At 51.1% G+C, this 257,634-nt stretch overlaps 10 protein-coding genes, 3 long non-coding RNA genes and 1 other non-coding gene across 28 annotated transcripts; 3 read left to right on the forward strand and 11 right to left on the reverse strand.

Annotated features, from left to right (window-relative positions):
• Positions 1-2,327: 2,327 nt before the first annotated feature.
• ZNF511 (zinc finger protein 511) lies at positions 2,328-8,665 on the reverse strand. The gene is given in 7 exon segments (XM_075759042.1): positions 2,328-2,732; positions 4,163-4,348; positions 6,188-6,312; positions 6,484-6,685; positions 8,249-8,322; positions 8,509-8,602; positions 8,604-8,665. Coding segments are annotated over 7 exon segments (813 nt in total). The 3' UTR covers positions 2,328-2,662.
• Positions 8,666-8,712: 47 nt separating this feature from the next.
• On the forward strand, positions 8,713-45,845 carry TUBGCP2 (tubulin gamma complex component 2). Of its 5 annotated transcripts, none has more exons than XM_075759046.1 (18): positions 8,713-8,738; positions 9,791-9,963; positions 11,012-11,140; positions 11,463-11,639; positions 16,974-17,133; positions 18,518-18,725; positions 19,789-19,988; positions 23,818-24,007; positions 24,933-25,078; positions 25,746-25,926; positions 27,902-28,082; positions 28,734-28,906; positions 30,295-30,423; positions 31,833-31,953; positions 36,471-36,614; positions 37,206-37,334; positions 38,217-38,380; positions 45,488-45,845. In XM_075759046.1, the coding sequence occupies exons 2-18, from the start codon at positions 9,814-9,816 to the stop codon at positions 45,591-45,593; spliced, it is 2,688 nt and encodes an 895-aa protein (XP_075615161.1). In that variant the 5' UTR covers positions 8,713-8,738; positions 9,791-9,813; the 3' UTR covers positions 45,594-45,845. The 5 variants fall into 5 exon arrangements, with proteins under 5 accessions (XP_075615161.1, XP_075615158.1, XP_075615159.1 ...); XM_075759043.1 differs by lacking the exon at positions 45,488-45,845 and adding an exon at positions 44,079-44,449; XM_075759044.1 differs by lacking the exons at positions 8,713-8,738; positions 45,488-45,845 and adding exons at positions 8,831-8,864; positions 44,079-44,449.
• LOC142602668 (uncharacterized) lies at positions 45,822-48,824 on the reverse strand. The gene is made up of 3 exons (XR_012836434.1): positions 48,270-48,824; positions 46,726-47,819; positions 45,822-46,592 (listed from the first exon to the last, which is right to left on the reverse strand). It is a non-coding gene; the product is annotated as an uncharacterized LOC142602668 (long non-coding RNA).
• A 599-nt stretch (positions 48,825-49,423) lies between these two features.
• Positions 49,424-65,336, forward strand: ADAM8 (ADAM metallopeptidase domain 8). 6 transcript variants are annotated; one of them, XM_075759049.1, is made up of 21 exons: positions 49,424-49,591; positions 50,862-50,971; positions 54,735-54,874; positions 55,185-55,263; positions 55,358-55,434; positions 57,580-57,766; positions 58,250-58,315; positions 58,419-58,487; positions 59,125-59,294; positions 59,382-59,463; positions 60,145-60,293; positions 60,547-60,724; positions 61,472-61,561; positions 62,303-62,498; positions 62,712-62,811; positions 62,939-63,122; positions 63,221-63,298; positions 63,404-63,488; positions 63,664-63,778; positions 63,883-64,060; positions 64,445-65,336. In XM_075759049.1, the coding sequence occupies exons 1-21, from the start codon at positions 49,525-49,527 to the stop codon at positions 64,616-64,618; spliced, it is 2,574 nt and encodes an 857-aa protein (XP_075615164.1). In that variant the 5' UTR covers positions 49,424-49,524; the 3' UTR covers positions 64,619-65,336. The 6 variants fall into 6 exon arrangements, with proteins under 6 accessions (XP_075615164.1, XP_075615167.1, XP_075615163.1 ...); XM_075759052.1 differs by having other exon boundaries at positions 54,798-54,874; XM_075759048.1 differs by lacking the exon at positions 64,445-65,336 and adding an exon at positions 64,162-64,365.
• A 3,980-nt stretch (positions 65,337-69,316) lies between these two features.
• ERLIN1 (ER lipid raft associated 1) lies at positions 69,317-88,180 on the reverse strand. Its single transcript, XM_075759055.1, has 12 exons — positions 88,112-88,180; positions 87,578-87,702; positions 86,297-86,377; positions 85,733-85,779; positions 79,762-79,823; positions 78,714-78,839; positions 77,564-77,637; positions 72,036-72,094; positions 70,899-70,990; positions 70,391-70,480; positions 69,994-70,073; positions 69,317-69,796 (listed from the first exon to the last, which is right to left on the reverse strand). Exons 2-12 carry the CDS (start codon positions 87,689-87,691, stop codon positions 69,578-69,580), a joined length of 1,044 nt encoding a protein of 347 aa, XP_075615170.1. The 5' UTR covers positions 87,692-87,702; positions 88,112-88,180; the 3' UTR covers positions 69,317-69,577.
• A 630-nt stretch (positions 88,181-88,810) lies between these two features.
• CHUK (component of inhibitor of nuclear factor kappa B kinase complex) lies at positions 88,811-120,962 on the reverse strand. Of its 2 annotated transcripts, none has more exons than XM_075759056.1 (21): positions 120,743-120,962; positions 120,564-120,658; positions 118,937-119,051; positions 115,955-116,024; positions 111,692-111,780; positions 110,899-110,988; positions 110,201-110,325; positions 108,559-108,666; positions 106,853-106,988; positions 105,614-105,808; positions 105,287-105,389; positions 102,858-102,981; positions 101,466-101,617; positions 100,377-100,438; positions 97,687-97,796; positions 95,513-95,562; positions 94,679-94,775; positions 93,666-93,813; positions 92,665-92,801; positions 91,056-91,152; positions 88,811-89,275 (listed from the first exon to the last, which is right to left on the reverse strand). In XM_075759056.1, exons 1-21 carry the CDS (start codon positions 120,899-120,901, stop codon positions 89,249-89,251), a joined length of 2,289 nt encoding a protein of 762 aa, XP_075615171.1. In that variant the 5' UTR covers positions 120,902-120,962; the 3' UTR covers positions 88,811-89,248. The 2 variants fall into 2 exon arrangements, with proteins under 2 accessions (XP_075615171.1, XP_075615172.1); XM_075759057.1 differs by having other exon boundaries at positions 120,769-120,842.
• CWF19L1 (CWF19 like cell cycle control factor 1) lies at positions 120,918-137,691 on the reverse strand. 4 transcript variants are annotated; one of them, XM_075759059.1, is made up of 14 exons: positions 137,595-137,691; positions 137,371-137,455; positions 136,791-136,869; positions 134,525-134,626; positions 133,505-133,719; positions 131,730-131,848; positions 131,072-131,156; positions 130,048-130,188; positions 126,003-126,114; positions 124,280-124,359; positions 123,171-123,380; positions 122,271-122,390; positions 121,265-121,362; positions 120,918-121,156 (listed from the first exon to the last, which is right to left on the reverse strand). In XM_075759059.1, the coding sequence occupies exons 1-14, from the start codon at positions 137,615-137,617 to the stop codon at positions 121,012-121,014; spliced, it is 1,614 nt and encodes a 537-aa protein (XP_075615174.1). In that variant the 5' UTR covers positions 137,618-137,691; the 3' UTR covers positions 120,918-121,011. The 4 variants fall into 4 exon arrangements, with proteins under 4 accessions (XP_075615174.1, XP_075615173.1, XP_075615176.1 ...); XM_075759058.1 differs by having other exon boundaries at positions 134,525-134,639; positions 137,297-137,455; XM_075759061.1 differs by lacking the exon at positions 137,595-137,691 and having other exon boundaries at positions 134,525-134,639; positions 137,371-137,451.
• LOC142602674 (small nucleolar RNA SNORA12) lies at positions 122,567-122,708 on the reverse strand. The gene has a single exon (XR_012836438.1). It is a non-coding gene; the product is annotated as a small nucleolar RNA SNORA12 (small nucleolar RNA).
• Positions 137,692-157,055: 19,364 nt separating the features above from the next.
• LOC142602514 (uncharacterized) lies at positions 157,056-157,903 on the reverse strand. Its single transcript, XR_012836257.1, has 3 exons — positions 157,840-157,903; positions 157,601-157,723; positions 157,056-157,230 (listed from the first exon to the last, which is right to left on the reverse strand). It is a non-coding gene; the product is annotated as an uncharacterized LOC142602514 (long non-coding RNA).
• An 8-nt stretch (positions 157,904-157,911) lies between these two features.
• LOC142602515 (uncharacterized) lies at positions 157,912-158,732 on the reverse strand. The gene is made up of 3 exons (XR_012836258.1): positions 158,671-158,732; positions 158,249-158,388; positions 157,912-157,958 (listed from the first exon to the last, which is right to left on the reverse strand). It is a non-coding gene; the product is annotated as an uncharacterized LOC142602515 (long non-coding RNA).
• An 18,077-nt stretch (positions 158,733-176,809) lies between these two features.
• Positions 176,810-181,803, reverse strand: LOC142602516 (E3 ubiquitin-protein ligase RBBP6-like). 2 transcript variants are annotated; one of them, XM_075757542.1, is made up of 3 exons: positions 181,638-181,803; positions 179,327-179,426; positions 176,810-176,985 (listed from the first exon to the last, which is right to left on the reverse strand). In XM_075757542.1, exons 1-3 carry the CDS (start codon positions 181,801-181,803, stop codon positions 176,856-176,858), a joined length of 396 nt encoding a protein of 131 aa, XP_075613657.1. In that variant the 3' UTR covers positions 176,810-176,855. The 2 variants fall into 2 exon arrangements, 1 of the variants encoding a protein (XP_075613657.1); XR_012836259.1 differs by lacking the exon at positions 181,638-181,803 and adding an exon at positions 177,639-177,677 and having other exon boundaries at positions 176,844-176,985; positions 179,327-179,428.
• A 4,664-nt stretch (positions 181,804-186,467) lies between these two features.
• LOC142602538 (fas-binding factor 1 homolog) lies at positions 186,468-188,896 on the forward strand. The gene is made up of 6 exons (XM_075757634.1): positions 186,468-186,697; positions 187,174-187,281; positions 187,564-187,703; positions 187,994-188,112; positions 188,229-188,351; positions 188,722-188,896. Exons 1-5 carry the CDS (start codon positions 186,468-186,470, stop codon positions 188,298-188,300), a joined length of 669 nt encoding a protein of 222 aa, XP_075613749.1. The 3' UTR covers positions 188,301-188,351; positions 188,722-188,896.
• Positions 188,897-231,765: 42,869 nt separating this feature from the next.
• On the reverse strand, positions 231,766-236,179 carry LOC142602517 (olfactory receptor 14J1-like). The gene is made up of 2 exons (XM_075757544.1): positions 235,259-236,179; positions 231,766-231,795 (listed from the first exon to the last, which is right to left on the reverse strand). Exons 1-2 carry the CDS (start codon positions 236,162-236,164, stop codon positions 231,766-231,768), a joined length of 936 nt encoding a protein of 311 aa, XP_075613659.1. The 5' UTR covers positions 236,165-236,179.
• A 12,795-nt stretch (positions 236,180-248,974) lies between these two features.
• Positions 248,975-257,466, reverse strand: LOC142602539 (A-kinase anchor protein 1, mitochondrial-like). The gene is made up of 10 exons (XM_075757635.1): positions 256,938-257,466; positions 254,851-254,984; positions 254,352-254,478; positions 253,802-253,932; positions 253,246-253,423; positions 252,402-252,552; positions 251,682-251,749; positions 250,120-250,193; positions 249,190-249,255; positions 248,975-249,034 (listed from the first exon to the last, which is right to left on the reverse strand). Exons 1-10 carry the CDS (start codon positions 257,464-257,466, stop codon positions 248,975-248,977), a joined length of 1,518 nt encoding a protein of 505 aa, XP_075613750.1.
• Between the last annotated feature and the right edge of the window lie 168 nt (positions 257,467-257,634).

Consider the following 257,634-nt stretch of genomic DNA (forward strand, 5'->3'; position numbering starts at 1 on the left):
AATTTTTATTTATTTTTAATAGCAAGGGCAGACACGCGGAGACCTTGAGTCTGGGAAAAAGGAAGGAAGGAATTTCCAGGTGGAAACTTAGGGCCTAACACGTAAGGCAGAGCAGATCGGGCTGCTTCTGTGTGATCTTTGTACCATCACGTGCCAAAGCCTGCAGGTACCTCCAGCAACGTGGTGCCTGCTTCAGATTTCCAGTTATTCCAGTGAGGGAGTGAAAAACCCCTCATTTAGGGGCTTCCCATGCTGGCAGGTGATTTTTGGTGGCTGCTGACCCGTGCCGACAGACGTCCCCGGGGCAGACATGGGACAGGAGCACCAGGGCAGCGGCCACAAAGGTGGTGGCAGAGCCTGGTGTGTACCACGGCCCGTCTCTGGGGGACGTCAGACTGGGGGCTGAGGGGGTGCACACGGCGGGGTGTGGAGGTGTGCGGGGGGGTGTGGGGGTGCGTGTGCATGGAGAGGTGTGGAGGTGTGCGTGGGGGTGTGTGCATGGAGAGGTGTGCAGGTGTGTGTGCGTGGGGGTGCGTGCATGGAGAGGTGTGCAGGTGTGTGTGCGTGGGGGTGTGTGCATGGGGGGGGTGGTTGGGTGCCTGTGAGGGGCTGGAGGGCAGCAGTGTGTGCAGGGGTGGGGGTGTCGCGGGGGGGGCGCAGTGCACAGGGGTGTGCCTGTGGGGGATGTTGGCACAGGGGTGCGTGCACAAGGGTCGACGGGTGGGCATGGGCTGTGCGGATACGGGGTGGGGTGTGCACAGGACTGTGGTCATTGGGTGTGAGTACAGGTGTGCACAGGGGTACAGGTACGGGGTGTGCACACTTGGGGGTGTGCACGGCAGCTCCGCGGGTGGCTCCGTACCCTGGCTGGCTGCTCCCTGCCAGCAATCCTGGCCAGGGGCTTTGCTGGCTGGAGACAGCTCTCCCCAGGGGCCAAGCAGCAAGGATTAACGCTGGACAAGCTGGCTGAATTTTAAAAAAAGAGCAAAGGATTTTAAAACTCACAGGGAAATCTCTCACGTCCCTGTAAGCGTCATTCCCTGCTCCTATTTGCAAGGATTTTCCAAAGCCCTTTTTATCCTTTGTTCCTCCCAGAGAGGGGGGAGGGATAAAAAGCAATTACAGATCCTAAGCTTCTTGGATAAATGCTGTTCCAGCAACCTCTTTTTTTCCCTTTATGGACAATTTCGTAGGTGTCACGGTTCAACAGGTCCCCGAGACCTGGCGGCAGCACGCTGAGCCCAACTCTGCATTTCCAATCAATCTTTTCTCCTGGCAGGACGAGACTAAAAAAAGAAGGGAAAGATGTAGGGAAAAATAACCTCCAGGGGAAAGATAACCTCCATCTCAACCTCATTTTGGTGGTATTTGGAGCAAAGGGAGGTTCATTCTGCACCCTCTGACCTTGCCTGGGTTTCAAAACAGCATTTAAATTCTCTACGAAGCAATTTTGTAAAAATTCCTTTTATTTATTCACCTAGCAGGAAGTCACTTTATTTTAACTCCCCCTGGAAAGGAGCTGCAAGGCACCAGAATGCTTTTCCTGACCCAGGCAAACCTTTCGTGGGGGGGTTTCAGAGCAACGCTGGGGAGCGGAGCCAACTTCAGCGAGACGGAGGAGGTCAGAATTACAGACCAACGCTTTTTTTTTTCCTGTTTTCTTTTTGTTGTTGTTTTCAGCTTCCATACAGTCAGCAGATTTTGTCTTGGAATTTCTTGAATCTGTTTTTTTCCCCCCAAAAGGCAAAAAAAACCAAAAACCCAACAACCCAATCCTGCGTAGTCTCAGCTCCAGCAGCCGATTTCCTCTAACCTCCACACATCACGGTGTTCCACCACAGTCCAAGACTCTTTCTGTGAGCAACTGATGCGGAGCTCAACCCACCCCACGTCTGTGTCTGGTCCCAAGGGCTGTCCTTGCTGGGAGCTTTCAAAAACACCATGAGAAAATGGAAGAGTGAAATTAAAACTATTATTTCATTAATTGTTGTAATCTACAGCACTCTTCCTCTGGATTTTGATTCTCCCCTGTGCAAGCAGGGCTGGGCAGGGAAGCGTGACAGCCTGCCCTGGACCAGCTGAGGAGGCTGCAGAGCTTCCTGCAGGAAGAGGGCACGCGGTGTATTTTGCTCAGTGTTAGCCCTGCTGCGTTTTTGGCAGTGATTCCTTGCAAGTTTTTCACCAAGCCTGTGCGATCCCTGCAGCTGCCTGGAGTTTCAGAAGAGCATTTGCCATTTCCAAGCTCAGGCAAGATGCGACCGTCTGTGTAGAAAGCCACTGCTGCCCAGAGCAGTCCTGGCACTGATGAGACACAAAAACCTCACAGCACAGAGGCAGATGAATTTATTTGTAGTTTGATTTCAGAGGGGATCAGAAAAGAGAGCGTTGTGTCTCAAGGGTAAATAGAAGGACAGGCCGGCCCTGAAATGCTGCTGAAGGGAGGTGGTACAGACACACGAAGGGACGGTAGCAGAGCTACATTGGGTACGGATGTATCCCCAACTGCTGCTGCGCAATCCCCGGTTTCACCCCTCTGCCTTCCCCACACGGACAGGGACCCTCGCACGCATCTGCACACATCCCCGCTCAGTGCCATCACAAACGTTAGCGGGCAGCAGTGGCCGGCGCCTTCTCATCGGGCAGAAATTTGGTGCACTGACCTTCAGAGTTTCTTCCTTGGTCCTTTAAATCCTCGGGTGGCACCTTGTCCGAAGCAAATTGTGGATGGGATCCTGGAAAGGGAGACACGCTTTAACACACATTAACAGCCCCCCTCTTGCCAGAGCACTGGGATGCTTTACGCCTTGTGTAGCGTTTCAAGCTCCCAGAGTGGGAAGAGCACAGTATCGGAGGAGCAGGACATCTAAATCACCAAAGTATAATTCAAAAAATGGGTGATACTGGTCTGCTTTCCTGTTTATTCTGCACATCTCATTTATGCTCTGGAGGCCTCTCCTCTCTTCACAACCGGGTGGAAGGTGTTACAAAACGTAATACGCCATCAGGCAGTTGCAGTGTCTTTTTGAGGAAGCCCACGATCGTGAAGAGCAAGAAAGCAGGAGCAGCAGGAATAGCACGGCCTTTCAGCAGCAAATTCTCCTTCTGACCTGCAGCATCACATGGAATTTAAGGGATGGTTTCTTTCCGGTTTAAAAGCTGTTGTGCTGGACAAAGCAGTGAAGTTTAAAATGTCACCGTGGCAGGCGCTTAGGGACAGGATTCTGTCAGGCAAACCATGACATACAAAAGCAGACCCGAGTGGCTGTAGTGCGTGGCGAGTGCTTTCAGACTCCACAACTCGTTAGAAAGTCCCGAAACAGCAACGCTCACCTCGTTTTACAGAGACAGAGCTGAAGCCAGTGAAAGCCAGAGGGAGCCGAGGACAGACGCGGGTTTTCCCGCATGGTGCTCCAGCACGGTTGTGGGCTCATCGTGCTGCTTCCAGACTGCTAGCGTGTCAACAGATGTGGCACACTCAAAACACAAGAATCCCTTTGCTAATGTGGTTCTGCCTGAACTATTCCAGTTAACCTTAATGCTGAGACGATTAAAATGATGAATAAAATGACACTGATGCCAGTGCTGGGAAGAGGGCTTTTGATGGCTACCTTGTATCTTGTACAGGTTTTACAGCATACCATGAAGGGGATTTAAAAAGTCACACCAGCATTAGGCAATTCAGTTTCAACTTTTTGTAAAGATTTTACGTAAAGAACCTAAGATTCAGAGTAGGATGTTCACCTGCTTTATTTGTGCCTTGTCCTGTGGCTGCATGGGAGCACAGACAGCTACAGTGAAACGCACCAGCTCAGCCCCGTGTCAGCTAGGACAGGCAAGTGTTACAAAGCAGCGACGAAATTTGTTAGAGCGTTTTAGGACAGAGTTATCTCCAGACCATTCTGCAGTAGCCTGGGAAGAGATCATGGGCGGGCAGGCTAACAGAAACTCACTGACACGGCTTTTACGGTGTACGCACATTCTGTCCTTCCTCATGCTTTCCTCTTTTAAGAATGACTTTTAAAACATACGTGGAAACTCTACCTCTTTTATCTTCTACACAGAAACACCCTGAGCTGTGCTGCACTAGACACTGCAAAATGCAATTCGGATGATACGGTCCCAGCTCCAGAAATTTTTGCCTGTGGAGACCAACAGTACAGACCTGGATTTATGGAGTTGTTTCTCTGGCACCGAGGGGCCGAGGCTGGCTGCAGGCCGAGGGACCTCCATGTTCTCACTGGGCCCTACGTCCATGGGGTCTGCCTGGAATTGCTCCGACGTCTCCACACCCACATCCATCGGCACGCTGACACCCTGCTTCGTGGGAGAGCTCATGTGCTTGGGGCCACTGCAGAGAGAAAATTTTACCTCCTTTCTCAGTAGCTGCCATGTAAGCCCAGAGTAAAGGAAACAAAAGGCATTTTGTGGTGGCACAGGTCAAGTCCAACCGGGGCGAGTTACTGCATGGAGGCACAGAGATTTTGCCGCGCAAACCACTGGGAGCAGCCAAAAGGCTGCCGAAGAGCTGCGTGACAGGCTCGTACAAGTTTCTATTTACGTATTCAGGGTGGCTGCATTATAGCACACAGCTTTGTCCCCAAGTTCTTCAGTCCACAAAGTGAAACTCATTCAGCAGGCTCAGAGGGTTGGACTAGAGGGTTCACACCAGGCTACCCAAGCAAGCCTTAAGACTCCACAGACCTGGTCTGTGTCCCTTTGGGCACCCCTCTGCGGGACGCTGGGCTTGTCGGTGCCGAATACGGGGTCACTGTAAGTCGGCAGAAAGTAGCAAAGTTCGACTTGAGCGAGAGCGCAGATTGAGCAGCGTGCTTATCCTGCACCGGTAAGCACCGGGCCTGAACAAAGGCACAGGATGAGCAAGGTGCTCATCTTGACAGCTGTGGCACCTGATGGTCTACCCCTCGAACCCACCGAGTGACGCCCGGGGTGAGGGGGAGGCCTCACAGCCCGACAGTACTTCAGTAAAGCTAAACAGACCCCCGTGCCTCTGTACCAAATGCCTACGTTCTCCGCTACTCGTCCCCATCAACAATGCAACAAGCCTTAGTAAGGGCCAATCGCACACAATACTTGACTTAGTCCCACCTCGTCAAAAGTATAAATCTGGCATTTAGAATCCTCCATTTTAAGGTCAAGAACTCCAACTATCCGGACAGGTCAACGGGCCTGGGCCTCTCTCCTCCCCAAAGGGATGCCTCTTTGGTAAGACTCGCGCCTCCAACTATGTTGGATGTTACCCTGGGAAAGTACCATCAACAAAAGCACTGAACTATTAACTCAAGATTGATTTTTGCATTAAGTGTATTTATCAACATCAATTCCGAACTTGTTATATCTGTTGCCTCAATAAATTACCTATCTGTTTCTAACTTTTCAAAACTGTCTCCAGTGCAAGTCATTGAGAGGGCTCTGACAGGCAAACACTGACTCTGCTCAGTGTCTACACATATAATCCTTTAGAAATAAACCATTGACCAAATCTGGGACTAAGACTGGACCTAGCCTCACCTAGACTCCTCTCTGAGAAGGAGTTTAGAAAGCAAGGGGGTCCTTTCTGAACCTGGGGACTCAATGGGAGGGCCTCCCTCAGCCACGTTTCAGACTCGTACCCTTTTATGCGACACCCTCCCAGGGTCACACCACCCAGCCAGGCAAGAAATTTTCTCTCCATCCCATCACTCAGGTCTCTGAGGAAGGTATTAAACATCAGTCCTTGTATTAATTTCACCACGGTGAAAGCCGTGCTTGAAACAAGCGACGAGCTGAGAAAGCTGTCAGTCAGACTTACAAAGCCTCCCTCTGCTGCTCTACTTGTGCTTTCGGGGAGCAGGAATATTGCAAAGGGTTGGAGAGCAAAGCAGGAAACATGCACAAAGTGATGCAGAGAGATGCTGGGCTTTGCGTTTACACTTGAGGTGGCACGAAGGGACCAGAGCCTGGAGCCACACAGGGGGAGAAATAAGACACGCTTCAACATTAAGATAAAGTAAAACGTCGCCACAGAAAGACTTGCGAGTTTACCTGTTCTTAAAAGCAGCATAAAAAGTCACTTCTGAGCCTCTTCGGATATAAACTTGCTTACTCTGGGAAGGGAGTGAAACAGCAGAGCAGCACAACATCACCTCTACAGGGAAAACCAGTTGTGCTACTGTGGTTCTGCAGTTACCTTTTCACTTTCTTCGGTCTATCAAACCGAAAGTCAGCAGGATAAAGGTGAATGGTGACCAAGTGATCCTTTCTGTCCTTGCTGCTCTTAAACTTCTCCGCACAGCCTTCTACCAAACACTTGTACTGAAAGGCAGGGGGGAGAAAAAAAAAAAACAAACAAGAAACAACATAACTGGAAAAGGCAAGCGGTGTCAGTGGAGACGTGGATGCCCTCCCTGAACTGCCAGTCTCTAAGGATGCCAGCCCACGCTGTGCACACCAACCACGAGCGAAGGGCCGGGCATGGCGACTCACCATGTTTTGCTTCTCAGCCATTATCTGGAAGAGTGAGTCGTGCCACTCCAAGATGTGAATATCCAAGAGGTGCCCCGATGGAAAGGAGCGCTTGCAGAAGGAACAGACATTCCTGTGCAGCGTGTTGTAGTGGTGCTCGTAGCCCTCCAGCGTATCAAAGACCTGGCAGCACCCAGAAATGTGGCAACTGAATTCAGACACCCTGTGGGGAAATTAGGACATCCATGCCTTAAATTAAATTAGAGCCTTAATTTAAGCTGCATATTACCTCTAGATGACTTTATTTAGTCATGGCATTTTTGGTGAGCTTGACTTAAATTACATGAAAGGTGCAACAGAATGAAGATTACAATGGTGCTGGCAGTTGGAAACTCTTATTTGCCATTGCGGCTTGAGCATCGTATATATTATCGTCCTCTGAAGTGGTGCCTTGATTAAGAATAAACACCAAGCAGCAATATGAGAAATAAGCTGTTTGACCTTAAAGTCGCAGCTGTGGATTAAAACTTTGTGCCAATGCTGTTTAACAGGCATCTGCAGGACAACTTCATGCAATCCTCAAAGTACTTCCTCAATTTTATGTACAAGAGCAAGTTTTAAAGCAAGATGAAGATTACAGAATCACACAATGGCAGGGGTTGGAAGGGACCTCTGGAGATCATCTAGTCCAACCCCCCTGCTAAAGCAGGATCACCCAGAGCAGGTTGCACAGGATGGTGTCCAGGTGGGTTTGGAATCTCTCCAGAGAAGGAGACTCCACAACCTCTCTGGGCAGCCTGTCCCAGTGCTCGGTCACCCTCAGGGGGAAGAAGTTTTTCCTCATATTGAGATGGAACCACTGAGAAGAGTCTGGCCCCTTCCTTTAGACATCCACTCTTTAGATATTTTTAAATGCTGATCAGATCCCCTCTCAGCCTTCTCTTCTCCAGGCTAACCAGCCCCAGCTCTCTCAGCCTTTCCTCACACAAGAGATGCTCCAAGCCCCTCATCATCCTTGCAGCCCTCCGCTGGACTCTCTCCAGTAGTTCCCTGTCTGTCTTGAACTGGGGAGCGCAGAACTGGGCACGGAACTCCAGACGTGGCCTCACCAGGGCAGACCAGAGGGGGAGGAGAACCTCCCTCGACCTGCTGGCCTCGCTCTTCCTAATGCCCCCCAGCTACCACTGGCCTTCTTGGCCACGAGGGCACACTTCCCCTTGGTGAATTCATGTTGGTGACTCCTGATAACCTTCTCCCCCAGGCTTAGCCTTCCTAACTGGGGCTGTTTGTACCATACAGTTCTCCCACTGTTTTGACTGGGTACATAACAACCTGCCACTTATATCCTCTTGTTTAGCTACAATCCCAATTTTCAGACATATGAGAGATGCCTTATCTGTGCTCAGTGAAGTGACGTCACATCTAACATGCACAAGAAGTCAGTATTTAGACTGACAGCTAACTGCAGCACAAAATACCAATTTTTGACCTTTTCAGCAGGACATTGAGGTTTGCAAAGTACACCACCTCATTTTCCTTTATCAAACTACTTTGCAGTGCATCCACGTCTTCTCCCGTTTAACTTATTTCTCCGCCACGGCCTCTAAAGTCCACGGACGAGAGGAACGGCGCCCGTCCCAGCCTCGCACCCGTACAACGCAAGCGGGCAGGGTTCGTACCAAGGGTTGCCGCACGCCAACGTAACACGGCGCGGGAAGCGTGACCCATGAGGCACACCTGCAGCCGTCGCGATGGCAGGGCGGCCCACAGGCCCTGCCTCACTTACTTGGGTCTCTCCGCCACCTCCGCCAGGCTGGTGAGGACGCCCTGGAGGTAGAGGTGCCTGTGAACGTCCCCATCCTAGGAGAGGAGAGGAGAGGAGAGAGGCGGTGGGCCGCAGGCCTGCCTCCGCAAGCGAACCCTTCTCCTCCACGGTGAGAGGCCGCGGCGGGGCCCGCGCTGGCAGAGACTCTGAGGGAGCACGGCCGTTGCTCTCCACACAGACCGGGCCCAGAGGCCTGGGCCCGCGGGAGGGCGACCCCTCACCTCGAGGAGCGGGTGGTGGGAGCCGAGGCGGAGGCGGCGGGGGGCGAAGGCGAAGGGCGGCTGGGGGGGCGGCTGGGGGGGGGAGCGGCGGGAGCGGCGGGGGCGGGGGCGGCCCCTCCCGCAGGCGGCGGCGCAGCCCGGGCGGCAGAGGCAGCATGGCCGGGGGGGGGACTGCGCATGCGCGACACCGCCTTCCCGGGCGCCGTTGGCGGGCACTTCCGGGCGGGCAGGTAGGGCTGCGGGCGGCGGGGTGGCCCCGGCGGGCAGCGGCTGGGGAACGGGGGCTCGGTCCGGCCCCCGCCCCGCGCTCCGGGCCCGCTCCTGGCCCGCTCCTGGCAGCGCCAACGCCGCAGCAGGTCACTGCGGGCCGTGTGCGGGCGAGCCGGGGCATCCCCGGGCTGGGGCCTGGGGGCCTGGAGCTCGGGGCTGGGGCTGGGGCTCCCCCGCCGCTGGCCCGGGGCCGTCCGGGCTTTCCCGTGCTGCAGAGGAGATCCCGGTATCGGGGCGTTAGGAAAAGGTGTTCCCCCGTGCGGGTCAGGGCCCCGAGTGGGGTGGGGGGGGCACAAATCTGGATCTTTGGAGATATTTAAGCTCGGACTGGAGAAGGCCCTGCGCTGGTTTGGCTCAGGCTTGGGTGGGTCGCTGGGCCGAGCCTTGCAGAGAGCCCTTCCAGCCTGGGCGACGGTGGTGGTGGTGGTAAAGCAAAAGTGTGTCCCGGCGCTTGGTGTTCCACACCTGTGCGGGGCATCGCGTTGAGCTCCGTACTCGCGTGGTGCCCCGGTCGGACTTTGACTTCTGCGGCCATCGTTGAAGTAACTTTGCAAAACTTGTTGCTTGTCTGTTAGTAAAATGGGCAGTAGAATATGAAGACGCCTCAACTTGGAAGATCTGCTTTTGAGTAACTTCAGAAGCAACAGCTCGGGTGGGTTGCCAAAGCCGGTAATTTCAGCTGTGTCTGCAGCCTGGTGGTACATGAACCAGCACTTCTTATGGCAGCTCAGTGACTTTTCCTTTGCCAGTGTGGTTTTTGAGATTGAAAAATCCTCTGCTGGCTCACCTATGTGTAAGGTGGGGTTTGTACCAGTATAGTTAGATGGGGCACAATGACCAGTGTCTCTGTTTTGCTTGCTTCCTCCCCTCACATGTGTTTCCTTGTTCCAGTCAAATATTTTAGCATGCCCTGTAGGTTCACAATGTAGATGGGAAATGTTGTTTGTGTGGGTATATTTTCATTTCAGATGGTAAAATAATAAGTTACTGCCTTTGTTTCTGCGTCCCGCAGAACCTGTAGCCTCAGGTAGGAGGATGAGCGAGTTCCGTATTCACCATGATGTCAACGAGTTGCTCAGCCTGCTGCGTGTTCACGGCGGGGAAGGAGCCGAAGTCTACATCGATCTTCTGCAGAAGAATCGAACGCCTTACGTTACTACCACTGTCTCTGCCCACAGCGCGAAGGTAGGCGTCGATGTACTTTAATTGCAGCCGAGTTGCATTTCGGCAGGGCTCCTGAGGCGGTGTGCTTCCTTTGCAATTGTTGATAGAGGTTCCGTCGGCTCTGAGAGCACAGTCCTCTCTAAGGAGGAGTTCAAGCTAAACGTTCCTCAGCGTGATTTCTCTTGGCCAGTGACGTGAACTACGTTTTCTGTACTCTTCTGGGAGATAACTTGACTTCTGTGGGTGTGGAGCTGGACACGTGTTGCGAGGAGTAATGGCTGTCCCAAGTTTTTCTGAGAATAACAGCAAAATTGTGTTGGCATTGGTTAAAGAAAGGGGGTAATCTGATCTGGAATCTTAATTTTGGGTATTCTATCAGGATTCTATCAGGAAAAAGATTCTATCAGGAAAAAGGTAAAATCCTTGCATCTGGGAGAGATTGGTGGAAGAACCTGAGAAGGATTGTTACAACTGCAGTGGAGGGGGAAGCTCAAAGAAGGAGCTTATTTTGTGCCTGTGATGGTTGCTTCAAATTTTAATTAGAAGGTTTGTCCTCTGGAGGAATAAACCAAATGAAAAATAGTAACTGTATGAAATGCGATTACATGAACAATACCCAACTTTATTTTTTTTCTGAATATCACCCAAGTATTAGGGCTTAAAGCCTGACGCTGTCATGACCAGGCATACTTCTGTGGCCATAATACTGCTTTTCGTTGTCGTTTTTAAAAGTGATCCATCAGTCGAGCTCCAAGTGCTAGAAGATTGCTAACTCTATCAGAAAGTTCAGATCTTTGTGGCCTGAACTGCGTGTTTTCTCTAATTCCAGTCTTATGCGTCGTTTACACTGATAGTGCCAGGACCTGAAGTGCCAGGACCCCCCCTCTCCTCTGGCAAAATTATTAGTAGGAGACCAATGCCATCAGGTTCAGTCCAAAACCCATTCCCTGAAGTACTTTGGCGGCAGCACCAGTCCACACCTTGACTCCATCCTTGCACAATGCTCCTCTTTTGAATGCTGTGATAATAATATACATTAAACATTTATTATTGATGTGGTGTTTTACAGGTAAAAATAGCAGAGTTTTCTCGAACTCCTGAAGATTTTTTAAAGAAGTACGATGAGCTGAAGTCTAAAAACACAAGACATCTAGATTCCTTAGTTTATCTACTGTCAAAACTCACAGAAGACAAAGAGGTTTGTTTCTCCTTTAGAACTGGATGTGTTATGAGTATTCAGCAGTAGCAGCAATGCAATGATTTAAGTACAGCATGCTTTCTGATGGCAGCGTTCAGTGAAATGCATTGAAATCTACAGATAACCAGTTCTAGCATTTACTTAATTATTAAAGCACTACTGAGAATTATGCTTCTCTTCATATAAAGCACTAAGGCACAGGAAATGGGGACAGAAAGACCTGTGGTCTGATTCAGCGCGGCCGTCTTATGATCATATGTTTTTTGCTTTAGTGTGCGCTGAGCAGCGTTCACAAAATCTTTTCTTTTTTGTGTATGTACAGACGCTTCAGTATTTGCAGCAAAATGCTAAAGAAAGGGCAGAGCTTGCAGCAACTGCAGCAACCAGTGGCAGCACAAATTTTTCCATTCCCTCGTCTACTTCCAAGATATCTCTACAGGAGCTCGAGGAGCTCCGCAAGCAGCTGGGCAGCGTCACAGCCAACTCCAGTGTACAGCAGGTACTGTCTCTTCCCGAGCTTTGGGCACAAAATCTTTCCTTTCTGCTCGTATATAGCTGTGCTCTTAACTTTTACTGTCTAGCGGAATTATAAATGTTCCTATCTGTGCAGATAATCTAAAGTTTCTCAGAATTTACTAGTCAGATTATATTAAATCTTTGTGCTGCTCTTAGTAAAAGTGGCCTTTTTCTATTTAAGTCAGTTAAGGTGGGTCACATTTAGGCCATGACAGTTCTAACTGTTAATGTAATTTCATTTTCCTATTTCAAACAACCGCTTTAAGCTGTGCTGAAGTTTCCTTTTCTGCCTGTGGCAGTGCTTGCTCAGGAGCTCAGCAGCCGTTGTGGTGCGTCCCCATCTTGCTAGGAGTTCTGCTCTCTCAAATAATGCGGGTACAAAGCCTCACATCGTCATTCCCCCAGTGGACACAGCCGTTCCCTCTACTTAGCTATTTGAGCTCCTGAAATAAATGCTGCAAAGTGATCCCAAAGACAAAAAGGAAGAAAAAACCCCAGCCCTGCCATAGAAGTAAACTGTATCACTGCAAGACACAGGCTTAGAAAACAGTTAAGCAAGCATTTCGTTATCAGTAGGCCAGGAGGTAGAAAGCACGAAAGGGTGATTATTACTTAAATCCCAACTTCGGTTTCCTATAATCATTTGTATGAGTCACTATACAGTGATGAGTTCACCTTGGCTAGCCACTCTATCATTCCCCCTGCTCAATGGGACAGGAGAGAGACAAATATGGCATAAAGTTTGTGGGTCAGGATAAGGGTGTTTTGGCTGCAGAAGGTGCAGGAGCAACTCTGTATGAGAAGGGAAGAAGAAAAGATGCTCAGAGGTCCGGAGTGAGTGAACAACTGGAGAATATGTGCAAATGCTTCCGTTTAAAATTTTGCAGCTTACCTTTGTCCCAGCGGTTTGTTTCTATGCTGCCTTCAGATGACTGGCCAATAAAATCTACCAGGGGACGAGCCTGCAGGCTCTGAATGTGGCTGTCTCTGAGGACGCCAACCTGCTGTGGATGCTCAGAAATTGCATGCTGGGGTCTTCTCCTTCTGCAGTCTCTGTTGAGTCAGTCCTGCGCCTTTGCTCAGTGGAGGCATCTCTATGTCTTGTTAGCGCACAGGATCTGCCTGCGTTGGTGAGGCGTGTGCGTCCCTCTGCGGCGCTGCTGGCCCTTTCTTGGCCGCGTGGCAGCATTCACATTCATGATGCATCCTACAGGCCTTTGCTGTTGAGCGCTCTGGCTGTGGCTTTGTATGGTTTGTTGCCTGTGCTGGCTTCTCAGCAGGTGTGCAGTTACTCTTCAGTCTGTGAAGGTCTTTCTGTGGCAGTGGCTGAGCAGAGCTAGCACCTTCCAGGGAACACCCTCCTGCCCCTGGTGAGGATGATGACAGTAGATGATGCATCTGCCACCAAGTGGGGAGTGTGCTGTGGTGGTCAGATCGCTTCAGGCCATTGATGGCTGGAGGAAAGGACCCTCCGTGTTCAGTGTTTTGGGACACCTGATGGGGATCTCATCTTGAAGGGCTGTACATGCATGTGATGATGGACAGTTCACATCCTGAACGGAGAGAGTCCATCCCCCTCCCCTGTCAGGCAGTGATGAAACCGGCATTGTTCTATGTACGCCGTGAAGTTCAGCTGGTGAAAAAAAAATTGGACATGAGCCAGCGATGTGCGCTTGCAGCCCAGAAAGCCAACTGTGTCCTTGGCTGCATCCCCAGCAGCGTGACCAGCAGGTTGAGGGAGGGGATTCTGCCCCTCTGCTCCGCTCTGGTGAGACCCCCCCTGCAGTGCTGCGTCCAGCTCGAGGGTCCCCAGGACAAGAAGGACATGGAGCTGTTGGAGCGAGTCCAGGGGGAGACCACGGAGATGATGTGAGGGCTGGAGCACCTCTGCTGTGGAGACAGGCTGAGAGAGTTGGGCTTGTTCAGCCTGGAGAAGAGAAGGCTGCGGGGAGACCTTACTGTGGCTTTTCGCTATATAAAGGGGGCTTATAAGAAAGACGGAGTAAGACTTCGTACCAGGGCCTGTAGTGACGGAATAAGGGGCAACGGTTTTAAACAGAAAGAGGGTAGATTTAGATGGGATGCTCCATCCCTGGCAGTGTTCAAGGTCAGGTTGGACGGGGCTTTGGGCAACCTAATCTAGTAAAAGATGTCCCTGCCCACAACAGGGGAGTTGGAGTGGATGATCTTTAATGGTCCCTTCTGCCTCAAACCATTCTATGAGTCTATGATCTGATTTCATTTTGGCAGTTGGAGACAGCAATTACCTCATGTCTCTGAATGTCCAAGATGTACCTTTTGTGCAGTGCATCTCACTGAAGTAGCTTCATTTTAGACAACTGTCTTCTATCCACATGTGCTGTTGAGGTCTTACCTGGCTCTGTTAGCTTGTATGGTCTCCTGTGCTTAGCACAATGCCTCAGAAGCTTTTGGACTTAGATACTTTCTTAGTTTGCTCTCTCATAAGTGTGCATGGATCCTGGAGATACTGTTATGATGAGGTCCATGGTTTGTGGAGCTATTCACAGAATCACACAATGGCAGGGGTTGGAAGGGACCTCTGGAGATCATCTAGTCCAACCCCCCTGCTAAAGCAGGATCACCCAGAGCAGGTTGCACAGGATGGTGTCCAGGTGGGTTTGGAATCTCTCCAGAGAAGGAGACTCCACAACCTCTCTGGGCAGCCTGTCCCAGTGCTCGGTCACCCTCAGAGGGAAGAAGTTTTTCCTCATATTGAGATGGAACCACTGAGAAGAGTCTGGCCCCTTCCTTTAGACATCCACTCTTTAGATATTTTTAAATGCTGATCAGATCCCCTCTCAGCCTTCTCTTCTCCAGGCTAACCAGCCCCAGCTCTCTCAGCCTTTCCTCACACAAGAGATGCTCCAAGCCCCTCATCATCCTCGCAGCCCTCCGCTGGACTCTCTCCAGTAGTTCCCTGTCTGTCTTGAACTGGGGAGCGCAGAACTGGGCACAGAACTCCAGACGTGGCCTCACCAGGGCAGAGCAGAGGGGGAGGAGAACCTCCCTCGACCTGCTGGCCTCGCTCTTCCTAATGCCCCCCAGCTACCACTGGCCTTCTTGGCCACGAGGGCACACTGCTGGTCATGGAGAGCTTGTTGTCCACCAGGACTCTCGGGTCCTTTTCCGCAGCGCTGCTTCCCAGCAGGTCAACCCCAGCCTGTACTGGTGCCTGGGGTTATTCCTCCCTGGGTGCAGGACCCTACCCTTGCCCTTGTTGAAGTTCATTTGGTTCCTCTCTGCCCAGCTCTCCAGCCTGTCCAGATCTCACTGAATGGCAGCGCAGCCTTCTGCTGTGTCGGCCACTCCTCCCTATTTTGTACCGTCAGCGAATTTGCTGAGGGCGCACTCTGTCCTCTGCTCACGTCATTGATGAAGATGTTGAATAAGACTGGACTAAGCACTGACCCTTGGGACACACCACTTGCTACAGGCCTCCAACCAGACTCTGCTCCGCTGATCACAACCCTCTGGGCTCTGCCATTCAGCCAATTCTCAACCCACCTCACTGTCCACTCATCCAACCCACACTGCCTAAGCTTGCCTCTGAGGATGTTGTGGGAGACGGCGTCAAAAGCCTTGCTGAAGTCAAGGTAAACAACAGCCACTGCTCCTCCCCTCATCCACCCAGCCGGTCATGCCATCATAGAAGGCATGAAGAAGACTGGTCAGGCAGGATTTCCTCTTGGTGAATCCATGTTGGTGACTCCCAATAACCTCCTTGTCCCCCACATGCTTATTGATGACCCCCAGAATAAGCTGTCATTCCTCCCTGCTCTTTGGGAAGATGTAGCGAAAGCTGCCCTTATCTTAAGCAGGAGCTTGTTCATGCAGCCATGTTGCGTAGGGCCAGTGCTACAGGGAGATCTTCCATTCCAGATACAGAAAGTGCCCGTGATGTTTTGGTGTTTTAACCAATGTCTGTATCCAGATCGTGTTGGACAAGTACTATATACTACTTCAATAGAGGAGTATTTTCTCACTGCATGGGTTTAAGATTTATGAAGGAGTTCAGGTTGTTTACCCATGTGAAGGACTCAGTCCTACACTGAGGTCTTCAATTTTACGTGAAGTTTAGTCATCCTTTGAATTGCTGGCAGCAATGATGCTTCATCCTTCTCCATACTGTCCTATAGGAGTCCTGTTCCTGTTAGGGGACCAGAGGAAATTGAGGTCCTTCTAGCAGATCACAGTGTAAATAGGAACATGGCATTGCTTTGGGGTGCCTCTCTGACCTGAAGACATCGTATGGTGTTATGCCAGCGGTGAGGCTGCAGCGAGCGTGCCCAGAACTGGTGCTGCTTGAAGGAGTGGTCCTACAGCTGATGCTTGTCTGAAGGATTTTGAGACCCAGCACTGGGCAGCTCTGACAACATGAAACATGGCCGGGGCCAGCTTCAGTGTGCATTAACTACCCCTCACATGTAAGAGCACCATTCTTGAAGGTGCAAAGCTCACATGTATGTTTGCTTCCTTCCGAAGTTCCTCTCTCCTCTGAGTCCTCCCATGAGAGGAAGGACCCTGTGCATATCTCATTTCACATGCACATCTGTGGAGCTTAAGAAATGGCATTCATAAGCATGTCCCCCCGTCTTTGTGCACGTGGGGCTCTAAATGTTCATGTAGGTTGTACATCTCGCAGGCCTCTCCAGCTGACAATTAATTTTGCACTCCATTTATTTTAGTGTCAGAGACCCGGAGCCAGGGGTGGAAAGTCTTTTGGTCTTCAAGAGCTCGCTTCCTTCACTGACTCTTATTCAGAATAAAAAACTTTGTTGTTTTCCTGCTAGCTGTGGGTAGATTATCGGGATTGCATTTGGCATGCAGCCTCACAACGGGCACGGTGTTTGAGAGGTGTTCGTTAGCCTATCTGCAAGTGCCCGCTGAATAAGATGTTACTGCTTACTGCTTCTGGAAGGAGTTTGCTGCCTTTCATGTGGTGTGCTTTGCGAACTAGTAAGCTGCATAGTGGTTGTGCATGTCCCCATTCTGCTTCCCTGCATGTGCCTTAGCACCCAAGCTGGTGGGAAGGCACGCAGAAAGGCGTATTTGATGTACCCTCCAATAAAAAGGCATCCAGCTGTGTAAAAAAAAAATCACCTCTGCAGCACCGAAACCAATAGACTAGATGGTATTGGGAGACCAAGTCCTACACTGTGCTACTGAAACATCAGCTATTCTGCTTTCTGTTCTCAAGTTATCAGTTTACAGTCAATTTCTGCTTAAAGTTCAAAACTTCTTGGGCTTCTGAAGATCTCTTTTTTTCCCTCCCTCCCTCTCTCTGTCTTTCCAACAGCCTCTTGAGCTTACACGAAAAATCCTCCGAGATAAGCAGAACAAGAAGAATTTTGGTCATCCCATTCCAGTATTTCCATCCTGGGTGTATGAGAGACCTGCGCTTATTGGTGATTTCTTAATTGGCACCAGTTTAAGCACTGACACAACGGTACCTATAGGTATGTGATATGCAGGGAAAATTGCATTAACTTTTTATGTTTTGTACTTGTTCAGAAGTGCCATTCAGATTTCATGACACTCAGGATGAAAGCAGAACTTGGTTCCTTGCATCTGCAGATGGAAGAGCAGGGTTCAAAAAAAACCCCGTAAACTTACTTTGTTCGTAGTATTTCTCCTGTGCTGAATTCCAGCCCCACTGTTGATCCGTGGGATCTAATCTATTTTGAGTTTCCCAGTCCTTTTTCTCTCTTGAGCCACAGCCTCCATAAAATCCTACTGTAGGAGTATCACATCTGTATTCTCAGCTGAAAAATCTGTAGTCATACCTGACAAGGCAGTATTCATCAATCCACCCAACTCAATATCCTCTCCAGTAAGGCTATAACAACCTCCCTGATTTGCTGTCTCTCTCCTCGCCAGAGCAGCAGGGGACTAGTTTATTATTCATGCATTAAATTTAAGTACATGTTTTGGAAGAGAACGGCTGAGTTAGAGACTCGTGTTTCCATTCTCCAGAACTGTGGAAGCTCCTACAGGAAACCTGTAGCTTCTTCCTGCTCTGGATTTGGGCTGCATCTGAGGAGGGGACATGAAAACAGTAGGCTCGTTCTTGGAGATGCCCTTAAATGGCTTGTCCACCAGTGCATTTCTGCCGGGTCCTTTTGGGATGTGCTGTGAGGGTATGTTCCTTGCAAGCTCAGAACCGTTTGTCTTCTCACATACAGTCCTACAAATGCAGAGGGACCGTTGCCTTGTTTCATGAGATAAGCTTTGGTGTAGTTAGTGTTGTATCCACTCTGTTCCCTGATCTTCTGATGCATTTGATTATATTTTGGGTTGAGTCCTTTATGCTTCTTTGCAGCTGGTTTGTAGTTGACCACACCATTCAGAGACCGTACAGTTTGCAGTTCACCTGCTGGGCTAGCATTTCTTTGTGCCTCTGTTTGAACTGTTTTCTTGACATTTGAGTATTTCAGTGGAGGGGAGGTAGGGGGAGTTGTTGACAAGATTGGAGCTCCTCGGGTCTAGTATAACTGAGGCCTTTTAGGTGGAAGGATGAGCACCACAAGCTGTGGGTGATGTTCTCTTGGCCACAGATGTCAGATATATAGCCCTGTCTATTTGATTTGCTTCAAGTATAAATGAGCAGAGGATTCTGTTTTCCTGGAAAGCAAGGTAGATGATTTTGGAGTTGACCTTAACTCAGTTTTATTTCTCTATATCTTGATTCAGCTTTGTGTGATCTTCCTTTGCTCTCTTTGAATGGTAGTATGTCTTCCTTTCAAGCTTCAGGTACTAGATTGAAATTATATGAATGTACGATCAGGTAGTACTACGGCGTGTTCTGATTGTGTTCTTTTTTTGTCTTCTCTTTGAAAACAGGTACTTTGCCATTAGCCTCCCAAGAATCCGTGATTGTGGAGGACTTGCTGTACGTTCTGATTGGCGTGGATGGAAGATACATCACAGCACAGGCTCTTGTAGGCAGGCAAAACCGAGCGTTTTCAGTTGATCCAAACTTGGACTTGTCCATCAAAGAGCTGGTGACCAGGATTCTTCCTGTAGCAGCAAGTTACTCTGCTGTCACCAGGTACCAAGCTGACGTTTGTCAGGAGAGGATATTCTCCTTTGAGCATCAGGTTGTAGAATAGAGAATCCATCACTGTGCAGATGTTAACTTCCAAGCTTAATTTCAACCTATGGGGATATAAAATAAGAATGACAATTTCTTTGAATTGGTTTAACTGCATTTCTTTTTGCTGGGTTTCTCCTCTGTGCTGCCAGTTCACTTTTTTCACCTCACCTTTGCTTTGTCAAAACTTGGTCTTGGTACATTCAGGCAAAGTGCAAACAGGATATGTCTACTTATTCTGGCTTGTGTCTTCCCACTCTTCGGAGAATTTCTCCACGTTTCCGGCTTTTTTCTCTCCTCTGGTCATCCAGGACTGAGACAACCTTTGTGTGCTTCTGAGCAGGAGAAGCTCCTGCTGCCTAAGCTACCTTAGGTAATTGTTAAAAGGTCTTAGTATGAGGTATACCTCACTAACAGCAGACGTTTGTCGTGTAGATGTCTGCATTTGATTCAAAGTCCCTAAAAGATCAGCAAAGATAAAGAAGCATTTTTAGGATGTGATTCATCAAATCTTTTTTACATGGCTCCTTCCAGATGATATGACTCGCATTCAGAAGCATCTGTCTCTCTCCACTGACATGCATGAACCCATCTAAATCTGGTCAGATAAATCCCCGCTATGGCATGTGGTGTCAGAAGCTAGCAACAGTGCTTTCCCCACATGCCTGGGTGCACGTTGCTTCCTTTTGAGATCTTTTCCTGTCCTCTAACCTGCTGTTTATGCAAAGACAATTACCTTGAAAATCCTGGCTCTCACTTTTTACATAGTGGTTTTGCAAATAATTCTAGTTCCCCTGCAACTGGAGAGGAAAAGTCTTCCCACAGCTTTCTGCGCTAGGAAATGTGGTGACGGGAAATAGGGGGACACAGAGCAAATGTGGAACCTGAAACTCCAGCTGAAGACTGGTGCGCTTTCCAACGCACAACCTACTCATGTGCTTGTACAGTGTCCTGAAGATAAAATTCCTGAAAATGATAGAAGGTGCCTTGCCTGAAAGAGTTTCCATTTTGCTTTTTACAGGTTTATAGAGGAGAAGTCTTCCTTCGAGTATGGACAGGTAAATCACGCTCTGGCTGCTGCTATGCGGACTCTAATCAAGGAATACATGATACTAATAACCCAGCTGGAACATCTTCAGAGACAGGGACTTCTGTCACTGCAGAAACTCTGGTTTTATATCCAGCCCACAATGAGGACCCTGGAGATTCTTGCTTCACTTGGTAAGTTTGAAAAATGCAGTCATTACATTTTGACACGTGCATGACAAAAACAGGAGGAAACAGTCCAAGAGGTTCCTGCAGTGTGTGGAAGAGACTTCCTGACACAGCTGGTGAGTGAGTCCACTAGGGAAGGCGCCCCACTGGACTTGTAGTTTGTGAACCGAGAAGGACTTGTGGGTGATGTGATGGTATGAGGCTGTCTTGGGCACAGTGATCATGAAATTATAAGAGTTTTTGATTCTCGGAGAAGTAAGGAGGGGGGTCAGCAGAACTGCCACCTTGGACTTCCAGAGGGCGGACTTTAACCTGTTTAGGAGCCTGGTTGGCAGTCCCTTGGGAGGCAGGCCTGAAGGGCAAAGGAGTCCAGGACGTTCTTCAGGAAGGAAATCGTAAAGGCGCAGGAGCAGGCCTGTGCCAAAAGACAAGCCAGCGGGGAAGAAGACCGGCCTGGCTGAACAGAGAGCTTTGGCTGGAATCCAGGAAAAAAAAGAGTTTATGGCCTTTGGAAGAAGGGGCAGGCTACTCAGGGGGACTACAAGGATGTCATTAGGCTATGCAGGGAGAAAATTAGAAGGGCCAAAGCCCAGCTAGAACTTAATCTGGCTACTGTCATTAAAGACAATAAAACGTGTTTCTATAAATATGTTAACAACAGAAGGAGAGCTAAGGAGAATCCTTTATTGGATGTGGGGGGGGAACACAGTGACAAAGGATGAGGAAAAGACTGAGGTACGTAATGCCTTCTTTGCCTCAGTCTTTATAAGTAATAGCAGTTGTTCTCCAGGTACCCAGCCCCCTGAGCTGGAAGACAGGGATGGGGAACAGAATGAAGCCCCCATAACCCAAGGGGAAATGGTCAACGATCTGCTGCACCACTTAGATACACACACAGGGCTGGATGGGATCCACCCAAGGGTGCTGAGGAAGCAGGCAGAAGTGCTCACCAAGCCACTTTCCATCATTTATCAGCAGTCCTGGCTAACTGAGGACGTCCCAGTTGACTGGAGGTTAGCCAATGTGACTCCCATCTGCAAGAAGGGCCGGAAGGAGGATCCGGGGAACTACAGACTTGTCAGTATCAGCATCAGTGCAGGGGAAGGTTACGGAGCAGATCATCTTGAGTGCCACCATGCAGCACATACTAGACAAGCAGGCGATCAGGCCCTGTCTGCACGGGTTCCTGAAAGGCAGGTCCTGCTTGACGAACCTGATCGCCTTCTGTGGCCAGGTGAGCTGCCCGGTGGGTGAGGGAAAGGCTGTGGATGTTATCTACCTGGACTTTAGTAAAGCCTTTGGCACTGTCTCCCACAGTGTTCTCCTCGAGAAGCTGGTGGCTCATGGCTTAGAGAGGTGCGCTCTTCGCTGGGTAAAGAACAGGCTGGAAGGCCGAGCCCAGAGAGTGGTGGTGAAGGGAGTTAAATCTGGTCGGTGGCCAGTCACAAACGGTGTTCCCCAGGGGTGAGTCTTGGGACCACTCTTGTTTAATCTCTTTATCAATGATCTGGGCGAGGGGATTGAGTGCGCCCTCAGGAAGTTTGCAGATGACACCAAGTTGGGCAGGAGTGTCGGTCTGCTGGAGGGTAGGAAGGCTCTGCAGAGGGGTCTGGAGAGGCTGGGTCGATGGGCCAAGGCCAGCTGGATGAGGTTCAACAAGGCTCAGTGCTGGGTCCTGCAGTTGGGTCACAGCAACCCCAGGAACCGCTCCAGGCTTGGGGCAGAGTGGCTGGAAAGGTGCCTGGTGGAAAAGGACCTGGGGATGTTGGTCGACAGGCGGCTGAACGTGAGCCAGCAGTGTGGCCAGGTGGCCAAGGCGGCCAACAGCATCCTGGCTTGTATCAGGAATGGTGTGGCCAGCAGGAGTAGGGATGTGATTGTCCCCCTGTACTCGGCTCTGGTGAGGCTGCACCTCGAGTGCTGGGTTCGCTTTTGGGCCCCTCGGTACAAGAAGGACATTGAGCTGCTGTAGCGTGTCCAGAGAAGGGCGGCAACGAAGCTGGTGAAGGGTCTGGAGCACAAGTCTGATGCGGAGTGGCTGAGGGACCTGGGGCTGTTGAGCCTGGAGAAGAGGAGGCTGAGGGGAGACCTGATGGCTCTCTGCAACTACCTGACAGGAGGTGGTGGCCAGGTGGGGGTCGGTCTCTTCTCCCAAGTAACTAGCGAAAGGACAAGAGGAAATGGCCTCAGGTTGTGCCAGGGGAGGTTCAGATTGGATATCAGGAGAAATGTCTTCACTGAAAGGGTTATGAAGCATTTAGAACAGGCTGCCCAGGGAAGTGGTGGAGTCCCCATCCCTGGAAGTATTTAAAAGCCCTGTAGATGTGGTGCTTGGGGACATGGTTTAGTGGTGGGCTTGGCAGTTTTGGGTTGACGGTTGGACTCGATGATCTTAAAGGTCTTTTCCAACCTAAACAACTCTATAATTCTATGACAGTGGCTTCTGAAAACTGTACAGAGTAGCAATACAGGCAGGGCATGTGTCATTTTAATTTTATGTTATATTAAAGAAGAAAGCCAAGGGGAATTGTGCTTGTCAGAGCACTGTTCTTTTTTGAGAGTGGTGGGCTCTAAGGCTGAATCTGCCCTTCAGAGCTGTGATGAGGCAAGTCCACGCCTTTTACCTTCACCGTCCATGCCCTTCGGATCAGTTGTTTCCACCGCTATTGTCTCTGCTCACCTTCTTTCCAAATGCCTCTCCAGCTGTGTGTGGATGTATAACCACAAACTGATTCAACCAGAAGGAACCCCTGGAAGTTCCTGTTCCAACCCCTTGCTCACAGCTACAGCAGGTTGCTCAGGGCCATGTCTGGACAATCCCCAGAGATGGAGATCCCCCACCATTCTGGGCCCTTTCCCATGACTTCACCACCCTATTGGTGAACATTTCTTTCTGGAATTTCCCTTCTTATTACTTTGGCCCCTTTGATATTGTTACTGTGTTTCTCCAAGAGGAGTCTCATACCTTATCCTCTAGAACCGTCTGTTGGATAGTGAAGGAGTAATGTTTGGCAGCCCCCAGCTTCATCTTCTCTTCTCTTGGCTAATAAGCCCAGCTCCCTGATGTTCTCCTTCTATGCCCTGGGTACCAGCCCCCCACCATCTTATTAACCTCTGCTGGACTCTTCATTTTGTCATTCATACTGGGGACCCCAAACTGAACGCAGTGGTCCAGGTGTGGCCTCATCAGTGCTGGGCAGAGGCGAATAATCTGTGGCAGTGCAGCTCCGGGTACAGTTGGTGTTCATCACTGCAAGGACGTGCTGCTGACCCACAATCAGCTGGTTGTCCAGCAAGAACCTCTGGCTGTTCTCTGCAGTGCTGCTCCTCAGCCAGTGGTCCCAGCCTGTGCCATTGCATGAGATTGTTGGTCACAGATGCAGTTACCTCAACAATTCCGGTTAAACTCTTTGTGCTTTTGAGATCAGAGGTTTCTCAAGCAAGTCACTGAAGTGGGTGTTTCTTCCATTACCTCCTGGAAAGTGGATCTCTCTACAGGGTCCCCTCCGTGTAGGAGACTTTTGGACTCTAAGCCACCATGTACCTTGTATCTTCCTGAGTTCAGTTCTCCTTCCCTGGAGGGTTGGGTTTGGTTATTCCTTTTTAGATTGTGGATCATTTGGGTTTTCATTTCAGGATATTTCAGGATGTAAACTTTTAGTTCTGTGGTGGAATGGCCTTGTGTCTTCACGGGAGGGAGTCTGCAGCTGACATGGAGATATGTGACTTAGGATGGTCAGCTAATCAACTGCTAACTTCATTACGTTTAACAGCATAGCTTGTGCAATTAATCTGTGTCAGCTTTCTGTCTCACATCTACACTTTTAAATTTTAGCTACTTCTGTGGATAAAGGTGAGTGCATGGGAGGATCAACCCTGAGCTTACTCCACGACAAGACTTTCAATTACACGGGGGACAGCCAGGCCCAGGAGCTGTGCCTGTATTTAACCAAGGCGGCCAGCGTGCCTTATTTTGAAATTCTGGAAAAGTGGATATATCGAGGCATCATTAATGATCCATACAGGTAAGGAACAATTAAGGAATTAAAATGGAATGCAAAAGTTAAGAAATACTGATCAGGTCTTTGGCTTCTACGTTTTTCGTGCACCCATCCCTCTATTCTGTAGAATCTGCATGGCCAAGGGGCCTGGACCTGGCAGCAGTAGGTAGACAAGGCAGCATCGCAAGGAAGGGGAGCTGCTGGAGCGTGTTAACTACAGTTCTTATTTGATTCACTGGTTATACAGTCAGAGACACTCACTCGCTTTATTTTTCCAAATTCAAGGAAATTATGTGCAATAGTCAATGGCACAATAGTTCAGATATGCAGTCCACTCAAATTCCACCTTACCATGCTTGTTCCCCTTTAAGTATTCTCCTCTCACATCCTCATCCTCTTCGTGACAGGGGTGAGCCCTCTTGTCATGGGGCACGAATGTGATACCTCAGTGAATCTATGTTAAATGTAGTGCGCTAACATGCTAATCTGATACGAGCTAAAAACACCGTGAAGTTTCTTGGATTTTGTAGAATCATTTGAAGCATTTTGCTGTGTTTAATAGTTTATGCAGCATTTCTGTTTCCCACATTTTCAGAATCCTAAGGGGAGCAAAACTGAAGTTAAAATAGCTAAAATTAGTGCCTTCCTGATGGTGAGAAGGCAGACAAGGGCCAGCTTCCTCACCTCTACGCTGAAAACCAAATAATGTTTAGACTTGGTTTGTGAACACAATAAAATTCTGTTTCTGTTGTAATTGATTGCAGATTAGCAGAAACACTCTGTGTAATGCTTTTCCTCTTACCTCAAATACAGACTAATTTCAGTTCTTGATTGGAATGTATTTTCATGAGACCTTATTTCTTATAGATCATATTACCAGTTTGCAGGTCAAAAAAGTAATCCTCATTGTACCACTTCCTGCTTCTAAACATCTGCTTTAACTGTTCAGTGAGTTCATGGTGGAGGAACATGAGCTGCAGAAGGAGAAGATTCAGGAAGACTATAATGACAAATATTGGGATCAAAGATATACTGTTGTTCAGCAACAGATTCCCTCATTCTTGCAGAAAATGGCTGACAAAATACTAAGCACAGGTAGGTGAAGATATGCTTCTGATGTAAGAGGAATCCTGAGACAAGTATTACCATTCTTTATGTAATGATAAAGTAAATGTCGTCATGCTTTGCCAGTTTGTGGGGTCCAGCTCAACTTTTTAGAGGAACAGAAGAATCAGATTTAAAAAGAACTCCAAATCCTATAACTGAAACGAGATGTAGGAAGGAGTTCAGCATCAAAGGGAGCTGTCTGTCTTACTGCTCTGTTTCATGGGCACAGTTTTCTAGCAACTAGCTAGATGGAGCTAGAGAACTGATGTTTGAACGTGCTGAGTTTTAATTTGGTGTTTAAATGAAGCTTGCAGCCTGATAGCTGCCGTTGTTCTCTGCCATAAGTACAAGCTCTGCAAAAGCTACTTCTGAACTGCAGCACCAGATCTGCAAAGTTTCTGGGTGTCTGCAGAGATGTTTTGCCACCACTGGGAAACAAAACCCTTTCTACATCTCTCCTTAAATATGACACTAGGTGCCTGATTTAAAATTCTGTATCATCTTTTAAAAGGCATCTAAATCCTTTCCAGCTTTCAGTAGAACTTAGGGTAAACATTTCACAGCATATCTTCCACTTGAGTGTAGTGGTCTGAAAGTTTCCCTGTTGGATATATGGTAGGCATGAATGTGGGTCATTCTTTCTTTTTGCTTCTAGGGAAATATTTAAATGTTGTGCGAGAATGTGGACGTGATGTTACCTGCCCTGTGGCTAAAGAGGTCATCTATACCTTAAAAGAGCGAGCATATGTGGAGCAAATAGAAAAAGCATATAACTATGCTAGCAAAGTTCTTCTGGATTTCCTAATGGAGGAGAAAGAGCTGGTGGCTCACCTAAGGTTTGATTTGTTTTTCTAAATGTATGTTAAATAGATTGGTTCTGATAGTGAACATAAGTTTTTGAAGTTACCTCTCTTTTCTTGGGATGTTATCAATGTATTCTCTCTATTTCCATTAGAAAGGTTGAACTGAAAAAAGAAGATTGGGGTTTTTTCCCAAAGAAAAAAATAACTGTCAAATCATAGAAATGTTGAGTGGGAAGGATGTCTGGGAGTCTGTAGTGCAGCTTCCTTGGAAGACTGTTGCCAAACCTAGATCAGGGCAGCCATGGCTTTGTCTAGTGCAGTCCCAAAACCTGCCTTCAGGTATGGACATCCCCCACCACGCTCATGGCTTTTCCCACGGCTGCATGTCACTCCCACCCCAGAAGGGAGTTTCCTAATATCATCTGGTATGATCAAGAAGAGTTTAATTTGAATAAGAAATAGTTTAATATGAAGCATCTCACCAAATATATGCCATGGTTATTGTTCATGCAGACGTAGGTAGTTGGAACAGACTAAGTGTATTAGCTCCAAGTTCCACTGCAGGGTTTTTCTTAACATTGTCCTTTTTTAAAGTTCATTTCAACAACCTATATTTTGATTCTTGTAACACATTCAGCCAATAGCAAATGCAAGTGCATTCTAGCCTGCAAACTCCAGCTTCCTTGTGTGAATCAAGCTTTTAGTTTATTACTATCTTCAAAAAACAGTAAAACCAGGAATCTTAACTATCCAGAAGACCAAGACAGACACAAATAGGTAGGAAATTGCAGTTGGTAGCTGGTTGTAAGGTAGTTTGTAATTGGGCTGAGATCTGGTACCATAGGTTCTGCTTCAAAGTAGTGACGCAGTCTGAAAGAAAGTGTTCTGAGCTTCACAGGACAAACCTGCCAAGTGACTTGCACGAGAAGATGCCCGTTGGGACACATAAGCCAGAGCAGTAGTGGTAACTGAGGTGAATGTGCCCAGCCAGCCAGGCGGGATTGCTTTGGACCTGCTGTTTGCTAGGCCTGAGAAAGTTGTAGCTGCAACAAAGGTATCGGCTCCAGACCTGGGAACACTACAGCTCCAGCTGAGAGAGGTCATGGGAAGACCTGAAGATCCATGGTTCACTCATTTAAAACTGATAGGTGCTTTCCTGACCTGTGAAAACCACCAGAGAACGTGCCTTGTTTTATGAAAGGTTACGAGCGCTGTCTGAAACTTGCCAGTTTCTTTCTAGCCTTTCTATTGATTGTCATCCCTCCAAGTACCTGGAGTACTTAAAAAAAACCAGCACAGATACTTGTTAATTCAAAGGAGTCCAAGATGCTGCTCTGAATTGACAACTGCCTCTTGGATGGATCTGCACACCATGAAGGTCCATGTTGGAGCAAGTCCAGAGGAGGGCACGGAGATGATCAGACAGGCTGAGAGAGTTGGGGTTGTTCAGCCTGGAGATGAGAAGGCTGCGGGGAGACCTTAGAGCCCCTTCCAGTCCCTAAAGGGGCTCCAGGAAAGCTGGAGAGGGACTGGTGACAAGGGCAGGGAGTGACAGGACAAGGGGAATGTTCAAAGCCAGGTTGGATGGGGCTTTGGGCAACCTGGGCTGGTGGAGGGTGTCCCTGCCCATGGCAGGGGGTGGGACTGGATGGGCTGTGAGGTCCCTTCCCACCTGAACCGTTCTATGATTCTGAGGTCGGGGATAACAACACGAGCAATAGGAGCAATGTTTTTTAAGGTGCATTTTTCAAGGGAAAGAGGAACAGCAGCAGCCCTGATCTGACTGCACAAAAGCATCCTGACTGAGGTGGTAGGGAGGAAGGGACATGCATAAAAGTCTAGTTTCCGAATGGGTTATTTATGGCTGCGTGTTTTGTATGAAGAGGAACATGTTGTGATCAAACCCAGCAGGCTGGCTGAATTGCTTGCTTTTGTTCCTTTAGGTTTAATATGGATTAACTTTGGCTTTAAAAAACATAATCAATTGTCCCTTCATTTTCTTGAGCAGGTCTATAAAACACTATTTTCTGATGGATCAAGGGGACTTTTTTGTTCACTTCATGGATCTCACAGAAGAGGAACTTAAGAAGCCTGTGGATGACATCATAACTACGAGGCTAGAGGCTCTGCTTGAATTAGCCCTGCGAATGAGCACAGCCAACACAGATCCTTTCAAGGATGATTTAAAGGTAAGAATGTATCTAAGTAGAAGATAATTGAATTTGAGCAGAAGGCCTGCCATGGCTTGGGAAGATGGCTGTGCCTGTAAGAACCTGCTGAATGTACAGTGAAAGGAAAGAGAAATGATGGCTGTCCTTCTGTAGACCTTCTCTGGGCTAAGTCCTCTTTCATCCAGAGTAGCTCCTGGGAGCACCCACCCTGGACAAGGGGCTGCGTTTTCTTTCTGGCCCCTGAACATGGAGAAGGTGACATGAGGTGGAAGCAGTAGTGTGTGTCTCATGCTTATTCTCAGTTTGGGTGCTCACTTTGGAGTAACAAAAAATACCTGTTTAGAAGTCCTGCCTATTAATGATGGCATATTTTACAGATGTGAAGCAGCCCAGAGGCTGTGCCTGGGGAGCGTGAGATCTGAATAGACCTTACAGAGGCCAAGGGCAATGGAGAGCAGAGTATTCTGTTGTATGCTGATTGTTGAACACTATGACGACACTGCTCCTCTGTCTGCTGCTGCGTTGTCCATATACCATTCACTATTGCTTCCTAGGTTGGTCTGATGACTTGAGAGCGACCGATAATTTGCACTTCTGCCACTCGTCTGTTGCTATGCAGTAGTTGTGAGTATCCTGTGGCTTCATTGTTTTCCTGCTCTTCCTTTATAGATTGACTTGATGCCCCATGACCTCATTACACAGCTCTTGAGAGTATTGGCCATAGAAACGAAGCAGGAGAAGGCCATTATCAGTGCAGATCCCACAGAGCTCACTCTCAGCGGTCTGGAAGCATTTTCCTTTGACTACATTGTTAAGTGGCCTCTGTCCCTTATTATAAACAGGTAAAGTATCAATCCACAGAAGGAAAAAAAAGGCAGAAGCTTCTGCATGGGGTTGAAACATGTTTCCACGCAGCAAAATACTGGAAAGCCTGTATCTTTAAAGTGACGTTATAAGTTGCTGACTGGTAACGAATGCTTTGGAGTTATTGAGCCCTGCTTGCTCCGCTTCTAGGCTATGGAATATGGATTCTCTCTTCAGTAAAGCCCTACTACACCATGTGTAAGGCATGCTTGGAAAGTCAAACTTTCCTTTCAAATGGTGGGAATACATAGATCAAAGGATCCTTTCTCAGCCTGGTCCCTGGTTTTCCTTGTGACTGCTCACCCAGTTTTCCATGGTTTTCTGAAATATCTCACCTGAGAATATCAATTCTCACAAGAGGGTTTCCATGCAAGAATCGCAAATGTGGAGAGCAGAAAAAATAATGCACTTTCTGGTATCCCTGGTTGCAAACTAGAAGGATACAGGCTGTTGCTATAATTGTGATAGCAAGCTATTTTGCATTTAATTGAGTTTTGAGGGACTGAATGGTTCCTTTTTCTGCAGGGATTCGCCCCCAGTTTCCCTGGAGAAACACTGACAGGCCCCCAGCTGTGAGCCAGGGCAAATGGGACAAGCAGCGTTACACGAACAGGGCGACAGATGTTGAATTGTTAAATGCCAACAATTAGTTTGTCCCTTAATTTCCCCTTTAAAAAAAAATCAGTTGACACAGTGGGACTCTTCTAATGATGTGATGCTTTAGAAATTATGTCTCTTTGTTTCATATTGAATGTATTAGCTCTGATGATAGCTATGGAAGTGAAAATACTACTTGGTAAGGTTTCATGAACTGTATCGACTGGAGCTCTGTAGACACCTACACTGAAGTGTCTGAATGCAGACCTGAATCCAGTCCCTGAAGCTATAAATAAGCATCCCCATCTGCTTCTGACAGTGTGTCGCTGGCAGGGTAATGCTGCCTGTAGCTTGGTTACAGCTTTTTCTTCATCTTCTTGGAGAATCTTGGTGAATTGTTGTGGTGATCATAGCAGTCTTAGTGCAGTGGGTACATGACCGCAGGCTTTCAGCCCTCTGTCCCGGTATCTGTGGGAGCGACCTTTCTGCAGGTAGCTCGAGAGAACTGAAGGAGGAGGCTGGTGATGTACCCACTGGCAGGAAATACGGAGGAGGGACTCCTAGGAGAGAAATTCTTTGGGATGGTTACAAATGTGATTTTTTTTTTCCCTTTGGTTCAAATTGTTTCAGTGCAGATCTGTGTGCGTCTGAAGGCGTAAGGAACATATTGTGTAAAGTCTCTTTGCCTTTGAGCAGCCTCAACCTTCACAGCTTAGTCTGTCAATCAGAACAGGGCTTAATCTGGATGGGTTTCTCCTTTTCTTTCCAGGAAAGCATTGACAAGATACCAGATGCTTTTCAGACACATGTTCTATTGCAAACATGTGGAAAGGCAGTTGTGCAATGTTTGGATCAGCAATAAGACGGCCAAGCAATTCTCCCTGCATTCAGCTAAGTGGTATGGCCTTTTTTTCTGCTGGATCACATGTGAAGTTTTGGTTTTCCTCCTTGCTAGTTAGATATGTCATGACACGGATCAGATAATTTTGACGTGAAAAAGATCCTTACAAATTTCCTACAGGCTGAGAGACATCAAAATATAACAATTTAGGTTTCAGTAGGAACTGTCTGCTCAGTGATCTTTGTGCTGCTCGACTCATTCCTCTTTGTTGGCATGAAGTTTTGAAAACAAAGAGATGGTCTTTAGGGTTAGCTCAGTTAACACTAACAGTTAGAGCAGAGGACATCTGTGCACATACTGTCTTGGTCACTACTTTAGCATCAGCGAGATTAGTAAGGTAGTTTAAAAGCAACATCCTCAGTAGTTTAAAAGCAACATCCTTCTCTTCTGGCCAGATCACTAGCCAGGACTCCATGACCTTCACACGGCTTGGCTGCTGTTTGGGGTTTTGGTGTGACACAAATTGAATAAGGTAAAATTAGTGGGTTTTTCCCCAGGAAATAATTCTATCTTGTTCCATCTGTGAGGGTAGATTTTCATCTTTGGATCTGCACTCCAGGTGCTGGAAGTGCCTGTTTGGAGAGTGAGGCAGACCCCAGCATTGCGAGGTAGTACCTTCTGCCTTGCCAGTGGCACCTTCTTGTGACAGGTAACCTCGGCTGCCTTGGTGACTGTAGCTCTGGTTCTCCTGTAATTGTAGAGGTGTTAGCAGAAGACACCTGCGAGGATCTGTGATCCAACCTCCAGCTCACAGGATGACTGATCAGCAGGGCACAGGGCAGCCATGGTTGAAAACCCCTAGGGTGGGTATCCCCCACCTCTCCAGTGACCTGTCCTGGTTTGCTGAAGTCAGTTTGCCATCACAAAGTCTGCATAAATTGACATTGAAAGAACCTCTATATAATCCCGCCATTCTATTTTTAAGGTGAAATTGCATTAAATACCCTAAGTGATTTCATTAAATATTTGGATCCCCTGAACATACTGATGCAAGGCATCGAACGTTTTTAAGTGTTCATTTAACAAGTAAGGCTGGAAAGATATGTGAACCATTTATCTTGTTAAATTTTGTCCTGCTAATGAATGCATGTCTCACTAGATAGTTACACTAGTAAAATTGCTTTAATATGTAATATTAAAATTTTAGTTGAATATAAGCAAATATTCAAAGTAATTCTCCAGTCCACATCAGGTTCAAAACTCTGACACTAGTAGTTGAGGGAAAGCCACTTGAATATGTGGAAAATAATCACAGATGGTTTGCATTAACTTTGCATCCCTCTCACACTGCAGCAGTGAATTTGCTAGGACAGAAATATTTAGCTCTGCTTGACTGTGCAAGCCTGATGATAGTTCTCCATGGCATTTGCTAGCTCTAAGTTGTGTGGGTGTGATTTCTCCCCTAGGTTTGCTGGTGCTTTCACACTGCGGCAGCGGATGCTGAATTTTGTCCAGAATATCCAGTATTACATGATGTTTGAAGTGATGGAGCCAACATGGCACATTCTTGAGAAGAACCTGAAGTTGGTGAGTGTGTGTGCTTGAGAGAAGTTGGAACAGAAGTCTTAAGTTAACAAATTTAATATAGGGAAAAAACTGTCTAATTTCAGTTACTCTAGGTGACTTAAATGTTTTCCTGGAGGCACTTAAGGTATCTGGGAACTGTCATCACACTGCAAAGAGTGCTGCTGTTCTACATCACCTTTCTGCTTTGTTGGTCATATATCCCTTTGCTGCATCCTCCTCTCTATGCCCAGCTCATACGCTGCACCCTGTTATGTAAAGGTGGTGTTCTGCTGAACATCGCTTTACACAGAAGAAAGAAAACTGGAAAAGGAAGAAGGATGCAGAGTGCAAAGATCACAAACAGATCCAGACATCCTCAGCTGATTCCTTGGCTGACTTACAGTGCTCTTAAAAGCCGAGTCTGTGCTTTCTCTTCTGTGAAGCTGCCGAGGACTGGCACGTTAGGACAATCTGTTATAAAACAGGGCTGTCCTTATTCAGGTGGCTCTTCTACATGTGTATTCCTATTGCAGGTGGGCAAGGATGGAGAACTTTTTCACTCTGGTGGTATCTGGGAGAGGCTAAGCTCTCTTCTCACTGGTTTTTATGCCTGATGAGGGGATATCTGGGCAAAGCATGCCTGGCATAATTTTGGTTCCTTTCACAGAGATGTAATATTCTGAGCTGTGGGATTTTCCAGGTGTATTACAAAATAGTTCTGGTTTACTAATCCAAGTCAGTGACTTCTCCAGAAGTTGACTCTTTCCCCTAGCAAAAACTGCAAGAATCAGTTTTTATCTCCTGATGGGCATACAAGATGCCTTTATTATCTCACATAGGAACACATTCTCAGTTGATGTCACAGAATCACAGACTGGTCGGGGTTGGAAGGGACCTCTGGAGACCATCTAGTCCAACCCCACTGTTAAAGCAGGATCACCCAGAGCAGGTTGCACAGGATGGTGTCCAGGTGGGTTTGGAATCTCTCCAGAGAAGGAGACTCCACAACCTCTCTGGGCAGCCTGTCCCAGTGCTCAGTCACCCTCAGAGGGAAGAAGTTTTTCCTCATATTGAGATGGAACTTCCTGTGTTCCAGTTTGGGCAGCATAACCTTTGTGACTGCTGTAGTCATTTTCCTTATCCCAAGGGACAACGCATTCCTCATGGTCCTTCTCAGCTTCCTTTACGTGGTGCTGCTGTGTTGGGGCTGATGTTAGAGTGCCCCAGCTACTGTGAGGGAACAGGAAGCAGATGTACATCACCTTATTATTCTTCCCTCTGGAAGTCATCCTGTGATCAGACACTTCTGGGTTGTATCTCTTTTTCCTGTTACACGATGAAAAACATTTATCTGATGTACCAAAGAGCCCAAGACTCCTGCAATCTGCATTAAGCCACAGCAGCTCTCTTGGCAGCTCTCTGATGAGCCTTGTGTATCTTCAACATCAACTGACCCTGTCTTAGTTTCTACTGTGTACTGGGAAGTTGTTTTGGGGTCAGCTAACCAACATTGTTTGATACACTGTCATCCTTTTTCCTGGAGGATTCACAGGATGTATCAGGTCTGGGATTGTGAGCATCCCTGCATGTTCTTGGCGAGGCCTTCTGAACAAGAGAAGGTTATATGTCAAGCTCCTGGATGATCTGAGAGAAGGGTACTTGCTTCTTAATTTTGTTGTAAGTTTAGGTTTGCAAAATATAATACTCAGTTTACTTTACGTGAATTGAGGCACTTGTGAACAAGTTATCCTGCCCTGGGTTTTGCCATGCTGATTTCAGGTAGTGCTTGCTTTCAGTCTCTGCTGATTCCGGATGTCCTAGAAGGGACTGTTACATGCAGTAGGCACATGGTCTGTATTGACAGCATCCCCTGTTCAGAAGAGATGATCTCCTGACTCCAGAGTTTTTCCAAAGACTTTCTGTCTGAAGATCCCTCTCTGATTTGGCTCTCAGCCATTGAGTTTCTCTGCTCCTTCAGAGATACGGTGGTATTGAAGCATTTTTATTTCAGTTCCCAAAAGGAATTTGTCAGTTTATACTGTTTCTTGGAGGAACCCATTCCCAAGAAGTGTCCCAAGACCAAACGTTTTTGCTAGCCCAAGTGGACAGAATTTTTCCCTGTGGAAAACATCTGTGGAACAGCTGTGGAACATCTGTGAGCCTCTTTAGCCTGCCAGAGATGTTGAGATAGTAGGTATAGTGTCTTTGCTGGCACTGGGGAAGGGTGTTTCCATGGCTGTATGACAAGAAGGACACCTGTCCATGACTTCACCATACGCTTCTTCATTTCTGAAAGCTTTGAGGGCTGCTGCAGCATTTTGTAGAGCATTTCTACCATTGCTTTGTACATGAAGGGCTTCTCCGAGTAACAGTGCAGAAGTAACGACTCAAAGCTGCCCGTAATGTGAGTATGTACATGAGTCATCGCTTGAAACTCAGAAAGTTTTTTGGCAAGTTAGCAAAGTCTTTGAAACATAATCCAAATGTATGTTCACCTCCCATCCTCATCAGTGTCCTTCAAGGCTTTTAAATCTCTGGGAAATGGAGCATGCCCTCTGCCAGTGCTGCGGCAGGAGAAGTCTGGCTGTAGGCAGTGTTGTGATATGGGCACCTGTGAGTCGAACATCTCAGCACTGCCAGCTAAAGAAGCTCTTTCAGCAACCATTTCGTTATGCAGTCCTTTAAAAGAGCTGCTCACCAGACATGACATATTCCCAAATAAAAGCATCATTTATTTCCGAACAGAGGATGCAGAACTGGCTCTTTAACCTCTGCAGCCTACAGACTGAGCTAGTTTTTTCCTTTTGTTTGCATTTTAGGGGGGAAAAGGATGATCCTCACTGATCTCATGTAGTGCCTTATGCTGGTTTTTTGTTTGTCAGACTTCTCTCTTGGACATTTCCACTTGAAGTTAAGGCACTTTCTTCCTAAAAATAAAACTAGTATCTTCATCTTCATAGCATCATTGTCTTCATTAACACAACTAGCATCTTCATGGCATCAGAGAGCGATATTTATCCCTGTTCTGTACTAGTTGAAAAGGTTGTGGGGTGGTTGGGGTTTGGTTTTTTTTTTTTGCATTGATCCTGATGAAGCAGTGTGGATACCTCGGCAATTTTAGTCCTATTGCTCTTTCCTAAGCTTGACTTGTGTTCTCAGCTTCAGCACATCCCATAATTGTACAGAGTGGGGCGGTTAATCTGTCGTTAAAAACTCGAGACTGAAACAGCCCATTGAAGTAGCAGAGCTGGACAAAAATCTTACAGAATCCTTGCAACACTTCATGTCCCAGTTACTTATTGTGCTCCTAAAATATAGAATTATAGAGTTGTTTAGGTTGGAAAAGACCTTTAAGATCATCGAGTCCAACCGTCAACCCAAAACTGCCAAGCCCACCACTAAACCATGTCCCCAAGCACCACATCTACACGGCTTTTAAATACTTCCAGGGATGGGGACTCCACCACTTCCCTGGGCAGCCTGTTCTAAATGCTTCATAACCCTTTCAGTGAAGACATTTCTCCTGATATCCAATCTGAACCTCCCCTGGCACAACCTGAGGCCATTTCCTCTTGTCCTTTCGCTAGTTACTTGGGAGAAGAGACCGACCCCCACCTGGCCACCACCTCCTGTCAGGTAGTTGCAGAGAGCCATCAGGTCTCCCCTCAGCCTCCTCTTCTCCAGGCTCAACAGCCCCAGGTCCCTCAGCCACTCCGCATCAGACTTGTGCTCCAGACCCTTCACCAGCTTCGTTGCCACCCTTCTCTGGACACGCTACAGCAGCTCAATGTCCTTCTTGTACCGAGGGGCCCAAAAGCGAACCCAGCACTCGAGGTGCGGCCTCACCAGAGCCGAGTACAGGGGGACAATCACATCCCTACTCCTGCTGGCCACACCATTCCTGATACAAGCCAGGATGCTGTTGGCCGCCTTGGCCACCTGGCCACACTGCTGGCTCACGTTCAGCTGCCTGTCGACCAACACCCCCAGGTCCTTTTCTGCCGGGCAGAATATTATTATGAATATTATTAATTAATATGAATATTATTCAGAATATTATTCTGAATAACCTGTATGTTTTAAGCCTCATAAACTTCCTGACTCTTAAGGTTGTTTTATTTATTTTTCTCTTTTCCACTTATTGTAGCTGACTTTACTGAGATTGTGAAGGTGGGAGTGGGCATGACAAGCAGATTTAAAAGCAAAGGAAGTGCGTGTTCATAAAGCAGATAAATCCATCCTGAGCCTCCTTTCCAGTGGAGGGTTTGGATCATTAAAGAAAGCATAATTTGCTTGAGAAGGTGATGTGATAAATCAGAGGTAAAAAGCCTGTGAAGGGCTGTTGAATGCAGTAATGCAAATACAGTCTTCATCTCAGGATGTTTCTCAAAGCTGGAAGGTACATGAGAAGTATCTCAACATGCCCTAGACGTGTCTGAGAGGTCACTGTCAGAGGCAGGATGCTGGGTTAGAACTTTGGTCCAGTGCAGAACAGCAGTCCTGCTTTGTTTTTTCATTACTGTACTGTCCTGTAACAGGCATCTAATATTGACGATGTCCTGAGCCACCACACAAGCTTCCTGGATAACTGCTTGAAGGACTGCATGCTAACCAACCCAGAGCTGCTGAAGATCTTCTCCAAGCTGATGTCTGTCTGTGTCATGTTCACAAACTGCATGCAGGTACGTGCAGCCTCCCCTGTGCCACTGCCAGCTGCTTTGGGTGCCAACCAGCTATGACAGCCCTTTTTCACAACTCAACCCCTCTTGTCCTCGATGCATGTGGAAGAGCCTCTGTTCCTCCCGCCAGCAGGCTTTAGAGCTTGACAGCTCAGACCCTCATCCTTTCTCCCAAATGGTTTCTGTGGTTTCTCCCACCACAAAATTCTCTATGCTCTTCTTTTTCGGTGTTGGGATCAGGTTCATATGAACTGAATTACTTCGCTTCAGCCAGTCCTGCAGCAGAATTTGAGGTGTAAGTTGTAGGGCTCTGTAGTTTTTAGCACGCTCTTTTGAGGATTAGGTGAGGAGTGGTGATTGCACCCATGGAGACTGATCTCTAGCCAGCATCTCAGGGACCCCATAGCTTTAAAAAAAACACACCTTCCTTTGGGTTTAGGGACCTTTGTGTATTAACGTTGTAAATTTAATCTCAGAGTTAGCTTTCATGGGAGTTAGTTAGCTGCAGGGCTAGCAGAACTGAGTCAGCCTTGTGCTTTGCCATAATTGAAAAAATAGGATCTAAGCATTTCCCTAACCTTCTGCCCTCCCAAGAGGTTCACCCAGAGCATGAAGCTGGATAACGAGATGGACCGGTTCACCTTAGAGCATGGCACGATGCTGGGCCCACCGACAGAGGAGGAGCGTGCTGAAGAGACTGCAAAGAAGAAGCTGACTAGTAAGGTGGGACATGGGATGGACAGCTGAGTCCTTTCTGCTGTGAATGCTGTCTGGGGTTGCAGTCTGGTCAGAGCGGCTGTCCTACCTCTTGCAGATAGACCTTCCTAGTTTCCAGAGCACCTCTGGCCCCAAAAGCAGAATCTTTGCATAATTGTGGGTATTTCTGAGGGCAGTGTGGAGCGCTGATGGTGGTCTCAAGGTCTGCTTCGAAGAACTTGTCTCCCACAGCGGTCCCTGCACTTGTTTTTAGGTTCTTAGCTCTATTTTCAGCTGTGCAGTGGGTACCCCAATACAGGCTTCCTGCAACTCAAGAACTTTCTGGTTTCCAGAACTAGCATTTGGTGACAGATGAGCCAATAAGCTGTCAGGCATGACTGTTTCCAGCCTATCCCTTTCATATCTGGAGTATTTGTCTTGTCCATAGTTCTCTGTTGAGATGCACATGTACTGAGTGATTTGTTTGGCATGCTCTGTGGTTAGCAGGCTGCCTCCTGTCCCACTGAAAGCCCCTCTCTGGCACACAGCTGGTAGGGTCCATCACACTGCAAGGCAATCAGAGTGCTCCAGACGTTACAACCTATCTTAGGCAACACTCACTTTCTGCTTATTGGCTTTTCCTCCTGCTTGAAGATAAATAACAGCAGCATATATTTGAGGATAACTCTAGTGGGATCTACTCTGGGTTCTCCAAGGTAGGCATGACAAGGTTTTTAACTATGAAGGACCTTGCAACTGTTCTGAAGGATTTAATTTAGTGGCTGAGCAACCGTTAAGTTTTATGGCAGTATTTCTGAGCAGGTTGGGAAATAGGGAAGGAATAATTGCATCTCTTCGGCAAGTGTGAATCAGCAAACACATGGGGCCACTGTCGCTTTGTCTTGATAGCTTTTAGCAGAGCATGCTGACAACCTCCACCTGACATCTGGCTTCGAAGCAACGATCAACAAGTTTGATAGCAATTTCTCAACACATCTGCTCGACCTGTTGGACAAACTGAGCGTTTACAGCACCAATGACTGTGAGCACAGCATGCTCAACATCATCTACAGGTGAGCCAGTACTTTTTTCTCTGTAACTTCCCCTCCCGTGGTTTCCAAATTCAGCTCAGGAAGAATAATTGCTGTTTATAACTGTGCATGTCTGCCCCATCAATGAAAACGCTGAAATCACAAGAAATATTGCTTTGCATTTCAACCCAAGGCTTTAAAAAAACCCAATCACATTCCTTTGAATTACCTACAATTTGTCTATTAATGTTGTAAATGTAATGGAAGTGTTAGTTTTCCTGGGGATTGTCTCCCTGTGTAGACAGTGAGTAAGCTGATTCCTGAATACAGCGTCAGTATTCCAAGATGAGAAAACCGTGCAAGGGATTGATCATAAGTGGCTATTTTGTTTTAAGTTCACATCTTGTATGTATTTAAATAACCATCCCTTAATATGTTTTCATTGTGGCTTCATCCGTACTTACTAGCTTCTTAGGAAGTCAAAATTCCCCCAGTAATACCTTAAAGTCAAGTATACAAGATACACTGCATGAAGAGAGAGACAGAGATAAGGAGATCTGGGTTTTGCTGCTCGGTTTATAACCTCTGTGTTTCTGTTTCAATAAAATGAGTTGCACAAGGTCTTCTTTGGAAAGATTAACATTTGGTTTCGCTATAAGAGTCATACCTATTAGCATTGCTGGTCTTTTTAACCAGGTTATAGATTGGTGTAGCATGGGGGGACCTTCCCTGGTACTTCTAGCTTTGAAGAACCACTGATAATGCCCTAGGAGCATTATCCCCAGCTGAGCACACGTGCTGTGCAAGCAGAATGCTGCTCACTCTGATCCTGCTACCACTTCTTTAGGAGCAAAACAGAAATAACTGCAACTGCGGAGTTTGCTGCTGGGAGCAGATTTTAGTGTTTGTGGCTGGAATATGTTTTTCAAGAGTTAAGCACACGTGAAGCCTAGCAGCGTGCAGATTGCAAACGTTCAGCTGAGGCATGCATACAACGACAGAATAAGAAGGCAAGTGAGGTTCAGGGGCTGACATCTCTTAATTCAAAGAGTCACCTTGGTGGAAGTCACATGTAAGAGCTGCTGGTCGCCAGCTGCCTCACACCTGGCAAAGACTGTAACACTTCAAAAATGCTGCTTGCAGACCGTTGGGCACATGCAAAAAACAATTCGTTTTTACAGTGACTTACTTCTTCCAGTGAAGAGGCAGGATATATATTGCATATAGACATAGTTAAAAGAGGCTAGGATTTTCGTGAATATAAAATATTTCAACACCAAGACTTTTTTTAAGGGTTTGCTCTGTGTCTGTAAGCCCAATAGACACACTTGCACTGTTATGGTGCATGTGAGCCTAGAACACTTGAGACTTACCTTAATTGTCGTTGCTGTCAGCTGGGGCACGGAAAACAAAGCCATCCTAAATCTCCGTTAGTTTCTTCATGCTGTCTGTAAGCTGGCGTGTAGCCTTATTTTCACGTGTAAGCAATTGTACACAGCTCTTACAAGACTAGCCAGAAGTTAAGGTCATTTTAAGATGTTGATTGTTTGTTTTCATCTTTTTCTGAGGAAAGCCCTTGGTTTACCAAGGAGTACTCCCTAATTTTAAGAATGTTTTTCATCTAAAGTTGCAATGCTTTTTAATGGTAGAGATGCTAGAATCAATTGTTGGTGATATGTAATTTTGTTCATAAACAGGCCTGATAACTGGTTAATGACATACATTTTCTTTCTTCCCTTGGTGCTGTAGGGATTCGTGCCCCAACCCCTTTGATATTTAGTATAGCACAGTAGATCCTTACTGAGTTCTTTTTAACCACATATGACTAAAGAGTACTTTGAGCTGTCTCCTAACTGTGCTTTGTCCTCTGTTTTAAGTGTAGTCTTATTGCTCCTCTGCTTTGTTTGGTCTTTATGAACTGTACTTTTTGTTGGTCAATTCTCATCCTTTAACTTAATCTTCAGGAAAACCATAAGGATATTAACCTGCAACCATTAAGTTCTGTTCGCTGCCCTTCTGTACCAGATGTCTTTTATGGCTGGCTGATAACCCTTACACCCTGAAAACAGAGAGAGAAAAAGTTTCTGGAATGTTTTTTTTGAGGCAGGTTCTTGTCTCCTCCTCATGTTGTGTCTCTTGAAGCTTTCATTGTCCTTTTCTAACAGCATCTGACAGGGCCGTCCAGGATTCCTGGTACCAACCTTTGCAAACACTGTTTTGTGAAGTATTCCAGCAGGAGACTGGGCTTCCAGTTGTCCTTTACTTCTGAGAACTTCTTGACCATACGTTACACAGCCCCTGGCCTCCTGCTGCTCTGTCTGAGATGTGGTCACATAGCTGAAACCAAGGTTGAACACTAAAACCTGTCATCCCTGTTACCAGGGGTCCTTCCAGGAGCTCCACCATCATCCTTGACAGGCTGCAGGGGGAATCTCTGCTCCACCATCATCTAGCCCACCAGCTCCCTCAGCACTGTAGAGAATTACGTGTCTTGCCTTCCTTGTAGGATTGTGTTCTTCATGTGAGGAGGGCAGGGATACTCATAGGCATCTGAAAGGAAATGCAGTGCCACAGAACTGCTTGCTGCTCTGACCTCTCCTGCTTCCATTCCCTCTCAGGGTAGGAGCTGATCTTCCTGCCACCAGAACTGCCCTCGTTGGTTGATACTTAGTCCCTGAAATAGGAAGGTAGGTGAGGACCTCTTCTCCACGGTCCTAACAACTCTGATTCACTCCATCTCTGAAGTGACCAGAGTCTGAGGTCTCCTCATCTTGGAAATTCTTCCAAGACTTTTTTTGGCTGTGAGTGGAGGCCCCAACTGTACAAATGATGGCTGTTCCTTTCAGGACTAACCAGGACAGCTAAGTCTCTGTAAAACCTTTTAGAAAATGATGGTGCAGCATATCAAGGCCTTCTGGACACTTTATATCAACCTTGATCTGCCTGGGCATCACTATTTACCATCGTTGGACTGTTGTAGATTGCAGGCAGGATCCACCTGTAGAAAAAAATGTCAGGCCAAAGGGATTAAGCTCTTACACTGCCCTTGCTGCCATCACTCCTAGGTGTCACAGGAGCATACAGAGTCAGGCTAGATTCAGGGATCGAGACCAGAAGCAGTTGAGTCATCCAGGCAAGAACATCTACTCCTCCTCAGTGCTGCAGCCCTGCCTCTTTCTTTATCAAGTGCTTACATTTTTATCATTACCAGTACAAGTTCTAACAGACAGGCTTTTTTGGGATGCTTCATCCAGGAGATCTTAATGGCAGCTAACTCCATGATCCAGCCTTGGACATCATTGCAGGTGGCACAGGGCATGGCCAACTGTGATGGGTTGACCCTGGCTGGAGGCCAGGTGCCCCCCAAAGCCGCTCTCTCACCCCCCTCCTCAGCTGGGCAGGGGAGAGAAAATATAATGAGAGGCTCGTGGGTCCAGATAAGGACGGGGAGAGAGCGTTCACTAAGTACTGTCACGGGCAAAACGGACTCAACTTAGAGAAAATTAATCTCATTTCTTACCAAGAAAACAGAGTAGAGCAAGGAGAAAGAAACCCAAATCTTAAAACCCCTCTCCCCACCCCTCCCTTCTCCCCGGGCCCAACTTCACCCCCCATTTCTTTCCCTCCTCCCCCAGCGGCACAGGGGGACAGGGAATGGGGGTTGTGGTCACTTCCTCACATGGTGTCTCTGCCGCTCCTTCCTCCTCGGGGGGAGGACTCCTCACACTCTGCCCCTGCTCCAGCCTGGGGGCCCTCCCACGGCAGACAGTCCTCCACCAACTTCTCCAACGTGAGTCCTTCCCACGGGCTCCAGTTCTTCATGAACTTCTCCAGCGTGGGTCCCTTCCACAGGGTGCAGACCTTCAGCAGCAGACTGCTCCAGCACAGGCTTCCCACGAGGTCAAAGCCTCCTTTGGGTGCATCCACCTGCTCCAGAGTGGGGTTCCCTGTGGGCTGCAGGGGGAATCTCTGCTCCACCATCATCCTCCATGGGCTGCAGGGGGACAGCCTGCCTCACCATGATCTTCACCACGGGCTGCAGGGGAATATCTGCTCCAGCACCTGGAGCACCTCCTGCCCTCCTTCTGCACTGACCTGGCTGTCTGCAGAGTTTCTCACATCTTCTCCCTCCTCTCTCTGGCTGCAAAAGCTCCCGCTCCCTTTTTTCCCTTCTTAACTCTCTTAGCCCACAGGTGCTACCACCGTCACTGGTGTCCGCGGCCTTGGCCAGCACTGGGTCCCTCTTGGAGCCAGCTAGCATTGGCTCCATCCCACACAGGGGAAGCTTCTAGCAGCTTCTCGCAGAAGCCACCCCTGTCACCCCCCTCAGTACCAAACCCTTGCCATGCAAACCTAAAACACCAACACAGTGTTGAAGAGCAAGTTGCCTGCTCTTTTAATAGAAGATCATCATGACCCCACAATCCTTGAGTCTTGTAAAGAACCTATGCAGATTGTCCCATTGGTGGGATCACCCAGCTCAGTCCAAGGCTGGAGCTGGTTCTCAGCTTAGTGAAGAAGTCAACAATGTTGAATCCTTGACCAGTCTTTACACCATGCAACAGCAGAAGTCCTGTGGCTTTCCATCACACTTTATCACGTGTGATGCCAGACATTGATGTAAGGCCTTTTCTGGCAGTAGCTCAGGTGGTGTCCTCCTTCCAGCACTGTTCCTACACTTAGCATCAGAGGCTTACCTCTTTTATCATTGCCTCCCCACCCTGATGTCAACTTTATGCATCTACCAGGGTGGTGGGACAAGCTGATGCTGCACCGTGGGGACTGGCTATGTATCCTGTTCGATTGTGGGTCCATGGTGCCATGGCCAGGAGCTGTCCTCCACCAATGCTTTTGTGTTTCACAGTCCACACACGACTGTTCGCTGTGGCAGGAGGTGACTCCTGAGCTGTGGAAGCTCTGAAGCCAGTTCTTTCTTCCAATACAGATAGATTGGGTTTTACAACACAAACTTCCTGCTTCAGCAGAAAGGAGAAGTATGGTGATTCAGGCGGGTTGTGAGGAAACAAAATGCTTCTGATAGCAGTTTGCGTTGGGAGTGGTGACTGAAGCTGCAACCAGCGGTTCAGAAGAGGGTCTGAGTCCTTTGCCCCCTGGTATTTCTACGCCTCAGTTCTGTTGAGGGGCTGCAGAGGAAATACTGCGTCTTTCTGCCATCAGGACTGTCATCACTGTGAAGTCCCCCAGTTTGGACTGTCTGGGACCACGTGAGCCTTCACCAAGATGCTGGATGTAGCTGGACCTTTCCTGACCAAGCAGATGTCCCCATTTCCTTAACCGCAATGCTGCGTGTTAACAGGCCACGCAATGGGACAGGTCTTTCCTTTTCTACAGGCTGCTCAGTAACGTTCCAAAGAGCGGAAGTCCCATGACGAATGCCCAGACATGACATTTAGCTCTCATTCAGTCTGTAGAGATTATTGGATCGAGTCCTGGACTCTATGGCAACAGGAACCCAAGAACCCGAGCGGAGACGGTTGCCATCCGAAATCACACATTTGACAGGGAGATGGAAGAGTTTGTAAGATATAGCGGTCTTTCTTATAAATTATAACTTTTTTATATGACTGCTTTTCAAGGGTGGTAGTCAACATGTAAGGCAGATAACAAAATATCCCTTTTATTCATAACTCGGGTACTGTGTTTTTATTTATTTGATCCTGGTTAATATTTATTCAGTTTACAGTACTAAGTAACTGAGGCACAACCATCGTATTTGTAGCACCAAACAGAAGATGACAGAGATCCAGAAGGTTTCCTTCAAAGCGGGGAAGCTCACACATAACTCACAGACCTTCAGTGTGCTGAAGTCCTGCTCAGGTGCCTTGGCTCCAGCCGTAGTGGTGTTGACAATGGGTTGGCAACCACAGATCTCCAGAGTCACTCCATCGCATCCCAGTAGTGCAAAGGAGAAGAATTACAGCATAGAGGACTTTGTCAGAAGGATTACTTAATTACAAATACTTAGAAATCTTATGCAGCAAGTGCTGTTAGTGTTCGTCAGATATCCTTCCTTTACCGTTTTGGAGGAAACGGCAATGACTGAGCTTAGAGTAAGACCGGTGGGACGTCCGAAGTGTGCAAACCCCAGTGAATAAAAGTTCCAGGCGCAAAACAAGAAACTGAAGCGTAAGCAGAGTGTGAAGAAGCACTGTGCAAATTCTTACGAGATAAGTTATCATCCCATCATTTAACCCTGAAAATGTAGCCAAAAGGGAAGCAGATAAAAATCTGCAGTTCAAGAAGTTTGGAGTAAAGCAACTTTAGAAATGGAACAGATCCTCAAAGCACGGATGTAAATAAGTCCTGCTCTGATATTTGATCAAAGTTTGGTAAATATGCCCGCCTCAGTGTCAGGTTTCCTTTGTGCAACACTTAGAGGATGAGAGATCTGTAAGCTTTTCAACCAGGAGACAGCAACAGATAAATTCCATCTGTCGAGGCTCTGTTTTCCACAGTCACCAAAAAATGTCAAGGAACAATTTGTTGCCGTTTGTGTAAGGTTGTTAAGCAACATGAAACTCAAATATTGTGCCCATTCGTTTAGTATTGGAGCAACTTAATTTGAGAAATGAAGAGGATAAGCCTGTAGATCACACAAAAGTTATATGGACTGCTGCTCAGTGTTCCCAGGGCACGCGTTTTCAAGAGCTGTGCGTATCTTAGTTGGCTTAGTAGTGCAGTGACCTGCCTAAGGAAGGTCACAGCAGGCCTGGAGCCGGGTGGTTTTGTGGCATCGTTTTGGATTATAGAGGAGGCAGGATTATATGTGTAATACATTCCTGCGCTCAGCAGGGTGGCTGCTCGAGCGGTCTGTGCTGGCCCGCAGGCCCTCTTGCTGCACATCAAGCATCCTCCGCTTCTTCCCGCGGCGAGGCTTGCTTTGCTTTGCTTCACACCCCTCATTTCAACCAACTCTGTCCTAAAATTCGTCTGACCCTGTAAAAGAGCTTATGTATTTCTGGATCCCCGTGCTGCCTTTCAGCGCCTTGACGAGCGCGTCCGCTGCGGCGCTTGCAGTGCCGAGCTCTTGGCAGCCCTTGGCAGCGCGTTTGGCTCGCTGCGTGCCGCTCCTGGGCGGCGTTGAGCCAGCGGGCTGCCAGAACTTCTGACTTTTTTTTTGTCTCTCAGGTTGGACTTCAATGGCTTCTACACAGAGCGCTTGGAGCACATGTCTGCTGAGCGCAGCCAGAAGGCATCTCCCCTGCTTCCTCGCCTGGCCGGCCATGCCCAGTGAAGCCCTCCTCCTTCAACCACTGCCTCTTCTGCACCAGCAGCGAACTGGACACTCGCTCGCTTCGACCCTCTGCGTTCACGGCGCGAGCTGGAAGCGAACCGTAAGGGTTGTCCCAGAGAGACGGGGGAACGTTCAATCTCCTGAAATGTATGGAATGGATTTTCTCTTCAGAGAGGCTTTTGTTAAGTCTTTTTTTTTTTTTTTTTTAATTACATTGTAAAGTGATGTATTTGTGTGTTGTAAAATAAATTATTAAAAAAATATATCAGGGTTATTTTATCTGTTAACAGAACTTAAGGTGCAAATTAGTCTCTTAAGTGACTAAATTTTGGTCAGCTCACAGAGCTTTGGCTCAGCTGCCATGCGGCACTGTTTTGGGGGGAGAGCCTAGTTGGGGGGCTGCTGGAATGAAGTTGATGAGCTGCTCTAACCGATGAGATGGGGTTCATAGCTGATGAGCAGCTACGTGGTGCTTGTATCATATTGCCTGAGTCCTCAGCAGAGGACTTCCAGAGTATCTTGCCAGAGTTGTGCAGCCATAAAAATTGCTTGAGCCAGCCTGGGAGTGGGTATGATAGAGGGTGGAAGAGAAGAAGTGTCTCCCAGGAACAAGTGGTAACCAAGACATGCGCCAGAGACCCGGAGACCTCAGTGGCAAGTGTGTGAACCTGGGGAGACGTGCAAGGGCTGTGGATACAGGGCTGAGTGCTCCTGTCAATGATCTGCCCTTCCTCTCCCTCACCTCCTGGCAATGACCTTCTAGAATGTGTTGGAGGGAAGAGCCAGGTTCTCTTTGCTCTGGTGGCCTAAAGCTGGTCCTCCAGCTTGGCAGAGGGAGGGAGACCCAAGGAGAGGATGGAAACCACCAGTCCTGGGTCTGGAGGACTGAATTGCTTCACCTGAATGTTGAGTTTGAGGACTGAGCCCTCACCCAGTGTCTTCTGGCTCTTCAGAGAAGGGAAAGTTTCCTCTGCCCTGCACCAAGGTGGCCTCTCAGGTCTGGAAGAAGAAGTTGGAGAAGTTGTCCTGCCATTTCCATTAAGCGTCTGTGGATCTACAGACTTCACAGCCTGTCCCTCAAGCTCAGGGTGGAGAGGCAGAGGGGCCCAGGTCCCTGGAGGAACCTGCTCACCTCGCAGTACCCAACACCTCAGGCTTGAGAGACTCCCCCAGCACCTCACTCTGCCACCGTTGGTCATGCATGTTTTTTACAACAGCAAGCAGCGTGGCAGCTGTTGCAGGAAAAAACTCCGTTTGTGCAATTTAAATTAAATCGAGATTGAAGCTGTTTATAGATCAATAACACCTAATTAACCAGCAAGCACTGAGTCTCAGCAGAAGTAAGAGATATTTCTGAAATGTTAATATTTAAAATCAACAGCAAATCTCTAAGCACCTTCTGAATAATCCTTCTGAAGTCCTGCTCAGCCCCACATGTGTGCCCATGCAGACAGTTATGTGCACCCCTCCTGCAGGTTTTGTGGGGGGGAGGGAAGACACCCCTCTCCTGGGAGGGCGGCTCCCCTCCTTGCAGACCCCTTCTGTGGGAGACGCGGGTGCTCCACCTCTGCGGGATCCCGTGCTGCTCCCTGCAACCCGCAGGTCCACACCTGAGCCAGAAAGCCTCCCGGAGGTCACCTACCCCGGGCTGGGTGTCCCCTGCCTGTTGCACCCTGTGCCCACAACCCACTAGTGGGACGTGGCCTCCTCGCCGTACCCACCCCGGGTAGAGGTGGGGATGCCGGCGGGGCAGCATCATGCCAGCCTTTGGCTCCTGCTTTTGCACGAGAACGAACTTCAGTTACCCAAAAATTACGGCTGGCGTGTGGATGCCCGATTGGCTGAGCAGTTACTTGAAAGGCTTGGGGGTGCTTGGACGGGTCTCCACATAGATCTACCTGCACCTCTCCGAGAGCAGACCTTGGTCCGGGCCAGGCACCCTACCGCCAGCCCTGAGCGGGAGGTGGACGTGTGTCTTCTCCCCTCAACAGAAGTCAGGAGGTGCCAGGAGAGGGGCAAGAAGAGGTTCTGTGTCTGACAGCTCCATGTCCCACGGCATGGCAGTCGGATACCTCCTTGCCCAGAGCTGGAATTTGGCCACTCTGTATCTCCCTGGTGAGCAGGTTATCTGCTGTGCTTCGTAGACCGTGGGTGGGTCAGTAGCTCCTTCAAGGCCAGCTCAGCTCTGCATACCTTGCAAGGGTTACCGTGGTGGTGGGGACAGCTCTGCTAGAGACATTTAGATAGCTGCAAACAGGACTAGGAGTGTTGAGCGTGAAAGCACAGAGCTTTAATATTTATTGGGGTTTTTTTTTTTGGATAAACTTGTCTATCTGGGAGGGAATTACAGAAAAGCTGCAGGGAGAAAGGGAAGACACTGGAGCAGTGCTTGGCTATGGTGGGTTCTGTGCCGTTTTGGAGGAAGCTTGTCCCTGGTGACGGAGCCCTGCAACGGACAAATTTGGCGTCCGATCCCCTCTTTTGTTAGATGTGGCATTTCCTGGCTGGTGCTGGTCTGAAACACTTAAGAAATATAAAAAAAAATACCAGTTTGCAGGAAGGGGTTCTCTCTGCACAAGTCACCACATCATGGAGAAGACAAGGGGCAATGGGTTGCACTGAGAGAGGTTTCAGCTCAACCTAAGAAATGACGTTACAGTGAGAACAATCACTCGCTGGAACAACCTCCCCAGGTACACGGAGGAGTCCAGGTACAGAGTTCCAAGACGCAACTGGGCAGGGTGTGAGATAACCTCACCCCTTCCCCACAACAGTTCGGACCAGATGATCTTCAGAGGTCCCTTCCTACCTGGGATATTCTGTGGACAAGGGGGAGACAGCAGTCAGCTCCGTGGCAGAGTGGAGAGCTCAGGGTGCAGTGCGTCTCCCAGCTCAGCTCCACATGGTGGTCCCAGCTCCTCTGATCCTTTGGGATAAGGGAGGGTCCCAAGCGCCCCACTGATATGCCCTGATGACCCGTGGTCTCCCCAGGCCCTCTAACAGCTCAGCCCCCATGGTGACCCCAGTCCCTCCATCATCTCAGTGCTCCATCATCTCAATGCCCCACCAACATCCCACCAACACCTCCCCAGTCCCATGGCTGCGCTCTGGTAGTCCAGCCACCCTCAGCTCCTGCATCACCTCAGACCCACCCCAGTGCCCCACAGACACCCCCTTCATGTCCAATGGATGCTGCTCAATGCCCCCAGCCCGTCCAGCCCCTCTGTCACCTTACAGCCAGGCAGGAACCTCCAGTGCCCCACGGACACCTCCCCCAGTGCCCCACGGACACCCCCTCCATACCCCGCAGACAGTCCCCAGTGCCCCATGGGACTCTCCCAGCCCCTCTGCCACAGGCATGTGGCAGCCCAGCTGCCCCAGAGCCCTCCACCACCTCGGAGCCCCCCTGATGCCCTGCTGTCACCCCCCCAGTGCCCTGTGGAGCCCTGCAGTGCCCGGGACATGGACGTGCCTCTCCAGGCGGTGGACCCTCCCTGACACCTCCTGGACTCTCCCCAAAGCCGCCCAGAGAGTCGGACACCCACCGCCCCGATGCCGCACGCACCTCCCCCCGATACCCCACAAACCCTTCCTGATGTCCCACGGACACCCCCCTCAACGCCCCACGGACCCTCCCCGATACCTCGTGTACAGTCCCCGGTGCTCTGTGGCCCATCCCCCATACCCCACAGACACCCCCCTCCCAAAAAAAAAATCCACCTCACGGACACACACACACACGCCCCGCCCCGATACCCCACGGCCCCGTCCCCCCCCCCCGCCTGCCCTCCCCCCCGCTCCGCACGGAGCCCCCCGCCCATCCCCGCCCCGTCCCGCCCCGTCCCGTCCCGCCAGCGGCGGTGAGTCACGACGAGCGGGGGCTGCCGGCGCGGCGGCTCTGGTGGCCGGGCACGGCGGGCACCTCCGAGCCATGGCCCCGCCGCTCCTCCCGCTCCGCCGGCTCCTGCTGCGCCTGCTGCTGCTGCTGCTGGTCCACGGTGAGCGTGGGGCGGGCGGGCGTGGGGTCCCCGGCGGGCGTGGGGTCCCAGGCAAGGGCAGGCAGCCCCCAGGCAGCCGACGGGACGGGCGTGAAGTTTTGGGGGGGCTCGGGGCAAAAGCCCGGCTCCCCGGGGGTCTTCTGCCCTGGGGCAGGGTTGGAGGTACCGGTCGGGGTGGCGGTGGGAGCCGGGGCGGGGGGGTGTGGGGGGATGCTTTTCCCTGCCAGAATTACGGGGACGCCGGGAAGCGGCACGGGAGGGGATGTGCAGGGCGGGAGCTGGGTGTGGGGTGGCTTTTTGGGACGGGTGACAGCTCGGCAAGGTTTGGGCTGCTTTGTCTGCCAGGCTGAGCCCTGGGGTCACCAGGGGATTAAGCGGGCACCGCTGGCATCGCGTCCCCCAGCTCCCTCGAGGGCGAAGGATGGAGAAAGGGGTGCTGAGGTCCAGGCTCGCCGCCCTTGGCCAGCTCCGCTCGCAGGCAGCCCCATGGCGGAGGGATGCTGTCGGTGACCTCCGCCCTGGCCCGCTGTGGCCCCACGGCCACCCGCGCAGCTGGGACGCCCGCCATTATGTAAAGGCACCTCAGCGAGCAGGCTCCTGCGAGCCAGGGGAAATTTGTCAGCGCCAGCCTGCGGCGTGCTGGCGGGGGGGACTGGTGACTCAGCCGGCCGAGGGGGTGGTGATGAGGCTCCTGGCTCCTGCTCGGGTGCCGTGGGCGAAGGCCGCCAGGCACCCGCAGACGGAGCACCCTGCTCTGCTGCCGCCTCGCCGTGGGTGCCGCTGGCCCCATCTAACCCCGGGAGCACAAGCACAGCTGCAGCGAAAGCTCCCGGTTCGGGGCTTCCAGGGAAGGTGAAGGGTTTATGGCAAAAATGCCTCCCTTCTGGCATCAAAAAAAGAGGATGGGAGGAGGGCTGAGCCAGCCCAGATGCGAGCTGTTCTCCAAAACAAAACCCTCGGCAGCTGCCAGGCTCCAAGCCACAAACTGTGGCATCAAGACAGGGAGCTGAAAAACCTCCATCTCTGTCTGTGCACCAGGGTCTTAGCAGGGTTTTCCAGCCTTGAAGGGACCTGCTCGCCCAAGGGTCATGCTGAGCACCCTGTGGGCACTGGGGATGGGGAAGCTGGAGCATCCCTGGAGTCCATCAAGGAGTTGCATTCCCTGCACGTATCTTGGCTCTTCCCTGCACCTTCACGTTGGCTGCTTCCATTGGCCCCGGGCTCGGTTGTTTCTGGGGATCCCAGCTCAAAGCTCTTTGACTTTTGCCAGGTGCCGCTGCCAGGCTGGAGGAGAAGCTCGCCCATGTCGAGACGTATGACATGGTGACACCACGGAAGGTGCTGGTGCCTCGGGGGAAGAGGGACCTCTCTAGGCCACGGGTGAGTCGTGTCGCCTCCCCAATACTAGCTTGGCACAGCTTCCCTCGCTGCCTTGCGGGGGGGTCCGGGGAGGGTGTTGCAATCGGCTGAGACCTTTGGCCCACTACTGGGCTTGGTGCTGGACCCTTTTGGCCCAACACTTGGCTTGGAGCTGGACCCCACTGGCCCAACACTGGGCTCGGAGCTGGACTCTCTTCGCCTTGTGTCAGAAGAATGACCTGGTGCATGTTTTCGTGCGTTGCTTCCATCCCAGAGGGTGGAGATCTTGAAGTAGTTGATCAGATCAGCTTTCCTGGACTGTTTTGGGTCAAAATAGGAACTGCAGATGGCAGGGTGGACTCTTGGATGGGAGGGGGCTGCTTTCTCTAGTGCTTTCTTTGGAGACATTACCCAGTGGTGCAACCTCTTACAGTCTTTCAGTGATCTTGTGACATCTGGTCTTTGCTTAAGGAGGGATTTGCAAAGCCTCGCTGAGCTGTAAGCACTTTTCTTGCTGTGTTTGCTGAAGTTGATTTTTTTTTTTCGTCCTTTGGGACAGGCAAATAAGAATCAGAAAGCTGCAGAAACCCACATGAAAGCAAGCCAGTGTTATTTTTCTTGGGAAACCTTGTAATTTGGAGGAAGGAATGGGGTTTGACTCAGTAGTTTTGAGCGCTCAGAGTTGACATCCATAGGATGATGGCCTTGACCTCAAAGATGCTTTCCTCATTGCCTTAAAGTGAAATTCAGCAAAATACATGGATTAATTTTCCAGGACTGAAAAACACTGACTTTAGCACCTGATGAGATGGAGGGGCTGGGGACGTTTATTTCCCAGTAAACTCTTCGTACAGCATGTTCATCTGTGATTCAAACCCTTCCTGATAAACTAGCTTCAAAAACACTCCCCGAAAGCATCTGTTTTCTCTGCTCTAGAAACCTAAACTTGTCCATGAGATAAACATTCCCCAGGCTATTTAGAGACACCATCTGTGCTGGGTGCGCCAGGCGGCTCTGCACCAATCTCCCCCGGAAAGGGGAGCTCACCCATCTTGGGGTTCCTCTGCTTTCCACGGCACAGGAGAAGACATCTGTCTTGAGCTGTGTACTTTGGGACAACCATGCATTGCACCTGGATTTGGTCTTGGATTGGGTGGTCCTTGGAGCTCCCAAACCTGCTGTACTGAGGGTATGACGTCTCCTGCCTTTCAAGCCATTTTCCTTCTCTTCCACAAACGTTGGGTTTGCTCTCCCAGCGACCTTGGTGGGGAAGAGGTTCTCAGCAAGGCTTGACCACCACGAAGCCCCTCTTTGAAGTGGAGACAGGTAGCTGGAAGGGCATTTTCTGAGCCAGCTCCTCCTGTGGCTTTGCATTAGCAGTGTCTGGCTGGCATGGGCATGGGCCAAGAGCTGGCTCCTGGTGCAAAGGGATCAAAGCAGTTGGGACACATGGGGTTGGTCCAGCAGAGCACCTGCCAGGTGAGGTTTGAAGCAGACTAGGACCCCTGTGGCTTTGCTTAAATCAAAATGTTCAGTATTGCAGAGGGGATGGAGACCTGGGTCCTGCAGCATAGGATCTCCTGGGATGCCAGCCTTCCCACCGACCATGGTCTTCTCCTGCCCATCCTTAGAAGGGCCATAACAGGGTGTGTGGCAAACCTGAGTCCTTCATGGAAAGGGACCTGAAAAAAGAGCAAGAAGGGCCTTCAAAAAGACTTGTAGTTAGATGCTCTTGATTGTAGAGGTGACATGTCTCTCATCCCCACGCTCCAGTGTTTCAAAGAGCTGTATTGACCCAGTGTTGCAAGCGGCTGGCTTCTCCCTCAGCTGTTGATCTCTCCTCACCTTCCTGTTGCTCTCCTATGAAGACAGCCCAGCTCCTGCTGGCCCAGCCTGGGGCTCTGCCGAAAGCAGCAGGACATTGCAGAGTGAGCGGTGGGGCTGGATGGAGCAGGGGCAAGGGATGGTGGTGGCCCAGTGACCTGCCTTCTTTTCCTCCTCTCTTGTGCTGCAGCTCCTCTGATACATGGCACGGCACAATGAGCCCCATCCTCACTGTCCTAACGAGACCCGTCACCTCTTCCCACCAGGGAAGAAATACCCTGTGCTGGGGTGGGATGGTGGCATCCCATCCTGATCCTCTGTGAGCTCTCTGCGTCTTTCAGTAAGACCAGCTGGAAGAAATCCCTCCCCTTGGTGTGCCGTGGCCACGGCTCTGCTTTGCTTGCTCAGCGCGGTCACAGGGTTAGCAGGGCTGAGCTGCCTGCGCTTTCACAGCCTTCCCATCTGGAGCCCTGGCAAATCCCCATGCTAATAAGAAAGGGGGTGATTCAGAGAAGCTTTATCGGGACTTTTTTTTTTTTCCCCTCAACTTGCCCTGTGGTTGTCTCCAAGAGACGGTCTCTGACCCACCACCCCCTTCCAAGTGCTTTCCTGCCATTTTTTTTTAAGACCTCTTCTGGCTCCGGCGCTGCCAACAATAACAAAGCATCACTTTGTCAGCAGACACAGGACAGGATGGCCACGTCAGGCAGGAGACGCTGTTCATAAGAGAAGAATTTTCTGGGGACCTGTGAGCACACCTGCATGCCAGCAGTGCAGCTGGGGCTGCCCGGCAGGCTTGTGGCGACCTGCTTGGTGTGCAGAGAGGATGTTTTGCAGCTGGCAGCCCATCACCTCAGACTGGAAATGCAAACCGGGTAGAACTGGGGGGCGACTGAGTGATGGGCAAACCCTCTTATACCTGGCCCCGCTGGCGCTGAGTCAGCAGGACTTCCCGCTCAGCCCCAGCTCCTGCCAGGTTGCAGATCACCCCTGGCGGTGCTGAGCTGTCTGATGACAGCAGGTGCTGTCATCCTCCCCGGGGAGAGGCCGCACACCTCATTCTGGAGGAATGCTGGCCCTGTGGGAGACACTTGCTCTGCCTTTTGCTCACGTCTCCACCCTGGGGATCCCGTAAGAGCTGAGGATGTGCCCTCAGGAGAGCTCTCTGTGCTGCAGCGGTGACTGAGGAGGTCCCCTGGGGCCAAGGGTGCAGCCTGATATGGGGCACCATGCAAGGGCTCGTTCTTTCTCAGCGGCCCAGGAGGGACGGGACCTCCGGAGGTCTGTGGCCCGATCTCTGCAGATGGAGATCACAAGACATCCCAGAGGGAAACACTTCTTCTGGAGGGATATCTCCATCCTGGGGGTTCAGGGCTCGGCTGGGCTGAGCCATGGCCACCCTGACCCAGCCATAGTGACTGGAGGTTGGACTTGAGATGCCTTGAGGTCCCTTCCACCAGCACTAGGGTGATGCTCAGGGGATCTGGCACATGGTGATACTAAAATCTACTCTCAGTAGCAGATGAGAGCCAAAAGAAGGTTATTCTCTAACCGTGATGTTGCACGTCATATCCGTCAGAGATAAGGAAGTCTCTGCTGATGAGAGCTGTTAGGCTCTGGGATTTTTGTGGTTCAGCCACTGAGTAAGTAAGTGCTGCATTCAGTCCCCAAAAAAGGAGCTTTGTGGTTGATGAGTAGGAAACCTCTGTTTCTGGCACAGCCATTTGCAGCCGTGTGTCTGACATGGGAAACCAGGCTTTGCTGACTCTGTTTCGTTGCTGGTGACCTGTTCTTTATCTCAGGATGTGCTGAGGATTTGTGTTATTGCCCACATGTTTGCTTGCTTCTCTTCTGATTTCCTGCATCTTTGCCGGATGCCTCCAGGGTGAGCAGCCAGGCTCCCCGTCCCACAGCCACCTTCCAGCAGGGCAGATGCAGACCCCATCCCCTTTCTGGGCAGGTCCTCTCTTCTGTAGCTCTTGCCCCTGGTGACTGTGGGTCTGTGCTGTCATCTTTCATGCAGAGCATCTACCCAGACAGCGTCCTCTACAGCGTCCGTGCTGAAGGCAGGGACTACCTCCTGCAGCTGGAGAAGAACAAGTGAGTGTGGGTGGGCACAGTGGGATGGCCGGAGGGAGGTTTGAGTCCCACCCTTGCTGTGAACATCACTTCTCCAAGGTCCAGCATCACCACACCAGCGATCTAAGCCCTCAGCCCAGATCCTCACTAGCAAAATATCTTTTTGGTTTTTTGGGGGTTTTTTTTTGTTTTTTTTTTTTCCCCTCCTTGCCAAATCCATCCAAGGAGGTCATGGGCCCACCATACCCAACCTGACCAACCTCGTCCCCAAAGCTTTCCATCCTCTCCCCAAAACTGGGGTCACTGCTGACGCCCCTTGCCCATCCTGCAGGGAGCTGCTGGGGCAGCACTACACTGAGACACACTACTCGGCTGATGGCACGGAGATCACGGAGAAGCCAGATGTTCAGGTATGGGTCTGGCTCTGGGGAGAGCAGTTTCCCCACTCCTGTGGGGTCCTGCTGTGCAGACCCGCTTTACACCTCTCCTCTCTCTCGGCGGCAGGACCACTGCTTTTACCAGGGCCATGTACGAGGATACGCTGACTCAGCAGCGAGCATCAGCACCTGCGGTGGGCTCAGGTAGGACCTCTGACTGCCCTGGGGCAGCACGGCTGCCCAGAGGACAGCATCGAGCCTGGCCTCGGTGCACGCAGTGGTGTTGCTCCTGGCAGACACAGTGCCGTGTAACGGTGAGCTGGTGTGACGAAGCCCTGGCCAGCCGGCCCTGTGCTGATGGAGGGATTGCTCAGCTTTCCCAGGAGGAAGAGAGGACGACGTCCCTTTTCCTGCTGGCAGTGGGAGTGCTGACCTCTATGGCTCAGCGCCTAGCAGGAAAAGCACACTGCATTTTGCTGCTCAGCCTGCTGTTCTGGAGGGGGTTGGCCGGTGGCATGGGATGAGACTGGAAACCGGGGCACAGCGGGAGGTGCGGGCAGGAGTGCCCTCCCTGGACAGCTTGTCCTGGATCGGTCCTCTCTTCCCCAGGCAGGCTGGAACAAACTCTCCCCGAGTGCTGCAGCTGGTGACACAAAGGTGTGCTCATGGCGATGCACAGGCCACGCCGGCGCATCTCCTCTGAGCCGTGCCAAGCTCTTGGAGTGCGTTTCCAAAAAGAAAAGGAACGCACGCGGTGCATCGGGCCAGCTGCGTCTCCTGCCTCCCACCGGCTGCTGCCCGTGCTGGTGCTCGTTCCTCAAAAGCTGCCTGGGGTCTCCCTGCATTTATCAGCAGAAGCCCAAGCCACCAGGTCCACGCAAGGTTGCTCAGTTACCCATGGAAGATTCGTATCCTGCTGGCAGCCAGACACTGCAAGAGAGCAAGCCAGAGAGGAGGGGGGTCCCTTGCAGGGGGACGTGTGAGGAGGATGGCTGTTCCTGGAGCACCCAGGGACTCATACACCTGCTGGAGCTGTGTGGCAGCCATCTCCTCGCTTTGAGAGGAGGGCTTGTGTTTGCTGTGAGCTTGGCTCACTCAGCTTGTGCGTGTGTGAGACACTTGATATCCTTGTATCTCAGGAGGAGGAGATGTGCAAGGGCGGGACAGGAGACAAGAACGGTACAGACCGGGCAGATGGGACACCTTACAGAAAGCATCTTGAAGGCCAGAGCTGCTCAGCAGAAATGCTGCATTAAACCTGGCTGGGCACTTCTCCTTGCTGAGCCCTGGGACATTTCTGCTGCCCAGAGTACAGGATACTCCCCTTGCCACCAGACACGGATGCTGTGCCACGGTGTTGTGGTTAAGCCCGGCCGGCAGCTAAAACAACCACACAGCAGTTTTCTTACCTCCTTCCACCCCTTCCCCCCTCCCCCCGGCCCCCCAAGGACCAGGGAGAGAATTGAAAATGAGATAAAATAATATACAAAACAAGTGATAGACAACACAATTGCTCACCACTCAAAGCCGATGCCTAGCAAGTTTCCAAGCTGACCCACCTCCTGGCTCACCCCCCAGTTATATACAGAACACGATGTCATATGGCGTGGAATATCTCTTTGGGCAGTTTGGATCATCTGTCCTGGCCATGCTCCCTCCCGGCATCTTGGACATCCCCCACCTTCTCGTTGGCAGGGCACTATGAGATGCTGAAAAGCCCTTGATTTCTTGGCAACAACTATAACATCAGTGTGTTTTCAACAGTATTCTCATCCTAAATCCAAAACACAGCACTAACCAGCTGCCAGGAAGAAAATTAACTCTGTCCCTGCCAAAATCGGGACACTCGGTTTGCTCCCTCCCAGCCCAGCAGCTGGTTTCCAGCCTCCCTGATAGTCCTTTTGTTCAACCGGTGCTTCTGCAGCCTCTGAAAGCAAATGGAGACATTTCCTATTGCTCCCCATTGCCCTGCATGCCCCAGGTCAGCTCTGTCCTGCTGCACCTCCTTGATGTGCTCTTGGGCTCAGCGAGGTCACAGCGAAGAGGCGCCCAGACCCTTGCGTTGCTGTGGGGTCTTGCACCCTGTGCCTTTGCACAGCAGGGCTGCTTGGGGCTTTGCACTGAGGGTAGTTTCATCCACGTGGCCAGAAGGACTTGACTGTCACAGCCCACTAGTGGCCTGCAGCTCATCCGAGCTGCCTGTGGAAACCATGAAGGGGTGGGGTGGTTTCCTGGCTGGGATTTGGCAGCTATATTTCATCTCACACGCATTTGTGGGGGTGCATGTAGGGTCTGTCCATGTCCTGCAGGACATCTCCCCAACCTGACACCCACCCTCTCTCTTGGCAGTGGGTTTTTCCAGGTGAATGAGACCACGTTCCTGCTGGAGCCCCTGGAGGAGGATGTGGCTGGCCGGCACGCAGTGTACAGAGCAGCTCACCTGCGGGGAAAGCGTGGCACGTGCCAAGACTCCAGTGCCACCCTGGAATATGACCACGAACCGAAAATTCCTGCAGCCATGAAGCTCTACCGCTGGGTTAAGGATTACATTGCTTCTCTTTCCTGTAGCTGAGTTTGCAAAAGCCTAGGTCCTGTGAAGTCCAGGAAAGGAGTGGGGCCATACCACATCTCTTGGAGATGCTCTTCCCCCACGCATTGTTAGTTGGGTATCCAAACACGGGTTGCTCCCAGTGGCCTAACTGCTGGTGGGAACAAGTCTTCAGATCCTGTACCATTAGCAGGAGCATCCATCCTCCTACCCCATGAGTTCCGTGTTGCCCGCAGAGCCTCTCTCATGCCTTATCCCAGTAGCAGACTTGGGTTTTTCCTTGTATGTTGGAAGACATCTGAAACACCCAGCAGAGTAACATCAGAAAGCAGAGCCAGAAGACCTGCTAGCCTTGAATAACATTGGAAGATGCCCCAGGATCCAACACATCACACAGGAGGGTCAACCACAGGGCTCGGGAAACTGCAGAGCTGAGCCCCTCTTTGTGCTCACTTTCCTCTTCCCTTCCAGAAATCAGCTCCGTTACACAAAGGTCCCCGATACGTGGAGCTGGTCCTGGTTGTGGACAACGAGGAGGTAAGCGTGGGGTGGGTTGAGCTGGTCCCTGCATTTTTGCTGTCATCCACTGCAGCGAGGAGGTCAAAGCCAGCCTGGAAATATCTCTCTGTCCTTCCTGTAGTTCAGGAAACACAAGGACTTGCGCACAGTGCAGAACCGCATGAAGGAAATCGTGAACCACGTTGACAAGGTGAGCCCAGGGATCTGGATCTGTCCTCTCTGCTCCCACACGTGCCCTGCAGTGCCAGCACGGGCATGAACACAGCAGAGGAGAGACTGGCATGGGTAGGGTGATGGAGCTGGAGCTGATCTTAAGCCCGTAGGTGGGCTGCCACAGGGTGGCCAAGTCCCTTGGCCAACGGGGTGTGCAAGGTGGACATGGCGAGCAGCTCAGCCCTGGGTCCTCAGGAGTGCAGGACAGCTGCCTCCCAGGTCTCTCATAAGGGAAGGGGTGAGAAATTTCTTCTTGTAAACCCCCGGAGCATGTCCCATGGCTGCTCTCAAACTGGAGTGGTTGCTAATGAAGGGGGGGGTGACGGACGCCATGCACCAAGTGAGGGGGTTCTGCTTGCTTTGCTTCAGCCTCACTCTTTGGTCGGTGGTGTGGGAGCAGCAGCCCAGCCGTCACCAGCCCAGAGAGCCCAGAGGTCCCCGGGTCTATGGGATCACCCCAGCTTGTGTTTTTTATTGAGGGGGTGAAGGAGCTGATATTGGACAGTGAGGTGGGGTCCTGGGCTTGGTGGTGGTTTCCCCAGGGGAGGTGGGACCTTCCCTCTGCTTATGCAGCTCAAATCCAAGTGCTCTCTCCGGGCTTTCTCCCACCCCAGCTTTATCAGCCTCTTCGTCTGCGGGTGGCCTTGATCGGCTTGGAGGTGTGGAGCCACAAGGACAAAATCATCGTCAGTCCCAACCCAGAGGTGACACTGGACAATTTCCTCCACTGGCGAGAGGCAGAGCTGCTGCGGAGGAAGCCGCACGACAATGCCCAGCTGATCACGTAAGGACGAGGGGCCACCACCTCACCGTCCTTGCAGTCCTGCTGCTGCCTGGGCCACATGGTCACAGTGGCATCTCAATCCCACAGGGGCATAGACTTCCATGGCACGACCGTAGGGCTCGCCAAGAAGCTTGTGATGTGCACCAGAGACTCAGGCGGTGTCAACCAGGTGGGTTCCACTGCCCGGGCATGCGTCGGGAGAGCAGCAGTGGTCCAACGGTCTGCGCTCCCTGCATTGTGTTTTCCAGAGCAAGTATCTCTTTCACTGGTCTCCAGCTTTTCCCCTCTGCAGCCTTAGGGCTGGAGCTGGTCTCTGGCATCTCCGTCCCCTGAGTGACTGACCACGAGAGAAGTGCCAGGGCTTCAGGTAGCTGTGGAAACCCAGCTGGGTGCCTGCAGAGGGCTCTGATATACCTGAGCTCTGAAGAGCCTCCCAGAACAACTCTGTGGACATGGGACTTCTCTCACCACCTGTCAGGTGGTTGGGACTTGGTTTGCAATTGCTCCTTGGCCATCCTGGCTGTGCTCCTTGTCCCTCCCCAGGAAGGGCATCCTTTGCTGGAGTGGGAGCCATCAGCCATGGGACTTGCAGCTGTCCAGAACCACCACAAAACATCATTTCAGAGTAGCCACCATACCTAAGCTCACTTACACCCCTGAGACCTCAGTCTGGGGGGGTCTTCAGGGGCCATGGGACCAAGTCCAGGTTTTGTCTTCCTTTACCTCAGCATGGCAGCATTAGGGAATGAATTGCAGCCAGACCTGTCACTGAGTGGTTGAAGAGCCCCAGTGGGCCCCGTGGAGATGTCGTGGAGAGCATTTGAACCATGCTGCACTTCTTGTCCCACAGGACCACAGCACAAATCCTATCGGCGCTGCATCCACCATGGCTCATGAGATGGGGCACAACCTGGGAATGTCTCATGATGAAGATGTTGCTGGCTGCCACTGTCCTGTCCCCAAAGCTGATGGAGGATGTGTCATGGCGGCGAGTGTTGGGTGAGTGAAGGAGAAAGAGGACTGTCCCTGGGCAGCAAATATTTCAAGGTGTCCTCCAGCACTGTCCTGATGGGGTGAAGCCTGTGAGATGGTCAGGTCTGGGTGGACACTTCACTTAAAGCTGCACTTCAAGGGTCTGTTGGTGCCTTTGAGTCTGTTGGTGGCCCTCCAGCTTCACCCTGGGCTGGTGGGCGCGAGGGCCCTTGGATCTCCTCCTCTCTGCTCAGGACTGTCTATCTTTGTGCCCCTTCAGCTTGGTTTACCCCAAGCTCTTCAGCCACTGTAGCGAGCAGGACATGTGGCAGTTCCTCGGGGACCCCAGGACCAGCTGTCTGCTGAACGTCCCCAGGGCGGATGAGCTGTACGGAGGGCCGGTGTGCGGGAACCAGTTTGTGGAGCGGGGGGAGCAGTGCGACTGTGGCACGCCGGAGGTAGGCACGATCTCTGAGAGCCCAGGAAGGAGGGTGGGTGTCAGGGACCTGAGGCCTGTCATTCAGACTCGGAAAAGGTCGTGCAAGCTTCTTCCCTGGACATCATGCTTTGCAAGACTCATCTTCCTTGTGTTCCTGATGCTTGTACCAAAACATAACTTGTGGAGGATATTTGTTAACTTGGACATGTGGTCCTCCTGCTTCATGTAGCTGGCTGTGGTTGTAGCAGGAGCGTGGCTAGGAAAGATGGACATCTCCCCAGCATATCCTCCAAAGGGGTGATCCAAGGAGGGGGACATCACGGCATGTTTTCCTTTCACGAGCCGTGCTCAGCTTTTCCTCATCCCTAGCATTCCATCACTGCATCACAGGGGGGGAGACGAGACCAACGGCCAGGCAATGTCTCTGGGATAAATCCCTGGGTCACAGTGCCTCTCTGGGACCTGAAGGGATGGTCCCTCAGTGCAGAGAGCACAGAGATTCTCCTGATTTCTCATTCCTGGAGATGTGCAAAGGGTGCTACCAGGGACCAGGGGCCCAAGTCAGGCCCCATGTTCTGAAAAACAAACAAAATCTCTTCTTGTCCTTTGGTTTGGTGTTGGTAATGGGGGTGAACAGGCGGCAGGAATGGTTCTCACCAGGCATGATGCTGTGGTTTTGCCTACACTGCCGTTAACACCCAGTGACAGAAGGAAAGGGTCTTTCCGGGGACTTTTGGGAGGATTTCAGTCCCTGCCTGTCTCACAGGAGTGCTCCGACCGCTGCTGCAATGCCACCACTTGCCAGCTGAGAGAGGGAGCTGAGTGCGCCCGGGGGGACTGCTGCCAGGACTGCAAGGTATTGCTTCCGGCGGGGGTGACCAGCTTGCCAGGGAAGGGAGCTGGTGGGTGCGCAGTCCTGCCCTGGGCTCCTCCACAGAGCTCCCGGTAGAGGCAAAGTGTGTCTGTAGCCTGCTGGAGAGCCTGAAGGACCTTTGCAGCAGCCTGCCCAGAGCCAAACGCACCCAACAGTTTGGTTGGGAATCATGCTTTCCATTTGATGCTCTCACTACATGGACACCATCGTGATTGGAAAGACGAAGCAGCCTCTGTTTCTGGCATCCTAGAGCCAAGATCCCCTGGCTCTCTTAGGTGCAGGATGAAAGGTGTTGAAGAACTGGGCAATGGTCAGAAGAGATGACCATGGTCCATTTCTGGTCTAGGAAACCAACCTGCTCCATTAATCCAAGAGAAAGTTGAGAGTTACATACATTGGTTCCTGCACACAGACATAAGAAATGCCTTGATGTGAAGAGAGGGTGCTGGAAGAGGACTCTGGGACAAGTCCAGACTAAAAGCAAAGCACTAGGTGTTGCCTGCAGAGAGAGACTTAGTTGTGGGAAGACCCAGTCTGAGGCCTGATGGTGTCTCTGTCCTGTGCAGTTGCTCAGTCAATGGCAAATATCTTTGTGCCAGAGCGACACTCTATGGGTTGCTGGGAGATGTTTCGAAGACCAGGGTGCTGCCAGGCTGTGGTGCCTGTGTGGATCTGAGGATGCAAGAGCGTCGAGGCAGTGCCAGCATCCCCTTTTCTGTGCAGGTGAAGGCTGCCAGCGTGCTCTGCCGGGCCAGCAAGAATGACTGCGACCTGCCCGAGCACTGCACTGGCCTCAGCGCCGAGTGCCCGGAGGACGTCTTCCAGGAGAATGGCATCCCCTGCCAGAATGGCGATGGCTACTGCTACAACGGGGCCTGCCCCTCACATGGCGAGCAGTGCCGTGCGCTCTGGGGTGCAGGTAGCGGCTCCCCCTCCCTGCCCACCCCTTACCCCACGTGCTGGGTGATGTGCCTGATGTGCTCCTCAGGCCAGGGCATCGCTCAGCTGGGGGCCCCTCCTGCTTCCCTCGCTGGGGTGCTGTGGCTGCTGACCCTAAAGCCTGGCCACTGATGCCGGTGTCACTGGCTTGCTCTGGGTTCTGGCTTCGCATGACCCTTTCTGTGTCCCACAGAGGCCCAGGTGGCTCCTGATGTCTGCTTTAAGCACAACAGCGAGCAACATCTTCACCTCCACTGCCTCACTGAGTACGGGAAGCGGCCCTGCAGCCCGAAGTAAGGAGCTGGGGAGGCGGCGTGGGGGCCGTGGCGTCCATGTCTGGTCACAGCACTGCGGGGCCAAGCAAAGCTCCCATCCCCGTGCCGCCCCCGCCGCTGGTGCTCACGGCCGCTTCTCCCACAGGGATGTGAAGTGCGGCACGCTGCTGTGCCTGAGTGACAATGCCAGCCCTGTCCTCGGTGGTGGCTCCTACTCTCTCTTCTTTGGCCGCTTCAAGTGCAAGGCGGTCATCGCCAGCAGTGACGCCAACGAGGTGGTGGCCAAGCTCAGGCTGGTGCCCACCGGCGCCAAGTGCGGAGAGGAGATGGTGAGCGTGCTGGCTGCTGCGCTGGGGTGGCGGGGGGGGGAGTGACCGCCAGCCATGGGGACCTGGGGCAGCCTCAGAGCCCCCTCGTCTGCCCCCAGGTCTGCTACGCTGGGCGCTGCCAGAACCTCTTGGTCTACGGCAACAAGAACTGCTCAGCCAAGTGCAACAACCACGGGGTACGCTGCAGGGTCATCCTCTCCCAGAGCAGCTGTGGGGCCCGGGCAGTGGTCCTGGCCTCTGTGGTGTGTCCACCACCCTGACACTTTCCTCCCTCATCTCAGGTGTGCAACCACAAGCGGGAGTGTCACTGCGAGCCAGGCTGGGCAGCGCCCTACTGCGAGCAGAAGATTTCAGGGATGGCAGCAGGTATGGCACCCCTGTCTGTGGCCAGCACCGGCTCCCGCAACCTGATGCACATGCCAGGGAGGGAGCCTGGGGACGGGGTCGGTGCCCTGCCATGGTGCCCGTGGGCACTGCTCCGTCCCCATCGGGTGGCCCTGGCGCAGGGGTGCCCATCCTGACACCGACCGGGTCTCCGCAGGGAGTGGCAGCGTGGTCTTGGCGTCTGTGCTGGCTGTGCTGGCGCTCTCCGGCACCCTGCTCGGCGGTGGCATTGTGCTCCTCAGGGGCAGGGGGACCAGGCACTTCCAGAAAGGGTAATTCCTCTCCCACGTGCCCCACGGTGGGGCCGAGCCATGGCCGCGCAGGCCGAGCTCGAGAGGTGCCTGAAGAAGCCCCACATCATCCCTGTGCCCCACAGGAGGCCCTCCAGCGGGCCTGCCGCCGGCCTCGCCAACCCACTCTTCCAGGAAGGTGGCCGGACGCGACCCCCCCGCCGCCAGCTGTCCCACCGTGACATCGGCCACCCCAATCTGCTCAGCAGCACGGCAGCCCCTCGGGATGCCCGGCCCCTCGAGCCCTGCCGCCCGGCCCCGCAGGTAGGGGAGCTGCACAACCCCAGTGCAGGGCAGCCTTCGCGGCATGGGTGGGAGGGCAGCCTCTCCCCCCAGTTTTTGGCTGACCCTGGCATGTCCCCCAGGTAACATCTCCAGCCCCTCCAGGATGGGCCCCACAGATAACTGCCCATCCGAAAGCCACCGCAGTCTCACAGCAGGGTGGCCTGTCCTTCCTGCAGCCAGGGGCTGCTCTCAGGCATGGCCCCCGCCTCCCCTGGCCTGACCAGCCCCAGACATGTAGGGCGCATCCGTGGGACAGCCCAGGCAGCTGATGACTGGGGGGGAAGCCCTTCCTCTTCCCCCCCTGCCTGGGTCCCTCCTTGGTGCCCAGGTGAGGGACTCAGGTCCCTCCTCTCCTCCCACCAGGTGAAGCCGAAGCCGCCCACCAAGCCTCTCCCAGCACTGAAGAGCAAGGCGCTGTGCTCTGGCAAGGGGCCACCAGGACCGGCCCTCCCTCACCCCCCGATGACACCTTCCTCAGTCTTCCAGGGGAGCATCCCCCCAAAGGTGGCCCTGAAGCCACCCCCAGCCAGGAGGTGACCAAGGATGCTCCATCCACCATCGCAGCTGAGGAGCTGCCAGCTCTGGCGCTTGGGTGGCACAGCTGGGGAGCTGCCCTCTTGCTTACACCCTTACTTGAATCGCTCGCCAGACCCTCCCTCAGGAGGGCAGCAGTGTTTACAGATATTTGAGATGTGCCTTAACAGACTTCGTAGCCTCACAGCTGGCCCAAGGACATCTCCATCTCCTGTCAGCTGGGGCTTTGCGAGGAGACCAGGAGTGGGGATGATGCCAGCTCTGATTTTGAGGCCAGCCCCAAGTTGGTCCAGGCTCTCCTGCACCCTGGGAGCTGCTGCCTTCTCTCCCGACATCCTGAATGTGTCCTGCTCCTCATGCCCCTTCCCTGCTGGGGCCATGGCGAGGAGCTCCTGGCACTGGCTGCTGGGCTCACTGCGGCAGGGGGACCGTGCCCTGGGGCCACTGCTCTGGCTGGGGACAGTCACACGGTGGGGTCTTGCTGGGGGCTTTGGCAGGTCCAAGCCAGGCTTAGCTTCCCCACAGGGTTTTTATCTCTGAAGTTACCACTTGAGTCACTGTTCTCAAATGGAATTTCCTGTGAGTCTTTTTACTGCAGCCATTAACTTATGACCCTTATGTGACCATTTTGAGCCACCTGTCGTGAAACCAGGCCTCCTCATTTTTGATACAATTTAGGTTGAAGGCTTTTATACCAATAAAGACTGAAGGTAGCGGTGTCTTGGAGTGTCTCTGGGCAGAAGGGCAGGAGGCTGGCAGCAGGCAGGCAGCTGCCTGGGGCTCAGGGTGGACGTGGCATGGGTAGAGCCAGGCAGGAGAAGGGCTTGAACTGAGCTCCCAAATCCTGTGCCAGAACCACACGGGCCAAACAGCAGCGCTCCCGCCAGCCACACAGAGCGAGGCTGTCACAGGGGCTGCAGGATGCCGCAGCAAGCCCCTGCGACCCCCTGGCACGCAGCACCGCTGGCCCCCAGCTGCCAAAACAGGCCCTGGGCTTGCTGCGACCAAAGACTGGTTAACGTGACTCCCACCACCAGCTCAGCTCCTGGTCCAAGACAAGCGTTCACGCTTGCAGGCACCATCAGTGGTCAAGGACCAGCCCGCGATCCCCAGGGACACCGCTCCCGCACAGCAGCCACGCCTGCTTGCAAAACGCTCCTGCACTGGCCACGTGCGAGCAACAGGGCAGTTCAGGCGGGGGCCCAAGGGTCTCAGCTTCCACCAGGAGCTTTGCAGGACAGCAGAAATACAGAACTGTAAGGTTGGTCCACCATCCCCTAGCTTGCTTTGAGCCCAGGCAGATCATGGGGCTCCTTGGGTAGCAGTCACTGCAGCGGGGGACACGCAGCGTTACTGCGGTGAGAGGCGCAGGTGTCCCCCTCCACGTGCCTACAGTGACACCGGCCCCAGGACACATAAAGCCACTAAGGAAATGGTAACAAAATAATTTTATTCTGCTTTATCAAAAGAACGTAACACTGTGCATGTAAACTTGAACATATGTATCGTGTTTCCTTAAAGACGGTGTGGATCCAGCGGCAGATCCCTTTAGTCACAGGAGCACAGAGGCCTTCTGAACAGAGGGAAAAAACAGTTCAATCCCATGTTCCTGGTTGCACCCGCGTTCCTGCTCCAGAGCTCCCAGCTCAGAGAGATGCAAAGCCCAGTCTGGAGTGCTAAAGCTGTGGATTCCCTCTTCCTGCACACCTACTCGGTGCCTGAGGAAGCAGACAGGGACGGAGGAGGCTTTTGCAGAAGGCACCGAGCATCATGCACGTGTCACTGCAAGACTTCCAACCTCAGGAGCATCCCCAGGCGTCCCTAAGGCCATGCGGGTAGGAGGTGGCTGATGCATACCCAACCAGAGCAGGACGACGTTTAGCCCGAGTGGCAGCCACCAATGGCAAAGCCACGCATCCGCCTGGATGCCTGCAGGGAGGCCCAGCAAGGCTCGGATCCAATGGGAAGCAGCCCTTCCTGCAGGAGCCTGGAAGGCTTTCCCACTCTGCTCCCTGCATGGGGATCTCGCTCTGACCACTGCAGCAGAGTGCGAGCTGCCTGGTTATTGCTTCTAGTGGTTCCCCCCATGCCCTCGCTTCTTGTCATCTCCAGGCTAGCAGAATCTACCCTGTCTACCCAGCCTGATGCCCAGCATTTGTTGCCAGCACTGGGTAGTGCCCAACCCCAACAAGTACCACATGGAGACAAGCATACATCTCCTCCAGGAGTGCTTGTGTTCTAAAAAGCCTGCCTTCATCTCAAAATTCAACCGAAGTAGCTGCTGTAAGCCAGCAACACCAAGGAGGTGGAGGGTCAAAGAGACATGACTCCACTGGCTCCTCAAAGCCCTTCCCACAGGAGAAATAGGACTTCGCAAGCCAAACAGTACTGCCAGGAGACATTTCAACCACCACAGGTATGAAATATGCTGCCATCCCCTCTCTGCCCTGGTACCCTTCCCCTGGGGAGGGCACTGCAGGATCTAATGGGGCAAACGCTGTGTCTGCCCACTCCTCTCCTTCCATGGGTTTCAGCTCTGCCCTGCCTGCTGGCTGAGCTGCCTTGCGACACGACACGCAGACATCCCTTCTACTCCTCTGCCCACCAGCGTCCTCCAAAGGCTGCTCTTCGCCAGGAGGGCCCCGTTTGCTCAGGCCTTGGGCAGGTAAAGACACAAGCCCGGCATGCAAAAGCTCAGCTTAGCGCTCCCCAGGCTGGGCTCTGCAAGGCACGTGGCTGTGCCACAACCCCCGTGCACCAGGCGCGTACAGCGAAAACTGAAGAAACCTCTCCTCCCGGCAACAGCAGTGCACGTCCTCTCATCCTCGGAGCACGAGGAAGCACACTCACCCACAACTTCCCTGGAAGCCAAGACTGGTGCTCAGCACCTTCAGCTGGCCTCTCACTGGAGCAGGGATCTGCCACGGCTAGGGCTGAAGAGGAACGGGTGTCCTGGAGCAGAGCACCAACCAGGCCTTGGGAGTTTGCAGACAGATGGAGGAAAGATGACCTGAAATTGCTGCAAAGTCCCACGCTCACGTATAACCCAAGATGGCCAGCAGCAGCAGAAGAGGCAGGGTCAGTGCATCCTTGCTTTGTCCCAGAAATGGAGGAGAGGCAGCCAAGGCAGGAGCTACGACAGCGTAAGGCACTGTATGTTACCAAACTTCAGGAGAGACAGTACCATCTTCTGAGCCAAGCCACACAGGATGGGAGAGCAGAACAGGAAAGCCTGAAACCCACACAACTCATTTGGAGAAATCACTACCAGAGCTGAAGCTCAGGCCCTTTGTTTGGGGTTGAATGTTTCACCAAGGCAAAAAGCTAAGCATGTTCCTCCCCTTGCCACGAGGCTGCAGAGGGTGCCAGGGACAGAAGATTTCAAGGCCAGCACCAACCACCCAAGTGCCCGGAGTGTCACCACCAACCAGCCCATCTGGTGAACTGCACCAGGGCCGAGTGCTGCGTGTGGCTGCACCCGAGGAATGAGGAAAGCAGGATGGACGTGGAGATCTCCCCCGCTGGCAGAGGAGAGGTGGTCCCTGAACACGTAGCGGGTTCAGAAGCAGGCAATGCTGCAGTGCCACCAGCTGGGGAACAGCGTTCCAGCTCAAGTTCTTGCCGGTCGCTTCCCCAGCCACCGTCTTCTGGGATTGTTGAAGAACACTACAAGAAATAGGTCCTAGAAACAAGCACATCCTCACAGGTAAAGGGGAGGACAGAGGAAAAGAGGAAAGCAGATCATATCAGTGGATTTCTTCACCCCAAGCACATCTCTCTCACCCCGCAGTGGCACATGGGGAGCAGGGGTTGGATATATTACAATGCACACCAGGAAAAAAGATCACCCTGCCAGCACCGCTTGTTAAGTCACAAGACCTGCAACGCAGCAAAGCCCGGCCAGTGATGAGAGGAACAGCGACAGACTCCCCACCGCAGCTGTTCAAGGACACACAGGGCAGGTCCCACTTCTTGGAGCAGTGATGCTTCACCTGCTTTGCAGCTGAGGTGTCAAACATCCGATCTGCCGCAGAGCAGGGTCCCTTCACTCTTCTCTTCCCCTTCACTTTGCCAGCGAGCCAGCGCAGTGGAAATTCAGCTCCCTTTTCCCGTTGAAAAGACCTACAGGGAGGCGGGGGGTCTGAGCAAAGATTTCCCAGCTCTGTTCCCAACCAACTGCTCGGAGGTGCTCCCCGCACTCTGAAATCTGATTTAGGGTGCAAGGTGAGACCCAGCCACCCAGCTGAAACGTTCTACAGTCAGTCACAGGTGGCCAGCATGAGGCTCCTCCTTGGAGAGGGGGAGTTACAGAAGCCCGTTAGAGATTGCTTGCTCCGAGTTGTTACCTAGTGCCTCTGCCTACAGGAAAGATGATTATGGCTATGCAGCTCCTATTCAAATCACCTATTCCACACCAAACCACTCCTCACCAGGCCTTGCCCTGAGCAGGAACACGCAGCCGCCGTGGGCCAAGGAGAGCCCACTCCACTGGAGTCCTGGAGGAGATTTAGATAGCGCCAGCAGAAATCTGCCTTGGAGTCCACAAAGCGAAGCTTCATCAGCAGGACAAAGGAACCCTCTTCGCTTGGCCTCAGCGAGGAGCACTGGGGAACGACCAGTGTGCAGCAACATAGTACTCAAAGCCACATCTCCTACCTCCAGAGTAATGCTTGCTAAATAATTGCATCTACTGCGGAAGGCTTTCCTGGTGTCTGTCTTTTAATATTCCAGTATAGGTATGTTAGTACAGGATTATCCCTCATTTGGAAGCACCAATTTAATAGGGGAAGAAACGGAAGAGGCAGAGCACTTGCAATGTGTTGCTAGAAGAAAATCAACCCAACTGCCACCTATACACAAGATGTCCACGCATGCGCTGCATCCGTCCCACCAGCACAGGGCAACATCCCCATTGACAGCTGGGCTAGCTGTTGAGCTACACCGGGTATTCTTCTACCTCTGTCAGCCAGTACTTTCCTTTGCTCTGAGGTGGCTTTCTCCAGAGTTCTCTGGGGCCTCCTGTGAAGGAAGGCTGGTTTCTTGGGCAGTCCTCAGACTAGCTTGCTGGAAGGCACAGGAATCCAGGAACACGTTGGGGATACGGTCACCAAAATACAGCTTGCTGTTGGCAGCTATTGCTTGGTATTTCATTAGTTCCAGATACTCAGGGGTAAGTTTCAGCTACAAAAGGAGAAACCAGAGACTGTAAGAGACAACCTTCTGGGCCCTGCATCATTAGATTTCATCTCAGGCAGCTGCTTCCTGGTATGTGGGCTGTTAAATCAGATGTTTTTCCAGTGATGCCCACCTGAGCCTAATCTCCTGTGCAGAGGAAAAGAGCAAGCAAGTCGTCCTCTGACCAGCTTTCAAGTGCTCACCTTGTTGGAATCAGCCAGCTTCTGAGCAGTGTAGTACTCTGCATCAGCTTTTGCTTTCTCTCTTGCTAGGAACGCAGCATCTAACACAGCAACAGAGGACGGACAGGAAGAGAAGTGTTAGCAAACAAAGGGCCCCATCACATCCAGCACCTGAGCTTTTGTCCCATGGGGACCACCTGGCCCAGGTGTGCCCATGGCACAGCCTAGCTGGTGGTGTACCTGCACTGCTGGCTTCTTTGGAGAGGCACCAGCAAAGGGGAAGGACCCCAGTGCATAATCTTGTGCTCCTGCACCCTTTATTATTTTTGCAGGACAGCAATTGCCTATGAGGCCAGCTCTGAGGTTCCTCTACCTGCCACCACCCTTAGCTGGAAGATGACCACAGCAGCACCGTTACCTTCAATCTCAGAAATTCGCTTCTCTGTTTCTTTCTCCATAATCTTCTGTTGATAGTGAATCCTGGCCACCTGAGCAGCCTTCTCTGCCTCTGCAATCACAACAGGCTCAGCTCAGACATTCATTTCTCAGGGCTTCAGCATCAACACCCCGACCCCAGCAACAGAATCTGCTGCACAAGTAGTTTGCTCTCTGCTGGATCCTACAGTGCTAGTTTGTACTCCAAACAATATAGTTACAGAAAGAAAACACAGTGCTGATGCTTCTAGAGTTATGCTGGCAGACATCCGCTTACACAAGTGTGAGTCTCCCTGGCACAGGGACATTTAGCTTCAAGCCTAAGCAGTTTTTCTGGCAGAGCTGTTGCCTCTTGGCCTGCTGTAGCAGGAGCCCCGCTGTAGGACAGAGGCACTTGCTGCTCTGCTGCTACAGGTAAGGCTTACTGGAGGATGCAGGAATGGAAATTCAGTCTGGCCCCCGTTGGCTAGTACTCCCAACTGGTGACATACCAATGAGCGCTTTCTTCCGGTCTGTCTCTGCCTCCTTCTCTACTACCTTCTGCTTCTGGGCTGCAATCAGCAGTTTGGTCTTCTCAGCTTCCCTGCAGGGTGAGAAACGTTATTACAGGGATATGGAGCTGGGGAGCAGCTCTGCAAACCAGGGCACGAGAAGCCAGGGGGACAAGAAGCTGACCAGTTGCCAGCATCATGTCCCCACAGCCATGAGGACTAGCTCTGTCTTCGGCTGTACGAGAAAATGTGTAGCCAGCAGGTCAAAGGAAGGGATTATTCCCCCTCTCTATCTGGCACTGGTGAGGCTATACACAGTTTGAGGCCCTCGGGATGAGGAGTGAGACCAGTGCAGGGCTACTGCAGATTTGGGGTGGGGGCCAGGGCAGATGAGGTGAGGCTTGCGGAAGCTGGGCTTGCTTAGACAGAGTTGAGGAGGTGAAGGGGGACCCAACGGCATCTCCCCCTGCCCAAAGGGCTCCTGGAAGCACCAGGGCTGGGCTCTACTCGGGGGGGCACACCCAGACCCCCAGAGGCACCGGCACAGGCTGCAGCATGGGAAACCCCGGCCGGCCCCAAGGAAGCAGCCCAGCCCTGTGCCAGCGGGGCGTCCCTGCAAAGGAGCCCCGAGCGGTGGAGGATCCCCATCCCCGGGGATGCCCTGGCTCACCCAGACACGGCCCCCAGTGACCTGCTGCAGCTGTGGCATAGGCGCTGCTTTGGGAAAGGGCTTGGACAGGGTATCTCCACGTAGGTATCAGACTAAACTCTGTCTGCAATTCTGTGAGTTTGCTGGAGGGGAGCTTACAGGCGAGACCTCAAGACCCCTGAGCTCTGAATTCAGTTTACAAGTCTTCTACAGATTCCCTATAGCACATCAGTGTCCCCTCTACCTAAAGGAGTAGGAACGTAGCCTTGACGTGACCTCTGTACACGCGAACAACCATCTTTGTGAAGGGCTGAAAGGCTTCAAGGTGAAAAAGCTATAGAAATGGAGAAACAGAATGTACAAGCGCTCCTAGCCCAGCGCACACTGACTAGAGCCCACCTTTCATGTTCTGAGCACCAGGTAAGAGCTAGAAAGTCTGTGCTGGACCCTCAAAGCCAGTTCATACAGTTTTATGTATAGCTACTCACATTAGCTCAAAATTTCTTCGGATGGCTTCTGGGATTTTGGGTTTCGTAACACGCACAGCCTACAGGGGGCAAAAAAGTGAGTGCATTTTACATTAAACATTTTGATGTGAGCTACATAACTAACAAGTATCTTTGCAAACCAGCTGTAGTGCTCTGGACATCTCCACATTGATCCAAGACCACACATAATGGTTCCAAATCCTCTTGTACAACACAAGGGAGCACAGCTGCTCTCATAGAGGTGTCTTACATTTATATTGCCTTCCTACACCTTTTATGGCGCCTAAGTGATCAAGTAAGGCCTGTGGAATAGACTGCTGAAGAGGCCCGCCACTTTTGTTAGAAGCAGCTTAGTTCTCCACCCCAAAGACTCTTCAAACCTCCCCAGAGGCTCAAGAAAGGGGCTCACAAACCCAATAAAATTAAACTGCAGGAGTGATACTTGCAAAACAGAGGCAGGGCTACAAGCTCAGGAACGTGTTTCCCAGGAGAAAAGCTTGCAAAAGCGACGTAATGAGAGACACAGCAGTGAAGACAGGTGAGAGCAGCAGGGCACGGGTGGCAGCTGGGAACTGGTGCTGTCTGCAAGTGCAGATCATCAAGAGTGACGTGCACAACAATGCTGACACCGCAGCTCAGGTACGTGCCAGAGACAGCCACTAAGCTGCTCTGCGGAGGACTCTCTCTGAAATATGAGGGAAACACCTCCAGAGGTAGGACCAGCTCAGCTGCATGTTGTGTGGCTCATTACCAAGCTTTTCGAGATGTGCATTGCCAGTCCATGGCTGTACGATTGCTTCACAACCCTCCTGCTCCATCTCCATTGTATATCTAGTGCTGAACCTGCTGCTTCTCTCTGGGGTCAGTAGGTCTGCAAAGAACCGAGGGGTTTCCACAGAGGGGAACGGGATATAGACACGTCCAGGCGAGTCTTCACATGCCATTTGAAAATGGAACCGTCTCCAGGTGACAGGCACCCTGCCCCCAGCAAACAGCCTGCCTGGGGAGAAGGGGCCAGCCTGTCACCAAAGCCTGTCACTCAGGAATCACAGAATGCTTTGGGTTGGAAGGGACCTTGAAGATCATCCAGTCCAAACCCCTCCCGTCACAGGCAGGCACCTCGAAGCCCCGTCCAACCTGACCTTGAACACTTCCAATGATGGGGTATCCACAACTGCTCTGGGCAACCTGTGCCAGTGCCTCATCACCCTCAGCGTAAAACATTTCTTTCCTATGTCCAGTCTAAACCTACCCCCCTTTCAGTTTAAAACCACTGTCCCACATTCTGTCACTACAGCCTTGGTAAAAAGCCCTCTTTAAACACCAAAAGGCTGTGATAAGGTCTCCCTGGGACTTTCTCTTCTCCAGGCTGGATAACCCCAACTCTGCTGCTTCTCTGAGCAAGCAAAGAAAGCAGATTTATGGGACATCAGACCAGAACATCCTTCAGTGAAAGGATTTTTCTAAGCTCCTACCAAGTCCCTATAAAGGTACCACATGCAGAAAGCTCACCTCACCAACCACTGCAGAGTATGCAGGGGATATTGTCTCTACTTCCATAATACCCCCTGTACCAAAACAAAGATTGATTTCCAGAAGCATGGCTTTTCCAACACGTGCAAAGACTCACTGGTAAACAGGAAAGTCGCCAGGTCTTTGATAATCTTCACTAGCTGCTGCTTTTTCAAGCCAACGGCTCAACCTATTTTACAGTGAAAACTACTTAAATCTACTAGATGGAAACACCACTGTGCACTGTCAATATTGTTAATAATCAAATGTTAAAAGCATTGGGAGATGCTGGGACTAAATGGCTGAGCAACAAAAAAGAGCATGAAGGAATCAGAAGACAAGCTGACTATTTCACAGCATCTTTTCCCTGTGGCCATGAAGTCCAGCCACATCCTGAGCTGCGCTGGCAAAAGCTCAACAGCAGGTTGAAGGCAATTTTTATTCCAGTGCAAGGAACACAGCATAAGACATACCAACAAACTGGAGAGTGCAGTTGAAAGCCATGTGAGATAGCAACGTAAATGTTGCAGACAACGGGAACAGGCTGATGATACGGCTGATGGTACGGTACTTCTCCTCTCCTGTTGATCCCCCTCCTTAGACATGGGTGTGACATTTGCCTGTTTCCAGTTATTAGGGACCTCCCTTGACCACTGCCATCTTTCAAAGAGTGGCTTCACGATGGTGTGGGCCAGAAACTCGGCACCCTGGGATGCATCCCACCTGGTTCCACAGACTTGGTGTGTCCATCTGCTCAGCTGTCCTCTACTGTGGGCAATGCTTCACCTCTGCAGACTCTGCTGCTAGGGTAAGGAACAGGGAGGCTCAAGGGCAGACCTTGCCACAAAGAAGTCAAAGAAGGTGTTGAGTACTTCAGCCTTTTCCACGTCCTTGGTTACTATGTCCCCTGTTCCACAGCTTCCTTGGCCTTTCTTTTGCTGTGGAAGTGCCTCAGAAGCCCTCTGTGTTGCCCTACGCAGCCATCATCAGCTGCGTCTAGCTGAGCTTTGGTCTTCCTAACTCTGTCCCAACACTCTCAGTTCAACTAGCTTTATCCCTCCCAGCTCGTCTATCCCTACTCCACCTTTTGAGAGTTTCCCTTCTGCTTTTCAGCTCAGTCAGGAACTCCTTGTTCATCCATGCCGGCCCATCTCACCTGCTTGACTTTCCACACTTAGGAGTGTCCTTGGCAACGACACCGGGCCTCCTGGCCTCCTTTGCTGACCATGGCAGTCTCCCACAGGACCCTGCTCAGCACATCTCGCACAAACTGAGTTCTCTTCTCCTTAAGCCTAGGCCCGTAATTCCTCTGTTCACCTCGCTCTTCCAAGGACCTTGAACTCACCACCAAGGCTACAGCTCACACTGCTGCCAGACTTTACCTCTCAACTAGTTCTTCCTTGTTTCTAAAAGGTCCAGCAGAGCATCTCCCCCAGTCAGCTTTGCTCACCACTGTCAAAACCTGTGTTCAACACCCTTCAGAAACATCCAGCACGGTTTGCACCCAGCCCTACTGCCCTTCCAGCAAACACCAAGGTGGTCAGAGACCCCCACGGTACTAGGGTCTGTGATCATGAAGCTTCCTCTGTTCTACAGGCAGCTTTACCTACTTCATCTTACTAACTGGGTGGTTTGCAGCATATATTGAAACTCAGATTTAGCTCTGTAGTTAACATCTCCCAGCAAACAGCTGTAAGCTTTGCTTATGCCCTTCCATATGCTGAGATCAAAAAGGGCCTTTACATGATGACAATAACCTTGATTGATGATGAACTTTTGCAGGAAATCTCTGTGTGATATACGGTCTGAATTAACTTGGATATTTAGAAGAACAGTGCATTCTCAATTTCTTTGTGATAAGACACTGACCATCCTCATCAAAACAGAGCAAGCCTATGCACAAATGAGCCACAAAACAGCACAGTATTTATCACAGCATTTCACGTGCTGTCAACAGGAGACTTTCCCTCCCTGCACGCAGCCAGGCTAGCTAAATGTAGCAACAAGAACGGCAAAACGGACTTGGTCTCACTCTTCCCTACAGCGGGAATCTCCAGGGATTTCCATCTCAGCCCTTGCAAGCCTAAGGTATATCCTTCCCAGCTGGTTGTGTTGAACTTCAATGTGCCAAAAAAAGCCAGTATGTCCCATAGCCCAGCTAGGATTAAACATAAGGGGAAACATAACCCCCATTTTTAAGAAGGGTAAAAAGGAAAACTCAGGGAACTACAGGCCGGTCAGTCTCACCTCCATGCCTGGCAAGATTATGGAGCAGACCCTCCTGGAGACTATGCTCAGGCACATGGAAAATAAGGAGGTGATTGGTGACAGCCAACATGGCTTCACTAAGGGCAAATCGTGCCTGACAAATTTGGTGGCCTTCTATGATGGGGTTACAGTGTTGGTGGATAAGGGAAGAGTGACTGATGCCATCTACCTGGACTTGTGCAAGGCATTTGACACTATTCCGCATGACACCCTTATCTCTAAATTGGAGAGACATGGATTCGATGGATGGACTACTTGGTGGATAAGGAATGGGCTGGATGGTTGCACTCAAAAGAGTTGTGGTCAATGGCTCAATGTCCAAGTGGAGAACGGTGACGAGTGGCGTTCCTCAGGGGTCGGTACTGGGACCGGCACTGTTCAACATCTTTGCTGGTGACATGGACAGTGGGATCAAGTGCACCCTCAGCAAGTTTGCCGACGACACCAAGCTGTGTGGTGCGGTCGACACGCTGGAGGGAAGGGATGCCATCCAGAGGGACCTGGACAGGCTGGAGAGGTGGGCCCGTGCAAACAGCATGAAGTTCAACAAGGCCAAGTGCAAGGTCCTGCACGTGCATCAGCGCAATCCCAAGCACAACTATAGGCTGGGTGGAGAACGGACTGAGAGCAGCCCCGAGGAGAAGGACTTGGGGGTATTGATTGATGAGAAGCTCAACATGAGCCAGCAGTGTGCGCTTGCAGCCCAGAAAGCCAACCGTGTCCTGGGCTGCATCAAAAGAGGTGTGACCAGCAGGTCAAGGGAGGGGATCCTGCTCTTGTGAGACCCCACCTGGAGTACTGCGTCCAGCTCTGGGGGCCCCAGGACAGGAGAGACATGGAGCTGTTGGAGTGAGTCCAGAGGAGGGCCATGAAGCTGATCGGAGGGCTGGAGCACCTCTGCTATGAGGACAGGCTGAGAGAGTTGGGGTTGTTCAACCTGGAGAAAAGGCGGCTCCAGGGAGATCTAATTGCGGCTGACCAGTACCTGAAGGGACCTACAGGAAAGATGGTGAGGGACTGTTTATCAGGGAGTGTAGTGACAGGACAAGGGGGAATGGGTTCAAACTGAAGAAGGGTGGATTTAGATTAGACGTTAGAAAGAAATTCTTTACTGTTAGAGTGGTGAGGCACTGGCACAGGCTGCCCAGAGAGGTTGTGGAGGCCCCATCCCTGGAAGTGTTTAAGACCAGGTTGGATGAGGCTTTGGGCAACGTGGTCTAGTGGAGGGTGTCCCTGCCCATGGCAGGGGGGTTGGAACTAGATGATCTTGAAAGTCCCTTCCAACCCAAACCATTCTATGATTAAACGCGATTTTCTAACATTAAGCGTAAGCTGAAAATCACTTAAATATAACATCTTTCCCTCTCTCTGGTACAAGCACAGAAAAGATGAAGATCTCTTTTCTTTTGCAATTACCTGTAGGAACTGTGCTGACACACTGGAGCAGGGGTGCCAAAGGTAGTTTAAAGAAAACCATGTCCTTGCTCTTTGCAAATTAAATCCCAATACCTGCAGGTCTGCAGCCTAAAAGGTCCTTTTCTCTATCCTGCAGGTCTTCCCCTAAAATAAAACTATCGTTTAGAAGTGGTCACTGTCATATGGACAGTCTTCAACGGACAAACCTCAAGTCAAGGCTCAACTATTTCACGTTATGTGGAAAACCGAAGCAAGAAACCTCATCAATCTAGTGAAAGGTGAGCAAATTAGAGGTGGAAAAAAGAATAATCTCTGTTAGGAAATGAACCTACCTGGATAGTGAGACCTGGTGCCATGACATTGAGATCTTTCTGCAGGGCCAACTTCAGATTCTCATCTATCTGATCTGCGTTTGGAGGACAAGAGAGAGATCACTTAGCTTATCGTCATTTCTCCTACAGATTGTGTGGCAGAAAGTCAGCTGGCCTTGAAGAGCAGGTACGCCTATGGTGTGAGATAAAGATGCTTTTGGAGATCATTCAGCACGTTGTTTCCCTTCCTATACCCCCTGGAAAACGTTCCCAAGAGGTGAGCCACACACTAGTTCTCTAGAAAGGTTCAGCTATCAATGAACTCTTGGTATCTGAGCTGAGGGCAAATGGCTTTCAGCGTCGCAGCAAGAAAAAGCACTCAGAGCCTACGGTAGAAGTCTATCCCTTCCTAGCTGGAGGCAGACCAACCCCACTGCCAGCAGCAAGCTCTTCTTTAAGTCTCCACGGATCTGCAGGATCCAGCATTTGCTACTGAAAAAATGCGTTTTGTCACTTCCAAGCTCCACTTCCACAGAAATAGCCAGTTATGAAAGGATTAAGCTGCAGGTACTACCAGGAAACTCCCTTCTGACTACAAATATCTTCCATAAACCCATTTTCCCCTGCTCTGCCACTCAAAGAAGGAACGTGATGTTGTTATATCAGAACACTAAATTTGCTAATTCCTGAACCACTGCTACCCCCTTGTGACAAAACTAGAGCATTACAATGAACTGAGAGCATGTCCCTTCTGGCTCTCACTTGCTAAAAACGGCCAGAAAGAAGCTTTTAAAGTAAAAAAAGTAAATTCAGGAACAGAACAGGGGCTCAAAAGTAGAAGCACACAACAGAAAACCATCATAACAGACAATGGGCACGACTGCACGCACAAGAGCAGAGTGGCTTCTTTGCACGTCCAGAATTTAGTCCCAAGTGGAAAAGGAGTAAAATCAAACTCTCACGTGCAGATGCGGAAAGACAAAGGAATCTGGATCATTAAAGAGTAAAGTTACACAGGAAGTGACACATGGATATACAAGGAGCTGGATTCTAGACTGCAACTCCAGCACTGAGGCTGTTTGCTCGCAGGAGCCTGCTGTAACATATTCCACAGCAAGAAAAGGGAGATGACGCAGCCCTTGGCGGGTGCATCCAGCTGCCATCCACTTACCGAACAGCTCGATGTATACTTCCTGCAGGGTATGGGCACTGCAGAACTGATTCAGCTCATGATGAATTTTATTGAAGATCAAGGTCTTATCGTAGTCTGCAGTGTAGTTTCTCACAATATTGTACACTGAGGAAGTAAGAGAATTTTTCACAGGTCACCACTGACAGGTATTGCTTTCTGCAATGCCACAACCACAAAACAGCAGCTCAGGGTATTAGGAAAATAGCGCAGCACTGGGCCAGGCGAGCACGGGATCGTCATCTTTGGGAGTTTTCAGGACCTGGCTGGACAAAGCCACAGCTGCCCTGCCCAGCTGTCAGTGGGAACCCCACTGTCAGCAGGAGGGAGGTCAGAGGAGAAACTGCTGCAGAGGTGCCCTCCACCACTGCTGCTGGGGTTATATGACTTCAAAGAGCCAAGTAATTACAGCAAGATACACCACATGGTCCTGTTTTATGATCTGCATAAACAAATAAAAGAGTAAAGCCTGTCCAGGATCTGCATGCAGAGGAACAGACACTACTATAAAGTGAAAACAAGTATCATTCCCACAATTATAACATGAATTCACCCTTCAACGCCTCAGTAACGCTACTGTTTTGCATTAAGCTACGCTGCCAGAAAAAAAAGCCATGTGGGTCTTTGGTTTGGCGATGGGTGAAATAAGAAGGTAAGAGGGTCCTACACAGGCTTTGCCTTTGGAATTTTCCCCAGGAGCTGAGCTGAAAAGCACTTGGGGCTTTGTCCTGTGTATTTAGTTTCACAGGTGGTGTCCCCTTCTGCTGCCAGAAATAGAACTACTTGAGCACCCGTCACATTTCTAAATGTACGGGGGAGAAGCAATCCTATAATTTATTTTCATCTTTGCAAATCTGTGGCTCTTTGGAAAGCTTGCAGACACATGCAGGAAACGAAGTGCTACGGTAGTACTGAGAACCATAAGAATAACAAGACAGAGAACATGGAAGTCTTGCAAACCAAGACAGAGCAGCTACAGGACGAGCGCAGACAGTCACAGCGCTGCTTGTTGAAACAGGACGGGAAATACCTGCATACGGTGCCAATTTATTCACAACTTCTATTCGGTCAATGTAGATCATAACACCGCCACTGCAAGTGAAAAAGAGAATTCATGAATTATTACTGCAACTGTTAACAGTGGTCCATATTTAAAGCAAATTCGTCTTTTCCCCTTTTTTACTAAATTCTACTAAACTTACGCAGAACAGTTCTGACTTCTTGAGTGTTTTCCAATTAGATGGTGGCAAACCCCAGCTTTGTACAAACCAGTACCTCTCTGCATAAATCAAAAGTGTGCTCCAGCAAGTCTGCAAAACACTTTTGCTTCACTTTGTTATCTCCTACTTAGCCAGCAAAAGGAAAACTTATTTGAACAGGACCGTAGCTGCAACAGTCAGAAAGGGGGAGTCCAGCACAACGAAGGGAACGCAACAAGGACAGCAGATGACACCTGCAAGCAGCAAAGCAGACACAAACTGCAGATGCACCACAGCTCTTCTAGGCAGCAAATGCACTTTAAATAGAAAAGCTCTTAGTTTAAGTTCACACATTTACTGACTCCGGCAGGAAGCTGACAAGGGCCCTGTTAGAAAGGAAGAAACAAAGCACTTAACAGACTGTAATCCACGCTCCCTGTATCGATGTCATGTCGTGAACAGCTCTTCAGTAACACTGCAAGTGCACGTGCACTGTCAAGAAGCTCCAGGCACCTCGATGGAAGAAGCCTGCAGGCAGTCCTCTCCCCGAGGGATCATGTGCTGCCGGACTGGCAGAGGAAAGAGGGAATAGGAAGTAGGTCTTAATCCCAGCCTCCGCTCTTACCTACGTCACTTTCAGCAGGCCATGCCCACCCCTGGGTACCTGTGGCACCAGGGAAAAGCACAAACTCTACAGTGCAGAAAAACCTCTTCACTTTCAACAGCTGGTAAGTCTCTGGAGAGGGTATTTAAAGCACTCTTGCGATTTTGTCCTCAGGGCAAAGGTAAATGACAAATGAGAAGCTTTAGCAGAAACTGTTTAGAGACAGCTGATCCCCAGAAGCAGACCTCCCACATTTCCAAACTCAGTCTCTGTGGTGTTTTAACTCAAATGCATCCCCCCATGACAAACTCTTATTTTGCCGATCTTAATCTCTGGCAGTTGAAAGCTAAGTCTGCAGAAAAATCACCTGAACTTGCCCATGTCTGTGCTCTTTTAGGAAAGGTCTCCCAGGCACAGCCCACGTTCGCTCTGCAAACCTGCCTGCTTCCTGACAAGCTATGAGCTAAAAACACTGGTGATGGACTGAACTTGCCTGATGGAAGGGACAAGACAGCAGAAGAGATATTTGTGGCTAGAGAGAGACTTATTTCCCAGTGAGATACTACTATTAAGAGTATTCATCTCTTTTTCACTCAAGATTTCTCTTGAGGTCATTCTTACCGGCTCTCTCTTAAGAACCGTTACTATTATTTTTAAATAAGATAGACTTATGGACCCTTTATAGATTTGTATAGATTTGTCAGGCTGCACAAGCAGTTATAATGGCATGGCATGTGTTTTTCCTCTATCATCTCATCTGTTCTGCACTCTAACTGTCCCACCACATCCCACAAAATGACTATTTATCATTGCGAGTGATGTCCAATAGCATTCCTGATCATCTTCTGAACCTGCTTTTCATCGTCCTGATTTGTTCTGGTCACCTTATGACATCTCCACCAGGACAGGGAAACACAGCTACCATCTTGGGGCATCTTCTAGATATCCTGGTGAGGAACTAAAGCAGAGTGTGCGGGCTTCTTCCACAAGAATCTCCTCCACTGCACATCCTCACATTGGCGTCCTTTTGGTATTTCAATTATATGGGGATGTTAGAAGGAAAGAGAGCACCTGAGACAATCTGCCTCCTACGCAGGACTCGTCCACAGCCCCTCATCACCCCGCATGTGAGAAAAGCTGGCACCTCAGACCAGAGAGGACTGCCTGCTGCCCGTCTGACCCAACCAACGCTACCCACAGCAACCCTGCCAAGGATCTCAACCAGCATGGGTCAACAGGGTGGGCCCACGAGTGAATTACATCAGTCCTGTTGGTCAGGCAATGGCTTTGAGGAAACAGGTGCCACTCAGAGCCCAAACACATCAGGCGCTTATTTCCTCACTGAGGGCTTAAAGTGAAATGAAGCCTGCAAAGCACTTACACTGCGTTTTCCATCCATCCATCCATCCATCCACCCACCCACCCACCCACCCGGCTGCTGGAGCCATCATCCTTTTACATTGTGCAGTGGGGAAAGTCCTCCGGACTGTGCTACTGTAAACCCAGGAGCCAAACTGAACTGTAATGCCCTCGTCTTAGAGCAAGCATCTCAGACAAGACCTCCTCTCAACCAGCCTGGTTCAGAAGATGTCAGTCAACTCCCGAGGTGGAGGAGACACTGTCCTGGGCAGTTTAGAGACAGCCATGCTCTAGGTGATTCACACACCTTGTTGATCTGGAACTGTATAAATCCTCTCATCATCCACAGCTGTTTTATTTGGGGTGTTTTTTTTTTTTTTTTTTTACAGCTTAAACACTGGCTCGGACAGTGCTCTTTTCATTTTGACCAGCTTCTTCCATTCTCAAAACATCCTCATCTGCTGAAACCTGCTTCTTGCCAAATGCGAGGCAGGGTGACTCCCACGGGGAGATTTCCAGCACGTGCAACTCTCCACCGCAGTTTCCCACAGCCTAAGACCAGCATTTGCAGCCTCTGTAAGGGCTACTCACACCCCTCAAGGTCCTCACCGCAGAGCTGCTGCATCAGGCAGAGCAGCGCTGACTTGAACAGGCTCTTTGGTCGGGGAGAGGAACAAGAAGAAATCCATAGCAAGTCTGAAAGGACGATCCAACACATAGACTATGTGCACCTGGAGAAGTTTTAAGCGTAATTAGGCAGAAGTTTAAGCGTAATTAGGCAGCAATACTGCCTAATTTTACAGGACAAGGTGAAAGCGTACAGGAGACTGTAAATACTGCCTAATTTTACAGGACAAGGTGAAAGCGTACAGGAGACTAACACACTCGCACAGGCATTTCAGTAGACCTTAGAAAGCCTCATACGTTTTGGGATTTCAGTGTCTGCCAGGCCAGAAGACAATGGAAAAACTGAAGCATGTTGCCATAAAAAAAGGGGCCATAAAATAGTCCAAGGTTTAATGCTTACTCCTAGGGCTGACCACAAACAAGACCAGACCAGATTAGGCAATCAGAGCACATAAAAATTGGGCTTAAAGGTCAGATCTGGTCTGTGTAGTGATAGAGGGATTAATGCAATACATCCACTTGCAATATTCATGACACGTTTTTCCACGTGACTGGCTAACAAACAGGGATGTGTCCCAGAAAGAGCATTCCTCCAGTGCTCCATTTGTGCTCCTGCCAACTATGCATAGCACGAGTGCAAGACGACTCTCGCACCTTCGCAAACAAAAACCTGATGCTTGAGCAATATTACTGCTTAGCGTCCTGGCTATTTACTTTTTCTTGGCATTGTAAAATCCTGTACAGTATTTAGCATGACTCTTCAGTTAAGTTTACAAGAAAAATGCTACTTACCTAATTCTCTCACGCAATATTTACATGACACAATTTTCAACCCATTTATTGTATTCAATAATATACTCACGAGTACGTTCAGTCTCAATCAATCCTTCGAGTCAGGCCTCTGGAATACTTTGCTCTTCTAAAACTAGTTTACTGAACTGATTTTCCATCAGATTTTGGAGATCAGCAGACTTGCTGTGAGGAAACTCCTGAACTTTCCAAGGAACTGTGCACACATTTTCTTGTTGGGGAAAGCCAGAAATCTCAGACACCAGAGGCAATTCACAGCTTAGAGTAGATAAATATTCTACCTGCTGCAATGAAATGGTTTTCATCTCTGAGATGACAGCTGTTTTACAAAAAACAGTAATCGGGTGCCAAAGTATTTTAAAATCTGTAATTAATGTATTCACTTAATGCTGTCAAGCATGAATGGGACAGGTAAGGCAGAAATTGGGGATGGAACACCCACACTGCCATTCAGAAGCTTCCTAATGTAGATGAGAATACAGGGAACACAAATATGAATATGGTGGAAGAGAAACCCAGCCTTTAAAATCTCATGATATAATACATTACAGAAATTTAAACGGTTTAGGATCTATTCTTGTAATGAACTCTGAACTGGGTCAGTGACCTTTCAGACCGGATCCATTTGTTATTTATAAACTAACTTTTTATTATAGAAATGTGGATTCAAAGCTTTAGCATGGAGCAGCTGCGGACTTTAGATTCCAAATACAGTAAATTTAAAGACTCCTGCAACAGCGCTTTAAAAATGGACAGGGCTACTGGGACCTTTGGTCTGAATTGTATAATTGATTATTAACTAAGAAGTGCTTCACCAGCTATTTGATGTTTTAAGGCGTGTTTATTACTCGTAACTTCACAACCACCTTATTGCACAACTGAATCCCACAATGCTGAAACCTAACAGGAACTTAATGAACTAACTCTACAGAATTAAACAGAATATTTAGCTCCTAAATCACAGATGCGCAGAATGGTTGAGGCTAGCAGGGACCTCTGGAGGACATCTTCTCCAACCTCCCTCCTCAAGCAGGGTCAAAGCAGCAGAGTTTAATTTTGACTGCGTTAGCACGTCTAACGTGGTCAAGCTTTGCTCAGCCTGCTGAGAAGGCCTGCATGACAGCAGGACACCATCCCTGGCCCAGAGACATGATGCTGTTTTACAACGGTCAGCAGGTGAAATATTACTCCTATTTATACTATTTATAAGCTAAAAGTTGCCATTAAACACATGGTTAAAACTCTGCTGACTTATTTTTAACTGTGCAACTTAAAAGATACAGATATAGAGCATAATGAGTCTTACTCCTCCCTCCTGCAATTACTTTTCGTTTGACCTGAAGACTCTTCACCTGATCACAAAGCCCTGGCTGCAGCACTGAACACCAGCATTATTCACAGACACTCAGGAAAGAGGTTTGAGATCTAAAACTAAAACCAGCTAGGGCTCACGAGAACTTTATGTTAATATTTAAGCCCAAGTGATGTCTGATGAGTTGCTATAGGAATAATTCCAAGAACTCATTTCAATAAGGGCTAAACCAGATCAAAACTAACTCTGCCTCATTAATGTTGCCACTAACATACAACTTGTAATTTCAACATGGTTGTTATGTGTCATCATTCAAGTCATACTGACTTTTTTTTTTTTAAACAGAAATATTGTTGAGTACCCTGAAGCTAAAAAGACAAAGATTCACCAGTTTTGTTTTTATTCTGAAGAAACGTACTCAGTCATCACTTTTTCTTGCGAACGAACTAACCCAACAGGACCCGCAACCCAGCTCAACCAGCTCTCTCCAGTTACTGCTCTGCTCGTTAAAACTATACAGACCTGTGCTCACAATTATGAGGCAGGCAGGTGCCACCCACGCACAGGCTTCTTTATTCTTTCTCACTCTCTCTTTACACCAGGTGAAATGTCAATTCCAAAAATGCCTAAATTCCAGGAGACTCATTTCCTTGAGCTGGTTTTGAAACGAACCATCTCCCATCAGGAGGATTCCCATTCACCATTTACTTTTGCCCACCGCCGGTGTCAGCACTTGTATTAGCCACAAGGTTCAGACTAGAAATACCGCAAAGCTGAGGGCAGACCAATGCACAGGCAACGGGCTATCAAGAATAATCAAGGGAAGAAACCAAGAAAAATCAAGAGAATATCACTATAAATGCAAATACCCTCCGAACATCAACTCTAGAGAAAGCAAGAGCACACCCTCCCATAGCTCCTGCTCTATTATTTCCAAGTGTGACGTATGCGTGTATGTTTGGGATTAATTTTAGGGCACACGTCTTTACTTTTCAGCCTCTGTGTCACAGCACTGTAAACAACTTAGCTGCAAACTACACGAAAGAGCGCATCTGTACATCACTAGAAGAAATACAAAGGAAAAACATACCTTGTCCCACAAGGCACATTTTTCACTTCGTCAGTCTGCAACGTGGTCTGAAATAAAAAGACACCAGTGCTCACAAAACCTTTCCGTTCTCCAGGAAGATCATGTTGTGCCCAGACTCTCACAACCATCATGCTGGAACATGGAACCAAACACGTGCCCTCTGCCTCCCTCCCTCCCTCCCAACATTTGCAGGTGTAGGCAGAAGACAGACTTCTTTTTTCAACTGCCTTTTGGGAGACAGAAGGGCAGCTGTAACCATTTCCCTGCTTTCAGCTCCTGCAGCATGAAGGCCTGCAGCTCTCCTGGGAAACACTTAGGGCCACAAACGCAGACCGTCCTCCCAGAGCAAGACATCTCCTGTCCCAAGCGACATAGGTACGCATCGTGGAGATTCCACCGAAAGGACAACTCCCAGCACACGGCCGCCTCTGGCTTCCAAGGAGCTGCTGCTCTGACTACCGTGTTACCGAGCCCCTCTGTAAACACCCAGGTCGCCCCCACCCAGCAACACCCCTACCGACCTCTGCTCCCACTTACCCTCTTCCAAAGTAAGGAGACACTAACCTGCACAGATTTGAACGTGGTGATGAACGGGAGCATGATGTGGTAGCCCGGTCCGCTCGGACTGGTTAACAATGCACCACCCCCTACAGAGAGAGACAAAATGGGGAAAGGGCTCAAGCAACTGGAAAATAATAAGCACTGGCTTTGATAGGGAGTAAATATATGCAAACTGCCAGGGGTCACAGCTGTGGTAGTGCAAATTACGTCACTCACCCACACCAAATTTGCCACCAATTCCCCTACAAAAGGGCTGATACGTGATACTTGTCTGCTGCAACTTGACAATCATTTGCTTCAGTCCTGCGAGCAATTAACTTTTAGAGAAGACAGATATTGCTAAACTCTTCCACCACTGCAACATTGCAGAGAGCTTCAAGAACGCAGATTTTCCTCTCTAAATAGTTCACTGGTAACCATGGAAAAATCCAGTGGTTGACGTGATACCGCCAGTTTGGATTTCCACACGGCATTCAGAGGTCCCTCACACAAAGCACAAAGAAAACCCGCAGTCTCTCGTGGGGACTGACAGGTGGTTACAAGACAGGAGACAGAGGAGGGCTCTAAGCGATCGATCCTCGTAGCGCAGTGAGGTCTCCTGCAGCGGCCCACAACAGCCCACGCCGTTCAAAACACTTGGAATTAAAGAGCAGCGCAAAGGAAACCGGCCCGTTGTGGTGAGTGTGAAGGGTAGAAAGGACAGGAAAGAAACACAGCAGAAACCGTGTGAAAACTCAGAAAGGTTGGTGCTGAATTTCTCTGTTCCTTTGTCCAACATTGAAGCAAAAGCTCATCAAGAAGCAGCATTTAGTGACCGTTATGAGCCGACAGTGAGTTGCTCTACAGATGCTATTCAGGGCAGCCACGAGCCCCAGCTGAAACTCAGCCCAGAGCCAGGGAGAAGATCCGCTTCAGAGCAACAACAGAGCGGGTACTCCTCCACGTCAGGAGGAGAGCGACGGACTTCAAAAGAACGAACGGACCAAAAGCTTTGGTCCTCTAAGCTTTGAAACCCAAACTGTGACTCAGAAAAGGGGAGGATTCAGAAAGACCAAAACTCAGTTCGGTTCTACACAGAACCAGGCTACCCCGGCCCACATGGTTTCTGGTGCGAGAGAGCAGAAACAACATGGCCTGCCCACCTCGGGGCAAAACCGGGAGGGAAACACAGGAGAGAGAGTAAACACCTCTGGGGGCAACCGGGGGCCAGAGATGCATCCCAGCTGAGAGAGGGAAACTCGGGGAAGGCCACAGAGGCCATCGAGGTGTCGGCGGGGCACAGTACCTGTAATACACAGCCAGGTGCCCCTCCTCAACCTTGTGGATAGAGGAGTACAGGAGGAAGGCGAGGAGTCCCGCGGCAGCTGCAACTACGGCTCCGGCCTGGGCCATGGTCATCCTTGCGTCACCTGTGGGGCAGCACACACGGAGCGTCACCCGTGGGGCAGCACACACACAGAGTCACCCGTGGGGCAGGACGCGCACGCACACACACACACACACAGAGTCACCCGTGGGGCAGGACGCGCACGCACACACACCACACGCAGACAGTCACCCGTGGGGCAGGACGCGCACGCACACACACACACAGAGTCACCCGTGGGGCAGGACGCGCACGCGCGCGCACACACACACACAGAGTCACCCGTGGGGCAGGACGCGCGCGCACACACACACACACACACAGAGTCACCCGTGGGGCAGGACGCGCACGCACACACACCACACGCAGACAGTCACCCGTGGGGCAGCGCGCGCACACACACACAGAGTCACCCGTGGGGCAGCACACACACACCACACACACACAGTCACCCGTGAGGCAGCGCGCCGCCCGGGCGATGGGCACCGTTTGCCCGCGCTCCTTCTGCACGACGGTCCTCGCCCTCCCCCCTCCGCCCCTTTCAGCACCGCCCGCGGCTCGGGGCTCGGCCCGAAAACCCAGAAACGTCCCCAGAGCGCCCGGGGGTGCCGTTACCCCCTCACGCCCATTGCGGCGGGAGAAACGCCGCCGCCGCCGCCGCCGGAGGCGCACGGGAGTTTCGGCTGACCAGATCCCCGGCGCCGGAGGAAGGGCGCGGGCACACCCGCGGCCCCAAGGCCGGCAGCCGCCCCGCGATGACCGGTAACCGTAAGGCGGCCGCTCCTCGGCCCGGGCTGGCCCACCGGCGGACCCCGGCCGCCCCTCCCTCCCGCCGCTTCGTAGGCGTTGAGGGCCCCCGGCGGGGATCTCCCCCCCCCCCCCCAGCCGTGCCGGCACCGGACGCCCCGGGTCCCGTCCCCCCCCGTACCTGCCGCCGCGCACCCCCACGTGCGGCCGAGGCCCCGCTCCCGCCGCGCACGCGCACCGCCCCCCCCCCCCCCCGCGCGGGGCAGGCTGGGGGGGGAAGGGGAAGAGTAAGGAGCAGGCGCCGAGCGGCGCCTAAAGATGGCGTCACGGCGCGCGCGGCCGTAGCCCCGTTGCCCGGCAACGGCGTGAGGCCTGAAGGCCCGCAGCGACAAGAACAGCCAGCGTCTCTTCCACAGCATTTATTGCGGTTAATTCTATTTAAAATATATATAATCTATACATCCATATTACACACGTGAGCAGTTGTGACGAGCGGCGGGAGGGCTGGCGGGCAGCAGGGCCCCGGCCCTGAGGGCAGCCCAAGGAAAGGAAAGGTGCCGCGGGGCCACGGCCACCAGCGCTACCTGCGGGTGGCTGCGCCCACGGGCGCCCCACGCCAGCGAAGGCAGCGGGTGCTGCGAGTTACTTGTTTAGTTGACTGTAAAACGCCATTTTTTACTGCCAACGGTGTATCTGCTGCTGCACCTCTGTAACCAACTCCGCTAAGGGTTACAAAACGCAAGGTGATCGATCGGTCCCCTCCGGCACGTCACATCGAAGGCTGCCAAGCCACCTCTCTGCATGCAGGCACTTGGCAGGGAGCAGCACATCGGCTCCTGTGGCTATTTCAGCCAGCTCCAATCAAAACTCTGAAAGAAGAAGCAAGGAAACAACTGAAGTGCAGGATACGGCTACCAAATGTACGTTTCCAATGTGGTGACCAAAGGATGCTCAGTATCCAGTATCTCTCTCTCGTCAAAGCAGTGTGTCGATCTCAGAGGTGAAAAGTCATCTCACAACTTCACAACCCAGTTTGCCCGTTATAAAATCCCCCATACTTATTGCGGTGCTGAGGCACGTCACAGTCTGTACTCGCTTTGGAAATTACATTTTGGGCCTGCACAAAACCCACCACCTATCCTAGTGCACCATCGGATGTACTGGTAGTGCAAGATGACAAATGAAAAGGAAAGGTTCCAAGTCAAATGGATGCAAGAAGAGAGGAAAGGTTCTTATAATTACTCATCTTTTTCCCCTTTCTCTTTTCCCAAGTGAATTGGACAAACCCTATTTTCTGATGCCTAACTTCTGTCCCCTGATGCAAGGAAAAGGGTAAAGAAACCAAACACAAAACCCCAGGTGCTGATCTGCAGAGTGTGATCCCACAACAATAAATATTTCTGGGCTAAAACATGCCAGAGACAGATGCTGCAGCTTGGAATAAGATATGGGAGATGGCAGAGACATGGCGATTAACAGGTCAGCCGCCAGTCATGTGGCTTCTCGCTCAGGTCAAGCCACAGCAAGGAGACAGCTCAGGAGAGAAGACTACTATGCAACTACGATTCAAAAAACCCGCTATCAACCCTGTCAGAACTGAGCGACAACGAACAAAGCACTCATCAACCAATGGATGAAGACCAGGGTATGCGTAATTAAGGCTGTTTTCACCACTGAGTAATTACTTTGCCTTAATCAGTAGCTAATTTCATTTCTCCATTCATATTGCTTAATCCCTTGCTGTTCCAAGTGTCATCTGCAACTCCCACTGGTAAGTTTTCATTTCACCATCCCAAATAACTTAGCAACTCCAGTAAACTCTCAGTTCACTGTTTACTATTATTCATAAACATTAGAACATTAAAATGCTTATGAATTTTAAGACCTCTATTTCATCAACCACTGTCGTTTCCCCAACCCTCTGTTACTTGTTATTTCAGCAGTTACAATTGGTAAAGCTTCAACTTCTTTCATCCCATGAGAATGGAAGCTATCCCTAAGGAGACCTTTAAGAACCTTTTGAAAAATCTAAGTTACAGCATATCAGTAGATCTTTGACTTCTTTACAGGACTGCAATAAATCTGTGAGAATCTCACCCTAACAGAAGCTGTATTGACTCTTCTCCACTATAAGCAGGTCAACCTACATGCCTAATTGTCCTTTTCTCATTATATTTCTATGATACAGCCTCTAACATCAGCTGAGAGCCTCTTTTAGAAGACCAGTGTTCTGTGGTGCTCTTCATTCTTCTGGTAACACGACTCTTTTGAGCAGTAACTGACTGGCCTCAACTAGTAGTTCCGGAACAGGGTATCAGATTGCTTCAAAATGTCTGGGTGATCGTTACCTATTTTTGTCATTCCTTGCTATTTCAAATACCAATTTGCACAAAGAGCCGCCTTAGGAGTCTGAGCTCTACCAGCCAGGGACTCCCGCAGAACAGGCCACTCAGCTAACGCTAGCACCAAGTGCTGCCTTCCTTAACGACCAGCACGTTAGTGGTGTCCAGGAGGGACGACAGACATCACATGCCAGACACAGCAATTCACATTGTCACAAAAGACCCTGTTTAAGGAGTTCTCCACACACGCCAGAGGACCCTGCTGTGGCTCTTAAAAATCAGGTCAGAGATACACCAACAGACTTACCATCATGCTGTTCTGCTCCTGTCTTGCCTCCTGCAAAATGCTGCTAAAGAGTTTGAGGTAATTCAGATTCTCTTCTATCACATGGACAAAATCTTCCCTGCAGGGGAAGGAGTAAGATGATAGATTTAAAACACAAAGTACCACTAATGTCAAAAGGCTCTGCACTGGGCAATAAAAAAGCCCAACAACAATCAAAGAATCCCCAAACAACCCCCAAACCCGATTTATAGGAGTTCTTTCAATTGTAGGAGATACCTTGTAGGGCACAAAAACATGCCTTGAGGTGGCATCCTGCAGATCCCCACCCTGGAAGTGTGGATTTGCTCTCCTTCCCTACAAAGGAACTGTGCAAACCACACTGAAATTCAGCCTTTACAAAACCTAGGAAGCGAGCTGAGCACAAGGGGCATGAAATCCCTGCCTGCTCCCTGTAAAAAGGTTTACGTCTCTTAACTCTTTGTACAGTGCCTCATACAGTGAGGTCATGGTTCAAAGAGGAGCTCCGAGGCGATCCCAAGGCACCTTGCTCAGGAAAGCACCTATTAAAGGGTGATCACCCCACATTACTCTGAGGCAAAAACTGCCCTGCAGCAGCAGGCAGAAAAGAAGAAGTGGAAAAGGTTGCTCAGGGTTTCAGAAAAATCAACTGACTTGTAGCGAAAGCCTGCTTAGAAGATGGGTATCTTCAGAACCTACGTATTTCCCGGACCGCCGAAAAAGAGATGGCCAAATGGTTTGATGGTGATGTTCACAACCCCCGCCCCAGCCCCCACAAAACTGGGATGGCTGCAGATGGAGGGCTGAGCAGTCTCTGAGGGGCGCCTTCCCTTCTGTTATGCTGACTAGAAGTAAAATTGCTAATGAAGCGAAGAGAAAAACCTCTCAGCTCCTGACAGCTCTTACTCAGCTAGGGACTGGCTGAGAGACAGCCGCCTTAATGACCAAATCCAACCCCAAGACGGAATAACATGACATGCAATAAATGAACTAGCACAGTGCTTTAGCAGAGAGTGGTACGTGGAACTTGCTCAGGACCAGATAGAGGAGGTTTCTGAATGAAGAGTTCAACCTAATTCCTGATTTTTTAGAGCATTAGGAACATACGAATTACTGAAATATTTTTTGGAAGGATAAAAAAAAACCCCAGATACTGAACCAGATGGGTTGCTTAGTACTGACTCTGACTTCAGACCTCCATTTGAATTAAGACTTTTTAAAATCACTGAAGCTCTAAGAAGCATTAAATATGGCCTGATTTATCTGGGACTCACAACCAGAAATTCTGCATGAGAAGAAACCGCATTTTGGTTTAAAATCTCATTGCCGCATTTTGTGGCGCTATGGCCAGAGTTACTAAAAGTTCCTACCAGAGCTAAGTTACTTGGGAGTTGAACAACATTGCCTTCAGAGGCAGTCTAGTATGCCAAAACTCTCTGTGCCCAGCACATCCAAAACCCACCACCTGGGACATGGTGAAGATGTGCCCCCCAGGTCCCCTCAGCACTGGAGACTCCAGTGGCCAAGGACAGGATTTGAGCGTATGCATAAAAAAAAAAAATGGCTACACACTGACTTCTCTGCAGTGGCCTCCTTTCCCAACAGCCCTTACCCATCTTCAGGGGCTGGCATAGATGACAGAGGGTGAGGTACGTTCCCTGAGGGGCTCTGTGGGAGCCACGTGGCTGCCGCAGTTGAGGCTGTCCCTTCCAGGCTGGAGCTTACCAGCGATCGAGAAGAGCTCTGAGTCTAGAGAGAAAGAAAAAAAAAAAAAAAAAAAAAGAAATTCATCTGCTGCAACAGACAAAGGAAGAATTTAGTCAAGGCTTAATTATTTTGTACACAGGACTCGCCATTAAACATAAGCGCTGTTTGTAATATACATACACAATCTAGGCCACGCCTGCACCTCGGAATTCAGCTGATACAACCCTCCACAGTTCTGCAAAGAGCTGGTACCGAATGCCTCCGCACGTTGTACATGGCATGTCTTATACAGTGAAGAATTAGGAGGCGGTGCCGTGTCCTAAACTGTGAGTCATGCACGGCAGCAACTCTCCTGACAGAGGAAAGACATAGATGTTTCCTATGCTGATCCTGAAAGCAGGCACGTGGAAATCAGGAGATCGCTTCAGCTGTATAGTCACAATAACTGATGCAGAAAAAGCAGTGTAGTCTTAACACAACTTAAACTAACCAGGAAAGCGCCTATTTTGCTTTTGCAGGACTGAAATCGTGATAGGTTTAATACCTCGGGCTGAAGTTCACCTACCCTGGTGTACACCCTCCAACAGCAGACAACACAAGAGATTCAGGGAACGCAAAAACAAGGCGCATGGCATGGTATGTCTATTGTAACTCCAGCTACCAGCGATTTGCATTTTGGTAACTTACTGGGACCAAGGACTCCTCTACTGGGCTTCTCTTCCATTAATCTGCCTATCCTCTTTCTAAACCTGTGTCAGCTTTTAGCATCTCAAACTTCCCTTCTCTACAGTCAAATCAACTGTTGTGCGGAAGTTATCCCTTTCTGGTCCCTTCAGAGTTTCATTTGATGTCCCCTGGCTCCTGCATTGAAAGGAAGAGCAAACAAATAGTCAAAAAACTACTTACACAAGCAATTTTCAGCAAATGCCATATCTCCCTTTGTCTTTTGCCCTGCATCTGCATCACTGAGTTGTCCGCTTCCTTGATGTTATTTAGAGCCACTTCAATCTTTGGAAGCAAGTCAATGATCTTCTGCTTACAGCCCAAGAGCTTGCTATAATAAAAAACAAAGTTACTTTCCAGCCTGTGTGGCAATAATGTTCTAGCAAAACCAAAAGCCTCACCTTGTGATTCAAGAAAAATTCTGTGAGAATGCCCCTTCCTCGCAGCACAGCACTGTGACACCTGCAGGTACAAAACCTGCAAGACTGGAGGGACCCCTGGACTTTTCCAAGTCCAGTTAAGACTCAAGGAGGCAGGCAGACAATACTACTATTAATACCCACAATAGAAGCTCTTCTTATTTGAAATGCAGAAATTGATCCTGATGACAACGGACAGCACAGCAACTCAACCATGGCATTTTATTAATCTTCTCTGGTCTGTGTTGGTCTCTGTGAGCTGACCATACCATAGCTAAGAGTTTTTTTATGGGATCTACTAAGCATAAGCCACACATGAAAATAAAACTAAGTCATGCTTTGCTGACTACTGAGATCTGCATAACGACATTTCTTCTGAGCTACTTGAAGATTTAACGAATTAATGAACCAATCACTGTGGTATCTTCTCAACTGGTACACTATTTCTTTTTTTTTTTATTCCCCCCTTAATCCCAACCCAAACACTGGCAGAATTTGTCTCATTTTAAAGTGAGCTCTTGGATGCTAACACTACAAGCCACTGCAGTCTCCTCCCCTTCCCTATTAGCTATACACATTAGCTATGTTTCAGAAAAGTAAGTGGAAATTGAACAGGGACACAAAGGAGCAGAATTAATATTGCTATGAGAAACGTATACCTGTGGACGGAGCTTTTGGGCTCCGACCTCCATGGTTTTCCCTCTCCTTTCTTGCTACAAAGCTACAAATGCTGCAAGTTGCATTTGTTTGGGTTTTTTTTTTTCCTGCATAAAGTACCTGAGATGGCCAAAGAGCTCCTTGAGAACTCGGTCTTGGCTCTGTACTGTCTGCACAATGATCTTCACCATGTCCGTGCTGTCACTGTAGGCATTATCTGGAAGGGCCATCAATCACATTAGTAAAACACTCTTCAGCAAGGAGCTACTCTGGACACAACGCTCAGAGTCAAGGAAAGATTTGACTTAGTGCAGCCAAACAAACTGAAACAGAATGAAACATCTTTAAACCTCATCACAATCTGTCATTGGGCACAGCTTTTCCTTAATGTCTCTTCTCTCCACAGTAACGTATACAATTCCAGCTACTCTTGCTGTCTAGATACCGGCTTCAGTAAAGACCACAGGTAGTTGCCAAACGCACAACTAAATCTTTCTACTTGCCAGTTACTATGTTCAGAACATAACAATCCCCAAACATGAGGCTCCATCCAGTATAATTAAGAGACACGAGGAGAGGGAGAAAAGAGACTGCCCTTGGGTCGGAGTGATGACAGAGGAACAGCACATCTTCCCATGTCTGGCGGGAGTAAAACAGTAGTACTGGAGGCAGGAAAAAAAGGTAGAGAATGCCAGAAGGCAAACACGTGTTCAGGGCAGATGCTCCAAGACGGAAAACCAAAAGACAAACCCATGGCTGAGGAACAGGACTACAGAATTTGGGTGAGCTCTAGGCTCAGCAAATAGAAGAAATTGCCTTAAGGTATACCCTTGAGTCTGTTTAACTAAAACAATCATTTGCCTTCTCCTAAACGCTATTTTCTGAGTCTGAGTTCAGAAAAATTAGTCAGGGGGTATGAGTGTGAAACAGTCTTTGAACCATCTCCTTCCATACCTGGAGGTCTTGTTTTTAATTGCTTGTACAGGTCTATGGCTCTCTGTTCCCTTTAAAAAGAAGAAAAAAAGATTCATACACATATCAACAAGCAGGTCACTCAAGAAAAAAAGCATTGCAATTAAGTTGTGCCTTGCTGAACCTCATACATTGGAGCTGCCTCCGCCTTCTACAGCTAGATACAAATATGACGTTTGGAACACAGGGATGGTCTTTCTGTGATGGAAACCAACTCTACCCTAAAAGCTGTGTCTCTTTTCCTCTGATTATGCATTTTCTTGTCAGGAAGGTTATTTTCAGTTTCAAATTTTCACATGGCTCAGCTGTGTTTTCTTTCCGTGGTATCCTTAATTACGAAACTTCATCTTTGTAACTATAGGTACTTCCGCACAACTGCCTCAGAAATTCTTGTTTCTGTTCTGTATTTTTTTGCCTGAATTTTAGTGATACTCTGCAAATGGAAAGAGACAGCAGCATCACAAACAAGAGGACAGTATTTCTCTTCTTCCCATTAAATAAATGTTACTTCTTTCAAATATTTCAAAAGCAGCCAAACACCGAAGCTTCCAGCCTTGAACAACTCTTGACTGTTCCAAATCAAAAGTCTGTCAGAAACAAGTAGCAGTTTAGCCAGTTCTAACTCCACTTTTGGGCCCTCACCAGGCCTCCTCTTCCCCTCAGCTGCCCTTAGATCATCCCAATACTGTTTCAAAAGATCATGCAAGCTGCTTCTGCAAGTCGGCATTTCTAGCGTGCTGGATAGCTATCCATCTTGAAACTCCTGCATCAGCCAAGGATAGAGGAAGAGGTGCTCTTTCCTCCTGCTGCACTGGGAAAAACAACACATCAGCATTCAGCAGCATCAAGTAAATTTGAGACATCACCCAGGATCCACGCGTGTCTCGTGGCTGCGTATATCAAAAACCTTAAGCTAGTGCTCTGCGGTATTCTTTGCTACAGCCCCAAAAACTAAAGAGCAGGAGACTCAATCTGTTCTCCACTCATTAAAAGGAGTAGCTTTAGACTAATCAACAGCTTAGGGCACACTTTAAGCACCTTGCAAATAGCTGATGCAGCCTTGGGTTTGAAAGTAGTGGTGAAAGTGCTTAGAGACAATGTCTTAGGAGGCAGGTTCGTGATTAGTTTATGCTGCCCTAAGTGTGGGCTACTGCTGCAAGAGGTGGTTTCTCACTTCCTCTCTCGTGCACCAGTTCTGCTGCTCCTGCAACTACACATGGATGAGAAGCGACTTAGCTGATCTGGCTCTGCAAAGAGGGAGGGGAGAACATGCAGGAACAGGCATGTTTCCTTCCAGAATACTCAGACTCATTCAGAAGAGGTCTTATTAACAACAGATTTACTGGCTATTTAATCTTGGTGGCTGTTTGATCCCACTCTTTTATAATTGTCACTTGTGGCCTCACCTACAGCTCAAATGACAATAATTGCTTCCTACGTCTCCTCAAGATCAGTAATATCACTTAGCTCTTTCATATTTTAACACTTTTAAAAAAATAAACATTCAAGTTTCCAAATGTTCATGTATTTGCCAGTTGTTAATTATCCTTGCTTTGAAAACACATTGAAGATATTTAACATGATTTTACAATGATCTTGTAATTTTCTCACTCAACACTATAAAATTCACTCTTCTCCAACGCAAAAAGAAATCCTCTGCGTTTTTCAGTTGAGAACAAGATATATCTTAGGCCCATCCTCTTCTAAGGTGCAGTTTCATAGTCAGTGACCCAGGAGTGTCCTTGTCCTCCCTAGCTGTGTTTTCCATGTTTCCCCAGGTCTGGTCATTGTGCGGCTGCCGGGTAAGTTAGATGACTTTACTCCTGTGACTGGATGTTAATGTTTCTTGCACAGCTAGCTTTCGGATAGAGAGTTGTCCTGTTCTGCCTTATAATGCTGCCAAGTGATCATTAGAACTTCAAGAGGAATGAGGAACGTACAGCCACAAGTGGCAGGGTCTTCCCTTTCACCAGCAAAATGATCTTAAACTGATTGCAAACTGCTCTGTACTCGCAGTTTACAAAAAACGATGACTGCATTTCAGAAGCGCTGATGGAACCACCACCAGATATTTTAAAAAAAAAAACCCAACACCCGGATACTGAAATACACAAAATCCATTTATGTGCAACAAAAATAATACGCCAAGGACTTACAAGCTCTCCATGACCTCTCCTTGACGCCTTGCGTATGGACTCTTCTGAAGCTCTACAATTTCTGTGTGCAGAGCCATGATCTGCTCATCTAGATATCCAATATCTTCAGCCTAATGGGGAAATGTAGGTACAAATCAAACGGAAGGAGGAAAGCAAGAAAGTAGATAAAGATCCCCAGAATACCTGTTTGGATAATGGGCTGACTCCATGCCGAGTTTAGGAGAAAAAAAAACCTCTTTGACATGACTGCTGCCTCCATAATCGAGTTTACTTTTATTATCTTCTCAGTACATGGTATCACCTAGATCCAAGTCTCTGACAACCACACTGGGTGAGAAAAATCAGCTTCTTCACAAATCCTACCTCTGAGATGCACACACACTGTCTGGCTCTACAATACATTCCAGCAGCAAAGATTTTTTTCTCTTACTCTTACAGTATGGACAGAGGGTGCTCTCACATTTTACCCTCCCATATGCATTTTGGTCTGACGTTTCTCCGGTATTTCACATCTTCCTCAAAGCAATATAAAAGATATCAATCCTATGCCAAGCCCTCACAGTAAGTTAGGCGAGACAGTCAACAACAAAATTCCTGAGCATGAGGAATAGGTTTGTGGTGCCAGACATGCACTGGAGATCCCTGCCACAGTTAAGAAAACACTGGTAGCTCTTAGCGCTATGGACTGTGGGCACTGATCTGCCTTCCTGAGACAGTATTTGGAGATATTTCAGCTTTGCCTTTCTGACCTGGGGCTGTAGGACCTTAAAACGGAAAATCTTCCAGAACATACCCATTGCTGAAGCTGCAGAAGTACTGGGTATGAGGCTATATAAATGGGATGTGACCCCTTGACCCGAAAGGGATGCCTGTGGGTCTTGCAGGTAAAGAATAAAAGCAGGAGCAGCAGCAAGAAGCCACATAATCAAAGGAGAATTAGATTGTGAGAAAAATGTGAAGTAAACCCTGTTATCAAAAGAAACGTCTTTATCTGGAGCACCGTGACTCACCACACAACGTAACTGTCCCTTGAATTCACAGAAGTTAAACTGTCCGCTAGACAGACTGAGATAACACTGTATTAAAGGGTAAAACATTTTCCACTCCTGATAAATGGACACGGTGTGACTATACCTGTGGACTGCACAGCTTGGAGACAGAACATAATTCTGATGGTTTGCAAAGTAAATATTTGTTGAAGTTCCTGGTTTTCTGGAAACAGCCAGTGACAGCTTTGAGTTATTCTGCTAGAAGGAGCCTCCCTTTTATCTTTCTTGCTTCCTAACAGGGATCAACAAGATCCCAAAATTTAAAGAGCTAAAAAGAGGTGAATTCAGGTGGGAATCCAAATTCCCCTATCTCCATCATATGAGCAAGCAGAATCAAGGCTCCAAGAACCTTTTGACTTAGATGAAGACAGGTAATGGATCCCAGAACCTGAACTGCCCAGCCATTTTCCTTTGGCGGGGGGGGGGGGGGGGGCGGGGTGGGGGGGGGGGGAATGCAAAGTAATTTCTTGTTTCTGTTTCTAATGGTATCTGGGATTTTTATGTATTAATCACCATGCTCTGTAGGACTATGAGAACCAATACAAAAAAATCCCTGCAGGGGAGAGCAGAAATGCAAGACATCAGCCCAGCAAACCACATAACAGTCCTGGTCAGCAGAACATGGGATGTTCTTGGCACTCCTGCAACTGGCTACTATCACGGAACACAAAAAAAGAGAGTACTTTTTGAGATATTTTAAAGACCTCTACTCTGACAAATACATTACAATTGTGCTGATTTTTCCTTGCATTCCTTCTGAATGCCTCCCCTCTCCCAAACTTTATTTAGTACATCCAGTAGAAAAAGAAGAAAGTTTTTGACAATAAACTACAATCATCCTAGCACTATCCCTAGTTTTCACAGCTAAAAGCTTATTCCTTCCCTGTAAAGGTCTAGACAGACCTGTGCACAGAATTATTCTCTGTCAAAAAGGCCTCTGTTTCCTCATCGTTTTCAGTGGAGGTAAAATTAAAACGCGTATTCACAGAAGACAGAGATCAGAATTTTAAGTAGTCAATAAATTTCAACTAGCCTTTCTCACAGAACTAACTCTCCAAGAAGCAGAAAGCCATTGTATCAGCTCAACTATCCATAAACCACAAGTGAAAACATCTGTTAACTATTAGGACTACTCAGAGTAAGAACTGGCTCTAGTTCCGCTCTAAATTTCTTAAGGATGACTCTTATTAAAAACAAATTTCTGGTATTCTGCAGGTAAATATGCAAATTAATGCCTGTACTCCTAAATGAAGTACTGCAATTTTGAAATCACTGCATAGTAAGTGATTGGTATTATTTTCAGCTTTAGCAATGGAAATTTTCGTGTGCAATAAATCCAACCAGGAAGACCCTCGTCTGTAGCAACACCATTTATTTTGGACAGTAAATAACGTTGTCTCTATAGTCTACTTTCCTATATAGACAACTGAGTCCAGTGACATATGTGTTGGTTTTGCTCAAATCACTAGATTCAAACAACCTGGTAATTGGGGACTGCTTCTTTTTTCATGCACCTGCAATGATATTCTCATTCCCATAGCAGGCAGGATATGAAACACACTGAGGGGACAGAACAGTAGCACATACGACAGTAAGTTCCTGTCACGATCTCCTTCACAGAGATGTTGTAATACCCCCTACCTGTGCACACTGAGAGGCCTTCTCTTCCATCTCCTTCCAGGCTTTGAGCATCTTTTCTGAAGCTTAAGAGAAAAGAGTAGGTATAGACACAAAAATAAAGCATGACCTGAACTTTACATACATCAGTTGAATTTGAACACAAAGAGCATGACGCTGGATCTCCAAGCAGAAGTCGTGGCCCAGAGATCACAGAGAGACAGCAAAGTTGCAACTTAACAACTCCACGCTCAATCTTAACTCACATACAAACCCTTTGGTAGGATTTCACTGTTTGCTGTCACCGGCCTAAAATGAGTTTGAGTTTTGAACTCCACCATTAAGCTCAACAACTGCCACTTTTGATTAAACAGACTGTCCAAAAGGAGCTCACCAAGTCGAGTCTATCCATTTTCCATCGTCATCCTTCAGCCCAGTCATAATTTTTGACTCAAGTTTCAGTTTTTAGTATATATCCAAACTATGCATTAGTCTTACTAATCTCCTAATCTCCCCTGAATAGCGTTTGTAAGATCCAGACGTTTCTGTGACATTAAAATGTAGCTGGTGCTTTTTCACTTCATCTCCCACCCTGACTCATGCTACCTCCTGATATCAAGCATGGCAAGATGACTCCTTTCATCCTGTTCCAAGCAGTGCTTCTACAGTCACCGTGCCCGTTTGTTCTGCCATGGATGGTTAGTGGCCCTTCCACTGTACAAGTGCAGCAGCTCTGCCCTCTGCTCTACGCTCAGTGACAACTCCAAATGAATCAGACTCTGAATGAATAAATAGCAAACATTTACATCACCAGTACTATTAATACTCTGATTTTCTTAGCTTAGTGTTCTCAGTGGGGAACAGCTGACCACCTGTTTCACTGTCACTGAAGGTCTTCAAAAACATTTTATTTTTTATCCTCCTGCCTTTGCTTCTAACTCTTCTCCTGCACCTGTCCCAGCTAAAACATACCCATAAAGATGCTGAAGAACACAATGGCAGCTCCTGCATTCATTTTCTTTTAAGCTAGCTCTTACTCACAGTCCTTCATAGTCAATCTGATCCTTTATAGGATCAGACAAGACACCCAGGCAAGTATTACACAATACATACATATGCCATAAGCCATCTGGTCACTGTATCTCTCGAGGTCGAGGCGAATGCTTTGATGAAAGAATTCCAGTTTTGCTTTCAGTTGCTGAGATGCTGACACCATATTGTTTTTCATTTTGATTAGGTTGGCATTATACCGAAGAAGACTGAGCCTAACAAACGAAACAAGAACAGCACATGTTAGTTGAAAAGTGTATCTGGACTTACGTGGCCAGTGCCGTCACGTTACCTGAAGGAAAGACATAGCTAGCAAAAAATTTTTGCAAGATCCTTGGAACAGGGAGTCTCAGTGGGGTCAGACTCCATCCCACACATCTTCAGAAGCTGCAGGTCCTCAGCAAGCAAAAGAGAAAGTCCTTCCTCCTTTCCCAGCTTTTTTGTCAAGCTCAGTTAAACAGTCCTTGCAGCGTAGAGTATTTCTTAGGATTTCCAGCATCCTGTAGTGCACGTAGCCCCTCGTGAATGCTGGCACCTTTGTTATCACTTGAGATATGTAACACTGCCCATTCTGTGATTCGGTCACAGGACAAAACCCTACAAATATAACAACCAATTGCACTCATTCTGCCACTTGTGGAACAGCTATCCTGGGCTGCATTAGGAGGAATGTTGCCAGCAGGTCAAGGGAGGTAATCCTCCCCCTTTATTCAGTGTGGGCGGGGGCACACCTGACTCAGTTCTGGGCTCCCCAGTACACCGTAGCCATGGACATACTGGAGAGAGGCCACTGAAGGGCTACGAAGATTATTGAGGGACTGGAGCATCTCTCCTGTGAGGAAAGGCTGAGAGAGCTGGGACTGTTCAGCCTGGAGAAGAGAAGGCTGAGTGGGGATCAAAACACACAAACACCCAAAGGGAGGGTGCAGAGAGGACAGAGCCAGGCTTTTCTCACTGGTGCCCAGTGACAGGACCAGAGGCTGCGGGCACAAACTGGAACACAGGAGGGTCCCTCTGAACATCAGGAAACACTTTTTTACTGTGAGGGTGACTGAGCAGGGGCGCAGGTCACCCAGAGAGGTCCTGGAGTCTCCATCCTTGGAGATATTTAAAAGCCATCTGGACATGGTCCTGGGCAACCAACTCTAGGTGACCCTGCTTGAGCAGGGGGATAAGACTGGATGACCTCCAGAGGTCCCTGCCACCCTCAGCCAGTCTGCAGGTCGGTGACTATATTCAAGGTTCAAGTTTTTTCAGCTATTATCAATGTCAGGCACTATGCAGTAAAATTCCTGGAGTGGAATAAGCTCCTGGCACAAATATCTTTTATAATGTATAATACAGCAGAGGGCTGTAACATTTGAGTAGCCAAACAAAACTCCCCAAGACGTACATTTCCATGCGTCTCTGTATTTGCCTAATACTGAATTTTCTGAATGAGAAGTAACAACTTACATGGCAGCTCTCTGGCCCTGGAAAAGCCTGCTATAATCTTCTTTTAGCCCAATCACGTAGTGAACTGCTTCTGCCCAAACCTTGCGCAGCTGAGGAATTGGCAGTTGGATTTTGCTATCCTGTACTGAATGCAAGAAAAACGCAATTGTACACAAACGAAAGGGCAACTCTAGAAAAGAACTTCACTGCTTACAACATTCCTAATTCCCACTTCAGGTGCCTAAGCTAAGGGATCAAGCCACGTAAGATCTGCCCAATTTTTATGCGATGCTGTCTAAGCTGGTATAAGCTTTCCATGTTACAGCTCCCCAGGTATTTGGCAGTCTGCTACCAGCCAGGCAACACCTCATGTTTGATCTCACAGCTACAAGAGCACTGATTTCTTTGAGCGCTTTGGCCTACTGGCCCTAGCAGACGTGGGGCATGCTGCGTGAAACATTGCGCAAGGCAGGACCCATGGGTGGTTTTATTCAAAAACTATCTAAAGCACTTGCTCAAGCTAGCAAAGCAAATTTAATTGCTCCGTTTAAGCAAATGATATTGGTCACTGTCCTGATATGTGTTTCATCTAAAATTGTTTTCAAATCTTTTGTACACTTCCTCCCAGATTCCTGATGTAGATGTTTACAGGGGAACACACATAAGCTCTGCGTCTTTTCCCGTTAAAGACTGTCAGTACGCTGGGATATCAATAAAATTGTTGTAAAAAGCCTTAGCTCCAAGAGATTCAGCACAATGATGCCACACAATGAGCTTTGCCAGAAAAAACAGCCCAGAACACTGGGGAAAAAAAAAATCAGAATAAACCTGAGTGACAGTAAAAGGAGACAGAGAAAACCAGCACAACTTCTGCAGAGCCACACCAAGCCAAATAAAGCTATTTAACAGTAACTATATGTCACAGGGCGTTTCGTTTATGTGCAGTATCCCAGTAGACGTCTCCTGTCCTTTGACACTATTTTTTCTTTCACAGAGGTATACAAGCTCGTCACACAGGTATATCTGGTATACATATACACCTTCATAGAGGTATATTAGGTCCTGCAGATGACTGCTGTCATTTCAGGAGACACATAAGCAAAGCTGTAAGCAGAGAAGCAGCTTTCACGCATGGTCTACAAGTATACTGACGATGCTGGGGCCAGGTGGCAGCAGCAGAACTAAGGACCAGCTGGAACAGATCCCACCAGTATCTGTGCAACAATAGCCAGGCTCTGCTCCTACAAACTCAGGAGGAAGGAGCGGCCTGGACTTTCTCAGACACATGGTGAGACCAGAAGTAGGATCAGTGCTATGGAGTTATGAACACATTATCACTAGAGCTGAAAACTGTCAGGAAGACGGGACAAGAGTGCAGGTTTTGAACCTCTGCCAAGTGTCTCTGAAGACCAGCCCTAACTCATAACCTCCACAGGGGAACGACAGCAGTTCTGCAACTGGTGGAACATGGCCAAACATGGCTTGGCTCTGTGATCAGAGCAAGGTGGATTTCCTCATACAGGGCTCAACTGATCAGAAGCATAGAACGAGGGACCTGTTCCTTCACTTAGGCGAGACACAAGAGATGGATGGACTACAGCTGAAATGCAGCTATCACAGTTGGGGCAGTACAGGGCAAAAAGGTAATCCAATGCAAAAAGTATGCTGATATAGGGTTCAGAAGCATAAATCTAGGAGAGCTCTAGAAGGGCAACTGCTCATGAAGATCCAAAAGCACCCAATCTCAGGAGACAGGACTACAAGGAGCTGAAGCCTGATTGTACCTGTGCACAGGGAGGAGGAGAGGAGAAGGAGGAGGGATACATGCACAACTTCTACAGATGCTAAACCCTAAGGTAAGAGGGTCCCTGGTACCACCAAAAGATGTCTATGATGGCTATCGCTCAAGTTCTACAAACATCTCCCAGCATGATAGGCGTGAAGGGACAAGACCCTTTGGCAGAGCAGAAGACTGTGCAAACGAAATCACAGCCCCCAAATCAGAATCTTCCTTCCAGGATGTAGTGTGCAGACACAAGCAAAAGTTTCCCTCTCTAGTCTACAAGATTCGGTTGCATGTATTCCCTTCCAAGCCTTCATTCACATTGTGGTTCTGTTCAAGGGGGGCAATGCTTAGCGTTAGGTGTGGTAGGTGCTGTTCAGTGCACAGAGTTTAATACAAGGGCAAAAACCTTAAATGAATTCTCAAGTTGCTCTACAGGAGAGTTCCCAAAGGGTGGGCAATGAATTCTCTGAACTGTTAGATCTACAAAATGTGGAGATACAGCACTGTAGATGTAACTTTGTTAGGCTGATCCAGGTTTTTAAGTGGTCCTCTTTGAATTAGAGTGCCCTTCAAGATAACACACAGAGATTTGTAAGGCAAATCTACTTTCACATTACATGAGAAGCAGCGCTTTCAGTTCCCAGCTGCCCTCCAGCATACTTACCAATGTAATTTACACAGTCAGACAGACTCCGAGAAGCAAAGGGTCCATCATAGACAGTTTTGCTTTTATCAAACAGATAGACCATGTAGCTATCCCAGCCTCTCTGGTGAGAAAAGAGAACATAATCAAGAGAAATCCCAAACATAACTCCTACTAACCCAGAGAGTCCTGGTTACATCATAAAGGAAATAATGCTAGACCTTACCAGTTGCTACACTTACAAAGCAAACTGTCTCCAGTGGGAAGAGATTAAGGCAATTTAGCTTCCCTAAGATTTTAAATTCCCTGAGAATGTGAAAGGCATTAAACAAACAAAATTGTTCTTACTACGCCATCAATAACACACTGGGAAGCGGGTTTCCGAGGGTCCAGACAAATCCCTGTCTCCAACAGCAGTTCCTGATTTCCAGTACTTATTCCGGTTTCAAACTCAATGCGATTCTGAAGGGAATGAAGGCTTTCCTCAGGATGCAAAAGAAATGAAACAATCTTGGCAGAGGTCATATTTAGGATGTGTACTATCTGTAAAAAGAGTGCAAGTTGATTACAAGTCACTGGCTATCAAAGACAAAGGGCATCAAAGCCTGGGAGGAAGTATGTAGCAATTAACATGTTAGACTGAGAGCATAATTCGAGTTTTAATGACTGCAATAATCAAGTTCAGCAGCAAAGCCCCACATAATAAAACTCAAAGCCCGGGCCTGTAACTTTCAACTTAATGCCAGAGAAAATGACAATCAAATCAACTAACAGCTTGCACAAACTATGCTGCAGTTTAATTACTTCAAAAGAACGGTGACAGGCCAGCGTGAAAGCCATCTTGAGCCTTGTCTCTGATGCCGGCCAGTACTGCTCCCAAGAAAGGGAGTCCCAGCTCCTTTAATCCCTGCATACGAAAAAAGCTGTGACATGCCAGTGCTTGTCTTCTCACCGCTCTCATGGTCCTCTCTATAGCTTTACTATATCCAGGCAGAGACTGTAGGACCCAAACCACACCACGATATATAGATTTTGACAAGTCCCAATTATGGGCACAGCATTTTGTGTTTCAGGCTTTAATTCCTCTGGAATACTTCCAGATCAGACAAAATTATCCTCTGGCTTCTACACATGCTTGCCTCAGCTAGTCTTACTCCACCACTGCTCCAACAATTACTTGAAGAAGAAGAGTCAGGTGAATGTAATCTCTGTTCTACTACAGGCACTAGTATAGTACATGGACCTGGAGGTCACAGCATCAGTAGTGGAGTTCAGGAAAACCGTTACTAGCAAAGAGTAAACTGTTATTTGATCTTGGCAAGTCCTTTCTGAGACGACAGACAGTAATACAGGTTCATTCTTCTACTCCAAGTTTAAAGCTAGAGATTAATATTGCTGATGATATTTTGCCTTCAGATATGTCCTGTATGGGCTGTATATCCACTTCCTGATACCACCAAAAACATTCCTCAGGATCCCGCACAGCTGGACAACGCCAGAATTATAGCTTTGCTCCACTGAACACACTTTCTGTCCTCCGAGGTGCTTTCAAGTAGGCCTTCAAAACCAGTAGCAACCCTCACTCACCTTCAAATTCAGTATGTGATCCATTATTAGGAAACACTTTGGACAACTGGTCTCAGGATCTAACCCTCCACCTCTCTGTTGTGGATCCCAGTTCAGCATCAGTTGCAACCAATTTTCCATTGGTTCTACAATCAAACTAAAAGAGAAGAAGGGCTGTAAGAGAAGGCAGATACTCTACAACACTCAGTGCGCTTAGGAAGCTAGGGTCTCACAACAGCAATAAAGTGACAGCTCTTTGGTTAGAGACCATATGCGTGCAACATCCACTAAATTTCGCTGCAGTCGCTCATCCCAACAGCGGGGAAAGCCTGCAAGGGGAGAAAAGCACACACAGTGAGAATTCCCCCTGTAACCATCTTCACTGACCTCAGCAGAAGCACTCGCCCATCCACGGTACCTCGCGCTACGCTTCTTCTGACTCCTATTCATTGAGTCAAAAGTATCTTGACACGTCAGTGAGGGGTCAAAACGGATAAAGGGGAGAATTGGGGTTTTTAGGGTTTTTTGTGCCAAAACCCATCTGTGATGCACATAAAATCAAATAGTTTTCAAAGCCATGTCTGCAGAATAATCATCCCCGTGCTGCAGAGCTGCCCAGAAGGTTCTCCTCCATGTTTATCCACATAAGAAGCACGTAAGTTTGTAAAAAAAAAAAAAAAAAAAAAAAAAAAATCTTTACAGACAGTACATAGTGCAAAAAGCCCAAAGCACTGGCACAAAGCCATTTTATTTCATTCTCAACTCAGCACTTTTCCTAGAAATCTGCCAGTGCCAATGAGCTGCGCTGCAGCGCTGGGCACATCTAAAGACACGAGTGCTAAGTAAGTGCCAAATGATCAGAGTCTGACTCCTAGCTTGGTACAGACCAATTCATTCAGGTTGAAGGTCCTTCTGGAGGTCTTCAGTCTGAGCCCTAGCCCGGAGCAGGGCCAGTGTCACAGCTACAGCAGGCTGCTCAGGACTGTGTCCAAACAAATCTGGGGAGTCCCCACAAATGGAGATCCCCCACTGCTTGGGGCCCTGTCCCAGGGACACGTCACTAGCACGGGGAACCTTTTTCCTGCGCCCAAACTTCATTTGCCTTGTTCTAACTTGTGCTGTTGCCCTTTGTCCTTTTGCTTTGCCCCTCTGAGAAGGGCCTAGATCCATTGTCTCTGTAACGCCCTAAAAGATAGCAGACGACAAAACTAGATCTCCCTTTACCTTCTCTTTGCCAGACTGAAGAAGCCCTGCTTCATGGGCCTCTCCTTGTATGCTCTATTCAACAGGCTCTGACCATCTTTGTGGCCTCTGCTGGACTTGCTGCAGTTTTCCCAACACAAGTACTAGAAGCTTCTGCTTTTGTGGAGCAGCTAACCCGAGTAACATGGTTTATGAGATTCAACACCATCAAGTTATCGGGTAGATGTTACTCAGTGGCTCTATAATAATGGGTGGAAAGCAGTCACAAGAATTCACACTGCAAGGTGAGTTGCCATCATCCCACAAACTTCAGGGTGAACTGCCATTGGAGAGCCCAAAGCATCAAAAAAGAGTCATGTGGTTACAGGCTATTCTTTAACAGCAAATGGTAGCTTGCCAGGAGCTTGAAACATTCCTTAGCAGAAAGAAGAAGGACCTCTCAGTGCATGGAATAAAGGAGGAGGAGCCCTCAGTTTAAAAGACAAGCCAAAAATTATCACATGTAGCCACAAGGACACACTTACCCACAGAGGCTGTGAGGCTGCGGCAAATGGGTACTAAAGCGAACCTCCCCATTCATCTCTTCAGAAGCAAAGATGTGCTTTGGATCCTTCTTCTTGATTTTTTCATGCCTAGAAAATAAAATCCTTTGTGGATGTACTGACAGCGTTACTTTTGTAAAGGGTCAACTGACTATGGCAGCAGCAAAAAGCACCGCAGTCTGGTAGCTTTAGAAACAAACTCTTCTTTCAGGACAAAGACGACATTTCCAAACAATCCACCCATAACATCTCCAAGTGGAAGAAGGGAGTCCCTGTGATCATCTCTGGAAACATTTTTGTGCCTGCTTGCAAGGAGGTCTGGACAGCATCAAAGGAGGATCAACAGGTAACAATTCATTGACCGCAGAGCAAGCCTGCACAACAAAATCAACCTCCACACATTAACCAGACAAATAAGATTTGCAAGAGTCATCTGGCAAAACCACTGCCCTTACTTTGGTCCAAGCGAAGCATCCAGTAAGCGTTAGAAACACAGCACGCTACTGGATCCGGTGCCAGAGAAAAGCATCGCCAGCAACTCTGCCTCAGTTTCCCCACCTTGGCTCATTTCAGCGCTGGTGCAACCCTTGCCTAGAGCCAGCTGCTCCGAGAGCAGCAGGATTTCCCAGGGCAAGTCGACAGGCAGCTGGACGCTTCTTGCTCCTGGAGGCTGCCAGCCTGCTCTTTCCCAGCCAGGCCCAACTGGAATGAAGCTACGTGTCTGTGGCCTGCACTGTTCTCTTCCCTCTTTTATGGATAGGGAAGAGTTGTTTCTCATCCCACTCATTCATTGGTTTTCTACTACTTACATTAGGAAATCAAGTGTTCCATGTTGGAAAAAAAAAAATGCAACAAATATTGAACTATTAAAATAATAAAATTCCAAGAATTAGCAGTTAAAAGGGAAACTATTGCAGCATATTGGTTAAAATTATTTTTTGTTAACACATAATTTTTTAAGGTAACATTTGCATAACTCTAATTTACCTTTTCTCCTATTATTTCAAAGCTAACAGAAAAGTTTTGTATTTTTTCTGTTGCAGAACCACCCTTTTAAAAACCAAGCTTATATACTTGCTTATTGCAAGGTAAGAAGTGGAAATATAAAAATACATATTTCTGCCCCTTCCTCTAGCCCTCAAAGAGCAAGCAGATACCTCCATATCCAGGTTAAAATCCTTCAGTGACCACCTCTGTAAAGTTACTTACAAACACATAACCGCATTTACTACACAAAACATGCTCTGACTTACTGTGTGTTATTTACTGCTAGAAATAAGCAACCTCACAGCCTAGGTGAACAAAAGATTATACCACTCCTTCCCCTTCCATTTTTCTGACACTGATACCCAGACTGGTTTATAATTACATTTTTTGATTCAAATTTCACCTGTGAAGGAATTATGATGACCAGAGGCTACCATACAAAGCACGCACTACAGTACGTATAAATAGACAAATTGTCATCAAATTATCAGCGGCCCCTGCACAGCTTAGCAGACCACCAGCCTCAGCACCTAACTAACAATAAATTTATCATTCTGGTTCACGCTGTCACCTCACCACACACAACAGCTGTCGTTCCTACTGCCCGGCATCACCACTTGCAGAATAAATGTCTTACCAGGTGAACGGCTGTAGGTTATGTAAGAAAGGTCTAAATCCTGCAATGCATTCAAACACCATCGTTCCAAAGCTCCAGTAATCAACAGTAACTGAGTAGGATTTATTCTCAAAGAGTTCTGGAGCCTAAAAAAGATCATAAAAATACACTTTGAAAGTGGTATATCAGGTCATTTATTTTCTACACGGGAACCCTGATGCGGCTTCACTTAGGCTGTCCGTGGGTCAGGGCCTGAAGCACCCACCCCACGAGGAGATGGGAGGGAGCTGGGCTTCTTGGGTTTGGCCACGGGGAGGCTGGACGGGGGGTAGGCTGAGAGCAGCCCCTGACTGTGGCACAGGAAGGAATGGAGGGAATGGATGAGGCCAAATGCATCTTGGAAGGTGATACAATGAGGGGCAACGGCCCCCAGTCGCCATCTGGGAGGTTCAGGTTGGACATGAGGAAACACTTCTTCCCTGGAGAGGGAACACCCTTGGGACAGGTCCCCAGGAAGGTGCAGAGCCTCCATTTTTGGAGGTTTCACGGCTTGGCTGGGCCAAACCACGGCTGCCCTGACCTAGTGCTGGGGACAGTCCTGCTGCAAGCAGGAGGTTGGATAAGGGACCTCTGTAGGTTCCTCCTGACACACACTTCTGTCATTCTGTAAAATGTGGCAAAACCACATCACTCGTATACGTTAAAAAAAAAAATCTTACCAAATATTGTAAAGTTCCAACAAACGAAGTACATAAACTTCCTTGATCCAGATCCTTTGCATATCCCAGGTCTATTATTTTGTGAACAATCTGTAGACAGTTTAAATAGTTCATCAGAAGAACAAATTCAGGGAAAAAAAAAACAAACAGAAAAACCACCAAACAACCCAACACCTGTGCATTGACATCCACAGCATACGCTAAAGAGGAAAGTCAGAATGGAAATTCTGGAGAAAGTCCATGGCAAAGCTTCAACATGCGTCGTTAAGGCTTGCTGTTTCACCACATAAGCTGGTGCTGTCCACCTATCTCAACTTAGACTCGACTTTATTTCAAGCAGCTTGGTCGAACAGAGTATCTAGCTTTTTATCTGGGAACTGAAAGTTATTTGTTTAAAGAGTAACAACAGAGAAAAGAATTTTCACTATGAAATCGATTAGGCTGACTCTCTGAACCAGCTTGATATTACACAGAGTCTTCAAAGCCCCCCCCCCCCCCTCCAGGGATATGCAACCATCTGGTACCATTGATAATCTGTTGCAGAATTCTTGGCAGGGTTCTTGAATGGAAGCAAAGTTGTTTGTTTTTAATGACAAGGATTTAAGAACAAGCAAAATAGGATTTGTGGCTTCAAGAAGATGTAAATGCTTAGTAAATTCACAGTGCAGGTTTCAGCCCAGCTCAATGCCACAAAACTACTTGGTCTCTTTTATTTCTCTCAGGAAAGACAAAGGTGCTGACAACTTCCAGAAATGACAGTGGGAACACCGCTGACAGAGGCCACCTGACTTACCTTCCCACCTTCATCCTGAAGAACAATATTTTCAGGCTTTAAATCTCTGTGTATAATTCTGTTTTCGTGCAAATACTGGATACCAGACCCTGAAAGGCACGCATTTGATTTAATAGAAAATAAACTCACATTGATTAAAGATAACATCTGACAAAAATCTAATGTCCCTGACTTTGGGGTTGGCATCAATAAATTTCCATTTTAAAGTACTGTTAAGAACTACTGACTTAAAAGATTCATCAGATTTACGCTAGGACTGAACTAGCTCTGTTGCTCTACAGAAACGGAGGTTGCTACAGAGTTCAGACCTCGTGGCATAACCACAGGTCACATCTCCTGCCTGTAAGGCAAGAGAGAAGGCAGTTGAATTCTTCTCAAACTATAGAGTTACAAAGTGAACCACAACACACAGACAAGCAAAACAAGTCTCCAAAATGCGCAGGCAGCTTGAAACAGCTCTGCACGTCCTCTAGCCTAAGATCTTGGTAAATTAACACAAGACAACAAAAAGACCTATTTATATGCGAGCACGCTATGCAAGATGCTGATGAAAGAAAGCACCAAAATGAATTAAGCAAATGAAACAAGTCGAGTTTCCCTTCGACCTAAAACTACTGCCAAATAGTGGCTTATCAAGCTTCTAGTGAACTTCCACCAGAGCCAAAGCACCACAACGCAAACCAACGCACCAGGAAAGGGACCATCCAGCTGCAACTGAAGCAGAAGCGTGGCTGGAGCCAAAAACTGATTCCCGGGCAGCCTCTGGTTAATGCTGCATGGAACAGCTAACTGAGGTGCCGCCAGCAATGCCCCGGTCAGCATTAGCAACACTGAACTTAGGGGCTCAAGGCTTCCCCTCCACTGGTGGCAGACTGCTGTGCTCAAAGTAGCACCACTTCTGTCACTCCCACCGCTAAAAATGAAATTCCATGATTGCTTTAAGCTAATCTACATGGGGACTGTCCCCAGAAGGAAAACAGGCTCCTGAACTCTACTTTCCCAGATGCAATTTCCATAGTGTCACAACTATTTATGGCATGATGTGATCAGCTTGACCCTGGGATGGATCCAGTTGAAAACTACTAAGAAAAAAAATAATCAGGTTTTAGCCAGACTGATTTCCAGGACCTGCTCCTCACCTTGGTACAGGAGTGGCTGCAATAGGGGAGGGAATGGGAACACGTGCCTACAAAAACCATAGAATCCCAGACTGGTTTGGGTGGGAAGGGACCTCACAGCCCATCCAGTCCCACCCCCTGCCATGGGCAGGGACACCCTCCACTAGCCCAGGTTGCCCAAAGCCCCATCCAACCTGGCCTTGAACACTGCCAGGGAGCCAGGGGCAGCCACAGCTTCTCTGGGCAACCTGTGCCAGGGCCTCAGCACCCTCACAGGGAAGGATTTCTGCCTCCCATCCCATCTCCATCTCCCCTCCTGCAGCTTCAGGCCATTCCCCTTGGCCTGTCACTCCCTGCCCTTGTCACCAGCTCCTCTCCAGCTTTCCTGGAGCCCCTGCAGGGACTGGAAGGGGCTCTAAGGTCTCCCCGCAGCCTTCTCTTCTCCAGGCTGAACAAGCTCAACTCTCTCAGCCTGTCTCCATAGCAGAGGTGCTCCAGCCCTCGGATCATCTCCATGACCTCCTCTGGACTCGCTCCAACAGCTCCATGTCCTTCTTGTCCTGGGGACCCCCAAGCTGGACGCAGCACTGCAGGGGGGTCTCACCAGAGCGGAGCAGAGGGGCAGGATCCCCTCCCTTGACCTGCTGGTCACGCTGCTGGTGATGCAGCCCAAGACACGGCTGGCTTTCTGGGCTGTGAGCGCACATTGCTGGGTTGTGCTGAGCTTCTTGTCCCTCAACACCCCCCATTATCCAAATTTCAATACAAAAGGCAAAGAAGAGGGCTTTGCCTTGTGGCAACAGTCCACACTTGAACTGCCTTGAGGAGACTGTGGAGCCACTAACAAAAAAGAAACAAAAGAAATCCTGCCTGCAGGAAGTGGAAATTTCGCTACTGGTCCACCCAAATAATAACACTGCTGCTACGTAAAAGATAATCAAGCAAGCATTTTCCACAGGACACAGCCACAGACAAAACAGCAAAAGACAATTTTCAAAATTTGAGGGTTTTTTGTTTTGGTTTTTTTTTTTGAAGTCATGATTTTTAAATCTTGGAGATGTGCAAGTGGAAATAAAAGAAAAGGTCCCATGAAAAGCTCAAGGCAGGTATTACATTTTCTCATCCCCATCACAAAGTATTTTAAATTTTCCTATGCAAATGATATTCTGACTGCACATTGTGTAAAGCCTACTTCGAACCAGCTGTGACTGTAAATTCTTTACAGGATTATTTTAAGAGAAATACTCAACCAACATGCCTTGCCCACAGTTCAAACACTTGCTCCCATCAGGGAGAAAAGTCCCCAACCTTCACCGATTTACCAATCATTTATACATTTGACAGCTTCTCACTCGCATTTCTTCTCCACTGCATTTTTTAATCTTTGCCAAAGACATTCAACTTATTATGAAGACAACAGACTCCATTCTGCAGGTGGAAGGGGAACAAGGATGAAGGAACACTGAGTTGCACTTGATTTCAGGACCTCAGCTGCAAGCCGTTTGAACACTGAAAGGACAGAAGCCCAGGCCAGTATATCCAAAATGCTTTCTCAGGCCAAAACCAGCTCCATTCCTACAGAGACGGGTTATCTGCAAGAAAACTAAAAATCCAGTGAGCTCTACTGAGGAGCTCTCCTGGAAAGCCTACTTGCTAGAGAAACATGCTGTAGGCATCACCCTCAATCAGACGACTTGTACTCCCCAAGTCTCACATCTTCTATTTTCTTACAGTATTCTCAGTGGTGAAGAATTTGGCATCAAGCAAGCTAAAGCTCAACAGTTTTAAAATGACTATTTGATGGAACACTTCCAGAGACTATCAAGTTTGTGTCACAGAATGATTTCCAGGAATTACTACAGCCTGCGAAATGGCTTTACAGCAGGCACCCAAAGGTAACAAAATAAATTGTTCCCTATGAGCAGTGCTGCCACCTTGGGCTACTCCCATCCTGTATGGATTTGCTGCCTGCTCCCTTTCCAAACTGCATAGGCTGAAATCCACATGATATCAGACACCTCCTGTAATGCAGATCAAGTTGATGTCTGGCTAATTCTCATTCTGTCATCACCCTGCCTCCCTGCAGGCTGCCCTGGGACCCTCTCTAGGGCTGTCCACAGCACAGCAGCAGTGCTGGTAAGAAAGGTTTCTTCTCCAACCTCGCGCTTCAACCTCCTGTGGCGCAACACAGGGCTGGTGCCCCTCGTTACGCTGCTCACCAAATACAGTTTGGTCCTATCCATCACCTTTGCAAATGCCCTTTCTGTAGCCACAGGCTGCTCTCAGACCCTCCTCAGCCTCCCTGTGGCCAGACCCAACAAGCCCATCTCCTGGTGGGTCAGATGCTACAGGCCCTGGGTAGCCTTTGCAGGGCCTTGCCAGATGTGTACAACTTGGGGCCAGATGTAGCCTCCCCAGTGCTGAGTAAAGGGACAGTGATCTCCATCGTTGTGCTAGCCACACCTCTAATGCAGACCAACAGAGCTGCTCTTCCAAAATGAGAAGCTTCTCAACATTTAAGTGCACTTATTTTGGGATCGCCTACCTAATTAACCCTCAGTTGAGAGCATTAGACAGAAGATTGTTGGACTAGCCATGGCATGGTTGGCTTCCTCTTCTGCTATGCTCTTACCTACCTTGCTCTAAAGCTCCACTCCAGTTTATCGTCTCCTCTGTACTGTCACCCTGAACAAACAAAATGTCCCTCCAACTAAGCAAAACGTACACAGAGAAGCCACAGGGCAACTACGGCACTTCTCACGTTGGTTTTTGTTTTTTGGCTTGTAAAAGTTACGTTCCTTCAAGTGACGTGCAGTTTGGCCTCTCCAGAGCCACGAATAGAAATGGAATTTGAACAGAAAACCATGACCTTAAGAAAGCAAAACATTAAGATCATAGTTACCTACAACTGACCACTACACAGCTTTTCCAATCTCATTCTAAAGACACATCATTAGTGTGAACTCCTTGTCTCTGTGATCAACAGGGATACCAAGGACTTCCTCTGAAATACACATCTGAGTTGTTTTAACACCCTGTTCTCGTTAGTCCCCTTTTCTGGGTCAACTGAAAAAGCAAAATGCCCTTACACCTAATAAAAAAACCCCGCAAAAACAAAACACAAAAAAGGCATTAGACTACGTACCAATGTCGCTAAGCAGAGAAAGTATTTGACTTTCCTTAAGTCCGCAGCAGTTTTCCGGTTTGTTTAGCAACTACAGTAAAGAAAAAGATGTTTAGACCCACAGCGCAACAGTTAACAGTCCAGAACAACATTCTCCATCCCGTGCTGACATGACACAGAAAACAGCACAGCTCGAGTATAACTCTAGTTGAATGAGGTAGTTGGCTTTGTGATATAAAAGCATGGGGAAAAAGAAAACAACTCGGACAAAATGAAAAATCATTGCACAGAGATGGGGTTGAAAAGAAGATTTGGACTGACAGAATAATACCACAAAAGCATGAAAGCCGTCAGAAAGCAGACAGGCAAGAGGTGTAGGCAGGGCCATACAGCTGCAGGCAACGGGGATCCTGAGGCTCCTGGAATCTGCTGAAGTTCGGCTTGATGGGATTTGGGAACACCTCAATACCTGAAGCAGAACTGCTGCTTGGAAAACAACTCTCCAATAAGGAAAAAAAAAAGTGACAAAAAGCAAAAGAAACGGACAGACATCTAAGCCCTTGGCATTCAAACACGGGTCACTGATAAACAGATGAGAAGGGAAACCAACAGGTTAACTCCTAACTTCAGTGTAGGCCACAGAAGAGAAGATCACAGCATTTCCAGCTCCCAAATAGCCCAGCTCACTCAAAGCAACTGCTGCTTTAATCTGCACAAGCTGGCCACGGACTCTACAGAGCCTTGTTTTTCTCCGTGAACCTGTACCCAAGTGATACCCTGTGCTATGGAAAAGCCACCCAGGTATCAGTGCCCACTGCAAGAGGCTGCCAAACACTGTGTGGCCACTTCTGCAGTCAGTCCCCACTCCCGTGACGCTGCCTGCGCCCTGCAGGGTCCGAGGCACAGTACCAGCCGCCCACCTCATGGTCAGGAACATTAAAACCAACAAAGGGCACGTTGTCTGGTAACGGTGCTATTGCTGCAGGCTGCCCCACTCCGCACAAGTCACCTTCCTCAGCTCGGAGTGCTCGATTGCTGGCTAGCTCTGCCTTGGGACACGGTCTCCTTCCTGACTGCCCTCCCACAACCAGAAGAAGCTGCTCAACACTTCAGCACGCTGGCTCCTAGGTCACCCACCTAGTTAATCCTGAGCTAAAAAGCACATCATTGGCCTGTGGATCACTGGAGCATTCATAGCATGGACCATGACCTGAACTCTCAACCCTGCCTCCACTCAGAAGCGCTGCTTTGTCTCTCCTCTCCCTTGCCCCGAATTTTTCTCTTCTAGCAAAAGGTATGGTAGAAGCACCACAGGAAACCCCCTCCTAATCACTGTCTTTGTGATCTGTCAGCAAGTAATTTCAGCAATTTCCTGCATATGCCCCAAGTCAATCAGCATGTGATCTGATTTTTTAATCGCTACACTGAAGGCTTTTATAGATGACTGAGGTTCACCTCTGCACCGCAACCACCCTTCTCACGATGTAACCTCATGTTTTTGCCTGCCTCCCGTGCTTCACGCACAACCAGTAGCCAAATCTCTATGGGAGAGAAACCAAACTTCAGCATTGCCCTCCTTAAGTTCTGTGTAGATACGCTGAAGAAAGAAGGAGGGGGGCAAAGTCAGAAATCAAGCTCAGAGCCCAGAACGCCACCCTGAAAAAGCACAAGCATAAAAACGTGTGTGGCCCATAGACAGAAGCAGATGGTTTTTCAGGCTTTATGGAAGATTGCAGACGTGCAATGAGAAATTAATAGCAGTGCAAAACTCAAATGATGCCAAGCGAATTTAAGAAAATGATTTAAAGAAGATCAGAATCGGAAATTAAAAAAAAAACAAAACCCATGCTTTTTTTTTTCCTTTAAGCAACAAAGCATTACATGCAATCAAATGAAATGAAGCATGTTACTTCCTAAATTGTCCCAGCACCTATGCAACATCTAAGGATTCATTAGAAGTTAAATGATTAAATACTGCATTGCAAGTGGAGCTAACGTAATCCCAAATTTCTTGGCCAGAGACTTGAATTTACCTTTAAGTAGTCTCAAAACTTTTACTGCAAAAATACAACACCCAAGCACCGCTGAGAACACGGTCAGCTACACGTGTTTGCAACATCCAAATGTTATTTTCATATTTTTATATATTTTCATATATACCCGCTGCCTTTCATTGCCAACCTTAAAATTGTCGCTCCTGTTTTAAACAGCTCAAAAACATAACACGAGGCTCAGGAAGTTACCGACACACTAGCTGCTATCATTGAGAGGCAGTTACTCCATTCAACATCCACTCGTGTTCCTCCAATGCTATTTAACATCAGTAACAAAAACAACAGAAAAACGAGCTTTCCGATCACTTAGATGAGGCAAGTTCGAGGCAAACCTTAATCAACCTTCTTCACCTCTACACAAAAAGCTGCTTCCAGCTGCAGTGGAAAGGGAGCATAAACTCTATCGGGTCATGCAGCCACTGCCTGGGAACTACCGAAAGGTTCCTTTACTCCCAGGTGTTGCTATTTTACAGAAGGCCAGTTCCCCGTTCAGCAGGAAACAGGAAAGTCTCTGAAGCCCTGGAGGCCCCAGTCCAGTAGGAAAATGATCCTTCCCCATGCTGAGAGCAACACAACGCTGGCTACATGCAAATCAAAACCAGGTCAGGCTCCAAACAGATAGAGACACCCTGCAGCAAAGCCAAATGCGCTGGGTGCGAGTAGGCTTGGGAAGTTGTATTAATGCTAAAGCAGTTCCATGAAAGGACACATTGCTTCAGGAGAAAAGAGTATCTGCCCTTGGATTGCTCTCTGTCCTCTGGTTTCAGAAACACAAGCCTCATTTCCCGTGCGTATTTTTTTTTCCTTCACTTTACATTTATTTCCCCACACCCGTACCTAAAAAGAAGAGTGCCGTAAAGCATACATGGTTTCACAGACAACCACAGTTACAGAAACAGCATTAACTCCACTTATTTTGCTACGTATTGCAAAGCAAAGCAGACATTACCTTCCGGAGGTCACCCCCTGAACAATATTCCATAGCCAGAAGAGGAACGTCGTTAACCAGAAAGTTCATCTCCTCGGGAACTTCACAGGCTCTTACTACATTGGGATGGTTCAACCTAAGCACGTGGAAAGCTGGATGAAAACTGTGACTCTTCTTTTGGAAGAACGAGATGACAGATTGTCAACCAACCATGTTTTCATGTTTTATGTTTTGGGTACAATTTCTGTTCCCCAAACGGAACTCTTCAACTGGTACCTACCAATATCCAAATGCGTAAAATCCAGACCTTGGGAATATACAAACCGAGGATGAGCAGAACCAACGGCTCTAAGTCAAAGTACAGGACTTTGCCGGTTGGGATCCAGGCTCACATTCTGGATTCCTGCATGTTCCTGGCAAAGTCGTTACGTACCTGCCTCTGTTTCTGCATGTGGGGATAGTCTCCCCCTGGCCCAAGGGTTTCATAGGAATCTGTTAACACATGTGACTGTACCAGCGAGGTAGAACCAGGCAGGTGTAAATCTACGTACATGGGGAAGGATTTACTTCTGCAACTCAATTCAAACTGCTGCTTCTCGACTGTCTCCAATATACATTACTCTTGGGAATAAAAGACACATCCAAAAGGAAGTGAATACAAATTACTTTTGTGTACACCTTCCAAAGCCCCTGGAAGCCACCACAAGAACAGCTGTAGCTGTGTGGCTCAGTACTTGTACTGAGGAAACAAATACAGCGAAAACACTAAAAAGTGGTGATCGAGCCCTGGCTTACGAACTCATGCTGCCTGCAAGTGGTTTCCTCCACTGTCAGCGCACACAGTGAGGAGGCGAGGGTTACAAGGTGGCAATTAGGAGCTCAGCAAAGCTCCATGTAGCAGGGCCACTGCAGGCCTTGGTGAGGACAACTCAGCACAAAACTGAGCAGCATCCCTGCTCCCACCAGCGGGACAGAACATTTCATGCTCTAGGTTGTCTCTCAAAAGGGAAGAGGAATTCTCAGGATGAGGGAATAACTGTACGAGACCCTGGCACCCAGAGCTACTGCTCACATCCAGGAGGACAAACCCAGCCAGCTGTGGTTCACAGGTACATCAGAGCGACACGCTGGAGAGAGAGATGGTGGGTGGCATAGAGTACACAGAATCTCATGAAAAAGCATTAGGAGATGTTACTCTGTACGTGTGTGAGTGTGACAGAAAAAAAAAAAGCAATTCCTAGCTTCCCGGTTGCTAAACCAAAGATCAATGCACTGCATGGTATGGGAACATGCAGGTGTTCTCATGTCACCACATTAAATCTCAACACATTGCATGGTACAAGTTTGGAGGAATTTAGGTATCGCCAGGGAATGGACGAATAGCCCAAGCAGCACGGGAGCGCAGAGACTTTGCATGTCGCTAGGTCCCAAGCTGAGGCATCTAGTTACACCAGAGCAGAAGCGCCTGGACGTCCTGGGATGACAGATAAACCGACCCAGAGACATTAGGTCCGGTCGGTTCGGGGCCTGGCTGTGCCCTCACCCCGGCTGGCTCGGGGGGTGGCCGTGCCCACAGCCCCGTCCCTCACCCCGGCCCGCTCAGGCCCGCCGGGCCCCGGCCGTGCCGCGGCTCCCCGTCCGCACTCACTTCTTCATGATGTCGATCTCGTGGCACCAGCGGTCCTTATTCTTGACGCTGAGCTCCAGCCGACAGGACTTGATGGCCACCCGGGCGCCCGAGTCCTGCGGGACACAGCGCCGTCAGCCGCCCCGGCCCGGCCCGGCCCTGCCCTGCCCGCCGCCCTGCCCGGCCCGGCGCCGCCCCACCTGGTGCTGGTAGAGGCAGACGTTACCGAAGCCGCCGGTGCCCAGGCGGTCGCGCATCTCCCAGGGCCCGCAGCCGCCCGCCGGCTGCCCCCGCAGCGCCGCCCCGCCGGGGGCCCGCTCCGCGCCGCCGCCGGGCCCGGGGGGGGCGCCCCGCTCCATCGCAGCCACTCGGCGCCACCGGCACTCCGCCTTTATTGCCGCGTCACCACGCGCGCGCCCGCCCGCCCGCCAATAGCCGCGCGCGTCCGCCGCCGCCGTCAGCGCCGCCGTCAGGCCCGGAGGGCGAAGTCGAAGGGCTGGAAGTCGCGGCGGAAGGCGCGGGCCTGCGCCGCCTCCTCTGCCCGCTCCGCCTCGCACCGCCGCCAGTCGGCCCGCTGCGGCAGCGCCAGCAGCGCCTCGCTCGCCAGCACCTCCCTGCAAGCACAGCCGGCGTCACCGCCGACGTCACGCGCCGGGCGTGCCGTTAGCGCCGCGCCCCGCTGAGGCCGGGGAGGGCAGGAAGGAAGGAGGGGAGGCACCGACCTGCCGAAGTGCAGCGGGAAGCGGCCGCGGATGCGGTGGAAGAGCTTCTCCCCCGTGTCCAGCTCCACGTAGAAGTACGGCGTGCCCGGCTGCGCCACCTGCGGGGGGCAGAGACCGGGAGGGAGGGGGGGCGCGGAGACCGGGGGCGGTGGTCCACCGGGCAGCGCCGCAGCCTCCCACCGGCAAAGAGCGCGGGTTTCGGAAAAGGGCCGGGGTCTTCTAACCAGAGAGGAAACTCGGCAAAACAAACCAGCCAGCCCAGTGGCCGACATCAAACTGTAACTTCCAGGGGGTGACGGAGCGCTTTCGGCTGGGATCATCCATACAGGATGCGCGCAGGGCGCAACTATAATATTTTGTTTGTGGTTTAGTTCTGCAGCTAGCTACCACCACAGAGTCACTGAAGGAGAAGGCCAGGCAGTCCTGATCAATCCGAGCTAAGTCATCCCGTACTAATACGGCTCATTTTTAGAGGAAGAAAAGCACGTGAAGAGACTACGTTCACATTTCTTGGCTGAAAAATCAGCCTCTGAGCTCACCACCATGGGCATCGATAGCTGCAACGGCTTGGAAAGAGACTAGCACGCGCAAAGGCTATTTCTTGGGGCTGCTGCAGATCAGGTCTCCCTGTCACCACTGAGCACAAATTAAAAAAAACCCTACATCACTACTGGCTCATCTCTCTGATGTAACAAGAAGATTTACTTCAAATTCTTATCCAAGGGAACCTGAAGCTACCTGATGCGCAGTGGCATAGAAAGGGGGTTGGTGTTTGGTGTCAGAAGGAATGAATTCAGCAAGCCCTACACGCAGCTAGAACAATTTTCAGATAAACAATGCATATGTTCATAGGAACTGCAAAATACGTCTGGCACATCTCCAAATCAAGTCTACAATGATCTGCCTCCAACAGCTTCACCCTACCACGCAAAGTGACCTCAGGGGGAAATGGCTGCCTAGACAGGATGGAGGGAAAGTAAGTAACAGGTGAAATCTTGTCTCATACTTGCGTGATATCGGAGTGCTCTGGGATTTCTAATAATTCAATCTGTTGTTCCTGTGCCTGTGAAATAAAGGACTCTTTGATGTCTTTGGTAGTACAGTGGTCCAATGGGACAGGAATCACCTGGAGAGGGAGGACAATGTTTCCATAAAAGGACGAAAAGGCAAAACAAACTACTTACAGAAAACAGTCAATCCATCACTGGAGCTGCTATGCTCCTCAGTACTGCTCAGCATCATCAAACAAGACAGGTGAGCACCTATCTGTACAGGCTTAAACTTACGAGATTTTTTTTTTTTTTCTGTAGGAGCTGAACAAAAAGCTGAAAACTAAAAGCTTGAAAAAGTTCTCAGCACAGCCTGCTCCATTCTGATCTCTGTGGTAGTTTAAGGCCGCTCTGATATAGTTACAGATCTGCCAAATACAGAAACCACCACAATAAACCCCGAAGTGATTGACACACAAGGACAAAAAAAAAATCAAATCAAAGGGCTGGTAGACAATGACCAGAGTTCCGCACATATCTTTGGATTTTCAGCCTATTTCAGCTACAAATGCAAGCATCACAGTTCGTGTGCCAGTGTGATACAATCAGAGCAAAGTTTTGCAACCTATCTGAAAACCTTGGGGACTTTTTAACCAGTTCTGAGCAGGAAAAGTTTTCCTCACCCATTCAACACAACCAATGCTGTGCTGCTGTAACAGGAAGAATTAAATGACTGTGGCTGAAGCAGGACGCTGGTTTTATTTTTGCTCTGGCGCTATCTGTGGGTAGGATGACTTCTCTCCATGCTCTGGGAAGTCACAAAATAAAGAGGGAAATTTGAAGGTGAGCTTTCTGCTTTGATTCATTTGCAGGTAAGTGCAAGTTTATATTCTCCCAGGGTGACACTGAAACCATACCTGTAACTGCAGATGCTGACTCCTATAGTTTCTTTCAAATAGGACATATCTCTTTCCCTTGCTTCTGAAAAATTCCTTTAGGGCAGACTTGTACTTGGTCACTTCTTCCACCACCTCCGAGGACAAGTCAACCACTGACTGATAGTGCCCGATCGGCAAAATCAAGACGTGATCAGGTAATAAGCCACCTTTGGCCAGGGCAAGATAACACTAGAGTGAAACAATGCACACTGGTTACTCACTGCAAGCAACACTCACCTACCATGCTGTAGAAATTTACTCTCTGACTGCATTGTGAGTGTCCCCCAGCCTGGCGATTTTGCCTCAGGAACAGGAAAGTGTTCTCTATGCCACTTACTAGGGATTGTGTATTAGCAATTTATTCATTACTAGAGGAATGAGAAAGAGGGGAACTGCTAAAGGATATATTTTTTTTTGAATGCCATAGAATTCCTTGCCTGCAGGAAAGCAGCTGAGTGAGCTTCACCACTGCAGCTGGAATTTCTTACTGTGACGAGAAAATCCACCTGAAAATTGTTAACTGCTTTTAAAATAAGCCCGCAGACAAACCTGTTCCTGTAGGAATTTGTGCATTATGCTATGCAGGAGCAATAACTTTAAGCAAAGTGAATATACTAATGACTGAATCTCCAAGACGTACTTCCAGATGTCAACTTTAAAGCTATCTTACCTTTTGTTTAATCTATACATAACAAAACTGAAACCAATCATCCCAGGGAGATCTGGCATAACTCCAGTGCATCCTGCTGCCACAGCAGGTCCCAGTTAACACTGAGTTCACACTGGAAAAGTTCTGCCAGATGGTAACAAAAGCAAACCACGAGGGCTGGCACAGCAAAAAGTGTTCTGGCACCAGAATCCAGCTCTGCTGCTGCAGCAAAATTGCATGCCTCATTTTTTCAAAGACTTTATCTACTTAAGTCTTTTGTAGGGGAGATGCAAAGAAACTGAAAACAAAATCAAGAGTCAGCTTCAAATAAAGTTTGTTTGGTTTTTTAAGATTGAAAATTGGAGCTTGATATTTTATATTACCATGTCTTAGCAAGATTCTGCCATCACGTAGCAAAGAACGTGCTACAGGTACTTACGTGCGTGCCGATACTAACAACCAAGTGCTTCTCAACTTCTGGGCTGGCGAGGCAGAACCAGCAGGGCCCTGTGGGCTGTGCTTTATTGGGAGAGGAAAAAGAGAAACAGGTGTTAGCACAAGGCTTATTTGTCAGAACAAGGAACAGAACAAGATCTGGAAGAGCTGTTATTTTTCCAGCCACCCTTCCCAGTTGATAAAGTGCTGAAGTTGTCAGAAGAACACGGCTCCTGGAAGCAGATCTGGTCAGAGAACTGGTGCCTCTGGGAAATTCCAGCAAGAGAGGAGGTGGCAGCAGTCACACCCTTGCCGACTGCCATTCTAATTGAAGGCTCTAATTTAATGGAAGAGCACTAATTCCAGGAATTTAATGGTTTCAGCTCACTAATAAGAAAGCACCAGCGAATTTAAACAAAAAAATCAAAGAGAGGTAAAATTACTGCATAGGTACAGACAAGGACAGACACTGTCAAACATACTTGTCAGTTCTGGCCTATTCATAACACTCAAAACACTTGGATTCACACCCAAACTGCAATACCTGAGCTGACCTTTAATATAAGTTGATGGTATTGTTAAGCTACGACTCTCCTTAGGATCAAACACTATATTCACATCCTCTGCAGGTTGTGTACAAGAATAGATAAGAAGCTTTGCAGATGCAATAAACATGACGGGGCTCTCCCAAGAACTGCAGGAAACCAAACGTCCAATTCTGAGGTTCATTTCTGAGCAGAACAGTGCAACAAGGCTCTTATAACATCAAACTCCAGAAGACCTTGGAACTTGTATGAATATGCACACTATGTCCTACATATGCACACTATGTCCTACAGAAATGATATGGGAAAACAAGAAAACCCACAGGCATTGTTTCATCAAATCTGATTGCCATTACAGCCAGTTGTGCCTCTGCAGGCATGTACAGAGCAATGACACTGCACTTGTTTCGGCATAAAGTAATTTAGCCTGCAGAACTGTTATGTGCAAGGACTATGCAAAGGGTTTGGAAATCTAATAAATAAAAACTGAACAACTTAGTCTCACGTAACAAAAGGCAACCAGACTGATCTACCAGAGGCATTTTTGAAGAATGTCTTCTTACCCACTGACAGTGGAAATAGTTTTCACAGAAACAAAAGAGGAGGCTGACGCCTACATTTGCATTTTAAGCCCAAATTTCTTTATAATCGAGAGCAACGTTTCTAAAAACATATGCTTGCAATAACACTGTCATTGAGGAGTCACAATCCTTAGAGATTTCATTTCAATTTCTTCAAGTCAGACAAACCCTAATGAGATTTACAGCACAGAAATACATTCATTAATACTTCATGAACTCACAGGACAGAAAACTGAAGTGTTTCAAGAGCTCATCAGCACCATGATCCAGTCTCTTGCAGTCCCTCGGAATGGAAACATCCTGCTTTGTGAAACTGCCTTTTGTCATGTTCAGAGGGTAAATGGCATCGGCCCAACCTCAACCCCTACAGATCCAACTAGCTTTTAAACTATACTTTCGGCTTTTCTTTCACCTATTGATTATCAGGTTTGTAGGAGAAAAGGGACCTTTCATTCCTCTGTATTCCCACAGCATCCAGTACAGCGACAGAGCACATCGGCAAGCTGACATATACAGCTCAACAGCTTGAGAAAAAATGAAGAGGGAGATGGTCCAATGCCTCAAAGGGAAGAGCCCAGGAAAAAAGCATCCACATACTTACGGGGTTTTTTGGCTTGTTTGGGTTGGGAGTTTCCTCTCTCTTTCCCACTTGAGGGACGTTTCTTTCCCTGGTGCTTGTTCAAATCAAAGAAAAACTGACAAGCTGGTTCTTCCTGTTAGAAAATGAAAACCAAACCCCTTTATAACTGCATCACAGAGAGTCACAGTATGTACAAGAATTTGCTTTTTTCTGAAGAGGTGTGTAACCACCTTTGAAAAGCTTCAACAGCAAAAGCATCAATATCCTGTAGGAGAATGAACTGAGCTCTCCCAGTAATGCAGCAGACTTTGCCTGCCTGGATACGCAGCCTCAGCCAGGGAAAAAATTACATGAAGCTGCCCCAAATCGCCACATTCTCCTATTTAGCCTCATGCTGAACATACAGAATTGCTGGATTTTATGGATTATTCAAATCTCTTTTTGACTTGACAGCCAGTACCAAAAGAACGTCTTTATATCTTAGAGATGTCTCTCAACAGACTCGCACAAAGGCTGAAGCCATTTGACTAAGTTGTCACATATGGCAAAAATGTCATTAGGAGGCTTCAATTCTGCAGAAGAAAGCACTTGGGAAGAGGAACGCAAAGAGCGGGGCTGCTCATGCCCGCTTGGCTCGGCTCCCACAGGGAAGCACAACTGCAGTGTAAAATCCAACCCAACTGCCATGTACAGCAGAAACTTCACAAGCTTTTGTGCCTGTCTTCAGTTGGATATTGAAGCTCAAAGATACATTAATTTTTGCTTCCATCAAGTTATTGACTGTTTGGTCTATTTAAAGGCTTACTGCCAGGAGTTGAACACAATAGCAAATCTCAGCCAATGATTTCCCAATCTAGTTTCTCTACATTATGTTAAGACACACAGGCATAACTATTCACACGTCTGCATTAGCAGAGTTATCCTGCAATGCTTAGAGGACAAAACACGCTCTGCGCAATGAACATAAGCCACTTGTCTGATGATCTGACAAAACAGTACCCAACACCTAGCTCACCAGCATCGAGGGATACAGTGGAAATGCAGTATCAAAAAAAGGTAGCACCTGAGTAGCCATCAGTCTAAGGGAGAAAACTGGGGGCCAACTGCAAAGTTTATAGTCGACAAGCTCAGAAAGAACAAGACTATGCATGCAGAGGTGCCCACAGGGGACAGTCCTGACAAGCAAGCAGATCTAACTACAGCGTCACCATGCAGACCTGCAGGAAGAATCACAGAAGGGTTTGAGTTGGAAGAGACCATTTAAGCTTGTCTAGTCCAACCCCCTGCAATGAGCAGGTTGCTCAGAGCCCCGTCCAACCTCACCTTGAATGTTTCCAGGGAGGAGGCATCTACCACCTCTCTGGAACCTGTGCCAACATTTCAACACCCTCAGCGTAAGATTTTTTTCTTATATCCAGTCCGAATCTACCCTCTTTTAGTTTAAAACCATTACCCCTTGTCCTATTGCCACAGGCCCTACTAAAAAGTCTGTCCCCATCTTTCTTGTAAGACCCTGTCCTGGTTTTGGCTAAGAGACAGTTAATTTTCACCAGAAGCTGGGATGGGACACAGCAGGACAGGTGACCCAAACTAGCCAAAGAGGTATTCTATACCATATGACATCATGCTCAGCATAAAAGGGTGCTAGTCAGGGAGGGGCAGCACAGCTCCAGGACGGTCTCTACACCGCAGCCGGGGAGAACGGCCCTACCTGGAGGCTCTGGCAGAAAGCACCAGGGGAGACTCGAGGTCGACCCCTGGGGTTTTGGAGTCGTGGATACAGAGGATCCGAGGCCTGCTACACTCCAACTGAAAAAGAGATGTTGGCAGCCTACGAAGGGGTTGGAGCTGCTTCAGAGGTGGTTGGTACCAAAGCACAGCTCCTCCTGGCACCCCGACTGCCAGTGCTGGGCTGGATGTTCAGAGGGAAGGTTCCCTCTACACACCATGCAGCTGATGCTACGTGGAGTAAGTGGGTCACACATCACACAGTGGGATCAAGTAGGAAACCCCAGTCGCCCAGGAACCCTGGAAGTGATCACAGACTGGCCAGAAGGCAAAGACTTCCGAATGTCACCAGAGGAGGAGGTGACACGCACTGAAGAAGACCCAGCATATAATAAACCAGCAGAAGATGAGAAGCCATATGCCCTGTTCAGTGATGGTTCCTGTCACATCGTGGGAAAGCATTGGAGGTGGAAGGCCGCTGTATGGAGTCCTACATGACAAATTGCAGAAGCTGCTGAAAGAGAAGGAGAATCAAGCCAGTTTGCAGAGGTGAAAGCCATCCAACTGGCTCTAGAGAACTGCTGCTGAACAAGAACAGTGGCCAATGCTCTGCCTCTCTACTGACTCATAGATGGTGGCCAATGCCCTGTGGGGGTGGTTACAGCAATGGAAGCAGAGCAGCTGGCAGTGCAGAGGCAAACCCATCTGGGCTGCCCCATCGTGGCGAGATATTGCTGCCCGGCTAGAGAAGCTGGTTGTAAAAGTACGTCACGTAGATGCCCCCATACTCAAGAGTCGGGCCACTGAGGAATATCACGACAACCAGCAAGGGATCAGGCTGCTAAAATTGAAGTGGCTCAGGTAGATTTGGACTGGCAACATAACGGTGAATTATTTCTAGCTCGCTGGGCCCATGACACCTCAGGCCATCAAGAAAGAGATGCAACATATAGACGGGCTTGTGATCGAGGGGTGGACTTGACCATGGATGCCATCTCACAGGTTATCCATCAATGTGAAACATGCGCTGCAGTCAAGCAAGCCAAGCGGGTAAAGCCTGTCTGGTGTGGAGGACGCTGGCTGAAATATCAATATGGGGAGGCCTGGCAGCAACTGGCGCCCAGCAACTTCCTTGAACTTGACATCTTCAACCTGCAGACTGCGGGCACGGGCCCTGCCAGATACACCAGCCACGAGCTCCGGATACAGCTGTAACAATCCAACAGCACACACCATCGCTCCTGCCCAGAGAGACTGTTATGACAGCTGGAGCCCAAAGTCAGGATTAAATGAACTCAGACATCATAGAGGGATGGCCTACAGACTAAGGGAATGATATCTGTATGTGTGTATATATATATATACACACCAAAAACAGGGAAAGCGGTGGTGATTAATTGGGAAGTGTAGGATCTGGGCATGATGTCGATGGTATAGAATTAGGGGTGGATAATATCCTGGTTTCAGCTATGGTAGAGTTAATTTTCACAAGAAGCTGGGAGGGGACACAGCAAGGACAGGTGACTCAAACTAGCCAAAGGGGTATTCCATACTATATGATATCACGCTCAGCATAAAAGGAGGATAGGTGGGGATGGGTGGCATGGCTCCAGGACGGTCTGAATGCACGATCGGTCTTGGGTGAGAAAACTGCATTGTGTATCAGCCCTCCTGTATATTCTAACTACTGTCGTCATCGTTGTTCTTTTCCTTTGCTGTCCCAGTAAACTGTCCTTATCCCAACCCACGAGTTTTACCTTTGTCTTCATATTCTCCTCCCCATCCCACTAGGCGGGGAGGGGTGAGCAAGCAGCCACGTGGTGCTCAGCTGCCAGCTAGGGCTAAACCATGACAGCACCCTTTAAGAACTGAAAGGCCACAGTAAGGTCTCCCCGCAGCCTTCTCTTCTCCAGGCTGAACAACCCAACTCTCTCAGCCTGTCTCCACAGCAGAGGTGCTCCAGCCCTCGGATCATCTCCGTGCTCTCCTCTGGACTCGCTCCAACAGCTCCATGTCCTTCTTGTCCTGGGGACCCCTGAGCTGGACGCAGCACTGCAGCGGAGTCTCACCAGAGCGGAGCAGAGGGGCAGAATCCCCTCCCTCGACCTGCTGGTCACGCTGCTGGGGATGCAGCCCAGGACACGGCCTAAGAAGGGGCAAACTGTAACAAACTCCCATGCATTGCATCTATACGGTTTGGTTTATGCAAATAGTTTACACAGAACCCTGAAGTGTTTTGGACAGGAACATTCCAACATTAAAGGTAAACACTGTTCTAAGCTCCCTGAACACAGAGAGCAAAACCAGAATGCACACATGAAGGAGAATGCAGCAGTACCTCTGCACACAGGGGTGCTTTGGTCTTCTGTGCCTCTTTCCGTAATTTTTGGTATGGGTTTTCGGTGACATCCTGTGGCTGTTTCACCAGCTCTGCAGGGTCCATCAAGCTCATCGGCACAATGCTGAAGGCATAGAGATACTAGAATGAAAACAAACAGCTCAAATGTAAGCAGCTTTCGCCATGACTGAACTCTGAAGAGGTCAGCTGTGAACTAAGCCACCCTGAAACGACAACACACCACTTAGCACTGCAAGAACTCAGCAAATCAGTGTTTAAGCTAAGGCAGGACATGAAAAACGCTCCCTGTGCCAGTCTCCTACCCAGTGCAACCAAGAGTTTATGCAATGCTTCCAAGTGGCTCACTCCTTTCACATTAAGGAAAGATCTTTTTGAAAAGCAGCAGTGTATCATACTTGAAAAAGGAATGACCTTGATCCTTGCCTGTTTCCATGTCTTCTATCTGTCCAGAACTCCTGGACCTTTTTTTGTTACCAGGTCTGGTTCCTATACCTTCTTAACCACTAGTAGCCTGTCCTTCTATACCAATATTCTCTAACTTTCTTAAGGGGAGAAGAGAAACAAGTTTTTTAAAAAAAAACAAACAAAACCCCAAGAAAACAGCCCCTTCCCACCCCAGAAGTTAGTTATTTTCAGTGATTTGTAAGGGCTCCTTCGGAATTTTGCTTCCTTCCTAAAGGAGGCCATGCAAACAGAAAATACATAAAGCAGCTAGGGAAGAAGAAGGAAGGGCAGCTTTCTAACCACTTTCCTCTGCAGCTGTCTTCACAGCTACATGCCATTTGACCAAGCAGAGAAGAACAGCGGTGCCTCAGAACCCATCTTGAAGCCCTTATCCTTCTGACATAATGGGCAAATGGTATCTGTTACTCAATTGAGACAGATAACTCCACTTCAGTCAAGCTTTTAAGTGATCAATGCTGTCCTCTAGCTAGCCAAAGCTGGGCTTACTGGCCTATTACTTGTACTCGAGAAAAGATGAAAGATTCAAGAGTGTCAGTACCTTTTTCTTGCTTGTATTGCCAACATCAGCAAGTGCGATAAACCTGCTCACGTGCTGTGGGGTCTCCTGTAGCACTGTGTGATTTCTGTAAGGAGGCAAAACATGATTGTACTGCCATAGCAACATAGAAAAAGACAGTGGGAAAATCATGTGTCGTCCATGAAGCTACTCAGACAGCACGTCAGCCACATACAGTTTTCGACCAAGAACAAGGAAGCTGGAGGACAGACTCAGTCATGAAATCTAACAGCAAACAGCTGCACAGACCAGAATGGCATCTCACTGCAGTCCAAATACAGAGATGAGAGGACAATTCATTAGTCTGAAAACAGCTACACCTTTAAAGTCTTTCCTGTGGCAAGGATAATAATCTTACCCAACATTAACACGACAACCTTAGTTTTATCTGTAGGTTGTTCTGACACCTACCTTATGTCACTAGTCACATTTTATACACAAAGTTATGACTGGAGACACCAGTCTCTTCACCACACAAGGCAGCAGGAATTATGGTAATAAGATGCATCTGAGAAACAATCTTGACCCTGTGTTGGGGCTGGATGACTTCATAAAATTATTTTTAAAGTTGTCCTCATGTGTTCTTTAAAAATTGAACTCTTACTAGAAAATAAATGAGATGTCACATGGTCTTACAAACCTGTAAGGAAGTCTTTCATAATAGGCCTTCTCCAGGGCAGCAAAGTGGTACCTTGGTTTGAGACTTGCAGCTAGATCAGATACTAACTTGGAGCCACATTTCTTGGTATCTATTTCTCCCTACAAAATACAAACCAAGTTTTATTTAAAAAACCCTGTCAGATTGCAGTGAAAAGAAACACTTTTTATACAGAACTGCATGCTGGAGATGTAGAGACTGACTTTAGCGGTCACCATTTGCTGGAAGTGGAAAAAAAAAAAAAAAGAGTCAAAAGGGCTCAATCCCTTATAGTCACCCAAAGCCTACTCAATTATTCCATTCTGTGTGCTCTGGGTTTGCATCCAGTTGTTTCATCAATCCAAGTTTGTCCTATTTTCCTTCTCTTGGTCTTGTGAAGCCAGGGCAGCACAGAGTGAGTTTCACAAACACCAACAGATGTCAGAAATCATTAAGACAAGTTTTGATCACATGGCCATAGTGCCAAAGTTTTAGTGCATGAGTCAAGGAAATAGCTTGCAGCAGGCATGGCAGAGGGGAGCCCACAGGTGTCTGCACTGAGGGCTGGCTGCTTCCAGAAAGTGGCCAGAGCTATGCAGCCTCTCAGGAAAAGGAAACCCACAGACTCCTCCAGGGAGTCAATTCTCATCCATGTGATTTAGCAACGCATACCGCTTTTGCTGAAAGAGAAACTACATGTGACAAAGAGCAAGAGATCTGATTGTTCATTCCTCAAACTTCCCGCTTTGAGTGACAATGTTTCAGGGTCTGAGTGCACAAGGGAATCTCCAAAACTTATCACTGAAATCCTCAGGTGATAAAATACACACTCCAACAAGATGCGTATTTGAATATAATCACTATTAATACACTCCTCTGTTAATTCAAGTCAGTACATGCTCAGAAAATTCATGCCAAGGGAAGCTAGGTGTGGAATGATACACTGAACTACTACAGAGAATCACCGTGGGAATTTGAGACCTGAGTTTTCTTTTTAAGCCATAACACCCCTACAACTTGTTTCTCTCCAACTCCCGAGGCTAGAGGGGTTGGTTTATTTGGGGGGGCGTGTGTGTGGGGGGTGTGTTTGTGTGGAAGATAAGGGAGGGTTCTTAATGCTTTTAGACTGAGAATAATACCTCTTTTTGGATGTTGGAAGATACTGAGAGGAAGCAAAAAGCGTACTTTTGCCATGGTATGTGGCCTTGCTCTCCAGGAAGATTTCAGACCACCTGAACTTATGACTGGGAAGTCACTTCTGCTGAGGAACATTGACAACAGAAAATTTGACACAACTGAAACAACATCCTCAAACTCCAGACAGAGGAAGAACCAGACCATTTAGTACGGCTGACTGATACTTGAGGAAATAAACAACAAAACGCTTAAAAAGTTTTGAAGGGGGGAGAAAGAATGACTTAATGTCAAGTGGTATGGAAGATGCTTGGAGCACAGCATTCCACATGACAGACTAGCAGCATCAGTCTACAGCTACTGCAACCAGCTGAATTCAGAGCAACATTTGTGATCAGATGAAAGGTACTGACTCTTAATTTTGCAGGCAGGGACACATAAAACCCTCTGAAGTTTCACAAATCCCCCTCCCCATTGGTCCTTCTTCTCTGAAGAACCAGAACATCTGCTGTCTGGTTTTTTACTCTCAGCTTTCTCAAGCACTTGGAGATGGCCCAATAGCCCAAATTGCTACAGCAAGCAGAAAGACAATCCTTCGTTAAATCCATCTGGAAACCCATTCCACCAGAAAACAGAACACTTACCGCACTGTTGGCAAAAGTCCCCACATCTCTGGGCCAGGGGGACGTCAGCAATATATCCACACCTTTGAAGTTTGGGGTTGATAACAAAGATGTTTTTAATTCTGTCACGTCCTTTGCGCTAAAACTGTAGGCAGGAGCTGGCTCATCCTGGGACTCGGTACCACTCAGGTATGCAATCTGCAGTCCAGAAGTACCACTGTAAAGACCTCGACGGCCTGCATCAAAACACAGGCATGCACTCAAGATGTAGACATTGCAAGTAATCTCTTAGTTGCATCACAGACAGATGACCGCATTCAGCAGTCCTGCCTTACTTCCACTGAAACTATTCTTATAGACAGCTCATTTTCTGCGCCCATCAGCTGCGGTCAAGACATGTTTTAGCAGAGCGGCTCACACCCAACCCTGCCTACAGTGAAGCAGCTGTTCAGACAACCCCCAGTCTTCTTTCCTCACTGCTATCTTGCTTCCCAAAAAAATCAATCCATATCAAAAGCTCAGTACAAAGGCTGAGTAAAAAAAGGCAATTGCAAGTACCTTTACTTGTTATGGTTTTTGTCAGGTCGCATTCTAGAAAGAAAGTAGTTTTTCCTTTTAGCTTTGCTACAGCTTCATTACCTTTAATGCAGACACTTCTTACCTCTGCTACTCCAGTACAGCCTCAGAGCAAAGCAAAATCACACTTCAAGTAGGAAACCTTCTCCATACAAAGACAGCCACGCTATGGGAATAAGATATTCTCAAAGGACAGCTTTTTTCAACCGCTCTTCCTTTTGGTTAGCAAGTTCATGTTAGACAACAACAAAAAAAAAGCAGGGTTCTCTTTCACACTTTACACAGCAGATTGTACTAGCCTTTCAACATAGAGTTCAACACCAGCCTGAACCCCATGGCAAGAAATGTCACCTTAAAACTTCCAGAAAAAAAGGAAGGGCTTTGAAGTGGGAAGATCAGAAAACGTTCATGAAAGCACCACCAGGTTAATACACATCCCTGATCACAAATCACCTGCAGCCTTACCTAAATAAGTGATGTTCTCAGCCAACTCACAGCCACTGATGTCTGGAAAATAGCGCACAGTCTCTTGGTTGTTAGCACCAAGCACGTAGGTTGGAATCGGAGCTGAGGAAGAAAACTACATGCACTCAGTCTGCTTTAATTCAAGTAGATTAGCACAAGTTCAGTCCACATTTACTAGGAATTGCAGCAGGTCCCATCCATTCCTACAGACCCCAACACCAGTCCTTTGCAGTGTGCTGAGGAGCAGTAAGCCCAGAACAAGAAACCTTCCTTCAAAGTAAGTCCCCAAGTCTGCTGTTTCCACAGACGCATATAGCACCAGCAGAGAATAACCTCTGCTTTAACTACAACTCGCTCCACTGCCTATATAAGAAGATCAGCTCTGAAATGATCCATAGCCCTAAAAATACAGGTCTTCCCTAGAGCAATGCTCACTAGATACCAGAGCACAGGGACACCTGGTGATACAGCTTAAGCTGACCTAAATTCATATGGCTATCAAAAAACTGCAAACCATTGATGTTTTAGGGGAAAAGCTCTCATTCATCAGCTCTTTAATTCACGTGGTAGAAGAACTTGCTGCATGACTTCACCTAGAAGTAGTGGATATAATAAAAAAAAAAAGCAATGGGAAGCATCAGTTTTAATTTCTCTATGGCTAGGTGATCAATAAAAATTGCTTTCTCCAAACACCAGTAAGCTGGTCAACAGTTCACCTGGTCAGCAGGTTCTACATTCTTCACTGAATAAAAATGAGCAATAATTTCCTATTTAAGAAGGGAAAGCAGCAGCAATACAACAGCTCTGCTACAGCTGTTGGCAGACTGTTGCTTGAAGTTCCAGCTCCCCCAGTCAGAAGATACAGGAGATTGCTTTCCATTGCATAGCAGAATTTGAAAACCTTATGAACAGCTTAAAACGAAAATGAAGTGACATGAATCTTGTTTGTATTTATTTGTGTATAGGTGAGGTTATAAGCTATGGATTTTTTCAATAGTTCAAAGAGTAAAGACAATTCAAGTGAGGACGAGCAAAAATGCATCAGTCCGGGGAAGACACTGCCGTTAACACCCACTCTTCTCCTTGCGCGTGCAGGACAGCTTCCTCTGGGAGTGAAGTTCAAACCAGTAATGATTCTCCTTGTTTTCTCATAGCAACAGGAACACAAGGCAGCATGCCTCACCAGAGCAAATCTTCAGCCACAAGTAGCAAATGGGACAGTCTCTGTCCAGACAGCTCACACAGACACACAAACAAGTGGAGGATAACTGGGGAGTGATGCAGCAGCAGACAGGAACTGGAAAGGAAGAATCCCAGCTCCTTTCCAGCTTGCTTCATACCAGGGGCGAGAGCCAGAGTAGCACTGAAGAGGAAAGAGGACCACTACACATGCTCGTGAGGTAGCATTTCCCTTACAAGAGGGGTGTGAAAAGAAGTCCACATAGGACTTTTCATATCCATGGCTGGGAAAATTTCTTCAGTACAAGGGCTGTGGGGATCAAGGAGGAATGGGCAGACCCTGCTCCTTTGGAAAGCCTTCTGATCTCCATGGATGAAGAACAGAGATGCTTAGCCTGCCAGAACCTCTGCTTTCCCCTTTCTCCTCGGGCCTGAATGCAGGGAGGGTAAGAACAGCATTGCTACACACTGCGGAGAGGTCTGTGGTGAAAGTGTGAAGGTGGGTGCGAACAGGGAAGCAACCAGGAATTTCTGTGAGGGAAACACCAGGAGTGGCAGAAGGGCTACACACCGGCAGGCGTGCTGGGATCCCGCAGCCTGCTGACCAAAGCCCCATGAACATCGACATACAGGTTCTCAGCCTACCCAGGTTGAGAAAACAAGGACTGCCTTGCATGGCAGCCTGACACTGTAAGGAGGCAATGGTAGGAACAGAAGTGGAGCCATAAGACACCCAGGCAAGGACAAACAAGACCCTGACACCAATTAGCAGTGTCCCATGTCTCTCCTATGACTGCAAACAGAGCTGGCCAGGTGGCCCAGGCACAGGCCTTGATGCCTAAATCATGGCCAGGCAACTCGGACACACACCTCTTTGTGCTCCCAAGTCCGAGAGCGTGGCAGAAATGAGTTTTGTTTTAAAACAAACCCATCTTTCCCTCCTGTGTGGAATTCTCCTACTTAACTGCTTTAACGTTATGCTGTTTAACTGCAGGTTCTGAAACAAAAAGCATACTGTAATGAAACAGCGAAGTGGGCCACGAAATAGTGCAATCACCAGCGCCCAGAGTGACAATGCCCCCCTTACCTTTCTTGGCTCCTGTGCGATACTCTGCCCATTCTGTCTCTGAAGTAGAGCCAAAAAAATTCCCAACACACAAAAGCATCTAAAAACATCAGATAAAGCGAGAGTTGCCACGTGACCAAAGACACAACTTTTTCTCCGATACACTACGTTGTCCTGTGACACACGGCAGCATTTTGTTTGGTATGGCACAGAGGTTCCTATATGTTTATCTGCACCTAGCGGTAAATGCGTAACAGCAACATTAAGGGGTTTAAACTTGACAAAGAGACAGTCGCTCTCCCCACCCCCTCTGCCCACAGGTGACAGCTCCTCCACCAGCCCCTTCGTGCCCGCAGCAGAGCGAGGGGTGTCACGGCCCCAGGGGGACAGGCTCAGCTCCTGCCCCAAGACCCCCTGCACACCCCCTCCACGCAGGAACTCTTCTCGCGTCACCCCGGGCAGGCTCCTGAGCTCAGCCATCCCAGCGTCCCCGGTACGGGAACCCCGCGCGGAACTGCCCCACTCACCCTCTCCCGGTGCCCCGCGGGGAGCGGAGCGGGGCACCCCGCGCCCGGTCTCCCCCAGACCCCCGAAGCCTTACGTCGAAGCGGCCGCTCTTGCCCTGGATGGCCCGGACCCGCCCGAAGAGCGCCTCCAGCCGCCCCTCCACGTCGCCACACGCCAGCCTGCGGGACACGGCACCTCAGCGGCCGGCACGGCACGGCCACGGCCGCCGCCGCCGCCGCCGCCGCCTTCTTCTTCTTCTCCTCCTCCCCCCCCCCCCCCCCCCCGCGCGGCCGCCCCGCCCCGTCCCGCCGCACTCACACGCGCAGCGGCACAGCCGACATCGCAAACGTGCTCAAACCGGAGAGGCGCCGCCGCACACGAACCTCCCGACACTTCCGGGTGCACCACCCAGAGCGCTCCGCCGCCGCTTCCGGGTGCATCGCCCAGAGCGGCTGGGTGGGAGCGAGTGGGCCCCTGAGGGAGAGCGTGCCCGTGCGGGGCTTAATGCTTAGGTTGTTGTTATAGGTTGGGGGCAATAAAGAGCCAAAGTCTTTGCCAATTAAGTTAATTTGATTTATTAAAGCAAGCGACAGCAGGCAAAACAGCGCTGGGCGGCCGGGGAAGTCTCTGCTCCCACCAACGGCTCGCACCTTCCCTCCCAGACCCCAGAGTTCTTATAGTCTTCTTAGTTCCGGCTGGTTGCACTCTGCGTCTGCGTGGCCTGTTGCTAGGTGGTCGTGATTTGCCCTCCTGTTACTAGGTGGTCGTGATTTGCCCTCCGGTGGTTGGGGGGGCAGGGAAGGTGCTCCTCTTCCTAGCAACTGAGTCCTTGACCTAAAACTTCCATATTTGGTTATTACATTTGTTACATTTAAGCTAACTATACTGCTCAACAAAAGGCCTGCAAGCTAGGTATATTGCTGCAGTTTTGTTAGTTCTGCTTTATAAGTTACTGTTATTTTACTTAACCCCTTTATTTCTTCGTTTTATGAACAAACCTATATATATGTTTATTACAGTTGTAGTGACGCTGTTTAACTTAGGGTTAACTATGCTGCGCTGGTCTCCTCAGGAGGCCAATCGATCATTGGCTTTATGGTGTAAGCTGTAACTTTGTGTACACAACACGTGGCTGGCTAATGACTGTCCTTGAAGAGAAATGAAAAGACTGATGAAACCACCACTGAGGGTGATGGTTTATTCAGAAGCAGAGTCCTATAAATGGCAAGTTGCACCCGTTCCTGGTGGGAGTCTCCGTGGGTCAAGTTCTGATTGCACTTGGAGCCCTGCGCCAGACGTGCCCCCGCTGTGGGTTGATCCCCTTTCACGTGAGGCCATGCTGGCAGGGTGAGGGGCCCATGAACAGCCATCGCTCAGTAGATCCTAACACACTTCAGGCACATTAACTGAAGGGGAGTTTAGCAGACAGGTGGGACAAGACAATCTTCAGAGATTCCTTCCCAAATGCTGCTGGTGGGTGTGATTCTGCAATTCTGAGTGGTCTGTTTTGAGTCAGTACACCTGAAAAAAATTTCTAACCTCCATGATAGTCATCCTCACATTCTTGGCTCTAGTTAAGAACCCACCCACACTTTGACTCCAGATGAACTTTTCTTTCTATCAAAAACAAGAGCATTTTTTCCTTTCACACTTGGATTTTCATAGTGACTCCCAGACACTTTGGCCACCTTTGCCCTTCTAGAACATGGCTTGCTTCCAGCGACTGCTCCCCTAACTGAAGGGAGCTGAGGGTCCTCCCTGGTGCTCACCCAATGCTGGTGGCAGCTGAAGAAGTCTATCCTGATCAATTGATGCAGGTGAATCAAAAAAAAAATTCACTCAATAGCCAATGTGACTATGAAGCAGGTATCCTTTATTGCAGCCCTGGGAGTCGCACCGGGATATTTCCACAAACGTGCATCTCAATGAGAAACAAATTGCACGTGATTTATATTACAAAAGAGTTACATATTCATTAGGTTTCTGATAAATCTAATACATATTCATTATTATTCCGGGAACTCATGAATATATGCTAATGTCCTGATACGCCTGCGCAGTTTCTTTCTCAGGTGGTCGTCAGGGGTCGTCCTCCTCAAATCTTCCTCTTTCTCCTCTTCTTCAGTGTACACAGCTGGGCGACCTCTTCTTCGTGATCTCCGTTTTGCAAGCTCAGCAACCTTGTTATCCATCCTGCCCAGATGGCCCCAGGCTTGTTGGCATATTGGGCCCCCTTTATCAGGATGCCTCAAACTTTGTGTCTTTTTTCTAGTTCATACCCAAGGACTGTTCCCTAATTTACAGCTTCTCTTATCCTGTTCCTGCATTCCAACTATTTTACTAATTGTTTTCTTTCGTACTGGAGCATGAGACAGGCGAAGCCTGAGTTTGTGGGGCCTGACTCAAGTGTTGCCAAGTTATATATTCTGTTTTAAAATTGTTCTAGGCTAATTAGTTTCCCTTATTCATTCCCCCCTTTTCATTAAAGTTGCGAATTCTTTCGTAAGAAGGCCTACAATACATTCTCTTTCTGCGGTGTTCTTTTAAAGTATTTCCCTGACTCTACTGCATGTCTTATCTTATTTAATTTCCAGTTCTCATATTCTCCTGAAGTTTGCCTGCTACACCAAAATGCACATTGTATTAATATACAAGTCAGGATTATCATCAGCCCTATAAGCAGGACAAAGACAAATAGCTGCCAGAGCCAGGTCAAATTAGGTAGCCAGGAAGTTAACTTGTGCCAAAGTTCTTCAAAACCCCATGAGGTATCGTCTTTAGTTAATTTATGCAATATTTCGCTTTGTCTACGGATTTCGTCTAAATCTGTGGAGATTCTACCGCTTTGGTCTATGTACATCCAACAGCTTATATTTATGGTTGCACAAACACCACCTTGTGAAGCTAATAATAAATCAAGGGCCATTCGGTTTTGCGTGACTTCTTTCGACAGACTAGTTGCAAGGCCCGTATTGCATCAATGGTTTTGCTCTCAATGTTTTCTATGACCGCCAAAATGTTCACTATAGATTTTTCTAGTTCACTTACCCCTAGCCATGGGAGAAGCCACCTTACAAAACTATGGAACTCAGTAAGCCTATCTGCCATAGCATTATGAGTTTTCTCTCTCCTTTGGAGGGAAGTTGTTGTTCTTTCATCCTGAGGGTATAGTTTGTCAACGATAGTAATGTTAGGAACTAAAGCCCCAAGAGTACAAGCTCCTTTCCATCCTAGGGGCAATCTCTTCAAAGCCAGTGTACCACGTAGCCAATACCATCCCGTTCCTAATGGGACGGGAGTCCGGTATAGTTCAATCTTTGAAAACCAGGATCACTCAAGGTCACATTTAAGGAAATGGACTTGTTACATGTTAAATATTCTCCTACAAAGGTGCCCTTTCCTGAACTTCCCAACCAACTATTACTCGAGGTATAATTTGCTATCAATCACATCTACCTTCCATTCCTTGTTCCGTTGGGATTAGGAATCTTTTCTAAGGGTGCTGTTGGCCCAGTAAAACGGATTTGTCCAGGAGACATTAGATGGAAGCGGAACTCCTATTAAGGATATTCCGTGGCTGTAATATTTAGGCATCTGGGTGCAGATGCCCAACAATCACTCTTATGTAAGATTTGGGTGATGTTTTGGACTAGGGAGAAGTGTAGATTTTGATTCCATCCTTCTACCTGATTGACATGGCTCAGGACTATTATTGTCACAAGTAGTGTCCAGTTGCTCATAATGTCCTTTTGATTTTTATCTTAAGGGGGGTGATTGTGGTTCCACAGTCCAGGATGCAGGGGCCTTCTTGATCCTTGACTAATGAATCCCCGCGGGCTGCTCTTTGATCTTGATTGCGGTGAAGGTTGCTAACAGCACTTGAAACGGTCCATTCCACTTCTCTTCCAAGGGTTTACCTGTGAAATTCTTAACATAAACCCAGTCCCCGGGTTTGAAAGGATGGATGGGTTGAGCTAGTCCTCTAACTCGTGTTGCTAGAAGAGTTTGTTCGATTACATTCAAGTGTCTCTGTAAACTAATTAGGTACTGATACAGGTATCCTTCACCAAGCTGGGTAAGATTCTCCCCTGAATATTGCAATTGATACGGCCTCCCATATAAAATTTCAAAGGGGCTCATATTTTCCTTCGATCTCGGTTTTGTCCACATTCTTAGTAGGGCTAATGGGAGGGCTTGATTCCATTGCAAGTTTGTCTCTTGACAAATCTTAGCTAGCTGTTGTTTGAGTCAATGGTTCATTTTTCCGCTTGGCCACTAGCTTGTGGTCTGTGAGGGGTGTGTAATTGCCAATCAGTTCCTGAGATTTTACTGATTTTTGTTACTACTTTAGCACAAAAGTGAGTACCTCTACCTGAGGATATTGTTGCGGGTACCCCAAATCGTGGTATTCTTTCATTTAGTAACATTTTCGTTACCTCTCTAGCCTTGTTGGTTCTACAGGGAAATGCCTCTGGCCAGCCTGAGAAGGTGTCCGTTAACACCAACACATATCTGTATCCCCCTTTTCTGGGGAGTTCAGAAAAATCTATCTGCCAGTGTTGCCCCGGACTATTACCTTTTCCTGTTACACCCATCCGAATGTTGTTTGACGTATTTGGGTTATTCTTTAAACAAATTTCGTGCCTTTGGGTTACTTGTTTCACAGTGGTGTACAAATTTCCACTTGCCAGTTTCTGATTTCATTGTTTATATAAAGCATCGGTACCCCCATGTGTTTTCTTATGTTCATCTAACACTCATTTCCATAACAAATGAGAGGGTACTATTATTCGTCCATCTGGAACATAAAACCATCCATCTTTTCCTTTGTTACCTTCTAAGTCATTGATTAATGTTTTTATCTTCTTTGGAATATTTATCTGGCTCTAAATCAGAACTTGGGATTTGAAGTTTACCGTCCGGAATGAAGGCTGCCATCACTTTACCTTTTTCTGCTGCCTTTCTAGCCTCTGAGTCTGCCAATTGATTGCCAATCTCTTGGTCGGTGTGACCTTTTTGGTGCCCTTTACAAGGCATAATAGCTACTTTTTTTGGAAGATCTACAGCTTCTAGTACCTTTAGAATCTCTTTTGCATGTTTAATATATTTTCCTGGAGCAGTGAGAAGTCCTCTTTCCTTCCAGATAGCACCATGGGCATGTACAACCCCAAAGGCATACTTTGAATCTGTCTGGATATTAATCTTCTTCCCTCTTGCCAGCTCTAACGCTCAGGTTAGGGCAATGATTTCAGCCTTTTGTGCTGATGTCCCCGCAGGTAATGATTTTGCTCCTATTACCTTTTGGGTAGTGGTCACAGCATACCCTGCTTGGCGTTCTCCGTGTTTCACAAAGCTGCTTCTGTCTCTATATCAGGAGTCCTCGGCATCATGGAGCGGCTCCTCTTTTAGATCGGGGTGGCTGGAATATACTGCTTCCATCGTTTTTAAACAGCCGTGAACCACCGGCTCCGAGATTTCCCCGCTAAGGAAAGAAGCTGGGTTCAAAATGTTAGTGGTGACTATAGTTACATCATCTTGTTCCACTAGTATGGCTTGGTATTTCAGAAACCTAGAGGGGGAAAGCCCATGTCCTTCTTTTTGTTCTAACACGGCTGAAACCGTATGAGACACCGTTACTGTCATTTTTCTGGTCCATTGTAAATTTGCGTGCTTCCTGTACGTTCAGGATAACTGCAGCTACTGCTAGTAGACATCCAGGCCACCCTCTGCTGACTTCATCCAATTGCTTAGAAAAGTAAGCTACTGCTCTTTTATAAGGGCCTAGTTGTTGGGCCAGCACCCTGAAGGCTATTCCTTGCCTCTCATGAGAAAATAGCTGGAAGGGTTTAGACACGTCAGGAAGACCTAGGGCCGGTGCTCTCATCAGTTCTGTTTCCAGTTGTTCAAAGGCTCTTTTTGCTTCTCCTGTCCAGGTCAACTTCAACTGATTATCTTTTAGTAATTGATATAACGGTTATACTAAGAGTCCATAAATATATATCGATAATCTGCACCATCCTGTCACACCTACAAAGGTCCTAAGTTCTTTTGCAGTTCCTGGCAATGGCGTGCAGCAAATAGCTTCTTTTCGACCTTTACTGAGTTCTCTTTGTCCTCCTGAGATCTCAGATCTGAGGTAAGTGACTTGTTGCTGAATGACTTGGGCCTTTTGCTGGGAAACTTTGTACCCACTCAATCCTAGAAAATTTAACAAGCTCACTGTCCATTGGGCACAGTCCTCCTTAACAGTTGTAGCTACTAGTAAATCATCCACACGTTGTAATAAAGTCCCTGTCTGAGATGGAGGAGTGCATGTTTCGAGTTCTCGGGCCAACTGGTTCCCAAAGATAGTGGGGCTATTCTTAAATCCTTGCAGTAACACTGTCGAAGTTAACTGTGTTTTTCTGCCTGTTTCAGGATTTTCCCATGCAAAAGCAAACAGCTTCTGACTTTCTGCTGCCAAGGGCAGACAGAAGAAAGCATCCTTTAGGTTCAGTACGATAAACCAAATTTGATCATTTTTCAATGGAGTTAATAATGTATAGGGGTTTGCAACCACTGGGTGCAAATCATCTGTATTATACTCTGATTCGCACTCAGTTAATAGTCTGAGTTGCAGGAATTTGTCAGTAATTTCTTTTACCCCTTTTCGATAGGATATTGTTTAATTCTCACTGGAATTGTCCCTGGCTTTAATCTAATTTCTATTGGCTTAGCATTTCTAGTCTTACGTGGTGTTCCAGATGCCCACACTCCTGGGGATACCTGATCCAAAATTTCAGTCGGTATTGCATCTTTTTTTCTCAATCTGCAATAAGGACAGACTTAATACTTCAATTAGTTGGTCTCCTTTTGCTCTAAATTCAGTTTCTTCAGTATCAAAGCCAATGTTTGCTCCCAATTGTTCCAAGAAGTCTCGGCCTAGGAAAGGTTTAGGGGCTCCAGGCAAATAGAGAAACTGATGAATACCTATTTGTTTTCCCAATTTATATTTTATAGGTTGCATAAAAAACCCTTTTCAGTTTGGCCAGTTGCTCCTATCACAGTTACAAAGTCTTTGTCTATAGGTATTAAACATTGATTCAAACCATATGAAGCCCCCATACCCACCAGGAATTTAACTTCCTTCTCTGTGCTCCCTAGCTTTATTTTAACCAGTGGATCCGCTAGGGTAGATTCCCCAGGTCCCCGTCATTCTAATTCCATTGGAGCCTTGGACTCTGAGGGACCCTGTTTCAGCTTGGGGCATTCCTTTTTCCAGTGTCCGAGTTCTCTGCAATAAGCACGTTGATTATTTTTCAGTCCTATCCCAGTCCCTAAATCAAATCCTCCTTTTTCACCACCTTGCATTCTGTTTCTGCCTCTCCCTCCTAAGGGCCTGCCTTGGTATTGTTGATTTAAGGCAGCAACAGTAGCAGTGGCTATTGTCTTTCTTAACTTTCTTTTAGCATCACTTTTCCAATTAACCACGTCTCAGTTTTTATACACTTTCCCAGCCCTTTCTAACAACTTACTCAGATTCCTTGAATCCTCTCCCTCTAGCTTTTGTAACTTTCTCCAAATATCCGGAGATGCCTGTTTCACAAAAGATAAATGCTAACTGCAAGGCATCTCCCTTCTTTTCAGGATCTTCCCTATAAGTACCTGTCAACTTTTTCCACGAGCATAAATCAGTCTCTGAGAAAGGTACTTTAAGGGTCACTGGTCCCTCTGTCCCTACCGCCTGTCGCAGCAGAGCTTCGCAACTCGACCTCCCAATCTTCCCCTTGTACTCCCTGCAATAGCACTTAATTCCTCACTTCCAGCAAAAGATTCTTCTTCATCAGACACATCCTCCCTTCATCTTTCACTTTCAAACATCTCTCCAGTGCTGCACGCAGAACAACAGCGTTTCAACTTTCTTTGACTATTTTTTGTTCCTTTTCTAAAGCCAATACCAGGGGATCCTCTGGGGCCAAATTAATCCCACATTCTCTTTGCCATTCTGGATGATTTCGTAGTGTGAAAAACATAGCCACACACAGCATCTCATCCATTTACCTTTCCTCCTTAAAAACAACAGTAGTTGCAATAAGGTATTATAGTTCAAAGTGCCACTAAAGGGCCACTTTTCCCCCGTCATCCAGCTTCTACAAGGGCCACCATTGATTACAGTATTTTATCAGAGTTCTCTTATCTGTTACACTGCCTGATGAACCTCCTCTTTCTTTCCAATGTCTCAGTACGCATCCTAATGGACTCTTTTTCAAGATTCCTCTGCTCTGATTACTTCCCATTTTACTGTTTAAATTTGTATCTCACCAACCACAAACAATCTTTACTATTTCGGTAGCACGCTCCTTCTTTTCCCAAGGGGTCCACACTTTACACTTAGCACACTCTATGTCTGTCCCAGATTGAATCCACAATCCCTGTTCCTACCATAAACATTCAAAAAATAATTATTGGTTCACAATATTTTTCAGGGTGTAAAAGGCAATATTCTGGTTCCCACATTTACTAACAATTCTACTTTAGGGGCTGCATCATTCAGATTTTTAGTTAGTCTTTTAACACGGCAATAAAGGACATCCAAACTTACACATCAATGCTACCATTAATCGAAGATAATTATCATTAATCATTCGTTTTGTCCTTCGGCTGTTTCTCTCGCGGGATAACAGAACCGCGGATCCGGCCTCCACACTCGCTTCGCACGTGATTGTACGTCTCACACACTGACACAAATTCAAACACATCAAGTCATATTTGAGAAAAAAAACAAACAACTTCTTGCAACAATAACTGTTAAGCTCCTGGAGAACCAGTACCTCCAGACAGTTACTTTTCAAACGTGTGCATATCAGTAACGGTTAAACTCCTAGCTTCAGCACTGACGTACTGAGTTCCTGTGGTGTTTGGTGGTGTGTTGGATCCATTTCAGGGTGGCTTAGTTTAGAGCTGACCTCCTGGGAGCTGCAGTCATGGCAAGAGCTTCTTTCATTTGAGCCGTCCGTTTTCATTCTAGTATTATCTCGAGGCATTCGGCACGGTTCCGATGAGGTTGATGGACCCAGCAGGGCTGGTGCAAGAGCCACAGGACATCACTGAAAATGCGTACCAAAAATCAGAGGCGGCAGCTCAGAAGACCAAAGCAGACCTGTGTGCAGAAGTACCGCTGCCTTCTCCCCGGTGTGTGTGCTCTGCTCTCACTCTCTGTGTTCCGGGAGCTTACAGTGGGCAGAGGGATGTGCCATCCCTGTTTCCCTTCTCTGAGAGGTGAGGGGGCCCGGGAGCATGGAGGAGAGTGTGAGGAGACGTGTTTTGGATACCGTCAGGCCCGCGGATGAAGAACGCTGCCTGGTCGAGCAGACGTCCCGGCAGCCAATGGAAGGGCTTCCCAGACGCTTGCCTGTCTCACCCTCCATCTCCCCGGCCTCCGTCCTGAGCGGGGCAAAGGAAGCACTGAGCTGTCGCTGGTCTTTGCCAAGAACCCGGGTGGCGGCACATAGCTGCGCTGCTCCAGCTGCAGCTGTCGGTTGTCTGGATGAGTGCAGCTCGAGCTGGAGCATGCTGCCGTCTCCTCTGGCTCCCGAGGAGAGGCTCTGCGGGGCTGTCCTGTGCCCCTGGAGGCAGTCGCTGCAGTGCGGTAGAGAAAGCTGACCTGAACTCAGGCTCTGTCCTTGCCAGGGACCTTGGGTGCCTTCCCCTGGAAGGCTTGGCACATTCCTGAAGTGCTGCATGCAGGAAAGGCGGCCTTTGGCGCTTTGACTTGTAGGCACAAGCCAAAGCAGGAGAGAAGGGCCTGTTTGTGGAGCAAGACTTTCCAGGGCTGCTCTGCCTGGTCCTCTCCCAGACAGGTTTTTGTGGTACCTGCCGCGGCGTCCCCTGGGCAGTGGCTCCCTCTCCCACCAGTCCCCACCGCCCTGTAGCACCCTCCCCCACCAGTTCCCACACCAATCACTATTCCTCCCTCTTCCCCTAGTTCCCTGGGCACCGTGTCCCTCCCTCTTACCCACATCTCACAGCTGTATCCCTGTGTCTATCCCTTTCCCACCCCCGTATCCAGCCCTCTCCGCCAGGTTCTGGGCAATACCCATCCCACCCTCTCCCCCTGCTTCCCACATGCCACGTCCCTGCCTCTCGCCAAGTCCACAGGACCTTGGCTGCCTCTCCCCCATGTCACAGGGCCATCCATAGCCGTCCCTCTCCTCCCGTTCCAACACTGACCTTCCTCCCCCTCTACCAGGTCTGGAGGCAGAGCCGACCCTCTGCCCGAGTTCCCACAGCCATATCCTTCCGTCTCCCCCAGTTCCCAGGGCCGTATCCCTCCCACCCCCCCAGTTCTGCAGCAATGAGCAAAGCGGTGTGTAGAAACCAGGCGTGGCCCCCGGCTCTCTCTGCATCCCTGGTGGTTTTATTTCACAGGGACCCCGGGGGGCCCAGCCGCCCCACTCAGGGGCGGACCCAGGGGAGGTGGTGCGCGTGGTCCCCTGAGCCCGGCTCTTCCTCCCGGACCCTCCGCAGCCACGATGGATCTTGGTGCGTCTCTGGCAGGGAGCGGAGCTGGCTGCGCCTGTCGTTGTCCCACTGCCAGGACAGGCTCCGGACACACTGGCAGGGCATGGGGGGGCTGCGCTCCCCACGCTCGGCGGACAGGCTGCGGCGCCGGGGGCCTCCGGGATGCCGCTGCTGCCTCTGCCGCCCCTGCCGCCACTGCCATGGCCCTGCGTAGGGATGGTAGCGGCCGCCGTGGGGACGGCGGGCCACCCCGGCACGGTCATCGCCCACCCTCAGGCGGTGGATGGCCACGATGGGCTGCCGGCAGAGCGGGCAGGTGGCAGCGAGGGCAGTGGCAGCCCAGCGCTGGATGCAGGCGTGGCAGAAGGCATGCCAGCACGGGTCCACACCAGCAGGGTCTTCGAGGGGACCCAAGCAGATGGGGCAGGTGTCCCCCGGCCAGGAGCTCCTGGCGACTCCCGGCACCGCCGGCTTCTGCCTGGACGCCTCCAGTGCTGCTGCTCTTGGTGGCTCCTTGGCCGCTGGCAGGTCACATCGTCTGGCATGCCGCTGGCAGGACTTGATGGCTCGGGTGCTGCCTGCAGGACTCGATGTCTCGTGTGCCACTGGCAGTACGCCACGCTGGCGTGTATGGGTGCCCACCGCAAATGACGTCATGGGGTGACTGTGACTCTCTGGTGCCATCACAGAGCTCTCAGGGGCGCACCCGGGGAGGGGCCCAGAAGCTCCTTGCCCAGCCTCAGACACAGACCTTGTGATGCAAAGCCCATCCGGCAGCGTGCTTCACGCCTCCGCCTTTGCTGAGGCCCCTTTTGGGCGGTACCTGGTGGTGGTGCTGGTTGGTGAGGTTGGCAGGGACCTCTGGAGGTCATCTGGTCCAAGCCCTTGCTGAAGGAGGGCCACCCTGAGCCGGACGGAGCCTGGGCACCACTGAGAAGAGCCAGGCTCCATCTCCTTTGCTCCCTCCCTTCAGATACTTCTCTCTCTGGAGACGATCCCCCGAGCCTTCTCTGCTCCAGGCTGAATGGTCCTAGCTCTCTCTGCCCCTCCTCACTGCAGAGCTGCTCCAGTCCCTTCCCCATCTTGGTGGCCCCTCGCTGGACTCTCTCCAGTCTGTCCCCGTCTCTCTTGTCCTGGGGAGCCCAGCACTGGACACAGCACTCCAGGTGAGATCTCACGAGAGTGGAGTAGAGGGGGAGAATCCCCTCCCTCAACCTGCTGGGCATTGACTGTAACTCTTTGGATGTGGCCATCCAGACAATTCCTGATCCATCTAACAGTCCATCGATCATACCCATACGTCTCCAATTTAGCAGCAAGAATTTTGTGAGGGACCATATCAAAGGCCTTACAGAAGTCTAGGTAGACTAAATCCATAGCTTATCCCTTGTCCATTGGTGCAGTTACTCCACTGTAGAAGGCCACTAGATTACTCAGGCAGGATTTGCCATTGGTGAACCCATGTTGGCTGTCTCTAATCACCTCCCAGTCTTCAATTTGTTTCAACATGTCTTCCAGGAGGATCTGCTCCATGATTTTACCAGGCACAGAGGTGAGGCTGACTGATTGGTCAAGACTCCTAAGTTCCTCCTTTTTACCCCTTTTAAAAACAGGCACTATGTTTCCTGTTTTCCAGTCACTGAGGACTTTGCCTGACTCCCATGACTTTTGGAGTATGACGCAGAATCAAGTGCAGATGGTGCTTAGGCTGGTGGTCTGGCTGCAGAAAAGCTCAGTGTGCCTTGCTGCCCATACAGAGCACAGTGGCACACCCAGCCTTGGGATCAGGAGTGACTAAGAGGGCTTGGAGCCACCTGCAGAAGGACCACAGGAAGGTACCAGGTGTCCATGCTTTGTTCAGGCTGAGCCCTGCCTCAGCCCAGCCTTGCTGGTCTGCACCAGGCAGGGTGGGTGCTGCCGTAGGGGTCCACCACCAGCTGCAGTCAGTTTGGAACCAGGGCTTAATTTCATGTGGCCTCAGTCTGTAAGCAGAGAAGCTGGCTGGTATGATCTGGGAGACCAGCATCTGTTTTCCCAGTGGTGCTGCAAGAGTTTGGCTTGTTTGTGAATCCTGGGAGTACACAAATGGTATGCCTTGGTGCTGGTGAAGCCACCCCAGGGAAGATACAGTTGTTTCTTGGTGTAAAGCTGTTCAGGACTTGCATTTGGGGTTCTTTGCAAGCTGGTAGAGAGAATACTTTCAAAATAGGTTTATATGAAAAATAGGCTCACAAGGCTGTGCATGTAAAGGGTTGAGCTGTTCTCAGTGGGGTGGAATAAAGTCTTCTACCATGTGAGGTTAAATGTACTTCATGAATCACCAGGGAAACTGAGATGCTCCACATAGAGTCTGGGCACAAGACAGCTCTGTGTTGCCATGCTCAGGGGCCTGCAGCATTTCTGCACCCTAGGTAAGGTGGTCTGCAATTCTTGGGAGAAGCACAAAGATTGGCATTCAGAGAAAGAGTCAAAGTGTGACCCTGAAAAGACACCAAGGGAGAATTCAGTATGCCAAGGTGTCTGTAGCACCAAAGCAAATTCCTCTGCAGGAAAGAAAAAGCTACAGTAGAGGCTCGGAGTAATGACCAAAGAAATAGTATGGCCAGCAGGACTGGGGCAGTGATCATCCCCCCGTACTCGGCACTGGTGAGGCCGCACCTTGAGTACTGTGTTCAAACTGAAGTGGGCCCCTCACTACCAGAAAGACATTGAGGTGCTGGAGCATGTCCAGAGAACGGCAACAAAGCTGGTGAAGGGTCTAGAGAACAAGCCTGATGAGGAGCGGCTGAGGGAACTGGGGTTGTTTAGCCTGGAGAAAAGGAGGCTGAGTGGAGACTCTACAACTACCTGAAAGGAGGTTGTAGCCAGGTAGGGTCAGTCTCTTCTCCCAAGTAACGAGTGATAGGATGAGAGGAAATGGCCTCAAGTTGTGCCAGGGGAGGTTTAGATTGGATATTAGGAAAAATTTCTTCATCCAAAGGGTTGTTGAGCACTGGAAGAGGCTGCCCAGGGAAGTGGTGGAGTCACCATCCCTGGAGGTGTTTAAAAGAAGTGTAGATGTGGCGCTTAGGGAGATGGTTCAGTGGGACTTGGCAGAGTTAGGTTAACAGTTGGACTTGATGATCGTAAAGGTCTTTTCCAACCTAAATGATTCTATGATTCTATTATTCTATGACTATGGCCAAAGATTGTATCTGCATCCTGGTGGGTGTGATCTGGTTAGAGCGAAAGGAATAACTCTGCCTCATAGCACAGAGAGCTGTAAATAAAGCTTTTTATGTCACCTCCCTGCCTGATCCTAGGCACAGCATTGTTAAAGGCTGCATCCGACTGAAAGTATTCTTAACTCTTGCAATAGCATTTGTCTTGTGTTGAAAGTTTTTTTTGAGGCACATGCCAAGACTTCACATTCAACAGGTGGGTGCTGAGAGCAGCCCACTGCAACCCAGTCAGGTGCCCAAGAGACGAGGTGTTTGCCATGCAGCAGGATGGGCTAGAGAAGCAGCTGGTAGCACAGGACATTGGTATAGAAGAGACATTTTCACTAAGAAGTGTTAGCCAGCGACTCCTTAGCAGCAGGACTACAGGGACTGCATCCAAACCTCAGCACAGGAGGTTTCCAGGGCAGGCTATTGGTGCCAAAAGTTGTGTATAGGCTGTAGGTAGTGATATTCTGGACCTGCCTCCCAGCACAACACAAGTGGTGAGGGCAGGAAATGTGGTAAGATACGAGAGGCCTTATATGCGACTACAACGCAGTCGTGCTGCATGAAATAGTCTTTGAGAAAGCATGGGCTGCAGCCAGTGGCCTAGGACTGCCACCTCGCTCTTCCTCACCATATGCCTCTGCACCCAGGTAGATTACAGCCCGAAGCAGGCAGATGCACAGTGCATACATGCACTCATCAAAGCCTCTGCTGCAGGAAGCAGAGGGCTGAGCATGGGGTGCCCTTAGCAGCAAGCTCAGAGGCTGCTACTGGCAGAGCCCAAGGCTTATCTGTGTCAGCTAGGAAGATCTGACATTTCAGAGTCCCACAGCAGTTGCTTCTACACCATGAGCTCAGGAAAAAGAGACAGCTGCACCTTCTGCTGTCATCAGGAGTTGGAAAACGCAAGACCTCATCCTGCATTTTTCCACCTTTTAGACCTGCTCTTGGACCACCAGCTTTGTACCAACCATCCAGGAATGGCTGTGAAGGGGACAGCATGGGGTCCATCATATGGGACATGGCACAGAGAAGGAGTCCCAGAAGATATACAGTTTATTCTATGAGCAGCCAGGTAGGACTCAGTGCAGAGGCAGAACGTAGCCCAGAGATGCTGGGTCCAAGTGGACCCCAAATGCAACTATTGCACGTGCACCAGCAGTGTTGGTGGGCAAGTGCAGCTGCTGGGCACTTGCCTTCAGAAGGGCAATGTGGGCAATAAAGGCTGTATGCCATCTCTCAGTGTCTGGGCTGCTCTGTACCCATGATTGCAGAGGTGGCCCAGCGAGGAGTGGCGGGGCTCAGAGCAGGAGGCAGTGAAGCTAGGTGAGGGGCCTGGCAAGCTCTCAGCAATCTGTCCCTAAACTGGCATGTCTCACCCTGCCTGGGGACAATGTTGCTGTGCCCGAGGAGCAACACGTCAGTCATGGTCTTAGCCCACAGCTTCAGGCTCCTTGTGCTGGACGGGGCCGTGGTGCACCCTGTAGATAAGGGCCCACACCTTGAACTTGGCTTGCTAGTCTGTGGGACTTGGAGCGCAGCAGAGACCTGAGGCTTTGCTTGAGGTAGCCAGTGCTGCTGAGGAGCCACTCTGCAATGTTTTTGTATCCTCACAGGTGGTGGGTGATGCATCATTTCCAGCCAGAGCTTTCAGCAATGTGACTCTAATGAAGCTCTGAGCATTGAATCCCCCTCACCAAGGGCTGCAGAGAGCAGTGGTGAACCTGCAGCTGGAGTGCTGCCCAGTGCACAGGCATGTTGGCACACTACACCCAAGGCATTATTCCTGTCCTTGCCTGTGCTCAGCTGGAGCCAATTGCTCCATTCCTTGGAGCCCTAAGCACTTGGAGTGCCTTGGGAGAAGTGGTTTGGTGTCACTATATGGTGAAAGAGGCATTTTGCTGGCACACAGCATCATAGAGTGGTTTGGGTTGGAAGGGAAATTTAAAGATCATCTACTTCCAACCCCCCCCGCCATGGGCAGGGACACCCTCCACTCAGAGGCCCATACAAGCTGGCCTTGAACACTTTCAGGGATGGGGCATCCACAGCTCTGTTTCACTCCAACCAATACCAGAGTGAAAACTTATGCCAGAGCGGTCCAAGAAGGTCCCTGCCCATGTCCTGGCCTTCCTGGAGACCGGGACTTGGATGGAGGCTGAAGGAACTGCTATGGCCAGGCATAATCCGTTCTGTGCTGCCAGGAGTGCGTGGCATGCTGCCGGCCCTGTGGAGACTGCCAGCCTGGCTCTGACCTCAGCTGGCACCAGCCTGGCCCCTCTGCTTTCGTGTGCGGATCTCTTTCACTGTGCGGTGCACCAGAGCATGGGAGCAGTCTCTACTGCCATGTCCTTCCCTCCAAAGGGTAGCAACAGAGGGGGCTTCAGCCAACCTCCCACCTCCCCACCATCCCATGCTGTGCTTTAGGCCTATCAGTGATGGGAAGACCAAGTGTGAAGTAGGGAGGCTCAAAGGAGGAGGGGAGCTGAGCTGTGCCTCTGATGCTGAGCCCTGCTACCCCATTACTTGCCCCTGTGAGGGGCTGCAGGATCTCAGCAAAGTCTACTTACAGAAGTCTGGATGTGGGGAAGGCAGTTCCCTGCTCCATATGCAGCACAGCTCATGCACCCAGTGTGAGATTCAGAGATACTACCTGCCTCTGCTTCCCTGCAGTGAGACTTGTACCTTGATCATAGCATTCCCACCTGAAGACAGAGCAGCCATGTCTGCTCAATGGTTGGGCAGAAAGCTGAGCCACCTGGATCCCTGTGCAGCCCCCGAGGTCCACCTGGCTCTCCGGTCCTCTGGCCTTTTCATGGTCATCATCCAAGCTCCTTCCTTATGGGGTGTATCTCCCCACCCAGAGGATGAGTGCCTGTGGAGTCTCCTCGGCTCCTTTGCTGGACCTGGTTTCCCAGCCCTGCACTGTGGGTTGCCCTGGCATGCCTGGGAGCAAACGCTGCCAGGGCTGGGCAGCTCCGGCTGTCCTCTGCATCTGATCACTTCCCCTGCCTCCCTTGGGGCCCCTGTGCGGTCTCTACTATCCTCCTGGCTGCCAGACTGGAGAGACCAGATGGGCCCAGCCTCCACCTGGCTCTACGCTCCTGTCTGGGAGACACGGCTTCCTGCTGCTTCCCGCTCGCCAGCATTTGCATTGCACTTGTTCGCTGACCTTTGGAGAAAGCAACGCAGGCAACGAGCTCTGTTCCGCACACCCAGGCCCCATGCTCCAAGGCACAGCACTTGTCTGCAGTCCCTGCCCCGTGCCAGCTCCAGGTGGGGACCCCCCAGCCCTGTTGAGCCCACTGCCTACTTCCTGGGGCTGGTGTGCCCATATCCCCCACGAGTGTGTGCACCACCGTCAACCTGCCCCATTGCAGATACCCCCCATTTTGGGACTCCCACTTCACTGAGCCAGAGCCTGTCTGTGTGCTGGTTAAACCTCCTGGACTGCACGCTGTCAGACTGACCTGCCTTATATTCTTACACACATGGAGTCGTACTGATGTACCTCCTTGGAGGCTGAGGCTCAGCCAGGACTGGCATGCCCTTAGTTGTTCAAAGTAGTGTACATAAGCTCTCTCTGCATGGGTACAAACATGGGTCCATTCCACAGGACTGCACTGGGACTTCCCTAAGGGCAGAAGGAGGGATGGCTTCCCATTCCTTGGGATTGCCCTGGCTTGGAGGTGCTCACCTCATTTGGCTGCATGCATGTTGTGGGTCAGTTACATGTACAGACATTGGCACAGGGTTCCTCATTGTCTGCACCACATGTGCTGACTGCTGCAGAGATCCCGTAAGCTGAGCACACTTTTGACTGTTCTCCCCTGAGCAATGCCTCTTCTCCCAGCTTGTACTGGCTCTATTTCACACTTGGTTGGCCTCAAGGGGAGCTGCCACATTCAATGTCAGGCGCTGCTCATACCAAGCTGCCCTGTGCCTGGGCTGTGATGTGAAGGAGCTCAGGACTGGGCTGCCCCACCACAGCTCAGGGAGATCTGGGAAAGGGTCTCCCACTCTGCCCTCCCTGGGGGCTGCTGGCCAAAAGGAAGAGGTTTTGCCCCACACCACCCCACTGAGCCCCATTCCTTGCAGTTTAATTGTCCTTCTCAGGACAGCGGGAGAAAGTATAATGAAAAAGCCTGTGGGTTGAGGTAGGGACAGGGAGGTTACTTACCAGTTACCATCATAGGCAAAACAGACTTGACCTGGGGAAATGAATTTAATTTATTGACAATTAATTGTAACATAGTAGGATAGTGAGAAGTAAAACAAAACTAAAACCACCTTCCCTCTGTTGTCCCTCCTTTATTCCCAGGCTCAACTTCACTCCTAAATCTTCTACCAAGTCCTCCTCCCCCCAAGCGGTGCAGGGGAATACGGAATGGGGACTGCGCTCAGTTCATAACACTTTGCCTCTGCTGCTCCTTCCTCCTCACATTATTTCCCTGCTCCAGCGTGAGGTCCCTCCCATGGGATACAGACCTTCACAAACTTCTCCAACTTGGGTCCTTCCCATGGGCTGCAGTTCTTCAAGAACTGCTCCAGCATGGGTCCGTTCCATGGGGTACAGTCTTTCAGGAATGGTCTGCTCCAGCATGGGTCGCCTATGGGCCACAGGTACTGCCAGAAAACCTGCTCCTGCATGGACTACTCTGCACAGGCCACAGTTCTTGCTAGGAGCCTGCTCCAGTGTGGGCTCTCCATGGGCTGCAGCTTCCTTCAGGGCACATCCTGCTGCAGCATGGGGGCCTCCACAGGCTGCAGTGTGGATGTCTGCTCCACCATAGTTCTCCAGGTGGAGGACACTTGGACACAAGGGAACTATCTGCATCTTCCCCACAGGCTGCAGGGGAATCTCTGCTCCAGCACCTGGAACACCTCCTCTCCCTTCTTCTTCACTGACCTTGGTGTCTGCAGAGTTGTTTTTTCCCTCACTTTTTCTCACTTCCTTCTCTACAGCTGCTGTGTAGGGTTTTTACCTTTTTAAATATGTGTGGTGGGTTGACCCTGCCTGGGGGCCAGGTGCTCACCAGAGCCGCTCTATCACTCCCCTCCTTCATTAGACAGGGGAGAAAAAGTACAACGAAAAGCTTATGGGTCGAGATAAGGACAGGGAGCGATCATTCACTAATTATCATCACGAGCAAAACAGACTGAACTGAGAGAGGGAATTCATCTAATTTATTACTAGGCAAAACAGAGTAGAGGAATGAGAAATAAAATAAAATCTTAAAATACCTTCCCCCACCCCTCCCATCTTCCCAGGCTCAACTTCACTTTCGGCTTCAACCTCCACCCCCCTCTAGCAGCGCAGGGGGACGAGGAATGGGGGTTACGGTCAGTTCAGCACACGGTGTTTCTGCCGCTTCTTCATCCTCAGGGGGAGGACTCCTCTCATCGTTCCCCTGCTCCAGCATGGAGCCCCTCTCACAGGAGGAAGTCCTTCACAAACTTCTCCAATGTGAGTCTCTTCCACGGGCTACAGTCCTTCATGAACTGCTCCAGCATGGGTCTCTCCCATGGGGTGCAGACCTTCAGGAGAAAACTGCTCCAGCGTGGGTCCCCCAAGTCCTGCCAGCAAACCTGCTCCGGCGTGGGCTCCTCTCTCCACAGGTCCTGCCAGGAGCTTGCTCCAGCGTGGGCTTCCCACGGGCCACAGCCTCCTTCAGGTGCCTCCACCTCCTCCTGCGTGGGGTCCTCCACGGGCTGCAGGTGGAATCTCTACACCCCCTCATCCTTCCGCCATGGGCTGCAGGGGGACAGCCTGCTTCACCATGGTCTTCACCACGGGCTGCAGGGGGATCTCTGCTCCGGCGCCTGAAGCAACTCCTCCCCCTCTTTCTACACTGACCTTGGTGTCTGCACAGTTTCTTACATCTTCTCACTCCCCTCTCCAGCTCCAAAAGCTCTCTCTAACTGTTTTTCTCCTTCTTAAATATGTTATCACAGAGACGCTGTATGGCTTGGCCTTGGCCAGCGGCGGGTCCGTCTTAGAGCCGGCTGGCATTGGCTCTGTCAGACACAGGGGAAGCTTCTCACAGAAGCCACCCCTGTAGCCCGCCCAGGCTCATGATGGTGCCCTCTCTCTGGGAGTCCATCTGCAAAGCTCGGTCCATGTCACGCTCCATCCGCTCCTTGCTCAACTGCTGCCGGGTGTGAAATTCAGCCCATTCGGCCGCCAGCTTCCGTCGCTCCTCCGAGCACTTCTGCATCACTGACTTCTGCTCCTCCAGCAAAGCACTCTGGAGAGCATTGCAAGAGAGGGAGGGAGAAAGCACTAAGTGCCATTCGACATAGGATTTTTCTCCTTTAACCCATCTCTGCCACTAAACCCCACACAACGTCTAGAGGTTGGTTCAAGCCCATGGCGCCACCCCACACTCCTCGGGAACCAGCATGCATCATGCAGGCACACAGCAGCCTCTTGCATCCGTGTGCCAGAGGGCTGGTCTGATTGTGATTCCCTGTGCGACCGTGTGCAGGATTGAGGAGGCAGAGGAAGGATGCTGCAGCCCAGCACCCAGCTCTTCCCTCCACCACATGCTGCAGTGCAGCCCCGGTCAGACTCACAGGACGTGTGAAAGACACCTGGAGACTTCTGCCCCACCTCACCTTCGCCCTCTCCAGCTCTGCTCGCTCCATGGAGAGCTGCTGGGCCATGATTCACCGCTGCTCCTCCAACGAGTGCTGCAGCGATTCCACTTTGGATTGTTCTGCTGTCGCCCTCCATCGCTCCTAGAGAGACAGACATCATTCACAGGCTCCAGGCCAGGGACCTCCAGTGGGCAGGACATATGCCCCATACCCAGATGGGAGGGCTGACCTGGGCAGAGGACACAGCATGGGCTCACCTGCTCCAGCAGCCGAGCCTGCTCACCCAGCCTGGCCTCCATTTTGGCAATCACCTCCTGCAGTCTGCTCCACTCCTCCTCCATGTCCCTCTGCTGCTGTGACAGCCTGTCCTGGAGCACTGGGGAGAGATGGCAGCAGGGCGATGAGCAGCATGAGGTGGGAAACCCCCTCTGTCCACATGGAAAAGCTGCGTGCATTTGTGCTCATCACTTTCTACACACCCTCAGGACTTCAAGTTGTAAGAGGGAGACCGTGAGATGTCCAGTGACCAAGGCAGGCAGGGCTCTGCCAGCCTAGGCTCCCATCCTCTGGCTGACTCAAAGCCCTACCTTCTCCCTGTTTTCTGGGTGTCCCCAGCCCTGGTGGGGACCCTGCAGACATTTTGACACAGGGGAATAGCAGATGTACCCTTGAGCTGCTTGTCCCGCTGCCGTGCCCCCATGGCCAACTCCTGAGAGGTGATGTGGTGCGTGGCCTCCACCTTGTGTGAGAGGTCGTGCAGGTTGCTGGAGAACTTCTCCATCTGCTCAATGACACCATTCCAAGTTCTGCGGAGAGGAACGAGTGGAGGGTCACCCCTGCGGGACACACTTCATCTCACCGCGATGGAGAGGAGGATGGTGGGGGGGCGAAAGGCTGTGCAACCCTGCCCCAAACCTCTCTGGCTCATAGCAGAGCAGTAGGAAGATGCTTAGGGGAGTACTGACAGATATTAAACAGCTCAGCATCCCTGGAGGCAGTGGGTGGCAGAGGGAATGGCCGCTGTTGCCATGGTCCAAGGCTGGTTCCCTGTTGGACCAAAGCGGGAATATGCCGCCAGCCATTGGTACCTGGTGTGCGAAGTGGCGCTGGTCACCGCATCGATCTCCTGGTCTTTGAGCCTCTTCAGCCGCTGGAGCTGCTCTTCATGGTCTTTGCGCATCTCCTGGACAGACACCCTGCGGGATGCAGAGGAAGGAGTCCGACACGGGCCGTTGCAAACTGCTGCTCCCCTAACAGGCACCGCGGAAGAGGCTCAGTCACGGGGCTGAGGTCCAGGTCCCAGGAGCTGAGCTGGTGTGGTGGTCTGTCACAGGGCAGCCCACTGACAGGCATCCACGTTTGGGATGGACCACATCTGGGGGTTACCAGCTTCTCTACCAAAACCCAATTTCTCATTATAGGCGGAGAGGTGGAGACTTCTCGGAAAATGTCTGAATATTCAGGTCTTAAGGTATATAAAGGATGAACGTTTGGGTTAGGGTATGCACGACAGGCGGGGCTATCCCCCGTGCACCCAGCACCGAAGAAAGCAATGCCTGCTTTCTAACACTAAAACGGAGTGTTGGAGAGTTTATTATCCCCTATTTGGAGAGAGCAGGGGCTGGACCAGGCGGCCTTTCGAGGTCCCTTCCGGCCCACACCAAGACCAGACCCGTGGGGCCCCACGCTGGCGGCGGCACAGCCCAGGCCGCGGCCGCCCGGCTCCGGGGCGCGAAGCGAACGAGGCCGGCGGTCCCGCCGCCCCGCCCCGCCCCGGGTGGACACCGGCGCCGGCTCCCCCCTCACCTCCGTGGCGCCGAGCCGCGCCCGCACCTCCCGCGCCAGGAAGGGCTCCAGCCCGCCGCCCGCCGTGCAGAAGTACCGCCCGCCCCCCGGCGCCATCCCGGCTCGCCCCGCCGCCCTCAGCGAGGGCCGGGGGGCCTGGCGGGACCGGCCCTCCTCGGCGGGGCCCCTCCGCGGGGGCGGCTCTCCCGCGCTGAGCCCGCCCTGGGAGCGGGTCGGCGGGGCAGAGCGATGGCCCCCGCTGCTGCCTGCCTCGGCACCGGAGCACCTTCTGTGCAAGCACCTGGTCCGGACCGTGTGCGTACACTCGCGGGGCGAATCTGCGCCTGCCCCCACCGGACCGCTTCCCCGCTAAGCGCGGTTATTACCGTGACGGGAGGGGACGCCCTGAGGGACCGTCAGTGCGGGCGCTGAGGTGAAGCACTGCCGCGCAGCTCTCGCTCCTCCTCCTTTGGCAGAAGACCGCTCCACCACAACCCTGCTCTCTGGTTCCCTGGGTCCCTGCTGCATTGCCCGGTTGGCTGTGGCAAAGTTGGACGAAGTTAAAACCTTAGAGCAGCATTGGGTAACTGGGGGAGGAGGATCAGTCAGTGTGTTCGAGATCTGGCTCGCAGCCTGAACGAGGGGAACATGTATCACAAGTCCAAGAGGATGTTGACTTTACATTGTCTTTCATTGCTTTGCTGCTATTTTTTTATGGTGAAATCCACCATAAGGACCAGGGCTTGTGAACGTGAGGCTGCTCCTATCTGCCTGTAGATGGCCTCATCTGCTCAGTCTCCCTGGTCAGGTGGCCTGTAGCAGACCCCTGCTATGATGTCCCCTGCCCCAGCCCTCCCTTGAATCCTGACCCATAAGCTCTCGGGTCAGCTCCTCGTCCATCCCCAGGTGGCGCTCCGTGCACTCGGGCTGGTCATTGACGTAGAGGGCGACACCCCCTCCTCTTCTGCCCTGCCTGTCCTTCCTAAAGAGCCTGTATCCTTCCATCCCAACACTCCAGTCACAGGAGCTATCCCACCACGGCTCTGTAATGCCAATAAGGTCATAGCCTTGCAGGTGCACACACGTCTCCAGCTCCTCTTGTTTATTTCCCATGCTACGTGTGTTTGCGTAGAGGCGTTTCAGTTGTGTGCCCGATGAGGCTGACTTACTGGCTGGAGTGGCTGGAATTCTTTTGCTATATTCTCCCAGTGTCTTCCTGTTGGTTCCCGTTGTGTCTGGAGCCCCTGGCTCATCTCCTCTAGGCTTCGAGCATGCTGCAGTGGGTCCAGCACGTCTCTGAGCAGTAGGCTGAGGGCCCTCACCAACACCCCGTCCCTCCAACATTTTGGGCATGTCGTCCCACAACATGTCGCAGGCAAGCCTGATGTTATCCCCCTCCCGCTTCGAGCCTAGTTTAAAGCCCTGTCAATGAGCCCCACTAGTTCCTGGGCAGAGATCCTCTTCCCTCTTTGAGAGAGGTGAATCCTAGCAGTGTTCATCAAGCCTGGTGCTGTATAGGCCGTCCCATTGTCAAAGAACTCAAAGTTGTGGCATTGACACCAGCCACAGAGCCATGCGTTTATGGACTGTGTCCGCCTGTTCCTCCCAACGTTGCTGCCCTCAACTGGAAGGAGGGAGGAGAATATTACCTGCGCTCCCAAATCCTTCCGTGACCATCCCAAGAGCCTGAAGTCCCTTTTGATCGCTTTTGCATTGTGTGTCTCTGCTTCATCCCCACCCACGTGGAGGAGCAGCAGTGGGTAACAGTCAGAGGGCCATAGCAGGCTGGGGAGTTTCCTCGTAATGTTCTTAACACGGGCCCCCAGGAGGCAGCAGCCTTCTCTGAGGGGAGGGTCTGCCCCGTATATTGGGCCCTCTGTACCCCTCAGAAGGGAGTCCCCTACAGCTATAACCTGCCTTTTCTTCTTCGTGGGGTGGTCACGACACGAGGTGCGGGCCTTTCTGGCCTAGGTGCTACCTCTGGTGTAGCTTGACTATCATCCATATCCTGCCTTGAGTGGCCTTCCACAGCCAGAGCCTCGTATCTGTTGTGCAGGGGTACGTGGCAAGGCGAGGTGGGCGAGGAGGAGAAGGTTCACCTGCCATGCCGAGTGGGGACTTGCTTCCATTCACTCCTCCCTTTGAGACTACTGCCTTCTGCCTGGCAAGGGAAGGATACAGGGTCCCCTTCACCTTGGTTTTGGTCTGTTAGTTGTCCCTGCTTCTGTCTCAAGTTGTTGAATATAGCTCAAAATGGGGGGGAGCCAACCGCAACCCATCGATGGATAAAAAGAAGGGACTAAAATGCTTTCAGCTACCGTAAGTGAAAACCACTGGATTTGCAGCTTGCTATGCATTACACTGCGCTCTTGCTTTTCTTAAGCTGGGGGTCTTGCCCTTGTCTGTGATAAGGTTGCTGGGCCACTGCAAACTTGCACCCACTTTGTCAAATGGTTTTCAGCTGAAGTGAGACACGGTTGATGTGGTTTTATGCTCTTACATAGTGACAAAAATGCTGCACGGTAAGTGCATGTTTTCCCGAGTTTAGTGAGTTTTATTGAGAATTATACATGGTCTAGTGTGGTATTACTGGATCGCTGTATTCTACTTCCCCCATTCAGAGCTGGAGTATTGCAATGAAAACAGGGAATATAGTAGGTGTTACTGAAGTGTTTCTCAGCATCTCAAATGGCTACTGCAGTAAATTATTTCTATAACTTTTCTCCTGTCCCCATAGCAAAAATGTGTGCACAGAAATGATTCATGTTTTAACGGTATAGATTTAGATTTCAAGATTTCATACTTAACTTTTTATTCTTATTTTTCTTTTGATAGGAAATCCTGAGGTAACACAGAATTTTACAGTCTTAGGATGCTCTAAAGCAAATATTGTGAGCATGGCTTTCTTTTTTAATAAATCTTTCTTTGGACCAGTGATTTTCTTGCTGAGAGAACAAATATTTTGCACATGTGTTCTCTTGAAGCTGGGCGGGAACACAGTTAAAACTGCATCTGAGGTCTTAGTTATTAAAATTAAAAACATTATAACTAAATGATTAGAATTAAAATTATCAAGATTTGATAATGAAGCAAGCTGGGCCGTGTGCATCTGTAAAGCCTTCTCATTTGCAGTCTAACTCTTGAAGGCTTTCTATTGTAGCTGTGCCTTTCACAAGAATGCCTTCCTTACCCAAAAGGTGGATCCTGTGCGTACAGCTCCGGGCAGGTCGTCAGCCAAGCGTGACTAAGGATGGCAAAATGCTTCTCTTGTAAATGTGTAAAACTTCCACGTGGAAGTGAAATTCAGCGTGTCAAATTCAACTCCTCTTACTAAGTAAGGAGCAGGGAAGAATGGATCTTCCGTGCACAGGGGAAAGAAGGGCAATTGTTAATTAAAGTGCTGTTCATATTTCCTAGGGATTTTTTCCCTCTTTTTTTCTCTTCTTGCCTGGCTCGCTTAGTTCTCTTCAGGGCAAAGCTTGTAAAGGGTTGGGCTCTGCAAGTTCACATCTGAGGCAGTCATAGCCAACCATGCCAGGTTGCACAGCCAGACAGGGCTCTGTTAACCTTTTTTCGAGCTCTTTGGCACGACTGCACTCTTAAGCACAGCAGGATTAATTTCCATGCAAGTGTAGTTAAACTCCACCAGCCAAGAAAGGAAGGGTACCATCTCCATGACACTTGACATGTTTAGTGTTTAACGTCTTTAGTCTAGCTGCTACTAGAAGGGTTGCAAGTTGCCTGTAGAGAATGTGCTCTGTGTTCTGAGAAATCATCTAAGGCGAATTACCAGGGAAATGGTTGTAAGGGAGGAAGCACCAAAAAAAAAAAAAGTCCGAGCTATGCTGTCAGTAAATTGTCGTTCCTGAATGACCTCACTACGTTGTTGCTACCCAGATGAATGATGTGCTGTGGCTATGGACTCTGCAGGGCCGGCTCTGGTTTGGGTGCTGCTTTCTCCCCCTCTGCCTGCTTCTTTCTCCCCACTCTGCCTGCTGCCACCAGAGCCGCAGGCGGGCGCTGCCTCCCCCCGGCAGCGGGTGCTCGTGCAGCTTCGGGAAGGCTCAGGCGGGAACGGCCAGCGTGAGGTGTGGCGGGGGAGGGGGGCGTTGAAGGCAGCGGGGCGCTGCACGTGGAGCTGCCAGCAGGCCGGAGCGGTGCTGCCTGGAGGAGGAGGGGGGGCGTTTTCGGGGAGGATGGCCGGGGGAGCGGGCACTGGGTCCCGAGGTATTGGCAAGGGGCGAAGGCCGCTTTCCTCTAGGGAGCAGGTGGCAGGCAGCCTGCCTAGATGTCCGGAGCCTGTGCCCGGCCCTGCCGTGAGGACCCGGCACTGTGACAGGCACGAAGGCTGAGGTGCCAGCGGTTCGGAGGCTGAGCACTGGAGGTGGAGGCTGGGGACCTCATGTGCTGCCGGTTTCCACCTCACCAAAGACTATTACAGCCCTCCTGCCCCCGCCTCCCACCTCCTGGTGAGGGTGCCTGTTGCTCTTCCATCCCTGCTGCTCCCAGGGGCAGGAGGGGACTGGCTTTCGGAGGGGCCCCCCTGCCCTCATGCCTGTGAAAGTCTTGTGGGGTCTAGTCTAGAGTGCGCTGGCTTGCACATTGCTTTCACTGCCACGTAGCCGTTTGCAGAATGCTCTGCATTGTACTGTTTGGCAGCCCAGAAATGAGTCTCTCTGCATTACTTTTCATCTATATTGCAGTGTAGTAATGCTGCTTGTCTCTTGCAGCATCTTCTGATCTTGAAACTAAGATGAGGAGACTAGAGCAGACTGGTCACCAAGTTGGCTTCTCTGCGATATGCAGCGGGGACCTGCTCTTAGATGACTTTCAAGCTGTCTGGTAAGAAACTAAATTGCAAAGAGAAAGTATTCTGAAGGTGAGCAGTTGAATGGAAGCAAAACTTGGTAGAAACGAATGCCCCTCTTAGCTGACACTGAGTCCAGATTTCATAGGCTAGCGTAGCAGTAGCTCGTGCTCACGCTCAGTGATGGTGCAGGATGCTTTTAAACGACTGAAAGCCAAGTGTAGCCTGTTCTCCCTTCTCCGAGCTATTCCCGTCTGCATAACCTCCAAGTACCGGTACCTGACACCTCCTGTCTGTCTGTCTGTCTGACAGGTCTGTTTGCACCCAGCCACAGGAAATGGGGCCATTTAGCGGCGGCAGCAGCAGCTCAGAGGATTCTGGAATAGCCTTTGCTTTGAAATGCATTACTTCTTGCCAGAAAGTGGGAAGTGGCCAAGGCCAAAATACTTTCCACTTGGCTCATTTCATAAAGACTCATCTCTGCTCTTAGATCAGCCTGTTCTGCCCGAGGCTTATTGCCTTCCTGAAAGGCAATCTCCTTGGGTCTTTCCTCTCTGCCTTCCCAAGGTGAATTCACTTGGTAGGGTGGAGGGATTCCCCTTTCTGCTTGGTAAAGATAGTATCATATCTGGTGCTCGTGGTAATATCTTGCATTTGGGAAAAGCGAACATTTGTTCCCGGTGGGGAGGCCAGGAGCAAGGTCTGCAGTTGTTGTGGACCCTTGCAGAGCAAAATTGCACCCGAGTCGCCCTGAGATAGCTGCCCTGGCTAAACGTGCTTTGCCTTTGCTGTATGTGGCACGCTCCGCTTGAGTCGTAGTCCGGCCCACATTTATATTTAAATGGGAATATTTTTATGAATGGTATTTCCATAAGAGTACTGGTATTTTAGAAGTCTGTAAATATTGATGTCAGTGTATAGATTTCAATAATATATATACATAAAAAAAGACTTTTCTTTTTAGCCCAGAAGGGGGTGTGTGTCTGTACCAGATACTACCCAACAGTCTGAGCAGTTCATTGAGTGCCCTCAGCGAGGGTGACAGCAAGTTTAGCTGGTTGCAGTTCCTTCTTCCCCCTGGGGGAGAGAAAGGCAGGGGGAGGACCTTGAGCTGCACATGGCCCACTTTCCCCCAGAGGAGCTGTCGTGTATCTTCTCATGTGCTTTCAGGGCCTGTTTTACTTGCCCCCATTTGGTCTGAGATGGCTTCCGATGGGAAGACATAACCTTTAAACTCTGCCTTCGTTTCTGCTACCTGTCTGAAATGTCTTTAGTGTGCCCTAGGCTTGCCATGCTTCACCTCTGTACAAGTGATGGAAGGTAAGGGCTGCTGCCTCAAGCAACTCGTCTGATGTCCTAGGAGCAAGTGTTTTGCTCCACAAACACTTCTGTAGAGCTCTCAACATGAGCACTGGCCAGTGATGAATTAGGAGAGTACTGGAGTGACATGAGAAATCTGTGGGGATTCGTAGAGTGGGTTAGGTCGGGCGGGTCCTCCCAATGCCATCTAGTCTGATTTCCTGCTCAGAGCAGATCCAGTCAGATCATGTTGCTCTGGGCTGTGTCCAGTCACATTTAGGCTGTCTCCAAGGATGGAGATTCTGTATCATCCCTGGGCAACTCGTTCCAGTGCTTGGGCACTCTCATGGGGAGCGACTTTCCTTGTCTGGAGTCAGAATCTGCAAATTGTCTGTTGCTCCTTGTCTGTCCAGTGCGCTCCTCACGAAGTATCTGGCTGTGTCCCTCCCGTGAGGGAGAGAAGTAGGAGTGAGAAGTGAGGCAAATACTCCCCAAAACACGCGCACACAAGCGCACCCATATGCTCCTGCCCAGAGTAGCATCTTCTCTGGCTTTTGCTCTGTCCTTTGCTAGGAGGTTCCCTCCCTTCCTGTTGAGCAGCGGCTTGCATTTCCCTTAGCCTTCCTTCTGCTTCCAGAAGCCCTTCCTGTTGGCCTTCATCTCTTCCTAGTTTGACTCCAGCTATGCTGTGGCTTTCCAAAATCCACCCCGCCCGCTGGCGCAATGTTTCTCAGTTCCCCCTGGGTAAGCCATTTCTGCCTGCCCCTTGTGTGTTCTTCCTTTATTGCGTTTGAACTGGGTCAGGAGTTTCCTGTGCTGCCTTCTGCTGCTTGTGACCACCTCTGTGTGTTGGCATGGACCCTTCTGGTGTCTGGGGAGGTGAGGGCTGTTGTTCTTGAAGTTCAACCAGTCGCCCTGGGCCCCTTTGCCCTCCAGGCCAGTCTCCTGTTGGCTCCTGCCTAGCAACTCTTCAGGAAGCAGCCTGCTCTGCTCAAGCCCAGCGTTGTGATTCTGCTGGTTTGCTCGCCTCTCTCAGGTTTTTAAATTCTACAAGCGAATGGTGGCTGCAGCCGAGCATGCCCTTGACCTTTGCATCCTTGATCATTTTTTCCTTGTCTGTGGACAAGGAGTCCAGTGGAGGGTAGAGACGGGTGCCCAGTCATTCTGCTTTCACATGTGGGCTGTGAGAGGATGTTGCTCAAAGTCTGCTGTCCGCCACACAACCCCCGTCCGCAGAGTCTGAGAGGCCTGTGCTGGCATATGTGGTTGCAGGCCTTCCTCACTGGGCCTGTTGTACAGGTGAGCAGTAGATGTTCTAAGTACAGTGACGTCTCTCTGCTCTATAGACAGCCTATATTCCACATACAGGCAGAAGAGCCCCGTACTTACTACCTGTAAAGCCTCACCTCCCCTGTTTGTGTGCTTCTACAGGCAGAGTGTGCCTGATGTACAGACAGACCCTCCCCTTCATTCCCTAGCGTCCCCAGATTTCACGTGTGGGTGCCTCACGTGGCCCGTCTCTGCTGTGTAACCAGAATACGTTCTGCGTCCTGACAGGAAAGTAGTGTGCAGTGCTCTCCACGTGTATTCTCCGTACAGCCATTTTCTAGTCTGTGTGGTGGTGTTTTCTGTTCTCTGTACAGCCAGTGTACGCTGTATAAGCAGACCAAAAAGCCCTGCCTTGGCGGTATCTAGCCTATGACTAGAGGGAAAGGACATGCTTTGCCTGCATACAGTCTATCTACAGATGAGATATAGTCTTTATCCAGAGAGAAAAGCCTCTCTGTCCCTTTTTTGATAGGCAGAGTATATCCTGATATATGCTGCGTACTGAGAAAGCAAGCCTGGCTTGGCCTGTCCGTGTGTAGTCTTGAGGAAGACAGTATGTAGTCTGCAAAGGGACAGAAAAGCCTCCCCTTGTTGCTGGCGTTTCGTGTGTACACAGGTGGTAGGTACTAGATGTTGAGGTAGTGAGGCACTGCATTTCAATATATGGGTCTTACATTTAGCCCGTACAGTCTCTACGCAGACAGAAAAGCCTCTCATCACCATCCCTGTGTATATTCTGCATAGGCTGTATTCTAAAGAAAAGACTGAAAAGCCTTCCTCTCCTATCAAATGTATTCTACAGAGAGAAACCAAACCCTCTCTTCAAGATCTCTTGTGTGTACAGACAGAACAGCATGCCTGTAAGGGCCTTCGATAGGCTTCTGTGGAAGGAGGCTGTCTTCTGTAAGCAGAGGTGACCTGCTTCATCTCTTTGTATCTACTCTACCTGAGGTGGTACATATTCTGTGTACTGGCAGTATATGAGCTCTTTACAGACAGGAAAACAAAAAACCCACGCCTTGCCTCCTTCTCTCTGTGTGTGTCTGCACGTAAAGTATGTGTATTCGTGTGCACGTGTTCCAAGTCAGGGCAGCATACACTCCACGCACAGAGAGAAATGCCCTTCCTCCCATGGCCTTGAAAGTGTCTGTCTTCCATTTGGAGACAGTGTCTAGTCAACATACAGACCTCGACATCCATAGTCAAGATAAAGCGTAGCTTCCCCTCCCCTGGCTGCCTGTTTTGGGTAGGAATTGACAGATTGTGTGTCTATTTGGTATGTTCTATGTCTGTGCTCTGTGTAGAGAGTGCATCTATGGAGATAAGACCGTGGTTGTGCTTCCTGTATACTTTTCTATGTGTAGATAATGTATCTTCTGAATAGGGAGAGGAATAAAGCCTCAGGGAGATGAGAGTGGCTGAGGCTTCTCTTCCTGGCGATGCAGTATATAGTGTCTGTGGATGTTCTGTATAGACCGTTCGGGGGGTGTATCTATGTACTCAAAAGACTCATATTGACATGTATCTCTGTCTATCAGTAGATATTCTCTTTATGCTTGTTGCATGTTTTCTGTATATAGTCTGTCCATATAAAGATATATCTAGATGGTGTGCTAGCTGCGTGTGTTTTATATCCGAACAGAAATTGCCTCACTCAAGCAATGTAGGCCTTGTTCTGTATGTAGAACAGATAATATAACAACCTACAGATAGTGTAAATTGAAATGAAGAAAGGCTCAGCTAGGCAAGGTGAGGCTTTTTTGTTTCCATGTAAAAATGCATACTGTCTTGTTCATGCCCTGTTCACAGATGCTACAAGCTCAGCCAGACTCTTCCAAGTGTAGGCAGTAAACATACCGTCAAGTTCTCTTCAGCCTATAGATGGAAAGCAGGGACACGGTGCAAATCCTCTTGTCCGTCCACCTAGTCTCTGGTGCCTGAGTGTCCTGTAGCTTGAGCCTGGGGAGCTCAGCTGAGTCTTGTGCCTTGACACAGATGAGGGCTTTGTGCTGCTTGTGTGTCTCTTGGGTAGCAGGCGACCAGCAAGGGCGAGGTGAGAGTGACCGGAGGAGCAAAGTGGCTCCCGGGTGAAACGGGAGCTCTGCAGGTGGCCATTTGAAGGGGCTAAGGGGAATGTTTTGGGGCCACCTTGTATCTTGGCCAGAAAGGGCCTTCTGTGAGTGGCAGGTTTCCTCAAAGGCAGAGGAGTGGGTTGTGCCCCTGCGCAGGGGCCACCTGTGAAGGATGAAAGCTCTCTGGGAAGCACAAAGAGCGGTTGGCGCAGAGTTGACTAATCCCCGTGCAATAGCAGGGCTCTGGGAAGAGGTGTGGCATTTGTGTACCCATCAGGTGTAGTGTGGCTAAGCGCAGGCAGCATTTCCGTTGTGGGAGCGTGCAGTGTGGTTCTTGGGCACAGGAAAATGAGGGAGAGATGAGGAATTGCCCAGGAACCCCTAGGAGACGATGAATTGGGATGCATTCAAGGACTGTTACAGGACTTGCTAGGAATTGCTGTCTCTAGGAGATAGACAGGGATGTTGTACAGTTGTTGACTACTAATCTCCGAAGGGGAATAAAAATAGCTATTCCACTGCTGTTTTCTAGGATCGCCCACACTAGTTTTGAAGTGCATCACCGTCTGGCCCTGGAGGACCACTTCCCTGCCCAGATGTTTTAGAGCACTTAATCACTTGGCTTTTCTGGAATTTTTTAATTGGCTTTTTTTTGGATGGCTAAAATGCCCCATTTGTACTGGAATGCATCACCACCCAGCATTGTTTGGAGTGCTCTGCACCAGGAGCCTTTTTCAGAGCTCTTCACCACTGAGATATTTTGGAGTGCTTCACCTTGGTGCTTTCTAAGAGTGCTGGATGCTGGGGCTTTTTCAGAGGCCTCCATCACTTGAGTGTTTTGGAGCTTGCCAACGCAGGGGTTTTGGGGAACACTATACATGGGGACTGTTTGGGAGGGCTGCTCTGTTACTTGGGAGAGTTTCACCATTTTGGTTTTTGGGTATCCTGTATTGTTTTAGTGTTTTATGGAACAGGACAACAGCCAGCATTTTTTGAATTGTTTACAACAGTGTCCTGGAGGAGTACATCACCTCGCCGCCCAGGGAGATGGAGCACTGCGATGGGGGAATGCTTCCACAAATGGTCCTGGAGGACTACATCACGGGTTTGGTTTTTGGCAGCCTTTTTTTTGAGTCATCCCCATTACTTTCTTTTTTATTTTTTTAGCTCGGCACCCAGAGATTTTTTTTCTAGAGTCCTGAATCGCCCTCCAGCGTGGCCAGCCCAGGGCTTTCTGGGAGCCCTCCAGCGCGGCCAGCCCGGGGCGTTGTTGTTGCACTTAACCAGTTTTGGTTTTTGACAGTACTTTATTGATTTTGTATTTTCTGGAAGACTATAGCAGTCTTTGATAGCTTCACCACCTACTTGGACTACTGCATCACCACTTGGGTTTTTTGAGCCGTTCACTGTGTTGTTCTTTGGCAGTCATCACTGTTTGTTTTTTCTGGCAGCTCTCCAGTCTGGGCCGTTGTAGGAGCCCTCCATCTCCTGTGTGTTTTCGAGCTCTCCACCTGCCGCTGTCCCAGAGGTCTCCAGCCTGCAGCTTTTCATGGAGCTCTTCACCATTCTGGTTTTTTGGAGCCTTTACAGTGTGTGTTTTTTATGGAACACTGCAACATCCAGTGCTTTGGAATGCATCACCACTCGGCCCTGCAGGAGTGCTTCGCTGTTTGTTATTTTGTATAAGCCCTTTATGGCTATAGTATGGCATATACGGAACTTGGCTTTTTTGGAAAGGATCGCAGCAGCTGCCCTGGAGAAATGTTTGGTTTTTTGGGAACTGTTTCCTGTGAGCCCGGAGGAGTGTGTCACCGCTGTGCTGCCCTGGAGGAGTGCATTCCTCTTTGGTGTTTTGTGCCGTTCTCCGTGTTGCCTTTTGGGAGTTGTCACCGTTTGGATTTTTGGCTGCTCTCCACCCTGGGCATTTTCTTGAAGCTTTAGCTGATCTCTGCCCCAGACCTTTATTGGAACCCTCTGTCTCCTGGTTTTTTTTGAGCTCTCTATCCTGGGGTTTGGTGTTTTGGTGGTGTTTGTTGTTGTTGTTGGTTTTGGGGTGGTTTGTTTGTTGGTTTTTTTGAGCACTTCATGGTTTGGATCTTTTGGAGCTTGCCAGCCCCGGGACTTTTTTGGCAGCCCTTCACTGTTTGGGTATTTTGGAGCACTTCACTCCATGCCGGGGCTTTTTCAGCGGCCTCCATCCCTTGGGGTTTTGGGGAACACTCTACCCTGGGTCTGTTTGGGAGCTCTGCACCCTGGGGCTGTTTGGAGCGCTTCACCGTTTTGTTTTTGGTGCCCTTTGCAGTTTTGGTGTTTTCTGGAATGCTGCGATGCCCTGTGGCCCTGGAGGAGCTCTTCACATTTAGATCTTCTGGAGGGCTCCATTCCCTGGCTGTTACTGGAGTTCATCACTGCGCGGCCCTCAGAGCGCATCTCTGTGTGGGCTTTTTGGCTCTTTTAAATCAGTTTCCGTAAAAGGTCCCTTAGGTTGGCAAACGATTAGGAAGTGCATCTATTGCATGATACAAATGGAGTGTTCAGAAATGTTCTGACTTCACTGTTGTTGACGTGCGAAATTGTTTGAGAACTCAAAATTGAATGCTATGGGGAAATAAGCGAGGAAAACCCCAACACCTCTTTCCCATCTGAAGAGTAGCAGTGCTGTGTGAAGTTTTAAGGACCGTTTCATACTGAAGTGCCTAAGAGCACTTTAAAAGCCCACTGGTGATATTTGTGGTTTGGATTTGTCTTTTATCTTTGCTTTTATCTTTTTATCTTTTGTCTGTTGCCTCTAGGACTAGATATAAAGCATCAGTTTAAAACAGATGCTGCTTTATGGCATTCCTCCTGGTCTTAGCTTGGGGTGTTTTTTGGCTCAGTTCAAAGTGTTCAGATGCCTGGAGATCGCATGTCGTAATGTGGCAAAGATCATGACCTAAAAATACAGCATCTTTCTCCTGAGAGATAGAGAAATGCACAGACAAATCTGTTTGTCCTGGATTTCTAATGATAACGTTGAAGTGTTCTGTTTGGTCAGGCCCTTTCAAATAAGGAACTTCATGAGAGCAAAGGGAGCATATGCCCAGAAATGTAGAGGAAATGAAGTTATGGTTCGTTATGTGTGGTGGGTTCATTTTCTTGCCCGCTACTTCCCCAGGCAGCTGCCGTTGGCCACACTGAGTATTCCCAGGAGGAAATCCCTACTGCCCTCAGTGAGCACAGCGGACGAGCCTGGGATTAGCAGGTGGCGAAATCCCGTGGCAACTGCTGTAGTGTAGGAGAAGGAAGGGCAAAGTAGCATACATCCAATAGAGAAAGGCGAGCAGGAGAAAAGCACTGGTGATGCTTACAGGTGGCTGTGTAACAATAGCAAATAAGCTACAACGGTAGTTTTCAGCTTTCTGTAGGAAATCTCATCCAGAGTCTGCTGCCTAACAGGAAGCCGTTGAGGCTGGTTAGTTTTTTTAGTCATGGATTTTTGTCTGGATTGAATGTTGACAAGTGGCTTGTGTTCAAAATCTTGGCGCACTTGCCCGCTGTCCCTGTGACACAGGTGTAGCCCAGCCAGCCCTCCCGTAAGGTTCTGCATGGGCGAGTGTGCCTCAGCCGTGCCCCTGACGAACGTACACACCAGTCTCAACGCTAGCTGATGTGTGAAGGAGCCCCGTCTCCTGTGGCAGGTAGAGCTATCTGCCTGCTGCTGATCCTCCATCAGCTCTCCCAGACACACATCAGTCTGTCCAGCCTTAGCACATATGTTGGAGAAAGAACAGAAAATGCAGAAAATTAGCAGAATGACCTTTTTTTCCCTGCTGAGAAAGCCCTGTTGTGTGGGGCCTGCAGCCCCGAGGGAGCCAGTGGCTCGGTGCCACTCTGCCTTTGGCATCCATCCATGTCTTGTTCACAAAGGCAGATGGTAGCTGTTCAGGCTTGAGTGACACCAGGAGCTAATGCAGTGGGGTCTTGAAGTCAGCATCTTCAACATGATTTGAGTGCATTTCCAAAAGTGAGTTCGGTGTTATCCTATCCTTGTTCAGCTTGCGATAAAGGCGCTGTATAATGCACATTGCTGCTGTTCCTGAGAGCACCTTGGCTGGTTTTGCCTTCATTGCATACTGTTACACTGCAGCCTTAAAATCAGGGTTAGCAAGAACGTTCCAAGGGCTTTGCAACATTGCCATATAACCTCTGTATTTCACCCCAAGAGAAACAAAAAAAGAGAAACTATGAGTATTCGTGCATTTGTTACGTAACTGCCAAGGTAAAAAGATTCAAAATTCAGTCACGCCAGAAGTCCCCCACAATCTTACCCCATTCGTTGGGCAGTCCTTTATGTAGTGGCCAGGTTTCCCACAATGAAAGCAAATATATGATGGTGGAGGTGGACCCAAGGGTTTCTTCATGTAACTGAAAGGTTTGGGGAGGGAACGAAAAGGTATGTATGTGTCTCTCTTGTTGAAACCAACATCTCTGCATTTTTTCGGTAATCTTCAAGGAACAGATTTGACATTATCAGAACTTGATTGGATCATATTCCTGGCAAGACTGTACCATCATAGTTTTTATTTTATCTTCTTCGGAAGCGTTGGCTTCAGCCAGATCCGCAGTCTGCGTAACAGGTAATGATTTGACACACACATTAGGAACACGTTGAAGCACACACAGCCAAAGACACCACCACTCATCCCATCCTGTACAGAGCAGCACAACGCTAGCGGAGGTTGCAGCAGAACAGCTGCTTGTATAAAATACAGTTATCCTGGAGATGTTCTGGGGACTCCTTACGCCATGACAGGGTGTTTATGTGCCTGTCAACCTACTTGAAAATAGCGTTCCTGAGCACTCAAACCTTTAGACTCGGCTGTACCTTACATAAAGACTTGTGTAACCAATCCAATTTTGTCCCACATGGACTGAAGCTATCTGGAGAAAACATTATACCATCTAGTATTTTTAAGCTGATTTTTAAGCTCCAGACTATTTGAATAAGAAGATACCCACTGTACCTTTAATTGAGAAAGAGGGATGCAAGTATCATTATTTACATTTTACAGCACTAAAAGGACATACAACTTAAGAGTCAGGGCAGTTGAGTTTGCTTGCTGAAATTCAGCTTCAAAGACAGAAGCATTAAAAGGAATCCAACTTCCCTCAATCCCTCAGCAAGATAAAAGATTCTTTTCAGTAGGAATTTGACCATCATGTGCTGCAGGGAGTCCAAACTGCATGTTTCCCCCCACTCACTTCTTCATATCAAGTAATTTAACTACAGTAAGAAAAAAAATGCAGTTTTTTTTTCCAGCTGACTGTTCTTTTTAACATACAATTTGTAATATAAGCCTTCTGCAGAATTATATCTTCACATTATTGAAGTCAGCTGATTTTTTTTAATAGTATTTGCTCAAAAGTTTTTATTACACACGATTCCAGATACAAGCAGGGTCTAAGGGAGTGATTGTAAATGATGTGGACCTTCAAGCACCTCTCATTCAGATCAGCCACTTGTGTTTGGTTTTATATGCATTCATTCACAAAAGCAACCAACTAGTTTCTACAGTTTATTAAATGGTTCTTTCATACACACAGTTTTTCTCAACAGTAACATAATCTAGTTTGACATCTATGAGATCACTTCCGTTAACATTTGCAGAAGACTTTACAGATAATTGACTAATTTGTTTGAATCCCAACATTTTACAAAACACATCCTCAAACCACAAAACATTGCTAGGAATAGAACAAAATTCAAATATGGCATTTAATACATAGTAATGATAAACCAGAAAACTTTTTACAACACATCGCCTCCATGCTAGCCAGTCTGCACTAAAGAGGTTAGAGTAGCAGTTTTGAGCTGCTTTATGTCATGTTCCTGTATTTTTCTGAAATGATTAAATTCTCTCGAAAGCTTAGATGTGTAGATCACTTGGACAGTTTTTCCCATTTTAGAGTAAAACTTCACATGACTTTACAGAACCAAGCACATGTGTAGGGACAGCACTAATAGAGACCAATTTCTTTTGGTGGCTACCTTCCAATCTATTTTTTTTTCCCCCCAAATGTACACAATTTAATTTCTGCAGTGAGAGGGGTGAGAAGTTACCAGTGGGAAGAGATTTCTCTTCCTTGGAAATGAGCTCCAGCCTTTATTTTTGAGAAGAACGAACTAGCTCCTCTGTGTGAGGCCCTGCCTTCTCTAATTTGTGTAACTTTAAAGACTAGACATTTAATTGGCTAGCGCCACGCCTTCACACAACGTGCAATCGCTAGTGCTTTCTCAAAGTTACACGTTGTTGAGGAAAGAAGGCAGGCAGTTCCACAGGAAAACAGGGCATTACCACACTTTCAGAAGGTCACGACTGCCACACGTGCACATTGGTATATTCCTACAAGCAATTAGGTACGTTTACACAACTTAGTCTGCGTTCAAACAAATCAGATTGTGTTATTCACTGTACATACACTACAGTTTATGAAATTGTGAAGCATTCAAAGAATGGACCTATAACTACAATGACTAGCAATTCAGAAATAGCCATGCAATTGTCCATGTGACAGAAACGCTTCTCTTTTGGCCGTTGCAAATCCCCCTGAAACATCCCTAACTTACAGCCAATTAAATTCTTCTGTGAAAATTGTGTTAGTTTCCAATGCAAAATTAACAAAACATAGGAAAAATGGTAAACAGCTCCTGAAGTGCCTCTTCTTTGTGTCTTGAAGGTGAGTAATTTGCAACATCATGTTGGGCCTGATAAGGTGCTCCCCTTCTATCTTCCCACACGGGGAACTACTTGTTACAGAATAGGATCAAAGTATACAGACATTTTAAAGTCAAAATAAATACTTTAAATTACTAAAAATTATATTAAAATTTTGTTTACATGACAACAGCTATCCAGCTATAGATCACAGTCTAAGATTTAAAAATATGAAGCAAATAATACTTTTTTATATTATTTGACAAGAATTTATATATACCTTAATAAGCTGGGCCAGAGAAGTAGCTGCAGAAGACTCATCAACCTGTTCACAAAAAATTAAGGACATATTCAAGTTCTACACTCAAAACACAGCAATAGTTAACCTCTCCTGTAGTCTGAAAGTTTGCACTATATCCTCTGAGTGTCACTGAAAGAGCTATTTCCAACCTGCTGTGATTTGTATTTGCTCAAAACAGAGTCCAAACCTATGACAGCTTCAGAGTGCCTGTGTGGTTAACGAAAAGACACTCTAATACCCAGACCCGCTGGAGATCAACAAGGCTCTAACCTTGTGCCACAATTTGTACTTTGGCTTTCAGATATTTTCATTCGCGGACAAACTATTAACTGCTTCATCAGATAAAGTGGAGAGATAAATGCAGAACTTGAGAATACCACTTTGTGTAGCAACAATATTTATATTCATGGCAATCTATCAAACACATTTATAGACCCAGAGGGGCCCAAACAATTTCACTTCAATTATACAGTTTTAGGAACAAATGCCCAAGTAGCTAAGGACATGGAAAAGAATAATTTGGCTGCACAGAACTGCCCTCAAAATGTATGGGATATGTTGGGTGTGGTATTTGCTTGACCCCCCATTTTTTGCCAGTTAGAAAAAAAAATTAAAAACAAAAGCTAAGTGATACAATGTGAAAATGGCAAAAGGTACACTCCAAACAATGTTTGTGGCAAGAAACAAAAAGCACACACAAGCTATACAAACATGCATATGACTAGGTGTAGGCAGACCGATATGGAACAGGGCACCACGTTCAGTTGTGTAAACCTTGAACCTACAGGATCTCAGAATGATCCTACAATATCTGTGCCACACAAAGTCATTCAGGAAATAATCTAACATATTCAATATGCATCACTAGGCACCAATGCCAATATTCACATGGGAACCATGCAAAAGGTGGCTTTACTCAGTTTTTACCGTCCTGAATCAAATACACTGTATTTACAACATATACTATGTTTGACTGGAAAATATATTAAGTTAATGTTTGGAAAACTAATACGGGGCTACATTGTTTAGAATTAAGTGCAGTGTGTAGAAAAAAGTGTGAAATTGTGGTTTTACATACTGCTTTTGATGTTCCACTCCCTGGCTCAGTTCGGCTTCTAGAAGAAGAAATAAAGGTGATCAGAACTTCAAGAAAAGCACTCGCAGACATAAAGCAGTGAAACAGATTATAAAACTTGAACATCAACACATTATGTTCTGAGAGTCTACTGAATGTGGAAATTTATTCATGTACATAAACTGTTCCCTCTTGGTACCTTCAGTGCAACTAAAAAACCCCTTCAAAATCCCATGTCTACTTTGTCACCAGTTACTCTAAGACTTACGGATATAGACCACAACAGTGAAAGTGGAAGTCCTCAGATATTTGGTCTCTGCTACGTATCAAAAATATGAAGTCAGTACTACAGTTTTGTGGTCTTAAATAATCAACCATCAAACTACAAAGGTAACTTTAGCCCATCTGTATTTCCCTAGTATCACAAATAGCTACCAGATTGAGTACTCTAGTTCCTAAGAAAGAACGGGGCTAGTCTAGACACTTTGAAGTGCAAGTTTACTTAAGTGAAAAAACCCAGTCATCTGACAAAGAAATAACAACACTGTCAGCAACACATTCTTTAGAAGGGTGCTGCTTTGTGGAAGTCCAAGCACGGTGTTCAGACGTCTACCATACTTAGCCATTAAAGTGCCAAAATACTACGTGTGTTACATATGCTATATTGATTAAAAACAGTAGTAGAAATGTCACCTGAAAGGAGATCCTAAGATTTTGGGTGATTTATGAACCCTGTGACTGGGGGTGGGAAAAGTCTTAATTGCCAGAATTTGCTTTTAAGGTAATTTTGAAAATGCTACAGTGGTCTAGGAAATACTGATTACATTTGAAAACTTGCTGAGATTCCACATACTCATTGATCTGTACCTGCATGCTGCTCATCATGGATCAGACATGCAACCATTCATATCGTTACAAGCAAGTCATGCATCATCCAAAGCGTTCCATGAGCGGAGGCATTCAAAGGCTGCTGTGGAACTCAGCTACAAAGAGAAAGGCTCATGCTTCCTGCCACTGCTAGAACACCACCGAGGCTCGCAATTACAGCCACGGACCTCCTGAAGATGAGGATGTAGAAGGAACCACTTTAGATTACCACATAATGGTTTCTTCATCCGTTTATGTGAAGAACATACTACAAGGCGATTAACGCGTTTTTGAAGGCCTCTCCACCATTACAGGATGCATTCATTATTCCCAAACATTAACTGCTCTACCAGTTGTTTCTGCAATTTTTCCAGCTGAAGGAACAGAGACCTAATCCGCCTGGCTAATTTTCAATGAACAGCAGTGCCATCCTTTCGTTATCCTCACACAGGTATCCATTTGATCTTTGATGCTAGCAGCATCGATCCCGTCATTTCAGGGCAGCACTGCAATACCAGGAGAAGATGCCATCCACAAGAAATGGAGGATGCATTGACAAGGTATGTTTAAGCATACATATTTAAATTAACCCCCAAACATGGCCATGTTTATAAGCACAATGCTGTGGTGTCCAGAATTATTAGGCAGTGCCTGAAAGCACTTCAACAACTACTGCAGTAATATGCCCAATGTTTACACGCAGAGCCACATAAATTCAGGGGATTTTGATTTTGCTTGCAAATGCTTCATGGGTACTAGGACGCTGCTGCACTGTTTGTCCCAGACACACTGTAACGCATCAGTCTACTTTACTTTTTGACAACCAACGTTACAAATACATGGCAAACCCACAAGCTAATAAAATCGACTAATTGTGGGGGAGAGGTGTAACTTTCAGAAGGCTGGAAAACACGACCACTCAAACAATGCTAATGTAGCTGATATAGAACTGGGCTCTATGAATACATAAGTGGCAGTAATATTCCTGTAGTCAGGAGTGTATTTGAATAGCTGGAATTTTAATCAATACCCCTGTTTCTCTGTCCTCCGGAAATCTTGGGAATACACAATTAAACATGGAGCACAGATATCAGCTCAGGGTAAAAACAGACGTAGAAAGATAACTACTAACATTTGGTAATATGCTAAACTGCTTACTGAGTTTCAAGTTTGGAAAGGATTACGTGGTACTGTATGAACTATTGCCTCATCACACTCGCACAAAAAGCAATACACTTTAGGATGTTGTTCTTCTCCTCTTGCCTGAAGTGGACACGGCCTTTAGGAAACTAAAAGGAAACTTGTTCGCGTGGTTCGCCAGCTGGCCACCCTTGGTCCTTCCTGTACGGCTAGTATGCAAAACCCCCAGATTTGGGGCATAAGAACACCTGCCATATCCCCCACCACCCTTAACAAGAAAGATACAATCTGAATGCCTCTGTAAACTAGTATCTTTTTAAAAGTTAACTCACTGAAACCCCTAACAAAGAAGCCAATGCTTTATGGATACTTACAGAACATGTCTTTTGCTGGTAGCTTTAACTCCTCCAGCAGGGATTCTTCTCACAATCACTGATGAGTTCTTAGGAACGAGGGCATTCTCATCTGTGTATTCTGAAAACAACATAAACACAGAAAAAACACAGGCAGAATAGCCTGGTCTAGTTTTTTTCCTTTCACTTCTGAAGGTGAGTTTAAGCACCTATATCTGATTAATAAAAACTGAAATTCACGGTTAAGCATATAAACCAAAAATTTGATATACATATATGTTACACTGAAATGTACTCTCTAGCTTTGCTCTGAAAAAACCACTGGGGGATTTTTGTGCATTCACATGGAAAACACCCTTATGAAAGCTTCCATAAACATTCCAGCCTGGTCTAGTGGAGGATGTCCCTGCCTGTGGCAGGGAGGTTGGAACTAGATGATCTTTAAGATCCCTTCCAACCCAGACCATTCGATGATTCTATGATCTGTGTCACTAACATACCAAGTTTAAAATTTTATACTCATTTTACAAAGGTCAAAGTGGAACACAACCTAACCAGAGGAGGACGTTGTCACTGTTAAACAAGACTGATGCTCTTTAAAGTATGAAAGATATTCATTCTTCAACTTCACCTTTAGGCAACACCACATTTAACAGAACCTAGTGGAGCAGATACTTTTTCTTCACTGAATTCTGATTATGTATGAAAACAAAGCAACACACTTTGTACAACCGGAATTATGCATATTAGAGTAACACTTGATGGGGTAACATATTTATGACCATAAATTTCTATTCTAAAACTTTGCTTTCTGTTTCTCACCTGCTATAACAGAATCCATGTGTTTGGCCTATTTCAAATATTTTTTCTTCTAGTGAGAATAATTGGGCTCCATTGCAGTTTATTACTATCCAACATTCTCATTTGAAGGCTCTGTTTACACAGACCCAACTACCACAGGAGTGATGTCAGCCAGTTGGCCGTTCAGCCTGCTGGCACTTGTGAAGTACTGTTAAATCTTCATAGACATTCTCCTGAAGATACTTTAAGTATCTGTAGAAAAACAGTGAGCTTTAGGTCCAACCACTTTAAAGCCACTTTAGAGGCTGGGGCTGCAGTTACCGCAGCATACATATTATTCTGTTTAACACATCAAACAGGAAGAGGAAAAAAACAACCCCACATTAGTACACATGTTAAAGACCATTGTAAAAGTGTCACAGAGCCACAGAAAAAAAAGAAATGGGATGTTTAAGGAAAGAAAACACTTTACATGTTTTTTTATTTCTCAGAAATCATATCCCAAAGTCTTTAATCACATTCAAACTTATCAGGATGGCAGATTACCAAACAGAAACATCACACTAAGTAATACGAAACCATTATCATCTCTGAGAATCAAGCACCATTGATTAGATTTAAAAGAATTTATGACTTCTCTAAGAACATTTCTTACATATATTCACCACAAATGTTCTGCCATAAAACATCAGTACTGCCCCGACATGGTTAGTACCAAGAAAAAATCATTTAGAAATGAATGATGAAATGATGCTCAATAGCATCTGAATGATAATGTCTTTGGTGAAGAAAAGAGGTTATATGAACAAGAAATTCCCAAGTATAATTTAGATACAGAGAACAAGAACCGTGCAAGAAGGCTTTAAAGGGACTGCATAGATTATTACTCAGATACAGTCTTGATTCAAAATCTTGCTAGTGAGCAATTTTTGCAGCAGCCACAAAACCAGTTTTCCAATGCAGTGGAGTAAAACAAGTTGAAGACAAAATTAAGTCACCAAAAGCACTTTTTTCTTCAAATTAGCCATCTGTTCTATTTCTAGCACTTTCAGCTTTCTCCGCCAGATTTCAAAGAAATCTGTCAGGTTTGTGATTGTAAGATATCCTCCCAAATCTCCTCATAGTTTTACCTAAAAGAAGTCCAGGAAACTAAAACTTTTGTAAGCACCACATGTCGCACATCAAACACATATTCTTCTACGCCTAGCTCCGTGTCTCAAACACAGATCTGAAGGTAGCTGTCAGAACAGCAGCTCCAAAGGAACAGCTCTGTAAGGCTCCCAACACAAGTCACAGCTACGAGTTGTGGCCAAATCGCATTATAGCTTCCCACCCCACTTAATGCCCGGTATGGCTTGCCCTCCCAGTCCCCCACATGCCGGCGGGATGGGCCCCAGGCTGACTAACGCTATGTGGGGATGACACACAAAGAGCAGAATGTGGCTCCCGCAGGCAGTGGCCACCGCAGGGCAGTCTGTGCCACTGTCAGCCAGGTGGTCCTTGAGGCCCAAAGCCTGCTGCCCCCACGCACCTTCTTTGGTCTGGGCATTGGAGAGCTGCAGGTCACAGTTGGCCGGCTTCAGCTTCTCGCGGTTAAAGATCTGGTGCTTGAGGTCACACAGGGAGATGTGGAGGCCATTGAAGGTGACTGTATCATAGTTCAGCTTTGAAGAGAACTTATAGTGGACACACGACATGGCTGGACCCAGGCGGTGCCTGCTCCGCAACGCTGTCTACCACGGCAGGCAGCATCACGGACTCTGTGCCAGGTTAGGGCCTGCAGCAGCACGGGGAAGGGCCCACCTAGGGGGCCAGGGAAAACAGCACAGGCTGAGCTCGGGTGGGCCGGCAGTGCTCAGAGGCTGTGGCACTCCGCCATGGCCAGACCTTGCAGTCTCAGGTAGAATTGGCTGCAGAGGCCTCAGTGATGGAGCTGGGCCAAGGCAGTGGCAGCTGCCCAGCTCCTCGTCTCAGCCCGGGCGAGCATGTGGATGACAGGGAGAGGCCCCCACGGCCCTGGCTCAGTCTCTGCTCCCTCTCCTGCACGCAGCTCTCCCAGGCCCAACAGCTCGCTATGGCAACTGGGGCACTCCTGCCACCGTGTTCCACCGAGGGGTATACCAGCTGCCAACCACACAGGCTGCCACGAGCACCTCACTGTGTACATGCAACAGCACGCTGCACCCACCCCGTGCTTCATGTGACCCAGCGCATTATGACAAAAAGCCTAGGTCACATAGGTGTGGCGGCCCCGCCCTCTTCATTCTAACACTGAGTGCTCCCTAGGGAGAGCCTTTACTCGTTAACATCACAGGCCATCAGCCCCGTGCCTGTCACCGCCCCGTGCCACTGGTATCCCTTCTGTCCCCCTCAACCTATCATCACCTGGTGTCCTGTCACCCCCTAAGCTGCCAACACCCAGTGTCCCCTCCTGTCAGCAGCCAGCCAGGGCAAGCCAGCCTGCGGGAGATGCAGTGGGCTCTGCCGTGTGGTGCTTGGCCGCCCACGCCACAGGGACAGTGAAGGAAAGGGATATCTCAGGGGGTTTGAGTGTATCTTGTTGCATTTATGGGACGTTCAGTCAAAGAAGCCAATGACCAATGCACTTCCCAACTGTGGCACGTCCGCAGTTGCTTGAACTCTAGAGAGGGGGACTAAAAGCTAAGGAATGAACTAGTGGCATTAGGAGGTGCCCCAGGACATCCTTCTGGCTTTCTCAAGCACCACAGCTGCTGCTGACACAGCCCTAGTGCATGAAATCCTGCCTTGAATTACAAGGGCTAGTTCTGCTGAGTAATAATAATCAACGGCTTGCAGACGTTTCTGGGCCAACCGGCTATTCCTTTTTGTTCAGGTAAATATAATATAGAAGGCTTGTAGTCTGGCAGGGCTAACGAGGGAGCTTCCACGAGTGCTTGGTTTAGATCTTTAAATGCCTTGGGGGCTTCCGGAGACAGGAAACCCTTTTGATTTCTGTGCTGTCCTCTGTATCCAAGGGACAGTTATTTTTGCTATTTGTGTCTGTCTGTTTTTCCTGTTAAGAGTGATTTGGAAGCCTAAGGTTTAATATGGTAGCCTTGTTTATAAGTGTGTGGTGGAATATGGACTACACATAATCATTCCATAATTCGGCCATAGCCACAGTCAACACTGCAGCAGCAGAGGCAAATTAGCCTGACAGTTGGACAGGCACTAAAAGCCCATCCTCTACCAGAAACCACATCTCCTGGGTGTCTGTCCCACAGAGTTCTCTGTAGTACAAGGACTGGAATCGACATGACGAACCTTCTCTGAAGAAAGGAAGGATACCGCCCTTCCGCCAAGAAGGGTTTGTCGCAACTCTGAAAAGAGACCCCTGGGTACGCTGGGAGAGCAAACCTATGGTCAGGTTTGCTCCCTCTGTCGGGGCTGGGAACTGGAAATGCCAACAGAGCCTTAAAATTTACAGAATAGATGGAAATGGACAATTGAGATCTCAGGACCACACAGATGAACAGGGGAGTCTTATGCCTGGAATGTTGCATAGATCTGTTCCTAGACCTAAAGGCATTTGGTATTCCTCCACAAATTCTTCCAAAACCTTACTACAGGCCACATCCAGTGCGCAGGGGAGGGACATTCTCCAGAATCCATCACATCAAACCTATTCTAATAAGCTGACGTGGTTTAACCCCAGCCGGCAGCTGAGCGCCACGCGGCCACTCACTCCTTCCCCAGCGGGACAGGGAGGAGAATAGAAAAACAATGGCAAAGCCTCGAGGGTTGGGATAAGGGCAGTTTACTGGGACAACAAGGGAGAGGGAAAACAATCAACAACAGTGCTGATAACAAATATTAACAGTGGGTGATAACAGAGAACAGTTTACCGATCCAACGACCGACCAGCCCGTCCCGGAACCGCGCCGAAACCGTGCCACCCCCCCACCCAACTAGCCCCCCTTTTATGGTGAGCATGACGTCACATGGTATGGAATAGCCCCTGGCCAGCTTGGGTCACTTGTCCTGGCTCCTTGTAAAATTAACTCTATCCTTGCCAGAACCAGGATATAAGCCATCACACTGCAGATTTCTTCCTGGGTGGAGTTCAACAGGCTTGCTGACGATACTAAAGTGGGAGGAGTGGCTGATACACCAGAAGGCTGTGCTGCCATTCTGTGAGATCCAGACAGGCTAGAGAGTTGGGTGGAGAGGAATCCAATGAAATGCAATAAGGGCAAGGGTAGGGTCCTGCACCTAGTGAGGAATAACCCCAAGCGCCAGTACAGGTTAGGGGTTGACCTGGTGGGAAGCAGCACTGCAAAGAACTTGGCAATCCTGCTGGACAGCAAGTTAAGCATGAGCCAACAGTGTGCCCTTCTGGCCATAAAGGCAAATGGTGTCCTGGGGTGCATTAAGAAGAGCATGGCCAGCAGGTTGAGGGAGGGTCCCCTGCCCCTCCACTCTGCCCTGGTGAGGCCAGGGTTTGCGTGGCAAGGTTTTGATAGCGGGGGGCTACAGGGGTGGCTTCTGTGAGAAGCTGCTAGAAGCTTCCCCTGTGTTTGATAGAGCCAATGCCAGCCGGCTCCAAGACGGACCTGCTGCTGGCCAAGGCCAAGCCAATCAGCGCCTCCGGGATAACATATTTAAGAAGGAAAACAAAACAGTTAGAGAGAGCTTTTGCAGCCAGAGAGAGGAGTGAGAAGATGTCAGAAACTCTGCAGACACCAAGGTCAGTGAAGAAGGAGGGGCAGGAGGTGCTCCAGGCGCCAGAGCAGAGATCCCCCTGCAGCCCGTGGTGAAGACCATGGTGAAGCAGGCTGTTCCCCTGCAGCCCATGGAAGGAGGATGAGGGGGTGTAGTGATTCCACCTGCAGCCCGTGGAGGATCCCACACCGGAGCAGGTGGAGGCACCTGAAGGAGGCTGTGGCCCCGTGGGAAGCCCACGCTGGAGCAAGCTCCTGGCCGGACCTGTGGACCTGTGGAGAGAGGAGCCCACGCCAGAGCAGGTTTGCTGGCAGGACTTGTGACCCCGTGGGGGACCCCACGCTGGAGCAGTTTGCTCCTGAAGGTCTGCACCCCATGGAAGAGACCACGCTGGAGCAGTTCGTGAAGGACTGTCTCCCGTGAGAGGGACTCCATGTTGGAGCAGGAGAGCGTTGACAAGAATCCTCCTCCTGAGGATGAAGAAGCGGCAGAAACACCGCGTGATGAACTGACCGTAACCCCCATTCCCCGTCCCTCTGTGCCGCTGAGGGGGGGCGGAGGTTGAAGCCGGGAGTGAAGTTGAGCCCGGGAAGATGGGAGGGGTGGGGGAGGTGTTTTAAGACTTGATTTTATTTCTCATTCCTCTACTCCATTTTGTTTAGTAATAAATTAGATGAATTCCCTGTCTAAGTTCGGCCTGTTTTGCTCATGACGATAATTAGAGTGATCTCTCCCTGTCCTTATCTCCACCCAAGCCTTTTGCTATACTTCTCCTCCCCACCCCGCTGGGGGAGGGATGAGCGAGCGGCTGCATGGTGCTCAGCTGCCAGCTGGGCCTAAACCAGCACACCTCTATGTCAATGACCAGCCCGAGTGCACGGAGCGCCACCTGGGGATGGACGAGGAGCTGACCCGAGAGCTTATGGGTCAGGATTCAAGGGAGGGCTGGGGCAGGGGACATCATAGCAGGGGTCTGCTACAGGCCACCTGACCAGGGAGACTGAGCAGATGAGGCCATCTACAGGCAGATAGGAGCAGCCTCACGTTCACAAGCCCTGGTCCTTATGGTGGATTTCACCATAAAAAAATAGCAGCAAAGCAATGAAAGACAATGTAAAGTCAACATCCTCTTGGACTTGTGATACATGTTCCCCTCGTTCAGGCTGCGAGCCAGATCTCGAACACACTGACTGATCCTCCTCCCCCAGTTACCCAATGCTGCTCTAAGGTTTTAACTTCGTCCAACTTTGCCACAGCCAACCGGGCAATGCAGCAGGGACCTAGGGAACCAGAGAGCAGGGTTGTGGTGGAGCGGTCTTCTGCCAAAAGAGGAGGAGCGAGAGCTGCGCGGCAGTGCTTCACCTCAGCGCCCGCACTGACGGTCCCTCAGGGCGTCCCCTCCCGTCACGGTGATAACCGCGCTTAGCGGGGAAGCGGTCCGGTGGGGGCAGGCGCAGATTCGCCCCGCGAGTGTACGCACACGGTCCGGACCAGGTGCTTGCACAGAAGGTGCTCCGGTGCCGAGGCAGGCGGCAGCGGGGGCCATCGCTCTGCCCCGCCGACCCGCTCCCAGGGCGGGCTCAGCGCGGGAGAGCCGCCCCCGCGGAGGGGCCCCGCTGAGGAGGGCCGGTCCCGCCAGGCCCCCCGGCCCTCGCTGAGGGCGGCGGGGCGAGCCGGGATGGCGCCGGGGGGCGGGCGGTACTTCTGCACGGCGGGCGGCGGGCTGGAGCCCTTCCTGGCGCGGGAGGTGCGGGCGCGGCTCGGCGCCACGGAGGTGAGGGGGGAGCCGGCGCCGGTGTCCACCCGGGGCGGGGCGGGGCGGCGGGACCGCCGGCCTCGTTCGCTTCGCGCCCCGGAGCCGGGCGGCCGCGGCCTGGGCTGTGCCGCCGCCAGCGTGGGGCCCCACGGGTCTGGTCTTGGTGTGGGCCGGAAGGGACCTCGAAAGGCCGCCTGGTCCAGCCCCTGCTCTCTCCAAATAGGGGATAATAAACTCTCCAACACTCCGTTTTAGTGTTAGAAAGCAGGCATTGCTTTCTTCGGTGCTGGGTGCACGGGGGATAGCCCCGCCTGTCGTGCATACCCTAACCCAAACGTTCATCCTTTATATACCTTAAGACCTGAATATTCAGACATTTTCCGAGAAGTCTCCACCTCTCCGCCTATAATGAGAAATTGGGTTTTGGTAGAGAAGCTGGTAACCCCCAGATGTGGTCCATCCCAAACGTGGATGCCTGTCAGTGGGCTGCCCTGTGACAGACCACCACACCAGCTCAGCTCCTGGGACCTGGACCTCAGCCCCGTGACTGAGCCTCTTCCGCGGTGCCTGTTAGGGGAGCAGCAGTTTGCAACGGCCCGTGTCGGACTCCTTCCTCTGCATCCCGCAGGGTGTCTGTCCAGGAGATGCGCAAAGACCATGAAGAGCAGCTCCAGCGGCTGAAGAGGCTCAAAGACCAGGAGATCGATGCGGTGACCAGCGCCACTTCGCACACCAGGTACCAATGGCTGGCGGCATATTCCCGCTTTGGTCCAACAGGGAACCAGCCTTGGACCATGGCAACAGCGGCCATTCCCTCTGCCACCCACTGCCTCCAGGGATGCTGAGCTGTTTAATATCTGTCAGTACTCCCCTAAGCATCTTCCTACTGCTCTGCTATGAGCCAGAGAGGTTTGGGGCAGGGTTGCACAGCCTTTCGCCCCCCCACCATCCTCCTCTCCATCGCGGTGAGATGAAGTGTGTCCCGCAGGGGTGACCCTCCACTCGTTCCTCTCCGCAGAACTTGGAATGGTGTCATTGAGCAGATGGAGAAGTTCTCCAGCAACCTGCACGACCTCTCACACAAGGTGGAGGCCACGCACCACATCACCTCTCAGGAGTTGGCCATGGGGGCACGGCAGCGGGACAAGCAGCTCAAGGGTACATCTGCTATTCCCCTGTGTCAAAATGTCTGCAGGGTCCCCACCAGGGCTGGGGACACCCAGAAAACAGGGAGAAGGTAGGGCTTTGAGTCAGCCAGAGGATGGGAGCCTAGGCTGGCAGAGCCCTGCCTGCCTTGGTCACTGGACATCTCACGGTCTCCCTCTTACAACTTGAAGTCCTGAGGGTGTGTAGAAAGTGATGAGCACAAATGCACGCAGCTTTTCCATGTGGACAGAGGGGGTTTCCCACCTCATGCTGCTCATCGCCCTGCTGCCATCTCTCCCCAGTGCTCCAGGACAGGCTGTCACAGCAGCAGAGGGACATGGAGGAGGAGCGGAGCAGACTGCAGGAGGTGATTGCCAAAATGGAGGCCAGGCTGGGTGAGCAGGCTCGGCTGCTGGAGCAGGTGAGCCCATGCTGTGTCCTCTGCCCAGGTCAGCCCTCCCATCTGGGTATGGGGCATATGTCCTGCCCACTGGAGGTCCCTGGCCTGGAGCCTGTGAATGATGTCTGTCTCTCTAGGAGCGATGGAGGGCGACAGCAGAACAATCCAAAGTGGAATCGCTGCAGCACTCGTTGGAGGAGCAGCGGTGAATCATGGCCCAGCAGCTCTCCATGGAGCGAGCAGAGCTGGAGAGGGCGAAGGTGAGGTGGGGCAGAAGTCTCCAGGTGTCTTTCACACGTCCTGTGAGTCTGACCGGGGCTGCACTGCAGCATGTGGTGGAGGGAAGAGCTGGCTGTTGGGCTGCAGCATCCTTCCTCTGCCTCCTCAATCCTGCACACGGTCGCACAGGGAATCACAATCAGACCAGCCCTCTGGCACACGGATGCAAGAGGCTGCTGTGTGCCTGCATGATGCATGCTGGTTCCCGAGGAGTGTGGGGTGGCGCCATGGGCTTGAACCAACCTCTAGACGTTGTGTGGGGTTTAGTGGCAGAGATGGGTTAAAGGAGAAAAATCCTATGTCGAATGGCACTTAGTGCTTTCTCCCTCCCTCTCTTGCAATGCTCTCCAGAGTGCTTTGCTGGAGGAGCAGAAGTCAGTGATGCAGAAGTGCTCGGAGGAGCGACGGAAGCTGGCGGCCGAATGGGCTGAATTTCACACCCGGCAGCAGTTGAGCAAGGAGCGGATGGAGCGTGACATGGACCGAGCTTTGCAGATGGACTCCCAGAGAGAGGGCACCATCATGAGCCTGGGCGGGCTACAGGGGTGGCTTCTGTGAGAAGCTTCCCCTGTGTCTGACAGAGCCAATGCCAGCCGGCTCTAAGACGGACCCGCCGCTGGCCAAGGCCAAGCCATACAGCGTCTCTGTGATAACATATTTAAGAAGGAGAAAAACAGTTAGAGAGAGCTTTTGGAGCTGGAGAGGGGAGTGAGAAGATGTAAGAAACTGTGCAGACACCAAGGTCAGTGTAGAAAGAGGGGGAGGAGTTGCTTCAGGCGCCGGAGCAGAGATCCCCCTGCAGCCCGTGGTGAAGACCATGGTGAAGCAGGCTGTCCCCCTGCAGCCCATGGCGGAAGGATGAGGGGGTGTAGAGATTCCACCTGCAGCCCGTGGAGGACCCCACGCAGGAGGAGGTGGAGGCACCTGAAGGAGGCTGTGGCCCGTGGGAAGCCCAAGCTGGAGCAAGCTCCTGGCAGGACCTGTGGAGAGAGGAGCCCACGCCGGAGCAGGTTTGCTGGCAGGACTTGGGGGACCCACGCTGGAGCAGTTTTCTCCTGAAGGTCTGCACCCCATGGGAGAGACCCATGCTGGAGCAGTTCATGAAGGACTGTAGCCCGTGGAAGAGACTCACATTGGAGAAGTTTGTGAAGGACTTCCTCCTGTGAGAGGGGCTCCATGCTGGAGCAGGGGAACGATGAGAGGAGTCCTCCCCCTGAGGATGAAGAAGCGGCAGAAACACCGTGTGCTGAACTGACCGTAACCCCCATTCCTCGTCCCCCTGCGCTGCTAGAGGGGGGTGGAGGTTGAAGCCGAAAGTGAAGTTGAGCCTGGGAAGATGGGAGGGGTGGGGGAAGGTATTTTAAGATTTTATTTTATTTCTCATTCCTCTACTCTGTTTTGCCTAGTAATAAATTAGATGAATTCCCTCTCTCAGTTCAGTCTGTTTTGCTCGTGATGATAATTAGTGAATGATCGCTCCCTGTCCTTATCTCGACCCATAAGCTTTTCGTTGTACTTTTTCTCCCCTGTCTAATGAAGGAGGGGAGTGATAGAGCGGCTCTGGTGAGCACCTGGCCCCCAGGCAGGGTCAACCCACCACACATATTTAAAAAGGTAAAAACCCTACACAGCAGCTGTAGAGAAGGAAGTGAGAAAAAGTGAGGGAAAAACAACTCTGCAGACACCAAGGTCAGTGAAGAAGAAGGGAGAGGAGGTGTTCCAGGTGCTGGAGCAGAGATTCCCCTGCAGCCTGTGGGGAAGATGCAGATAGTTCCCTTGTGTCCAAGTGTCCTCCACCTGGAGAACTATGGTGGAGCAGACATCCACACTGCAGCCTGTGGAGGCCCCCATGCTGCAGCAGGATGTGCCCTGAAGGAAGCTGCAGCCCATGGAGAGCCCACACTGGAGCAGGCTCCTAGCAAGAACTGTGGCCTGTGCAGAGTAGTCCATGCAGGAGCAGGTTTTCTGGCAGTACCTGTGGCCCATAGGCGACCCATGCTGGAGCAGACCATTCCTGAAAGACTGTACCCCATGGAACGGACCCATGCTGGAGCAGTTCTTGAAGAACTGCAGCCCATGGGAAGGACCCAAGTTGGAGAAGTTTGTGAAGGTCTGTATCCCATGGGAGGGACCTCACGCTGGAGCAGGGAAATAATGTGAGGAGGAAGGAGCAGCAGAGGCAAAGTGTTATGAACTGAGCGCAGTCCCCATTCCGTATTCCCCTGCACCGCTTGGGGGGAGGAGGACTTGGTAGAAGATTTAGGAGTGAAGTTGAGCCTGGGAATAAAGGAGGGACAACAGAGGGAAGGTGGTTTTAGTTTTGTTTTACTTCTCACTATCCTACTATGTTACAATTAATTGTCAATAAATTAAATTCATTTCCCCAGGTCAAGTCTGTTTTGCCTATGATGGTAACTGGTAAGTAACCTCCCTGTCCCTACCTCAACCCACAGGCTTTTTCATTATACTTTCTCCCGCTGTCCTGAGAAGGACAATTAAACTGCAAGGAATGGGGCTCAGTGGGGTGGTGTGGGGCAGAACCTCTTCCTTTTGGCCAGCAGCCCCCAGGGAGGGCAGAGTGGGAGACCCTTTCCCAGATCTCCCTGAGCTGTGGTGGGGCAGCCCAGTCCTGAGCTCCTTCACATCACAGCCCAGGCACAGGGCAGCTTGGTATGAGCAGCGCCTGACATTGAATGTGGCAGCTCCCCTTGAGGCCAACCAAGTGTGAAATAGAGCCAGTACAAGCTGGGAGAAGAGGCATTGCTCAGGGGAGAACAGTCAAAAGTGTGCTCAGCTTACGGGATCTCTGCAGCAGTCAGCACGTGTGGTGCAGACAATGAGGAACCCTGTGCCAATGTCTGTACATGTAACTGACCCACAACATGCATGCAGCCAAATGAGGTGAGCACCTCCAAGCCAGGGCAATCCCAAGGAATGGGAAGCCATCCCTCCTTCTGCCCTTAGGGAAGTCCCAGTGCAGTCCTGTGGAATGGACCCATGTTTGTACCCATGCAGAGAGAGCTTATGTACACTACTTTGAACAACTAAGGGCATGCCAGTCCTGGCTGAGCCTCAGCCTCCAAGGAGGTACATCAGTACGACTCCATGTGTGTAAGAATATAAGGCAGGTCAGTCTGACAGCGTGCAGTCCAGGAGGTTTAACCAGCACACAGACAGGCTCTGGCTCAGTGAAGTGGGAGTCCCAAAATGGGGGGGTATCTGCAATGGGGCAGGTTGACGGTGGTGCACACACTCGTGGGGGATATGGGCACACCAGCCCCAGGAAGTAGGCAGTGGGCTCAACAGGGCTGGGGGGTCCCCACCTGGAGCTGGCACGGGGCAGGGACTGCAGACAAGTGCTGTGCCTTGGAGCATGGGGCCTGGGTGTGCGGAACAGAGCTCGTTGCCTGCGTTGCTTTCTCCAAAGGTCAGCGAACAAGTGCAATGCAAATGCTGGCGAGCGGGAAGCAGCAGGAAGCCGTGTCTCCCAGACAGGAGCGTAGAGCCAGGTGGAGGCTGGGCCCATCTGGTCTCTCCAGTCTGGCAGCCAGGAGGATAGTAGAGACCGCACAGGGGCCCCAAGGGAGGCAGGGGAAGTGATCAGATGCAGAGGACAGCCGGAGCTGCCCAGCCCTGGCAGCGTTTGCTCCCAGGCATGCCAGGGCAACCCACAGTGCAGGGCTGGGAAACCAGGTCCAGCAAAGGAGCCGAGGAGACTCCACAGGCACTCATCCTCTGGGTGGGGAGATACACCCCATAAGGAAGGAGCTTGGATGATGACCATGAAAAGGCCAGAGGACCGGAGAGCCAGGTGGACCTCGGGGGCTGCACAGGGATCCAGGTGGCTCAGCTTTCTGCCCAACCATTGAGCAGACATGGCTGCTCTGTCTTCAGGTGGGAATGCTATGATCAAGGTACAAGTCTCACTGCAGGGAAGCAGAGGCAGGTAGTATCTCTGAATCTCACACTGGGTGCATGAGCTGTGCTGCATATGGAGCAGGGAACTGCCTTCCCCACATCCAGACTTCTGTAAGTAGACTTTGCTGAGATCCTGCAGCCCCTCACAGGGGCAAGTAATGGGGTAGCAGGGCTCAGCATCAGAGGCACAGCTCAGCTCCCCTCCTCCTTTGAGCCTCCCTACTTCACACTTGGTCTTCCCATCACTGATAGGCCTAAAGCACAGCATGGGATGGTGGGGAGGTGGGAGGTTGGCTGAAGCCCCCTCTGTTGCTACCCTTTGGAGGGAAGGACATGGCAGTAGAGACTGCTCCCATGCTCTGGTGCACCGCACAGTGAAAGAGATCCGCACACGAAAGCAGAGGGGCCAGGCTGGTGCCAGCTGAGGTCAGAGCCAGGCTGGCAGTCTCCACAGGGCCGGCAGCATGCCACGCACTCCTGGCAGCACAGAACGGATTATGCCTGGCCATAGCAGTTCCTTCAGCCTCCATCCAAGTCCCGGTCTCCAGGAAGGCCAGGACATGGGCAGGGACCTTCTTGGACCGCTCTGGCATAAGTTTTCACTCTGGTATTGGTTGGAGTGAAACAGAGCTGTGGATGCCCCATCCCTGAAAGTGTTCAAGGCCAGCTTGTATGGGCCTCTGAGTGGAGGGTGTCCCTGCCCATGGCGGGGGGGGGGTTGGAAATAGATGATCTTTAAATTTCCCTTCCAACCCAAACCACTCTATGATGCTGTGTGCCAGCAAAATGCCTCTTTCACCATATAGTGACACCAAACCACTTCTCCCAAGGCACTCCAAGTGCTTAGGGCTCCAAGGAATGGAGCAATTGGCTCCAGCTGAGCACAGGCAAGGACAGGAATAATGCCTTGGGTGTAGTGTGCCAACATGCCTGTGCACTGGGCAGCACTCCAGCTGCAGGTTCACCACTGCTCTCTGCAGCCCTTGGTGAGGGGGATTCAATGCTCAGAGCTTCATTAGAGTCACATTGCTGAAAGCTCTGGCTGGAAATGATGCATCACCCACCACCTGTGAGGATACAAAAACATTGCAGAGTGGCTCCTCAGCAGCACTGGCTACCTCAAGCAAAGCCTCAGGTCTCTGCTGCGCTCCAAGTCCCACAGACTAGCAAGCCAAGTTCAAGGTGTGGGCCCTTATCTACAGGGTGCACCACGGCCCCGTCCAGCACAAGGAGCCTGAAGCTGTGGGCTAAGACCATGACTGACGTGTTGCTCCTCGGGCACAGCAACATTGTCCCCAGGCAGGGTGAGACATGCCAGTTTAGGGACAGATTGCTGAGAGCTTGCCAGGCCCCTCACCTAGCTTCACTGCCTCCTGCTCTGAGCCCCGCCACTCCTCGCTGGGCCACCTCTGCAATCATGGGTACAGAGCAGCCCAGACACTGAGAGATGGCATACAGCCTTTATTGCCCACATTGCCCTTCTGAAGGCAAGTGCCCAGCAGCTGCACTTGCCCACCAACACTGCTGGTGCACGTGCAATAGTTGCATTTGGGGTCCACTTGGACCCAGCATCTCTGGGCTACGTTCTGCCTCTGCACTGAGTCCTACCTGGCTGCTCATAGAATAAACTGTATATCTTCTGGGACTCCTTCTCTGTGCCATGTCCCATATGATGGACCCCATGCTGTCCCCTTCACAGCCATTCCTGGATGGTTGGTACAAAGCTGGTGGTCCAAGAGCAGGTCTAAAAGGTGGAAAAATGCAGGATGAGGTCTTGCGTTTTCCAACTCCTGATGACAGCAGAAGGTGCAGCTGTCTCTTTTTCCTGAGCTCATGGTGTAGAAGCAACTGCTGTGGGACTCTGAAATGTCAGATCTTCCTAGCTGACACAGATGAGCCTTGGGCTCTGCCAGTAGCAGCCTCTGAGCTTGCTGCTAAGGGCACCCCATGCTCAGCCCTCTGCTTCCTGCAGCAGAGGCTTTGATGAGTGCATGTATGCACTGTGCATCTGCCTGCTTCGGGCTGTAATCTACCTGGGTGCAGAGGCATATGGTGAGGAAGAGCGAGGTGGCAGTCCTAGGCCACTGGCTGCAGCCCATGCTTTCTCAAAGACTATTTCATGCAGCACGACTGCGTTGTAGTCGCATATAAGGCCTCTCGTATCTTACCACATTTCCTGCCCTCACCACTTGTGTTGTGCTGGGAGGCAGGTCCAGAATATCACTACCTACAGCCTATACACAACTTTTGGCACCAATATCCTGCCCTGGAAACCTCCTGTGCTGAGGTTTGGATGCAGTCCCTGTAGTCCTGCTGCTAAGGAGTCGCTGGCTAACACTTCTTAGTGAAAATGTCTCTTCTATACCAATGTCCTGTGCTACCAGCTGCTTCTCTAGCCCATCCTGCTGCATGGCAAACACCTCGTCTCTTGGGCACCTGACTGGGTTGCAGTGGGCTGCTCTCAGCACCCACCTGTTGAATGTGAAGTCTTGGCATGTGCCTCAAAAAAAACTTTCAACACAAGACAAATGCTATTGCAAGAGTTAAGAATACTTTCAGTCGGATGCAGCCTTTAACAATGCTGTGCCTAGGATCAGGCAGGGAGGTGACATAAAAAGCTTTATTTACAGCTCTCTGTGCTATGAGGCAGAGTTATTCCTTTCGCTCTAACCAGATCACACCCACCAGGATGCAGATACAATCTTTGGCCATAGTCATAGAATAATAGAATCATAGAATCATTTAGGTTGGAAAAGACCTTTACGATCATCAAGTCCAACTGTTAACCTAACTCTGCCAAGTCCCACTGAACCATCTCCCTAAGCGCCACATCTACACTTCTTTTAAACACCTCCAGGGATGGTGACTCCACCACTTCCCTGGGCAGCCTCTTCCAGTGCTCAACAACTCTTTGGATGAAGAAATTTTTCCTAATATCCAATCTAAACCTCCCCTGGCACAACTTGAGGCCATTTCCTCTCATCCTATCACTCGTTACTTGGGAGAAGAGACTGACCCTACCTGGCTACAACCTCCTTTCAGGTAGTTGTAGAGTCTCCACTCAGCCTCCTTTTCTCCAGGCTAAACAACCCCAGTTCCCTCAGCCGCTCCTCATCAGGCTTGTTCTCTAGACCCTTCACCAGCTTTGTTGCCGTTCTCTGGACATGCTCCAGCACCTCAATGTCTTTCTGGTAGTGAGGGGCCCACTTCAGTTTGAACACAGTACTCAAGGTGCGGCCTCACCAGTGCCGAGTACGGGGGGATGATCACTGCCCCAGTCCTGCTGGCCATACTATTTCTTTGGTCATTACTCCGAGCCTCTACTGTAGCTTTTTCTTTCCTGCAGAGGAATTTGCTTTGGTGCTACAGACACCTTGGCATACTGAATTCTCCCTTGGTGTCTTTTCAGGGTCACACTTTGACTCTTTCTCTGAATGCCAATCTTTGTGCTTCTCCCAAGAATTGCAGACCACCTTACCTAGGGTGCAGAAATGCTGCAGGCCCCTGAGCATGGCAACACAGAGCTGTCTTGTGCCCAGACTCTATGTGGAGCATCTCAGTTTCCCTGGTGATTCATGAAGTACATTTAACCTCACATGGTAGAAGACTTTATTCCACCCCACTGAGAACAGCTCAACCCTTTACATGCACAGCCTTGTGAGCCTATTTTTCATATAAACCTATTTTGAAAGTATTCTCTCTACCAGCTTGCAAAGAACCCCAAATGCAAGTCCTGAACAGCTTTACACCAAGAAACAACTGTATCTTCCCTGGGGTGGCTTCACCAGCACCAAGGCATACCATTTGTGTACTCCCAGGATTCACAAACAAGCCAAACTCTTGCAGCACCACTGGGAAAACAGATGCTGGTCTCCCAGATCATACCAGCCAGCTTCTCTGCTTACAGACTGAGGCCACATGAAATTAAGCCCTGGTTCCAAACTGACTGCAGCTGGTGGTGGACCCCTACGGCAGCACCCACCCTGCCTGGTGCAGACCAGCAAGGCTGGGCTGAGGCAGGGCTCAGCCTGAACAAAGCATGGACACCTGGTACCTTCCTGTGGTCCTTCTGCAGGTGGCTCCAAGCCCTCTTAGTCACTCCTGATCCCAAGGCTGGGTGTGCCACTGTGCTCTGTATGGGCAGCAAGGCACACTGAGCTTTTCTGCAGCCAGACCACCAGCCTAAGCACCATCTGCACTTGATTCTGCGTCATACTCCAAAAGTCATGGGAGTCAGGCAAAGTCCTCAGTGACTGGAAAACAGGAAACATAGTGCCTGTTTTTAAAAGGGGTAAAAAGGAGGAACTTAGGAGTCTTGACCAATCAGTCAGCCTCACCTCTGTGCCTGGTAAAATCATGGAGCAGATCCTCCTGGAAGACATGTTGAAACAAATTGAAGACTGGGAGGTGATTAGAGACAGCCAACATGGGTTCACCAATGGCAAATCCTGCCTGAGTAATCTAGTGGCCTTCTACAGTGGAGTAACTGCACCAATGGACAAGGGATAAGCTATGGATTTAGTCTACCTAGACTTCTGTAAGGCCTTTGATATGGTCCCTCACAAAATTCTTGCTGCTAAATTGGAGACGTATGGGTATGATCGATGGACTGTTAGATGGATCAGGAATTGTCTGGATGGCCACATCCAAAGAGTTACAGTCAACGCCCAGCAGGTTGAGGGAGGGGATTCTCCCCCTCTACTCCACTCTCGTGAGATCTCACCTGGAGTACTGTGTCCAGCTCTGGGGTCCCCGGGACAAGGACGCCATGGAGCTGTTGGAGCAAGTCCAGAGGAGGCCAAGGAGATGATCCAAGGGCTGGAGCACCTCTGCTATGGAGACAGGCTGAGAGAGTTGGAGTTGTTCAGCCTGGAGAAGAGAAGGCTCCGGGGAGACCTTAGAGCCCTTTCCAGTCCCTGCAGGGGCTCCAGGAAAGCTGGAGAGGGACTGGTGACAAGGGCTGGGAGTGACAGGACAGGGGTAATGGCCTTAAGCTGAAGGAGAGTAAATTTAGATCAGCTATTGGGAAGAAATCCTTCCCTGTGAGCGTGGTGAGGCCCTGGCACAGCTTGGCCAGAGAAGCTGTGGCTGCCCCTGGCTCCCTGGAAGTGTTCCAGGCCAGGTTGGATGGGGCTTTGGGCAACCTGGTGTCCCTGCTCATGGCAGGGGGGTTGGACTAGATGGTCTTTAAAGGTCTCTTCCAACCCAAACCATTCTGTGATTTGATGATTCTACGATTTTATGACCAACCTCCTCCAGCCCAGCCCTGCCCCAGACAGGACAGCATGCTCTGCACCCAGCCCGGCTGCCCTGAGGTGCCCGGGAACTGTGTCCAGATGGGAGACATGCTGCAGTCCCTCAGTCTAGAAACTGGACATGACTCTAGGAAGAGGTGTCATGCTAGCTCAGTGTGATCTTGCTTTGGTGAGCATGCACCTTGGTTTTTCTGCACCTCCGTGGTCTCCATTTTTATCCCTACATGGCTTGTCCCAGGGTCTTGCCCTCTGTCATGGTCACCCAAGGAGGTCTGCTGCTTCCTGTAAGCCCTCTCCCCTTGCTGAGGGGTGCAGCAGCACCAGACCAGCACAGCCCAGGCACTTTAACCTTCATCCCCTCCTTGCATGGCCCACTGCACAGGCTGGAGTGGCCACAGTCCCCGTGGGGGGTATCCAATCCTGCACCTGACCAGGCCACCCTCTGCTGAAGGGTGATGCTCAGGGGCCTGCATTTGATTGCATCCCCACTTGTGTCCGCAGGCAGGTCCTCCAGCCTTGCTGGAGGTGGTGGTCCTGGCTCTGGCAGCTCTGGGCTGGAGGCTGCTGTGTCCTGCTAGCTCCCCAGATGAGTCTATGTGAGCCTTGGGGAAAGGAAAAGGGATAGGGGAAGGGGAGGGGGAAGGGAAATGGAAAGGGGAGGGAAAAGGGAAGGGGAATGGGAAGGGAGCCTCGCAGCACCTGACTACACATGCCGCAGTAGTCTGGCCTCCCCAGAGAATTAATTTCTGCAGGGAGCACGTGGCACAGGCCTGTCTGGACAGTTAGTTAACCAAGTCTCACAGGGGCCAGCATCTGTCCTGGCTATTGTCTGAGATGCCATTGTGCATGCTTTGCCCTGTTTGAGCACCATGAATTCCCTGGCTGTGAGAGGAGCCCCAGCAGCAGGCTGGGTGAGCCATCCTCCAAGTGCCATGCCATAGTTCCTGTGGGGATCTCTACCCTGTCCCCCTGGTGCCATGCCATGGGCCTCCTGCAGCCAACATCGCTGAGCCAGCAATTCCTCCTGGGGACAGGCTTGCAAATGGAAACCATCTGTTCTTGGAAGGGGGAGCTTGTAGGGAGACAATTAAGCAAGTTGGAGCTAGATGTTCAGGGCAGGACTGCCTTGGGATGGAGTGGGGAGACAAGGAGGCTGGCAGAGGACAGTGTCAGACATGGACGTGTTGGACACAGTCCCTGCCCTGCGACAGGAATGAGTGCTGGCTGACTGCCTCCCAGGGGTTCTGCTGGCAGCACCTGCCCCTTCCTGCTGCTTAAGCACCATTCTCTATGATAATGAGGCGACAGCTCCTTGAGGGAAACATGCCTGCTAATTAAGCCCTTAATTTGGTGGCACTGCACACTTCCAGAGGCTGCCTCTCTGCGTGCGTGCCTGCCTGCAAGGATATCCTGTCCCAGCCTGGCCATGGCACAGCCCTCTGCCCTCCTGCCCTGGCCCTGCTACAGCCACAGGCCCCCACTGCCCCAAGCTCTTGTCACAGAGGGTGGTGAAAAACAGCCACTTACACACACACCCCGAGCCATCATGATGCTGGAGAGGACGATGAACTGTCTGCAGAGCAAGGACATGTAGGGCCACATGCGTGCAGGCACAGGGAGGGCTCCTCTGAGCTGCGTACCCGCACAGGCAACGCTCGCTGCAGGCACTGTGGGCAGCATTCACCGGGGCCATGCACACACATGGGCAGCGCTCACCACAGGCTACATGCAGTTGTGGACACTGCTCGTTTGTACAGTATGTCTTTTCACTGTTCACTCTGGTATGTGTGTCACTGGTTCATGTGCATGAAGTCTTGCTCTGCTTGGCAAGGACTGGCTGATGTCTCTGGTATATTGTTACATCAGCCTCAGGGCTGTGGTGGCTGGGGCAAGGTAAGAGAAGAGCTGGCCGGCCAGCAGAGAGTGGATCAATGCCATGACATACCATGAGGGCTGCCTGCAGGTGGTGAGAAGAGGCAGCAGCTTTGGACTTGCACTTTAGAGCAGTTCTGTGGGAACGAACTATAGGAGTGCTGAGGTCTACAGGCTGAGCTGGTGGGGGGGTCTCTGCCCCCTCTGATGGCAGGTTAACAGATGCAGGCAGTGGTGGTTCATTGCAGCCTACGAGTGCTTTGCACAGACAGCACTATCAGCATGTCCCTCTCGGCTCTCAGGAATGAGTACTTTGGCTGGCACAAGCACAGATCATGGCAGAGGTTTCCACTCCCAGGTCCTTGCTCTGTCATACTTGGCCATGGCAGAAGGGCCTCCTGCTCCCTTTGGGCCCATGAAACTGAATGTGGTGAGGCTGGGGAGGCACCATCTCTGCCACCTGTCACCGATGGTACCAGGGGACATTTCTGCAGGAACTGGCTTTGGCCAGGATAACCATGGTTTGTCATCTCTGTGCTGCACTAAAGCACTGCCTCGCTGGTGCAGGCTGGAAGAGATCATCAGGTAGACAAGGGGGTGCATATGACCCAGCTGCTTTGCCAAACAAGTGACCAGGAGCATCTTCCTTGGGTGCCCACCTGCATGTTGGCACAGCATGACATGGCCTGGTGTGTCCACACTGCACCATCATCCCACAACTATCACGGGGGACACTGGAGTCAGGGAATGGTGCCCTGGCACCACATCCTCTGTGAGCACACAGTGCCAAGTAGGCCACCGCTGCTTCCCAGAGCACAAGCAGCCAGGGACCTCGCAGCAGGACAGGAGTCACTGTGTGATGTGAGACAATTTCCCAGCCACAGCTGGGCTGTGGGGTACAAGAGTCCCCGCTGGTGTGGCGGGTCAGGGACTACACGTATGCTGTCTGGCAGCATGTGTAGGGCCTCTGGAGCAGGGGCAGTTGGTCACTCCACTCATGTCCTGACAGGGCAAGGCTTGTTTCCCCTTCAACAGCAGAGCCCAGCCCAGAGAGGGATGGTACCTGCTGCAGCTGGTAAAGCTGACAGCAGCCTCTCCCCTCCCGGTAGCATGCTAATTAGTGAGGTGCTAAGTCCTGAATATTATTCATGGCTGTGATTACACATTCAGATAAGCACGAGTCATGCGGTTATTGCCATGTGACTACAGCTTACTCTGGGATTAATCAGGTATCTCTCTCCCTCAAAAACCCTGGAAGTCAGTCACAGCGATATGCAGGAGTAGCCAGTGGATGGGGAGGGAGCTGTCGGGATGGAGACAGAGATGGACAGGGGTGGGGGTAGGTGTGGGGATCGTGCTGGTGACAGGGATGGGAACAGTGATCAGGATGGGGACAGGGATGATGCTGGGGTGGGGATAGCAATGGGACTGGGAATGGGTTTTGAGCTGGGAACAGGGATAGAGATGGTAATTTTGGAAAGGGCAGGTGAGTGGGCCAGGGAGGGAGATAAATCAGGGGAGGCCAAGCACAGTTTGGCTGCAGGGGTTGATTTCAAAGGGAAATATTAACACAACAGGCTGCTATGAGACCACAGCAGGGTTTGCTCAGCATGCTAGTGCTCAGTTCGAGGCGCAGTTCTGGGGCTCCCAGAGCAGGGCAGGCACCTTTCCTGGATGCGGAGGAGCCCTTCTGAGCCAGCAGAGAGTGACCCTTCACAGACCGCACCAGACAGCAGTTTTCCCACAGCCAAGGGAGGAGCATGCCATGGGTGCTTGGGACATGCTTGGAGGCAGCTGTCCGCAGCAGGTCGGGTGTTGCATCTCACACATGTGTGCACCTGGGAAGTGACATACCTGGGCACACCAGTGCTGTGGACACAAGAGACAGGATGCTCGTCATCCCTCCCTGGGGGCCAGAGGACCCTGCCTGCTGGGGTGCACTGCCAAGGGGAAGCAGGGCACAAGGCAGGCAGCTGGGGAGCAGACATGGCTCATGCCAGAAGATGAGCAGTTGCCCCATACCCCACTTGCGCAAAGGCACTAGCTTACAGCTGTAGGCCTGTCCAGGGAGGATGTAGCTGCTGCAGTCATAAACACAGGACATGAAGTACCCCAGGAACTAAAGCTCTCCTGGGCTGTGGGGCAAAGGTCACAGCTGTCCACCTCCGGGTAATAGTCATGGAGAGAATGTGTGCAAGGGAGATGCTCAGTTTCGCCAAGAAACAGGGACTGCAGAAAAGAGGCAATATGCCATAGCATTGCTGAACATGATGTAACTGCCCAAGATCTGCTTGGACTGAGCTCCAGGGACTGCGTGCGCACCAGAGTCTCCTGTACATACATCACATTGCACGTGGGCATAGTATTCCTCTCCTCACCATCTCTGGATAGGCACATGCTGGCATGCTCACATGAATACTGCGTACAAAGGAGATGCAGATGGGACATGCTGCCAAGTCTGCCTGGCTTCCTAATCCAACAATCGTGCCTCCCTCAGTCTCTGCCATGACTAAAGCTCTATATGGCACCTGCTTCCAGTAAGACATAGGCAAACTCATGGCACCACCAGGCAGAGCAGCCAGTGAGCACAATCCTGTGCCACAGGACCGTCCTGGGCACAGGCTGTAGCATACAAATCCACGAAACAATCGGGAGCACAATCCTAATGCGCAGCATTCACAGATGGAGCAGGACTCTGAGCCCAAGGCACTAGAACTGCACACTGTGCACTCACACCAGTCCAACTCTGGCATCATGACACAGTGACAATGTTATGACACCCAAAAAAAATATGCACTGCCACAGCCAGCTCACACCAGTCTTCCTTGTCCCCATCCCCATGAACTGGTTCCTCAGGAACTACTCTGGTAAGAGTCTCATCCTTGACTCACATACAATCTGTTACATGGGCTAAAACCCTGGCTGTGATGACTTTTGTCAACACACCTCACCTTTGGCACCAAGGGCATCTGTTCAGCAATAAAGCTTATAGGCAAGGCTCCCCCAGGGCAGTTGTGCCCAGTCCTCTGGGAGCTGAGGTCACTCCACACTACATCTCTGTCTGCTCCAGGCACAAGCACATCTATAAACTGCTTTTGCAGTAATGGCCACAGAAGAGCAAGAAAACGAAGAGAAAACCAGACCCTGGAAAAGTCACACACTGCTGCACTGCACAGAGCGCCACCCCCATGGCAGACTCATGGGCATGAGCCACACACAGTGGTCCTGTCAACCCAGCTCCTGGCCAGTGGGTCTCAGTCACCACAGAGGGTGGCATGGCACAGTGCTGAGCAAAGGGAGCGGCTTGAACATGGAAAGTATTCTGTTGAGCACCCTATGGATTATGCCCCAGGGAGCCTCACAGGAGCAACTCGTACAGGATGGTGCTTTGAAGCACATTCCAGCTGCACAGTTGCTCTTGCTGTTTTCTTACCTGCTTGTTCCTAAACAATACGTAAACAGGCACTTTCTTCTTCTGGCTACCTGTCTTTCACTGAGTGACAGGGTAAATCAAGCTGCAGCCACTGGCTGCGGAGATCTGCCTCCACAGGACAATGACCAGGGTGAAGGGATACGTGACAGGACAGCACCCAGTGCCCATGCAGGAAGCCCCACAGCCACTGATCTGTGTTGCAGCTAGTACCCACAAGCTGAGCCTGGTGTCCCTCAGACCCCATGCCACAGCACACACCAGTCCCAGCACAGAGGCAGACTACCCCACCACACCCTCACCTCGCAGTATCTGTCATTGGCATGGCTCAGCATGGGAGGTGCTGCAGCACTTCTGCTGTGGTTGCAGCTGTTCCTCACCTGTCCAGGATGGCTGCGCAAGATTAAATCCCCAACCCTCTGCTTCTCACTGAGGGGCTCTGAGACTGCAGCACTGAGTATGCTGGGTCTCTTCTGCGAGCCTGGGAAACAACGGGGAAGCAAAGAGGATCTCAGGACTTGGCAGCAGCAGATGCCCATGGAGGAAGAGAGACTTTGCAACTCAGAAGGAAAGACTTGCGTCCACGGGGCTGGTTCCCATTGCAGTTCAGAGTGCAGATGACGAATGTGAGTCTTTCACACCTCAGACCCTTCTTGTATGGGACTGTGTTCTCAGGAACTGAATCACAGAATCACAGAATAATAGGGGTTGGAAAGGACCTCTAGAGATCATCTCGTCCAACCCCCTGACAAAGCAGGAGCACCCAGAGCAGGTCGCACAGGATGGTGTCCAGGCGGGTTTGGAATCTCTCCAGAGAAGGAGACTCCACAACCTCTCTGGGCAGCCTGTCCCAGTGCTCGGTCACCCTCAGAGGGAAGAAGTTTTTCCTCATGTTGAGGTGGAACTTCCCGTGTTCCAGTTTGTGCCCGTTGCCCCTTGTCCTGTCGCTGGGCACCACTGAGAAGAGTCTGGCCCCATCCTGCTGACACCCACCCTTTAGATATTCATAAGCATTGATGAGATCCCCTCTCAGCCTTCTCTTCTCCAGACTAACCAGCCCCAGGTCTCTCAGCCTTTCCTCATAGCAGAGATGCTCCAGTCCCCTCCTCATCCTTGCAGCCCTCGGCTGGACTGTCCCCAGTAGTTCCCTGTCTGTCTTGAACTGGGGAGCCCAGCACTGGACACAGAACTCCAGAATCATCTGGATAGAACTTTTAATGGTTGGACTTGATGATCTTAAAGGTCTTTTCCAAATAAAACAATTCTATGATTCTATGAACTACTGAAACTGCTCCCTCAAAAAAGCCTTGGGGTTCAACTTTTCTGCAAAAGAGGGCAGAGGCCCCAGGAACCAGAACAAGCCCCATGAAGACTGAAAGCCTTTGTGGCACCACTAGCTAGTACGTGCAAACTCACTGAAGTGCACACACAAATACAGTGTAGGGGGACACATATGCACCTAACCTGGGAGAGGAGTGGCTGGAGAGCAGCACTGCAGAAAGCGATCTGGGGATACTGGTCAGCAGCAGGCTCAATAGGAGCCAGCAGTGTGCCCTGGCAGCCAACAGGGCAAACCGCATCCTGGGGGGCATCAAACACATTATCACCAACTGATCAAGAGAGGTGATTATCCTGCTGTATGTAGCACTGGTGCAGCCTCACCTGGAGTACCGAGTGTAGTTCTGGCCCCAAACATTTAGAAATGATGCTGAGGTCCTTGAATGTGTCCAGAGGAGGGCAACAAGAAGGCATGTCCTGTGAGGCGCAAGTGAGAACTCTGGCTTTGTCTGGTTTGGAGAGAAGGAGGCTGAGGGATGACTCATTGCTCTCTGCAGCTTCCTGAGGAGGGGACATGAGAGGGAGTTGCTGAGCTCTTCTCCCTGGCATCCACGGACAGGAGACCTGGGAATGGTTCAAAGCTGCATCAGGGGAAGTTCAGACTTGACATCAGGAAGCATTTCTTTACGAGAGGGCGGTCAAACCCTGGAAGAGGCTTCCTGGAGAGGTGCTTGATGCCTCAAACCTGTCAGTGTTTAGGAGGCATTTGGACAGTGCCCTTAACATGCTTTAACTTTTGGTCAGCTGTGAAGTGGTCAGGCAGCTGGACTAGATGATTGCCATAGGTCTCTTCCAACTGAACGCTCCTCTCTCCTCTCCTCTCCTCTCCTCTCTTCTCTTTTCCTCTCCTCTTTCTTCTGCACATGGCTCAGGGGGGCAGAGGGCTTCAGAAGAGGGCAGGAGGTGCCAGAAAAAAGCTGTCCTGCTCTGTCTGCCCTTGCTAGGTCTGTGGTCTTCACCAGTCCCCTGTGGCCTGTCCCTGCCGCCCCACAGTTCATCTACCAGCCCTCTCAGGAATACACAACTCATGGTGTTGTGCTCCTGGCTCCTGTGCCAGTCTGTGCTGGCTGCAGCCCTTGGTGAGGCAGCAGCAGGGACAGCAGGGACAGTCACGTCCAAGCGTCTAGAGGTCTTGATGCAGCCACTGTGGTGTGACAGCCATGGTGGGGCTGCCTGGTCAGGAGAGCCAACCGGCAGGTTGCAAACCAGCTCAGCAGCTGTGGGCAGACGCTCAGTGTGGGATGGCATTGTGGGCCAAGGACAGGGTGTCACTGTGCAGCGAGTGTGCTCCCAGCTCCCCACCCTGCCAGTGCAAGCCCATCAGCAGGATGCCAGGCTCTCATTCCCAGCCACCACAGACAAGCTCCAGCACGTACTGCACCACTGAGAAGAGTCAGAAATGAAAGAGCTCATGGTGTGGAGATAACCTGCCATTTATGCAAAAGGCATCATGGAGTAGATTTCCCTGTCCTCCCTTTCCCTGTGCTAAATCTTCTCCCACAGCATGCCTATCCCCATGCCAAGGGTGATGGACCAGCATTCACTGTGATACATGCGATTATTACACTGAACACCGAGGCATTAAATATTGAGCAACAGTTAAATGCTCATTAGATAGAGTTAAATATTGAGACCCAAAGAGCCATTAAATATGCAGTGTAGAGAGTGGGTGGGTCTGATGATTGACTGCACACCATCTCCTTTCTGCAGAGCTGCTGCAAGCTTGCCAGCCCATTTGAAGTCTCTCTGCTGTAGATGTGTCTGCTCCATCTCCTGAAAGTTATCTCACAGCAGCCTCTCACAGCTGCAAGAGGTGGGGGAGAGACAAGCTCTGGGAAACAGCAGGGTGTGGAAGAACAGCTCAGCACAATGAAGAAAAGAGCATAGCTCTGGCACAGGGTGGCCCCAAGCAGAGAGCAATCTCCTGGCATATCACTGGCCTCACTGCAGCCAGCTGTGGTGGCCTCAGCAGCAGTGCTGGAGCTCTGCAAGGCAGTTGTGGGGCTGTGTAAGGCCACAGCCTTCCCCTTCACCCAGGAAGTCCTGCGGGCACAGCATGGCATAGGGCAGGTGGACTTCTGGGCTCCAGGACACCTTGCAAGTTTTCCTCTCTCGCCATCCCACCTTGCTCTGCCCTTAGGAGCACCCTGCCCTCCCCACTCCCAGTGCCCCCCATATACAATGCTCAGCACCCCAAGTGCACTCCAACAGCCATACAAGCTCTGGCCCCACTCCATGGTCACTCTCTCAGCACCAAGGTTCAAGCATCAAGTGCCCCAGCCCTGACCGCCCCCCAAGGACACAGGGGCCCCCACAGCCTGTTCCCCGGGAGCCTGCTGCAGGGAGCAATGCAGAGGGTTTTCTGAATGCCCCTGACTGCAGCCCTGGAGTTGTTTGAGGCCTCGTGTGCCCCCAAACCCACTGCACGATGCACTGTCTGGGGGCACATTTCACCCTCCTGCTCCAGGCAGAGCAACAAGCAGCATCCCCAGTCCTGCCACCAAGCCTGGAGAGTGGCTAGGAGAGGGCCTTGCATGGCCTGGCCAGCTCCGGAGCTGGCTTCAGATGGCGGTGCGTCACTGCGTTTTGGAGAGGGTGGTTAGCAAAGGAGAAAAGCTGGGCTCCCAGAAGCAATTTCTTCCCCTGTAACACCTTTCCCTGGACGCATTGTCCTTCAGCCTGCTATCTCCAAGGCATTCTCAGTCTGCCGCCCTTCCCAAGCCGCTCCCCTCACTCTGTTTTCTCCCCTCCTTGATGCTTGGATCACCCACTGGGCATAACCTTAGCCCTCAGCCCAGAGGGCCCCAATTGCCTCCTGCAGCACAAAGATGCACTTGGCTCCCATTTGGGAGAAATACCAATTTCCCACTTACTTTGGCTGGCACTGAGAATAGCCTGCTCTGTTCCTGGCAGGCCTTGGCACAGCATTGGTACTGTGAGCAGCCAGCAGCATCCTGCGGTCTGCTTCCTCCCGCTGCTCCTACTCACTCGACTGCACTCCCAATCTGCTTTGCAGGAAAAGTATCTTCCTGCATGCCATGCAATCTGCTTTATTGAAAGACCAGTCGCAAATTCTTTCTGCTGGAGCCCTAGTCCCAGCCCGTGCCTGCCTTTGTGGTCAAAGGCCTGCCTGCAGCACGTCTTCCCCATCACCTGGCAAAGGGGCCACTTAGTCCAGAAAGCAACTGGCAGCACAGCGCTGCACGGGTGCAGGCGGGGCAGCAGGACAGGGTAAGGAGGGATTGTGGGACAGCAGATGAGCTTGGTTTGCACAAGAATGCAAATTATGGAGGTAGGAATCATAAAATCATAGAACCATAGAATGCTTTGGGTTGGAAGGGACCTTAGAGATCATCCAGTTCCAACGCCCCCTGCCATGGGCAGAAGCACCCTCCACTAGCCCAGGTTGCCCAAAGCCCCATCCAACCTGGCCTGGAACACTTCCAGGGAGCCAGGGGCAGCCACAGCTTCTCTGGGCAAGCTGTGCCAGGGCCTCACCACGCTCACAGGGAAGAATTTCTTCCCAATAGCTGATCTAAATTTACTCTCCTTCAGCTTAAGGCCATTACCCCCTGTCCTGTCACTCCCAGCCCTTGTCACCAGTCCCTCTCCAGCTTTCCTGGAGCCCCTGCAGGGACTGGAAGGGGCTCTAAGGTCTCCCCGGAGCCTTCTCTTCTCCAGGCTGAACAACTCCAACTCTCTCAGCCTGTTTCCATAGCAGAGGTGCTCCAGCCCTTGGATCATCTCCTTGGCCTGCTCTGGACTTGCTCCAACAGCTCCATGGTGTCCTTGTCCTGGGGACCCAAGAGCTGGACGCAGTACTCCAAGTGGGGGTGTCTCATGACAGCAGAGTAGATGGGCAGAATCCCCTCCCTCGTCCTGCTGGTCACGGTGCTGGTGATGCAGCCCAGGTCACGGTTGGCTTTCTGGGCTGCAAGCACACATTGCCAGCTCGTGTCGAGCTTCTCATCCACCAACCCCCCCCCAAGTCCTTCTCCTCAGGGCTGCTCTCCAGCCATTCTCCACCCAGCCTATAGTCGTGCTTGGGATTGCCCCGACCCATGTGCAGGACCTTGCACTTGGCCTTCTTGAACTTCATGAGGTTTGCATGGGCCCACCTCTCCAGCCTGTCCAGGTCTCTCTGGATGGCATCCCTTCCCTCCAGCGTGTCGACCACACCACACAGCTTGGTGGTGTCGTCAAACTTGCTGAGGGTGCACTCAGTCTTACTGCCCGTGATGTTGACATTAAAGATATTAAACAGCGCTGGTCCTAATACTGACCCCTGAGGAAAGCCACTTGTGACTGCTCTCCACTTGGACATTGAGCCATTGACCGCAAGTCTTTGAGTGGAATGATCCAACCAATTCCTTAGCCATCGAGTGGTCCATCCATCAAATCCACGGCTGTCCAATTTAGAGACAAGGATGGCATGTGGGACAGCGTCAAATGCTTTGCACAACTTCAGGTAGATGATGTCAGTTGCTCTTCCCTGAACCATCAATGCCGCAAGCCCCGTCACAGAAGGCGACCAAATTTGCCAGGCACAGTTTGTGCTTAGTGAAGCCGTGTTGGCTGTTACCAATCACCTCCTTCTTTTCCATGTGCCTTACTATAGTTTCCAGGAGGATCTGCTTCATGATCTTGCTGGGCACAGAGGTGAGACTGACCGGCCTCTAGTTCCCTGGGTCTTCCTTTTTTCCCTTTTTAAAAACGGGCGTTATGTCCAGTCAGTGAGAACTGCACTGGACTGCCACAACTTCTCAAATATGATGGATAGTGGCTTAGCAACTTCATCCACCAGTTCCCTCAGGACCCGTGGATGCATCTTGTCAGGTTCCATGGACTTGTGCACCTTCAGGTTCCCTAGATGGTCTTGAACCTGACCTTCTCCGACAGTAGGCAGAACAAAGGCTGGGGGGGGGGAGGGGAGAGGGCGCGTGTGTGTGTGTGGGGGGGCCTCTTGAGATTGCGTTGTAGTGCCTTCAGTGCTGTGAGTTTCCAGGGGAAAGGGGGGCAGGCCTCAGGGAATGGGAGGTGCCTATGGAAGGTGACCAGCTAATCCTGTCCTATCCTGTGGTCCAGGGAAGGGAAGGGCACCTGGGTGCTCTCTGCTGTGGCACAGCTCTCTAGGAGTATAGCTGAAGGCCATGGCTGAGCTTCCTTGGCCCCTTCTGCCACTCCCTTCCCTGCTAGCAAGGCCCGTGCAGGGACAAGTGCCTGTCACCTTCCTTAAGGCAGCTCAGAGGGTGGTGGGGCAGGGCTGATGCTGCAGCACCTGGGGCAGAAGAAACATCACCTGCTTCCCTGGGAGCTGGCAGGCAGGCCAGCCACGGCCCTGCTCGGTGACAAGTCACGGTCCACACACAGGACAGATGAACAGATGCTCCAAGAGGCTCTTGGGGGCCCTGGTCCGCAAGCCAAGCAGGGCTGCAAGAGCCGTGACAGCCTGGGTGGCCTGCTGTGAGCCAGTCCCTGCCATGCTCTGTCTTGTGCCAGCCCCTCAGACTACATGGCCTGCTACCAAAACCTTCCCATGCAAACACAAACCACTTGCATGTGTAGGTCAGCATCCGCACAACCTCGGAAGTCTCTGAACGTGCAGGGAGAAACTTGCACCCAAAGCCGGGACAGCCTAATGCCTAGTTCTGGGCACCACCCTGACAGTCCCGCAGTGCCGGGCGGCGTGCTCTCTCTCATCCACACCAGCGGCACAGGTACAGTGTGTGCAGTGAGATGGGATGAGGCAGCAAAGTGAGGCCCTATGCTGTCCACGTGCTCTCTGGGCTGGGGAGGTGAGTGCAAGTGTGAAGATGGGGAAGTGGGAGCAGCTAGCCAGCTCTGCATGGGAAGGTAAGACAGGAAGGCTTGCCACAGGGGCACAAGACCCCCAAGGCACCAGGACACTCTGTGGGCAGCGTCCATACGCAGCTTGAGGCTGAGACACACGGATTGGCTCCGGCCAGGAGAGGCGCTTTCTCTCATGCTCAGACAGAACCACAGTAAGCTCATTTCACTTTAACCTTTCATTTTTCAGGCTGCTGTGTGGGTGAGATGATGACCCAGGCACTGGTTTTGTGGCACAAAGTGGGCCTTCAGCTTCTCCGGGGAGACCTACCGAGACACGAGGGGTACCAAAGGCTGCATCCATCAGTGTGTGCTTATGGAGGAGGGCAGGGGTGCTCTGTGAAAGCTTTGAGGAAAGACCCTTTCTTGGAGGAAAGAATCCCCACCCCTGCAGGGAGTAAATGCACCCACCACAGCCTTGGCTCTAGGCAGGAAAGACACCAGATCCTTCTGCAAGTTCCAGCAGCAAGAGGCATCACCCCATTCCCATGTTGCAGCCAGCCCCAGGCCCCTCCACAGTTCCAGCGCCCTGCTCTTCCTCTCTGCCCAGCCTTGCCCTTTGGACACCACCCAGCAGCGCTGAAGACAGCCCAGCCTAGCAGGGTCTGGGCAGGGTCTGGGCAGGCTGCTACACAGCCATGCAGGGCTCAGGCTGCCTCCACACAGCATGGTCTGCACCAGGCCACGCACACATGGCAGCAGAGCCCTTCACCCGACCATAGCCATCCCCACATCGCTCTGCAGCCCAAGATAACCACAGCCAGCTGCACCCTGCTTGTCAGCTGTGGCAGGCACCGGCTCCCCTGACACAGTTTGTGCACAAACTCAGGCCTGAAATGGGTGCAGATGGCAGGGGTGGGTGCCAGGTGGCGGGGCAGGCTGAGACAGCGTGGGTTTAAAAAGGGGAAATTGTGCTTAACCAGCCTGACAGCCTAGTAGGATAAGATGACTGGCTTGGAGGATGAGGGGGAGGGAGCAGTGGATAAGCTGGGGATAAGCAGCAGAGAAGCCTGGGGGAGGCACGCTAATGTTTGACAGTGTGCTAGTGAGGTCCTTCAGTCCGCCATCTCAGGGGAGGTAGGGGCTGGAGATCCATGCAGCAGCAAAGACGCAAGGGTTGTTGATGTGTTAGAAACCACAAAAGTGCCTGAGAATGGTCACATCTGAATTAGGGCTGCTCCCCCCGCAAAAGGTGGCGGGATCACTAGCCCAACTGAAGTGCATCTACACCAATGGATGCAAGCGTGGGCGACTAACAGGAGGAGCTGGAAGCCATTGTGCAGCAGGAAAACCATGCTCTAGTTGCCATCATGGAACCATGGTGGGATGACTCTCACGACTGGAGTGCTGCAGTGAATGGCTACAAACTCTTCAGGACAGCTAGTCAAGGAAGGAGAGGCAGCGATGTAGCCCTGTATGTTAAGGCAGTGTTTTGATTGTCTCGAGCTTAGTGATGGTGATGATAGCCTTGAGTGCTTATGGGTAAGAATCAGGAGGAAGGCCAACAAGGCAGCTATCGTGGTGGGAGTCTGTTATAGACCATCCAAGCAGGATGAAGAGGCAGATAAAATAGTCTAGAAGCATCTGGGAGAAGTCTCACCACTGCTAGCCCTTGTTCTTGTGGGGGACTTCAACTTAGCAGACTTCTGCTGGGAATACACTACAGCAGAGAGCAAACAGTCTAGGAGGTTCCTGGAGCATGTGGAAGAGAACTTCTTGACACAGGTGGTGAGTGAGCCAACTAGGGAAGGCACCCCAATGGACCTGTTGTTTGTGAACAGAGAAGGACTTGTGGGTGAGGTGATGGGTGGAGGCCATCTTGGGCACAGCGCTCATGACAGTGACAAGAGTTTTTTTTATTCTCGGAGAAGGAAGGAGGGGGAGCAGCAGAACTGCTGCCTTGGACTTCCAGAGGGCAGACTTTGGCCTGTTTAGGAGAAGCTGGCTGCTCATGGCTTGGATGGGTGTATGCTTCACTGGGTTAAAAAAACTGTCTGGATGGCCGGGCCCAAAGAGTTGTGGGGAATGGAGTTAAATCCAGTTGGCAGCCAGTCACAAGGGGTGTTCCCCAGGGCTCAGTACTGGGGCCAGTTCTCTTTACTCTCTTTATCCATGATCTGGACAAGGGGATCAAGTGCACCCACCCTCAGTAAGTTTGCAGACAAGACCAAGTTGGGCAGGAGTGTTGATCTGCTTGAGGGTAGGAAGGCTCTACAGAGGGACCTGGACAGGCTGGATCGATGGGCCGAGGTCAACTACTGGATGAGGTTCAACAAGGCTCAGTGCTGGGTCCTGCGCTTGGGTCACAACAACCCCAAGCAGTGCTACAGGCTTGGGGAAGAGTGGCTGGAAAGCTGCCCAGCAGAAAAGGACCTTGGGGGGGGGGGTTGGTCGACAGCCAGCTGACTATGAGCCAGCAGCATGCCCAGGTGGCCAAGGCGGCCAACAGTATCTTGGCTTGTATCAGAAATACTGTGGCTAGCAGGACGAGGGCAGTGATCGTCCCCCTGTACTCAGCACTGCTGAGGCTGCACCTCGAGTGCTGTGTTCGGTTTTGGGCCCCTCACTACCAGAAAGACATGGAGGTGCTGGCGCATGTCCAGAGAAAGGCAACAAAGCTGCTGAAGGCTCTAGAGAACAAGTCTGATGAGGAGTGGCTGAGGGAACTGTGGTTGTTTAGCCCGGAGAAAAGGAGGCTGAGGGGAGACCTTCTCGCTCTCTACAGCTACCTGAAAGGAGGTTGTCAAGCATTGGAACAGGCTGCCCAAGGAGGTAGTTGAATCACCATCCCTGGCGGTATCTAAAGACATCTAGATGTGGTGCTTAGGGACATGGTTTAGCGGTGGACTTGGCAGTGCTAGGTTAACAGTTGGCCTTGATGATCTTAAAGGTCTTCTCCAACCTCAACGATTCTATGATGTTGTTTACCTCAACTTTAGTAATGCTTTTCCTGATGTCTCCTGTAACATCCTCACAGGCGAGTGAGGATAAGCATTGTGTAAGCAACCAGTGAGGTGGACTGAAACTTTGCTGAATGGCCAGGTCCAGAGGGTTGTGACTAGCGGTACAAAGTCCAGATGGAGGAGGCCAGTCACTAGTGGAGTAGCCCAGAGGTCAATACCGGGGCCAAGATTGTTCAACATCTTCATTACTAACATCTCCATTACTAACTTGCATGATGGGGCAGAGCATATCATCAGCAAGTTTGTGGATGACTTCAAACTGGGAGGAGTGGCTGATCCACCAGATGGCTGTGCTGCCATACAGAGAGGAGAACTCTGGAATCTCATGAAGTTCAACCCAGGGAATGCAAAGTCTTGCACCTGGGGAAGAGTAACCTGATAGCACCAGTAGATGCTGTGTGTTCTCTGGCCAGAAGGCAGCTCCAGCAAGAAGGACCCGGGGGTTCTGGTTGACACCAAGTTCACCGTACGCAAGCAATGTGCCCTTGTGGCAAAGCAAGCCAACAGGATCCTGGCCTGTGTTGGGCTGTTGGCACGAGGGAGGTGATGTCTCAGCTGCTGCTTGGTGGGGGAGAGCACATCCCGATTCCAGCTACGGGGTTTGGATTTACACGGCAAGGGTTTGGTACCCCGGGGCGGGGGGGAACGGGGACGGGACACGCCGACGACGGGTGGCTTCTGCGAGAAGCTGCTAGAAGCTTCCCCTGTGTCGGTTGGAGCCAATGCTAGCTGGCTCCAAGAGGGACCCAGTGCTGGCCAAGGCCGCGGACACCGGTGACGGTGGTAGCACCGCGGGGATAAGAGAGTTAAGAAGGGAAGAAAGGGAGCGGGAGCTTTTGCAGCCAGAGAGAGGAGGGAGAAGATGTGAGCAACTCTGCAGACAGCCAGGTCAGTGCAGACGGAGGGCAGGAGGTGCTCCAGGTGCTGGAGCAGGGCTTCCCCTGCGGCCCATGGAAAATGATGGTGGAGCAGGGATTCTTCCTGCAGCCCGTGGAAAATGCCCCACTGGCGGTGACTCGGCCCTGGGGGGGCTCGGTGCCCTTTGAGGCTCGCCGGCCCTGATCGGGCGCTCAGTGGGGCTTTGGCACCTCTTGGGTGCCGTTTCCCGGTGCCCCCCACGCTCCCTCCCCCTCGCACACAGGCAGGGAGCGGTTCTGGAGAAACAGCTTTTAATGGGAAAACACAAGAGAAAAGGTCCCACAGAAGCTACTCTAAACGCCCTCCCCCCAAATCCACCACCCCTCCCCCCGCCATGTCCCCCCCACCCCTCCAGCCCCCTCTCCATCCCATCCCATCCCATCCCATCCCATCCCATCCCATCCCATCCCATCCCATCCCATCCCATCCCATCCCTGCTGTGGGTCTATTCCCTCCCGGCCCCCCCGGGCTGCTGCCTGCCAGAGCCCTGCGCTTGCCGGCCGGCTTTGGCCAGGCGCTCTGCCCCCGCTTCTTCCCCCGCCTCTCTGGCACGGCAGGCCGGGACGGTGGCAGGGCCATCCCCGTGTCCCCCCACGGCTCCGGGGGCTCCATCCCGACGTCGTGGAGTTTGAGGCTCAGCATGGCATCGGTGATCTTGCGGATGCCGTAGTCGGGGGCGAGCAGCTCCTCGGGCAGCGAGAGCGAGGAGAAGTCGCAGTGGGGGCACGGCTGCGCCGGTGCCAGCGGGGTCCCCAGGCACGGGGCTGCTGCCAGGAGCGTCCTGGCTGACCCCCAGCGCGTCCGGGGAGCAACGCAGGAGCCTCAGGGCCTCTGCGAGAAGCTCCTCGTCAGAGACGGTGAGGTCTCCTGCTGGGTCCGCCAGGGCTTGGCTGGGGGAGTCTTGGCTGCCCGGGGGGACGTTGGTGTGGCCAGGCTGCCCCTCGCTGTTCTGGTAGCCGGGGCTGGACGTCGGCGGTGCCGTGGGGGCTGGGGCCTCCGCTGTCCCCTGATGGGTGTAGGGTGCGAGGTGCGGGGGGCTGTGCCTGGGGGGTCAGAGGGGCTGCCCAGGCCGGGAGGCTCCCGCAGCCCCTGGGGCCCCAGAGGGCAGCAGCCGGCAGAGCAGCGGTGGCATGGCTGAGCGTGGAGCTGTGCGGGGGAGGCGGGTTGGGGAATGTCCAGTGGATGCGGAAGACGCGGGGGTCGAAGAAGCAGCCGCACGGAGCCCTCTGCAGAGCTGTGTGGGTGAGAGGGAGCCGTGCTGGGCCGGGGGGTTGGGGCCCTCCATGGTTGAAGGCCTGTGCCACAAGTGCCGTGGGGACAGGGGTGGTGGGGCCGGCGGGAGCAGGCGGGGGCCGGGGTGCCAGAGCAGGCAGGGGTGCCGTACCTGGTGGTGGTAGTGCCTGGGGGCCCTGGGGTGGCAGCCGCACTGAGGGTGCCCAGGCTGCGGGGAAGGGCTGCTGCTGGCGGGGCAGTGGGCAGAGGGTGGCTGAGCCTGGAGGAGAGACAGGAGCGATGGGCGGCGGTCAGCTCCGCTCTTGCCCCCCCACGAGCGTCCCCGGGCTGCAGGGGTGGGGGTGGGAGCCTACCTTGGGGGTAGATGGTTTGGGGGAGGAGAAACAGCTGCAGGAGCGGGGGTGCCGGAGGGTCCCGGGGGCCGCGCGGTGGGAGCTGCAGTGGTGGCGGCGCCATGTTGCGTTCTGGCTGTTGGCTGCTAAGGACTCTCTGGCGTCTCCCAGGAGGGAATGTGGGGTGTCTGCGTGTTCCGCCCCGCCCCAAGAGCCTCCCCAGCCCCTCCTGCCTGGGGAGGGAAAGGCTTCAGGGGGGGCTGGGGTGGCCCGGCCCTTCCGGCGGCTCTCGGGGGCTGTGAGTGCAAGTGCCTCTGGCTGGAAGCCTTGCTGCGTCCCCAGAGCTGGCACGTCCTTGGGCTTCGTGGGACTTGGTGGGACGAGTGCCACGCCGGGAGTGCTGGCATGGAGGCTGCAGGCTGTTCAGGAGGGGTAGGGGAGGTGGAGGTGTCGTACTGTGTGTGTCAGGGAGAGGTTGGAGGGTACGGCCCTTCCGGCCAGCAAGGATGTGGTGGAGAGCCTCTGGGTGAGGACGAGGGGCATGGAAAACAAAGCGGCTGTTGCAGTGGGTGTCTGCTGCCGATGGCCCGGCCGGGATGCCAGCGCTGCGGACTTATTCCATAGGCCATGAGGAGAAAGCTCTGGAGCAGTAGCCCTTGTCCTTGTGGGAGATTTCGACTTCGCAGGCATCAGCTGGGAACAGCATACTGCTGTGCCGAGCAGGTCTGGGGAATGGCTGAAGCTTGTGGGAGAGAACGTCCTTTGTGAGAAGCAGTCAGGGAGCCGAGGAGGAAAGATCTTGTGCCCTCCTAGGGAAAGGTGCAGGGAGAAGGCCCGAGAGGCCAAAGCTGAATTGGAGTTGAAAGTGGCCAGTGTTGCGTCAGTCCAGAGGAAGGGCTTTTGAATGCCCGTTAGCAGCAAGAGGAGTGCCTCAGTCTTTAATAATGCTGAGAGTCCTTGTGCTGCTTGGTCCCCTGAGTTGAGGAGCATGAGTGTGGGAAGAGTGACTTTCACGAGGGCACGAGGGAGGGCCCTACTACAGACCTGCGCGTCTCAGCTCAGCACCTGGGAAAGTGACCGAGAAGGTCATCCTGGGTGCTGCTGAAAGGCTTTGAAAGGCTAATGAACGCAAGCGTCAGGCCCCGTCAGCGTGGGTTGACAAAGGGAACGTCCTGTTGGACTAAGTTGCTATCCTTCTGCGATCAGATCAGCCGCCTGGCGGGTGAAGGGAAGGCGGTGGCTGTCTTTTTCTGGATTTGAGGAAGGCTTTGGATACTGTCCCTCACAGCATCCTTCTGGAGCAGTTGTCCAGCTGTGAGCTGAGCAGGTTCACGCGGCGCTGGGTGAAGAGCTGGCTGCAGCAAGGTTTCGTGCAGTCTGCGCTGAGCTCCATTTCTACCTTATCATTTCACTGCTCACCCGAGTCACCCTCCCCTCCCCTGCCGTCGCCTCCCTCGGCAGCTGTTTTGCAAAGCACAGCAGGTTGGCAGCAGGGTGGAAAGATGGCGTTGCCTTGGAGGAGAGGCAGTTGTCCCCTGGAGGCTGGGCTGTGAGTGGTAGAGCAGCCCCCTTGCAGCTCCCGCCTGGGCAGCGAGCGGGCTGCGTGGCCGTGGCGTGCTGCGTTGGCCAAGGGGCAGGTCCAGCCCTGGAGATGCATCTTCCCAGGCTCCATGCCCTCCCAGCCCAGTGTCGCCAGGCCCCTCGGTATGTCTCAGCTCCTGCTTGGTGGGGGAGAGCACATCCTGCTTCCAGCTACGGGGTTTGGATTTGCATGGCAAGGGTTTGGTACCCCGGGGCGGGGGGGAACGGGGACGGGACACGCCGACGACGGGTGGCTTCTGCGAGAAGCTGCTAGAAGCTTCCCCTGTGTCGGATGGAGCCAATGCTAGCTGGCTCCAAGAGGGACCCAGTGCTGGCCAAGGCCGCGGACACCAGTGACGGTGGTAGCACCGCGGGGATAAGAGAGTTAAGAAGGGAAGAAAGGGAGCGGGAGCTTTTGCAGCCAGAGAGAGGAGGGAGAAGATGTGAGAAACTCTGCAGACAGCCAGGTCAGTGCAGAAGGAGGGCAGGAGGTGCTCCAGGTGCTGGAGCAGGGCTTCCCCTGCGGCCCATGGAAAATGATGGTGGAGCAGGGATTCCCCCTGCAGCCCGTGGAAAATGATGGTGGAGCAGGGATTCTTCCTGCAGCCTGTGGAAAATGCCCCACTGGCGGTGACTCGGCCCTGGGGGGGCTCGGTGCCCTTTGAGACTCGCCGGCCCTGATCGGGCGCTCAGTGGGGCTTTGGCACCTCTTGGGTGCTGTTTCCCGGTGCCCCCCCGCGCTCCCTCCCCCTCGCACACAGGCAGGGAGCGGTTCTGGAGCAACAGCTTTTAATGGGAAAACACAAGACAAAAGGTCCCACAGAAGCTACTCTAACCCCCCTCCCCCCAAATCCACCACCCCTCCCCCCGCCATGTCCCCCCGACGCCTCCAGCCCCACCTCCATCCCATCCCATCCCATCCCATCCCATCCCATCCCATCCCATCCCATCCCATCCCATCCCATCCCATCCCTGCTGTGGGTCTATTCCCTCCCGGCCCCCCCGGGCTGCTGCCTGCCAGAGCCCTGCGCTTGCCGGCCGGCTTTGGCCAGGCGCTCTGCCCCCGCTTCTTCCCCCGCCTCTCTGGCACGGCAGGCCGGGACGGTGGCAGGGCCATCCCCGTGTCCCCCCACGGCTCCGGGGGCTCCATCCCGACGTCGTGGAGTTGGAGGCTCAGCATGGCATCGGTGATCTTGCGGATGCCGTAGTCGGGGGCGAGCAGCTCCTCGGGCAGCGAGAGCGAGGAGAAGTGGCAGTGGGGCACGGCTGCGCCGGTGCCAGCGGGGTCCCCAGGCACGGGGCTGCTGCCAGGAGCGTCCTGGCTGACCCCCACTGCGTGCGGGGAGCAACGCAGGAGCCTCAGGGCCTCTGCAAGAAGCTCCTCGTCAGAGACGGTGAGGTCTCCTGCTGGGTCCGCCAGGGCTTGGCTGGGGGAGTCTTGGCTGCCCGGGGGGACGTTGGTGTGGCCAGGCTGCCCCTCGCTGTTCTGGTAGCCGGGGCTGGACGTCGGCGGTGCCGTGGGGGCTGGGGCCTCCGCTGTCCCCCCGAGGGGTGTAGGGTGCGAGGTGCGGGGGCTGTGCCTGGGGGGTCAGAGGGGCTGCCCAGGCCGGGAGGCTCCCGCAGCCCCTGGGGCCCCAGAGGGCAGCAGCCGGCAGAGCAGCGGTGGCATGGCTGAGCGTGGAGCTGTGCGGGGGAGGCGGGTTGGGGAATGTCCAGTGGATGCGGAAGACGCGGGGGTCGAAGAAGCAGCCGCACGGAGCCCTCTGCAGAGCTGTGTGGGTGAGAGGGAGCCGTGCTGGGCCGGGGGGTTGGGGCCCTCCATGGTTGAAGGCCTGTGCCACAAGTGCCGTGGGGACAGGGGTGGTGGGGACGGCGGGAGCAGGCGGGGGCCGGGGTGCCAGAGCAGGCAGGGGTGCCGTACCTGGTGGTGGTAGTGCCTGGGGGCCCTGGGGTGGCAGCCGCACTGAGGGTGCCCAGGCTGCGGGGAAGGGCTGCTGCTGGCGGGGCAGTGGGCAGAGGGTGGCTGAGCCTGGAGGAGAGACAGGAGCGATGGGCGGCGGTCAGCTCCGCTCTTGCCCCCCCACGAGCGTCCCCGGGCTGCAGGGGTGGGGGTGGGAGCCTACCTTGGGGGTAGATGGTTTGGGGGAGGAGAAACAGCTGCAGGAGCGGGGGTGCCGGAGGGTCCCGGGGGCCGCGCGGTGGGAGCTGCAGTGGTGGCGGCGCCATGTTGCGTTCTGGCTGTTGGCTGCTAAGGACTCTCTGGCGTCTCCCAGGAGGGAATGTGGGGTGTCTGCGTGTTCCGCCCCGCCCCAAGAGCCTCCCCAGCCCCTCCTGCCTGGGGAGGGAAAGGCTTCAGGGGGGGCTGGGGTGGCCCGGGCCCTTCCGGCGGCTCTCGGGGGCTGTGAGTGCAAGTGCCTCTGGCTGGAAGCCTTGCTGCGTCCCCAGAGCTGGCACGTCCTTGGGCTTCGTGGGACTTGGTGGGACGAGTGCCACGCCGGGAGTGCTGGCATGGAGGCTGCAGGCTGTTCAGGAGGGGTAGGGGAGGTGGAGGTGTCGTACTGTGTGTGTCAGGGAGAGGTTGGAGGGTACGGCCCTTCCGGCCAGCAAGGATGTGGTGGAGAGCCTCTGGGTGAGGACGAGGGGCATGGAAAACAAAGCGGCTGTTGCAGTGGGTGTCTGCTGCCGATGGCCCGGCCGGGATGCCAGCGCTGCGGACTTATTCCATAGGCCATGAGGAGAAAGCTCTGGAGCAGTAGCCCTTGTCCTTGTGGGAGATTTCGACTTCGCAGGCATCAGCTGGGAACAGCATACTGCTGTGCCGAGCAGGTCTGGGGAATGGCTGAAGCTTGTGGGAGAGAACGTCCTTTGTGAGAAGCAGTCAGGGAGCCGAGGAGGAAAGATCTTGTGCCCTCCTAGGGAAAGGTGCAGGGAGAAGGCCCGAGAGGCCAAAGCTGAATTGGAGTTGAAAGTGGCCAGTGTTGCGTCAGTCCAGAGGAAGGGCTTTTGAATGCCCGTTAGCAGCAAGAGGAGTGCCTCAGTCTTTAATAATGCTGATAGTCCTTGTGCTGCTTGGTCCCCTGAGTTGAGGAGCATGAGTGTGGGAAGAGTGACTTTCACGAGGGCACGAGGGAGGGCCCTACTACAGACCTGCGCGTCTCAGCTCAGCACCTGGGAAAGTGACCGAGAAGGTCATCCTGGGTGCTGCTGAAAGGCTTTGAAAGGCTAATGAACGCAAGCGTCAGGCACCGTCAGCGTGGGTTGACAAAGGGAACGTCCTGTTGGACTAAGTTGCTATCCTTCTGCGATCAGATCAGCCGCCTGGCGGGTGAAGGGAAGGCGGTGGCTGTCTTTTTCTGGATTTGAGGAAGGCTTTGGATACTGTCCCTCACAGCATCCTTCTGGAGCAGTTGTCCAGCTGTGAGCTGAGCAGGTTCACGCGGCGCTGGGTGAAGAGCTGGCTGCAGCAAGGTTTCGTGCAGTCTGCGCTGAGCTCCATTTCTACCTTATCATTTCACTGCTCACCCGAGTCACCCTCCCCTCCCCTGCCGTCGCCTCCCTCGGCAGCTGTTTTGCAAAGCACAGCAGGTTGGCAGCAGGGTGGAAAGATGGCGTTGCCTTGGAGGAGAGGCAGTTGTCCCCTGGAGGCTGGGCTGTGAGTGGTAGAGCAGCCCCCTTGCAGCTCCCGCCTGGGCAGCGAGCGGGCTGCGTGGCCGTGGCGTGCTGCGTTGGCCAAGGGGCAGGTCCAGCCCTGGAGATGCATCTTCCCAGGCTCCATGCCCTCCCAGCCCAGTGTCGCCAGGCCCCTCGGTATGTCTCAGCTCCTGCTTGGTGGGGGAGAGCACATCCTGCTTCCAGCTACGGGGTTTGGATTTGCATGGCAAGGGTTTGGTACCCCGGGGCGGGGGGGAACGGGGACGGGACACGCCGACGACGGGTGGCTTCTGCGAGAAGCTGCTAGAAGCTTCCCCTGTGTCGGATGGAGCCAATGCTAGCTGGCTCCAAGAGGGACCCAGTGCTGGCCAAGGCCGCGGACACCAGTGACGGTGGTAGCACCGCGGGGATAAGAGAGTTAAGAAGGGAAGAAAGGGAGCGGGAGCTTTTGCAGCCAGAGAGAGGAGGGAGAAGATGTGAGCAACTCTGCAGACAGCCAGGTCAGTGCAGAAGGAGGGCAGGAGGTGCTCCAGGTGCTGGAGCAGGGCTTCCCCTGCGGCCCATGGAAAATGATGGTGGAGCAGGGATTCCCCCTGCAGCCCGTGGAAAATGATGGTGGAGCAGGGATTCTTCCTGCAGCCTGTGGAAAATGCCCCACTGGCGGTGACTCGGCCCTGGGGGGGCTCGGTGCCCTTTGAGACTCGCCGGCCCTGATCGGGCGCTCAGTGGGGCTTTGGCACCTCTTGGGTGCTGTTTCCCGGTGCCCCCCACGCTCCCTCCCCCTCGCACACAGGCAGGGAGCGGTTCTGGAGAAACAGCTTTTAATGGGAAAACACAAGAGAAAAGGTCCCACAGAAGCTACTCTAAACGCCCTCCCCCCAAATCCACCACCCCTCCCCCCGCCATGTCCCCCCCCACCCCTCCAGCCCCACCTCCAGCCCAGCCCAGCCCATCCCATCCCATCCCATCCCATCCCATCCCATCCCATCCCATCCTATCCCATCCCTGCTGTGGGTCTATTCCCTCCCGGCCCCCCCCGGGCTGCTGCCTGCCAGAGCCCTGCGCTTGCCGGCCGGCTTTGGCCAGGCGCTCTGCCCCCGCTTCTTCCCCCGCCTCTCTGGCACGGCAGGCCGGGACGGTGGCAGGGCCATCCCCGTGTCCCCCCACGGCTCCGGGGGCTCCATCCCGACGTCGTGGAGTTGGAGGCTCAGCATGGCATCGGTGATCTTGCGGATGCCGTAGTCGGGGGCGAGCAGCTCCTCGGGCAGCGAGAGCGAGGAGAAGTGGCAGTGGGGCACGGCTGCGCCGGTGCCAGCGGGGTCCCCAGGCACGGGGCTGCTGCCAGGAGCGTCCTGGCTGACCCCCACTGCGTGCGGGGAGCAACGCAGGAGCCTCAGGGCCTCTGCAAGAAGCTCCTCGTCAGAGACGGTGAGGTCTCCTGCTGGGTCCGCCAGGGCTTGGCTGGGGGAGTCTTGGCTGCCCGGGGGGACGTTGGTGTGGCCAGGCTGCCCCTCGCTGTTCTGGTAGCCGGGGCTGGACGTCGGCGGTGCCGTGGGGGCTGGGGCCTCCGCTGTCCCCCGATGGGTGTAGGGTGCGAGGTGCGGGGGCTGTGCCTGGGGGGTCAGAGGGGCTGCCCAGGCCGGGAGGCTCCCGCAGCCCCTGGGGCCCCAGAGGGCAGCAGCCGGCAGAGCAGCGGTGGCATGGCTGAGCGTGGAGCTGTGCGGGGGAGGCGGGTTGGGGAATGTCCAGTGGATGCGGAAGACGCGGGGGTCGAAGAAGCAGCCGCACGGAGCCCTCTGCAGAGCTGTGTGGGTGAGAGGGAGCCGTGCTGGGCCGGGGGGTTGGGGCCCTCCATGGTTGAAGGCCTGTGCCACAAGTGCCGTGGGGACAGGGGTGGTGGGGACGGCGGGAGCAGGCGGGGGCCGGGGTGCCAGAGCAGGCAGGGGTGCCGTACCTGGTGGTGGTAGTGCCTGGGGGCCCTGGGGTGGCAGCCGCACTGAGGGTGCCCAGGCTGCGGGGAAGGGCTGCTGCTGGCGGGGCAGTGGGCAGAGGGTGGCTGAGCCTGGAGGAGAGACAGGAGCGATGGGCGGCGGTCAGCTCCGCTCTTGCCCCCCCACGAGCGTCCGCGGGCTGCAGGGGTGGGGGTGGGAGCCTACCTTGGGGGTAGATGGTTTGGGGGAGGAGAAACAGCTGCAGGAGCGGGGGTGCCGGAGGGTCCCGGGGGCCGCGCGGTGGGAGCTGCAGTGGTGGCGGCGCCATGTTGCGTTCTGGCTGTTGGCTGCTAAGGACTCTCTGGCGTCTCCCAGGAGGGAATGTGGGGTGTCTGCGTGTTCCGCCCCGCCCCAAGAGCCTCCCCAGCCCCTCCTGCCTGGGGAGGGAAAGGCTTCAGGGGGGGCTGGGGTACCCGCGGCCCCTTCCGGCGGCTCTCGGGGGCTGTGAGTGCAAGTGCCTCTGGCTGGAAGCCTTGCTGCGTCCCCAGAGCTGGCACGTCCTTGGGCTTCGTGGGACTTGGTGGGACGAGTGCCACGCCGGGAGTGCTGGCATGGAGGCTGCAGGCTGTTCAGGAGGGGTAGGGGAGGTGGAGGTGTCGTACTGTGTGTGTCAGGGAGAGGTTGGAGGGTACGGCCCTTCCGGCCAGCAAGGATGTGGTGGAGAGCCTCTGGGTGAGGACGAGGGGCATGGAAAACAAAGCGGCTGTTGCAGTGGGTGTCTGCTGCCGATGGCCCGGCCGGGATGCCAGCGCTGCGGACTTATTCCATAGGCCATGAGGAGAAAGCTCTGGAGCAGTAGCCCTTGTCCTTGTGGGAGATTTCGACTTCGCAGGCATCAGCTGGGAACAGCATACTGCTGTGCCGAGCAGGTCTGGGGAATGGCTGAAGCTTGTGGGAGAGAACGTCCTTTGTGAGAAGCAGTCAGGGAGCCGAGGAGGAAAGATCTTGTGCCCTCCTAGGGAAAGGTGCAGGGAGAAGGCCCGAGAGGCCAAAGCTGAATTGGAGTTGAAAGTGGCCAGTGTTGCGTCAGTCCAGAGGAAGGGCTTTTGAATGCCCGTTAGCAGCAAGAGGAGTGCCTCAGTCTTTAATAATGCTGAGAGTCCTTGTGCTGCTTGGTCCCCTGAGTTGAGGAGCATGAGTGTGGGAAGAGTGACTTTCACGAGGGCACGAGGGAGGGCCCTACTACAGACCTGCGCGTCTCAGCTCAGCACCTGGGAAAGTGACCGAGAAGGTCATCCTGGGTGCTGCTGAAAGGCTTTGAAAGGCTAATGAACGCAAGCGTCAGGCACCGTCAGCGTGGGTTGACAAAGGGAACGTCCTGTTGGACTAATTTGCTATCCTTCTGCGATCAGATCAGCCGCCTGGCGGGTGAAGGGAAGGCGGTGGCTGTCTTTTTCTGGATTTGAGGAAGGCTTTGGATACTGTCCCTCACAGCATCCTTCTGGAGCAGTTGTCCAGCTGTGAGCTGAGCAGGTTCACGCGGCGCTGGGTGAAGAGCTGGCTGCAGCAAGGTTTCGTGCAGTCTGCGCTGAGCTCCATTTCTACCTTATCATTTCACTGCTCACCCGAGTCACCCTCCCCTCCCCTGCCGTCGCCTCCCTCGGCAGCTGTTTTGCAAAGCACAGCAGGTTGGCAGCAGGGTGGAAAGATGGCGTTGCCTTGGAGGAGAGGCAGTTGTCCCCTGGAGGCTGGGCTGTGAGTGGTAGAGCAGCCCCCTTGCAGCTCCCGCCTGGGCAGCGAGCGGGCTGCGTGGCCGTGGCGTGCTGCGTTGGCCAAGGGGCAGGTCCAGCCCTGGAGATGCATCTTCCCAGGCTCCATGCCCTCCCAGCCCAGTGTCGCCAGGCCCCTCGGTATGTCTCAGCTCCTGCTTGGTGGGGGAGAGCACATCCTGCTTCCAGCTACGGGGTTTGGATTTGCATGGCAAGGGTTTGGTACCCCGGGGCGGGGGGGAACGGGGACGGGACACGCCGACGACGGGTGGCTTCTGCGAGAAGCTGCTAGAAGCTTCCCCTGTGTCGGATGGAGCCAATGCTAGCTGGCTCCAAGAGGGACCCAGTGCTGGCCAAGGCCGCGGACACCAGTGACGGTGGTAGCACCGCGGGGATAAGAGAGTTAAGAAGGGAAGAAAGGGAGCGGGAGCTTTTGCAGCCAGAGAGAGGAGGGAGAAGATGTGAGCAACTCTGCAGACAGCCAGGTCAGTGCAGAAGGAGGGCAGGAGGTGCTCCAGGTGCTGGAGCAGGGCTTCCCCTGCGGCCCATGGAAAATGATGGTGGAGCAGGGATTCCCCCTGCAGCCCGTGGAAAATGATGGTGGAGCAGGGATTCTTCCTGCAGCCTGTGGAAAATGCCCCACTGGCGGTGACTCGGCCCTGGGGGGGCTCGGTGCCCTTTGAGGCTCGCCGGCCCTGATCGGGCGCTCAGTGGGGCTTTGGCACCTCTTGGGTGCCGTTTCCCGGTGCCCCCCACGCTCCCTCCCCCTCGCACACAGGCAGGGAGCGGTTCTGGAGAAACAGCTTTTAATGGGAAAACACAAGAGAAAAGGTCCCACAGAAGCTACTCTAAACGCCCTCCCCCCAAATCCACCACCCCTCCCCCCGCCATGTCCCCCCCACCCCTCCAGCCCCCTCTCCATCCCATCCCATCCCATCCCATCCCATCCCATCCCATCCCATCCCATCCCATCCTATCCCATCCCTGCTGTGGGTCTATTCCCTCCCGGCCCCCCCGGGCTGCTGCCTGCCAGAGCCCTGCGCTTGCCGGCCGGCTTTGGCCAGGCGCTCTGCCCCCGCTTCTTCCCCCGCCTCTCTGGCACGGCAGGCCGGGACGGTGGCAGGGCCATCCCCGTGTCCCCCCACGGCTCCGGGGGCTCCATCCCGACGTCGTGGAGTTGGAGGCTCAGCATGGCATCGGTGATCTTGCGGATGCCGTAGTCGGGGGCGAGCAGCTCCTCGGGCAGCGAGAGCGAGGAGAAGTCGCAGTGGGGCACGGCTGCGCCGGTGCCAGCGGGGTCCCCAGGCACGGGGCTGCTGCCAGGAGCGTCCTGGCTGACCCCCACTGCGTGCGGGGAGCAACGCAGGAGCCTCAGGGCCTCTGCGAGAAGCTCCTCGTCAGAGACGGTGAGGTCTCCTGCTGGGTCCGCCAGGGCTTGGCTGGGGGAGTCTTGGCTGCCCGGGGGGACGTTGGTGTGGCCAGGCTGCCCCTCGCTGTTCTGGTAGCCGGGGCTGGACGTCGGCGGTGCCGTGGGGGCTGGGGCCTCCGCTGTCCCCCGATGGGTGTAGGGTGCGAGGTGCGGGGGCTGTGCCTGGGGGGTCAGAGGGGCTGCCCAGGCCGGGAGGCTCCCGCAGCCCCTGGGGCCCCAGAGGGCAGCAGCCGGCAGAGCAGCGGTGGCATGGCTGAGCGTGGAGCTGTGCGGGGGAGGCGGGTTGGGGAATGTCCAGTGGATGCGGAAGACGCGGGGGTCGAAGAAGCAGCCGCACGGAGCCCTCTGCAGAGCTGTGTGGGTGAGAGGGAGCCGTGCTGGGCCGGGGGGTTGGGGCCCTCCATGGTTGAAGGCCTGTGCCACAAGTGCCGTGGGGACAGGGGTGGTGGGGACGGCGGGAGCAGGCGGGGGCCGGGGTGCCAGAGCAGGCAGGGGTGCCGTACCTGGTGGTGGTAGTGCCTGGGGGCCCTGGGGTGGCAGCCGCACTGAGGGTGCCCAGGCTGCGGGGAAGGGCTGCTGCTGGCGGGGCAGTGGGCAGAGGGTGGCTGAGCCTGGAGGAGAGACAGGAGCGATGGGCGGCGGTCAGCTCCGCTCTTGCCCCCCCACGAGCGTCCGCGGGCTGCAGGGGTGGGGGTGGGAGCCTACCTTGGGGGTAGATGGTTTGGGGGAGGAGAAACAGCTGCAGGAGCGGGGGTGCCGGAGGGTCCCGGGGGCCGCGCGGTGGGAGCTGCAGTGGTGGCGGCGCCATGTTGCGTTCTGGCTGTTGGCTGCTAAGGACTCTCTGGCGTCTCCCAGGAGGGAATGTGGGGTGTCTGCGTGTTCCGCCCCGCCCCAAGAGCCTCCCCAGCCCCTCCTGCCTGGGGAGGGAAAGGCTTCAGGGGGGGCTGGGGTGGCCCGGGCCCTTCCGGCGGCTCTCGGGGGCTGTGAGTGCAAGTGCCTCTGGCTGGAAGCCTTGCTGCGTCCCCAGAGCTGGCACGTCCTTGGGCTTCGTGGGACTTGGTGGGACGAGTGCCACGCCGGGAGTGCTGGCATGGAGGCTGCAGGCTGTTCAGGAGGGGTAGGGGAGGTGGAGGTGTCGTACTGTGTGTGTCAGGGAGAGGTTGGAGGGTACGGCCCTTCCGGCCAGCAAGGATGTGGTGGAGAGCCTCTGGGTGAGGACGAGGGGCATGGAAAACAAAGCGGCTGTTGCAGTGGGTGTCTGCTGCCGATGGCCCGGCCGGGATGCCAGCGCTGCGGACTTATTCCATAGGCCATGAGGAGAAAGCTCTGGAGCAGTAGCCCTTGTCCTTGTGGGAGATTTCGACTTCGCAGGCATCAGCTGGGAACAGCATACTGCTGTGCCGAGCAGGTCTGGGGAATGGCTGAAGCTTGTGGGAGAGAACGTCCTTTGTGAGAAGCAGTCAGGGAGCCGAGGAGGAAAGATCTTGTGCCCTGCTAGGGAAAGGTGCAGGGAGAAGGCCCGAGAGGCCAAAGCTGAATTGGAGTTGAAAGTGGCCAGTGTTGCGTCAGTCCAGAGGAAGGGCTTTTGAATGCCCGTTAGCAGCAAGAGGAGTGCCTCAGTCTTTAATAATGCTGATAGTCCTTGTGCTGCTTGGTCCCCTGAGTTGAGGAGCATGAGTGTGGGAAGAGTGACTTTCACGAGGGCACGAGGGAGGGCCCTACTACAGACCTGCGCGTCTCAGCTCAGCACCTGGGAAAGTGACCGAGAAGGTCATCCTGGGTGCTGCTGAAAGGCTTTGAAAGGCTAATGAACGCAAGCGTCAGGCACCGTCAGCGTGGGTTGACAAAGGGAACGTCCTGTTGGACTAAGTTGCTATCCTTCTGCGATCAGATCAGCCGCCTGGCGGGTGAAGGGAAGGCGGTGGCTGTCTTTTTCTGGATTTGAGGAAGGCTTTGGATACTGTCCCTCACAGCATCCTTCTGGAGCAGTTGTCCAGCTGTGAGCTGAGCAGGTTCACGCGGCGCTGGGTGAAGAGCTGGCTGCAGCAAGGTTTCGTGCAGTCTGCGCTGAGCTCCATTTCTACCTTATCATTTCACTGCTCACCCGAGTCACCCTCCCCTCCCCTGCCGTCGCCTCCCTCGGCAGCTGTTTTGCAAAGCACAGCAGGTTGGCAGCAGGGTGGAAAGATGGCGTTGCCTTGGAGGAGAGGCAGTTGTCCCCTGGAGGCTGGGCTGTGAGTGGTAGAGCAGCCCCCTTGCAGCTCCCGCCTGGGCAGCGAGCGGGCTGCGTGGCCGTGGCGTGCTGCGTTGGCCAAGGGGCAGGTCCAGCCCTGGAGATGCATCTTCCCAGGCTCCATGCCCTCCCAGCCCAGTGTCGCCAGGCCCCTCGGTATGTCTCAGCTCCTGCTTGGTGGGGGAGAGCACATCCTGATTCCAGCTACGGGGTTTGGATTTGCATGGCAAGGGTTTGGTACCCCGGGGCGGGGGGGAACGGGGACGGGACACGCCGACGACGGGTGGCTTCTGCGAGAAGCTGCTAGAAGCTTCCCCTGTGTCGGATGGAGCCAATGCTAGCTGGCTCCAAGAGGGACCCAGTGCTGGCCAAGGCCGCGGACACCAGTGACGGTGGTAGCACCGCGGGGATAAGAGAGTTAAGAAGGGAAGAAAGGGAGCGGGAGCTTTTGCAGCCAGAGAGAGGAGGGAGAAGATGTGAGCAACTCTGCAGACAGCCAGGTCAGTGCAGAAGGAGGGCAGGAGGTGCTCCAGGTGCTGGAGCAGGGCTTCCCCTGCGGCCCATGGAAAATGATGGTGGAGCAGGGATTCCCCCTGCAGCCCGTGGAAAATGATGGTGGAGCAGGGATTCTTCCTGCAGCCTGTGGAAAATGCCCCACTGGCGGTGACTCGGCCCTGGGGGGGCTCGGTGCCCTTTGAGGCTCGCCGGCCCTGATCGGGCGCTCAGTGGGGCTTTGGCACCTCTTGGGTGCCGTTTCCCGGTGCCCCCCACGCTCCCTCCCCCTCGCACACAGGCAGGGAGCGGTTCTGGAGAAACAGCTTTTAATGGGAAAACACAAGAGAAAAGGTCCCACAGAAGCTACTCTAAACGCCCTCCCCCCAAATCCACCACCCCTCCCCCCGCCATGTCCCCCCCACCCCTCCAGCCCCCTCTCCATCCCATCCCATCCCATCCCATCCCATCCCATCCCATCCCATCCCATCCCATCCCATGCTATCCCATCCCTGCTGTGGGTCTATTCCCTCCCGGCCCCCCCGGGCTGCTGCCTGCCAGAGCCCTGCGCTTGCCGGCCGGCTTTGGCCAGGCGCTCTGCCCCCGCTTCTTCCCCCGCCTCTCTGGCACGGCAGGCCGGGACGGTGGCAGGGCCATCCCCGTGTCCCCCCACGGCTCCGGGGGCTCCATCCCGACGTCGTGGAGTTGGAGGCTCAGCATGGCATCGGTGATCTTGCGGATGCCGTAGTCGGGGGCGAGCAGCTCCTCGGGCAGCGAGAGCGAGGAGAAGTCGCAGTGGGGCACGGCTGCGCCGGTGCCAGCGGGGTCCCCAGGCACGGGGCTGCTGCCAGGAGCGTCCTGGCTGACCCCCACTGCGTGCGGGGAGCAACGCAGGAGCCTCAGGGCCTCTGCGAGAAGCTCCTCGTCAGAGACGGTGAGGTCTCCTGCTGGGTCCGCCAGGGCTTGTCTGGGGGAGTCTTGGCTGCCCGGGGGGACGTTGGTGTGGCCAGGCTGCCCCTCGCTGTTCTGGTAGCTGGGGCTGGACGTCGGCGGTGCCGTGGGGGCTGGGGCCTCCGCTGTCCCCTGATGGTTGTAGGGTGTGAGGTGTGGGGGCTGTGCCTGGGGCCCTGCCTCTGTGACTCGAGGCAGGACTCCAGAGGAAAACAGCCAGCTTGGAGGTTCAAGTCAGGGGTCACCTGAGCAAACGCAATCCTCACCAGTCTATGGGACAGGAAGGGTGGCATCCCAGGGAGCTGAGAGAGCAGGCCAATGTCACAGCGAGAACACTCTCCATCATCTTTAAAGGTCATAGAGACCGGGGGAACTTCCTGAATGACTGGCAGCACCCACAGAGTGCATGCACTGTTCACAAATGGCCAATGGATGTCCAGGGGAACTAAAGACTTTGCCCCAGAGCTTGTCCACTCAGATCCCATTGCTGGGAGTCTGAAAGAGGCGGTGACAGGATTTACCCTGGGTAGATTGTGCCTGGCCAGCCTCTTGGCTTTCTGTGGTGAAAGGACAGGACTGCTGGCCAAGGGGAGAGATGTGGTGGTCTTTAACTGGAAGTCCACAAAGCTTTCAAAGTCATCCCTCCATAAATTCCTTGTGTCCAAGTCAGGATTTTATGGGCTGCGTGGAAGGACAAGTAGGTGGGTATAAAAAGCAGCTGGATGGTTGGGCTCTGAAGGATGTGGTCAACGCATGGTACTCTGCCCGGAGGCATCTAGCTAGTAGGCTACTGCAGTGTCTGTCCTGCCACCTGCCCTGTTTAACGTGCTTTTAATGACCCCCAAGGAGATGGGAGAGTGTTTTTTTCAAAGCATTGGTAGATGATATCATATTGAGGAGAGCAGGCACCACACTGGAGGTCAGTGCTGCCATCCCAGACGACAAAAACCAGCCAGAGGGACGCTGCAATAGGAACACCATGATGTCCAATGAGGACAAATCCAAAGTCCTTTCCCTTGACGTACGCTAACCCTGTGCAATGACAGAGGCCAGGGTCTGCGTGGCTGGGGAGTAGCTCTGTGGGAAGGGCTCTGCTGCTCCTTGGGTTTCGTTAGGCAAAACCCAGTCCAGGGCTGTATGAGTGTGGTGGTGTAGCCCCCCTGCCGGGGCACCGTGCGATCCCAACACTCTGTTCTTGCCGTGTGTTGCTGTGTCTTTATGTGTATGTGGTTTGATTTAGAACACTCTGTTGTAAGTCTCGTGTGAACCTTGTCATTTTGGAATTGTTAAGTGGCAAAAATGTGAATATAGTAAATTCTGTCAAATAATTCTTTTTAATTGGCTGATAATTGAGTGTCATTAAATATCATATAATCTAAGTCTGTGATTTACCAGAACAGCGTTAATAAATCTTCAATGCCTCCAAATTGTGTCAAATCAATTTGCGACAAATTGCAGGATCCTAAATCCCCCATGGGATCATGGGCTCTGCCCACCCAACATCTCCCCCTCCAGGCGTCTCCTGGTCCCTAGAACCATCTCAACGACAAGGGGGAGAGCCCTGCCTGGCTGGGGGCTGGGTCTGGGAGGAGGAGATAGGGCCTGGAATGATGTTCCTGGGGCAGCTTCTGCTGTCTGATCACGCAGCAACATGCTGGGCTGGCTATTTGGACTGGGGGACTCTTCCTGAGGGTCTCTTCCTGAGGGCATGGGGATGGCCTACAGTTTCCCAAGTTCTCCTCGGTATGCTGCCTTTTGTAGTGGGGATCACAGAGGCTTCCAGCCCTGCAGAGGACCCAGGAGAGACCTTGCCCTTCCTGTGGTCACAGCTGGACTGTGGCTGAGAGGCCTTGCCTTGGGTGACTTTTGAGGTAAGGTCTGACACATGGAATGGGGAAGGTTGTCTCAAGGACACGTGCTGGGCACAGGGAGTGAAGAACAGCAGAAAAATTATGTGGCTTCTTCCAGAGTGTCATTGTTTGCCCCGCCAAAATGGTGAGTGCAGTTCCTGGATCCTAGTCCTGACTTCAGCAACAGGAGAAGCCCAGCCTTCCGGAGCTGCAAGGGGGTGGTAACATTTGTTAAAGATGCTCCGAGGAAGACAGCTCTGACACATTTATGATGACACATTTACAAAAGGTAGGCACAGCAAAGCTACGCTTGTGGAGATGTGGGATGAATATAAATATGCCTGTACGCACATGATTATCATGGGAAAAAATGGAATTAAGTTGTGAGGAGCGATGGGCAGCTTACTGTTGCTGGAGGTTAACCCATTGAATGTGTTTCCTCAGGGCATCCTTCAGCTCCTGGTTCCTCATGCTGTAGATGAGGGGGTTCACTGCTGGAGGCACCACCGAGTACAGAACTGCTGTCACCAAGTTCAGAGCTGGGGAGGAGATAGAAGGGGGCTTCAGGTAGGCAAACATGGCAGTGCTGACAAAGAGGGAGACCACGGCCAGGTGAGGGAGGCACGTGGAAAAGGCTTTGTGCTGTCCCTGCTCCGAGGGGATCCTCAGCACGGCCCTGAAGATCTGCACATAGGACACCACAATGAACACAAAACAGCCAAGAGCAAAGACAAAATTTGTGACAAGGAGCCCAGCTTCCCTGGGGTAGGAGCTTGAGGATCTGAGGGATTTCCCAGAAGAACTGTCCCACAGCATTGCCCTGGCACAGTGGTGAAGGATCCTGTCAGGCAACACTTAGGCAAATTGGATAGAAACAAGTCCGTGGGACATGACAGGTGCACCCACGAGTGCTGAAGATGTTGGCCAACGTCATTGCGCGGCCACTCTCAATTAGCTGGGAAAGCCTCTGCAGCTGGGGTGAGGTTCCTGAGGACTGGCAGAAAGTAAGTGTCACTTGGATCCTAAAGAAGGGCAAGAAGGAGAATCCCGGTAGTTGGTCAGCCTCACCTATGTGCCTGGAGCAACTAGTCCTGGCAACTATCTCTAGACAAGTGACAAACAAGAACATGACTGGGATGAGGACTGCGCAGGAGTTTATGAAGAGGAAAGTCAGTCTGACCAACCTGACAGCCTTCCACTACCTGATGTCATTGGGCGGTGGAGGTGGGTGGATGAAGGGAGAGCAGTGGCTGTTGTCTGTCTGGACCTTAGAAAGGCTTCTGACACTCTCCAATAGCACTCTCATAGATGAGTCCATGCTGATGAAGCATGGACTAGGTAAGCGGAAGGCGCAGTGGATTGGATACTTGCTGAACACCTGGGTTCAGAAGGTTGTGACCAGAGGTACACAATCCAGCTGGAGACCATTCACTACAGCTGTAGATGGGCAGTTGACACTGGGGCTGACACTGTTTCATGATTTAATGACCTGGACGATGGAGAAGAGATCACCCTCAGCAGGTTGGCAGATGATATGAAATGGAGAGGAGCAGCTGATACTCAAGATGGTTGTGCTGTCCTTCTGAGGGACCACAGCAGGCTGGAGAACTGGGCAGAGAGGAACCTCATCAAGTTCCACAAGGGGAAATGCCCAGGCAGGAACCACAATGTTCATCATGACATGCCAGGGGCCAACCAGCCAGAAACAAGCTTTTCAGAGAAGGACCAGGGGTTTTTTGGTTGGACAAGGAGCTGAACATGAGTTTTCAATCTACCCCTGCAGTATCCAAGACGGAGACAGACAGACAGACAGAGAGATAAAATGTATTTTTTTTTCTTCTTTTCTTTCCTCTCCTCATCTGAAATTTTCCTTACTGCTTCTTGTCCTTGTTCTCTCCAGTCCTTTCCTTCCCTTCATGATGCCCACCCAGATGACATCACACCTACTCAGAGCAAGGACAGTCACAACCTCCTGTCCAAGCTCAACCTTGCTGGGATCCTCTGGGACCACGCAGGCAGGCCGTGGTGGCCAGCTCCAGGCAGAGACACGCACTGCAGAAGGATTGCGATCGTGACTGTGAGCTGAGGCTGGGACAGAGCTGAGGACATGGGGCTCAGCAGAGAAGACCTCCAGCAGGTCCCCTTCACAGCCGGGCAGGGAGTAATGCACCCAGTGATGCTCCTGAGAGAGGACGGTGACACAGGAGGGGAGGCACCGTGAGGTCAGCTCCTTGGGGCTCCTGGCAGGCGGTGCCAGTGGCTGCAGCCCCCCAAGACACCCCGGAGCCCTTGAGCATCAGCGAGTCCTGTCACGGCTGTGGGGAGCTGCTCTGGCTGCAGTGGGGCTGCTCACCTCCCACCAGACCCCAGCCCTCCCACCCCTGATGTCACCGGGGGTCCTAGCATCATTGCGGTCACCATGGCAACAGCCCTGCCTGGCTGGGGGTTGAGGGTAGCTTTGATGTCCCGGCAGCGCAGGAGCTTCAAGGGACATCATGCCTCCTCTTTGCATTGCCATTCTTGCACCAGCCCGGTCCCGCTGCCCCACATGCGGCCCCACAGTCCAACTGTGCTGGCATCACACAGGGCAAGGGGCCACCGGGGTGGGGAAACATCTATCTCCCTGGCGTGGTCTGCATGACAGACCTCGGTGCCCTGTCCCCCTGCCACCCTCCCGCTTTGGCAGCCCTCCCCAGCACCCAGCCCCTGCCCGGGCTCCACTGTGTCCCACGCAGGGCTTCAGAGGCAGCTCTGCTCCAGGCTCTGCCGGGCTCTGGGCATGTGTGAGCCTGGGAAGGGCTTGGTGCTCCCCCAGTGGAGATGGATTTGAAAGAGCAGCCCAAAGCTGGACCGTGCTGAATGGCCAGGTCTGGAAGGGGAAGCTACAAAATGTCGGGACTGGGGGTGACTCTGGGGGTCTGGGCCAACAGACGGGGTGGGGGAGACTGTCTGAAGGACATGTGCTGGGCACGGGGACAGCAGTGACCTGACATGGCTGCTGGGTCGTGCTCCCTGCAGCGCAAGCCCTGACACAGGCTCCCAGGCTCCCTCTCCACGCCACCCTTCAGCAGAGACGACAGCACTAAGGGCCTTGGGGGCACCAGTCCTTCTTCAGCCACCTTCCGGGCCTGCTGGAGAACCAGGACAGCAAGGACTTGTGGCGCTCTACCTTGAGCCAGAGTTACTCTTACTCCAGGCACCTCCAGGCTCCCCTCTTTGAGGAAACCATCTGCAAGTTCATATCGGGGACAGCCTTGGCAATGTACCTCAGCGTTGCGGTTAAACCCAGGTGGCAGCTAAAACAACCACACTGCCATTTGCTCACTCCCCCCAAGTGGGATGGGGGAGAGAATCAAAAAGAAAAAAAACCCTAAAAAAACCTTATGGGTTGAGATAAAGACAGATTAATAGGACAGAAAAGGAAGACAATAATAACAATAATGATAATAATAATTTATAGTAATAGTACCTTCTCGTTGGCAGGCCAGTATGAGAAGCTGAAAAGTCCTTGACTGCTCAGCAACAAATAAAAACTGAAGTGCATTATCAAAATCATTCTTATACTAAATCCAAACCAGAGGACTGTACCAGCTGCTAGGAAGAAAATTAACTCTATCATCTCAGCTGAAACCAGAACACTCAGGTATTGTTTGCGAGCTCTGGAAGAAAAGCCTTCAGGCAGTTCACCGGGGAGATCCCATTTCATTACAGTGATGATCTGAGAGTCAGGTCTGACGATGACAATGCTAACCATGGCAATGATAATTAAAAAAAACAACCAAAGGAAAAAAAAAACAAAACCAAATGAAAAGTAAAGGCCCAGAATGGAATTCCCTGGGATTCATATCTGGAGAGTGGTGGGAAGTTTCTCATTATTGAGAAGCACGAATGAAATCACTTTCCTAATGGACTCCTTGAGCTCCTGGTTCCTCATGCTGTAGATGAGGGGGTTCACTGCTGGAGGCACCACCGAGTACAGAACTGCCACCACCAGATCCAGGGATGGGGAGGAGATGGAGGGGGGCTTCAGGTAGGCAAACATGGCAGTGCTGACAAAGAGGGAGACCACGGCCAGGTGAGGGAGGCACGTGGAAAAGGCTTTGTGCCGTCCCTGCTCCGAGGGGATCCTCAGCACGGCCCTGAAGATCTGCACATAGGAGAAAAGAATGAAAATAAAACACCCAAATGCTAAAAATACACAAAAAACAAGAAGCCCAGCTTCCGTGAGGTAGGAGTGTGAGCAGGAGAGCTTGAGGATCTGGGGGATTTCACAGAAGAACTGTCCCACAGCATTGCCCTGGCAGAGGGGTATGGAAAATGTATTGGCCGTGTGCAGCAGAGCAGTGAGAAACCCACTGCCCCAGGCAGCTGCTGCCATGTGGACACAAGCTCTGCTGCCCAGGAGGGTCCCGTAGTGCAGGGGTTGGCAGATGGCAACATAGCGGTCGTAGGCCATGACAGTCAAAAGAGAAAACTCTGCTCCAAACAAGAAGGCAAAGAGAAAGAGCTGTGCAGCACATCCCAAGTAGGAGATGTCCCTGGTGTCCCACAAGGAATTGGCCATGGATTTGGGGAGAGTGGTCGAGATGATACCCAGGTCGAGAAGGGAGAGGTTGAGGAGGAAGAAGTACATGGGGGTGTGGAGGTGGTGGTCGCAGGCTATGGCGGTGATGATGAGGCCGTTGCCCAGGAGGGCAGCCAGGTAGATGCCCAGGAAGAGCCAGAAGTGCAAGAGCTGCAGCTGCCGTGTGTCTGCAAAGGCCAGGAGGAGGAACTGGGTGATGGAGCTGCCGTTGGACATCTGCTGCCTCTGGGCATGGGGGCTATGTGTGGAGGAAAGGACAGTGAGCAGTTAGGGGAGACTTCTCAGACCAAAATCAAAGCCATTTCCCATAGACACCCCTCCAAACCTCCCGTCGCCTTTCAGGAAAACCTTTACCTCCGAGTTCTGCTGACAGAAATCCTTGGCATTTCTGCTGTCCTGAAAATGAAACCCTGTGTGCCCTGAGAGGCAAAGGGAGCATCCCACAGAGGCTGTGCTGGGTGGGAGAGGAGACAGAGGATTGCCCAGAGAAGGCATCTGTGCTGCAGAGGATGGCAGGGAGGTGCCTGAATCCCACCTCTCATAGTGCTTCTGGCAGCAGCTCCCTCTCACTGCTTGCCCATATCTCTGCTGCCTGGAGCTGTCCCTCCCAGGAGCTGCTTCTCTTTCTCCTCCTGGCCGGTGCTCACAGATCCTACCCCACCATGTGGGACCCTCTGCAAATATCCTGGGGTGATCTGGAGCTGTGAGCAGCCCTGAGCCTCACAGCACAGCCTTGCCATGCTGTGCCCTGCCGCGGGCATCTCCTTCCACCCACAGCTGCTCCCCAGAGCGCTGTGGGGAGCTCCCTGGGTACTCTTGACCCTGGCAGGTGGAAGAGTCCCTGACCCAGCACACAGCACCCTGGGGTGCAGGGACCCTGCTCAGAAGGACAGCCCTGGGCACCCCTGCCTGCACACCCAGCTTCATATCCCTGCAGCCGTCCACAGCAGAAGGCAGCCCTCATGCCTTGTCCCTCTGATGGGGCAGCAGGGCATCCCTGCTCTGGAGCGCATCCTCATCCTCCACACCAGAGAATCTCCAAGAGTTCTACTTACCGATCCTGCAGGCTGTGCGATGTGCCAGCTTCAGGAGATCCCACCAGGATCCGCAGATGCAATGCCCTGCAGTCACAGACTTACTCTCTGTGAAGATTTCTCCTCCAGGGAGCTCGCAGCATCCTCCCGCTCCCAGCTGCCTTGAAGCTCTGTCTGCCTCAATTCCCTCCCCTCGGGGCCTGCAGGCAGTGCCCTCAGCCCTGCTCCTGGGCAGAGCTGTCTCTCTGCAGCGCTGCCCACGGGCCATGAGCTCCCTCCATCCCAGGAGCCCGGCCCAGCTCAGCAGCAGAGGACCAGCCCAAGGTGGCACTTTCTCTGTCCCCTCTGGGCTCCCTCCAGGTGTCCCTGGGGCTCCAGGGGAACCTGCTCTGAAACAGCCTGAAGGAACCACTCATGTTCCCTCCCTCAGCTGAGGGAACACTCCTTCTTTCCAGCAGAGTCATTTCTCCTGATCAAAGCAGAGCTGGGCAGGAGAATCACCTCTCCTTGTCTCAGCATTCGACAGGACCCCAGGCAGTGACAGGGAGGGGTCTCCTTTACCCCTGCTGAGGGAAGGGAGGCAGGCGAGTCAATCGAGGCAGCTCAGCCTTGCTTTGCAGCCCTGGCGCTGGCAGGGGACTCAGCTCTCACCTAGGGCTGCCACAAACCCACAGCTGCTCAATACCATGGCCAAATGCAGGCCTGCAGTGCTACAGGAGATGACAGGGCTCTCCAGCACAACTGGCTGCAGCTGGCAGAGACACCACAGGACACACAGGACAGCCGTTCCCCTTCAGAGCAGAGGTGTGACAGACCACCCAGGGCCTCTCAGGCACACTCCCTTTCCGTGGGCCAGTGACTGGCTGCCACCGCTGCCTTGAGGCAAGGTCTGTCCCAACTCCATCTGGGAGATACAGGCAGAGCGTGACTATGAAGCAGGTCACACCGGGCTCTGCACTCGTGTGTCTCCACTCACTGGTAGATCTTCTGAACGGTCCTGGTTCTTCTCTCCACTATCATTTCCTCATTCCGTGGAGGGATTGGGGTGTCCTGTCTAACGATGGGACAACCAGGGAATCGGACAATGATTATCAGGGTGTTCCAGGATCACAGCATGTCCCCTGTGAATGGAAAAAGGGAATTTCATGCCCATTTTTGGAAAAAAGGAGACTCCTGGGAACTACCACCCACTCAGCCTCACTTCTGTGCTTGCCAAGATCATGGAGCTCATCCTCCTGGAAGATCTGTCAAAACTTATGGAAGAGAAGGAGGATATTAGAGACAGCTAACCAGGCCTCACCAAGGCTAGATTGTGCCTGACTAACCTCGTGGCCTTCTATGATGGAGTGACTGCATCAGTGGGCAAGGGAAGAGCTACAGAATTTCATCTTTCTGGACTTCTGGGAGACCTTTGCTACAGTCCCCTACAACATTGCTGCCTATAAATTGGTGAGGTATTGGTTTGATGGATAGATGGGTAAGGAACTGGCTGGATGGCTGATTCCAAGGAGTGACAGTCAATAGCTCAGTGTCCAAGTGAAAGCCAGGAACGAGGAGTTTCCCTCAAGGTTCCGTACTGGGACCAATACTGGGACCAGTATCTTAATGATATACAGAGAGGGATTGAGGGCACCCTCGCCAAGTTTGCAGATCATAGAACCAAAGAACAGCTCAAGTTGGAAGGGATCCATAAGGATCATTGATTCCAACTCCTTGCTCCTCTCAGGACTATGTAAATATTAAACCATATGACTAAGCGCATCTTCCAGATGCTTCTTGAAATCTGACAGGCTTGGTGCCATGACCACTTCCATGGGAAATCTATTGCAGTGATCTACCATTCTAATGTCATATCCAAACTTCCCCTGATGCAGCTTCATGCCATTTCCTCGTGTCCTCTCACTGGTCACCAGAGAGAGGAGATCAGCACCTCCCCCTCCACTGCCCCCCTTGAGGAAGTTGGAGACTGAGATGAGGTCACCCCTCAGCCTTCTCTTCGCCAAGCTGAACAAGCCAAGTCACCTCAACTGCTCCTCCTAAGTCTTGCCCTCGTGACCCCACACCATCTTGGTCACCCTCCCCTGGACACACTCTAATACTTTGATGTCTTTCTTGTACTGAGGTGCCCAAAACTGCACACAGCATTCAAGGTGGGGCCGCACCAGTGCAGTGTAGAGTGGGACAGTCACCTCCCCTCGACCAGTTCACTACGCTGTGCTTGGTTGTCCTGCTTTCAGCTGGGATGGAGTTCATTTTCTTCCGAGCAGCTGGTACAGTGCTGTGGTTTGGATTTAGGAGATTCCATACCACAGGAAGAGGTGTTAGGCATAGTTCAAAGAAAAGGAAAGTCCATTCCTCAGCTGTATATTAGGTCCACGTGAGCTCCTCTGAATTCCAGGTCTAACAGGGGAATAGAAAACACATTTTTTGTGTCAAAGAGAGAGTCCAGGACCCCTCCAAGCACTCCCTGCTTGGACCTCTTGGTCCATATTAGCTCTTTACGCACAGCAAGTGTATTGGGTCTGGCTGAGATGGACTTAATTCTCCCCACAGCAGCCCTCATGGTGCTGTGCTGTGTATTGGTAGCTAGCAAACTGTTGATAACACACCAGTGTTTTGGCTACTCCTGAGCAGTGCCAGCACACATCAAGGCTGTCTCTACAACATTTCTTTTTCCCCAGCAGCAGGCTGGGGGTGGGCAAGATCTTGGGAGGGGACACAGCTAGGACAGCTGACCCAAACTGACCAAAGGGATATTCCATACCATATGGCATCTGCTCAGCAATAAGAAACTGAGAATAGGGGAGGAACAGGGCGGGGGCATTCGTTGGGGTTTTTTTTACAACGTTTGTCTTCCGGAGTAAGGGGCACGCATACTGAAGCCCTACTTCCCAGGAAGTGGCCGGACATCACCTGCTGATGGGAAGTAGAGAATAATCTTTGCTTTTCTTGCTTTGCTTCCGCGCACGACTTTTTGCTTTAGCTACATTAAACTGCCTTTATCTTGACCCACGAGTTTGGGGTTGTTTTTTCCATCTTCCTTTCTCCCCTCCCTGCCTTACTGAAAAGGGGAGTGACAGAGTGGCTCTGGTGGGCACCTGGCCGCCAGCCAGGGTCAACCCACCACAGTCCTTTTGGCACCCAAGGTGGGGCTCGACAACGGCAGTTTGGTATTAAGGGTGCTACAGCTATAGTAGTTTTTAAGTTGCAAGCTCCTGTGCAGGTCACGGGGTTTGTTAGCTGTGCTGCTTATCTCTATTTTGCTAAACTTAGGAACATGCTGATACAAACAATGGCTGCTCTGTGCTTTGGCCTAGTGTTGACGATCTTACTGTGCTGGGGGAGCTATCTTGTGGACATGATGGGGGAATACATCTCTCTCTCTACCTGGGTTTGATGTGGATGGTTTCATTATGCAGGCTCCTAAGGTCCTTGTTCACCCTTATGTAAGCTCATTAATATTACTAATTAATACTGCTGGCATATTACGGGTGTTGTGGAGTTTGGTTTTGTCCTGGTTTAAGGGGAGACAACTTTTAAGTGAGGCAATACTGAAACGTGCCCTGAGGCAGCCAGTCCCCGGGTGGCAGGGTGTGTGGAAGGATTTGGGCAGGTTCCTAGGGCGATTATCACCTCCTATAGCCTGGGACTTCACACCTGAACAGGCAAGCAATCCCAGCAAACTGACACGCCACCTGATAGAAGGGTGTCTTGCCTACCCCAATGAAAACCAACAGCTTGTAGCACTGTACTGGGGCCTGGCCTGGGCCTATCGAGCCACAGTGCAGAACTCTCAGAGGACTGTGGTTGAGGAAGGCACCCAAACTGCAGCTGAGGACACCGTGGCTGAGATAGGGACACAAACAGTAACAACTACAGTAATTGCCCCAGTAGTAAAAAAGAAACAGTGGACCAGGAGGTCAACAGGTCCATATCATCAATTAGTAAGGAAGAGGAAGAAGAGGAGGAGAGGTTTGAGCAGGAAGCTGGTCCTTCAGCAAAGAAGTGGGAGGAAGGAGTGAGAGAAATCAGACAAGAAGCAGAAACTACCCGGTCTCTGACCTCATCCGAACTTCGAGATATGCGGAAAGATTACAGCCGCCAGCCTGGTGAGTGGATTGCTGCCTGGCTGCTTCGATGCTGGGATAATGGGGCTGACAGTCAGCAACTGGAAGGCAGGGAAGCCCAACACCTGGGATCCCTTGCTAGAAACCGAGGAATTGAGAGGGGAATTGGAAAAGAGACAGCAATTTGCAGTCTCTGGAGATGGCTGCTTTCAAGTGTGAGGGCAAGATACCCATTCAAGGAAGATCTTGTTAACTGCCCAGGAACGTGGACCACCGCAGATGAAGGCATCCAGTACCTGAGAGAACTAGCGGTGTTGGAAGTCATCTATAGTGATCTAGATGATGAGGAGGTCTCCAAAGATCCAGAGGATGTCCTGTGCACACAGGCCATGTGGAGGAAGGTGATTCAAAGTGCCCCAGCATCATATTCTAACAGGTTGGCAGCAATGTATTTCCCCGATATGGACACACCAACTGTGGAGAAGGTGTCCGCTTGGCTTCAGAACTTTGAAGAAAACCTCTGTACCTCCTCCTCCCTACGGGCCAGCACGTCGGCTGTCAGAGGTACCCCAAGAAATCAGTCATCTGCTCCAGTCAGAGGGAAAGGGAGCCCCAGGCATATGCCACATGGTACACTCTGGTTTTTCCTGCGTGACCAAGGGGAAGACATGAGGAAGTGGGACAGTGAACCCACCTTTAAGTTGGAAGCCCGTGTTCGTGAACTAAGAGGGAAGACAGCTGTTAAGAAGGGGACACCCAAGAAGGCCGTCAGTGTAGTTGCTACAGAGACACGAGAAGGCAAACAGCGATCTCCCAGATGTAAAACTAAAATCACCTCCCTCGATCCTGGTGAGGGGACATCTGGTCTGTCACTGCGAGGCTCAGACAGTGAATACTCTGACCAGGAACAGGAATAGAGGGTCCCTGCCTTCAGCCAGGAGGAGGAAAGGGATGACCGGGTATACTGGACTGTGTGGATTCGATGGCCTGGCACATCAGACCCACAGAAGTATAAGGCTTTGGTAGACACTGGTGCACAGTGTACACTGCTACCATCAGGGTGTAGGGGCACAGAACCCATCCGGATCTCTGGAGTGACAGGGGGATGCCAAGAACTGTCCGTATTGGAGGCTGAGGTGAGCTTAACAGGGGACAAGGGGGAGAAGCACCCCATTGTGACCGGCCCAGAGGCCCCTTGTATCCTTGGCATAGATTACCTCAGGAGAGGGTACTTCAAGGACCCAAAGGGGTACCGATGGGCTTTCGGTGTAGCCACTGTGAACGCAGAGAAGACCAAACAGTTATCTACCCTGTCTGGTCTCTCAGAAGATCCCTTTGTTGTGGGATTGCTGCAAGTTGAAGAACAACAGGTGCCCACTGCTACCAGGACAGCACACCGGCAGCAATATCGCACAAATCGAGACTCCCTGGCTCCCACCCATGAGCTGATTCATCACCTGGAGAACCAGGGAGTCATCAGCAAGACTCATTCACCTTTGAATAGTCTCATATAGCCAGTGCAAAAGTCTGATGAAGGGTGGAGGTTAACGGTGGACTATCGTGGCCTGAACGAAGTGACGCCACCACTGAGTGCTGCTGTACCAGACATGTTAGAGCTCCAATATGAATTGGAGTCAAAAGCAGCCAAGTGGTATGCTACAATTGACATCGCTAATGCATTCTTCTCAATTCCTTTGGCAGCCGAATGCAGGCCACAGTTTGCTTTCACTTGGAGAGGTGTTCAATACACCTGGAATCGACTGCCCCAGGCGTGGAAGCATAGTCCTACTATTTGTCATGGACTAATCCAAACTGCACTGGAAGAGGGTGGTGCCCCTGAACATCTACAATACATCGATGACATCATTGTGTGGGGCAATAAGGCAGAAGAAGTATTCAAGAAGGGAAAAAGAGTAATTCAGATTCTTCTGAAAGCTGGTTTCGCCATAAAGAAAAGCAAGGTCAAGGGACCTGCACAAGAGATCCAGTTTTTGGGAATAAAATGGCAGGATGGATGCCGTCATGTGCCTATGGATGTGATTAACAAGATAGCAGCTATGTCTCCACCAGCTAACAAGAAGGAGACACAAGCCTTCCTGGGCCTTGTGGGGTTCTGGAGAATGCATATTCCAGGTTATACTCAGCTTGTGAGCCCTCTCTATCGAGTAACCCGGAAAAAGAACTATTTTGAATGGGGCCTTGAGCAACAACAAGCCTTTGAGCATATCAAACAGGAAATAGCTCGTGCAACCCAGCTTCTTTCCTTAGCGGGGAAATCTCGGATCTGGTGGTCCGCGAGTGTTTAAAAACAATGAAACCGGTATATTCCAGCCACCCCAATCTAAAAGACAAGCCGCTCCACGATGCCGAGGACTCCTGGTATACAGACGGAAGCAGCTTTGTGAAACAAGGAGAACGCCAAGCGGGGTATGCTGTGACCACTACCCAAAAGGTCATCGAAGCAAAATCATTACCTGCGGGGACACCAGCACAAAAGGCTGAAATCATTGCCCTAACCTGAACGTTAGAGCTGGCAAGAGGGAAGAAGATTAATATCCAGACAGATTCAAAGTATGCCTTTGGGGTTGTACATGCCCATGGTGCTATCTGGAAGGAAAGAGGACTTCTCACTGCTCCAGGAAAATATATTAAACATGCAGAAGAGATTCTAAAGTTACTAGAAGCCATAAATCTTCCAGAAAAAGTAGCTATTATGCATTGTAAAGGGCACCAAAAAGGTCACACCGACCAAGAGATTGGCAAAATTGGCAGACTCAGAAGCTAGAAAAGCAGCAGAAAAAGGTAAAGTGATGGCAGCCTTCATTCCGGATGGTAAACTTCAAATTCCAAATTCTGATTTAGATCCAGATAAATATTCCAAAGAAGATAAAAAAAATAATCAATGATTTAGAAGGTAACAAAGGAAAAGATGGATGGTTTTATGTTGCAGATGGACGAATAATAGTACCCTCTAATTTGTTATGGAAATTAGTATTAGATGAACATAAGAAAACACATTGGGGTACAGATGCTTTATATTAACAATTAAACCAGAAACTTGTAAGTCGAAATTTATACCACTGTGAAACAAGTAACCCAAAGGTGCGAAATTTGTTTAAAGAATCACCCAAATATGTCAAACAAAATTCAGGTGGGTGTAATAGGAAAAGGCAATAGTCTGGGGCAACATTGACAAAGAGGTTTTTCTGAACTCCCCAGAAAAGGGGGATACAGATATGTGTTAGTGTTAATGGATACCTTCTCAGGCGGGCCAGAGGTGTTTCCCTGTAAAACCAACAAGGCTAGAGAGAGAACAAAAACGTTAACATAAAATGATTGTTGGATCTGCACCCAGATGCCTAAATATTCCGGCCACTGAATATCCTTAATAGGAGTTCTGCTTCCATCTAATGTCTCCTGGACAAATCCAGTTTATTGGGCCAACACCACCCTTAGAAAAGATTCCCAATCCAAATGGAACAATGAGTGGAAGGTAGATGTGATAGCAAATTATACCTCGAGTAATAGCTGTTTGGTAAGTTCAGGAAAGGGCACCTTTATAGGAGAATATTTAAAATGTAACAGTCCATTTCCTTCAATATGACATTGATTGATCCTGCTTTTCAAAGACTGAACTATACTGGACTCCTGGTCCCATTAGGAACGGGATGGTAGTAGCTATGTGGTACACTGGCTTTGAAGAGATTGCCCCTAGGATGGAAAGGAGCTTGTACTCTTGGGGCTTTAGTTCCTAACATTACTATCGTTGACAAACGATACCCACAGGATGAAAGAATAACAACTTCCCTCAAAAGGATAAAGAAAACTCATAATGCTATAGCGGATAGGTTTACTAAGTTCCATAGTTTTGTAAGGTGGTTTCTCCCATGGCTAGGGGTAAGTGAACTAGAAAAAACTATAGTGAACATTTCGGCGGTACTAGAAAACACTGACAACAAAACCATTGATGCAATACAGGCCTTGCAAATTGAAATAACTAGTCTGTCGAAAGAAGTCATTCAAAACCGAATGGCCCTTGATTTCTTACTAGCTTCACAAGGTGGTGTTTGTGCAACCATAAATATAAGCTGTTGTATGTACATAGACCAAAGCGGTAGAATCTCCACAGATTTAGACAAAATCCATAGACAAAGCGAGGTATTGCATAAAATAACTAAAGATGGTACCTCATGGGGTTTTGAAGGAATTTGGCACAAGTTAACTTCCTGGCTACCTAATTTGACTGGCTGGCTCCGGCAGCTATTTCTTTTTGGCCTGCTTATAGGACTGATGACAATCCTGACTTGTATATTAAAACAATGTGCATTTTGGTGTAGCAGGCGAACTTCAGGAGGATATAAGAACTGGACACGAAATAAGACATGCAGTAGAGTCAGGGAAATACTTTAAGAGAACACAGCAAAAAACCAATGTGTTGTAGGCCTTCTTGCGAAAGAATTTGCAACTTTAATGAAAAGGGGGGGGGAATGAATAAGGGAAACTAATTAGCGTAGAACAATTTTAGAACAGAATATATAACCTAGCAACACTTAAGTCAGGCCCCACAAACTCAGGCTTCGCCTGTCTCATGCTCCAGTAAAAAAGAAAACAATTAGTAAAATATCTGGAATGTAGAAACAGGATAAGAGAAGCCATAAATTAGGGAACAGTCCTTGGGTATGAACTAGAAAAAGACACAAAGTTTGAAGCACCCTGATAAAGGGGGCCCAATATGCCAACAAGCCATCCGACCATCAGGGCGGAGCGGATAACAAGGTTGCTGAGCTTGCAAAACGGAGATCATGAAGAAGAGGTCACCCAACTGTGTCCACTGAAGAAGAGGAGAAAGAGGAAGATTTGAGGAGGACGACCCCTGACAACCACCTGAGAAAGAAACTGCGCAGGCAGTATCAGGACATTAGCATATAGTCATGAGTTCCCGGAACAATAATGAATATGTATTAAATTTATCGGAAACCTGATGAATATGTAACTCTTTTGTAATATAAATCACGTACAATTTGTGCCTCGTCTAGACACTCGTTTGTGGAAATATCCTGGTGCGACTCCCAGCGCTGCAATAAAGGATACCTGCTTCATAGTCACATTGGCTATTGAGGGAATTTTTTAATTCAGCCCCTGCCCCGCTCAGGGATTCAGAACTGGGACAGGGCAGGTCAGTGCTGGGAGGGGTTAAAGGGATCTAGTTTGTACTGGGACAGTGACTCCTGATGAGAATTAGTGAGTGATCTCTCCCTGTCCTTATCTCGACCCATAAGCTTTTCGTTGTACTGTTTCTCCCCTGCCTAGTTAAGGGGGGGGCAGTGATAGAGCGGCTCGGGGGGGCACCTGGCCCCCAGCCAGGGTCAACCCACCACACCTGCTCTCAGGCCCCTGCCTCTCCCTTCCTCTCTCCCCTTCCTTTTCCCTCTCACCCTTTCCCCTCCGTCCCTCGGTCCTGCTCCCTGGCCCATGTCTCTCTCACTCCTCTTCTCTCTCTCTGCGCCCCCGTCCCGCTCCCTGGCCCTGCCTGTGTCGGCCCGTCCCTCTGGCCTCCTCCCGGCCCTTCTTCTTCTCTCTCCGTCCCTCTGGCCTGCTGCCTAGCACTAGTTTTCTTCCCGCACCCCGCTCTGCCCTTCCCCTCCAGCTCTTTCCCGCTCTCTCCCTCTGCCGCCTCCTCACCACCATTTCTCCTCCCTCCACTCCCTGCCCCTTGTTCCCACCGTCCCTCTGTCCATCTCTGGGCCTGCGGGGCCCGGGCCGGGCCGGGGGACAGTGTCCCCGCAGGGTCAGACCGCAAGCAGGAGCACCCCGCCGCATGCTGGGAGCTGTAGGCCTGGGGCATGGGGAGGCCTGGTGGCCATGTTGTTCCCAGGGCATGCTGGGAGCTGTAGGCCTGGGGCACAGGGCTGCCCGGCGGCCATGTTGGTCTGGCCAGGCGCAGTCTCTGCTCCAGCTGCGGCCTAGCTGAGCTGAGGGCTGGGGCTCTCCCGTGAGGCCAGCCAGGCCCTTGGGCACGTGTGGGGGTGTCTCCTGCCTGCTGGCTGCCTGGGAGTGGCGGGGGGGAGCTCCAGGCTGGAGCTGGCTCTGGGCGGGTATGTGGTGGGTTGACCCTGGCTGTAGGCCAGGTGCCCACTGGAGCCACTGTATCGCTCCCCTCCTTAACTAGACAGGGGAGAAAAACTATAACAAAAGGCTTGTGGGTCGACATAAGGACAGGGAGAGACCACTCGCTAATTATCGTCATGAGCAAAAGAGACCGAAAGTAGAGAGAAAATTTACTATTTTACTACATTCCCAAGCAAAACAGGGTAGAGGAATGAGACATAAAGTCTAGTCTTAAAACACCTCCCTCCACCCCTCCCATCTTCCCGGGCTTAAATTCCCCCCCTCAGCAGCACAGGGGGAGGGGGAATGGGGGTTACAGTCAGTTGACGGCATGTTGTTTCTGCTGCTTCTTCATCCACAGGGGGAGGACTCCTCCAACATGGAGTCCCTCTCATGGGACACAGTCCTCCACCAACTTCTCCAGCATGAGTCCTTCCCACGGCTACAGTCCTTCACAAACTTCTCCAGCGTGGGTCTCTCCCACGGGGTGCAGACCTTCAGGAGCAGACTGCTGCAGCGTGGGTCCCCCACGGGGTCACAAGTCCTGCCAGCAAACCTGCTCTGGCGTGGGCTCCTCTCTCCATGGGTCCACAGGTCCTGCCAGCAGCTTGCTCCAGCGCGGGCTTCCCACGGGGCTACTGCCTCCTGCAGGTGCCTCCACCTGCTCCGGCGTGGGGTCCTCCACGGGCTGCAGGTGGAATCTCTACACCCCCTCATCCTTCCGGCATGGGCTGCAGGGGGACAGCCTGCTTCACCATGGTCTTCACCACGGGCTGCAGGGGGATCTCTGCTCCGGCGCCTGGAGCACCTCCTGCCCCTCCTTCTGCACTGACCTTGGTGTCTGCAGAGTTTCTTACATCTTCTCACTCCTCTCTCCGGCTACAAAAGCTCCCTCTAACTTGTATTTTCCCTTCTTAACTATGTTCTCACAGAGGCGCTGATTGGCTCAGCCCTGGCCAGTTGTGGCTCCGTCTTGGAGCCGGCTGGCATTGGCTCTCTCAGACACAGGGGAAGCTTCTGGCAGCTTCTCGCAGAAGCCACCCCTGTAGCCCCCCCCCCACTAACAAAACCTTGCCACGCAAACCCAATACAAGCTGATACATCACCATCTAATGCTTTTCTCCTGGTGAGCAGAGCCCACCCTAACTTCCCTGCCAACTTCTGGCATGCCTCTGAGGCATCGCATGAAGGCAGGCTTCTTAAAGCCAATTCAGTGACCCTCAGGGTTACTTCTTAACCCCTTGCCAGCTATGGCCAATCTTCCAGGCTGGCTAGCTTGGCAAGCAACGCAGCTACCGACCCCCACTGCTCCATCTGGGGCCACCCTGGCACGCCACGTGCACGAGCAGCTCCATCTCAGCTCTCGCCTTCCCCTTTCGCCTTTCTCAACCGCGGCATGGCTGCTTGTGTATCCTGCCGACTACGCCACTTGTCAGATCCAGGCGGCCACACCGGACTGGCCTCTGCCAGTGGTGACACCGAGCCAGACCCAAGCAGGATCGGATACACAAACACCATGCACGCACAGATGATCAAAAGGCCTTTATTACATCCACGTCCCAGCGGGGGTTCCCCAGTAACCCATCCCTCTCTAACCGGTTATCGCCATCCAAGAACGTCCCGTTGTCATTTCACTGAGATGAGCCGTGTGTTTCCGGTGAAATGGTAACAGTGGAGCAAAACGCCTTTGAACGGACCACCAAAACTCTGCACGCAGCTCTCAATAGGTTTCCTTATGAGAACTTGCCAAACCAGGTTGTAATAGTGCAAAACAAGATTTATTTGCAGAAAGACTTCCCAAGGTGCCCAGGCCATGGCTAGTAGACAAGCCACTGAGCCAATCCTCTTTCCACCAGAGTTCTGTTCACTGACACCACCTAAAGGGAGGGGAAAAAGAGAAAGAAAAAAAAAAAGGAGAAAGGTGAACAAGCCACGAGAAAGAAACATCAGCAAGTTCCTAATCGCCAATCACACATCTGCATAACCAGAAACTCTCACAGTGTTGAAAAAATCGGTATGTCAACATACGCACCTTGTCTCCCATCAAGTTCCACAGCTGGATCAGTGGCAGACCTGTTGCGTTGTCATAATTGGTGACCTGGAAAGACAGAAAAACATTAGTTTGCAGGCATCAGCCTGCAGCAATTCATTCAGGTCATGAGTGTGAGCAATTCTCCGCAATTCTCTGGTCCGAGCCAGGGAGGACGCAAGGCTAGCACCAGTCACTGCATCTCAGGTCCTCAAAACATCCGCTTAGGTGGAGGCTGGAGGAAAGGTAGCTACTGCTACCAGGCAGCTGGGACAGCCTGCTGGCAAGTTGCCTCTAGTCACTCCAATCCATGCCCTTCCTAGAATTCGTGACACCTTTGAGCACTGCCTTAAAGCAAAGGAAGCTCTGAGACTTGAGCATCACAAATGCCATCAGCTTCCCACTCGTCCCAATTCCACTGACGGGGATGGCTACAGCCACGAGTAGAAGCACTTCAAAAGAGGGAAGCGCCTCTCCCTTGAGATCAGGCACGACATGCAGAAGCCTTGGGGACACTGCCAGAAGCCTTACTTCTCCCTCTGGCCAGCCAGAGGCCAGGTCCCAGATGTCAGTGTTGCAAAGACAGCTGAGACTGGCAAAGCAGTGCAGACCCAGGCAAATACTTCTCCGCTGGACAACAGGCCACTTTGTGCTCTGTAAAGCCATTCAGGAGCCCTGCCTCCCGGCCCACATCAGCAACAAGAGGGAATACTCAACCCTTCCCAGCCACAGCGTCCGGAGCGGTGCCCATGCTCCACAAGGAAGTTCTCAGCACCCAGATTGCTCCACAAGAACCCTGCCCAGCAGCCGGCCTGACAAGCTCGGCCCTTCTTTTGGATTTGAACACACACACGGTGGGCTAGGGGGATAACACAGAGGATAACAGCAGCAGTCAAATCAGCAACAAGGCTTCTGCAGACAGCTCTCAGGTACCTGCGCCACTAGGACTGCGCCTTCGGTCATCTCAACAACAGCGGCGTCAGCTTTGGCGGAAAAGTGATCCTCGCCTGTGGAAAGAAGAGAGCAGGCGAAAACAAATGAGAGAGAGAGAGTCACGGGCTTTAAAGGCCAGAAGGGACTATTCAGCTCATCTCGTCGCACCTCCCACATCAGTTAGGCCAGAGAATAATCCTCACCTCCCCTTGCTGTGGGCACTTGCTGAACCCAGTCTATTAAGCTGGAGGTCACACAAGGAGTATGCCTGCTGTGTTGCCAAAGGGAAAGGGCAAAGTGCTTTCGAAAGCCACCAGCTAAGTGAACATGAACATCGGTGGCTGATGAATTAGCAGGCTTGCAAGACAGAAACGTAGACTTCTGCGGTACCTTTGAGCTGCCATGAGTACTTTGATCCTGAATAAACTAAGCTCAGGGGCTTCGGGACTTTACGGACCCTGCACAGAGCGCAGGACTCTCACGGGGAGCTCAAAAGCATTTCTACCGCAGGCTGGCTGGCACCTGAACAGTGCCAAACACCCTCTTTGCAAGCACCGGCAGCTCCAGTCTCTCAGCCTGCACAGCTGACGTGGGTACCGTTGCTAACTCCACACCTGTAAATGCAGCAGGAAACCCTTGTCTCCCGGGCAATACAGTTACAATCGACTGGGCAGAAGGGTTGTCATTTTGGAGGACAGTTGCTTCTTTCCTGCCAAATTCCTGCAAAATACAGCTTCTCCTTCGTGCTCCCCACCCCGAGACCATCTCCAGCAGCAAGTGAACAACTCCTGACAAGCCCACAAATCCTGAACGAGGTCGATCTCCTCAGGGAACGTGCAAAACACTGACTTCTGCTAGCAGCAGCTTAAACCCTGCCATCCCTCTAGTCTTGGCAGGGCCTGTACCTCCTGCAGTGCTGCCAGCCACAAACCCAGGGCTGAAACCTGGCCTGACCCTGAGCTCCTACAGCCACCCCTCCCGCACCCAGAAGGGCAGCTTTTGAGACACCAGCACAGCCTGCATCTCTAACATCACCAGAAAGAAGGGGGGGCAGTGCGGGCAGGGGCAATAAAAAAAGCAACCCAGAAAGCATCTCTAGGCAGTGACTGACTGGCATTCTGCCAGGGCTTGGAGGCTAGTCTTTTGAACACAGAACCAGACACCTCCGTCATTTGCGTAGGGAAATGCCAGGTATTTGGCTAGCAGATTAAAAACAAAGTTGGCATGTACAGCTACTCTGTGACAGAAGGCGGCAGCGTAGGTACAGCTACTTCACCTCTACCCTGCCAGTCCTGCCAACTTGCTGCTTAGGAGCGTCATTCCTTCTCTCCTCCAGGCACAAAAAAGCCTGGCCATTTATCCTCTTTCCCCTGGAGCCGAACAGGTTATGCCACGCTAGCACATTTACAAGAAGAAAATACAATTTCTCGCTCTAGTCCCATCAGAGGCTGAGCTTGCAAGAGGAGGGAGAAGGCTGAGACAGAGTCCTTGCTTGTACACAGTTGGCATCCATGGAAACCTGCAGGAGCACCACCGACGGTACGTCTCGAGAGTCCCATTACCTGGAAGCGGTACCACGTTGTCCAGTAAAACCTCCGCTCCTTGGAAAGGCAGTGATAAGAAATCAGACCTTAAAGAAAAGAGAATCGATCCCATCGTAAGAACGTGCCTTTAAGTTACTCCTGTATTCTTGAAGGTGACATTGATTAATCAATTGCTCTAACAGATATTCAGTTGAAAATTAATGACAGTCAAAAAAACAAGAATAAAAAACCAAAAACCCAGACTATCCCCCCAGCAATCTAAGCAGCAGCAGCAATAAATTGTCTGATTAGCATGCCAAGTTGGACTGGGCTCCAAGCAAAACCCACCTCCCTAATGGAGGCTGTACTGCTTTCCTCCCACCTCTGGGGCACAATCAAGTCTTTCCTGGGCTCGTGTAAGAAAACCCTCATCCAGTATGGCTCTCCCAGCCCATGGGGCTGGGGCATAGAGAATCTGCCTCTTATTCCTACCTCATCAATTAACTACACTCTGGGGCCCCTCCTGAGGGCCTCCTTTTGCTCAGCTTCCACGCTGAGGTGGGACAATTTGCAATTGCCTCTCCCCTCCCCTTCAAAAAAGCCTTGCAAGAGCTTGCTGTGCTCCCAAGGGCTCCACACCCGCTGCTGAGACAAACCTTGCTACCATTTCCCGCTTCAGCTCTGGAAAATCCTATAAGCAATTCAAACGATACGGACGCCTCTGATGAAGATTCAAGCCAGAGAAGAGCAGGTAGAGACCTGATTTGTCTGAGCGTGTCGATCTTCACTTTGTCGTACCCTCCGTAGTCCACGTATCTGAGCTCCACTTCACCGGTCTCTTCCAAGTAGCTGATGACTTGAGCCCGTAACCATGCCCCACCCAGGCCCGGAGCCGCGCAGATAATACCAACTGCAAAACAGAAGAGCTCCGTTGAAGTGGCTTCCCAGAAATCAGCACTTCAGGCTGATTCCTAGTGCTGCACAGTTCTCTACTGAGAATCAACAGCATTTCTTCTCAGGCTGCTGCCATCTCCCTTCCACGCTCCCCAGCCCTCCATCAGACAAGCCTGCCGCTGGGACACCGGCGAGCTGGCTTCTACTCTCAAGTCTCTGCCTGCCACTACCATGCTCTTCTAGCCAGGTATCCAGTTCCCTTCCAGCCTTTGCTCACTAACAGTGGGCTCTGTCTCCGAAAAGGAAAGGAAGCACTAAGAACCCCTCCCCCTCCTTCCTTGTGATGCACCCTCCACTTTACACCATGTGCAGACAGGGACCCCATGGAGACTTGGGAGGAGTCCCACGCTTTGTCAGCAAAAATCCTCCAGGGGCCAAGTTGGTTAGAAATCCCCCGAGGCGGACTGGATCTCATTCTGAAGTTCAACATGCAGCCAAGTGGCTGGGGAGGGGGGTACTCCAGGCACGAGGGGGATAGGGAAGAGTAGAGCAACATCTCTGCTCTGGCAGCAGCTGGGCAAGCAACTCTCTGAACTGTCACATTCTCATCCACTGGGAAACTTCCCAAGCCGAACTCGGGGGCATCAGGCTTTCGCATGACACTAGAACTTTCTCAGCTGAACCGTTTGCGAGCAAGCAAGTTACTTGCCTTCTACTGGAGTTGGCAGGGTCGGAATTGCAGCTTGAGAGTAGCAGGCGTACATCTGCTGGTCAAGGCTACGCAGGGCGTGGAAAGTGGGGTGTGTATACTGCTGTAGAAACAGGTGTCCAGCATCGACTTGGTTTGACACAACCACTTCTACAGCAGCTCCATCTGGGAGGAAGAGCTGTCATGTGGAGGAAAGAAAGTCTCATTAGCGTGCATTGCAACACAAGCTTCCTTCACAGCAGATCCATGTTCCGCCAGCAAGTCCTGAGGCTTGCAGCCACGAGTGGAAAAAGCCCTTGCACTCTGGCATTTCACTTGCAAAGGCTGCTTGGGATCAGGAGCAGAAAGCTATTCCCGAAGCAGGAGTGGAAGACCAGGGAGATCAATCTGATCCGTAACAGTTACGCAAGCTGGAGAACGGAGAGCCGCACAAAACCAAACTGGTTTTCAGGGCATCTCTGAACCAGCCACGTGGATCTAGCACGCTCCGCGAGCAGTGACCAACAACAACAGCCTTCCAGCCGGACATCAGCGTAGCCGGCAAGCTGGGACTTACCCAGGCAGTCATAAGGAGCGAATGAAGTGTCAACGGTGTTGGTGGAGGTAGAGCGTGGATGTTGGTGAGACACAGCTCTGTGAACTTCTGGCCAATCAGGCTCAGGACTTCTTCTACTTGTTGTGCGGAGCCTGGAAGACAAAAATCCCAAAGGAAGTCTGGGATCCCAGATCCCAGATCCCCCAGATCCCACAAATCCCACAGATATGCTGAGGACACCCCCACCACTAATCTAACATCTTTCACAGGCAAGACTGCTCTATTTCCTGATGCATGCCCCAGCTCCTTCTTTAAGCCTGAAGAGATCCTGCAAAAGGCATTGCTTAAACTACAGCAGCTGAAGATGTTAAAAAGCAGTCTCACCTCGAGAACAGAGGGTTCACGTGCCAAGGCACAGGCGACTTGGCAGATACCTCTGCTGTAACAGCACTGAGCAGAAAAGTTTTCTAAAGCACGAGACTCACAAAGCCACAAAATCTGTTTCAATTCCTTGCCCATCGATGCCCCCAAGCTACATAGTAGAGCACAAATCAAGAGGCATTCCACTTACCTTCGATGTGACAGACGTGGGAGTCACGGAAATAAGGGAGGCTTGAGACAACAACTGTGGCACCAGACGCTTCCCTCAGGTAGTTCAGAAATCTTCCTTTTCTCCCGATCAAGCGGCCAACTAAAGCCTTTGTGAAAGAGTCGAGAAACCAACAGTTAGGAAGAGGAACAGAGATCAAACAACACTCTTCTCGGTGGCTTATTTCAGCCACATTCCCAGTTCCTGTAGTGTCCGGCCAGACGGGATAAGAAAGGCAATGCTGGACCAGGGCAGACTTCAGCGGCTCTGGGATAAGGTCAGGTAGATAGAGATCCGTAAGCACAGCTCCTTTTCATAGATTCATCTTCACATCTTGGGAGCTAAATGCTTAAATCCTCTCCGTTTAGTGGTTGTGGATCTCCCTGGGATGGCACGGAGCCGGTACCAGACTGGAAGAACCAGAAGATGGCTATGTCGGGCAGGGCAGGGCAGGAGGTGTGAGCAGCCCAGCGGTGCTTACCTTGGGGACCTCTATTTCCCAGATAGTGAAGTCGGACTTGCAGGAGCCTCCTTCTGGATGAGCGTGCTGGTGCGTCACGGCCTTCCTCATGGCACAGTCACTGTCCACAAAATCCATGCCTTTGACAGGCAAACCTACAGGACATGCAGACGTGTTAGCATTCCGACAACCCACACAGTCCAGCTACCAGACACAAGGCCAGGAAAATGCAGCATTTCCTAGAGAGCTTACATGGAGCTCTTCCTAGGCATTCAGTTGGGATCTTCCTGTATCAGGGTCTCCAGTATTTCAGAAAGGGTCAAGTCCTGTCCCACATGACCTACCAAAGGTTTCCTTTCATACCTGAAGAAAAACCTGCACGCCTCTAGGAACTCAACAGAGGCCTGAGTTCAGCAGGAGTCCTTCAAAATAGCAACACCTTACACAGCAGCAGAGACAGGACACTAAGTCAAAGTGACCAGCTGAAGGAGACCTATGCTGACATCAACCCTGGGCTCCTCCTGCTGCTGCTGCTGCTGCTGCTGCAGCGAGGTATTTTGCCTTTTCCCCATGGCTTCAAGAGGGCTTTTCAGAGGGAGTTCAGCATGCGGGGAGGGGGGCACGGGACATGCAAGCTCTTCCTCTGCTCTTTGCACTGACATGACATTCCGGCCCCAACAGGGCTTGCGCAGTGACCTGAATGCCAGCTGTGCAAACTACTAGCTGCAGCAGGGGCTTGCCTCTTGCCCACATTTCTCCGATGCTTGAAGAAAGCAGGTGCCAGAGCTGAGCCATGTTTTGTTTCCAAACCATCAGCTGATACCAGGAATCCTCCCACTTGGCAAGGGGGCAAACTCAAACACCTTCCTCCTGGTCAGAGCCCAGACACAGTGCAGTCAGTGTAACGCAAGGCTGATCCTTCCTCCCTCCAGATGAACCAGCGGAAGCAGGAAGAGCCTCACTTGCTTCCAAGTAGTCAGACCATCCAGCGCAAGACCAAAGAGAAAAAGAAACCCAAGAGCTGCTTCCCATTTGCCACACCCTCACTAGGTGCACAGCACAGATGCCTAGAAAGGCAAAGGCAAAGAGGGCAGCTGTTTGCCATAGACTTCCTGGACAAGGATGAGGATTGAAGTCTCACAGCCTGGGGGCGAAGGTCAGCTCTAGGACCTCTTAGCCAACATGGCCCCATCATCAGCTTGACCCGCTGTAGCCCCTCTCCCTACCCTTCAGCTCAGTGCAGAGCTCGCAGCCCTTCTCATCCCCAGGCTCCACAACACACTCTCGTAGTACCCTCTTGGCACACCAGCATTCACAACAAGGCAAAACCATGTTCTTCCGAGGGTTGCTCTCACCAGTGAAAATGCTCGGTGCGTTTCGTCCTTCATTGCTGGCAAACTCAATCCCCATGTCTTGCAGCAAGCAGCTTGGTTCCAACTGCTTGTAGCAATTACCAAAGACATCCCCTCGTTAGGGGCTGTTGGCGCCACAGGCTCTTCTAAAGGATTTTAACATCCATCTCCAAGGTCAGACGGGTTAACTAACAGTTGTATTCTCAGGCAGCGCTGTATTCTGCCAGGCGCACGCCATCCAGGATGTAGAAGGCAAAAGCAACACAGAGACAGATGGAGGAACTCCTCGAACCGAACGTTGATCCCTCTAGGGATTTCTTGGCGTGCACCTACCCTTCCAAAGCACAAGGCTTCCGGGGAAGTGGTCTGCAACCAACTCATTTGATCACAGTTCCTCAGAGCACTTCCCTGCTTCATCCAGCAGCACCTCAGAAACCTGCTGCCTTCCAGCTTCCTTTCAGCAGCAGCCCGTCAGCACAGAGAGGAACCCAGTGCTTCCTAGAGGCTGCCTGAACTGAAGCAGAAACCACTTGGATGAGCACGTCTCAAACCAGCAAGGTGTTCAACAGCCTGGCCTCCATCCAGACACGGCCCACTTCACTGGGCTACTCAAGCACACGCTCAGCTTTAGACAAGAATTAACTTTGTGCCGAAAGGGGACCAGCCTGTTCGCCCCTTGGCAACAGACCCTGAAGATCACCCAGCTAACACGGGGTCCTACGGAGATGGGAATTCTGAGAGCAAATGCATACCCACCTGCTGCACACTCATCTGGCTTGGCAGTAGAGCTTGAATCCTCTACCAGGCTCACCGCAGCACTGCCGTGACACTCCGAGGTCAGGGGGAGAGAAAGACAAGCAGGGCCACTGCTTCCATCCTGAGATCCCCTTGGTTCCGGCTTTGCACTGTCGTCTGCAACGGTGCTGGGCTGCAGTGTCGTTACAGACGGGTCTGGATGGTCCTCTGAGAGATCTGGCCTCTCCTGAGTTTGACAGGGAGGAGAGGGCGTCGTCGACCCTGCTGACGGCAGGGAGGTCGAGGTTTCATTCTCTGGGTGTTCCTTTTCCTCGAAGGCTGCCTCTCTCGTCGGAACGCCTGCTTCTTCCTTTGGTGGTGATTCCTTCTCTGGCACTTCTTGCCGCTGCTCTTCTTCAGCAGCTACTCCTTCTTGGTTGTCAGAAGAGCTTGCCTGCTTTTTTCTGTGGGAGTAGATCCACCAGCAGCCAAGAAGGGCCAGCGCCCCAGGGATGGCATATGGGATGACTTTGCGGAAGTATGAAGGCATTTTCCAGAGCCTCAGCAATTCTCTCTAGAAGGAGCAACAGAAAGCATGTGAAAAGAGTCACAGGCAAGGGAAGAGGAAGGCTGAAGTTTCATCAAGGTCTTGAGGTATTTCCATTCGCATGAACAGGCTGCTTTTCCAGCCGCTCTTTACATTCACAGCTCTGCTCTA

This window comes from Balearica regulorum, chromosome 7 (genome assembly GCF_011004875.1).
Source record: "Balearica regulorum gibbericeps isolate bBalReg1 chromosome 7, bBalReg1.pri, whole genome shotgun sequence".
NCBI classification, from domain to species: Eukaryota; Metazoa; Chordata; class Aves; order Gruiformes; family Gruidae; genus Balearica; species Balearica regulorum.

Excerpts from the sequence above, each read along its gene's own strand:
- LOC142602516 (XM_075757542.1), bottom strand. The coding sequence starts at position 181,803 with ATGTCGTGTGTCCACTATAAGTTCTCTTCAAAGCTGAACTATGATACA. Across the intron at positions 179,427-181,637 it reads CAATGCCCAGACCAAAGAAG|AATACACAGATGAGAATGCC; the intron begins GTGCGTGGGGGC and ends TGTTGTTTTCAG. Across the intron at positions 176,986-179,326 it reads ACCAGCAAAAGACATGTTCT|AAGCCGAACTGAGCCAGGGA; the intron begins GTAAGTATCCAT and ends TTCTTCTTCTAG.
- ADAM8 (XM_075759048.1), top strand. The coding sequence starts at position 49,525 with ATGGCCCCGCCGCTCCTCCCGCTCCGCCGGCTCCTGCTGCGCCTGCTG. Across the intron at positions 61,562-62,302 it reads ACTGCTGCCAGGACTGCAAG|GTGAAGGCTGCCAGCGTGCT; the intron begins GTATTGCTTCCG and ends TTTTCTGTGCAG. Across the intron at positions 64,061-64,161 it reads CCTGCCGCCCGGCCCCGCAG|GTAACATCTCCAGCCCCTCC; the intron begins GTAGGGGAGCTG and ends CATGTCCCCCAG.
- ERLIN1 (XM_075759055.1), bottom strand. The coding sequence starts at position 87,691 with ATGACCATGGCCCAGGCCGGAGCCGTAGTTGCAGCTGCCGCGGGACTC. Across the intron at positions 86,378-87,577 it reads ACCTGGCTGTGTATTACAGG|GGTGGTGCATTGTTAACCAG; the intron begins TACTGTGCCCCG and ends CTCTCTGTAGGG. Across the intron at positions 78,840-79,761 it reads TAAATTGGCACCGTATGCAG|TGTACAATATTGTGAGAAAC; the intron begins GTATTTCCCGTC and ends TTACTTCCTCAG.
- LOC142602539 (XM_075757635.1), bottom strand. The coding sequence starts at position 257,466 with ATGCCTTCATACTTCCGCAAAGTCATCCCATATGCCATCCCTGGGGCG. Across the intron at positions 253,933-254,351 it reads CCACGTCTGTCACATCGAAG|GCTCCGCACAACAAGTAGAA; the intron begins GTAAGTGGAATG and ends TTTGTCTTCCAG. Across the intron at positions 253,424-253,801 it reads CGCTCCTTATGACTGCCTGG|CTCTTCCTCCCAGATGGAGC; the intron begins GTAAGTCCCAGC and ends TCCACATGACAG.
- TUBGCP2 (XM_075759043.1), top strand. The coding sequence starts at position 9,814 with ATGAGCGAGTTCCGTATTCACCATGATGTCAACGAGTTGCTCAGCCTG. Across the intron at positions 19,989-23,817 it reads GGAGATTCTTGCTTCACTTG|CTACTTCTGTGGATAAAGGT; the intron begins GTAAGTTTGAAA and ends TTTAAATTTTAG. Across the intron at positions 25,079-25,745 it reads TGACAAAATACTAAGCACAG|GGAAATATTTAAATGTTGTG; the intron begins GTAGGTGAAGAT and ends TTTTGCTTCTAG.
- LOC142602517 (XM_075757544.1), bottom strand. The coding sequence starts at position 236,164 with ATGTCCAACGGCAGCTCCATCACCCAGTTCCTCCTCCTGGCCTTTGCA. Across the intron at positions 231,796-235,258 it reads AGGAGTCCATTAGGAAAGTG|ATTCAATGGGTTAACCTCCA; the intron begins ATTTCATTCGTG and ends CTGAGGAAACAC.
- CWF19L1 (XM_075759058.1), bottom strand. The coding sequence starts at position 137,617 with ATGTCGGCTGTGCCGCTGCGCGT. Across the intron at positions 136,870-137,296 it reads CCGCGGGGCACCGGGAGAGG|ATGCTTTTGTGTGTTGGGAA; the intron begins GTGAGTGGGGCA and ends TGATGTTTTTAG. Across the intron at positions 123,381-124,279 it reads TTGTTAGTATCGGCACGCAC|TGTTATCTTGCCCTGGCCAA; the intron begins GTAAGTACCTGT and ends GTTTCACTCTAG.
- CHUK (XM_075759056.1), bottom strand. The coding sequence starts at position 120,901 with ATGGAGCGGGGCGCCCCCCCCGGGCCCGGCGGCGGCGCGGAGCGGGCC. Across the intron at positions 120,659-120,742 it reads TCTGCCTCTACCAGCACCAG|GACTCGGGCGCCCGGGTGGC; the intron begins GTGGGGCGGCGC and ends TGTGTCCCGCAG. Across the intron at positions 94,776-95,512 it reads ATTAAAAACAAGACCTCCAG|ATAATGCCTACAGTGACAGC; the intron begins GTATGGAAGGAG and ends TGGCCCTTCCAG.
- LOC142602538 (XM_075757634.1), top strand. The coding sequence starts at position 186,468 with ATGGCGCCGGGGGGCGGGCGGTACTTCTGCACGGCGGGCGGCGGGCTG. Across the intron at positions 187,704-187,993 it reads GCGGGACAAGCAGCTCAAGG|TGCTCCAGGACAGGCTGTCA; the intron begins GTACATCTGCTA and ends ATCTCTCCCCAG. Across the intron at positions 188,113-188,228 it reads AGGCTCGGCTGCTGGAGCAG|GAGCGATGGAGGGCGACAGC; the intron begins GTGAGCCCATGC and ends CTGTCTCTCTAG.